Source organism: Tenrec ecaudatus, chromosome 12 (genome assembly GCF_050624435.1).
Source record: "Tenrec ecaudatus isolate mTenEca1 chromosome 12, mTenEca1.hap1, whole genome shotgun sequence".
NCBI classification, from domain to species: domain Eukaryota; kingdom Metazoa; phylum Chordata; class Mammalia; order Afrosoricida; family Tenrecidae; genus Tenrec; species Tenrec ecaudatus.
The window spans coordinates 120994856-121283213 of record NC_134541.1 but is presented as its reverse complement, the minus strand read 5'-3'; the positions used below and the strand labels follow the sequence as shown (position 1 = coordinate 121283213).

At 41.5% G+C, this 288358-nt stretch overlaps 2 protein-coding genes, 1 long non-coding RNA gene and 2 pseudogenes across 3 annotated transcripts; 3 read left to right on the top strand and 2 right to left on the bottom strand.

The window, feature by feature from the left end:
- Positions 1-11849: 11849 nt before the first annotated feature.
- Positions 11850-11996, top strand: LOC142423725 (U1 spliceosomal RNA; annotated as a pseudogene).
- Positions 11997-74631: 62635 nt separating this feature from the next.
- On the bottom strand, positions 74632-226426 carry LOC142423371 (uncharacterized). Its single transcript, XR_012779116.1, has 4 exons — positions 226292-226426; positions 225704-225820; positions 119145-119264; positions 74632-74736 (listed from the first exon to the last, which is right to left on the bottom strand). It is a non-coding gene; the product is annotated as an uncharacterized LOC142423371 (long non-coding RNA).
- Positions 226427-227804: 1378 nt separating this feature from the next.
- Positions 227805-249822, top strand: ZKSCAN2 (zinc finger with KRAB and SCAN domains 2). Its single transcript, XM_075564642.1, has 7 exons — positions 227805-228755; positions 229891-230077; positions 231585-231676; positions 232019-232145; positions 237609-238283; positions 239240-239725; positions 244082-249822. Exons 1-7 carry the CDS (start codon positions 228348-228350, stop codon positions 244981-244983), a joined length of 2877 nt encoding a protein of 958 aa, XP_075420757.1. The 5' UTR covers positions 227805-228347; the 3' UTR covers positions 244984-249822.
- A 5344-nt stretch (positions 249823-255166) lies between these two features.
- AQP8 (aquaporin 8) lies at positions 255167-265580 on the bottom strand. Its single transcript, XM_075528122.1, has 6 exons — positions 265569-265580; positions 265183-265436; positions 260924-261050; positions 258191-258405; positions 257134-257268; positions 255167-255221 (listed from the first exon to the last, which is right to left on the bottom strand). The coding sequence occupies exons 1-6, from the start codon at positions 265578-265580 to the stop codon at positions 255167-255169; spliced, it is 798 nt and encodes a 265-aa protein (XP_075384237.1).
- On the top strand, positions 263684-264274 carry LOC142423186 (large ribosomal subunit protein eL20 pseudogene; annotated as a pseudogene).
- Positions 265581-288358: the final 22778 nt, after the last annotated feature.

The window sequence follows — 288358 nt, the reverse complement described above, 5'->3', positions numbered from 1 at the left end:
TTTAAAGCTGAGCTAGAATCCTGGCTTAGCACAAGTTAGGTAACCCGTATAAGACTCACTTTCTTCTTCTGCTAAGCGAGGAGGCCTTATTTTAGATGTCCCTAACGACCAATCCTGAAACAAGGATTTGAATGCAAGCAGTTGATTTGGGAGGCAGATGCAGCATGTGCAATGAGCAAGACAGGGACAGGAAAGAAGCAGCTACAAGGCACATTAGTAAACAGATTACCTCTGTGAAAAATTGGAACTGGGGCCCTCTAAGGACTTTGGGGAAGTAGGGTAGACCAGTTGTAAGAGTGACTTTGCACAGTACCAAGGAGCATGAGCACATCTCAACCAACTGCCTTCCATTATTGGTTAAGATCTATTCCAGAGGTGCTAACTATTCCAGAGGGGGAGAACCTCGGGCCTTCCCTAAAAAAGCACTGAGCAAATTCCAAGGCCAGAGCAAATCCTCAAGCAAAGAGTCAAAAATGCCTGCAGTAAGAAGCCACGTGGAGCACAGGTACAAAGACTACATACTTAGGGGCTATGTTGGCCCACAGACAGCATCCACTCCAAGGGGTAGGCTTAGTGATGAAGTCAAAGGTAATTATGCATGTAAATCCCTTAGCACTATCTATGACCAGCACAGAATAAACCGCTCAATATATATTTCTGGAAATATGTAAATCTTGGGAAATAGCAGTAAATAAATTAATTGGCTTATTGCATTGGGAAAATCTGCTGCAAATGATCTCTTTAAAATGTAAAAGAACAGAGATGTCATTTTGAAGACTGAGGTGCATCTGACCCAAGCCATGGTATTTTCAATCACCTCATATTAATCTGAAAACTGGAGAAGGATTAAGGAAGACCAATGAAAAATCTATGTATTTGAATGATGGTACTGGAAAAAATATTGAAAGTACCATGGATTGCTAGAAAAATGGAAAAAAAATCTATCTTGGACATATTTTCAGGAGAGATTAGTCCATGGAAAAGGATACCATGCTTGGTAAAGTGCAGTCATTGGAAAAAGAAAGTTTCTCCGTGATATGGATTGACACCGTGGCTTCAACAGTGGACTCAAATACAACTGTGAAGAAAACGCAATGCGCTGCCATGTGTTTCTGTTGTATGTTCAGCTGCTCTACATTGGAACTGACCCGATGGTACCTGACAGCAAGGAAAAGAGCTCTCCTCCACACAGGACTCGTACTCTGATTCCAAGAGTGTGTATAATGGAAGGCAAACGCACCACGAACCCACCTCTAAAACTACGCAAACGTGTGGGGTGGAATCGTGGAAGGCTTTATGGAGACATCTGAACTGGGGCGTAAGGGGAAATAGGGGCTCACCAGACCTACAAGATCATTTTTAAAATTCCAAACATAGGAGAAGCACGTCGCTTATTCAGAAATAGAACACAGTGTATGTTTGGAGACCCGCTGACCCGTTCAGAATGACTAAGGTGTAAGAGAAGAGGGAGATTTACATACTGATGATAGAAATCAAGTCATGAGAGAATTGCCACATGAGTCCAGGGCAACATAGCATTACTCTATAAGCAACAGGAAGGCATCCGATCCATTAATGTTAGGCTTTTAATGGGATCTTTGGTAAAACACAGAGGAACTTGTTTATACTAAGGATAAATAGATTAATAACTTAAAATATCTCTTACCCAGCATAAGAGAACCCATCACAATCTCAGGGTTTTCACTGAAACATGACTTAAAAGAAGGGGAAAGACGCTAATTCCAATGAGTCTGTGTTAGTAGAAATAAGAGCATGCCTAGAGTGACGGGTCAGGAAGATGGAGAACTTGTCCTGAGCCACCTGTGCAGCTCAAGGCTTGGTTGTCCAATTTTACATTACATACTCTATGAAGAATACCGGTTATCGATTACAGGGATCTACATATACTCCCCTCCCCGGGGGATGGACAACAGAAAAGTGGGTGAAGGGAGACGTCGGACAGTATAAGATAGGACAAAATAATAATAATTTATAAATTATCAAGGGTTCATGAGGGAGGAGAGTGGGGAGGGAGGGGAAAATGAGCTGATCCCAAGGGCTCAAGTAGAAAGCAAATGCTTTGAGAATGATGATGGCAACAAATGTACAAATGTGCTTGACATAATGGATAGATGTAAGGATTGTGATAAGAGTTGTATGAGCCCCCAGTAAAATGATTTTTTTTTAAAAAAAGAAAACTGGTTATACTGAAGTATATACTGAAGCAAGATCAGGAATGAATGAACATAATGCTAGTATCTAAAAGTCATGTCAGAGATCAGGCATGCTCTAAATTCACGGCCATCGAGTCAATACTAACTGATAGGTCCCTATAGGGCAGGATGGAACTGCCTCTGTGAAAGTCCCATGTTTCTCCCATGGAGTGGCTTGTGGTTTCAAACTGTTTACTTTGTCCAATGAATAAGCTGAATATTGAAAAGAATATAGCCGAGAGACTGGACTGATGAAACACATGTGAGCTAGCCTCTGTTTCAAAGAAGTTTATGTTTTCTCTGTGGTTTTAGAGGCTGGAAATTCAAACTCCAATGAAGCCTACTTCAAGCCAATGCAAATAGTTACAGCCATCCAATACCGATTAGCTACTTGACGTCGATTGTATTATTGTAAGTCTGTCCCGTGGGCAGGCAGACGTTATTCAGTAGCTCAGCAAATATTTGTAGAGACTGTTTTTCTTTAAGGGATTTGAGGCTACGGACTAGTTTACCTAGACAGGCATCCAATAGTTGAAGGGTCAGCTCCGGCAAGAAGTTTGGAAGTTCTCTGAAATGGGTACCTGTCACAGAGTTTGGAGGACGCCCTACCTCTTGGAATGGAACTAACCTCAAAGACTCTCCAAGGGCCTGTGATTCTACAAAAGGGTACATCTCTGGTTGTAGGTGAGATTTCACGATGAGAGGCATTGTGCAGTACATAGCATAAAGAAAGCATTTCTAGAGATCAAGAGATAAATGGCAGCACTTCTAAGAGGCCTGTTAGAATATTAAGATACAGGAGTTTTGTTTTAAAGTCAAGGGTTACCTCTTGTTTGAGGGAAGTAATAGGCATTGAGTACCTGCTGTGCCCTAGTCGCCTATAATAATCTTAGTTATAGTAGAATAACAAAAATAGTAATAGTAGCTAAAATGCATCAAGAGAATCTCCTGTTCTTACTTAATCAGTTTAAAAACTCTTGAACCTGACCACTTCACGGAAGGATCATTTCTTTCATGAACAGTATCAGATGAACGCTGCTGGGAAAAGCAGTTCAATGGAACGTATTTTAGAGAAAGAAACCATTGCCCACTTGGTGTGGGGGTCTTCCCATGGGACAAAATAAAACACTTTATAATCATGCAATGTCCTTCTAGAAATACAGTTCAGATAGTTTCTACTGAGTATGTCAGTTCAGACCCACCAGCCACTGTGGGGAAGAAAGGTTAAGCAGTCTGCTTTCAATAAAGACTTGCACTTTGGAAATCCTGCAAAATGGTTCTACTCTGCCCTGTAGGGTCTTTATGCGTAAGAACTGATTCTAAGGCAATGAGTTTGGTACACTGCTTGTTAGAAGGACCTTGCCCCACCGCTCATATCCCAGTGACCATCAAATTCCTGAATCATGAGGCAAGGTTTTGAATCCTTTGAACTTCATGAATTACCCACTTGACTGATCTTTTTTTTTTTTGCCTTGATACCATCTTTATTCCTTAAATGTTAAACTAAGACAGCCCTCAGTCCACTTTAAACAAAGCAATGTTGTTGTTGTTGTTGTTGTGTGTCACTGAGCTAGTCCTGACTCACAGTGAGCCTATGAGCAACAGAGGGAAACACTGCCAGGTCCTGGACCATCCACACCATTGTCCTCATGTCTGAGCCAGTGTTGCCGCCATGGTGTCAGTCCATCTGGTCGAAGGGCTTCCTCTTTTTCACTGTTCCTCGAACAAGTGTGCCGTCCTTTGCCGGGGATGGATTTCTCTCAACAACATATCCACAGTACCTGAGACGCAGTCCTGTCCTCCTTGTCCTAAGGAGTATTCTGGCTGTACTTCTTCCAAGACAGGTGTGGGTTCTTTTGGAAGTCCATGGCACTTTTAATATACTTCACCAGCATCATAATTAAAACTCATCCAGTCTCCTTTGTTCTTCCTTATTCAACTTTCACATGCACATGAAGCAATGGAAAATACCACGGCTTAAGTCAGGCATACCTTAGTCTCCAAAGAGACCTGCTTGCTTTTCAACACTTACCTTAATTAATAAAGATAGTCTGACATGAACATTGCTCTTAAAAAAAGTATCTGTATTGGATTAAATTGATAACAGAAATCAAAAGGATAAAAGAGAAATTTAGGGGGAAATGGAATGAATTCATGTTAACGTTGGAATAATTGCAAAAGAAGATGAGAATGATTGTACAATTTGAAGAATGTAATCAATATCACTGAATGCCACATGCAGCAATTATTGAACTGATGTGTTGCTGTGTGCATTTTCTTTTCTTTTTTAAATCATTTTATCAGGGGCTGATACAACTCTTATCACAATCCATACATACATCCACTGTGTCAAGCGCATTTGTACATTTGTTGCCATCATCATTCTCAAAACATTTGCTTTCTACTTGAGCCCTTGGGATCAGCTCCTCATTTGTTCCCTTCCCTCCCTGCTCCCCCCTCCCTCATAAACTCTTGATAATTTATAAATTATTATTATTTTGTCCTATCTTACATGGTCCGACATCTCCCTTCACCCACTTTTCTGTTGTCCATTCCCCAGGGAGGAGGTTATATGTCGATCCTTGTAATCGGTTCCACCTTTCCACCCCACCTTCCCTCTACCCTCCCGGTATCACCACTCTCAGTACTGGTCCAGAAGGGATCATTTGTCCTGGATTCCCTGTGTTTCCAGTTCCTACCTGTACCAGTGTACATCCTCTGGTCTAGAACTTGAGTGATCTTGACAACCTCCCACATCTAAATGCAAACCCTTCAACTTTAATGCGAGTCTCAACTCCTCTGTCCTGTGGATCATCTAGCTGAAATTCTGATGAATCCATATGTGATCGATTTTGTATCAACTTGACTGGGTCAATATTCTCAGTTGTTTGTTAGTGGAGGCCTGGTAATTAACGTAACACAATGTAATCAACTCCATGAGAGACAAGTCTGTTGTAAAGATAAAAAAAAGGGACAGGGATGGAGTAAGGGTAGAGATAGAGACAGAGATATATTGTCGTTAGGTGCTGCCCATCGGTTCCAATTTACAGTGAACCAATGGACAACAGAGTGAAACACCACCTTGTCATCACAATTGTTCTGTTTGAACCCATTGTTTCAGCCACTCTGTCAATCCAACTTGTAGATAGTGTTACTCTCCTCCCCCCCCACCCCCCCACCCCCCCACCCCATACACACACTCTTTTAGCTCTAACAAGCATCTCCTTCTCACGGGGCTGGTTTCTCCTGGAAACATGTCCAATGTATTTGAGATGAAGTCTCACCCTCTTTGATGTTAAGGACAATTCTGGCTCTACTTTTTCCAAGACACTTTGTCATTGCTCTTTTGGTTATACCATGGTACTTTCAATAATTTTCACCAGCAATTCAAATGCATCAATTCTTCTTTGGTCTTCCTTATTCGATGTCCAACTTTCATATGCATATGGAGCAATTGAAAATACTATTCACCTTAATCCACAAATAACATCCTTGCTGTTCAACACTTTAAAGATGTCTTGTGCAGCAGATTTGCCAATGCAATGGTCATTTGACCTCTTGATTGCTGCTTCCACGATCATTTATTGTGGATCCGAACAAGATAAAATCCACGACAATTTCAATCTTTTCTCTGTTTATCATGATGTTACCCATTATTCCAGATGTGAGGATTTGGGTTTTCCTTACCTTTAGTTGTAATCCACACTGAAGGCTAAAATCCTTGCACTTTATTAGCAAGTGTTTCAAGTCCTCCTCACTTTTTTCAAGCATGGTTGTGTCGTCTGCATATCATAGGTTGTTAATAAGCCTTCCTCCAATCCTGATACTGCATTCATCTTCATATAATCCAATTTCTCTGATTATTCACTCAGCATACACGATCGAACAAGTATGGTGACAAGATATGATCCTGACACATGTCTTTCTTAATTTTAAATCACACAATATTCCCTAGTTCTGGTCACAAAACTCCCTCTTGATCCATGTTCAGATTCCATGTGAGTACAGTTTAGTGTTCTGGAATTTCTATTCTTCTCAAGCCTATACATAATTTGTATGGTCCGCAGTCAAATACTTTTCATAGTCAAGGAAATATACTTCTGTTGTTTGCAGTTTTCAGCCAGGATCCATTTGACATCAGCAATGATATCCCTTGTTCCCTGTCTTCTTCTGAATCCAGCATGAACCTCTGGCAGCTCCACTTCCATATATTGCTGCAACCCTGTTGAATGATCTTCAGCAAAATTTTACTTGCATGTAATATTAACGATAATGTTCTATAGTTTGTACACTCCATTAAGTGACATTTCTTTGGAATGGGTACAAATATGAACCTCTTCCCCTCGGTGGGCCAACTAGCTGTTTTCCAAATTTCTTGGCATAAGCCAGTGAGTTCTTCCAGAGCTTCATCGGCTTTTTGAAGCATATCAAGTGGTATCCCATTCATTTCTGGAGACTTGTTTATACTGAGGCTTTCAGAGGTGCAGGACTTCTTCATTGCCTGTGGTGCTCCGTCAAGTGCTGCATCTTGAAATGGTTGAATGTCACCTCATTCCTTTTAGTGACTGTGTATTCTCTCTGTAGTCTTACGATGTTTCCTGCATCATTCACTCTTTGCCCATAGGATCTTTCAATATTGAAACTAAAGGCTGATTTCTTTCCTGTGGTTCTTTCTGTTTACGATATGCTAACATGTTCTTCCCTTTCGGTTTTCTAATTCAAGGTCTTTGCATGTTCCATTATAATATTTGGCTGTGTCTCCTTGAACTGCCCCTTGAAACTTTCTATGAAGCTCTTTGGTGCTATCACGTCTTCCATTTGTGCTAGTTCCTCTGTGATTAAAGGGAGCTCCAGCGTCTCCTCGGACATCCATTTTGATGGTTTCTGTTTTTTCCTGTCTTTTTAGGAATCTTTTGCTTTCTTCATGTAAGATGTTCTTGATGTCACCCCACAACTCTTCAGGTCTGTTGACATTAGTATTCAAGGTGTCAACCCTGTCTTGAGGTGTTCTCCAAATCCAGGTGGGACATACTCGAGATCATAGTTTGGCTCTCCTGGATTTGTTTTCATTTGCTTCAGCTTCAACCTGACCTTACGTATGAGCAATTGATTACCTGTTTCACAGTTAGCTGCCGACATGGAGCTTCTTTATTGTTTCTCCCCCACAAATGTGGTTAAGGTGATTTCTGTATATTCCCTTTGAAAAGTCCACATGTATAGTTCCTGTTGGTGTTGGGGGTTAAAAAAAAGAATATTTTCTATGAACAAGTCATAGGTCTCACAAAATTCTGTCATGCAAGCTCTAGCTTCATTTCTATGACTAAGGCCCTGTTTTCTAACTAATGTTCCTTCTTTGTTTCCCACTTTTGCAATCCCATCACCAATAGTTAATAAAATTCTTCCATTTCTGCATCGCTTGTCTTTAGCAGTGGGTGCATAAATTTGAATAATAATTGTATTCATTGAATTTCCTTGTATGCAGATCAATATTATCCTATCCGAGACAGCATTACACTTCAAATAGATCTTGAAATGTTCTTTTTGAAGATCAATGCAATGCCATTCCTCTTGAATTGGTCAATACTTGCAGGGTAAACCAGAGACTTGTCCGATTCAAAATGGTCATTACCTGTCCATTTCAGCTAATTAATGCCTCCGGATCCATATTTATATATTGCATTCCATTTTTTATGACTTCCAGTTTTTTTAGATTCAAACTGTGCGAATTCATACATTCCACATTCCAATTGTTAGGAGACATTTTCAGCTGTTTCTTCTCATTTTGAATTGTGCCCCGTCAGCAAAGAAGGGTTTCCAAGGGTGTGTTTCCACAGGCTTTCCTCTATCCATGTCATTGTGGTGGACTCTGTTTTGAGAAGCCAACTCTTCCTCTGCCTTCCCAATGGAGGGACGCATCTGTTGGCACTATCTCTTACAAGCTTCTTCTGTATTCCTGAGGTTTCCCATATCTGACAATGGTTCCTTACTATCCACAGCTTTTCTACCGTCAAGAAGTCAAAGGACAGATTGCATTGGGAAAATCTCCTGCTAGGGACTTCTTTAAAGTATTAAGAAGCAAAGATGTCACTTTGAGAACTGAGGTGTGCCAGACCCAAGACAGGGTACTTCCAATGGCTTCCTGTGTGGATGCGAGTTAGACCAGGAGTAACGTGGACCAGGGAAGAATTGATGGCTTTGAATCATGTGTTGATGACGAATACTGAAAGTACAACGGGCTGCCAGAAGAGCAAACCAATCTGTTGCAGAGAAAGTGCCAGATGCTCCTTTCAAGCCTGGGGAGTGAGACTTTGTCTCCCTGACTTTGGTGTGATCCGTGCCTGGAATGGAAAATCATACTTGGTAAAGGGCAGAGGCAACAAAAAAAGAGGACCACTCTCAGGGAGAGGTATAGACACTGTGGCTGCGACAGTGGTTTCAAACCAAGCAGTTGGGAGGATGTTGCTGGACCGCACAGGGCTTTATTATGTTGTACATGAACTGCTACAACTTGGAACGGACTCAGTGGCACCTCACCAATAACAACATGCCAGAGAGGTCATGAGAGTTCAGGTCAGGAATCATGGGAAATGCATTATTACCATCTTAAAAGGTAGCTTGACTGAGTTAATAAAACGAAGGAGTGTGGAATCTAGTAAGCTAGCTTTCACATTAAGTGAGAGCCAATTAGCCAAAGGCCTAAATACTTAGATGGAGGCATAAGTCTTTAAAAAAAAAAAAAAAGACAGTATAGGGGAAAAATTCTTAATGTAATATCAAATTTCTCAAGTGTACTAGAGAATCCAGCTATACAGACTGAGCATGACAAACTATGCACCACCTGCCAGGGAAATGCATATTGAATTTTTGTTCTCTGGGGAAAAAATTCATTTTTCTCTTAGGGAGTAGAGGGTGAAATTTTTATTATATACATTTGAGAAATGCCTAAGTATGAAGCTTCTTATTATGCTAGAGGTGAGATGGTAGAGGAATTAAGGATAATATTCCAAATCAAACAAATATAGGTTTCAATCCCACCTCTTAATTCCATTAACTCCTTTGAGATGCAGTTTTCATAATTTATGAAATGGGGGTAATAATAGAGTGCTTATCTCAAATGTATTACAGTCAAAATTAAATGGAATTTGGAATATAAAGTTCTTAGCACTATTCCTGGAATGCAGTTATTGCTGAATGAATGGTTTTTTTCCTTAACTTTTTACTGAGAATTTGGTGAAGGTTACTTTCAGATCATTTTGTATTCAACTATTTAAACAATTTGTCAAAGCTCCCAATAGCTTGCTCTGCCATCCTTTTCTTTCTCTCTTGTGAAATATGATCTTCACCTTCACCCAATTGACCACCTGTCTCCTCTCTAGCCGATTGCTTCCCTTTCCCTTCCTTCATTCTTGTGCTGATAATTGTTTATTTGGAGGAGACACCTGTGCTATACGGGATTGTAGACTGCGGCCAATAATGTCGTGTTTGCTTCGATCTGTGTTTTCTCCAATCAATTCATATCTTTCTTTTCATCCCCTCTTCAGATCTCAGTCTCCATCCCTAGGTTCTAAAATCTAATTTCTCACTGTGGCTCAAGTATCTGTTCATAATACAAATTAGTCATACCGGGCCCACTATGCATTAATTCTTTAATGAATCTCCAAATTCCTTACCATGGCATGTAGCCTATCAATGTACACAATAGCTCTAACGCAATCTTGATCCAAGTTATTCCTTCCTGCTTTTGTTTATCTCCTGCAAGAAGAGGCAACTTGCAGGCACCACTCTGTTATTATGAGGCGCCATCCAATCCGTTCTGACTCATAATTTGTTACGGCTTTGAAGGTCTTTGTAGCAGATTTGCACAAAGCAAATGTATCATTTAATTTCTTGATTGCTGCTTCCATGAGTGTTGATTACATAGCCCAACGAAACATTTTTTTCTTGGTGTCTTGGATTTTAGGCCTATTGCTGGGGCTATCTGAGTGCTGATTCAGAAAATTGCATTGGCTAGACCATATCAGTTCTAGTTTCTTAAATATGGTATTCCTTACATTTTCAGCAACTAAGTAATACTATTTTATTGCTCTAATTTTAAATATGAGGTGGGCAACAAAGCCCACAGAGAAGAAGCACACGGCCTAAGCGAATACAAGGTGTTGAATGGACCATGTAGCAGACACCAAGGAACAAAAACAATCACTGTGCGATCACCATCCTCACATAATTGCTGAAGACGAAAGTGTGCATAAGCAAGTGTGGTGAAGAAGGCTGATGGTGCCCAGCTACTGAGAGATGTAGCATCTGGGGACTTAAAGGCTTGAAAGCAAACAAGCGGCCATCTAGCCCAGAAGCAACGAAGCCCACACGGAAGCAGCACACCAACATGGGTGATCGTGAAGGGCAGAGGAGACCAGGTCTCAAACAACAAAGGCGGGGTGGTGGTGAGAATCACATCACCGTGAACGAGGGGGAGTGCGTGATGGGGACCCAATGCCCATCTGTAGACAGCTGGACACCCCTTCCAGAGGGGTAGTGGGGAGATGAGTCACTCAGGATTCAGTGAGGCAACAATGAAACTCAAAATCTTCCTCTAGTTCCTGAACGCTTCCTCCCCTCCCAATTATCATGACCCCAATTCTACCTTGCGGACCTGGTTAGACCAGAGGATGTACAGCGGTGCAATAGGGATCTGGAAACACAGGGAATCTAGGACGGACGAACCCCTCAACACCAGCGGTGGGAGTGGCGACACCAGGATGGAAGGGGGTGTAGAAAGGGAGAAACGATCTTGGAGATCTATATGTAACCTCCTCTCTGGGAGATGGGCAATGGGGAGGTGGGTGAGGGGAGATGCCGGGGAGTGTAAGATAAGATATAATAATTATTTATAAACTATCAAGGGACCAGGGGGAGGGCGAAAAAGGGAAACGGAGCTGATTCCAGGAACCCAAGTGGAAGGTGAATTATTAGAATGACAAGTGCAATGAATGTATAAGGGTGCTTTGCTCAATAGATGTATGTACGGATTGTGATAAGAGCCTTATGCGCCCCAATAAAAAGATTTATTAATTTAAAAAATATGAGGTTCATTCAGACCCAAAAATTACAGGATAAAGTAAAAAAGATAAGAACTATTTGAAATAGAATTCGGTATCAGGGACTTCCAAATGACGCTGTATATGGACCCGTGGTGGCTAGTTGGTGACACATTGACCTTATCCATATAAGATCTGTGGTTTGGGTCCACCAGTCACTCTGACGCCTATAAATGATTTAAGGTTATGGAAAACCCAAAGGAGCAGTTCTTTTCTGTCCTACAGGGTCACTATGAGTTCAAATTTATTAGATAGCAGGAGTTTTTCTTTTTGTTATGGGAGGCTGTGCAATATAGAGAGACTAAAAGTTGAATGCTCTCAAGCTAGAAGAAAGCTTAAGAAGAGCAGAAAATTGAAAAGTCATGTATATATGTGTCATATAAATGTCATCATATATATATGGGTGGTGTGATGGCAATTTAGGGAGTCAAACATAAAATGTCAGCAATTTTCATAGATATCGTGAAGAGTTAAATTTTTCTTCTTCAAATAAGGCAGTAAATCTTTCAGAACACATTTTAACATATAGAAGTTAGTGGGTATACTTACCTGGCAGGGGTGATACCATGATCACGAAGGTGGATTTCCCAGGGTGAAGCTCATCCATTGCACTCTGGTTGTGCTGACCCCTGCGAAATTCGACTGCATAATTTGTGGTAGTGGGGGACTGTGTTCGCACTCTCCCCTGGAAAAAAATTATAAATAAATAAATAAGAAAAAAAGAAGTTAATGGATAATTCATGTTAAAAGTTTCAGAGGTGACATTGACTCCAAACTTTTTTTTTTTACTGTAAACTTTTTTATAATAAAAATTCTAACTTTGAAGAGTTTCTGTGCACAGGTGGAGAATCTGTGCCATCTTATAACCAGACTGGAAAATTTTCATTTTAATAAAGGACTTGGAATTCTGAAAGAGCTATTTGGGGTTTCAAAACATTTGAATAACTATTTCTTGTACCAAACTCAATACCAGTCAGTCGATTGACTCATATGGATCCTTTAGGACAGAGGGGGAATACTCTATGGTTTCTGAAACATCGTTGGGATTTAATACATATTATATGCCATTCCTTATTTTAATTACATCAAGCAGAATTGTACAATTGCTACCACAATCAGTTTCAAACCATTTTTTTCTACATGGACTCCCTTTTACACCCCTTCCCCACCACTGTACACCCTTCTCCCTGAACCCCCTTATTCTACTTTCATTCCCGATAGGTTTATCATCCTGGGTTTCATATACCAAAAAATGGAGAAGCATACAAGTGGATAAACCCTCCCCCCCACACACACAAAAAAACAGATTTTTTTCAAAGCTATGTATTTAAATTTTTTTACAAAACAACCCTATGATTCTATGATAAAAGTATTTATAAATCTGTGATTCCATTCTTGGAAACATTTTCAAATGCATCTGTTTGGATGACTGGCAACACCTCCCTTGTTTTTTATCTTCACCTCTTCTATGTCATCAAATCACTGTCCTTCATGTCCCTCTTCATTCACAGAAACAAAAAGAAGTCACACAGAACGAGGTCAGGCGAGTCAAGTGTGTGGGCAAGAGAGACATGTTTTTTGCCCAAAACTGTCACATTGAGATGGCTGCATAAGCAGGTGCATTGCCATGGTGGGAAAACCAGTGCCCTGTCTGCCATAAATCAGGCCTTTTTTTTTGTCACACATGGATACATTATCTTTTCATAGCCTCTAAATAGAAAGTTGATTAACAGTTTGACCTGGTGAAATGAATTCTAAATCCACGACTAGTCGACATTTTCTTCCATTTGGGAAATTAATAGGAGTCCAGAATGAGGTGTGTTATCAATCGACATTTCACTTTTTTTGAAACAAGAAAACCATGCATACACTTGAGTTTTTCCCGTAGCGTTGTCCTTGTAAGCTGTGTTCAACATCTCAACAGTTTCCGCAGCCTTATTTCTGCGCATGAAATAAAATTTCACAGCGGCATGCTGTTCCCTTAATTCAGCCATCACAAAAAATGAGGTTTGAGCAAAACTGCTTTTATGAAAAAATTCACTGTGACTGGAGAGAGCCTTCCCAGGCAAAGATAAAACTGGGTGCACCAACTCAAAGTCAATCTTCACATAGTGGGAACAATGTGCTCTGTGAAAGCACCGCCCAACAGAGCTTCTTTTGGAGGGGCAGGTGGTGTTAGGGGGTATTACCTCATCTAACACCACTTCAGGAGGTTGACCTCCATTGATATAACTCTCTGAGATACCTTCGACTATGAATGAACCAAAACAAAACAATACAAGTCAAAAATACGGAAAACTCTGGAAACCATATTAGGTTGTGTGGCTGTAAATCTTCATGGGAGTGCAAAGTCTCATCGTTCTTCTGCAGAGCGGCTGGCGGGCTCAGATGTCAGCCCCTGTGGCTAGCAGTCAGACACATAACCACTACAGCATCAGAACTCTTAATTATATGGCAACTCTTATTTCGGACCCCCTTTTAAGATAACAAATTGGAACGGCCTGCTATCCAGTTCCTAATAAAGGTGAAATGATCCTTGGGGAACATTCTCAATTCATGGAATTTGAACTGTTCAGATATATCTTAGGATCAAAGGACACAGTATGAAATATAACTCGATCTAACTATTTCATACAACACAAACTATTTCAACAAAGCCAGGGTGTACTTCCTCTATCTCAGGCAACATTGAAATATCCTGTTTGGGGGTCTTTTTAATTATATTTTTTATGGGTGACCAGAGCCAAGAGTGGTCTATGGAACATGTTCTGTATCTCAAAACTAGAACTGATGAGGAAATACTGGTGCCATTTTTTTAAATCATCAGGTTATACCCAGAAACGGGTCTAACATTTGAAACACCAAAATGTATGTTGGCCAGTAGTTACTATCTCATGTAACCTAAACTTATTTTTTAGGTAGCCTGTGTATCCTGTTTGTTTTTATTTCCTCACCCTAATTTTCCTGGAATTGTTTGTTTTTTAGTTTGGGTGTTTGTTTGTTTGTTTGTTTGTTTCCATGGCTTTTTCATTACCCTAGAACAGACATGGTGCCTGGAGATTTTGGTCTAGACGATCATCTCAGACTATTCCACCCCTAGGTGCATTCATACAACCAAGAAGATTGGTCGAGTGTCATAAATGTTACTCTTATGGTTTTATCTGATTGATATAATGGATATTTATATCTTGTAATTATCACTGTTACTTAATAAAAACATCTTTGATTCCTACCTTGTTCTTTACATTGATTTGTTTTTCTACAGGCTTTATTAAAATTTGCCACTTAACTAGATGCCTTTTCAAATTCATGTAGGCCTTCCTTAATTTGAAATTGCATGTCATATTCAGTTAGTAACACATAGCATTTTAAGCATAGGGAACCCATGAGAAAGCCATTCATTCATTCTATGGTGGTAGATGAAAATCATATTGAAAACTGAGTTAAAAGCTTTAACATAGATTGAAAAGCTAGAAAGAAGACCAAATGATTGACAGTAAGTTTTTATATTTGGGGTTTATTTATGTTTATGAGGGAAAAGAAAATAGGTTTACCTTCAAGCAGAATGTCTGGTTGCCCTAGAATATAAAAGACAGTAAAGGCTAACATGAGGGTGTGTCGTAAGTTGTGAAGGTTTCAGGGGAAGTGAATTTTGCTTTGGCGTACAGAACGAGAAGCAGCATTTTCTTTAAAAAATCTGATGCGTAACACTTTCACAACATTGAATCACATTTGGTAGAGTTATTCTTTAGATGGAAAAAGATTGGTGAATCACCACAAAATGTTACGTGAGCAATAATTCTACTAAAATGGCAATGTAATCTTGGTCTTTTAAAGGGGTTAAGTAAACCTAGAGTCTGATATTATAGCTAGTTTGTAACAGTGATCCGTTCAAATAAATGTTAATGATCATATTAAGTGTATTTGACCATAGAAGTAAAGCTGAGGAAAGATTGTGAATAGATCACACCAATGGTAAAACTGAGAAACAGTGATGAAAGGTCTAGTAACTTAGGTTTAGTGCTATATCGGAAAATGTTAAGCATTGTATTTTGAGCTATTGCCTTTTGGTCTGACATTCCTTCTGACTTTTGATTAACCTTGTTTGGCCTGGCACTGGTTCAATACTTTTCAAATCAAGCCTTCCAGAGGAATACATATATTACTATTGATTAACCATGGCCATATCAAGTTTCCCCATCTACATAGAAGCTTTCGCTTTGCTGACCTGCTAAGACATTTGACCAAAATTCCCCAAGCAAAAAATGCACTACATTGGACTTATATGAAAGAACTAATATCCTGACTAACACCAAGATTTCTAGAGCTTGCAGGTGATGGTGTTCATAATTTACAACTAGTCCAAAAATTGTCAAGAATAGAAACTAGTCACTAAATAGACTAAATGTTTCTTTAAGTTCTAAATGTGGGACTATTGTGGGCATTTTAAGAGTATCATGTTTCCAAAATTGTTTACTTATGGGTTAAAAAATTCATGACTCTCCAATTGAAAGCCTCTTTTAGAAAATTTCAACACAGTCATAAAAATTATGGTTAGACCAGTAGTGAGATGTGAGGTATAGGTTAAAAAATAGAGTATCACTAAGATTTCCTGCTAAGTTCCAAAGAGACAATTTTGTGTCTTCATAAATGAACATTTTTGTGCCCATATTCATGTCCTTGTTCATAACCATATTGAGGTTTCTACAGAATGTAGCTACTACTGGTGTTATTTAAATATTTTTAAAATACCTTGCAATACTTATTGCTTTAAGTCTTACAGGTTGTTTTCAAACATTTCACCTAATATTCTTAGTACTTCTGTTCTGTTTCCACCTTTTGTGGAAGTTGGGATAAACCCACGTGTGAAGCATTTGCCCCCAGGTTCTCACTCTCTCTCTCTCTTTATTTCTTTATTTTTTTACACTTTGGGTCTAGAAATCCAGCTCTGAGTATTTTTTGCTCTGAGTATTGTGTCATATTGAAGAATTAAGTCTGGTTAAAGGAATAGACTCCACAAAAAAAGAAATTTAAAAAACAGACTAGTCATTTGGATTTAGAGAAGATCATGTAATTGTTTAATCAGGTCCCCCAAGAAATGTTATTTCAAGACATGGCCATATTTATAAATGCAGACGCTCTGGTTTCAACAGAATAAAATTTAATCTATAACAGTATTGTTTAGATATTTCTTTTTATAGTGCAGATTGTCATAAGTGTAGTTTATTTCACAAAGTTAGAATAAAAGAAAAAAACAACAAGAAATTAAAGACTAGTTACACTGGACATTTAAAATATAGAGTTACCATATTTAAATGGCATGGTAAGGATGAATGGAATAGAGATTGATGATGAACAACCAGCAATATATGCATAAAACAACTTTGCTTGTCAATCATGGCTGATGGTTGGATAACATGGTTTATGTAATTATGATGGAGTGAAATGTCATAATGGGGCTCTTCTACTCAAGTCTCTGTAACTCCCACCAAATGATTGGGTGGGGTTCTGCAAACAGGGCATGTGTAACACTAATAGCAGGGATTGATCAGCTATCATTGCCACTCCCGTGTCTGTAAGTGGGAACCATCTTTGAAGCAGCAGCAGCAGCAGAGCAAGAAAGCAGTGGGCTATTTGAAAGAGCATGTCCAAAGTCTCTGTTAAAGTGACTGAGGCCACCTGAGACCAGACAGAGCTTCAGAGGAGCAATGCTGAGACTAGGGGGTACCATCTCAGCTGTCCAACACTATAGAACTGTTGATATAAAGGGACCGGCAGGCTAGCTTATTAGTCCAGTGATACAAAGGCCAAGGGACTGTGGGACTTAATACTCTAAGGACTGGGAGGAGACTGCTGGCTAAGGAGAGATATTGCTGAGGTCCAATGACTCGATCCTTACGGTTTGCTGATCTTGACTTTTGATAACCTGTGAGCTTCCCTAATAAGCCCCTTGGACTCTAAGTATTGTCTATGAGTTCTGTGTGGCCGTTGCAACAAATGAGCAAACCCCCCAGAGAAACGGAATGCGGTGGGAGGAACAGTTGGTTCCGAATAGGTAAGGAACAGTGGAGCATGGAGACTGTCTGACCCCTGCCTCTTAGCAATAGGAAATTCAGAAGATGGCTGATAGGTCCACCTTCATGGCTATTTACTACAGTAAATGACTGCATTGTATACCTGAAAAAAATGATCACTTGGAAAAGGATGTGTTACATATATTTTTACAAAAATTATAAAAATATTAAATAAAGCATTTAAATATATTTTCTTTAAAAATACAAGAGTTTTGAGAGCCTCCAACCGCATTGTGAAGAAACAGAAGTAGAACATATGAAGCTCCATAAACGAGGTCCAGGACTCTACCACTGATCTGAATAGTGCCAAATGGCAGGGTGGCTATTAAATAACTTTGTTGTTTATCTCTTCATCATCATGATGCTGGAAAGGTCCTTTTAGTCACCAAAGGCCACCATCACTATTAAAGTTCAAGGCAAACTTCACAGTATCCCACGGTCTAGCACTAGGCTTTGTTAAGAAAGGAAATCTCGTCCATTTGTAGAGAAGTATGTGAAGGCATAGATTTATTGAAAATGTGTGGTATGAGTTTATTTTCTAAAGGAGATACTCACACCCTAATCACATTTAGTTTTTATGGGTCAGGTATATATGTAGGTGAATAAATAGATATGTTCCAGCAGTTCATAGACCTCCATCTAGCAATACCAGCTCTCAGCAGTTGAAGACCTGGGATTCCATTTGAAGTTGTGGTTGCTGCTGCTGCTGTTGTTGTTGTTGTTGTTGTTGTTGTTGGGTATCTTTGAGACAGCTCCAATGCATAGCAACCCTATGTTCAACGTAACGAAACACTGCTGATCCTGGATCGCCATCACAATGGTTATGTTGAGCTCACGATGCAGCCTCAGTGTCAATCCATCTTGTCAAAGGTCTTCCTCTTTTTCACTGACCCTCTACTTTACAAAGCATGGACTTATCTGACAACATGTCCAAAGTATGTAAGATAAAGTCTTGCCCTCCTTGCCTCTAAAAGACTCTCTGACTGTACTTCTTAAGACAGATTTGTTTGTCCTTTTGTCAGTCCATGGCCCTTTCAATATGCTTCTCCAACACCACAATTCGCATGTATCAATTCTGCTATGGTCTTCTTTCTTCAATGTGTAATGTGCACATGCATCTGATGCAGCAATGGAGAATTCCATGGCTTGGGTCAGGTGCACCTCACTTCTCAAAGTAATACCGTGGTTCTTCAATATTCTAAAAGGTTTTGTGCAGCAGATTTCCCTAATGTAATATGTCTGGATCTCTTAACTGCTGCTTCCAGGAACATTGATTGCTGATCCACGTATGACAAAATCTTTGACAATTTCAACCTTTTCTCCATTTATCATGATGTTACCTATTTGGTCCAGTTGTGAGGATCTTGGTCTTCCTTACATCTAGTTGTCATCCATGCGGAAGGCTTCAACCTCTGATCTTCATCAGCAAGTGCTCCAATTCCTCCTCACTCTCAGCAAGCAAGGTTGAGTCATCTGCGTATCTCAGGCTGTTAAGAAGAATTCCTCCAGTCCTGGTGCCACACTCTTCTCCATATAATCCAGCTTCTCTGATGATTTGCTCAGCATACAGATTGACTACGTATGGTGAGAGGATGCAACCCTGACACACACCTTTTCTGAGTTTAAACCATGCAAGATCCCCTTGTTCTGTTTGCACAACTGCCTCAATCCGTGTGAAACAGTAGTATCTTAAGCCAGGATTGGGAAGATGCTCTTGTCCCACAGTGCAACTCTTCTACTAAAGAAAGAAGGGCCCTGGTACCACTTATAGCTTTTTCTAAGTAATCCAGAATAAGCTTCTGGGGTCATGTTGAGTTCATAGTCATTTTGACTACTTCCATCACAGTCATACATTATTTAATATACCCCTGTAATTGGCCGTGACTTCACAATAGGAAACATACAGCACGGTGATATTTAATTGCAGCACATCAATGAGAAACACAAATATTATAATGATGGTTCAAATTTACTTCTGATCTACCTTCACCAAACTCAAAAGTTACATTTCTCTGACAAATAGTTTTATATGGTGCCCTAAAATATTCCTTAAAACTAATGCTATAAATAGAAAATATAATGACAATTGCATTCAAGTTGATTTTTTATGTATTATAATGACTTTTCACACCTGCAGCATGCAGAGAACTGTTTTAAATATCAGCTGGAGGTGTTTTCTTATATCAAACAATAATATGTGTTTTTAAAAATCAGCCCAAAATTTCGAATTTTAAGCATCAGTCCATGAGAGGAGTTTTTGTCTATTTGGATGCTTTGCAATATTATCAACTTCATTCCTCATGATATTTTTTCATAAATAATTTAAATTCACCAGCTTTACATCACTCACTACATGCTAAATGAGTACAAGCAAAAAATTATCTTCGTATTAAAGAATATTGATGAATAATTTTATATTAATTACTATAATAATGCTGTGCTATAGCATTTTAACCATGTAGACCCTAATAAATTATGGAAAATCAGGGAGGGGGGAAATGAGGAGCTGATATTAAGGGTTCCAGTAAAAAGCAAATGTTTTGAGAATGATGATGGCAACAAATGTATAAATGTGCTTGACACAATGGATTTATGTATGGATTGTGATAAGAATTGTGATAAGGATTCATGTATGGATTGTGATAAGAATAGATTTATGTATGAATTGTGATAAAATGATTTTTTTAATTATGGAAAATCTTGAGATGAATGGGAATTTCAGAATACAACATTGTGCTCTTGAGGAACCTGTACATGGATCAAGAGGGGTTGTGTGAACAGGAAAAGGGACTACTAACTGCAAGGTTTAAAGTCAAGGTTGCATCCTCTCACCATACTTATTGGTATGCCGAGCTAGTCAGCAGAGAAGCTGGATTATAGGAAGCAGCGTGTGGCCTGGAGCTTGGAGTAATGCTTGTTAACAACCTTTGATGTGCATATGACAAAGCCTTGCTGCCTGAAAGTGAAGATGTTGTGCACTTGCTGATGAAGATGGAGTGTTGCAGCCTTCCGTGTAGATTACAACTCAGTGTAAAGAAACCCAAAGTCCTCCCAACTGGTCCAGCAGGTAACATCATGGTGAAAAGACTGAAGTTGCTTAGAGTTTTGTCTTTCTTGGATCCCAGCAATCATGGAAGCAGGAATAAAGAGAAAAGGGGGGAAAGATGCATTGCATTGGGTAAATTTGCTGTAGAAGGCCTCTTTAAAGGCTGAAAAGCAAAGGCTACTTTGAGGACTGAGGTGCCCCAGACCCAAGCCATGGTATGTTCCACGGCCTCATATGCCTGTGAAAGTTGGACATTGAATAAGGAAGACTAAAGGAGAATCAATGCATTTGAACTGTGGTGCTGGAGAAGAATATTGAAAGTATCATGGCCAGTCAGTGGAGGGGCAGCAAAAAAAGTGGAAGGCCTTTGATAAGAAGGATTGATACAGGGGCTTCACTGATGGACTCCAACTGAAGAACAATTGTGATGATGGCATGGGATCAGGTAGTGTTTTGGTCTGTTGTACATAGGTTTTCTATGGATTGGAACCGACTCTCTAACACCTAATAATGACAACTACAACTTAAGATTTTTAAAAACAAGTCTTTGAACAAATGGTGGAAATTTCAGCAAGACAGCAGATTAGGCAGGCAGGCTACCCAGACTCTCTACAAAGAAGACATGATAGAGAAAATGAAGCAGGGATTTGTAATCTTCTCCCTGTTCCTCACACCCTCATCGTGACTAACCTTCATTTTCCACCCTCACTCACTGCATGGTCAGTGAAAAATTCCCCCAACTCACACCTCCAACCCCTCCCAGTCCCAGCAGAAAAGGTCTTTTTCTAGCTTTGGTCTATGGCAAGGAATGGCTGAAGTAGACAGACAGTAGGAAAACCAATGAGCAAGTTGAGTTGAAAGAGGATTAGCATACTCTCAGAGACACAAAGTCCCAAAGTGGTACAAATGGTTACGCACCCTACTCTTGGCTGAAAGTTTACAGGTTCATAGCCACTCAATGGTGCCTTGGAAAAGCAGCATGAAGATCTGCTTCTAAAAAGTCACATGTGCATCCTATAAAGCACACGTGTACTCTGACACCCATGGGGTTGCTGCTGGATGACAACCGGTTGGTTTGCTCGCTCGCTTGCTTGTAGAAACAAAATGAGTGAGGAAATGTGGGACACAGTGGTTATGCATTGGGCTGCTGACTGCAAGGTCAGCAGTTTGAAACCATCAGCTGCTCCACAGGGGTAAGACGGGCTTACCCATAAAGAGTTACAGTCTTGGATGCTCACAGGGGCAGGTCTACCCTGTCCTATAGGGTCACTAAGAGTCAGCACCAACTTGACGGTAGTGAGTTTGGTTTGGGTTTTGGAAAGGCCATTCGAGCCAGACCTGAGAATTACATGGGTGCTCTCTAGTTGCCTCTCTAGTGGCATAGTGGGTTACTTGCTGGACAGCTAACCACAAGGTAACCAGTTCAAACTCACCAGCTGCTCTGAGGGGAAAAGAGGAGACTTTCTGCTCCTATAGGATTTACATCCTCAGAAACCCACAGAGGTAACTCTATTCTGCTCTTCTGGGTGGCTAAGAGTTGGAATCCGTTAAATTGCAGTGGGGTCTTGTTTTTGTTTTTTAATTGTTTGCATAACTAAGGAGAAAAGGTGTAGCCTCCAATAACCCAAAAGAATGAAGTTCATTAAGGTTTGTCAGGGTGAACCTAAAAGTCATTTATCCAGATCATTGAAGTCACTAAAGTCTCAAACTTGACTTAAATTTTTTTTAACAATTTATTGGGGCTCATACAATTCTTTTCACAGTTCATACATATACATACATCAATTGTATAAAGCACATCTGTACAGTCTTTGCCCTAATCATTTTTTTCTCTTTTCTTCTTTTACATTTTATTAGGGACTCATACAACTCTTACCACAATCCATACATATACATACATCAATTGTATAAAGCACATCCATACATTCCCTGCCCCAATCATTCTCAAGGCATTTGCTCTCCACTTAAGCCCCTTGCATCAGGTCCTTGGACTTAAATTTTTTCTGCAAATGAAGTTTGCATACACAGTCTTAGAAACAAGCAAATGAGATTGAAAGAGAAAAGTTCTCTTAGAATTGTTAACTTGTCTTCTGTTCTCCTTTAGTACACCCTCCTGGAATCATTCTTCTCCTTGAGTACATCAGCTTCTCCCTGGGAAGCCCCTGACTCGTACATGTCCCAAATCCAGGCTCCACCATTTACAGTGTCCTGTTAGTTAATATTTTATGAATCCTATAATTGTCTTGTGAATAGCAAAACTCTATTTCATTGTACCTATTTACATTAAAAATATTAGTTATGGAAATAAAAATTCTTTTTGCAAGGCAATTTTAGCCTCAAAAATTAAAAGTTGCCCTGATCCCTTCTAATTCTCATAAAACCGTGCTCTCTGAAAACTTCATTCCAGTAGCAATGATTCATAATGATTAAGAAAAGAGGCTTTGGAATTAAATAGACCTAGATTCAAATTCCAGGACCTCTGGTGGTGTGTGGGGTGCCAGCCCCCACAATTGAGTGGGTCCAAGGGGGTGGTTGTATATTTGAGGGGTAAATTAAAGAAACGTCAGACAAGACATTTCATGCAAGGGCTCACCTTGGCCATGACTTCAGGAGCCAGGTCTTAGCAGAGACAGATTATATTTCCAACAACAGTTTATATACTCTATAGATGCTCTAGGGACATGCAAGCCCCACTAATGACAGGTAACTACATAAGTAACAAAGCGGGCTGTAACCCCAAAGGTCCCTGAGTTCATTGGAGGAGTAACCTAACACCAGAGCTGGGAGCAGGTAAGGGGGAGTGACTGGACACTGAGCAAGGGAACAATAGCACACTTCTGCTCCTATAAGTAAAACTGCCAGCTAGATAGCAGTCAGCCATGTGCCTGTAAGAGGTAACTTTAAGGCAGCACTACTATGGGAGGATATAGTGAGGAACAATATTAATTATGAGAATATGACTTGGACTCCTCTCTAACTTATAAGTGTGAAGGCCACTCTGCACTCCAGCTAATATGAGAATACAGAATTCATCTGCATACACTCTCTTCCCAGTCCTGTTTCCCATAGCAGTATAATGGTTATGCATCACACTGCTAACTGCACAATCAGCAGTTCAAAATCACCAGCTGCTCTGCAGGAGAAAGAGGAGGCTTTTTACTCCTGTAAAGAGCTACTAGAAACTAAGCTCACTACCATCAAATCAATGCTGACTCATAGTGATGCCCTGTGGGTTTCATAGACTGTAGCTCTTTATGGGAGTAGAAAACCCAGTCTTTCTCCCACAGAGATGCTGGTGGTTTTGAACTGCCAGCCATGAAGATTGAGGCCCAATGCATAACCACTGTGCCACCAGGGCTCTGTAAACAGTTATAATCTCAGAAGCCCTCAAGGGCAGATTCCTCCTACCCTATAGAGTTGCTATGAATCGAAGCCACTCATTGACAGTGAGATTCAAATTCTAGTTCATCTTCTCCTTCCTTATTTGTGGACAAACCACTTTCTTAGTCTAGCAGTCAAGAGGCCCCAGATTTGGGCTTGCTCATTTTCTGGATCATCCAAAATTGGACTCATCTCTGCATCTAAACCCAACTCTGTTACTCCTCTCTGTATTCTCAACTGGGGCCACACTCACTCCTCATGAGAAGATACACTAAACCTTTACTCTTTATATTGAAGCTTTGAGCTCCTGGGGAAAACCTACACACCATCCATTAGCATATTAGCTGTTCCCAGCTTTCCTTGCCAACCAAATTATACACACCTCAGGGAAGCCGAATTAGCGACCAAGTCCATGGAGGCAAGATATCTGAGACAACAAAGTGTGAGTTATTTTTGAAATGTTTCCTTTGCAGGCCCTCCTACTCACTCTAATATCTGGCTGGGGTGTGAATGGCTAATTCCAGCAGGTATCGGTAACAGATGGAACCAGTTTAATTAGGCATCCTAGATGTGAGTAGAGATAGAGCTGTTAATTGTGCACTTCACCTGTTCCCTCACTGCAGGGCACTGAGGCAGAGGCTACTTCCCAAACTGAGGACAAGCAAGGCCTGTGCTCATGGCTAAAGAAAAGTGTGGAAAGCAATTGGAAAACCATATCTGCCGTATGGCCAGCCTAATCCTGAGCAGAACCCAGCAATGAGAAGCTTCCCTTATCTTAGCAAGTCCTGAGTCAACAAGTCAACGGAGGCGGCCAGAGACATCTGCTAGTTGATTCCAGTGTGCTTTGGGGTGAATTTAACTATCTAGAATCATAGCTACTAGTGTCTAAATGCACCTCTTGACTGGACACTCAAAATGATAGCGCTGAACATCTTTGTCCATCTTCCAAGTCTTAGGACCCGGTACCTCTTTGAAGAAACAATCCCTTCCCTACTACTGCATTGATGTGAATTGGACAAGCAGCCTGACAATACATCTTTGTGTGGCAGACTAGTCCATTCCTCTAACCACAAAGAATGGTTCAGGGATGGTTAAATGACACGAAACTTCAGCTGCAATTCTTGAAAAAGAAACGTTCTCTGAAGCTCCAGTCTTAGGAATATTGCAAGCCATGGTTGTTATTGTTGTTAGGTGACATTGAGTAGGTTCCTGCCCATAGCAACCCTGTGCACAACAGAAACAAGCGCTGCCAGACCCTGTGCCACCCTCCTAATCCTTCCTGGGCTTGAGGCCGTGGTGGCACCCCCGGTGTCAATCCACCTCCCTGAGGGCTTTCCTCCTTCCTGTTGCCCTCTATTTTACCAAGTATGATGTCCTTCTCCAGAGACTGATCTCTCCTGACAGGTTCCAAGTATATAAACTGATGTCTCACCCTCCTTGCATGCAAGGAGCACTCTGGCCACATTTCTTCCAAGACAGGTTTGTGTGTCCTTTTGGCAGACCAAGATGCTTTCACCATTCTTCACCAGCACCACAATTCAAATGCATCGATTCTTCTTTAGTCTTCCTTATCCAATGTCTAACCTTCCTAAGCATATGAGGCAATTGAAAAATACTCGGGCTTAATCCGCAAAGGAGCCTCCTGCCTTTCAACACTCTAAAGAGGTATTGTGCAGCAGATTTAGCCAATGGAATGCAGCATTTAATCTTTGTCTACTGCTTCCATGAGCATTGATTGTGGATCCAAGAAAGATGAAGTTCTTGACAACTTCAATCTTTTCTCCATTTGTCATGATGTCACCTATTGGTCCAGTTGTGAGGATTTGCTCTTCTGGACATTGGGTTGTGATCCATACTAAAGGCTAAGATTCTTGATCTTCCTCAGCAAGTGCTTCAAGTCTTCCTTGATTTCAGCAAGTAAGACTGTGTCGTCTGCAAGTCACAGGTTGTTAATAAGCCTTCTTCTAATCCTTATGCTGATTCTTCTTCATATAATCCAGCATCTCTGATGATTTCCTCAGCATACGTAATGAATATGCATGGTGGGATGATGGCCTTGGTGCACACCTTCCTAATGTTAACCCGTGCAGTATTGCTTGTTCTGTTCACACAACTGCCTCTTGATCCACCTACAAGTTCCCCAGGATAACAATGAAGTGTTCTGGAATTCCAATTCTTCTCAAGGTTTTCCATAGATTATTATGGTCTGCACAGTCACTTGCCTTGGAAACATCTTTCTGGTATTCCCTGCTCTTAGTTAAGATTCATCTGACATCAGCAAAGATATCCCTTCTTCCAAGTCCTCTTCTGAATCTGGCCTGAACCTCTGGTAGCTCCTTGTCAATGAACTGCCTCAAGCATTGTTAGATGATCCTCAGCAATAATGTACTTGCTTGTTGTGTTAGTCAGAGTTGACTATAGAAATAAATTCATAGACACTTATATGTGTATAAGAAAGAATTTTATATAAAGAGTAATGATATATTAAGACAATATTCCTGATCTTTGACAAGGGTCCCAAAACCATCAAGTGGTGCTGGAAAAGACGGATATCCACATGTAGAAAGATGAAACAAGACGTTTACCTCACCCCATATACAAGAATACACTCAAGGTGGATCACAGACCTAGAAGTTAAACCCCAAACCATCAGGACCATCAAGGAGGGAATTGGGACTAACCTCAGAGCACCGACCCAGGGAATTCATAGGCTCACTGCAATAGGGGAGGGTACACACACAGGTGAACTGGAAATAGACAAATAGGATTTAATAAGAATAAAGCACCTGTGCACCTCGAAAGACTTCACCAAGAGGGTGACGAGACAACCCACAGACTGGGACAGGATTTTTAGTAATAACACATCAGACAAAGGGTTCATTACTAAAATCTATAACACCATCATGACCTGAAAAAAAGAGGAAAACAGTTAACCCCCTAACGAGGTGGGCAAAAGAACTACAAAGAGCTTTCACTAGGGAGGAGACCCATATGACCAACAAGCATATGAGAAAGTGTTCCCAGTCATTAGCCATAAGAGAAATGCAAATTAAAACAACCATGAGATACCACCTAACACCCCTGAGGCTAGCCCAGATCAGCAAATCAGAGAGCAACAAGTGTTGAAGGGGCTGTGGTGAAGCAGGAACCCTCCTCCACTGCTGGTGTTTGTGTAGATTTGTACAGCCACTGTAGAACGCAATCTGATGATACTTAAAGAATATGGAAATTTATCTACGTTATGACCCAGTCATCCCTCTACTGGGTATATTCCCAGAGGGGGTAACAAATAAAACACAACCAGTCATCTGCGCTCCAATGTTTATTGCGGCACAATTCACAACCATAACGACTTGGAAACAGGCTAAGTTTCCATCAATAGACAAGTGGATAAGTAAACCCTGGCATGTACACACAATGGAGTACTATGCAGCACTGAAAAGCACAGTCAATCACATGAAACGCGTCATTTTGTGGAAAGAGCTGGAAGGAACCATGTTAAGTGAGGTAAGCCAATCTCAAAAGGACTGGTATAACATGAGTCCCCTGTGGTAAGTACAATCAGCACGGGTGGAATAGAAGAATAGACACTTATCTCGCAATAATGGGTAGAAGCATAGATAGTTGGGGGGAGGGTTGATCACACCCAGGGAGGTACATGAGAGCCCAACATAAAAAAGGAGAAGGAGAGCATGAGGAGGGAGAATCAGGGTGGGGAGAAACTGAGTTGATGACACAGGGGGAACAGGGCACTAATCCACCCAGGGGGAGAGTATTGGTTGTGTCCCCACAGAACTGGATTGTGCATACAGACCCCAACATGATATGCCAAACCAGGAGGGGAACGTAACGCATGGAGGAATCCACAAAAAGATTGGACCATACACCCGGCCCCAACCAGAATCAGTCCAACCACCACCATGGAACGGAGTGCCACAGAAAATGAAAATAGATTGTCGGATAAGGGAAAGGAACTGACCTACCATATCCAGAAGGAAGCTGAAGCAAATGAAGGGGGAGGAAGGGAGTGGAGCACATCAGGGCCCACCAAGCTCAGAGGACAATAGCCCAGTTCAGAGCGGCCAATGCACAGAGAGGACCATATGGCCGGACCCACTGCGAGATGCGACATCCTGCACTGACCCATGGGCCAGCACTGGAGACACAGAGTGGGATGTGTGACTGAGCTGACCCCACCACACTTAGTCAAAACACTGGGGGCATGCAATAGAGTGCTGGGGGAAGCAGACCAAAGAGCTCCCGAGAGAGTATAAAGGATGGGCTTTAGGGTCAAGGCATGGCACCCCATCAGACTCCTCCAGAAAACACTCCTAAAGGTCAACAAGCAGACCTTGAACTATTAACAGGATTTTCTTTCTTTCTTTTTTCTTCTTTTAGATTTTGTATGTCAGTGGCTTTTTGTTTGTTAGTTTGTCGGTGTATCTGCCATTGTCGCCATGTTCTTATTGCCACTTTGTTTGGTGCTGTTGAGGCTACCTGCAATTTTATGCACATATTATTATCTCTGCAGGTCTATCTAGATTAGAAAGGCTGGATAAAAAATGTGGAGAAGAAGACAACAAGACCAAAGGTCCTGGAGGGGCATGGAAGAGTAGAAGATGGGGGAAGGGAGGAGGTATTGGCCAACCCAGGGACAAGGGAACAATGAGTGGTTCAAAACCAATGGCAGGGTGGGGATGGGAGGACTGGTAGGGAGCGACCAAGGGAAGTGTAACTAAGAAGAATTACTGAAACCCGAATGAAGGCTGAACGTGATAGTGGGGCAGGAGGAAATCATAAGGAAATAGAGGAAAGGAGTAGGAGGCAAAGGGCATACATAAAGGCCTAAATACAGGCATGTACATATGTAAATATATTTAAGATTAAGGGGGAAATAGACCTATGTGCATATATTTATAGGTTTTGTAGTAGGGAAGCAGGTGAACATTGGCCCTCCATGCACGCATTCCCTCAATACAAGAACGCTTTGCTCAGCTAAATGGTCATTCCATGATACCCACCTTCCCAACATGATCGCTGAAGACAAACATGTGCATAAGCAAATGTGGTGAAGAAAGCTGATGGTGCCCATCTATCAAAAGATATAGCAGCTGGGATCTTAAAGGCTTGAAGGTAAATAAGCGGCCATCTAGCTCGGAAGCAACGCCTATGTGACCACAAGGTGATGAATGGATCAGGTAGCAGACACCAAAGAACAAAAGCCATCATTGTGTGCTCACCTTCCCCATATAAACGCTGAAGATGAATGTGTGCATAAGTAAATGTGAAGAAGGCTGATGGTGCCCGGCTATCAAGAGCTATAGCATCTGGGGTCCTAAAGACTTGAAGGTAAACAAATGGTCATCTAACCCAGAATAGACAAAGCCCACATGGAAGAAGCACACCAGCATGTGTGATCACAAAGGGTCGAGGGGACCAGGCATCAAGCACCAAAGGGGAGAAAAAAATCATATCATCATGAATGAGGGGAGTGCGCGATGGGGACCCAATGCCCATCTGTGGACAACTGGAAATGCTTTGAAGAAGGGTAGTGGGGAGGAGATGAGTCACTCATGATAAGAGTTGTGTGAGCCCCAATAATATGATTTAAAAAGAAAAGAAAATGTCCCAGGCCAGTCCAGATCAAGTCCATAAGTCCAATATTAGCCATATGTCCAATACCAGTCTATAAAGCTCTCTTCAGACTCATGCAACACATGCAATGACGCCAAATGCAGGAAGATCACAGGTCAATGGGTGGGAGGTCTTGTGGATCCAGTGGCAGTGGAAGCATCTCAGTACTGACGTGGGTCTCCACATCGTTCCTCCAGCTGCAGGGATCTGGTTCCATCAGCGCAGCTCCGTGTGGCTTGTCAACAGGAATGTGTCACAGGAAGATTGTGTGTCCCACCTCCCAGGAGGATGACAAGAGTTCCCAGAATCCTCAGGAAAAGGTCATGCCCACACGAGGGCTCATTGACTATGACCTGATTGACAAGCTAGACTCCACCCCTTCACACAAGTTGACAGTAGATTATGTAACTGCCACACTTGTGTTATCGGTGATATTGTTCTATAATTTGTTCACATTGTTAAGAAACCTTTCTCTGGAATGGACGCAAAAAATGCCATCAATTCAGTTCTGGCTCATGGCAATGTTAGGTGGGCAGAGTAGAACTGTTCTCCCTAGTATTTTCAATGCTATGGCTTTTTGAAAAATGTCAGGTTTAGCTTTCAAGGCTTCTGTGGATGGGTTTGAACTGCTAGCCTTTAGTCAAGCGCTTAACAGATTGTGCCACCGAGCCATAATTGAATATAGCAGATTATTGTTGCCCTGCATCATCTCCCTTTTCACCACTTCAGGTAATAATCCCTGCAGTTGTGGTTAACATGTTAGATCCCAAATATGCACATCTTTCTTTCTGCCTTAAGTCTTTAAAAGATAAATTAAGCAGTCCAGCCTCAGAGGCTTGCTCCAAAGACGCAGCTAAATAAATATGCTAGAGAACAAGGAGAGAGTCCCTGGATAACACCTACAGCTAAGTGCTCAACTCCAAACCAAAAGGCTACAGGCTCAAGCTATCCTGATGTGCCTTGTAAACTTAAAATATGGGAGATCTAATGCACTCAGAGGTAACTTTCCCCTGATGGGTAAATGAAATATAGTAGATACATGTGCTCGTCTCCTAGTTTCTTGTTGCACATGTCTGACCCTGTCTCACATGGTACGAAAATCCCAAAGAGGCTGAGCCCACAGGGGTCACTGCTTGTAAGAGTACCTTCATGGACTTCTCTCCCATCTCTGTCTCACTTTCCCTTCTTCTTAATTTGTCCTTCCTCAGGGATCCCTAGTGGTGTAGTGGTTATGCATTGGTCTGTGATCCCCATGATCGCCAGTTTGAAACTGCCAGCAGCTCCTCAGGAGAACGAGTGGGCTTTCAACTCACATACACAGTCTCAGATTCCCACAATGAGTCACTGTGTCAGCATTGACTCACTCAATGATAATGAGTTTCGTTTTCAGTTTTAAGATCCACCCTTGTGTTGGTTCATGTTTATCTGAGAATTAGGTACCAAGATGAAATGATGACATGGGAGCCATTTACTGTGAAGGGGAAAGGAGGGGAAGCCAGAGAAGGCAAGAGTCGCTTTCGGATCACAACATCAGTCTCACAAAGTGAAGGAGAGCAGGGAGGGAGAATGATTGCGAACAGAGAGCCATGGATAATAACAAAATTACACAAGTTTGGCCAGAAAATTGAGGGCTTCCTGAGTCAAAAGTCACCTGATAGCAGAGTCCCTTGTCTCACAGAAATGCACCTGCCTTCATGGTCGTACTGCACGGCCATTAGCTGGGAAAGCTCATGGGGAATGTGACTTCAGCATAAACATGGTGATGGTTGCGTAAGTATAACAGCTGAACTATCAACTATGCTTCCTGCAACAGAAGGCCTGAGGCATGGCTTGTTGCGGTCACTTTGCTTCCCAAACAGACTACTGGTACTTTCTTTCAGGGTCTTCTTGGGTATACACACACACACACACACACACACACACACACACACACACACACACACACCATGTTTCCCCGAAAGTAAGACATTCCCCAAAATAAGATCTACTTACAGTTTTGCCTCTTGCCAAAATATAAGGCATCGCCCCCCGAAAATAAGGCCTCCCGAAGCTACTGTAACTCTGGACTCTGGACCATAATGGCAGACCCTGCTGCACAGCTCACTATTGGCTGCAATGCAGCCGGAACAGATGGGAAGTGCGAGGTCTCTTTTAATAAAACAATACACAATAAATGTGTACCATATTCTTCTTCATGGAAAAATAAAACATCCCCTGAAAATAAGACCTAGCATGCCTTTGGGAGCAAAAATTAATATAAGACACTGTCTTATTTGGGGGGAAACAGGATATATATAAATTCATCAAATACTTCTATCTAGTTATTCCTGACCAGAGCTAACACATTAAATGCTGCAGTTAAATAAGTTAATGTATTTCCTTTTGTCTATGTGGTTCATCTTTGTAGTTGATTTTAAGCTTGTCAAAGTGGGGCTCCAGTTGGATAAAACAGAAATGTTAGATATTAATATTAACTAGTATTGGTCTGAAATTCATTTTACTTCCCATGGAATTGGTAAGCTAGTTATTGTGCAGACTCACTTTCTAAACCTTTACTGTGACAATCCTTGATTCTCTCCCTTCCCAGGAAATGTCATATGTCACCCATTTGGAGCTTCTTGAACATCATGGGCCATTTGCCTGTCCATCCAGGGCATGCTTCTGTCTCTAAATCACCCTGTTTTGATATATAAAATATGTTTGCAGATGTTCCACTTAGGTTACCATGAGCACTTATCTTTTCTAAGCAGTATTAAGAAGTCAGGAAAAAGGAGTGAATCAAGATGCCTGGGCGTCAACATACCAAGGACAACCGAGGCAGCCCAGCTTCAGAGGTTTAGCCACAGAAGCAGCTAAATAGGTAGGCTTAGAGACCACAGAGAGAGTCCTTTGGCAGCACAGATAGTTCATTGATCAACGACTAACCGATAGGTTGTGGGTTTGAACTAACCAGAAGTGCCTCAAAAGAAAGACTGAGTGATCTGCCTTCCAAAAGGTCACATCCGTGAAAACTCTACAGTGCACCTGTAATACATGGGTCATCATGATTCAGCATTGACTCGATGGCTACTGGTAGAAACTAAGGAACATTGTCACCTTGACCAATTTCAGAAACACCAATTCTAAAACGGACGAGTTTCTGGAATGGGGATTTTACAAGGAAGCTTACAGACAGGAGGCTTCCTTACTCTCTTCCTTTGCTTATTTATAACTTCTGCCCAGAATCTGCCACACTGGGTATGTTAGTGTTGACTAGAGAAACAATTCCAATGACATCCATAGATGTATAACAAAGAGCTTTATATCAAGAAGCTTTATATATCAAGAAAACATCCTAGCCCAGTCCAAGTCTAGTCCATAAGTCTGATGCTGGTCCATAAGTCCCTCTTCGGACTCACACTGCCACATGCAATGATGTGAAATGCAGGAAGATCACAGGCTGGCGGGTGCAAAAGTCTGTGGATCCAATAGTAGTGGCTCTGGAAGCAATCCGGGTCAGCCAGCAGAGAGGTGAAGGCAAAGAGAAAGAAGGCGAGGTCCCCAGGGCCCTCCTTATGAGAAGGCCACACCCACATTTTTATAGATCTTCAAGTTGACATGAAGTTATGTGAGTCCACACTAGGTTATTACACACATTTAAAGGCATAGAGAACTTCTTTAAAAATAACAGTAATATGGTTTCTCTTTGTGAGAAGGTTCAAACATCAAAAGACCAGGAAATCAGAAAGGAAGTGCATCTTTTTCCCCCATTAATTTGACAGACACAAATATGACATGCCTGAAATCAGAGCCCATATCTCCAGTGCCTAACAAGAATGGGAAGCCATAAATCACACGGACTTTGTGTAGAATGTTATTGCTCTTTGAAACGTGTGCTTTTAAATTTCTCTCTGTCTTTGGGAGTATTTGTTTATCTTTTGAACAGAACGCTTCCCTCCAGTTTCCACAACTGATGATGAAGAACTGAAACACCCTGGCCTGAAAGCTTCCTTGCGTGCAGGAAACTGTAAAGGAAGTTGGCTGGGAAGAACTCAGGTGAAGAAGCTGCTGAGAGGGCCCGAAACCTTGGCCCAGATTTTTTATTTGTGAGGAGAGAAGGCCGACTTGGAAGGGGGACCAACTGTTCTTCCTACTGCCCAGGGAGTGAAGGCTACGCGAGGCATTGTGATTCACTGGCCAAAGGTGTGTGCTCCAGCTGCCAGCACACCGTTATCAATCTAAAAGTGCTTCTGAAAATGAGGCCAGAGCCCGTGTTAATGAAGCTTGATTGCCTCCGAATTTTAGTGGATTAATTAGCAGCTTTGCCAATAACCCATGTGTGCGGGGTCAGTAGCAATTTAGAGTGAGTTGCATTTAAGTAGTCCCTTTCAATTCAGACAGCATTTGCCACACCTACAAAGTATAGAGCCCCCAGCAGGACCAAGCAATGAAAGGCGCAGGACTAAGATATCAATCGGCAAGGGTTCTAGATTAAGCATCATCACCTAATGACTCATGGGACAGTGGGAGAAATCTCTTTGTCATGCTAACCTCAGTTTCCTCACTTATAAAATAAAAGGATTGGATGCCCTGGTCTGTCAATTATATTCCATCTTAAGACACAATCTGTATAATTTCTGAGAGCTTACCATGTAGAACACAACTCTGGTGACATCAAGTTGATTGTAACTTATGATGAAACTTACGGTGACCCTAAGTGTTAACAGATAGGAGAGATAAGCTCCATATGGTTTTCTTGCCTCGAATCTAAGAAAATAGATCATCAGGCCATTCTTCTGTGGCCCTGGTAGGTGTGTTTGAACTACCAGCCTTTTCATGAACAGTCAAGGGCATATCTGGTGCCACTTGTTATTAGATGCCATCGAATCGGATCCAACCCTTCGTGACCCTATGAACAACAGAACAAAACAAAACACAGTCCTGCGCTATCTACACAATCCTTTCCACACCCGAGCACACAATTGCAGCCACTGTGTCAATCCATCTCAATTAGGGCCTTCCTCTTTCTCACTGCCCCTCCACCCTACTGATCATGATGCCCTTCTCCAGAGACTGGTCTCTCCTGACATTATGTCCAAAGTGTGTAAGATGAAGTCTTGCCATCTATCTAAGTTCTCTAAGGAGCACTCACTGCATTTTCAAATATAGACTAAAGTATAACAATTACACACATTTATTTATTCCATAAATGTGTGTATCCTAAATATTTAGGTATGAAATATTTTTATTAATAACTAATCAGGTATTTATTGATTCATTCCTACTAGGCATCAGGCACTCTACCAAGGTATATTAGATAAGCTTATGTTCAACCACTTACATTTTATTAAAGCATGAACAAATGCAAGATTAGAGTGTAGTTGAGGAGCAGGGAATATCTAAATTAGACTGGAAGAGTAGCCAGAGGATGTAGCATTATGCTGATAAAAAGGAAGAGGTGGCTTGGGGGGGGGCGGAGAAAGAGAGAGAGAAGGCATTCATCAGCGAGTATAGAATTTGATAAGACAGTCATTTAAGAGTGTATGGTTTGAGAATACTAAGAAATGAGGCAGGACACGCGAGGCAGAGCAAGGTTATGAAAGGATACATTTCTTCTAAGTGAATTTGAAATCAAGGGAATCCATTGAAGAAATTTGAGGAAGAGGATATGGTCAGATTATAATTTTAGAGCACTCTCAAAGCAGTGGGAAATCTAAATCACTGGGTGATGAAGTTAAAGGTGAAGGGACTCAATAGGAGGTTTTTCACAAAGACAAGGGGTAATACTCAGCTAGGACAGCCAAAGAAGAACTAAAGTAAAGAGCGAGAGATATTAAAGGAGGCAATGCTACACCTCTTGATAAATGATTAGATGTTGGGGGTCCAAAGTGCTGGGGTTCTATAGTGATTTTATGATTTCAAATTGAGATGTGTTAGGGAAAGAGATGTCATTCACTAAATAGACAATACAGCAGGAGGTCAATCTCTCTCATGCTGAATCTGAGTCCCTGAAACTGATAAACATCCTGAAAGCATGCATCCAGCATATATCTGAAGATGAGAGTCATGAGCATATGTGGGTATTGAAAATCTGAACAGGAATAAGATTTTTTACTAAGCGTGAGAAAACCAAGTAATTTGAACAGAGCCTTAGGTCTCAGACAGGAAGAAGAGTCTATGGAGAATAGTGGAAGGAATACTACTGCTCACTGTCATGGAGTCCCTTCTGACTCACAGCGACCCTATGCGGCAGGGCAGAACTGCTCCTGTGGATTTCCAAGACTGTCACTCTTTACGGAAGGAGAAAGCCCCATCTTTCTCCCATGGATGGATAACGCAGAACAATAGAAAGTATTTCAGGAGAAAGTGATTTCATAGAAAAGGATGGAAAAGGATTGTTAAGAAGTAAAGGAGGACGAAGGGAATCAGCTGCCCCCAGAGAAGTCAAGAGGACATGCACAGGAAATGATTGCCAAATTTGGGTCTGTGAAGGTTACTACTGAATTGTTAAGCGTGGTTTCTGTGGATTAATGACGTCCAACAAATACTAGACATTGAGGAAGTGGGCAAAGAAAGTATATGTTATTCTTTCAAATGATTACCATGTAAAATGGAGGAAAGTAAGGACCCCATCTCAAATAGAGCTCATCTACTCCATATACATTTTCTTCAGCTTCAGCCTGAGCTTACAGAGGAGCAATTAGTGATCTGCTCCACAGTCAGTCCTGGTCTGGTTTTAGTTGCTCATATGGAGCTTCTCCCATCATCACTTCCTACAGATGTAGTCCATTTGAATTCCATGTATTCAGTATGGAGAAGTTCACATGTACAGTGACCTTTTGTGCTGTTGAAAATGTTGTTCAGATTCCAACAACAAAGATGGGGGTGGTGGTGAGAATCACATCACCGTGAAAGAGGGGGAGTGCATGATGGGGACCCAATGCCCACCTGTAGACAGCTGGACATCCCTTCCAGAGGGGTAGTGAGGAGATGGGCCACTCAGGGTTCAGTGTAGCAATAATGAAACTCAAAACCTTCCTCTAGTTCCTGAACGCTTCCTCCCCTCCCAATCATCATGACCCAATTCTACCTTGCCTTGCGGACCTGGTTATACCAGAGGATGTACAGCGGTGCAGTGGGGATCTGGAGGCACAGGGAATCTAGGACAGATGAACCCCTCAACACCAGCGGTGGGAGTGGCGACACCAGGAGGGAAGGACGTGTAGAAAGAGAGAACCGATCTCGGAGATCTATGTGTAACCTCCTCTCTGGGAGATGGGCAATGGGGAGGCGGGTGAGGGGAGACGCCGGGGAGTGTAAGATAAGATATAATAATTATTTATAAACTATCAAGGGACCAGGGGTGGGATTGGGGAGGGAGGGAGATGGGGGGAAAAAAGGGAAACCGAGCTGATTCCAGGAACCCAAGTGGAAGGTGAATTATGAGAGTGACGAGTGCAACGAATGTATAAGGGTGCTTTGCTCAATTGATGTATGTACAGATTGTGATAAGAGCCTTATGAGCCTCAATAAAAACATTTTTAAAAAAGAAAGAAATAATAATAATAAAATAAAACATAAAAAATATTTACATTCTTGGAAACCCAAGGGGCAGTTATACTTCATCCTATATATGGTTACTGTTTAGGTCAGAATCTACTTGGCAACAGTGACTTTCTATATGACTTTTATTTATGCTATCTAGAATAAAATACTTTATCTGGAAAAAAAAAAGGAAAATGTTGTTCAGAAAAAAGAAGTCACGAATCTTTCAAAATTCTATCACATGATCTCTAGCTTTGTTTCATTCACCAAGACCATATTTTCCTATGATTGCTCCTTCGCCTTTGTTTCCAATTTTTGCATTTCCATCAGCAATAATTATCAATGCATCTTGATTCCATGTTTGATCAATTTCAGGCTAAAAATATTGGGAGAATTCTTCATTTTCTGCATCACATGCTTTAGTGGTTGGTACATAAATTTGAACTATAGGTGTATTGACCTATATTCTTGTATACAGATAGATATTAGCCAATTACAGACACCACTGCACTTCAAGAAGATCTTGAAATGTCCTTTTTAATGATGAATGAAAGTATTACTCTTGAATCTGTCATTCCCCACATAGTAAGCCAAATAATTTTGTGATTTAAAATGGCCAATAATAGACCATTTCAACTCACCAATGGCTAGAATATCCATTTTTATGCATTCCATTTCATATTGATGACTTCCAAAAATTTAAAAATTCACACATTGTACATTCCAAGCCACAATTACTAAGTGATGCTTGCAGCTGTTTCTCGTCATTGTGAGCAAGTGAAGGTCCCCAAAGATTTAGTGTCACAGGCTTTACTTCATCCACATCATTGCAGTTGATGCTCCTTTGAGAAGGCAGCTCTTCGGTCATATTTTGAGTGCCTTCTGACATGACCGCTTCATCTTTTGGCGCTATCTCTGTCAATATTTTGCTGCTGTGCATGCGGTTTTCATGATCTGTCAATGTTCTGCTGCTATCCACAAAATTTTCAGTGGCTAATTGTTCTGAGATGGACAGCTTATTCCTTCCTCATATTCTATTCTTAATCTGGAAGCTCTGCTGAAACCTGCGCATGTTGGTTGACCCAGCTGGCAGTTGAAAGACCAGTAATATAGTCTGTGGTGATACCACCCTGAATGTGCCAGATCTCGCCTGACCTGAGAAGCTAAGCAGGGGCAGGTTAGTTAGTATGAGCTGGTTAGTACTTGGATGGGAGAAATACCAGTAACCTAGCCTCCAGCAAGCGTCATAGCAACACACAAACCAGCAAAGTAAAAACACACCGACAGATAAGTGGACGTTTTAGTCTTGTTAGGGTGCATTAAAAAATATCAAATCATAACAATGGCTTTTGAGGGCACTGGCTGGGCCAGTTACATTTAAGATAGAGAGGTCTGTCTTGGGGAACCCCAATGGGAAATTTTTGATAGATTTTCTTGAAGGACACAGGACCATCACAGGGCATTTTTAGAAAGACATTTTAAGGGAATTGAAAATTGTATTAGTGAGGAAAAGCCCAGGAATGTCACACTAAGGAATTTTTCCACCATAACAATATACCAGTAAATCCATCTAGAGTTTTCAAGGACTGTCAAAGAATTTCATTGGGAAACCTTACTATACTCATGCTTCAGCCTCAATCTTACCCCTTCAGGCTTCTTTTTCTTTCTTTTTTTCTTTCTTTCTTTCTTTCTTTCTTTCTTTCCTAATCATTTTATTGGGGGCTAGTACAACTCATCACAATCCCTACATCCCTCCATTGTGTCAACCACATTTGTACATTTGTTGCCATCATCATTTCCAAAACATCTTCTTTCTACTTGAGCCCTTGGTATGAGATCCTCATTTTTCCGTTCCTCCCCCACCCTCACTCCCTCACGAACCCTTGATAATATATAAATTACTATTTTTTTTGTCTTAGACTGTCTGATGTCTCCCTTCACCCATTTTTCTGTTGTCCATCCCCCGGGAAGGGGGTTATATGTAGATCATTGTGATCAGTTCTCCCATCTTCCTCCACCTTCCCCTTTCCCTCCTGGTGTTGCTACTCTCATTATTGATCATATTGGGAAGGTGAGCATCATGGAATGCCAGTTTAATAGAACAACATGTTCTTGCATTGAGAGAGTATTTGAGTAGAGGCCCAATGTCCATCTGCTACCTTAATACTAAAGCTATAAATATATGCACACAGATCTATTTCCCTATCATATATAACTATATTTACATATATACATGCCTGTATTTAGACCTCTATAAATATCCTTTGCCTCCTAATTCTTTTCTCTATTTCCTTTTACTTTCCTCTTGTCCCATTACCATGCTCAGCCTTCATTTGGGTTTCAGTAATTCCTCTAGGTTACATTGCCCTTGATCACGCTTTACTAGACCTCCTACACCCTCCTCACTATTGATTTTTGAGCACTTGTTGTTCCCTTGTCCCTGGGTTTGTTAACATCTACTTCCTTTTCTGAGCCTCCCCCTCCCCATGTCCTGCCCCTCCCCGACTGGAACCTTAGGTCCTGTTGTTTTCTCCTCCAGATTGTTTATCCTACCTATCTTATCTAGATAGACTTGCAGAGATAATAATATGCACAAAAAAAGAGAGCAAAACAAAGCAACAAAAGAAAACAAAACAGCAACAACAAAACCAATGACAAAAAAGAAAAGACAAACCTGTAAGTAGTTCAAGGTCTGTTTGTTGACCTTTAGAAATGCTTTCCAGTTCAGTCTCATGGGGTGCCACGCCAAAGTCTATATTTGGTATTCCCTGGGGACTTCATTGCTCTGTTCCTCTTGCTGTTCTGTTGCACACCCTTAGGGTGTCGCCTCAGTGTGGTGGGGTCAGATTGGACGTAATTCCTGCACTGTGTCTCCAGTGTTGTCCCCCGTAGTGCTATGGGTCAGTGAGGGACATTTTGTCTCATAGTGGGGTTGGCCCTATGGTCCTCTCTGTGCTTTGGCTGCACTGAGAAAGAATATTGTCCTCGGGGCTTAGTAGACCAGGATGTATTCCACTCTCTCTTCCTCTCTTTCATTTGCTCCTGTGTGCTCTGATCAGACATGTCACTCTCCCTAGTCCTGCAGCTTCAGTGCTGTCCTCTGAAGTGAACTCTTCTGCGGGTAGGTGGGGTTGTCCACTTAGTTGGGATTGGGGCAAGCCCCTCAGACCTCTCTACTGGTTCCCTGCTTCATGCCGGTATGTTGCATTCATATCTTGGACACCAGGTTGAAGTCTGGTCCCTCTTTCCCTGTAACAGGGATATAAACAATACCCTCCCCTTGGGAGGGGTTAGTGCCCTATTCCCCCATGATCCATGTCTTTTTTATCTCTCTCTTTTCCCCCTTCTTTTTAGTTGGCTACCATATGTATCCCTGTATTTGGTCTGGTCCCTGCCATACTACCTGGACCCACCCCAGGAATGTTTGTATACAGTAGCTTTTTCCCTATGCCCCTTTTGCATTTTTAAGCTTACTTTAGCAGACTCATGTTGTACATGTCCTTTTGTGCTTGGCTTACTTCACTTAGCATAATTTCCTCCAGTTCTTCCCATGTGGCGATGTGCTTCATGCATTCATCACTGCTTTTTAGCGGTGCATAGTACTCCATTGTGTGTATGTACCACAGTTTTTTAATCCATTCGTCTGTTGATTGAAATTTGGGTTGTTTCCAACTTCTTGCGCAATTGTGAATTGTGCCACAATGAACATTGGAGCACAGATGCCGGGCCGTGATTTGTTTCTTGCCTCTTTTGGGTATATGCCCAGTAGGGGGAATGCTGAGTTGTATGGTAGCTCAATTTCCATCTGTTTTAGATATCGCCGAATCAATTTCCATAGTGGCTGTACATACCTACAGGTCTACCAGCAGTGGATGAGAGTTCCTATCTCACCACAGACCCTCCTACACTTGTTGCTTTCTGATTTTTTTAACTGGGCTATCTTTGAGGGTATTGGGTGGTATCTCATTATTTTTTTAATTTGCATTTGTCTTATGGCTAATGATCAGGAACATTTTCTCATATGTTCATTGGCCATTCGGAATTCTGCCCTTGTGAAACTTCTGTTCAGGTCCTTTGCCTACCTCCTCAGTGGGCAATTAGTATTTTTCATTTTGGAAGCTAGCAGAGTATTGTAGATTTTAGTAATAAGGCCTTTGTCTGATGTGTCATTACTAAAGATATTTTCTCTGTCTGTGTGCACTCTTATTACTCTTTTGGTGAATTTTTTCAATGTACCCAGGTGTTTTATCTTCAGTATATCCCACTTGTCAATTTGTGACTCATCTGTATTTGTGCCATTCCCTATTTCTGATAGCCTATGTATTCCCTGCGCCAAAGTTCTCAGGTTTTTCACATTTCCCTCATTGATAGCCCTAATAATTTGGGGTATTACCTCGAGGTCTGTGATCCACCTTGAGTTTATTCTTGTTCTTGGAGTGAGATAAGGGTCTTGCTTCATTTTTCTGCTGGTAGATATCCATTTTTTCCAGCACCACTTGTTGAAAAGGGCATCTGCTTCCCATTTGATATTTTTTGGACCCTTATCAAAGATCAGTTGTCTGTATGCTGATAATCAAGTTTCTTTCTGTTCCTAAAGTCACACAACATGATTTGGGTCCCTTGAGGATATCTTTATGTAGTATACATGTTAGAGCATAGAATTATTTGGGAAGAGTTAAAATGGAAACATCACCTTCAGAAATGTGTAGACCTAGATGAAGGAACTGTTGAGAAATAATAGCTTCATAATTTTATGCTTTTATTTAATAAAGTTATCTATGATTTTATAGCAATACTTTTTTAATTCACCCTTCTATACAGTAAAGTATAGAAGGTGGAAATCTGTCAGAGAATGAAAATGTAAGTATTTTGGTCACTAAAACTAGTGACCACACCAAAAGTGATAAAACAATAAAACTGGACTTTGTCCAAAGCAGAAATCTTGCAAGACTTGGCAAAAACAAGGAAGTCAGACAAGTTTTAGCTCTTACAGATTTCACATACTTAATTCAGAGCCCTGAGTCCTAAATCCTGAGGGCTTTATAAGGATCATCTCATATTCTTCTCTGTATAAGGCAAATGACATTATTTCTAATTTTGCCGTCAATGAAGCTGAACCAAGCACAGCTTAAAGTAACTTTATTTTATACCACTGGTAAATGACAGAACTCAAAGATAGGTTTTCTGTTTCTAGATCTATGCTCTTAAACTCTACACTGTACTATCTTTCAAAAATGCAATTACAATTCATTGTGGCATATTCTATAGAAAATATATGTTTCAAGTTTGTGGGTACAAAGAAGAAGCAGTGACCACCTTTTCCGGGAAGAATTAAAGAAGAGTTCATAATAAAACCTATATGTTGGCTGATAGAATACGATCATGAAGTCTATTTACTGGACTTCAAAACAAGATTTTGGAAAAACAAAGAAATAAAAGCAACTTCTCGCATCAGTACTCACACAACTGTCTTGGAAGAATCACAGCCAGAATGCTCCTTAGAAGGGAGAATGGGGTGAAGAGAGACATCGGACAGTGTAAGACATGAAAAAATAATAATAATTCACAAATTATCAAGGGTTCACGAGGGAAGGGGAAAATAAGGAGCTAAAACCAAGGGCTCAAGTAGAAAGAAAATGTTTTGAGAATGATGATGGCAACAAATGTACAAATGTGCTTGACACATGGATGGGTGGATAGATTGTGATAAGAGTTATACAAACCCCCAGTAAAATGATTTTTAAAATAATAAAGAAAAGGGAAAAAAAGAAGGGAGAATGAAGAATCTTATCTCAGGTACTTTGGACATGCTGGCAGGAGATATCCGACCCGGAAAAGGATGCCATGCTTGGTAAATTAGATGGCCAGTGAAACAGGAAGGCCATCAAGGAGCTGCATTGATGTAATGGTTGAGACAGTGGGCTCATCCATAAAAGCTGTGGGGATAGAGCAGGACAGCATCTTCTTCTACTGCACTTAGGCTCTCTGCAAGTCCGAACAGACTCAATGGCTCCTAACAACAACACTTCCCAATTAAAATCTCCCTGGGGGTGCAGTGGTTAAGCAATGGACTGCTAACAGACCCCAACAGCCAGGAGAAAGATGTGAGTCTCTTTTCTAAAGATTCACAGCTTTAAAAGCCTTGAGGAGCAGTTCTACTCTGTCCTGTAGAGCCGCTATTAATCGGGATCAATTCATTGGTAATGAGTTTGGATTTGGGTTTATGGTTAAACAGTGACCATGAATCAATGTGAGTGACTTGTTAATAACAGAATGGCCATGAAGACCCTGAACTTTCATATTCGACATTACTCTCTTTGTATAAAAAGCTTTGCTATTCAAATTTTGTACATGTTTTAGTCTTCCTTTTGTGTAAGTGTGTTGTTGACTTATCTGTGTGACACCAGTTTGCATTTGAATTTTATGCTTCTAGAGCATTGGCTAATTGATTTCACATTGATTTATTTTCATGAAATTTTCCAGAATTTTGGTTAAGATTTTGTCGTTTGAAAGGGTAAGGAATACCGTCACGATTTCTTACTGGACTAATCTAGTCTTCACATACAATACATTCTTACAGTGCATATTTGAATGAGTTGCTCATTGGTTTTAAAACTTTGCGTGTTCGGTTGCTATTATTAGGTGCCCTTGAGCCGGTTCCTACTCATAGCAACCCTATGAAAAACAGAGTAAAACCCTATGAAAAACAGAGTAAAATGCTGCCCGGTCCATTTGAACCCATTGTTGCAGTCACAGTGTCAATCTGTCTTCTCATAGGTCTTTTGCTACATTACCAAGCATGATGTCATTCTCCAGCATCTTGTCTCTCTTGGCAACATGTCCAAGGTATGCTAGACAAAATATCTAAGGAGCATTCTGGCTGTACTTGTTCAAAAACAGCTTTGTTTGTTCTTTCGGCAGTGCAGGGTGCTTTCGATATTCTTCGTCAGAATCCTATTTCAAATGCATAGATTCTACTTGGGTCTTCTTTATTCAATGTCCTATGAGGCTTCTTTAGTCAATGCCTCAAGGCACATGAGGCAATTGGAAATACCATGGCTTGGGTCAGATGCACCCTAGTTCTCAAACTCACTTCTTTGCTTTTCAACACTGGAGAGAGGTCTTGTGCAGCAGATTTACCCAATGCAATGTGCCATTTGATCACTTGACTGCTGCTTTATGAGTATCGATTATGAATCCAAGCAAGATAACGTCTTTGACAACATATTTTCTTCATTTACCATGTTACCTCTTGAAGCATTGAATAGTCCCACACAATCCAAATGGAACTGCCAAACTCTATTATTCAATCCAGTGTAAAAAGACCTTTCTTTTTTTAATCATTTTATTGGGGGCTCATACAACACTTATTATAGTCCATATATACATCCATTGTGTAAAGCACATTTGTCCATTTGTTGCCCTCATCATTCTCAAAACATTTTCTTTTACTTGAGCCCTTGGTATCAGCTCCTCATTTTTCCCTCTCCCTCTCCATTCTCCCCTGCCTCATGAACCCTTGATAATTTATAAATTATTATTTTATCATATCTTACACTGTCCGATGTCTCCCTTAACCCACTTTTCTGTTGGCCATCCCCCAGGGAGGAGGTGATATGTAGATCCTTGTAATCAGTTCCCCTTTTCTACCCCACCTTCCCTCCACCCTCCCAGTTTCGCCACTCTCACCACTGGTCCTGAAGGGATCATCTGTCCTGGATTCTCTGTTTCCAGTTCCTATCTGTACCAGTGCACATCCTCTGGTGTAGCCAGATTTGTAGGGTAGAAGTGGGATCAAGATAGTGGGGCAAGGGGGGGGGGGTTGCAGGGGAGGAAGCATTTAAGAACTAAAGGAAAGTTGTGTGTTCCATCGATGCTACACTGCACTCTGAGTGGCTCATCTCCTCCCTTTCTAATCTCAGCCTTGATTATCTTTCCTGCCTCATTTACTACCACTTTCTCTGGTGAATGCTAGTCTTCAGCCACACTCCATTCCTGCCCTTTCCCAAGTCAGTCCTATAAGCTGCTAAAACTTTCTCTGTGCTTTCTATTTAGGGAGTCCCTGGGTGGTAAAAATGGTTAACACATTTGCCGCTAACAGAAAGATTGGAGGTCCACCCCAAGCCAGAGGCACCTTGGAAGGAAAGTCTGAGGAAAGAAAATTCTATAGAGCTTATTTCTACTCGGGAACACTATGACTTGAAGTTGACTCCATAGCAAGTGTCATGATTTCTTGTTTTCTTCTACTAATGTGTCTTTCTCCCTTTAGATCCACCAGGTTAAACACCACTTATTCATCTTTCTACCATCCGTCTGTCCCTTTGCTGTACTGTGGTGGCTGGCATGTTGTTGTGTTGCTGGAAATTATACCGCCCGTGCTTCAAATGCAAGTAGGGTCATCAATGATGGGCACATTTCGGAAGAGCTTCTAGACTAAGACAGACTAGGAAAAGGCTGTCTGTTTCTGGGTGAATCGCCAAGAAAAAAAATTAAGGATAGCAGCAGAACATTGTCTGATATAATGTTGAAAGATGAACCTCTCAACTTAGAAGCCTCTCTGAACTCACAATATGACTGGGGGAAAGCTGCCTTTTCAAAGTAAAATTGATATTAATGTCATTAAAAGTAGCATACTTTTGGGGGACCATAATATTCTTATGGGGCATAATTCAAAATAAGAAGAAACATCTGCAAGTATCCATCAATAATTGGAACATAGAATGTACAACGTATGAATCTAGGAAAGTTGAAATGTTTTCAAAAATGAAATAGTACTGATAAAGATCAATATCATATGCATTGTTGTTATTGTTGTTGTTGGGGGCCATCAAGTCAGTTCTGACTCACAACAACCCTAGACGTGGGAATTAAATGGCCCCCATGCCTGAGCCAATTGGTGCAGCCACTTTATCAACCCATCTCAATTAAGAGCCTTCTTCATTTTCACTGCCCCTCCACTTTACCAAACGTGATGTCCTTCCCCAGGGACTGGTCTCTCCTGACAATATGTTCAAAGTTTTGCCATCCTTGTCTCTAAGAGGCACTCTGGCTGTACTTCTTCCAAGACAGATGTTCTTTTTGCAGTCCAACGTATCTTGACTATTCTTCTCCAGCACCACACTTCAAATGCATCAATTCCTCTTTGGTCTTCTTTATTCAATATCCAAATTTCATGTGCATATGACGCACTTGAAAATACCACGGCTTGGGTGAGGTGCACCTTAGCCCTCAAAGGAACATCATCATTGCTTTTCAATACCCTAAAGAGGTCTTGTGCAGCAGATTTACTTAATGCAATGCATTTTTTTGTCTCCTGACTACAGCTTCCATGAGCATTGATCGTGGAGCCATGAAAGACAAAATCCTTGGTAGCCTCATCCTTTTCTCCATTTATAATAATGGTACCCACTGGTCCAGCTGTGAAGATTTCAGTATTCTTTACATTCAACTGTAATCCATACTGAAGGTTGCACTCATTGATCTTCGTCGTAAGTGCTTCAACCTTACTACCTTAGTGCAATTTAAAAATATATATTTTCTGTTAGATTACCAAGCTGTGAATCACAGGAGTGGATGTACAATTAGAATAACTTATACAAGGGGTACAGGGAAAGCAGGGGTGGGGGCTGGGCAATAGGGAGGGAAAGGGGATTGGGGCAGCGAATGATGAAAGTGGGAGCACTAGAGCCGATGGTGATTACACAACTCATTTTAAAGGTGATTTAAATATGGGGGAGGGGATGCTCTAAGATTGATATGGTGGTGACTGTAAAATGCCCCTTCTTATGATTGAATGATTGAACTATTGAATTGCATGATATGTAAATTATGTGCCATAAAACTGTTCAGGGAGGGGAGGAAATGCTTCAATTCCTCACTTTCAGTAAACAAGACCGTGTCATCTGCATATCTCAGGTGATGAACAAGCCTTCCTCCAATCCTGATGCCACATTCTTCTTCATATAAACCAGTTCCTCTTTCTCTGATGATTTGCTCAGCATACACATTGAATAAGAATGGTGAGCAGATACAAGCCTGTGTACACCTTTCCTGATCTTAAACCATACAGTATTCCCCTGTCCTGTTCCCAAAGCTGCCTCCATGTACAAGTTCTGCGTGAGTGTTCTGGAATTCCCATTCTTCTCATGCCATAGTTTGTTATGACCCACACAGTCGAATGCCTTGGCATACTCAATAAAACACAAGCCAACATCTTTCTGGTATTCTCTGCTTTGAACCAAGATCCATCTGACATTACAATGATACTATATACACGAGTAAACTAAACAAGTCATTTTGAGTCAGACAATCATGGTTTACTACGCTTATATTGACAAATTCAAGAGAAATGGTATCACATTCATCATCAAAAATAATATTTAAAGATTGATCATGAAGTATAATGTAGTCTGAGTTAGGATGATCTTTATACATATAAAAAAGTCCAATCAATACAACTATGATTCAAATTTATGCACCAACCAGTCAAGCCAATGATAAAGAAATTGAAAAATTCTAATATCTTCTTAAATTTGAACTTGATCAAACATGTAATTTAAATGCATCGATAATAGCCTTCATGATAGAAATGAAGCTGTCAATGGAATGATACAACTTTCCAAAACAAATAATTTCTTCATTGCAAATATCTTACATTTTTCAACCACATAATGACTGCTACACACAGAGATCACACCAGATAGAATGCACGGGAGTGAGTTGACTACACCTGTGGGAAAAGAAGACAGAGAAGCTCAATACCATTGGCCAAAATAAAGTTAGGGGCTGAGGGCAGAACAGACCAACAATTGTTCATATGCAAGTTCAGATCGAAGCTGAGAAAAAAATTAAAACAAGCCCATGAGAGCCAAAATACAACCTGGTATATATCCCACCTGAATTTAGAGAACATCTCAAGGAACAGATTTGACATACTGAACACTGATGACCAAAGACCCCACAAGTTGTGAAATGACATCAAATCCATCATACTTGAAGAAAGTAAAAAGTCTTCAAAAAGACTGGAAAGAAAGAAGAGATAGATGTGGATATCAAAAGAGACTTTGACATGTGCTCTTGAAAGTAGTTAGAGTGAATGGAAGAAATGATGAAATAGAAACCTGAACAGAAAATTTTTAAAAGCAGGTACAGATGGCAAATGATAAAATCAAAATGAAATGTGCAAAGACCTGGAATAAGAAATGCCTTTGTAATGTTGAGAGATTCTATGCTCAGAGGGGAGCAGTGTAAAAACGGAAGGCCCTCGAGGAGATGGGCTAACACAAGGCTTCAACAATGGGCTCAAACATGACAACAGTTGTCAGGATGGTATAGGCCTGGGTGGTGTTTCATTCTGTTGTACATTGAGTAGCTATGAGTTGGAACCAGAATAATGCAAGAAACTTCCAAAGAAGCAGGAAAGAATACACCGGGTCACCATACCAACATACCTGGTCAATGTTCAACCATTTAAAGGGTGGCCTGTGATGAAAGACTTGTGCTATCAAAGGAAGAAGTCTCAGCTACACTGAAGGTGCTAGAGAAAAAGGCTCCCGGAATTTACAAACTACCCACTGAAACTGTTCAACAAACTGATGCAGTTCTGAAAGCACTGACTAGTCTATGCCAAGAAATATGAAAGACAGCTACCTGACCAACTGACTGAAAGAGACACTCATTTGTGGCCATTCCAAAGAATGTGGAAATGATTGAACAACATCATTAGTACCACATGCAAGGTATATTGTGTTGAATAAATGGTTGCAACTTTCCACTGACAGGGAGCTGCCAGAAATTCAAGCTGGATTCAGAAAAAGATGTGGAAGAAGGGAAATAATTGCTTATGTCACATGGACTTTGACTGAAAACAGAGAAAACCAGAAAGATGCTTACTTGTGTTTTATTAGATATGCCAAGGCATTCCTAACAAACTATGAATAATATTGCCAAGCAAGGTAACTACAGAACTCAACTGCGGTGATCCAGAACCTCTACATGACCAAAAAGGTAGTTGTTAGAACAGAACAAGGGGACACTGCATGATTTAAAAACAAAAAGGGTGTCTGGATTGTGATAAGAGTTGTATGAGCCCCCAACAAAATGATTAAAAAATCAAACAAACAAAAACAGAAAAGGTGTCTGTCAGATGGTATCCTCTCACCCTACGTATGCAATCTGTTGAAACACACACACATACACACAGTCAGTTTCAACCCTTAAGGGACCCTTATAGGGCAATATAGAACTACCTCTTTGGGTTTCTGAGATTACACCTCTTTACAGGTACAGAAAGATTCATATTTCTCTGCTGATGCCACTGGTGGATTCTAACTTTTGATTGGCAGCATAATGTATAACCCACCGGGGCTCCTTTTGCTGAATGAGTCATTTGAGAAACTGAATATATGAAGAAGAATATGGCATCAATATGGGAGGGAGCCTCCTTACAACCACACTATGAAGATTGATGGAAAGGTTGCTCTTGCTGAAAGCACGTTGCTGATGAAGCTCAGAGACTGCAGCCTCCAGGTGGATATGAGAAAACAGCAGGGAGGCCATATCTGACCTTTGGAGACCACATCAAACCTCCTCTTCCTACACAAGAGAAAGGAGAACCCCACGCCACATCATGCCAAGACCAATTTCCACAAGACAGAGGTCCAACGTTCTCCCCCCCCCCCTTCAATTCCCTATACCCTATTCTGACACTAATTGGCCCTCCTGCTGTGCTCTACTTCTCTGGGGTGGGGGGCTTGACAATCTGTCCCTGTGGTGACAGCTCACAGACAATACTAACCATGATGCAGCGGCTCAAACATAGCAACTGTGAGGATTGTGCAGGACTGGATGCTGTTTCCTTCTGTTGAATTTAGGGTCAAAGGGTCCATGTGAGTTGGAACCAACACGCCGGCACCTAAGCCCAACAACAATTTAGGGAGTTAGCAGGTAACCACAAGTCAGGATCAGGAGATAGATAGATAGATAGATAGATAGATAGATAGATAGATAGATAGATAGATAGATAGATAGATAGATAGATGATAGATAGATAGATAGATAGATAGATAGATAGATAGATAGATAGATAGATAGATAGATAGATAGATAGATAGATGAAGGATATGGTCCTTTGTCCACTGCAGTGGCTCCTCTTAGCCATGCCAGCAGCCATATTTCTCTCTGATCCTCAGCCTGGGAGCCACACTGGACTGCTTGAGAAGAACTACAACCTGATTATTCCTTAGGAGCAAAGATGGCGAGATGGTGTCTCTTGTGCTGTAAACATGCTTTCAGGACAGGCCGGTCCCTGACAAAGGACATCATTTTTGGTGAGTCTTACATGAACTCCTTCAACTTTGTGTTTGCCTTATTCTGAGGCCTGGAAGTTCACTGCTCTGTTTAAAAGCCTTGGTGTGGTTCCTCGGCTTATGGTCTCGTGTCTTGTTCCTGCAGCCTCCAGTTCCTCCACTGCCTCTGCCACTTCATGCAGGGATCTTGCACATGCCAGGCTGTGGCTCTTCTGTCTTGATGGGAAAGGGATTTCCTGTTGCTGCTTCTGACATGTTTCATTGTGGAATGAATAGAAAAATGGAGCCATCTCTGAGTTAGTGTTCTACACACTGTTTGCATGTTCACACGCAGTCATTTGGTGAGAGTCAAAAAAGCTATGGCTATAAGAGACATACCAAGCAATTTCCCCTCATCTCAAATTACCACTCAATGCAAAGAAAACAAGAGTCCTCACCACTGGACCAACTGACAACATCATGATAAGCAGAGAAAACATTAAAGTTGTCCAAGTTTCCATTTGACTTGGATCCTAATCCACGCTCATGGAAGCAGTAGTCAGGAAATAAAATCACGCATTGCATGGAGCACACTTGCTGCAAATGGCCTCTTTAGCCAAATGTCACTTAGTCGCTGTGAGGCCTCAGGTGTTTCTGATTTCTGCCCTGGTATTTTCAATCACCTCATAAGCATGACAAAGCCTGTAGAAGATTGGATACATTTGAATTATGGCACTGGTGAAAAATACTGAAAGTACCATAAGCTGCCAGAAGAACAAACGTATGTATTGTTCCTGGAAGAAACACAGCCAGAGTGCTCCTGAGAGTCCAGAACGGGGAGACTTGGCCTCGTGGATTTTGGATATGTTATCGGAGGGACCAGTCCCGGTAAAAGAACATCAGTCTTGGTAAAGTCGAGGGTTAGTGAAAAGGAGGAAGCCTTCACTGAGATAGACTTACACAGTGGCTGTAACAATTGTATGGCCCAGGCCCAGGGCCTGGCAGTGTCTCACTCTGCTGTACAGAAGGTCGCTATGAGTTGGAATCTAATACCATGCTTATTCCAGAGTGAAGTTCTAGAGGCCCTTCCTAAAGGAAAAGCTAAAGCTACCTATAATCCCTTCACTCAAACTCTTGAATAATTTCCTATTAGATTTTCTGTGTGCTACCTTGCACAATATACTTTGTGTGTGTGTGTGTGTGTGTGTGTGTGTCTGTGTGTGTGTGTGTGTGTTCTTCAAAACATTTTGTGGGAAAATCTCATTGTCTTTCAACTCCATTTTTCCACAATTTTTAAGCCCCCTTGTTTATATGACATTGTATTTGCAAGAGTCATGCCTGAAAAAAAGCCTGCCTCTAATTCTTACCACCATCTCTTGGCACAGGGGCTGATACAGAGAAAGCGTAAGTCAATATTTGTTGAATTAATATTTCTATGAAAGTATAAACACGCCAAGAGGGAAAGAAAATATTACTCTTAAATTGAAAGGTGGGCTTGAGACTTCAGCATTTGAGGGAAGATTAAAAGGAAACAAAAAGAGGAAAACAATCCCACCATAATGTAAGACTGAAGCATTTTCTAAAAGGACCATCAGCGTAACTCCCAAATGAAACATATTGTAAGAGGCAACGAGAGGAAGATGTATTTTACCTTAATGCAAGCCTTGGGCAGCATGCTTGAATCCTGGGCAGAAGGTGCTATTCTCATAACAAAGTGAACGAAATTTGAGTGAAACAGGAAATCCAGTGTGAAAAAAGAGTTAAAATATTTATAAGGATAAAATCCAGTGTGATATTATACACTAATAGGTCATGTAGCCTCTGAACAAGTCTCTGGAGTGAGGCATTTGAAGTTCGCTCTGAAGAGAAGCGTGTTCCTCTATGAGCAGGCTCGCACAGCCTCTCCCTGCAGCAGGATTTTTATTCCCCTCCCTCCCGGCACATATCTGTCCTCATTGTCTTCAGCAAGCCTTTTGCTGCTGAGCTGGAAAAGAAGGAGAAAGAAAGGAGCAGGAAACAGAAATCCTATTTCACCAATTTTCAAAGGTCATCTCTTGATCATTGAGCTTGGAACAAAACAAACTGCCTCTTCTCTGCCAAGGTCAAAGGTGGCTCTTGGCTAGATATCAGGCAAGGGAATAGTAGTGCAATGCAGGGTAAGTGGCTGTCCTCAATCACGACTGATTTAGAACAATTTGAAAAAGAATACTTTCCTGCAGGATGCTTAAGAGCTTCAGAGCCAAAGAGATGACAGTTAAGATTACAGACTTAAAAAAAAAATCCAAGAAAACCCATCCTGCCCCAGCCCTAGTGATTCCCCATCTCTCAATCTCAGAGACACTATCTAAGGAGGGATGATGCGTGAAATAACTAAATGAGGAACCAGAGTCGTTGATCGCAAGTACGGATGGATGTAACTAAGAAAGCTCTTGGGTAGAACTGCAATAGAATGGGTTCGATGAGCTAGTCCCTTCGTGCGTGTGTCTTGTCCCCTATTCACACACAGTTTAACATGAACAGAAGGGAAATCAGATTCTTTCAGTGCTTACAGTGTCCCTGGGAATTTTATCTTTTTTTTTTTACTTCAGTCTCGCAATAACTGTGCAAGTCATTTTTCAGTTCATAAAATTAAGTCTCAGAAAGGTTAAATATGTCATGAGGTTAGGAAGGAGAGAGCCAGGATTTGAATACTCGACTCATCATTTATGAAATATTGCTTTTTTCTGTGTTATATTACCTACTCCCTGTTTAGATAACATGGTGATATAGTTAAAGTTTATTGTGCCAACCTGACTGACAAACACATGTGGGGTTAATTGAAGGGCAGAGGTATAAATGGCTCTGTGAGTCTTGCCTTCCTAGTTTTCAGGTATCTCGCTTTCTGATGGCCGGACCCAGGTGCAGCAGCCTTAGCCAGTTGCCTGCTTCAGCTGGCAAGGCTCACTTCCTGCAAGACATCCCTGAGGAGAAACCACATGGACCTACTCTGATGCAGCCCTGGGTGCTGGAGCAGCTATGTGGAGACCCCTGCCAACCCTGAGATGCTTACACATTCACTGATTCAGCTTTCCTCCTGCAGTCGGCTTCATCGCGTGTGTTTTGTGAGATGGAGGACTTTGTGGATTGGTGTTGGACATATGGGTTAATATTGGACTTGTGGGCTTGGGCAGCACTGGGTTGGGATGTTTTCCTGATGTGCACTTACCCTTTATATAGAACTCTCTTTTATACATGAGTTTTTGTGGATTTGTTTCTCTGAAGTGCCTAGACTAACACACAGGGATACAAAAGCAAAAGGTTACAGTATTCGTCTAGAATGGTTTTGGTAGTCTAGAAGAGAAATGTTGTAGTTTAATGCCCTCAATTCAGGCCCAACTCCTAGTAAAAACACTGCCTGGTCCTTTGCTCTCCTGACAATTGTTCTTATGTTTGAGCCCATTGTTCCAGCCACTGTGTCGATCCATCTTGTCAAGGCCCTTCCTCTTCCGCACTACCCCTCTCCTTTCCCAAGCTGATGTCTTCTTCCAGGGGCTGGTCTCTCCTGATAACTTGCCTAAAAGATGTGAGATGAAGTCTCCTGACCGTTGACTCTTAGAAGCATTCTGACTGTCCTGCTTCCAAGACGGCCTTGCTTGTTCTTTTGGCAGTCGATGGTACTTCCAGTATTCTTTGCCAGCACCTTCATTCAACCATCAGTGATTTTTCTGTCTTCTTTAGTCAATGTCCCACTTGCACATGCATATGAGGCCATGCAAACCAGGTCAAGTGCACCTGAGTTCCCAAAGTGACAGCCTTGCTTTTCAACACCTTAAAGAGGCCTTGTACAGGGTCTCTGTGAGTCAGCATCAACTTCCTGGCACTCACCATGGTTTGGTGCGGCAGATTCACCCAAGGCAATGCATCCTTTGATCTGTTCACTGCTGTTTCCGTGAGCATTAGTTGTGGATCTAAGCAAGACCAAAGCCTTGACAACTTCCATCTTTCCTGTGTATCTTGATGCTACCTACTGGTCCAGTGGTAAAGATTTTGGTCTCCTTACATTTCGTTGTAATCCAGATTGATACTTGCAATATTTTATCTTCATCGGCAAGTGCTTCAAGTCTTCTTCGATTGCAACAAGCATGGTTGGGTCATCTGCTTATCACAGGTTGTTAATAAGTCTTCCCGGTGCCGAAATCCTAGTCATTCAACGCAGCTTCTCTGATTATTTGTTCAGTAGACAGATTGAATAAATGTGGTAAGAGGATACAACATTGTCATCCACTTTTCCTGATTTTAAATCATGTCATATTCCCTTGCTGTACACACAACTCTCTCTTTATCCATGTACAGGTTCCTCATGATCATATTGAAGTGTTCTGGAATTCTCATTCATCTCAAGACTATCCATAGTTTGTTAAAGTTCACACAGTCAAATGTCTTGGCGTAGTCAATAAAGTACAAGTAAACATCTGTCTGGTATTCTTTGCTTTCAGCCAAGATTCAACTAGCATCAGCAGTAATATCCCTTGTACCATGCCCTCTTCAGAATCTGGCCTGAACTTCTCACAGAATAGAAATAGACAGCCAAAAATTGCATTAAATGTAGTGTATGGAGTTAAAACCGAGGCTAGTATTAAGTAGACACAAAGTCCATCTTCTGAGAATGAATCCAAAATGGAGAGGTCCCCAAAAATGCCTCTGCAGACCCATGTCAGTGAGTTAATTACAACTCACAGGAACCTTGTGAGGTCAAAAGAGAGCGTCACTCAAAAAGATTTTCGCTAGCTGACTTTGAGGAAATAGACCGCTTTGCTTCTGAGCAACTCTGGGTAGGCTGCAACCTCCCACCTCTTGGTTAGCAGTCAAGAATGTTCACTTTTTGTATCACACAGTAATTTCAAAAATATTTTTACCAGACTGAAGTTCCAACCCTGGCCTCTGATTTTTCATCAGCTACAAACAAATATTAAAGAAAATGAGTGCCAGCTAACATTTCTTGAGCACACACTCCGGACAAAAACAGACTGTAAGCAGACAAGAAAGAAAAGGAAAAGGGAAATGGTTGGACATCATTCCATGTAAATGTGTTGCCTAGATCTGCATTGAGGAAGAGAGATGCATATGATGTATACGATGTTTCAGAACAAGGAAACCCACTAGGAGCACTTGTCCACATTTTGCAGATACTATGATTACCCATGCTTCTTTGAAGGTTTATGTGTCCAATCTTCCTGGAAGGTGGAAGAGCATCCGAGGAACAGCAGAACTAGGATAGGAGGTTTCACCTCCAAAAGTACCAAAGGGCAAATGGGAAGTGAACGACGATCTGTTGATGGAAAATGAGAAGTACAGAAGAGCTAACATTTTGGAGAAAGTTAAAATTAAGAAATAGTGGCAGATATACTATGCTCATGGACAGGATGACTTAACATTGTGAAGATGTCATTGCTACCCAAAGCAATTTACAGATAAAATGCAATCCTAGTTCAGATTCCAATATCATTTTTAAGAGAGCTGGGAAAGCAACCCACCAACTACTAAAATACCACGGCTTAGGTGAAGCACACCTTAGGCCTCCAAAGTGGCACCTTTTACTGGTAGTGTGTAAAATAGGTATATTGGCATTGCTCCTTACCTAGTTAGTATTGCTTTGGGCATCATTGATAAAGCCATTCTGATGTACTTATCAACTGTGCTCAAGCATCCACACATATTATCTCACCTACTCCCCTCAAGCAATCCTGGATTCTAAGACCCATCATTGGGTCCATTTTAGAGCTGAGGATGCTGATGCTATAAGATGCTAAATCATTTCCCCAAACCAGTCAACAGCAGAAGCACTACGTGAACCTAGATCTAAGTGGAAGGGCCATGTTTTAATACTGTGGTACAGAGTCTCCAATTCTCTCCAGAATCTTAACTCAGAGAGAAATCATTTTCTACTGAAAAACATGCTAAATGTCAAACAAACAGCAGCAACTGAGACATTTCTCTGACTTCAAGTTGTCTGGAGAAGCACTCAAGTGCACTACAGCATTGTCATTGCCACGAGACAGGTACTAGGAGAACAAGACAGAAGAGTCACCAAATTCGGCCTGGAATGATCATGGGGAAAATGCCTGAGCTGAGCTGAGCTATGAATGATACAAAATTAACTAAGGGAGTAATTATTCATATTGAAGGCATGATAGGCAAAGAAGTATGGTGCATAGGAGAAATAGAATCATTGTAAAGCTGGACTGCAGAGTACGGTGAAACAGAAAGTGAGGCTAGAGAGGAAAGTAGAAGCTATATTGCGTATTTCTTTATAAGTCTGCAATCCTTGGGGAAATCACTGAGGCATCCTAAGAGAAGGAGTGTCCATATCAGCTAACTGATCAGTTTACAGGTATTTTGTAACTATCGCTGTGACTGCTCTGGGGAAGAGGAACTGGAGAAAATGCTTAGGAAGAGTGAGACAATTAGTACTGCATTGTTATTTTCAACAATCCAGGTGAGAGCTGCTGGTGGCAGTGAAGATGGCGGGAAATAGACCGATTCCCGAGGTATTTGGGATGAAGAATTAACAGTATTTGGCAAATTAGTGTGCTAGAGTAGCCACGTTACCATCTCTGTGATGGTCTCAATATTTGCACTGGGAAATTGGAGAGGCACTGGATGGGTAACCCAGATGGGGGTGAAGTTTGAGAATCCTTCCCAAAGTGAGATTTGAAAATTGAGCCACTTTCTCACAAACATGACTAATCTCTTCGTGAAGGACTAGCACAGAAAGCGCATGCAGACAGTCTCCAGGTTTCAAATGTCCAACTTCGGGAGGACCTGGAGTCAATTAGCCAATCCTCTTTAAAACCTATTATAGAAATTAGGGGGGCAGAGTCCAGGTGTATGCAATGATTTGGAATAAAAAGTAGGTGTTACTTTGTGGCATGCATCAAAACATTATTATTGTTGTGGTGATAAATGCTATATACCATATACTATGACAAACATTTGAAGACCTGATATTAGATGCAAATTGGTCTAGCTGTTCTAATTTACATACAAATTTGACTTCAAGATGGCCTCAGGAACTAAACTCTACAATAATCTGGGAACTCCCTGCTTTGGGGAGCTGGTTGTCTATATGCGGACGCTGTGCCAATACTATTGTAGCAACAGGGCCAGCCATGGCCCACAGCAAACTCCTCCTTGAGTCTGTAAGTGGCTAAATTGAACTCCTGACAGCTCTAAACTCAGAGGCAGAGGCTGCATCTCAAACAGAAGCGGAAGAATTGTCTAAATGCTTCAATTCTTGTAATTGAAGCAATTGCACATCATTTTATATGCCAGCTTTCTGACAGGATAACCAGTTTGAGCTGAGTGTGGGAATTCAATTATGCGTCTTCTCCCTGCTTCTTTGAAAGAAAACCACCCGACTGGCCTGTCAAATATCCAGCATGTTTGCCTGTTGGAAAATTACTATCTCCTCCTGACATAAGAAATATCTCTGCAGAAGGGAAACCTATTACCTGTTACAAAGCTAGAATAACCCTATTACAAAAATCGACACGCATACACACATAAGAGAAAGAAAACGACAGATCAATTTTTTTCTATGAATATAAATTCCAATTTCCTAAATAAAATATAATCATGAAATGTAGCAGTGTATCACTACAGGCTTGTGTGTTAAAAATTTAAACAGCAAAATGTCCACTTTGACCTAATTGTTTAACATTGGTCAGGAATCTGACCAATGCAATAAGACAAGAAACACGAATCAAGGTTATAATTGTTGGAAAGGACATAGCAACATTTCTCATTGTTTGCACATGTTATTATCTACCTTGAAAATTCAAGAAAATCAACTAAAGCATTATTAGTGCCCATAAAAGTGTATTTATTTTTCCGTCAAAATTTAATTTAAAGAAATACTCAGAGACCCAAATGTTTGTGATAGAAAAAATTTTATCTAAGCATTGTTTTAGGGTTTTGATTTTATTGGTGGTGGGGTTTTTTTGTTTGTTTGTTTGTTTGTTTGTTTTTGGGGTTGTTGTTTTTTTTTAACCAAAAACTGAAAGTAGCCCAAGTACCTAAAAATAAGAGCATGTTTAAATATACTAGTTTAGGTCCAGATGATAAATTATAAAACCATTAACAATTATGTTTTAAAGAATGCTTAAAATATTGGGAAATGATCACCCATTATGAACATAAAAACAAAATACAAATGTAAATACTTGTGATTTCTCTCTTTTTTTAACACATTCCTTTTATTTTATTTAGAAAATTTCTCAAATCTATAGAATCATAGAAAAAATATCATGGATCTCCTTTTACTTTGATAACATTTGACTGGTCGATGTATGTGGCCTAATTAGAGAAAGACCAGGAGTCTCCTGGTGTGTAGTGAGTTACGCTTTGGGTTGGGAACCACAAGTCGGCACTGCAAACCACCAGCTTCTCTGTGGGAGAAAGAGGATGTGTTCTACTTTCATAGAAGAGCCACACTCTTGGAAACCCACGGGGCAGTTCTACCCTGCCCTGCAGCGCTGCTGTCAGAAATGACTCCCTAGCAATGAGCTGAATTAGAGAAAGAGAGAGAGACAGAAACACACATATTCACCAATTGCTGAGCATGTTGAAAGTCACTTGCTGACATTGTGACAGTTCGCTTGTAAAGCATTAAATATTCTCTCGCAAACATTCTTCTGCATAGTCAGAACACAATGCTAACACCCAAAAATTAACATTGAGCCAAACTTGATTATACTGGCATCTAATCTAAAATCCACATTCCAAGGTGGCCTTCAACGGTTTCGAACCGATTTGTGCTGCCCAACATCAGCCCTGGAGACCTTCCTCAGTACACACCATCTCCCTGTCTCTGTTGAGTCCATGAGATACAGGTGCCATCTCATGACCCCGATGCAGAGTCCTTTCTGCCAACTCTTGGTATTTTATACCCAGATTGCTTCCCCAACTTCGGTAGCTGTTCTTAAGCCTGGGTGACAAGCTCCACGGATGCTGCTGTTTCCCAGCGGTTTTTGTCTCTAATGGATGGGATGCTAAAATGGCTTGAACTTGTCCAAATATGCCTGTCATTGACCTCCTCTCTGTCTGGAGACGGATTTAATTTCTTCTGAAGGTATGCATGTGATAGCGGGCAAAACTGCTTCCTCATTGATGACGCCTGCAGGTACTTCATGTAGTTGTCGCTGTCAAGTGCTATAGAGTTGTTTACAACCCACAGTGACCCTAGGCACAGACAGAAGGAAACACTGTCTGGTGCTGCGCCATCCTCACAATTGTTGCTATGCCTGAGCCCATTGAGGCAGCCGCGGTGTCAATCCATCTCATAGAGGGCCTTCCTCTGGTTCATTGCCCCTCCACTTTAACAAACATGGTGTTCTCCAGGGACTGCAGAACAATATGTTCAAAGGATGTAAGATGAATTCTTGCCATCGTTGCCTCTAAGGAGCATTCTGGGCTGGCTTCTTCCAATATAGATCAATTTCTCCTTTTAGCCACCCATGGTACTTTCAGTACTCTTCTCCAGCACCATGATTCAAAGATATCAATTCTTCTATGGTCTTCCTTAGTCAGTGTCCAACTTTCACATGCGTATGATGCAATGGAGAATGCCACGGCTTGGGTCAGGTGCACCTGAGTCCTCAAAATAACATTTGTGCTCTTCAATCCTCTAGAGGTCTTGGGCAGAAGGTTTACTCAATGCAATCCATCTTTTGATCTTTTGAAGGTTACTTCCATGAGCACTGACTGTGGATTTCTGTGGAACAGTTAATACACTGGAAGTCCTTCAACTGTAGTGGGCTGCCAGGTCCAAGGTCAAGGAAGCAGACAGCAGAGTCCTCCCTGGGGCAAGGCAAACAGAGTCTGCCCACAAGCAACAAGCAGCAGGGTGGGTCACCAACAGTCAGCTCAGGAGCTTAGGGAAGCAGGCCTGGATGGGATGCTGGGGTGTCTAATGCAAGGAATGCAAGGTGCCAGAGTCCACCAGCCTCAGGCTCAAGTGATGTACACACTGGCAGCATGGCAAAGGAGGTCTCCAAGGAGCTTCAAGCTCTAGCGAAATGACCCACAGGCCGGCCTGGCCCACAGGTGGTGCAGCTCAGAGGTTGAGGCAGAGAACTTAGCTATGGCAGCAGCATGAACGTCTCCAGTATGCTCAGATCACCAGATTTCTCTTATGTAAGTGAGAAAATAAAATCTATACCTATATATTTTGAATAGAAAATATACCAGAAGGAATGTAAAATTTATAATTTGTGAATTTTCAACTTTTATAAAATGTACATGAATTAATTTAACAAATTACACTCTCAATATACCATTAAATACAAAACAAATATGTAAGAGATTGGACCAGATCATATATTTTTTAATCTTTTTTTTAAAAATAGTATAATTTTCTATAAAAATAACACTGTAAAGTAGAAAAGGAAAGGTAAAATTATCTCCCCCACAGATGTAATATTATTCTCCCGACACAATGGCAGCAACTAGCCTCACTCAAGAGTGTTTGAAGAGTTGGCCTTTCTTACCATAAGCCCTAGCCTTGTCTTTCCCGGCCCAGCTAGATCCCTGCTTGTTACCGGTCACCTTATTTGTCAAACACATTGCCTCTGCTGAGCCCTTACTGCAAACCTTTATCAAAAACCCACTTATCTGGTGTTAACAAACACAGGGACAAGGGAACAACATGGGACCCCAAATGGTAGAGAGGGGGGAGTGGCAGGTCTGGTGGGGAATGATCAAGGGTAAGGTTGCTTAGAGAAGAGGTATACTCTAGCCCAGGTGGCGACGAAGCATGGTAGTAGGGCAGGAGGAAAGTCAAGGGAGATGGAGGAAAGAGCTAGGAATCAAAGGGCATTTATAGAGGTCTAGACAAAGACATGTACATGCAAATATATATAGGAGGATGGGGAAGTAGATATAATGGGTCTATATTTATAGGTTAAGTATTAAGGTGGCTGAAGGACCTTGGGCCTCTACTCAAACACTCCCTCAATGCATGAATACTTTCTTTTATTAAATTGGAACTCTATGATGCTCACTCTCCCGACACAACTGCTGAAGCCAAAATGGGTGAACAAGTAAATATGGTGAAGAAAGCTGATGGTGCCCGGCTATCAAAAGAGATAGTGACTGGGGTCTTAAAGGCTTGAAGATAAACAAGCGGCCATCTAGCTCAGAAGCAACAAAGTCCACATGGAAGAAAACACCAGCCTGTGTGATCGAGTGGTCCCGAAGGGATCAGTTATCAGGCATCAAAGAACAAAAAAATCATATCATTGACTGCACACCTCCATGATAGGATCGCTGAAGACAAATGGGTGCATAAGCAAATGTGGTGAAGAAAGCTGATGGTGCCCGGCTATCAAAAGAGATAGTGTCTGGGGTCTTAAAGGCTTGAAGGTGAACAAGCGGCCATCTAGCTCAGAAGCAAAAAAGCCCACATGGAAGAAGCACACCGGCCAGTGCGATCATGAGGTGCCAAAGGGACCAGGTATAAAGGCATCATGCAAAAAAAAAGATATATGTGTGTATATGTATATATGTGTGTGTGTCTATATATGTATATGTGTGTATGTATATATATGTGTGTGTGTGTATATATATATATATATATATATATATATATATATATACCATATTGAATGAAGGGGGAAGTGCAGAGTGGAGACCCAAGGCCCAAGTGTCGACCAATGGAGATCCCCTCACAGAGGGGTTCAGGAGAAGAGATGGGTCAATGAGGGTGTGAGGTAGTACCGATGAAGAACACAGCTTTCCCCTGGGTCCTGGATGCTTCCTCCCCTCAACTACCATGATCCAAATTCTACCTTGCAGGGCTGGATAGGGCAGAGGTTGTACACTGGTGCATATGAGGGCTGGAGGCACAGGGAATCCAGGGTGGATGATACCTTCAGGACCAGGGGTGTGAGGGGCGATGCTGGGAGAGCGGAGGGCGAGTGGGTTGGAAAGGGGGAACTGATTACAGGGGTCCACGTGTGACCCCCTCACTGGGAAAGGGACGGCAGAGAAGGGGGGGAGGGAGACTCTGGATAGGGCAAGATATGACAAAATAACAATGTATAAATTACCAAGGGCACATTGGGAGGGGGGAGTTGGGAGGGAGGGGGAAAAAAAGAGGACCTGATGCAAAGGGCTTAAGTGGAGAGCCAATGCTTTGAGAATGATTGGGGCGGGGAATGTATGGATGTGCTTTATACAATTGATGTATGTATATGTATGGATTGTGATAAGAGTTGTGTGAGTCCCTAATAAAATGTAAAAAAAAAGAATGACGAGGGCAAAAAAAACCCCACTTATCATGACCTCATCTGTAATTAGGTGTCCTGGTGAACTTCTCTGCTAGTCTAGCATCACTTTATCAAGAAGTTCTAGAATTGCCGGCTCAGGTTCCTTCAGGAGCAATCACTAACTGTAGGGTTTCAGATTTGCAGGGGTCTTCTCAAAACACTTCTTGTTTGAATCTGCTTTAAGGTGGACCACAGTAGATTAACCTCAGATGTTAGCCTAACAAACTGCTACCAGGATTTAAGTTCAAAACTCCAAGCCCCAACCCACTGCCATCGAATCGATTCTGACTCCTAAAAGCATGACCGTAAAACTGTCTCAAGCTTGACACAACTTGCTTGCTGGACTTTAAGAGGCCTTGAAGCCCTTGCTGATGAAGAAAAAGGACTACAGCCTTCAACTGGATGACAACTCAATCCTTCAACTGGATGACAACTCAATGTAAAGAAAACGAAAAGCAATGGCAGCAAATGTACAAATGTGCTTGTGATAAGAGTTGTATAAGCCCCCAGTAAGATGATCTGGAAAAAAAAGAAATTAGTCCATCACAAGAGGACAAATACTTTATGAGAACATTGTTTTAAGGGGAAAAAACACAGACCTTCATACCCAAGAGAATTGCTTTTGGCAGTTACCAAGGGGTGACAGGAAGAATAGGAACCCCCAAGAGGAAGAAGGGAGATCCATAGAGGGTTAGAGTGAGCTGCTGGGTGGGGTTGAGAAGCAGTGTAAGCTGTTGAGAACAAAACTGACTCTCTGAAATGTAACCCCCACCTATTTCACAGTAGAGAATCGTTCAAATAACATACAATATTAGCTGAACAGTTGCTGGTGGATAACCAAAAAAATTTTTTAATAAAAGCCAAGTAACACTATATAAACCTTAAATAAATTTTTCATGTTTAATTTGAAAAAATGAATATAGCCTTTTTGACTTTGTGTTTATTACCTCAACTCATCTCTTGGCACAAATACCATAATTTATTCTAACACATGTCAAGACTCCTGAAGCCCTAGATTACTGATCTTTCCACGTTTCTGTGATATACATTTCCCTGTCCCTAGCATGTTCACCCAAATCACAAGCTTCCTTCTACTGCCGGAAGGAAGACACCAATTGCGGTAACTTAGATTAGTATAGCGGATAAGGGGAGGAAGATGCAGGGATGAGTAAGGAGATCCTGGGAGGGCTCTGAAGAATACTGGATATGCCTTAGGAGATGGAGTGGGATCCAGCTGCAATATTTTGATCTTAGATGAGTTAAAGGATAGACAATAACATTATGAAGAAACAAATCAAAAGAAGAAACCCACCTCAATAGAAGAGATGAGTTTGAATGTTTAAGCTTAAACTTCAGGAGACATCCAAATTACAGGCCCTACACTCTCATACACATACTGTATCCATGATGACTAAGATCCAAGAAATGTAAATTAAGACAGGGACGTCATGGCCAGCAGGATTATATAGGACATTGTGTTGCCAGGTGCCAGCCCCCCTGATGGGTAAGACATACACATCCTGGTACAAACCTGAATGAGAGGAAGGCCATCGTGACATCTTATTTCTGCAAAAATCACACTTCATGTCTATTGGACCTATTTCCACAAACGACAAAGGTGAATGTAGGAGGCATATTACCAGGTGGTTTGTGACCTTAGACCCTTGGAATATACATTTTAATCTCACCTTAGTCACCCATGGTGAACAACTCTTGGTAGAGCTTCCAGGCAAAGATTTACTAGGGAGAAAGGTCTGGCAATGACTTCCAAAAATTAGCCACTAGAATCCCTATGGCTCACAAAGGACCATTATCTAACGTAGCGTTAGAAGACAGATCCTTTGCTGGTAGGGATTTAAAACAACAGTGGTTACAACAATGGACCTAAACACACCAATGACTGTGAAGATGGCTCCGGATTGGTCCCTGTTTCATGTACATGCGATGACTATGACTCAGCATCAACTTGATACCAACAGCTGCAACAAAGCTTTCCATGTGAAACCTCAAAGATGCTGGGTTAGGCAAAATCAGTGATGCTGATAAATGTATATAGAGACCATGGCTCACACAATTATACAAATGAGTAAGTCCAGACTGATTCAGGTCCATGGGTCAGATGCTAAGCTGGAGTGTTACCGCAGGGGTTGATGAATCAGCAAGAGGAACCAGATAGTAGGAAGACAAAGCAGGAACACTGCAGGCTGGTGGATAGAGAAGTGAATAAGCAGCTCAGGCTTGTGTGGCAGAGTCCTGTCAATCCAAGGAGAACAGGTCAGATGGCAGGCTCCAAATGCCCCGCAGATAGAGTGGGCTATTGGTTCAAGACCAAAGAGCCGGAGTTGATGAGCCAGATGGAAGATTCAGAGCCAGCAAGCTAGCTTTCCCACAGCATCCACTTATATAAGAAGTAGGATACTATCCTGAAGAAACTTCCTTTCAATAGCATCAGTGCTGTGACCTGAGTAAGAGAATGCACTGCTCTCTAACATTCTTACATCTGATTGGCTGCTCATTGCTGATCATTATGGAGCCTATTACATTGTTCTCATTACATTGTGTTAACCCCTTGAGAAATTACCAGACCTTACCAGCCAAACTGCTGAGAATCCTGACCCAGCCAACTTGGCACAAAGCCTAACTATCAACTATGGCAGGTGCTAAATTCTTTCTGTTATATACTATATTTTTATATCTTTTCTACCTTATATAGTTTTCCTCAGCCCAGTATTAATTTATTTTCTTTAAAACCATTTTATTAGGACCTAATCCAGACATCACACCATTCCACAGTGCAATCATATCAAGCAGTGTTGAGCAATAGCAACCACAGTGTCAAAATATTTTCTTTGTTTTTTTACTCCTCGGTATCAGCGATCTATTACTCCATCCCTCCCCTGCTGTACCCCCAGGAACCCTTATTCTAGCTATTGTCTTTATAGATTCATCCATCCTGTGGTTCATAAAACGAAAAATATGCAGAGATACGTACCAGAGAGTCAAGAACACTACCGACAATGACAAAAATACAACAGAGATAAAGCCCTATATGATAACACACACAACAACAAATATTACGAACCAGAACAAGCACAAAATGTATCAAAAGGGAGATCAGATAACAAGGTTTGAGTCATTCGAGTCAGATTTATCATTTCTATCTATTATATGTTTCTGCAATACTCTGTCTGATCACCATGTTATTCCTGCCCTCAATCATGGTTAGAGGGAAATCCCTGGAGGCACATTCCTTGTGTAGATCCTACAAATGTATTTGGGGTCCACTGTCACCCAAAATCTTCTGCATACCAGACTCTCACAATTTGAGCTCTGATACTATTCCCTCCTTCTGATTTGGATTGTATAATTTACAGTCCTTTGATCACATGTTGGTGTGCTTCTTCCATGAGAGCTTAGTCGATGTGTCACTTAGACTATTGCTTGTTTGAAAACAAGACTTTAAGACCCCAAGTGCTAAGCCCAGCCTTTAAATATTGTTTTATCCTCCTTCTTCCTTGAGCAGTTTCACCTAATCCGGGTCTATGTGTAATACAAAAACAAAGCAGAGAAATACGGCTCATAAGAATCATATGCTCTCTCCAATCACACAAAGGGAGCAAGAAGAGAGAGTATCATGACCATGCATGTGGTAGTTTAATGCCCGGTTAGCCTGCCCACCAATAAACTCTCTAAATTCTCATCAATTGCATTCATTACTCTCCTTCCCCTATGTCAGAAGGAGTTAAGGGGAGGGATGTTGGGAGAAGAATGGAAAATAGAACAAGCTAAAAAGAGGACCAGCATGTTGATATAACTTAAAACAGTACATCTAGACATGTGCGATAAATCAGTGGCAGACGTTGCTAGATTCCAGAAATTATCTATTATGTTTCTCCTTCATTAGTATTGGAACATGATTTTATTTGACATGACAAGGTATTTAGAAAAGATCCCTTTGCCCCACTTCCCTTAGGCTGGATGTGGCAATATAAGTGTTCTGGTCAATAAAATGAAAGTGGAAATTTTGAGTTTGGACCTTCAGGAGAGCTGTCTAAATGAAGGTAGTTATCTCAGCGGGGACATCCAACCTCTTTGCCTTCATTCCTCCCCTTTGTAATTGGGCCTAAAATACAGGCATTATGATGAGCGATCCAGCCGCCATATGTGACCATGAAGGGACTGGGTTGAGAAAAACCACCTGCTGAAATGGGTTTAGTTTATCACAAGGACTGAAAGAGCGAGGCCGGTCCTGGAGATGCTTTCCCACCATGAAGCTGCTTCTCCAGGAAGATGAAGGAGCATCTCTTTTCAAAACAGCTTTATTCATTTTCTGACACATGCAGCAAGACCTAATCCTGATGCAGAAAGCATGTGAGAATGCCTGGTGAATTTGTCTACAACTTTCCCTAAAGGAATTAGAGTCCCTTACAAAATATGTTTTTAAATAAAATCTTTCTAAAAGATTAGAAATACGTGGAACTAAAGGCCGCTGCTCAAAGAAACTGCCACCGAAATATACAATGTGTGAACAATATCTTCTATAAATAATAAATTCACAGGGTAATTGGAGTGGAGGAGAAGATTGGGGCCAGTAAAATAGTGGGAAAACGCTTCATAAAAAGGATGAAATAAGGCTGGTGGCATGGCAGGGAAGGGGAAATAATATGTTCTGCATAAATAGAAGTTCGTCTATTTTTCTTCCTCCTGATAGCTTTGATCTTATGATCTCCAAAACGCAGTTAGAGAATGAAATACATATCGTGGAGGTGTCGAGAATTTTATAAATAAGGAAGTTGTAGGCAGTGAGGGGAAATCTCACTGGAGTGCTTAATGCCGGGAACAGCTAAGGGAAAAAAATGGCCGTTAGCTGATGAAGGGAACTCGGAGACTTGAGTGACAAGTTTGCCCGTGTGATGGAAGTCTGAGTTAGTCTTGGGAGACCTGGGTACCAAGTTAGGATTCGTAGTTAATTATAAAGTTACTTCTCTGTGGGGATTGCCCTACTACACTGATGAAATGAACCTAGCGCACTATGACCACATAGCTTGCTATCACCACCTGGTGGCGATCTTCCTAAATTACAGCAGCGAGACTTGGATGGAAATGTTTGATTGGCAGAGAACATCTCCTTGTCTTTTTAAACTGCTCTCAGACTACTTGGGAAATAGCTCAGCATGGAAACAAAGCGCAGTCCTTACCTGTCCAGAGAGCACTGTTCACAATATTTAAAGGTATCATTACTTGGGTTACACTTTATATGATAACAATTTGTTAGAGACACTACCTTGTTCGATTAGCACAACCTAGCTGCCAAGTGTTCAGAGAAAGTTAGAAAAATACAGTTCAGAGAGATTAAATGATTAGCTAAAATCCTATTTTAAAGGGGCACATCTTAAGTTTTTATGTTTACTGACATTTAATTTAGTGTTTATTCCCACTAGTCCATGCTGACTCAGGAGGAATAGTAGAGGATTTTGATTTTATATTCCCCTGATCGGGAATTGGTTTTCCTCCAAAATGATATATAGAAATGAACCAGGAAAAGGATAAATTTTATTAAAGGTGACTCTCTAGGGACATTAATAACATTAATAACAAAGCACAGGCACCATTAATGACAGGTGAGGGAGAGGTGGCTGAGAGAAGTGAGAGGAATGGATTTGCCTGCTGTTACTGACCACATCTTCCCTGCTGCAGAAAATCTACAATAATAGGTAAGCCCTCAAAGCACCATCCCTTTCTGTAGTCATTTAGTTTACAGTTATTATTTTTATAAGCACTAGAAGTTTCATGTTATCACTTCTTAAGGGAAAAATCCTATTACTACTCACTTGAAAATCATCTGTCTACTTTAGCCCTCATTAAAGGGTTTGCATTTAGAGCCAATCTCAAGATTGATCACCTATCTTAAATTCAAAGAAAATTATATGTATTCGCATCGTTGTTTTGAATGCATGTTAGTGTGATTTATAATACTATAATGTAATATTATAAAGACCTAGAGCTAGAAAGCCAAAAAGGAAGACCATGTGCAGTATATCTTAAACTGAAAGAGCTCTAGATAAAATTCAAGCTTTGAGTCGCAATATAAAAAGACTCTATAGGCAAAATGTGGAAAGATGCAGGAAGCAGCAAAAGAAGATGGCAAGAATACATCAAAAAATTAGTCGATATGCAGCCATTACAAGGGGTAGGATATAATCCAGAACCAATAGTACTGAAGGAAGAAAGCAACACTGAAAGCATTAGCCAAAAACAAGGGTATGGGAATTAAGAAATACTCATGGAAGTGTTTCAACAAGCTCATGAAGCATTGGAAGCGCTTGCTCATCTATGCCAAGAAATTTGGAAGACAGCTGCTTGACCAACTGACTGTGAGAGATCCATACTGGTACCTGTTCCGAAGAAAGTTCCCGCAACAGAATGCTCAAATTATAGGGCAATATCATTTATATCATACAAAAGTGAAATTTTGCTGAAGATAACCAACTGGTTCCAATAGTACATTGACGGGGAGCTGCCAGAAATTCAGGCCAAATTCAGAGAAGGACATGGAACAAGGAATATTATTCCTGATGTGAGAACACCAAGAGAGGTGTGCTTCATGGTTGTATCCTCTAGCGAATCATCTGAAAAGCTGGATTCTGTGAAGAATGTGGCATCAGGATTGGAGGAAGCCTTATAACAACCTGAGTGAAGCAGATGGCACAGCCTTACTTGCTGACAGTGAGGAGGACTCGAAGCCCTTGCTGATGAAGATCGAGGATTGCAGCCTTCAGCATGACTGATAACACAATGTGAAGAAGGCCAACATCCTCACCACTGAAATAATGGGTCACATCACGATAAACAGAGAAACCGTTGAACTTGTCAAGGATTTTGTCCTGCTTGATCCACAATCAAGGCTCATGGAAACAACAATCAAGACATCAAAAGATCAAAATATGAGCTGCATTAGGTACATCTGCTACACAAGCTCTCTTTAGATATTAAAAAGCAATCATATTACTTTGAGGACTAAGGTGCACCTGACTCAAGCCATGGTATTTTCAATCACCTCATATGCATGTGAAATTTGGGCAGTGAATAAAGAAGATTGGAAAAGATGGATGCATTGGAATTGTGGTATTTGGGGAGAATACCAAGTACTATAGACTGCTAAAAGGCAAAGAAGGTGAGACTTCGCCATATTTTAGGCACGTTGCCAGGAGGAACTTGTCCCCAAAGAAGGACACTTTGATAAAGTAGAGACAGCGAAGGCGACTAAGGTCCTAGGATTGGACTGGCCCTAAAGATGGATTGACACCATGGCTGCAACAATGGGCTCAAATATAGGAATAATTGTGAGGATGCACATAGGATCGCTATGATCAGAATTGACTAATCTGCATCTAAAAACAGCAATACATGAGTTTTGTGATTTAAATTGTTAGGTGATAACCAGTCATCGCAAGCATTAGCATTCTTCTCACTTTGCATCTATGGAAACTGACAGTTAAATACTTTATTCAAAATGCCTAATAACAAGGGCCTTGGTGGTGTAGCAAGTTATTCATTGGGCTGCTAACTACCAGGTCAGCAGTTCAAAACCGCCAGCCACCCTCTTCAGGAGAAAGATGAGGCTTTCTACTCCCTTAAAGACTTACTGTCTCAGAAACCCAGAGGGCCAATTCTACTCTGTCCTATAGGATCTCCATGACTCCAAATGACTCGATGACAGTGAATGAGCAGGAAACTAAATTCAGTTTTATTTGTTTTTCATTTTGTTTCACTCTGAAATATAGACTTTTATTTGGCACAGGCAACACCACACTGAATTAGAATTTCTAACTATTCTCTCAATAAAATAACAGCTAAAGTAGACTGATTAACCATGTGTTTGCCCGTGTTATATACACTATTACATCCTTTCAAAGCTAAATAGTTAAAGGCTGAAATTATTGTGAGTTATGTAGCATTACTACCCTACTATAAAAAGATTTTTAAATCAATAGTAAAATAACCAAATTTAATGATGAGGATAAAAGAAAAATATCATGAATATGCAATTTATGGAGCATGATGCACAAATTCAATGACATTAATAACCAAAGGCATTTAGGGAGATATAAGTACCTTTCACTTTTGTGCTTGACTCTCCGGAAAAACAGAGATATTAAACTAATCAGAGATATTAAACTCACAAATACTCAGCATGGAAAGGTGTACTGAAATAAACCTCCACATAAACTCTCCATGGGAATATAAGTTGGCACAATGATTCTGAAAATCAATGTAGTCGTGTGGGCCAAAAAGACTTTCTTAAAAGTTAATTCCAAGTACTTTTGAATTTACATTTGTAATTCAACATCTCAGTAATGCCTGAAAACACAATACGTCCTAAACTAGGTCTGGCAATTAAACTCATATTATTGTAAGCAAAAACTATCCAAGGAACATGAGACCCACAAAACTGGGTTTAAAAATTATGATAGACCAACTTTTCTAAATGGATACAAAGCCTGCCGGTCTCCCGTGTCTGCCCCTGGATTAACAATAGCAGTTCCCATCCCTCCCTCCCTATCCTTGAGTAAACAGCCTGGCAAGCATACAAATGATAAAATCAGAAAACTTCATTTTGAATAATATAGAAAGAAGAATCCACATAACCTATAGCCTCTCATTCAATCTTGGCTAGAAAAAATGTAATGGACTTTTAACTTATAAACCCTAATTGATAACTAAACTAATTATCAATCACCTAGCAGGTTTATTTCTATAAAACCAGATAAATTTCAATTTTCCATGTGTAAGAAGTGGTAAGGAAGAGTTCTGGGGACAGGGGAGATTTATTGCAGCTGTCAGAAGAAAACTTTCCAAATGTCCCTGCAACCGTATGGAACAAGGGACAACTGCCCCCCATGAGTTTCCTAGACATTTATTCTTTTCTTTTTAAAATCATTTTTATTAAAGAAAATGATTAGGGCAAAGAATGTACAGATGTGCTTCATACAATTGATGTATGTATATGCATGGATTTTGATAAGAGTTGTATGAGCCCCTAATAAAAATGTTTAAAATAAATATATAGAATCATTTTATTTGGGGGGCGGGCGTTCTTACAAATCTTATAACAATCCATCATGATCGGGTACACAGTCAAGGCTCATGGTAGCAACACTCAAGAGATCAAAGACCTCTTGATTGTTACTTTCCTGAGCCTGGACTGTGGGACCCAAGCAAGACCAAATCCTTGGCCACTTCAGCCTTTTCTTCAACTATCATGATGTTACCTATTAGTCCAGCTGTGAGAATTTTGGTTTTCTTCACATTGAGTTGTAACCCAGTCTGAAGGCTGCAGTCCTTGAGCTTCATCAGCACGCACTTTAAGTCCTCCTCACTTTCAGCAAAGCAAGGTTGTGTCATCTGCAAAACATAGGCTGTGAATCAGCCGTCCTTCGATCTTGATGCCACATTCTTCCTCATGTAAACCAAATTTTCGCAGCTATAGGTTGAATAAGTATGGTTTCACACCTCTCCCGATTTTACACCATGCAGTGTTTCCTTTTTCCATTCACACGACTGTATCTCTTGATCCATATACAAGTTCCCGGTGAGCACAATGAAGTGTCCTAGAATTCCCATTCTTCTCAAAGGTCCATAGTGCGTTGTGATCCACACAGTGGAATGCCTTGGCATATTCCATAAAACACCCGTAGACATCTTTCTGGTATTCTCCGGTACTCTCTCCCTCTCTGTTACTGAGTTGATGCTGACTCATAGCTTCCCTGTGGACAGATCAGAACTGCCCATGTGTTTCTGAAACTGCCTCTCTTTACTGGAGTAGGAAGCCTTGTCTTTCTTCCCTGGAGCGCCTGGTGGTTCTGAACTGCAGACCTTTCTGAGCAGCCCAGGGCATCAGGCCCTGTTTCAGCACTATACGCAGAAAGGGAACATAAATCAAGACACGAGCATGTAGTGTCCTGCTGAGAGTATTTGGTCTGCATAGTAAATGTTCACGGGTTCTGAAAAACTCATCTGCATGCAACCTTGGGTTGAAAATCAAGAAAAGGTGTCCTGCGACGGAAGCCAATGGAAGGAAATGTCAAATAAATTACCTCAGGTTTACACTGCAATTGTTCTTTACCAAGCCTTAACTACTAGCAGATAAGGGCCTCTCGAAAATCCAATCAGGTAAAAAGAGGCTCTATGCAACCGATTTGAGATAAATCATCCCCCAATTACTTGCCTGTCAAGAGATTATGGGTTTGGTGGTGACTGACAAAGGAAATTCAAGGCTAAGGCTTTTCCAGTGTTGTTTGACACTCTCTGAGACTCAGATATTTCTGGTGGGTGCAAAGGACTTGGGCTACTAGTAAGGTATTGTTTATTCTGATATATATATACATATATATATATATACGTTTCCAAAGTTATTCAGCAATGTCTTAAGAAAGGTGGAACTAAAGCAGCCGCTATTTGTAGATGCCCTGTGACAGGACCAACCTTATGCTATGTGCTTTGAAAAATCTCCACAAACCTACACAATGCCAACCAGTAGTGAATAAGATAGAGCCCTGACAAGATCCCGTTTTCAAAGCCAAGGCACCCCAGATGCTGGGGACGTAGGCTGCTGGAGACTTGTCGTCCTCTCACTAGAAACTTCCCTCCATTATGAGGTTATCAACCGGGTTAGGAGACCACCTTTTGCCATTGATTGATTGATGGATGCAAGGATTCAAAGGTTTAGCGCTCTCTCTCTCTCTCTCTCTCTCTCTCTCTCTCTCTCTCTCTCTCTCTCTCTCTCTCTCTCTCTCTCTCTCTCAATTTGGGACAATTCTCAAGGGCTATTCCAGCTACAATAGGATTAGCTGAAACCTCAACTGCAGTCACATAACAGGTCAGCTTATCCTTTTGCCTAAGTGCGCAACTTTCACATCCTTAAGAGTGTGCCTCCCCAGTAAGCATTCTGCTCACAACTCTCTAAGAATTTGTTTCCAAGGATCCAATCTAAGTAATACTCAAATTGCCATAACTCAAATGACCCCAAAAAAATCTTCAGAGGATATTACCAACATGCCTATGACCGCAAGGGAGGGTGGTGCTCTGATTTAAAATAGAGAATGCTTCATTCCAAAACTATATTGTTCCCAGATGAAATTGCCTCAAATCGCACCTTCATATGTTTTTCAATTCCTGAAAGAGCATCCTGAGGTTAGGTGGGAGAATTCTTGCCTCGGAGATGGTTTACATGCCCTCATTATGGAAATCAGTCCAAATTTGATTAATCGATCTGTCTAGACTATATAGGTCTACCTCTGGGTTAGGCTGGGGTCCATAGAGAAACAGAACCAGGGACGCTCATGAATAAGAAAGAACTTTATACAAAGAAGTGATTTTATATCAAGATAGCATTCTAGCCTAATCTAACTCAAGTCCATGGTTATCAACAGTAATAATAATAATGATATTGAATGACACGCTAAGCAGATATTGTCTTGTCATTTCCTTCTATTAACTCATTCACTCCCCATGAACGCTTTTATTCAGTGTGACATTTTCAGATGAGTAAAATGAGGTCTCTAGATATGTTATCTAGAAAACAAAGTGAAAAACAGTGAGTGCAGAGGTCATTTTCTGTTTGACAGATCTATCTGTTTCTTCTTGGTTTATGAAAGGTCTTTTAATATTAAGAATATTAATATTTTGTGTAAAATAAATATTAAAAACCAAGAATATTTGGGTTGGTTTTTATTTGTTTGTTTGTTTGACTTTTGGCTTCCTGTTGTTCCTCTGCTTCATTGAACTCCAAGTTTAGGAGTTAATGACCTGGGTGGTGCAAGTTTTCAAGTACGTAACTACTGGTCAAAAGATTGGTGGTTCAAATACACCCGGAGGCATCATGAAAGACAGACCTGCTGCTGAAAGATCACAACAATGAAAATCCTCGGGAGAAAGTCTGATTTGCACACATGGGTTTGGTCATGAGTTAAAATGATCTTCATAGCAACTAATAACAAGCCATATTTTTATTCATTTATTTTTAAAATAGCCATGTTTGCTTATTTATTCTTACCATAGTTATGTTTACTTACTTATTTTTAACCCAGCAATATATGTCTGTCTTTTTTCCTTGTGAATCTTAGGTTCACAGTCTTGTTTGGCCAGAAAATCAGTCCTTAATTTAAAAAGTTGAAAACTAAAAACAAAACAGAAAAGTGAGTGAAGGGAGGCATCAGACAGTGTAAGACATAACAAAATAATAATAATTTATAAATTATCAAGAATGTGTGAGGGAGGAAGAGTGGGGAGGGAAAGGGAAAATGAGGAGCTGATACCAAGAGCTCAAGTAGAAAGCAGATGTTTTGAGAATGATGATGGCAATAAATGTACAAATGTGCTTGACGCAATGAATGGATGGATTGTGATAAGAGATGTATGAACCCCCAATAAAATGATTTAAAAAGGGAAAAAAAACACTTCCCAAAGCTTTTCATCTAATATTTATTTCCCTTAATACATACAAACATGCCAAGACCCAGTGCTATCATTGAAGATGATTTTACAGATGAGGAGACTAGGGCTCAGAAAGATTATGTAACCTTCCAAAGGGCACACATTCAAGACATTGCAAGGCAATCATCTGAAACCAAGGATTCCCACACAGAGCTCCTGCTTTTGACCACCAGTCTCACTCTGCTATCAGCCTGAGTCAGATGCCAAACACTCCTTATAAAGTGTCTTCAATTTTCTACACCCACTAAGCAAAAATAGCTTCGCAATTGAGTAACAATGCAAAAACGGGAGCCAACATTGGTTAAAGCATAGGCTCAGTATGCCTTACAGGGAGGCTACAGCTTGGCATGTAACAGCTAGAAAAGTAACTGTAGATGGCAGTGGAGAGAGAAAGGACAGTGATGGGCTTTGGAGTAGCAATGCCCACAGTAAAGGTAGCACACGTTCTAAAATTTAAAAACCTGGGGAAATGGGCATTCTTCCTCTGGCTAAGCATGGGACCAAGTGGAGGTGACTTAACCTCTCTGAGCTCTTACTCTCTCATCTCTAAAATAGATATAACAAGATCTGTCTCTCAAGGATGTTGCTAAGATCTTCCAAGGGATGTCTGTCATGCATCTGGTCACATGGATGATCGGGAAATGCACTTTTCTTTTCCATTAGTGCAAACCCTGAGCTAAACCCAAGAGAAGACAGTTAACGTTGACAACCATCCTTTTCACAGGGGGAGGAAGCATAATTCAGAATCCAAAAAAGCACGGGGTCCTCTAAGCCCAATCTCCACACTGTGCAGGACTCTAGGTATAAGAATAGTTAATATATACACCGTGCTTGGTAGCATGCCAACATATATAACTTTGACAATAATGTAAGTACTAATATTATTGATATTTTATAATTCATGAAACTGAATCAGAGACTGATAAATAACTTGCTTAGGATACATAGTCATAAATGACAGCTATGATGGGAAGCCAGGTAGTTGGGTTCCAAGATACCTTAGATGACACTAATGTTTCATGCCTGACTACTTACTTAAATGTTGGCAGTTCAAACCCAACCAGCAATGCCACATAACAAGTCTAGTGATTTGCTTTCTTAAAGATTACAGCAACAGGCTTTTAGTTTTGCTGTTTTTGTCTTTGGTTTTAAGTGTTTTTAGGGGTTTGGGTTTGGGTTTGGGCTTAGTCTAGTTCAAGCATGCATGGTCATACCCACCATATCAGTTTGTACTATCCTGCATGAGGAGCCCTGGTGGTGTAGTTGCCATACTTTGGACTGTGATCCACATAGTCATCAGTTCGAAACCAACAGCAGCTCCCAAGGATAAAGACTGGGCTTTCTACTCCCATAAACACTTACAGGTTTGCAAACCCATAGGAGGTCACTATGAATCAGAATTAACTCAATGGCAGTGAATTTTTTTGTTCATATTATACTACACAATACCATATCACAATATGCAAAAGGATTTTTTAAAAGAAAGTGGAATTCAAAGATAATGGAATTTTTCCATGAACTTTTGGAAGTTCTGCATAGTATGTGCCTATCCAAAAGCTAAAACAAAGACTTGTGATTAGTTCAGAGGAATCTGTAGGGTGAATTAGAAAAAGCTGGCCTGAAGGATAAACAAAGGATGAACGTTGGTGTTGGAATCCCCAGGACCTCAAACAAATATTATTGGACAGTCAAGTTTCCTGTTAAGACCCTGACAGCTTCATTTCCTTTCTTTATACTAATGTCCCCTTCTTCTAAAAGCCTCCTATGGAGTAGATTCAGCATTCTTTTTTGTTTTGTTTTGCTTTGTTTGTTTGTTTTTGTTTTTATTAAATAATTGTGGGGGCTCATACAACTCTTATCACAATCAATTCATACATCCATCATGTCAAGCACATTTGTACATTTGTTGCCATCATCATTCTCAAAACATTTGCTTTCTTCTTGAGCCTTTGATGTCAGCTCCTCATTTTGCCCCCTCCCTCCCTGCTGCCCCCTCCTTCATGAACCCTTGATAATTTATAAATTATTTTTTTAAACATTTTATTAGGGACTCACACAACTCTTATCACAATCCATGCATATACATCCATCAATTGTATAAAGCACATCTGTACATTCGATAATTTATAAATTATTATTTCATCATATCTTACACTGTCCAATGTCTCCCTTCACCCACTTTTCTGTTGTCCATCCCCCAAGGAGGAGGTTATATGTAGATCCTTGTAATTGGTTCGCCGTTTCTACCCCACCTTCCCACTAACCTCCTGGTATCGCCACTCCACCACTGGTCCTAAAGGGATAATATATGTCCTGTATTCCCTGTTTCCAGTTCCTATCTGTACCAGTGTACATGCTCTGGTCTAGCCAGATTTGTAAGGTAAATTTGGGATCATGATAGTGGGGGGGGGGAGCATTTAAGAACTAGAGAAAAGTTGTATGTTTCATCGTTGCTACCTTACACCCTAACTGGCTCATGTCCTCCCCAAGACCCTTCTGTAAGGTGATGTCCAATTGCCTACAGATGGGCTTTGGGTCTCCACTTTGCACTTACCCTCATTTACAATTATATGATTTTTTGTTCTTTGATGCCTGATACCTGATCCCTTCGACATCTCATAGTCCACAGGCTGGTGTGCTTCTTCCATGTGGGCTTGATTGCTTCTCAGCTAGACGGCCGCTTGCTTAACTTCAAAACTTTAACACCCCAGACACTATATCTTTTGATAGCCAGTTACCATCAGATTTCTTCACCACATTTGCTTATGCACACATTTGTCTTCAGTGATCGTATCAGGAAGGTGAGCACCCGCTGATACGATTTTTTTGTTCTTTGATGCCTGATACCTGGTCCCTTCTACATGGTGTGGTCACACAGGCTTATGTGCTTCTTCCATGTGGACTTTGTTGCTTCTGAGCTAGATGGCTGCTTGTTTACCTGCAAGCCTTTAAGACTCCAGATGCTATATCTTTTGATAGCTTTTAAATCATTGTATTGGAAGCTCATACAACTCTTATCATAATCCATACATCCATCAATTGTGTCAAGCACATTTGTACATTTGTTGCCCTCATCATTCTCAAAACATTTGCTTTCTGCTTAAGCTGTTGGTACCAGCTCCTCAATCCCCCTTCCCCCCCCAATGAACTCTTGATAATTTATAAATCATTATTATTATGGTCATGTCTTACACTCTGACATCTCCCTTCACCCACTTTTCTGTTGTCCATCCCCCAGGGAGGGGGTTATATGTAGATCCTTGTAATCGGTTCCCCCTTTGGATGGAAGGTGGGGATTCAGCATTCTTATCAATAAATTTTGGATGCACACCCATAAATCCACTCTAGCTAATTTAATCCAAAAGGAGTTTATTGGGAATATTTATGAGAAATCTCCAGGAGTTGAAGGAAACGCTGAATCTCCAGAGCAATGTAAATTGGAACCATTCTGGGCAGCTGGGTAGTAAGAACTAATGACCCAACCACCAAATCCAATCATTGGACACCATTATGTTACTGTCCAGAACGTGTCTGACAGTTTATCGTACTGTGGTGCTCTGGGTGTAGCTGTGATGCAGGAAACTATGTCACCAGCATTTCAAATCCCAACAGAGTTACCCAAAGTGAACACGTTTTGGTAGCGTTTCCAGACAAAGAACGGGCTACAGAAAAACAATAAGCTGCCCTGTTCTGTAAAAACCATCACTAAAAACTTTATGAATAGCTGCAGATTATGGTCAGATACTGAAATTTCACAAATAGCAGCAGAATAGTGTCATCTTTGTCCTAGAAGATTGCTCCTCAGGTCAGAAGGAAGTCAAAGCATGGTGTCTCAAAGTCGAGTCGAGCATACTGATGGATGAAATAAAGCTTTAGGGACTTTCATTTGCTGATGAGAAGAAACAGCTTCAAATATTATTAATAATCAGAACTTGGCATTTATGAAGTTTGAATATGGAAACATTAGAAGTTATAAAAATGAAATTAAACTCATAAGTATAGCTATGCTAGGCATTAGTGAGCTGAAATGGGCTGGTATTGGCCACTGTCAATCAGAAAATCATATGGTTTACTGTGTTGGAGCTGACAGATTGAAGGGCAATGGCATATCATTCATCAAAAGGACATTAGAAAAACTATCTTGAAATATGATTCTGTCTGTGATAGGATAATAGCTATGCATACACAAGGAGATTCAGCTAACACAACTATTATTCAGAGTTAAATATCAACCGCTAAAGATAGCGATGAAGAAATTGAAAAATTCTATCAATTTCTTTCAGTCTGAAATTAATCAAGCAATCAAGATACTTTGATAATTATTGACAATGACAATGCAAATGTTGGAAACAAAGAGGAATGAACAGTGGTTCAAAAATACAGCCCTAGTGACAGAAATGAAGTGGGAGTTTATGTGACATAGTTTAGCAAGACCAAAACTTCTTCACTTGTTCAATAACATAAACAACAACTGTACAAGTAGACCAACAGATGAAATGCATAGAAATCAAATTGACTACACCTCTGGGAAGAGGCAATGGAGAAGCTCAATATCAGCAACCAAAATGAAGCCAAAAGGTGATTGTGAAACAAGTCACCAATTATATAACATGTAGATTCAAGTTGAAGTTCATAGATCCACATGAGCCAAAATACAACCCTGAGTATATCCCATCTTGAGTATATATTTTATAATTTCTTTATACTAAGTACTACACTTGCTATTTTAAAAATCATTTTATTGGGGCTTCCTACAACTCTTATCACCATACATACATACATACATACATACATACATACATACATACATTGTGCTGAGCATATTTGTACATTTGTTGCCATCACCATTTTCAAAACATTTTCTTTCTACTTGAGCCCTTGGTATCAGCTTCTCATTTTTCCCCTCCCTTCCATAGCCTGCCTCCCTTACGAGCCCTTGATAATTTATAAATTATTATTATTTTAATATCTTACACTGACCAATGTTTCACTTCTATCCTCCTGGGAGGGGGTTATAGGTAGAGCATTATGATCAGTTCCCCTTTCTCCCCCCATCTTCCCCATACCCTCCTGGTAGTGCTACTCTCTATATTGGTACAGAAGGGGTTAGCTGTCCTGGATTCCCTGTGTTTCCAGCTGTTATCTGTACTCATGTACATGCTCTTGTCTAGCCAGATTTGTAAGGTAGAATTGAGGTCATGGGGGGGGTAGTATTAAAGAACCAGAGGAAAGTTGTATGTTTCATAGGTTCTAACTGCCTCATATCCTACCCGTAACCCTTCTCTAAGAGGATGTCCAATTACCTACAGATGGGCTTTGGGACTCCACTCTTCACTCCTCCTCATTCACAATGATATGATTTTTTGTTCTGAGACTTTGATGCCCGATACCTGATCCTATCAACACCTCATGATCACATAGGCTGGTGTGCTTCTTCCATGTTGGCTTTGGTGCTTCTCAGCTAGATAGCCACTTGTTTATCTTGAAGCCGTTAAGACCCCAGACACTATATCTTTTGATAGCTGGGTACCATAATCTTTCTTCACATTTGCTTATGCACCCATTTTGTCTTCAGCGATCATGTCGGAAGGTGAGCATCCCAGAATGCTGGATTATTAGAAAAAAGTGTTCTTGTGTTGAGGGAGTACTTGAATAGAAGTCTAATGCCCATCTGTTACCTTAATATTAACATATAAATATATGTACATAGCTCTATTTCCTCATCATCATATATATTTACATATATACATGCCTGTATTTAGACCTCTATAATTCTTTGCCTCCTAGTTCTTTCCTCTGTTTCCTTTTACTTTCCTCTTGTCCCACCATCATGTTCAGCCTTCAATTGGATTTCATTATTTCCTCTAGGTTACATTGCCCTTGATCAAGCACTACCAAGCCTACTATACCCTCCTTGCCATCGATTTTAGATCACTGTTGTTCCCTTATCCCTGAGTTTGTTAACGCCCACTTACTTTCCCGTGCCTGCCCATCTCCTATGCCCACACCCAACCATTGGTCCTGTTGTTTTCTCCTCTGATTTTTTTATCCCACTTATCTTATCTAGATAGACATGCATAGAAAATAATATGCACAAAAACAAGACAGAGAAAAAAACCAAAGTAACAAAAGAAAACAAAACAACAACCAAAATAAAACAACGACAAAAAAAGAAAAGCTTATAAATAGTTCAAAGACTGTTTGCTGACCTTTATGAGTGTTTTCCAGTTGAGTCTGATGGGGTTCCACACCTTGGCCCCACAGTCTATTTTTGGTATTCCCCGGGGGACTCCATTGCTCTGCTCCCCTTGCTGTTCTGTTGCATGCTCTTAGTGTTTCGCCTCAGTATGGTGGTGTCAGATTGGGCACAATTCCCACACTGTCTCCAGTGTTGTCCACCGTAGTATTATGGGTCAATGGGAGACATCCTGTCTCATGGTGGGGCTGACCCTATGGTCCTCTCTATGCATTGGCTGCTCTCAGCAGGAATATCGTCCTCAGGGCTTGGTGGGCCAGGATGTGCTCTACTCCCCCTTTGTTTACTCCTGTGTGCTCTGATCAGATATGTCCCTCTCCCTGAGCTGTAGCTTCAGTGCTGTCCTATGAAGTGAATTCTTCTATGGAGAGGGGGATTTGTCCATGTAGTTGGGATTGGGGCCAGCCCCTCAGACCTCTCTATTGGTTCCCTGCTTCATGCCGTACGTTGCATTCACATCTTGGAGCACCAGGTTGAAGTCTGGTCCCTCGTTCCCATGGAGATATAAACAACATTAGTGCTTTATTCTCCTGGCTACCCATGTCTCTATTTCCCCCCTCCTTTTTTGTTGGCTACCATATGTATCCCTGGATTTAGTCAGGCCCCTGCCATACTACCTGGACCTCACCCCAGGAATGTATATTTGCATACTTTTTAACAATAATCTTTTTTGTCATTTCTATCCTCACCCCCACCCCGGCCCAAAACTAATTTAGTCTAACCCAAGCCATTCAGTGCAATACCCTGCCCCCTGGGACTGCTCATGCCTCACCTACTGCCCACAGGGCTATCTTGATAAAAAGGATCGGCTACGCTACCTCCTCGGAACACTCTGCCTCTTAAAAGGTATGAACACACCCCCTCCATAGCCACTTAGCCCCTCACTGGTGAAGAAATTCTGTTTCCCAAATTACAAGACCTTGGGTCTGTTAGCACTCACTGCCCTATCCTGCCCACTTGCCTCTAGCCCCAAGTCTGCCTAAACCTATTCATGATACCCCGAACACCCAATAGGCAGAGACACCACCCATCAGCACTGCTTGCAGTTACCCAACTGATCTCTGGGCTGCACATTCGTGAATTCTCCCAGGGCAGAGTTAAGAACACCAGATTCCTTTTGTTTTTTCCCCCTTCCCTTGCTTAAAATAAAATCATGTACTATTTTTCTAATACCTTTACAAATAGTACTATCCTTTCTTTCATTCTTTTTAACAAAAGTATTTTTACCATTTCTATAATTCTTAAATTAGCAATACCTTCATCTCCCAGAAAGTACCTCATTTAGACCATGCAGGCCATTTAGAGAAATAGTCTGCCCCCCTAGGAATGCTTTGCCTAGCCTCTTTCCCCCAAGACCAGTGGTTCTCAACCTTCCTAATGCCGGGACCCTTTAACACAATTCGTGTTGTGGTGCCCCCCCACCAACCATAAAATTATTTTTGTTGCTAATTCATAACTGTAATTTTGCTACTGTAATGAATCAGGTGCCCTGTGAAAGGGTCGTTCAATCCCCAAAGGGGTTGCAACCCACAGGTTGAGAACCCCTGCCCTAGACCACCCCAATAAAAGATACATCTTTCTGCTACCTTTTCTGAACCCTTCTCCTTCTTGAAAGGTGTGTGCCCTACCTCCTCCACACCCACTCAGCTCCACACTCCCCTGAGAAACTTCTCCATACTTTGCTATCCCCCAAGTTCCTCTCCTCCAGGCCACTGACAAACTGAAACATATTCCATTTGGGCCCACGAAGTTGTCCGTCACCTACAGGCACTGTCTAAAGCTTCTCAACTGGCCACTGCCCCTTGTGCTTCCAACCCAATGTCTAAACCCATTTGGCTTCCCATCCTTCACGGAAGCACACCTTTCTCTCACCCACGCTGCTTCAATGTTCCAGAGCAGAGATTGGACCCCAAACAAAGACCGTGTTAGGCCGGGTTGACTAGAGAAACAAATCCAGAGACACTCATATATGTGTAAGAAAGAGCTTATATCAAGAGCTCATTATTTATCAAGAAAACATCCCAGCCAAGTCCAACTCAAGTCCATATGACCCATATTAGTCTGTAAGTCTGATGCTAATCCCACTTGAGACTCATGAAGCCACATACAATGATGCAGAATGCAGGAACATCACTGGCCGACTGGGTGCAAAGTCTTGTGGATCCAGTGGTGGTGGCCACATGTCCAGGGCTCTCACAGGTCTCAGCATGGCTAGTTAATAGGAAGGTGAAGGCAGAAAGAGAGAGTTGCCCACCTCCAGAGAGCCCTTTATCTCAGTGGCACCTCCAAATGAGGTCATCAAGCTGTGACCTGATTGAAGGCTAACCTCCATCCATATCTTCTTACAGGTGCCATGTTGACACAAAAAAAGAACCATCACAGACACCAACATATATGTGTGTGTGTGCACGTGGGTGTATAAGTGTGTGTGTGTGTGTGTGTGTGTGTGTGTGTGAGACCAAGTGGTCAACAAATACTCAAAAGCATAGATGAGAGGTTGGGAAGTGGTGGGATGAAGTCAACGGGAACAAAATGGCTAGAATGGACATAATGAGACTGTGGACACAATGCAAAGAATGTAACTATTGTCAGTGAACAACAGGTGTTGGAGTTGTTGAATGGAAACCTATTTGGCTGTGTTCGATCGATTGAAGAGACAGTATCATTTGAATAAAAGGTGCTGTGGATATTTCTGATGGCTAGTTGTTGTCAAATTTACTTGGTATTGCAGTTTGGCAACGAGGCCTCCCTTCCGAGTCTGCACCTAGCCCCGCCTAGTGTGGCAGTCTGAAGATACAGGCTTGGGGATGAGCCATAATAAATGTGTAAGCTAAGCTAATACTGGGAGGGTGTTTTTATTCTCTCTCTTCTTGCTGCATCTGTCCCACTTGTCCCCTGTTGCCTGCTGCCTGTCACCCACTACCACCTACTGCTGTCACCATTGTCCAGCCTTGCCCTTCTGCTTCCTACTCCTAGGCTCTTTGGCTTGGCAGCCACATGAGTCAAGATTAATCTTTTTCCCCAGCATCTGACCCAAGGGCATGAACTGACCTGGCTTAGCCCTCTCTATGGCTTGATATAAATTCCTTTTAAAATATAAATGTGTGTGTGTGTGTGTTCTGGTTTTATGTCTCTAGAAAAGTCAGCCTAATACATTTGGTACCAGGCAGAAGTGGTTCAAGAGAAACAAATTATAAAGATATATATATTTTTCAATTTGGTGCTCAATTCTGATTAGTCCGAACAGCACTTAGAATGCTGTCTCTCTCTGTGTTGCTTCAAGTAAGCTTTCTACTATTAGTAAAGACGTGCTGTTATTGCACGAGGTGGCAATGGTCCTAAACAAAATGTCACCGCCTATAGATAAAATGTTTGTGAGAAGTGGAGCGGGGGGTAATAACGTGTTGGATATTTTTCAGCAATGTTGTCAGGGTGATGCAGCTAACAAAGCTGAGTGCCGGGCACAGTACAAGAAATCAATACGCTCAGAGCATCCTAGGCATGCCCCAAGTGCTATAACAATACTACAGAGCCTCCACTTGTGACTAAGACATGGCAAAATATTAATAATAATATAAATTATCAAGGGTTCGTGAGGAAGGGGGAGTGGGGAGGGAGGTGGAAAATGGGGAGCTGATACCAAGGGTTTAAGTGGAGAGCAAATTATCTGAGAATGATGAGGGCAACGAATGTACAAATATGCTTGACACAATTGATGTATGCGTGGATGGTGGTAATAGTTGTATGCGCCCCCAATAAAATGATCTAAAAGAAGTCTTATCTCTGCAAGTACCAGACTGATATTGCCTAAACCTAGAGTCTTCTCATAGGAGTACCTGAATGACAGGCTCTTAAAGTCTCAATGTAGAACCGGATCGATGGCACCTAAAAAGAGCGCCGTTAGCAAGACTGAAGTTCCTGGGTGGTGCAAACTGTTAACATTCCGGATGTTAGCCTACAAGCTGGACGTTTGCGTCGATCCAAAGGGCACCTTGGAAGAAAAGTCTGGCAATCTTATTCCACCCAACAAAATCAGCCTCTGCAAACATGATGAAGACCAGTGCTCCGCTGACACGTGGAGGGGCATCATGAGTCGGGGCGGTCTTCACGGCAACTGTGTTCCTTTTCCTGTTGTTGTTGTTGTTGTTGTACTGGCAATCCTGGCGAACGCTTATAGACACTGAAAAACACTGCTAAAGAAACAGAGCTCGTCACCTCTACAATAGGGAGTTTCTATAAGAAAGTGTGGTCAAAATATCAGCCTTCGCTCAAATTCAACCGCAGGATGGCGCTTTTAAGACACATCCACACGGTCATAGACGCCTCCCCTTGTAACATACTATAAAGCAGGGAGCACGTAAATGTGCCCCAACAAGGGAACCCGTGCGACTGATGCACATTTCTCGTAGCATGTAAGGTGTTATCTCTATAAATACAGTGCGTTTTGCTTTAATAAAAAATGAATTTTCCAGAAAAAAAAATCTCAATGTAGAAAGGTATCTGATATTGAAAGGATGGCATTGATGGGAAACTGGAACCATGAAACTTGGGGTAGGGACATATGGGATAGCTGAGCCCCTAGATTTCATTAATCCGCCTCACCCATGAGCAATACCCCTCCCATCTGAAGAGGATGATACACTATCTGTAAAGCCATTGTCGCCTCCATCCACACCTGAGATTATCCCAACTGGTTGTGGTGATATGGTATCTGTAACTGTAGCTGAGGTGTTACCTGAGGCAGGTTCTTTAAAAATACATATTGTTGTGAATTCCCAGGAAATATGCTTACCGCCCATTATTGCTTCTATGCCTATAATTAGACCTAAGTCACATCAAGTCCCCAGGGGTGACGCCCAAATGGTGACCCAGATAGAGAGGTACTGTACTCCTAACGACCTTCTAGTTTTCTAATCTGCACAGACAGAAACTTGGAGAACATGTTCGGGAATAGTTACTATAGATATGGGATAACAGTGCAAAGAATATAAGCCTGGATGAACCTGAGTGTTTTGTTAAGACCCACTGAGTTCAATTTGTTCATTCAGTGTTTCAACTTGAGCATCATATATACTCGTGGAGAAGCCACGTTTTTTTCAGCACATTTTTAATGCAGTTTTGTGGTAAAATTAGGTGCCTCGGTTGATAGTCGGGTTAGCTTATACTCAAGTATCTATGAAAGGTTAGGAAAGGAAATTATAGTTTGTGCTGTTGATTTGCTGAAAGCCTGGGTTGCAAGATTGCCTATAATAAGACCAATTGACATACCACACTTCCCTTGGAGTACTGTAGAAAATCCTTAAAGGGCTTAGGGAACATCTTAGAGTATTAATCAAGATAAACCCATAGACCCACATATGCAGAGGGAATACATTCATGAAGGGCACCCCAGCATTTCTGAAGACTCCTGTGATTGCTGTTTTGTTTTATGCAGGTTTGACAGTGGGAACTGCCCTAATTGAATTAAGACACCTGCCCACAATGGGATTTCTTGTGTCCCCTACCCCATCCCATCCTCACCCCATCCTGTGAGGGCAGAGGCGAAGTAGCAAAACTTAGTGGACAGAGACCAGGTGAGTTTGAGCAGCAGATTCAAAGCAGTATTCAAAAGAGTCCGACAAGGGTGGACGTGGGGTGTTGTCTACTTATTCAAGTTGTCCTTAGGAGTGAGGTAGATGAGAAATCTACTAAATATTTACTTTATCTATACAAGTGGAAGAAATGAAGATCAGGTGAAAGATAGGCTAAATAAGCCCAATGACCAGAATAGAGTCACACCCCCCTCAGTTAATTCCCAGCTTGGACCCAATTTATAGACTCACAACCCTTGAGTGAATAAACCTTCCACACTGCCCAAGATTTATAGTTTGTCTTTATCCCAGTCTTCCCCAGAGGGAAGTTGCTTTTACAAGAGTGAGTGTTCATTAGGGGAAACAAAATAATCAGATGTGTCAGGTATTACTAGACAATGGCCCTGAATGGACACGAGTTCCAGCAGTCCTAAATTGTTTGGAAGGCCTATCAGTCAGAGTGGGATGTATGGAAATCAAGTTATTGATGGAGTCTTCTCTTGGGTTTGTCTCACAATGGGCCCAATGGGTCCCCAGATTCATCCCCAGTGCCAGAATGCATAACTGAAATAGGCATGTGCAACAACAGGCAAAGCCCCCACGCTGGATCCCTGAAATCCAGACGAAGGGTTATTATGATAGGAGAGCCATTCTAGGCTTTCCATTGTCTAGGAAAATAGTAAACCAAAAGCAATACTGCATTCCTGGAGGAATTTTAGAGATTAGCATCGCCATCAAGGGCTTGAAGATGCCTGCCTGCATTCCCATCTCAAGCCCATTCAACGCTCCTATTTGGTCTGACATCTCACAATGACTCTGCAAGACATACAAGAACTGCCCTGAGGGCTTCTGAGATGGTAACTTTTTATAGGAGTAGACACCAATCTTTCTTCCATGGAGAGTTGGTGGTTTAGAACTGCTGACCTTGAAGGTAGCAGTTCAATGTGTAAGCATTAAGGCATATGGTTGCTATGAGTCAGAAACAACTCAATGGCAGTGATTTTGGTTTGTGGTTTTATTTGGCCCATGGGGGAATGAAGATGGATATTGGATAATGACTGTGGGTTTTGTAAACTTAATTAGGTGGTAACTCCCATTGCGCTTGCTGTTCCAGATGTGGTTTCATTGCATGAGCAAAGGAATACTTCTCCGGGTACCTGACTTCCAGCTGGCAAGGGCAACAATACACTGTTCATAGCTTTTCTTCACAGTTATGTCACCTCTCCGGCACTATGCTTAAAAGAGTCCTGGTGGCTATGCCTGGTGGTTATGCCTTCAACTGTTAACCTCATGGTCAGAAGTTAAAATCACCAGCCCCTCCTTGGGAGAAAGATGAGGCTTTCTACTCCTCTTAACAGTTATAGTTTTGGAAAACCACAGGGAGGAGAGGGATAGTTCTACTCTGTCCTATCAGGTCCATAGGGGTCACAATGGCAATGAGTTGAATGAGAATAATCAAGTCACACCCTGATGACACCTCCTTAATGTCATAAGCCTTTCTTGTAAGAGAAACGCAAACAGAGGTTATCTCTCTGCTACTTTACCTCCCTCCTTGCTGGAAATTCCCTAGAACGCTATACCTGCCTAGGGTGGGACCATGTGGACCACTCAACCTTAAGAGCTGCTATTACTCCACAGACCTTTGCATCCACATGACTCCGCACTCACCAGTCGGTGCTACTCTACCTCCTGGTTCACCATTCTGGTTCACTGGCATGAGTCTGAAAAGGGATGCATGAACTAGCATCAGACTTCTGGGACTGCAGTTGGACTGGGCTGGGATGCCTTCTTTTGATATAAGATTACTTGCTGATATCAAGTTCTTATATCAACAAGTGTATATACGAGTGTCACTGGATTTGTTTCTCTAGACAACCTGGCCTAACCACAGCTCAAGATCCACATGAGCACAATGAAGTGTTCTAGAATTCCATTCTTCTCAAGTCTATCCATAGTTTGCTATGCTCCACTCAGTCGAATGCCTTGGCATAGTCAATAAAGCATGAGCAATCATCTTTCTGATATTCTCTGCTTTCAGCCCAACCCCATCTGACACCAGCAATGATATCTCTTGTTCCATGGACTCTTCTGAATCCAGCCTGAATTTTGGGCAGCTCCCTGTTAATGTACTTCTGCACTGTTGCTGAATGGTTTTTGGCAAAATTTTATCTTTATGTGATATTAAGGATATTGTTCTATAATTTGGGCCTTTTGTATGGTCACTTTTCTTTGGAATGGGTACAAATACATAGCTCTTCGATTCAGCTAGTCAAGTAGCTGTCTTCCAAATTTCTTGGCATAAATGAATGAGTACATGCAGTCCTTCATTAGCTTGCTGAAATGTTGCAGTTGGCATCCCATCAATTCTTGGAGCCATATTTTTGACTGATTATTTCAGGGCAGCTTGAACCTCTTTCTTTAGTACCATTGGCTCTTATTCATTTGAAACTTCTTGAAAATATTTAATTTGACTAGTTATTTCAAGTACAGTGATTCCTGTACTTCTTTTTACACTTCCTGCATCTTTCAATATTTTGTCCATAGAATTTTCAATATTGCTTGAATTTTTTCTTTAGCTCTTTCATTTTAAGATCTCCTGAGTGTGTTCTTCCATTTTGGTTTTAAACTCTAGGCATTTTCATATTTTATTATACTTGATTTTGTCCTCTTGAGTTGCCCTTTGACATTTTCTTTTCGGTTCTTTGACTTCATCATTTCTTCCATTTAACTTAGCTCCTCTATGATTAAGAACACGTTTCAGAGTTTCTTCTGATATCCACTTTGATCTCTCTTTCTTTTCTTTTTAATAATCTTTCATTTTCTTCATGTATGCTGTTCTTGATGTAATCCCATAGTTCATCAGGTATTTTGTCATTAGTTTTCAATGTATCTATTCTGTTCTTGAGGTGTTCTTGAAATTCAGGTGGGATATACTCAATGTCCTAATGGTGCTTGCATGGACTTGCTTTAAATTTTCTTTAGCTTCTATTTGAATTTACATATCTTCTCCACAATCAACCCCTACCCTAGTGTTAGTTGCTGATATGGAGCTTCTCCATTGTCTCTTCCCACAGATGTAGTCCATTTGATTTCTGTGTGTTCGTTCCACCTGAAGAAATCCATGTATATAGTTGGCCTTTGTGTTGTTAAAAAAAAAGGTATTTTCCATGATATCTTTGGTCTTGAAATTCTTTCAAGCAATCTCCATATTCATTTCTATTACCTACGCCATATTTTTTAACTACTTGTTCCTTCCTCTTTGTTTCTAAGTATTGCATTGCAATTACCAATAATTTTCACTACTCAAGATGCATGATTGATCAATTTCAGATGAAAGATGCTGGAGTTCATTATTCTTTGCCACTCCAGAACAAACTCTAACTACCCAATTCTCACATGACTCTCAATGGGCCCAAACCTTCAGGAATGAAAGATTAGGTACCTGCCAGGTAATGAACCATGACCAGGTGAGGTGGTTGCTGAGAGCAAGGAGAACATGAAATGGGTAGTGGAAAAATTAGTTCTATGTACCAACTACGGCAACATGAACAGTTAAAGAGATAAGAACATTGATTGTTATTAGTATTTCCTCTTTGTGTGTATACATCAAATATTTTTATCACATGAATGAGGGGGAGGGCAGAGTGGAGACCCAAAGCCCATCTATAGACAATTGGACATCCCCTTACAGAGGAGTCACAGGGAGGAGATGAGCCAGTCAGGGTGCAGTAGAGCACTGATGAAACATACAACTTTCCTTTAGTTCTTTAGTGCTTCCTACCCCCACCACTCCACTATCATGACCCTAATTCTACCTTATAAATATGTCTAGGCAGAGCATGTACACTGGTACAGCTAAGAGCTGGAAACACAGGGAGTCCAGGACAGATAAACCCCTCAGGACCAATAATGAGAGTAGTGATACCAGGAGGGTAGGGAGAAGGTGGGGAAGAAAGGAGGAACCGATCACAATGATTGGCATATAACGCACCCACAACCAGGAGGATGAACAACAGAAAAGTGGGAGAAGAGAGACAGAAGATGATGTAAGATATGAAAATTATAATAATTTATCATTTATCAAGGGTTCCTGAGAGAGGGAGGGTGGGGTGGTAGGGGAAAATGAGCTGATACCAAGGGCTCAGGTAGAAAAAAAATGTTTTGAAAATGATGATGGCAACATATGTACCTATGATGGCTTGACATAATGACTGGATTGTGATAAGAGCTGTAAAAGCCCCCAATAAAATGATTACATATATACCATTATGTTCATTTATCAAATATATGACATAAATGAGATTAGTATGTTTTTTCTTGTGTCTGTTAGCTGTATCCTGTTAGGCAAGTGGGATTTTGCTGTTGTCTTTATTTGGGGGTTGTACATGGTTAAGAAGATGTATACAGGTGCCAAGTTGACAAAGGGTGGCCTGTGATAGGTTAGTGTCAACTTGGCTTGGTGCTACAGTTTAGCAACAAGCTCTCCCTTCTGAGGTCTCACCATGGCCCAGTCCAGCGTCACATCCTAATGATACCTTCTTAGGGGTGTGGCATACTTGATATTTATAAGTGAAATTTTCCAGGGAGTTTCTCTCTCCCCTTGCCAGTATGTGCTCCACATCCACCAAGCCTGCCATTGCCTGATACCTGCCACCTGCCGCCACATGGCAGCCTCCCAACCTCACCCTTCTGCTTCCTGCTTCTTGGTTATTTGTACTGGCAACCACATGAGTCTGAAAGGGCCTTCAATGCAGCATCTGATCTATAGATGTGAGTTGGACTAGGTAAGCCCTCTCTGCAGTTGTGTGTATTAATATAAATTCCTTTCTGAATAGAGAGAGAGATCTCCAGAATATATATATACGTATATATCCTGGTTATATTTCTCTAGAAACCCAGCCTAACACAATATTGCAAGTCCCTTATCTCACCTGAGTTTCTTGTAGTGCTGGTAAACTGTTTTCAGTACACGAACAGCTCTGTGTCTCAAGATCCTGAAGCTCTGCTCTATTCTAATATAACAGGAATAGAAGTCTATGTATAAACTGCATATCCTCCTTACCCTCCAGTGGGAAGTCCATGAGGCATGGCCCATATAGTTTGCCTGTATTATTAGTACACAGGTTAATGAGCCCTACAGAGTTTGGTCTCCCATTTCTAGTCTCACGTTACCCCCTTTCTCACTTGAGCTCTGAGATCACCTCTCAAATGAATCATCTACACTTAGATCCTTTATCAAGTGTCTTGGTGGTAGTCCAAATTAAGAGAATATCATACTTGAAAGCCCCACCAATACAATATCCAGTAGAAGAAGGATCATTTTTCAAAAGGAAAACCATGATGGCTTTACCAAAAGAAAAGAGAACAGATGGACAGAAGAGAAAATATTCCCACCTCACACAGGTAGATCTGGGCTCTCTTGGTGCAGGCGTGCTGTTTTAGAAACACCACACAAAGCTGGGGCTGTTCAACAAAGTCGATGTGAATCAATCCCTCTTATTAATCCTTGAGGCCAGATTAGAGACACTCAGACAAAGGAAAAGTCTGACACAGATGCTTTAATGCATGAAGGGAAAGCCCTGGGGAGATTGTAAATCAAGTAGCATTACTGTTGCCACCAGCCATCAGGGGTAATGTATCTGTCCATCTTATCCTCTGAGATAAGGGGATTTCAAATTGTCCTTCATCATCATGCAGACCTGCGGATCATTCAGCAGCATGCCCTGGATACTCAGTAGCCCGGGAGAATGTCTAGTGTTACAGCCCTCACTGATGGCCATTAAAAGCACACAACACACATAAGGATTCGTGCCAATAAGAAAGGGGACAGAAACTCAAGACCCTAGGGGTGAAACTTTGAAATCCTCTGGAATTCAGCAGAAATTTGCTTTGGCTCCTAGCTGAATATCTAATGCGTAGAAACTGTATCTGCTAGGAAGATTACTGAATAAGCTAGGGAGTGGGTAAACAGAGACCCGGACCTAGTCCAAAAGTACTCACAGACTGCTTAGGAAGCATAAATTCCAGTGCCTTGAGCCAAACACACACACGCACATGCACACACACTCACACACAGAGACAGATGTATAAGCAAGCAATTAAGGTACTGTAGTAACCAATATTTATTCATAATAAATATTTATTGAGTTCTTTTATGTACAATAAAAATTACATATTGCATTGGGCGTATTCACTGCAAAAGTCCACTAAAAAATGATAAGAAGCAAAGATATCACTGGACGGAGGTGTGCCTGATTCGAGCCACGTTATTTTAAATCACTTTTTATGCATGAGGAATCTGTACAATGAGTAATGAAGGAGGAGGAGCACTTGATGCAGTTGAATTACGGTGTTGACAAAGAACGCTGAATATATCATGACTTGCAGGAGAATGAACAAATACATCTTTGAAGAAATAGAGCCAATATGCTCCTTAAAGAATAAGTATAATGGAATTTTCGCCTCACTCTCCTTGGCTATGTCATCAGAAGCGGGGAATGTCTAGCATGGTCGTCCTCAGTGATGGCCATTAAACACATAGAATACACAGGTGCCTGGGGAAATGGTGTCACGCCGGGTAAAGCAGCAAAGAGGTCATGGAAAAAGAGAAATACCCTGAGTGAGAAGAGCTGGCACAACAATACAGCAACGGGCTAAAACAGCAACACCTGTAAGCCTGGGACAAGACCAAGCAAGGTTGTATGTTGTTGCACATAGGATTCCTATGAGTCAGAATTGACTTACAAAACTTATCGACAAACAGAAGGACAGACTGGGGATTAGCTGACCATTGTCTACAGAGACAAGTAGAAAAGGGAGGGAGAACGATACAGAGAATCAAGAGGAACCTGGATGCAAGGGGTGCTCAAAAAGTAGGGCTTGGAAATAGGCTCCCCTCAACCAAGAAGTGCACCAGAAGGTGGTGACCGGGAACAATGTGATCTACCCTGGCTTTCCAAACATTCCTAATGACAAGAAGCGTTGTTACTACCCACCCAGCCCCCACTCCCACCTGTCCAGTAGACAATGACCCCTCCCTTCATCCTTTGCTCCACACAAGGTACAAGGCTGGCTCTCATGGGCCGAACACTGAGTCAACGCCAACCCCCACATTGGGAAGCACACACTCTCAACCTCCTTGGGCCAACAGAATATGCAGGGCCAAATCAGGTGTCCTTCCACAGCTGCCAACAAGGTTAGCAGCAAATCTTTTCAGAACCAGGCCCCTGTCTGTCATTTCCCCCTAGACCAGCAAGAACTCCTTCCAGGACCAGAAATAGGTAACCCATTGAAAAAGAAATAACTAGTGTGGAATCACTGGAAGGCAATTAGTGAGACTAAAGACAAATCTCCCAACGTGAATCTGTTTACAGAAACAATCAGGGAAAAAATATGAAAGTGGGTACAGCAGTGACATAATCTACTGTCAACTGGAGGAAGGGGTGGAGTCTAGCCTGTCAATCAGGTAATAGTCAAAGAAGCCAGTGTGTGAGCATGGCCTTCTCCTGAGGATTCTGGGAACTTCTAACTTCCTCCCTGGAGGCAGACACACACTATCCCTGCAAGGCATTCCTGTTGGCAAGCCACATGAAGCTATGCTGATGGAGCCAGAGCTCTGGAGCTGGATGAGCCACCTGGAGACCCACACCAGAACTAAGATGCTCCCACCAGCATTGGATAACCACCCACTGCCCTGTGATCTTCCTTTATCTGATGTGATTGCATGTGTTGCGTGAGTCTGAAAAGGAATTTATAGACTAGTATCAGACATATGGGCTAATATCAGACTAATGGACTTGATCTGGACTGGGCTAGGATGTTTTCTTAATATATAATTACCCATGATGCGCACCTTCCCAACATAATCTCTGAAGACAAATGTGTGCAAATGTGGTGAAGAAAGCTGATGGTGCCCGGCTATCAACAGATATAGTGTCTGGGTTCTTAAAGGCTTGAAAATAAACAAGCGGTCATCTAGCTGAAAAGCAACAAAGTCCACATGGAAGAAGCACACCAGCCTGTGTGATCACAAGATGTCAAAGGGATCAGGTATCAAAGAACAAAAAAATCATATCATTATAAATGCGGTGAAGTGAAGAGTGGAGACCCAAAGCTTATCTGTAGGTAATGGGAACACCCCCTTACAGAAGGGTTGCAGGGAGGAGACAAGGCAGTCAGCATGCAGTGTACCATGTTTCCCCAAAAGTAAGACATCCCCCGAAAATAAGACCTACTTACAGTTTTGCCGCTCGCTTAAATATAAGGCATCCCATGAAAATAAGGTTCCCCGAAGCTACTGTAACTCTGAACTCTGGACCGTAGTGATGGGCGCCGCCGCAGCTCACTGTTGGCTGCAGTACAGCCGGACCAGACAGGAAGTGTGAGTAAATGGACCATAGATTATGAGTAAATGTACCATAGATTGTTGTACATGGAAATAATGGCAGTAACGAGAAATTCTTGATACTGTAGGATTCACAGTTTGTCTGGTTATGGTGGTTTGTGATGACAACTACTACCATACCGTATACAGGTAATAAATTTCCTTTTTTGTGGTTCAACAATAAATGTGTACTGTGTTCTTCTTCATGGAAAAATAAGATATCCCCTGAAAATAAGACCTAGTGCATCTTTGGGAGCAAAAATTAATATAAGACACTGTCTTATTTTCAGGGAGACAGGGTAGCAACAATGAAATATACAGTTTTCCTCTATTTCTGAAATGCTTCCTCCCCCCTCCACTATCATGATCCCAATTCTACCTTACAAATCTGGCTAGATGAGAGGATGTACACTGGTACCGATAGGAACTGGAAACACAGGGAATCCAGGTCCAATGATCCCTTCAGGACCAGTGGTGAGAGTGGCGATACCGGAGGGTGGAGGGAAGGTAGGGTAGAAAGGGGTAACCAATTACAAGGATCTACATATAACCTCCTCTCTGGGGGACGGACAACAGAAAAGTGGGTGAATGGAGGCATTGGACAGTGTAAGACATGACCAAACAATAATAATTTATAATCTATCAAGGGTTCGTGAGGGAAGGGACAGCGGGGAAGGAGAAGAAATAAAAATGAGGTGCTCATACCAAGGGCTTAAGTGGAGAGCAAATATTTTGAGAATAATGAGGACAACAAATGTACAAATGTGCTTGACATAATTGATGTATGTATGGATTGTGATAAGCGTTGTATGAGCCCCCCCATAAAATGATTTTAATACATATATATGCAATTACCCTTTGATATAAAACTCTTTCTTATACACATATGAGTGTCAATGAATTTGTTTCTCTAGTCGACCAAGATGAACGCAGTGGGGAGAGAAAGCAAACTACTCAAGAGGGGTTAATTACTGCGTAGGACACTAACTAGAGAAATCACGTATATACTTACATGTCAACTTACAAGAACAGGAAAAGACAAGTAAAAGCACAGGGAAATTTTTCAAAGAGGTGTTGGAAGGAACTGTCCTTAATATGAAAGATAGACGATATTTATTCTAAAAGCTAAACAAACCCCAAATAAGAGCAAAGACAAAGAAATAATTCTAAAAGCAGCAAAAAGGAAAACGGAAAAGCAATAAGAATATGCTTTGATTTTTTGGTAGAAACTATGCAGACAAGAAGGTGTTCATATACATAAAAATCAAAGACAAAAAATTTTGTTAATCAAGAATTATATATCTAGCAAATTTTGCCCTCAAATACAAAGGTGAAAATAGGACATCTCTAGAAAAACAGTAATCAAGGTAATATTTAAAAACCAAACCAGTCTCATAAGAAACATTAAAGGAGCCCAGTCACTGAGCCGCCGCAGAGGATTCAGCAGCCTCCCCCTCGAGCCCCCTCGCTTCCCGATGCTCCGTCCCCCCTGCCCGCTTTCTCTAGCCGCCGCCTTCCGCAGGCCGTTTCCACCGAGGAAAAGGAATCGTATTGTATGTCCGCTATCCAGAACCTCCACTCTTTCCACCCCTTTGCTGATGCAAGTCAGGGTGATGACCTGCTGCCTGCGGGGACGGAGGATTATATCCATATAAGAATTCAACAGCTCAACGGCAGGAAGACCCTGGCCACTGTCCAAGGGATCGCTGATGACTACAACAAAAAGAAGCTAGTTAAGGCCTTTAAGAAGAAATTTGCCTGCAATGGTACTGTGATTGAACATCCAGAATATGGAGAAGGGATTCAGCTCCAGGGTGACCAGCGCAAGAACATATGCCAGTTCCTTGTAGAGATTGAACTGGCTAGGGACGACCAGCTAAAGGTTCATGGATTTTAAGTGCTTGTGGCTCACGGAAGCTTAAGTGAGGATTTCCTTGCAATGAGTAGAAAAATTCCCTCTGTCCCTTGTCACAAGTTTAAAACCTCACAGCTTGTATGATGTAACCATTTGGGGTCCAATTTTAACTTGGACTAGTGTAATCCTTCATGCAATAAACTGAAAAGAGCCACACACACACAAAAAAAGAAATATTAAAGGAGGTTCTTCGGGCAGAGAACAAACAATGGCAGGCAAAAACCTGAGTTTAACATACATGACAATATCACCTAGATATTGTCAACTAGATGCAAAATACCCAAAATAAAATAGACCCGCAAGACTAAACATAGGACACCAAATGTAACAATATGTAAATGAGGATAAAGCAAAAAGAGGAAATAAAGAGTGTAGTTACAGAATTTCCTCATAGAGAAGAAGTCAAAATGAGCAGTTTTAAACTTGGGAAGAAAGCAATAGATTACACACTTAACTAAAAAATATTAACAACCTCATCAAAATAAAGAGGAGGAAAATCATAACGTTGTGGGACACACTGGAAATAGCACCAATGAAAGAAATAAGAAAATCCATAAACAAAATGAGCTCAGTACAGAAAATGATATGATATAAAATTAGCAGCAGCACCAAAGTGACAGCAATAAATTTATATCAATTAATTTGAAAATAAATAGATTAAATGTACCAGTCAAGAGATAGAGAGTAGCAGGACAGATAATAAACATGCGCTATCAATATGTCTACAGATAAAAATGGACTCAAAATCAAAGGCTGGGAAAATACATAGTACAGATGACTTCCAGGAGAGCAGGATAAACAACACTATTTCCTGACCAAACAGACTTTCAGGCGAAAGCCAGACTGAGACAAGAAAAGACATGGTATGATAATTAAAAGATCAAGAAACCATAGCAATAAATATCTATGCACCCAGTGAAAATCAAAACCAAATCCGCCATGGAGCTACAGCTGCCCTTTTGGGTTTCCAAGTCTGTTCATTTTCACAGGAGCAGAAAGCCTCTCTTCCTTTAGGTGACCAAGAATGAAAACACAATATGCTGAAATCTTTGGAACACAGCAAAAGTGCTGCTCAGAGGGCAGTTTTTAACAACAAATATAGTTAAAAAGAAGAAAAGAACCAAAACATCTCCCACAATTAGAACAAAAGCAGCAACAGAAGCCTACTATCACAAGAGAAGAGAATTAATAAAAACTAGAGCAGGAGTACAATAGATAAAATCAGTAAGACTGGAAGCTGATTCTTTGAAAATTTAATAAAATCAGCAAATCACAGGAACACCTAACATGAGAGAAGATACAAATAACAAGGAAAAGAAATTAAATAGGTGATGTCAGAACCAACTAAAATGAAAAAAAGATAATAACAGATGCTGAAAAGTATGAAGTGTTGTGTTCTAACAAATGTTAAAACTTAGAAGAGACGGACCAAATTCTAGAAACATACTACCTACCCAAAATATAGATTGAGGAAGAAAATTTGAACAGTATCATGACATAGTGGCTCTTCTACACAGAGTCCCTGTCACTTCCACCCAATGACCTCTTCCTGAGGCCCCGACATCAGTGACGGTGTGGGAAAGACGCTGTGATAGGGTTCAGGTGTGCATGATTGCTACCAGGGCTTAATTATGATTGCCCTCCTGCAGGATATAAAATGAGCCATTTCAGAAGGGGGAAGAGCGATGGGATTTCACTACAGCAAGAGAGGAGAGCCAGGAGTGGGGCATGTATGTCCTTTGATGCCCAAGATCTCTGTACATTGAACTTCCTTGATCCACGATACCAGAGGAGTGGCAGAGAAGCAGCAACTGCAGAACCAAGAGCCAAAGCATGAGACGAGTAGACTTCTTGGTTCACAGAGCAGCTAAAGTCGAATGCCTTTAGGCGGGAGACTGGCTTTGGGAGGGAGGTGCCTCCAGGCACATACATGGGGGTACATATGCAGACCCATGAAGCATCGTCTGGCTGGCATTGTGTGCCCTTTGGGAACTTATGGGCAGCTTTAAAAGAGGCTTGTAATGTTGCCCAAGCAGGGCAGAGACCAGTAGGCTGAGGCCAAAGGCGCGGAAGAGATCTGCCTGTGGACACTGCTTAAAACAAGCTGCCCTATCTGAATAGTTGTATTCTGCGCATTTACAACCTACTAATTTATTTAATAAAATTTTTCAACAAAATCATGGTCAAAAGAATCCATCAACATATCAATTAAAGAATACATTATGACCAAATGAGATCTTTCACTAATGGTTCCGCATTAGAAATACAATCAACTGAAGCCACCATATAAGTAAAACAAAGAAAAAGACACTTTGCCTACAAAGACACTCAGGTGGTCGATAGTCAGGTGAACAAATGCTTGTGGACATTCGTCATGAGAGAGCTCTGAAGAAAAACACCAATGAAATGTGATCTCACTCCGGCATTAATGACAAATTTCGTGAAACCAGAAAACCACAAGTGCTGGAGGGAGCTTGGCGAGACCGTAACTCTCACCCATGGCTGGTGGCATTGTAACATGTACAGAGCTGTGGTAAAAAGCGTCACACTCTCTCTAACAGTGGGAAAACTACCAACCGGAGATCTTGGATAGAGGGGGAGAAACACGTGGATCTCAAAATCTCATAAAGGAGACCGGCTTTACTTCCCAGATAGACACTGGCGAAACCCCTAAGGCTGAACTGTTGGACTAATTCATCATTTAAGATAAAAAAGATAGCAATTACCCAAGGGCAGAGGGTTATGAAGGAAGGAGGGGCCAAAACAGGAGATGCCTGGAGGAAGTGGAGGAAGTGACGGTACAGTAAGAGGACTGCAGTGGATGAGGTGAAACAAAAGGAGGATGGACTATTGAGTGTAAAATTTCTGTTCGGTAAACCTTCGCACCGTTCACAATTTTAAAAAAGAGGGGGGAAAGTTAGAAATGGGAATTCCATATGACCCCAAAACTCTACTACTAAGTATATAACCTAGAGAATTAAGACCTGTGACAAACAGATCGATGCACATCCACATTCATTGCAACACTACACACAGAAGCAGAAAGATGAAAACAACCTAAGTTTCTATCACCAGATGAGTGGATAAACAAACAATGGTGTGTATATATATACACAAGATTAGAGAATTACCATGAAACACCTCGCGGAATGGCCAAGAGGAAAATTAATCACGCCAAAAGGACAAGCATTGTATGAGATGGCTATCATGAAAAGCTCGGAAAGGATTTTCACACAAAAACAAATGTTATTTAACGGTTGCTGTATTGCAAGGGTAAATCACTTACTAGAGATTAGACAGATATGAGGGCCTTCAAAAAGCTTGTGGAGGATTCCAGTTTTCTTGGAACTTTTTTGGAGCCTCCTTGTATTAACTTGGGCAAAAGGGGGAAAGCAATACGCAATAAAGGAGTGAGCAGCAAAAAGTGGTCAAGGCAAAGGGAGATACAGGAGACTATTGCTTTTACAAGAGTTAAGAATAACTAAGGTTCACCTATTCTATACATAATCCTTAAATAACACTAGTAATGATCATTCCTGAATGGATACACAGATAAACACCCAACCTGAACCTGTGTGGGAAGGTGAATGGGACTATACCATATACATGTATATGTTGATGGATGTGCATGTATGTACATTCATATGTAAATAAGTTTGACAGAGGATATTTCTTCAAATATATTCAGATATGCTGCAAATATATTCATGAATGTAGTAGAGCAAGTTCTCTCTCATAAGCAAATAGTTTAAAGACATGACTTGCTAGGCATGGGGGAACAGGACAATAGTATCCAGAGACCCTAAGTTCAACTGGCACAACATAGTGCACCAAGAAAACATTCTACATCCCACATTGGGGAGTACTCACGACACTCTGAAACGCTTCTGAGCCACTTCCTAAGATCCAACTATTGGTCTTTCTCCATGTAGAACAAAGAAGAGTGCAGAAATGCAAATGTATGGTGTGAACCATTTATACCTCAGCCCTCAAGAATCTGAAACCAGAAGAACTAGATGGTGCCTGGCGACCACTGCTGAATGCTGGGGAAATGACCACAATAGATTAAAGTGGGAGAAATAACATGGAACAAAACTCAAAATCATAAAAAGGCCAAGCTTATTGGTCAGATAGAGACTTGTGGCACCCTTACCCCTGAAACTGTAGCCCTTAGTTACCTATCTGGAACCAAACTTACCCAGGGAATAGTGGGTTACAAGTTGGGTCGCTTACCACCACAAGTTCAGTAGTTCTAAACCACCAACCACCCCACAGTAAGATGAGGTTTTCTGCTTCCATAAATTGTTACAGTCGTGAAAACCCACAGGGTTTCTGTCCCATTAAGTTGCTCTGAGATGGAATAAATTCCATGGCTGAAAAACTCAGTTTTATTTTCAGTATCAGGTCAACAATGATTCTTTAGAACAATGAACGTTTTGAGATTCAAAGAGCTATATTTGCTCAAGGGCACAGTGCAGGAGGCAGGAAGAGTTAAGAAAAGAAGGAGGAAGTGAAGAGAGGAACTCAAGGAAGATTTAGGATAAGGGATTTTAAATTGTAATGTGGAATTACAATCAATGACATGAAACAAAATGGATCTGAATTGTCGAATAGAAAACAAACGTGTTTTGTAAACCTTCACCAATTTTACAATTAAAACGAATAAAAACTGCAAGGAAAAGGACTTTAGGGGAAATTTTCACTGGAAACAAAGGAGTTAAAATCTGTGGCTGCAGCCAAAATGCTAGGTGTCTGAACCGGTGCTATAGAGGAATAGTGCTTAATAAGGGTCTTTGTCTCATTTGCATCCTTTATCCATCAACACCTGAGCAGGAGACATCGAGTTGGAGACGGGAATGCATTGTGCATTCTTCTGCTGCGCTGGAAGCGATTAGAGCAACAGCTCTGAACCAGCCTTGTAGGAATAGAAAGGTCAAAGGAAGATCTGTTTCTTGTAAATAAATAATAATAAATTATCATGCTTGAATACACTAAGGCGTTCTGCTGTGGCTGCAATGTCACTCTGGATTACAGCCTGTTGACAACTCGCGAAGGAGGGACTCTAAAGACCCCTGTTGTTTGTCTAAACCAGCGGCTCTCCACCTTCCTCAGGCCGCGGCCCTTTCATACAGGTCCTCATGTGGTGGTGACCCCCCAACCATCACATTATTTTCGTTGTTACTTCGTCACTGTCATTCTGCTGCTGTGATGAATCAGGCGACCCTGTGAAAGGGCTTGTGACGCACAGGTTGAGAACCTCTGGTGAACATTCTTCCCACTAAATTCTGGTTCTCCTTCAGTGACTCCTACTGAAACTCTAATTAGTAATCCATATTCTCTCTCTCTCTCTTTCTCTCTGTTTCTCTCTTGCGCTCTCGCTCTTGCTCTCTGTTTCTCTCTCGCGCGCGCTCTCTCCCTCCCTCTCTCTCTTTCCAGGAAAGGGAAGGAGGGGTGGGGGTCTTCAAAGAGTTCTCTAGGAATTTCAATGGCATTTATTAATATTTCTTTCATTTCACTGATTTTTTTTTCTTTCGCTATATTCATTCTGTTGCCTTAACTTACCACTCACAACGTATTGTTTTCATTTCAGGAATATATTCTCATGCCCAAATTTTCATAATGGTGCTTCAAAAACATAAAATTTTTTTTAAATTTCTCACAGGTTGTTTGTTTTTCCTATTGCAATTTTTATTTCTACTTTCTGGGTATTTTATAGATTACAAAAGAGAACCTAAATCTCAAATATAATTTCAGAAGAACATTTATTAAGTCTAATTTAAACAGGGAAGACCATATGGGGAAACCATTAATACTGTGGTACCCGGTTCCAAGTCAATCAGGACCACACCGAACAGGTAGAATGAGAAGCTTTATTAAAAGATGGTGACAGGGAGTCAGCTATCACTCAAAGTCTCTCAGTCCCAAGCGCTACTCAAACCCCAGATTATAAAGCAACACACCATGAGTGGGTGGGGTAATTTTTCGAATCCAATCACAACTTCCCAGCTGACTAGGGGGATAAACAGGGAACTTCCCACTGGTATTCATTATGGGCATGGGCAGCAGCGCGCCGTATTTTTAACCTGGCGGCTCTGGGTAGGAAAACTACTGTGGAACTAGCAAGCTTAAAAAATGGAAAAACACAGAAGCATCAACAGGTTAGCAAATGGGCCTTAGGGTGCTTCAACACAAGGTCATAATGAAATCGAAGGGCTTGCAGAAATTCAGAGACTTTAAAAGGACATGGATGGGCAAAGGAAAATATCACAAATGCATGACCAGTGACAGATCAATACATCACACTGACAGGGGGGACTGACTACACAGTGGATAAGGGACCATGATTAGGACAAGCACCTGGTGTTGGAAGAATTTACAAGATTAGTTCAGGGCCTTAGGACAAAGGAAGTTAATATATGATTCATAACTACCAGACCCTCGTACACCAATTCCCATTCAGGTCACTCCCAGGCAAGTCCCCAAGGGTCTTCCTGCTTCTTCTTGGATCTGCTAGGAGAGTGGCAGTAATCCACTCTCTAATGAACTCTCCCTGGGGGAGACTTTTTCACACTGCCTTTTAATGCTCAGAAGGAATTCAGTGGAGGCTGAACTTATGTAATGATTCATCAGTAGTTTTAGGGCTTCCACGATAGCTTCTTGAAAATTTAGTGCTCCAAAATTTAAGCTCTAGTAGAGGTGGCATAGATGATTTATTTGGGGGTGGGGCCCTGTTATTTGTTTTCCTATAGATTTATATGCCTTGGGAACTCAGATATTTTGTGGTGAGACTGGGTAAAGGATAGAAGCTTGAGGGTGCAAATCTTGAACATAGTTGGTGCTTTTCCTGGTAAATTGGGTTGGGGTCGAGGGGAACTGATGTGAAAATGTAGATACAATCACATCCTTTTTTGCTAGTCGCCCTAAGCTTCCGACAATGTACTTTCCACGGACTACCACCCACTAAGAACAAGGCAGATTCAGTGTAAACCTTACTATCAGCTCGTCAACTCTAAAGAGCTCCTGCCCTCTCTTGCTATTACTCCCACTGCCTCAAGTTAATACCTGGTCTGCTATAGCAAACGGAGAAGCAAGAAAACACCTGCAAAGAGTGGAGTCAAGAAACAAGTTCTCACACTGAGTACTGCCTTCAGTTGCCTTTGGGCCTCACTTTCCCCACCCTGTTTTGTTTTGTTTTGTTTTGTTTACCCCTTTGATAACACTCAGCCACTGCAAACAAAGCCCATCATTATAATGACGTTCTAAGCCACCATCCTCCCTCTCCCCTCTGCATCATCTTTAAGATTAGATTCAGGTCAGAAACTTTTATTGATTCTCCTTTGCACATGCTGCACACATAAACTCAATAAGACATACTGTTTGAGATCACATGCAAATATATTTGTAGGACAAATTTTCTAAGAATGCTGGAACAGTAAATGCACGCCTTGTAAATTTTTATAGAAATTGCTCAAGTGCCCTTTTAAAACAGTGTACCAATTCAAGCTATCAATCTAAATGTCAATTTCCTTGCAAACTCTGTATACGTGAAGAATTACCAAACAGTTCAATGTTTAAAATAATAATGCTTTTGAATTCTGTTTCCCAAAATGGGTGCTATGGTCCCCAGGAGGCTTCTGGAATATTCCAGGGGAGGGGCTTCACAAGCAGATACTTACATTTTATTCTAAACTACGTGTTTTAATTGTCAAGGGTGCTCAGTAATTATTTTTAAATTTTTTTGCTGAAAAGGGCATAGTAGCTCAAATCAGTTTGGAAGCGCAAGCCTTAGAAAAATGGCATCATTCTTTCAATATGCAGTACTTCAGTGCTGCAGACCATTGAATTTTTTTCATATTTATGTTTTATAGCATTCCTTATAAAAGTTGGAAAGAGGACTTAAATATCTATCATCAAAGCGTTTAAATAATTTGTGGACTATCCAGACTACAGGAAGAGAAAAAAAACACTGATTAATAAACATAATGAGAAACGGTTGTAGCCTAGCTAAACAAAAAGAATATAAATTCAAATAGCAAAATGATACCATTATTTTTAACCTGATTCCTATGGAAGTCCAATATTGCTAATGCGAGCATTTCCCCTAGAGGTCTAGAGAAAGTGATGCCTTTTGTCATATGCTTTGATGCAGTGTTGGCTTTTTCGGCTTTTTAATTCCTCAAGCTATGCTACAATGACTTCTTATCACCTATTTTCTTATTGAATCAGAATTTTACCCTCCGCGTCCCTTAACTCTGGGTGAGAAGCAAGATAAAACTATTCATAAACCCAGTAGACTTCACTTGCCAATTGTTCCAAAAAAATTTAAAGCTCACTGACACTGAGTCAATTCTGACTCACAGTGACCCTTTAGAACAAGGTAGACGTACCCCTGTGGGTTTCCAATACTGTAAATCTTCACAAGAGTAGAAAGCATCATCTTTCTTCTGAAAGATGTGGCTGGTGGTTTTGAACTACTTACCTTTCAGTTAGCAGCCTATCATAGAACCAATATGCCGATCAGGGTGCCTTCCTAAAAGAACTTGACACATCATCTAATGCCTTCGTTGTAGCTTCCCTAAAAGGATTAAGGTCTTGGGTACAGAGAGCGTATGCTCAGAACAACTCAACTCACCGCCACGGAGTCGATCCCAACTCACAATAACCTTATTAGTGAAATAATTCCTAGAAGCGAGGGAAAGACAGAGAGCGGTGAGTGAAGCAGGGAAAGGTGAAAATACTGAAGAGAAGTTCTGAGCTGGTGAATGCTGTGGGTAACTAGGGCTTAATCCCTCTGATGGCTCATTGAGGAAATGTAATTCTATCTCAGAAATGTCCTTCTGAATGATAGGAGCCGGTTGTTGTTGTTCACTGACTCCCACGTCCTGTCAGATGACAGTTCCCTAGGGATTGCTTCTCTGCTATTCCCAACTATCCTGAGACTGTAGAAAATATACTGTGGTATAGAAGTAGGGACAAGGAATGAGAGGTAGAATGCTGTCCAATTGCTAAGAACTTCTGCTCCAAGTCTCCTTGGTGCCCCATCAAAAACGTCTGTCTCCTCTCCTTGTACTTTGTCCTCAAAGGCTTCTCTTGTGTGAATGAAGATTTCTCTGCCAGTAATCCATGTGTTGAAGATTGAGCAGTGTCAATCATGCCCTCTCTTTCAGATTTGGATTCTAACCACCTTGAGCAAAAGGCAAAAGGAAGTAGAAGATCAAAGGCAAAATTCTTTTTACCTTTCATGGCTGTCCTCTCAAATGCAGACTTGGACACTTGCCTGATTCTGATTCCTCCGCCCACTGACAGGCTTAAAAGCTAGTCACCTGATCTCTACAAGGAGGAAGAAATAAAAATGCTCATTGTTATTGGCAGCAGCTCCAAGAGAAGGAGGAAAAGAGATAGAGGGAGGCAAGGAAAGGGGGTAGAGAGGGAAACAGAAAGAGAGGGTGAGGAAGCCCAGAGATAGAGAAAAAGAGAGGTAAGATGCACCCCCTGGAATACCCAACAAAAAATACACCAAGTCTCTCCCAACACCTTTGATAAAGGAGAAGCATTAAAATAACTTCTTTACTCATCAGCCAAGGAAGAGAATAGAAAAAATATAAGGGTATCCCAATGGGGTATTTTTGCTGCCTAATTTTGTTGAGACGGTGAGCTAATCGGGATGCCTCCTCTAGATGCTAAGGACATTGTTAACCTTGACTGAGGCTCTCATATGCAGAACACATGTTTGTGAATGTCAGCAAACCCACGTGTGAGCTCTCTGGTGATCCATCTCTTCACTTTACTCCTGCATGCGAGGAAAATGGTGCACACTTATTCCCCCCATGAGAAACCTCAGCCTCACAAGCATATCCCCAGACAGCTGCCCCATTTGTAACCTCAACTCCGACCACCAAAAGCTTCCTCTCAGAAATAATGTTTTATCGTATGCCTATTTACGGGAAATTTATCAGAGGAGCTGTGACACTTGAGTTCTCAGCACGCCTTCATGCCTTTGGGAAGCCTAACCACAAGATGAGTTGATTTAAACTGCATCTTGCAGGGGATGCGTCCATTTTTAGCAATTATCTTTCGAGTGGCTGAAATAAAAGCTTCTGAAATTAATAATTCTGACCAAGGTGTTGGCTTCTTTAAATGTAGAACTTGGGAGCACACAATGAAAGGAAACACCTGACACATGGAATTGAGATGAGTGTTTTTGTTTTGTTTCCAATAAGACAACAGAGAGAAGAGGTGATCAGAATATTAAAAAAAAAAACCTGTGGATATAACATCAGGAAATCTGAGTCAAAGCCTGTGTGAGCATGAATAAATCAACCCCTCCCTCTGGTTCTCAGTGTTCCCATGTTCCAAGTGGAGAAGCTATATGTTAGCAGTAAACTAGTTTGCTTAAAAGCGGACACCAAAATTCCTTTCAAGAAGAAAACTGGTGTATCTTTTCACAAGAATGTACGTTCCCAGTCATATTATGCTTATGAAGATGACACCTTTTGAACAAGTTAATATGGGTGAGGAGGAAAAAAGAGACAGCTAAACTGCTTTGCTTAAGAAATTATCGTGGATTTAGGTCCAAAATAGCTAGTGGGGAATGAGGAGAGCGACAATAGAAAAAGGATGGGATTTCCAGGTCACAGAGGGAAGTAAAGCTGAACAGTGAGAAATGGCCAATACGTTGTGAGTGGAGGTAAAATGTGTCACCTCCAGTCTGAAGTAGTGGCAAGCGCAGGTCAATCCGCTTACAGCCTCAGCACTCAGACAACTTCAGGTTCTCTCTAACAGAAGCATAAGAAGGAAAGGCACTGTTAGCTTGGGGCCCTCAATGACTGGACAGAAGTCCCTCTCACTATTATGGATGGCAGGCATACGTGTTTCTTAGGTCAAGGCACTGTGAAATATAAGGGCTCTGTGTTACCTTCAGTGTAGCCTAATTTCTTCTGGTTCTTTCCTACTTCTAACATAAATCCTCTAAGAATTTCCAGAAAAATGGAAGAGGAGCTAATGTCTCATGAGATTGGGGTTTCTTTGCTTTTGTGTGTGTTACATGGGTGAACACTTGTGGAGCAAACTGTGTTTCCATTTTGTTTTGTGACACTGCTTACGATCCCCACTCTTCCAGTTTCCCACCTGTGTTTTCCATTTCTGTCCATCCTTCTGATTTCCTTCGGTCTTCTGAGCTTCACCCCTGAGCAAATGCTGCCCCTTCGCTCTCATGTGCTTGGTTTTTCTAAGGAGTGCAAACCTCCTTGGTGTTATTGTTCATCTTATAGGCTTGTCAACATTTGGCTGAAAGTTCAGCTGTGGAGGTGAATTCAATAGCCTGAAGGATATATAGGAGCCATAGCTTTGAGGGCTCAATGCAACACCATCATTTCACTATTTGTTTGTTTTTGTTGTTGTTTAATTTCCCCCACACTTTCTCCTACTCTATCTAGGACCTCCTACTTTGATTCATTACAGAGCAGTAGGTAGCTGGGCACCATCTACTCTTTCTTGTCTCAGGGTAGTGAAAGTTGAGTTCTTGTGGTCTTTTAAGCCTTTGAACTAATTGTTTCCTTGGATCCTCAATTTTCTCCACTCTTTGTTGCTCTGAGAACGAAGAGAAAAGACTAATAGCTAGATGGCTGCTCATGAGCTTTTAGGATCCCCTGCACCACTCACTTAACATAGGATGTTGTGTGAGTCTCGGTACTTTAGAGAAACAAATCCACAGAATATCATATATAAGATAGTTTTATATAAAGGTTAAGTGCACATAAGAAAATATCCCAACCCAGTGCTGCCCAGGCCTACAAGTTCAACATTAACCCATATATCTGACACCAATCCACAAAGTCTTCCTCCATCTCACAAAACACACACTATGACGCCAACTGCAGGAGGAAAGCTAAATCAGTGAGCATGGAAGCATCTCAGCGCTGACAGGGGTCTCCACATGGCTGCTCCAGCACCCAGGGTTGCATCGGGGTAGGTCCATGTGGCTTCTCCTCAGGGATGTCTCGCAGGAAGTGACAGATGTGTAATGTGGACTGTGCTATGCCTATTGACCTTAGTGTCCCTGAGGCTATGGTGGTCTTGATGCCTAGGGCCCAGGAACTCATTCCTCAAGGTGTTTGGTTAAGGTTAAGAAGTTGTCATAACTTTGTCACTTGCATGCTTTACTATATCCATGGACATATTTGTAGTAGATGTAAATACATAACCTATGTCAAACCTTTGTATGTCTATAAGTGCCTGTGGTCGTTAGATAATCTTGTGTCAATTTGGGACTTGAGAGGATTAAGAGTGAAGGGGTGGGGTCTAGTCTGTCAATTGGATCATAGCCAATGAGGTCTCTGTGTGAACATAGCCTTCTCCTGAGAATTCTGGGACCTGCTTTATTTCTTCCTTGGAGGCAGGAGACACTCTGTCTCTCACTCCCTGGGAGACATAGTTGCTAGCAAGACACATGGAACTACACTACTGCCCTGAGCTATGAGAAGCCACATGGAGACTCCTGCCAGCGCTGAGATGCTTACAACGCCACTGGATCTGCAAGACTTCCCACCCACTAGGTGTATTAGGCATCATTCCATGTATTTCGTGAGTCTGAAGAGGACTTTATAGATTGGTATTGGACATATGAGCTAACATCACACTTATTGATTTAATCTGGACTGGGCTGGGATGTATTCTCAAAATTCAACTGCTCTTTCTTATACACATATGCATGTCTCTGGATTTGTTTCTCTAGTCTAACCAGACTACCACAGTGCCATTCCTTTGTTTTCCCGCCCTGTTCATCATGAGTGCCTATCTATGCATCTACTTATAGAACATAACTGCAGAGTTGTGTTTGTAACTGTGCTCACCACTGTTGGGCTTAACTCTTGTGTTTCTTCCAGTGATTTTCTTTGCAGAGTTTGTTTGTGCTCACGTCCTTATATCATATGTCTCCTTTCCTTGCAGCCGAGTTAATATGTCAGTATTTAGTAAATATGTTCACCTCTTCCCCATTTGGAAATCCTATCCTCTTCCTGAGGCCTCATATCATGCTTAGGCTTCTTTCTCTTTCTTCGTTGTTCTTTATCTTCTGATTGTTCTTCTAGCAAATTAGAGGTTTAGCTTCAGTCTCACTAATTCTGTCAACCATTGGTTTAATCCTACTCCTATTAATCTTCTGGATTTCTATTTGCTGTTCTTATTTTGTTTATAATTTTTCATTTACCTTTTAGACTTGGTCTTTTATTTTGTTTTTGTTTTTAGGGGTTTTTTTGTTTGTTTGTTTGTTTGTTTTGGTCTTTCTACAGTTTTGTCTCCCTTTCCCATGATTGTCCCTGTGGTTTTCTTATACTTTCTCTCTACCTGTTCAAAGTACTTTAATATAATTATGTTGAGTTTCTTATTAAATAATCCCTATATTATTTCTTCCTCCTGATAAAATTCTGCTCCTGTACTTTGGTCCCTTGATGGAGCCATTTGTCCTGTGAAGGGTCTGGCTGAGTAGGGTGGCTGGATTCTGACTGCTGGAGAAAGGTATTTTTTTTAAGAGCAAGGAAGTGAAATTTTAAAAAATAAACAAGGTAAGAGAGTGGAGATCTAAGAAAAAATATATAAGTACAAAAAATTAACACCATAACCCAATATCTCCAACAATTATGAAAAAGGGTACCAAAAGAACCTTACAATTGCCAGAAGAGAAGCTATAATGAAGACAAAAGAAGAAATATATGAAACAGAAAACCAATAGAAAGAATCAATAAAACACAATGCCGGTTCTTTGAAAGAATCAACACCATTTAACAAACCACTGGCAATCCCTCTACACGGCAAAGAGCCTACAGAAATTGCAGCCGTGGCACAAATAGATATATACATCCCATGTTCATTACAGCACCATTGATACTAGCAAAAAGATGTAAGCAAACGAAATGCCCATCAGTAGAAAATGGATACTAGTGAAAGGAAAATGAGGTTGAATCACTCGGAGTTTGTTGATATATGCCCGCTAAAGAACTAAAGACATATCCTTCATTCAGTGATTCAGGTGAAGAGGTGTAAAGAGCATCCAATAGTATGCTTGATTGGATCGCTGGGGCATATATTACACAATGACCTAAATAGGTACAGTTGAAGTACCAGACCTACCTTGATATACCTTAGAACAGTGGTTCTCAACCTTCCTACTGCCGCAACCCTTCCATACAGTGCCTCATGTTGTGGTGACCCCCAGCCATAAATTATTTTCATTGCTACTTCATAACTGTAATTTTGCTACTGTTATGAATTGGGTGACCCCTGTGAAAGGGTCATTTGTCAACCCCCTCAAAGGGGTCGTGACCCACAGGTTGAGACCCATTGCCTTAGAAGGTATCTAAAAGCTTAGGGAAATTAGCATTTACAGTGCGTTTATCAGGATAGATTCAGAGACCACCCTACATTGAGTGTCTAGAGGACACACCTTTTACCAAAACAGTAAGGGAGTGTCAGAATCTCTGAACACTCATGTGACTGCTATGTTATGTAACTCAAGTTTGACCATGGGAACTTCTCTAACTGAATTTAGGGCACCTAACTACAACAGGACTGATTGGGCCCAGTAGTAAGAGTCAAGTGGCAACACTTTATGTTCACTATGAGGTAGACATGGTTATTTTCATAGCACAGTCAAAGTAGTAATCAGGGCAGTCTGACTCAAATGAATGTATGGCATTGGCCACTTAGGCAGGATATCCCTATTAAGTATGAAATAGACAGAGTCTTCACTCACGTTTTCACTCAGTGGAATCTTCCCTCAGGTTTGTCTGACAGGGAGCTCATTGTGTCCCCATACCCAGTGTGTGGTAATTTTCCCAGTTCCAAAATACATAATTAGAATAGACATACTCAGCAACCCCAACATTGGATCCATAACATGTGGCATAAGGGCTATTATAGTAGGAAAAGCCAATTGGACGCCATTCAAACTGTCTAGGAAAATAGTAAACCAAAAGCAATACCATATCCCTGGAGGAATTTCAGAGATTAGTGTCATCATCCAGAATTGAAGTATGCAGGGGTGGTGATGCCTAATAAATCCCCATTTAACTCGCCTACTTAAAGTGTTGAAAAGCAAGGATGTCATTTTGAAGATGAAGTATGCCTGGCCCAAGCCATAGTCCTTCGGATTGCTTCACATGCATATGAAAGCTTAACACTGAATCAGGAAGATTGAAGGAAAAAACTATATGTTTGAACTATGGTGTGGTGAAGATACTGAAAGTACCGTGAATTGCCAAAATAACAAACAGATCTGTCTTGGAAGAAGTGTAACCATGATGCTCTGTAGAGACAAGGATGGCAAGATTTGCCTTAGATACTTTGGGCATGCTATCAGGAGAGAGCAATCCCTGGGGAAGGACATCATACTTGGTAAAGTGGAGGGACAGCAAAAAAGAAAAAGGACAAGGTGGATTGACGCAGTGGCTGCAAAGTTGGGTTCAAGTTTAAAAACAGCTGTGGGAATGGGACTGGACAAGGTGGTGTTTTGATCCGTTTTGCATGGGGTTTCTATGATTCCAAATTGACTCAATGACACCTACCTACATTTGGCCTTGGGGGGCTGGGATGTGGATCTTGGGTCAGGATGATGGATTATCATAAACTTAATGAGGTGTTCTGGAAATCCCATCCTTCTCGAGGCTATCAATAGTTTGTTATGGACCACACAGTCTAATGGTTTGGCATAGTCAATAAAACACAAGTAAACAGCTTTCAGATATTCGCTGCTTTCGGTCTCAGTCCGTGTGACATCAGCAATAATGTCTCTTGTTCCACATCTTCTTTTGAATCCTGCTTGAACGTCTGGCAGCTCCCTGTCAATGTTCTGCAACTGTTGTTGGATGACCTTCAGTAAAATTTTCTTTATGAATGATATTCTTGATGTCTTTCCACAGCTTATCCGGTCTCCAATAATTAGTGCTTAATGCATCAAATCTGCTCTTCACATGTTCCTGAAATTCAGGTGGGATAGACTCAAGGTTGTATTTTGGCTCTCATGCATCTGTTTTAATTGTCTTCAGCTTCAACCTGAACTTGCATACGAGCAATTGGTTATCTATTCCACAGTCAAGCCCTAGTCTAATGTTAGCCAGACACTGAGTTTCCTCCATAGTCTCTTCCCACAGATGTAGTTGATCTGGTCTCTGGAGAAAGTTCATGTGTATTGTCACCATTTGTGATATTTGCTATGAACAAGCAGTTGGGCTGGCAAAATCCTATCCTGCAATTTCTATCACCAAGATCATATTTACCAACCACCGTTCCTTCCTCTTTGTTTCCAACTATTGCATTTCAATCACCAATAATTATCCATGCATCTTTATTGCATGTTTGACTAATTTTGTGACAATATTTCATAGAATTCTTCAACAAATTGAAGAAATTAGTGTGTTAGTATGGATAGATTAGAGAAACAAATACAGAGAGACTCATATGTGTATAAAAAAGAACTTTATATACAAGAGCAATTCAATATTGCAAAAGCATCCCAGCCCAGTCCAAATCAAGTCCATAAGTCTGATATTAGCCCATATTTCCTATACCAATCTATAAAGTCCCCTTCAGACTCACAAAACACATGAAATGATGCCAAATGCAAGAAGATCGAAGATCACAGGCCAATGGGTGAGAAGTCTTGTGAATCCAGTGGCATTTTAAGCATCCCAGTGCTGGCACAGGTCTCCATGTGGCTTCTCTGGCTCCAGAGATTTGGCTCCATCAGCCTCTCTCCATGTGTCTTCTCCACAGGGATGTATCATGGGGAGTGACTCTTGTCAGTAGAGAGTGAACCAAGGGAGTGAGCCAAGAGAGAGAACAAATGTCTCCCACCTCCAAGAAGGAAAAACAGGAGACCCCAGAATCCTCAGAAAAAATGCCATGCCCATACAGAGGCCTCACTGGTTATATCCTGGTTGACAGGCTAGACTCCACCCCTACACTCTTAATCCTCAAATTGACACCAGGTTATGTAGCTATCACAATTACCTTTATGTAGCTATCGCAATTACCTTTATGTAGCTATCACAATTACCTCCTCTGTAGCTATCACAATTACATGAATGTGAAGGATAGTTGTATTCATTGGATTTTGCTGAAGGTATATAGATAGAATCCTATCACAGACAGCATTGGGATAGATCTTAAAATGTCTTTGCAGGACGAAGACAATGCCATTCTTCTTGACTGTATCATTCCCGACCATATGATTTTCTGATTCCGTGTAGCCCATATTAGCCCATTTCAGTTCCCTAATGTCTAAGATATCAATCTTTATCGATTCATTTTGATTGCTTATAATTTTCCTAGAATTATACTTCTTACATTGTAGTTCTTCATTATTCTTGGAATTTTGCCACTATTTCTTCGCATTTTGAGCTGTACCCCATCAACAAATGAAGATGCCCAAGGCTTTACACCTACACACTTTATTCATGTCACTGAGCTTGACTCTGCTTTGAGACGGTAGCTCCTCCTCAGTCACATTTCAAGTGCCTTCCAACCCTAGGGGTCCCTCCTCTAACTCCATCTCTGACATTGTCCTACTTATATTCATTAGGACTTTGATATCTGATAATGTTTTGATGCTACGCAGCAAACAATCAGGGGCTCCTTCCTCCTAAGTGGGCAACTGATTTCTTCTTCCTGGTCTGTTTTTAGTCTGGAAGCTCCACTGAAACCTGTTCCCTTTGGTGACCCTGCTGGCATTTGAAATACCAGTGACACAGCTTCCGGCATACGCTCATTGAAATCCACAAGGCAACATAATGGACAGGCAGGTGGTGAACCCTGTCCTACAAGGTCAGTATGAGTTGGAATCAACTAGATGGCAGTGAGTTTGGGATTCTGTTTGGAGATTACTCACAGTCACTTAATTGTAAAAGTGGTCAAGTCATGGCAGGTACCAAGTCTGTGGGCTAGATGCTAAACTGGAGATTTCTCCTGGCTCACATAGTTGTGAGGGCTGATTAACCCAAGGCAGACAGGAAGGCAACAGGCTGTTAACTGCAGAGGTGGATGAATCCAAGGATGGTAGGTCAGGTGGCCGGCCAGTGACGAGGCCTAGTTAGGCAGGCAATGTGGCAGGTGATTGGCTCAGGTCCAAACAACCACATGTTAACAAGTCATATGCAGGTTATAGATTACAAAGAAGCAAGCATGTTTCCACAGAGCATCCATTTATGTAGGAAGTACATCATATCCTCACGAAAACGTCCTTTCCCTTGCATCAGGGCAGTGACCTGAGCAAGGAGGGTGCACTCCACCCCAGTCCTGCCACAAGCACTCGGCTGCTCACAGCAGCTGTCATCACGGACTAGAATACATCACGTGAATTAATAGGCCAAACAAGCCCTTGGCAATCCTGGCTCCGCCAACTTGACCCCAAATCTAAATATCACTCTCCACCCTTTGTCAACTTGGCACCTACACACATCGTCTTAAACTATACAGAATCTCCAAAAGAACCCCAAATTCACTGCCATCTAGTTGATGCTGACTCATACTGACCTAATAGGGCAGGGCCCACCACTTGCCTGTCCATTTGTTGTATGATGGTGCCTCAAACCAGATGCTGCAAGTTTATTTTGACCCTCGCCCATCTGAATAGAACTATACTCCATAAGGTTCTCAAGGACTGATTTCTCAGAAGGAGATGGCCAGCACTTGTAAGCATCTCTAGTCCTGCTGGGAGGGCTGACCTTTCACTCAGCAGCCAAATACACTTGGGCCACACTGAGTCTGTGCTCTGTGCCCCAACTCCCCATCCCTTCAAAAATATCAAGCCCAATGCCACCGAATCATTTCAAAAATACCCACAGTGACCCTAGGGGATAGAGTGAAAGTGTCCCAGAGGGTTTCCAAAGCTATAGTCTTTACAAAAGGCGACTGCTCTGTCTTTGTTTCTTGGAGATCCTAGTGAGTTCAAACTATCCAATTTTCTATTCTTGGACAAGCACTTAATCACTAGGCCATCAGGGGTTCTAGACCTGTGCTACCAAAACAGCAATAAAAATCCAACCAAAGCTGCTACCTTTTAGCGGATTCCCACCTTTAACAACTGGTACGACAGGGTAGAACCGTCCCACTGGATCTTCCAAGGTTATGAACTTCACCAGAGTAAAGTGACACATGCGACTCCCGTGGAGCAGCCGGTGGATTCCAACTACTGACCTTTTGGGTAGCAGCTGATCTCTTAACCACTTTTAACACGGAAACTCCTTCTACACTGCCCAAAACAAAAACACCAAATCCACTGCTAATGAGTCCAATTCCAACTCCTGGTATTCCTATATACGGTTTGGACACTATAAACCCTTCTTGGAACAGATTGCTTCATCTTTCTCCCCATGAATAGCTGGTGGGTTTGAACTGTCAACCTTGAGACTGACAGCCCAATGGCTAACCCACAGCACCATCCAGGCAGCATGAGGGTATTAATCTCCACAGATTGGCTCCTCACATGGCCTTCATCATCTGGCTACTGGACGAGAAAAGCCATTATGAAGAGGTTAAAGAATGGTATATGAGAGAAGATGCTGTATTTATTCCTGGCCTTTAGGACTCTGGCTGAGCCTACCTACCTATTTGTCTACCCTCTCTGACTTCTTTTTTTTTTTTTCCCTCTCTCACTTCTAAAGCTCTTTTGGGATCTGGTAATATGGTTTTTGCTGCTCTTCCTTTACCCTTTAGAGGTGGCATGGTAACGACTCCCCACTGTGGATTGTGAGTGCTTCACCATCCCTTTTTGGCTCTTAATCCTGTCCACACCTCATAAATAGAGAATGCCACATTTGTCCTAGGATCATGAAGCTTATAAGCTTCCGATATTACAAAGCCAACATCAATTTTATGTAAATTTCAAAAAGCCAGATGAATACAGAAAATTGAAGGATTTAGAAATACGCAGGGAATTAACATATGGAATACAAATATCTACTGAAATTTTTATTATAAAAGAGCCTAGGACAGAGGAAGTGTGCCACACATATGGATTTCAATCCGAGGGCTTTCTTCTGAAACTGAAACAAATAAAGCTTTTATTTCAAGGAGACATCCTGGTATTTCACATCTGTCCATGTTATAATTACTTTGAAGGAATTGACTGTCCAGTTAAATGAAGCCATTAATCAAGAATATCGAAGCACGTTTTCAAATAAATCTCATTTGGATTTTCATCTAGTCTCTAATGGGAGCTTCTTAAGATGAACTTGGAGGGGACTTGATATTGCAGTAAAGCCTTGGGGAATTTTTTTTTTAATTTCCATACAATGAGAGTTCAGGTGTGCCCACCAGGACCCCTCCCTCCCAGCTCTCTACCGAAACATTACACTACCAAAAAAGAATGTCATCTCTTCCCCTCTCAGACACTGAGCCAGGTGGCCCTCAATAGGAGTGGCAAAGCCAAATCACTATGAATTGGTATCAACATAAATAAAAGTCCATATCTTATTTGATGAGGTAAGAGCAGAATTGAGGATCTCATCATTATTCAAGTTTTAAAAATAATAAGTGATACCAAATACTACAGAGCCACTCCAAAAGTGGGCCTCGAGCAAATGGGAAACAACACTGGTAGGTTAGCGTGCAGCATGCCGATACACGAAGCCACGCAAGGGCGCACGGAAGCTACACTGTGTGTGATGTATTGGCTCAGTCAGAGGGCAGAAGCCAGCTCAGTAAAGATGCATTTTTTGTGTATTGTTTGGAAATCAGTGGTGGCTGCTTTTTATCTTTTCATACATTTCTGTTTGTCTTAAAGGTAGGGCTCTCCAAGCCATCCCTGCGATCGATTTCATTCTCTTTCTACAAAATAGAGAATTCAAAGAGAAAATGTACATCTGCAGCTGGATCATCAGGCTGGCGGTTGAGTAGGACCTGCTCAAGCCTGCAGTTTCTAATGTAGCCCCAAAAAGGGAAAGACTGAACATTATTACCTTACTGCGACAGTTGGCTTGCTGGAGAAATTTGCAAACATGTTGCCAGTTACCATGAAGTCAACCCCGAAGGATGGCTACCCATGTTTTGCAGCATACAACTGCACTCCGTAGGCTTCTCCGGGCTGTGACTTTTGGAAGCAGTTAACCAGACCTTTTTACTGAGGCACCTCTAGGTCGATTTAAACGTCCAACTCCTCCGTTAATAGTTGAGTACATTTCCATTTGCAATACTCAGGAACTCCTCAAGAATGTATAGACAATATATCATCTGGAACAACTCAGAGTTCTTTTTCAACCCTGGACTCAGACTAGTGATGGGATATTAATTATCAATCAATAGGGAAGACCACAGAAGAAGTGATGTCTTTGAATGATGATGTTGGCAAAGAACACTGAACATTATGGATTGCCAGAAGAACAAGCAAACCTTGTCATGGAAGATGAACAGCCAGATGCTTCTTAGAAATGAGATGGCAAGGCTCCATCTGGTCTACTTTAGACATATTATCAGGAGGGGCCAGTCGCTAGAGAAGGATAGCACTCTTGATAAAGCAGAGGGTTAGCAAAAAAGAGAAAGACTCTCAACAAGATGGATTAACACAATGGCTACAACAATGGGCTCAAATATAGCAACAATTTATGAGAATGGCACCAGACCAGCAAATTGGTTCTATTGTTCATAGAGATGCTATGAATCAGGACTGATTTGGCAGCACTTAACCATATGGCTTAACAAGAGGTAGAAGATCACAGCGTCTGAAATAGAAAGTCGGGAAATCAACTGCTTGGATTCAAATCTTGCCTCTCTCCCTTATTAGCTGGATGCCCTGTGGACAAACATTCCATGTCTCAGTTTCCCCAGCTCTAAAGTAGAGAAATGATGAGAGAATGCTTTCTTCATACATTTGTTGATTTCTGTGAATAGTTAATGAATTGTGATTGGATCCAAGTAAGGTGAAACACCTATTAAAAGCCATATAAACATTGCCTATTATTATTCTTCTGTGACCTACCTGTCAGTTTGTCATTCTGTGGTGGTTTGTGGGTTGCTATGGTGATGGAAGTTGTGCTCCCAGTATTTCAAATGACAGCAGGACCATCTTTAGTAGACAGGCTTCAGTAGAGCTTGTATTCTGGAATAGATTAGGAAGAAAAACTAGTGATCTATTTCTTAAATAATGAAAACTTTAGGAACCATAACAGAATATGTGGGTAAGTAAAAAATTATTGTCACTCGTGTTTCAATGCATGTGTGTACAAACTTACTCAAACAAAATGTGTTAAACATTCCTCTGATTGGTGGATGGTTGAAGACGTTCTTTCAATAAAGCTCTAGTGTTGATCTCATGTGGTGACTTCAAAAAAATCAGATCCATACGAAGCAGTGGCTTCTGGTGAGTTGTGGAAGGTAGAGAGATCAGTTCAGGTGTTGGTGGTGATTATTTGGGGAAATCTCCAAGGGGTAATCTTGGTGGACTTTCTCAAAGGACACAGGATAGGACTGATTATAAAGAAAGTTAAAGAAATTGAATCTGCATTAGTGAGAGAGAGAGAGAGAGAGAAAAGGCCATGACAATTGTATCAAGGTAGCCTATGCCATGAGAATTTTGTTGGGAAACATTACCCTACTCAACTTACAACCCTGATTTTTCTCCATCAGGTTTATTTTTGCTCCAAAAACTGAAAGGATATTTAAAAGGGACGCAATTTTAGCCCCTCTGAAGATACCATAACTACTCTTTTGACATGGCATAAATACATCAAAGAACATAGACATCTTCAGGAGAAAGAAAAAATAAACTACATCTTCAGAAGTATATAGACCTAGATGTGTAGATGTATAAACCTAGATATATTGAAAAATCATACCTTCACATTTTCATACTTTTGCTTAATAAAAATTTCTCTGATTTTGTATGAATGTCTTTTGACCTACCTTTAGATATAATATCTAGAGAAGAGAAGAGATTGCTTAACCATCTCCTCACAAAAGGAAATTTGGAAACTAGTTTTTAGTCAAAGAGTTTATAAATAAAAGAGTCTATTTCACCCTCTCCTTTTCCACCATCATTCTCACAAAAGTTATCAGTGTCAGAATAGAGGCTTTCGGGTGCTTCTCCATTTAAGTATTTACACACACCGTTTTTTGGTTATTGTCTTTACCAAAATGTGTTTCTATGCTTCTATGCAACTTATTTTTCTCATTAACAATAAACAATAAAAACCCCTTTAAACCAATGGCTGTGGATGTAGCTCATTCTCTTTTTAACTGCCCAATATACCCAAGCCCTTGATGGCGGGAGTCCTGGTGGTCTCATGGGTTGTGTGATAGGCTGCTAATCTCAAAGCTCCACCAGTTGCTTTGGGGAGAAAGATGACATTTTGCTCCCTTAAAGAACCCCCTCCCTGGAGGACAGACAACAGAAAAGTGGGTGAAGGGAGACATCAGACAGTGTAAGACATGACAAAATAATAATAATGTATAAATTACCAAGGGCTCAAGAGAAAGAGGGGAACGAAGAGGGGGTGGGAATGAGGAGCTGATACCAAGGGCTCACGTAGAAAGCCAGTGTTTTGAGAATGATGTTGGCAAACAAACGTACAAATGTGCTTGACATGATGGGTGGATGGATGGATGGATGGATGGATGGATGGATGGATGGATGGATGGATGGATGGTTGATAAGAGTTTTATGAGCCCCACTAAAAGGATTTAAAAAATAAAAAAAGAAACCTCTAGGGGAGTTCTATCCAATCCTACAGACTCACAAGGAGTTGAAATGATCTCTATGTATGTGAGTTCAAATTCAATTATATTGCCTTAAAAATCAACTTTATTATATTGGACAGATTACTAGAAACAAGGAAAATAAAGACAAAGAGTATGTATTTATATAGAAGTTGAATTAGTCTGACATGATAATGTCCCCAAAAGACTCTGACAATTCATATTTCATCAGTATTGTATTAGACTACACATTTCTCCACACATTCTCACCAGAACTAAAAGTTAACTCTTTTTTAAAATTTTTCCATTCTTCCAGAGATGAAACAGTATATCAGTTTTTAGTCTCATACAGTCATTGGTTATTTGGATGACCCTTGCTCATATGTTTTTCATTGGGCTGTTGGTGTATCCATTTGTAAGGACTCATTTTACCATTTTATCTGTCATCTATATGGCAAATGTTCCATCTGCCTAACTCTTTCCTATTTCTAGAGCAATTTGTGAACATTTCGATTATCTCACTTATCATGTCAAATTGTCCTTCTTTTCTGACAATTGCTCTGTCTTAAAAACTGCTTTGTCTTATTTCTATAGTCCCAGTCATAAGCAATCAGTTGTGCATAGTAGATGATCAATGGGTACTTTAATTGATTCTTTAATTTCTATATCAGTGAAAGATCTCTTAATGTATCCCTTCCTTTGGGTGACCTTGATCGGTGCATTAATTACAAATGTCCCATCAAGTGGTAAGCTAACCTACGCAATTACAATTTCAAGGGGAAAAAAACAGTCAAAGTGACAGGAACTTCATTCCCAGAACTGAACTATGTGTATGAGGAAAGACAAGAAAATTGCACCATCTCCCTGCGTTTAGATTGAAGACCATTACATGAAAGAGAAGAGAATTGGCTCATTTGTTATTTGAGATTATGAAGCTTGTTTACATGTAATCTGTCATTTGTGGAGCAATCTGATATTAAAGATGGCTCAAAGCTTTTGTGGTGAATGGTCTATGGGGAAAACTGGGAGTAAGATAAAGGAGGAATACTTAATTCTTTTCAATCAGAGTGTCCCCTAGCCTAGGAAATTGGGAAACCCATGTCAGCCAATGCCATCAGAATAAAATGTGACAGAAAGTGGAGAATGTATGATATAAAAGATAGAGAGCAACACAGGGAATGCAGGATAGATAAACCCCTCGGGGCCAACAGTGAGAATAGAAATACCAGGAGGATAAGGGGAAGGTGGGGGGAAGAAAGGGAGAATCGATCACAAGGATCAAACATATAACCTCCTCCCAGGGGGATGAAAAGTAGGTAAAGGGTGACAGAGGACAATGTAAGATATGAAAATAATAATCTATAACTTATCAAGGGTTCGTGAGGGGCAAAGAGGTGAAAATGAGGAGCTGATATCAAGGGTTCGAGTAGAAAGAAAATTATTTGAAAATGATGATGGCAACATATGTACAAATGGGCCTGACACAATGGATGAATATATGGATTGTGATTAGAGTTGTAAGATCCACCAATAAAAGTATTTTTTTAAAGATAGAGAGATGGGGAGTGGAATCATAGATGAAAATAGAAATTAAATATGTATGAAGGATGGAATTGAAGTGTCCTGAAACAATTAAAAGAATTCTATCTCTGAAGTTAGACAAATGTAAGTTTTAATCTTGTCTAAATTACTTACCACCTACGTTGTCCAAACTGACTAGTCACCTTTAAAAGCACAGAACAAGATTTGAACTTATCAGAGATAAAAACACACTCCTTCCTCTGTTTCAGCTTTCTACAGTATTGTTTAAGAAAGTCTTCCAGAGTTACCTTCTATATCTGTCTACTGTTTTGTACTGGAATATTGTTCTTAACATTTCAATCTGAGTTAAAGTTTTCTACTAAACTAGCCTATTAATTTCAAATTTAGATGCAACAAGTTTACTAGTACATAATCAAGAAGAAAACCTAGTTTTCCTCTGATTCCATTTCCATGGTATATCCTGGCTCCTCCAATCCTAATGTCAGAAGTTCCCATATATGAAAATTGTTGCAAGTCGCTTGGTCATGCCAGGGCATCCTCCTTTGTCCTAATTAAATGTTCCCAAGGATAGGGTTCATATTGTCCTAATATAGCAGGTCTTGCAATAACCATATGATCTGAGTGTGGTGAAAAAAGTGGAAGGTGGTTCAAACTATTTAAATAAATTTTATAATTATCTGGAAAATAAAATTTAAAGGATACCATTCCAAAAATAAGTTACCCAAAAAGATTGCATAAAAATGTTAAATAAGGACTTCTGGTTCAAAATATGACTGACTGATTAGAGGGTAAGTGGATTCTTCCCCAATAATCAAGAGAAAAACATAAAGCGATCCCTACCACCTGTAAATGAAATCCCAGGGCAGCCCAAGGCCCAACAATAAAGATGCTAGATGCCCTAACAAGCTGGCAAGGAAGTCCCTTGGTATCTCCCAAGCCTGGCAAGACAAAGCCAACTATTCCTACATGACCCAACAACCCTACCAACACTACCCAATGCACCCCAATGTCACAGATACAGCAGTCAATCGTGGTCTAGAAAAAGGCAGGGAAAGGCACATGTGAAAACCAGCCATATTCAAACGATTATTCTGAAGAAAAGGCCCTGGAACTATCAGATATAGAATTCAGGAGAATTATGTTCATCTTCTTTCAAAGGAGAGAACAATGGAAAGAATTGAAAAACTAGAATAAATTCCAACCAAACTCACTGCCATAGAAACAAAGCTGACTCACAGTAAACCTATAGTACAGGGTATAACTGCCACTGTGAGTGTCTGAAAATGTAAAAGTTTACAAGAGTAGAGAGCCCATCTTTCTCCAATAAAGTCGGTTTGTGTTTTCGAACTTCTGACGTTTCGGATTTCAGTCCAATGTGTAACTACTATGCCAGTAGTACTCTTACCAAATAGCATTTCAGAAGATAAATATTAAGATAACAGAATTAGACATAGTAAAAGATATCAAAGTATTAAGAAGCAGAAAGTCAATTCAGTGAGCCAATTATTTGACTATAACTGACAAGAGAAACAAATACAAAAATAGGAAAGAAATCTGAAGAAAACCTAAGAAATATGTGGGAAACTACGGAGAAGAACAATTTATGTCTCACTGGGATTCCAGAACAAGAAGAAACAAAAATTCCACAGAAAATGTATATAAGAAATCATGGGAATAAACTTCCCTAACATTATGAAAAGGAAGAAAATAACTTCAAGAAGTTGAGAAAACCTCAAACAGGATAAATCACAAAATAAAAACTTCATGACATATTGTAATCAAACTCTCAAATATCAAGGAAAATGGGAGAATTCTGAAAGCAGCAGGCGGGTGGGTGAAGAACACGCACCTACAAAGAAAAAGCTATATGAATAATCCTAGACTTTTCAGTAGACACCATGCAGGCAAGAAGACCATGTTAAATCCTGAAAGAATAGACAAGCTGCCAACCAAAGATCTGATTTCTAGAAAAAGTATCTATAATATATGAGGGAGAAATAATGATATTTCCAGAAACGGAGAGTTTAAAGAATTATTAAAATAAGACCAGCATTACCTAAAATACTAGAAGAGACAATATGGACAGAGAATCAACAATAACAGCAGACAAACCTGAGAGCAATATAAAAGACAACGCCATTCAGAAATCAACATAAAGAACACCCCAAAAAATCACAGAAATATAAGAAAAACAAAGAAGCCCCTAAAACTACATACCAAAGAAATACATATACACAACACAATGACAGCAATAAACCCACAGATATCAATAATAATTACACTGAATATTAATTGATTAAATGCACAGTCAAGAGATAGTAGTGAACTGGATAAAGAACAAGATTTATTAATAGTCTGTCTATAGGAAACACACAAAAAGCTGACTGAAAATCAAAGAATGGAGACAATTTTTTTGAATGGAGACAACTTCACCAAGCTAAGGGTAACCAAAAAAAAAAAAAACAACCCAAGAATGGCAATATTCACATTTGATAGACTTCAAGGCAAAAAACATGAGACAAAAGAAAAACTGCAAAATGATCAAAGAGCCAATAGAACAAGAAGACATAGCTAGCTATAATAAACGTATACAAGCCCAATGAAGACCATGTAAATATGTTCATCAAACTTGTACAGAGTTGAAGATGTAAATAGACAATATAAAAATAAACTATGAAGAGATTTCAATACTGTACTCTCCAGGAAAAGACAGATTATTAGGGAAGAACTCAGTAAAGACAAAAAGAACTAAACAGCATAACTAACTCAACCTCCTACAGATAAACAGAGCATTGCACCCAACAGCAACACAGTGTACAATCTTTTCCAATGCACATAGAACATTCTCTTTAACAGACCAAATGTTAGGTCACAAAGCATACCTTAACAAATTTTTAATTATTGAGATTCTACAATTCATTTTCTCAGACTACACAGTTATAAAACTAGAAATCAACAATAAAAAGAACAAGGATAAAAACCCAAGTGTATGAAAACTGAATAACACACTGCTTCAAAATAAATGGATAATATATTACGTAAGGGATGAGACTGAAAAATTCTTTGAAACGAATGAGAAAGACAACACAACATACAAAAAACTTTGAGACACAACAAAAGTAGTTAACAGAGAGCAATTTATAGTAATCAACACACGTGAAAAAAAAGGGGCTAAATCTTCAACAAGTAGAGCAAGAGAAATAAAATAAATCTTCAACCATGGGGAGAAAAGAAATCATAAAGATAAGAGCAGAAATATATACATTGGGAACTCAAAAGGAAGAGGAAAAAAAACATCAAGAGAAGAAGTGGATTTTTGAAAGGATTAACAAAGTCAACAAACCACTTGCAAACTTAAAGGAAAAGAAAAATAAGATGCAAATATCCAGAATTAGAGATGAAAAGTGTGGCATCTCAACAAAACCAAAATTAAAAAGAATAACACTTTACTACAGAAGACTGTATTCCAACAAATTTTTAAAACCTAGATGAAATGGATGAATTTTGAGGAGCACACTATCTACCCAAGTTAAGTCAGATTGATGTAGAAAATCTCAAAAGCCTCATCATAAAAGAGGATATAAATCAGGTCATTAAAAAACTTCCATCCAAAAAGTCCAACTAGGTGACATCACCAGAAAATTCTACCACATATTCAGAAACAAACTGACAGCAATTCTACACAGAGTATTCCAGAATATAGAAGAGGACAGCAAACTCCCAAACTCATCTTATGAAGTGAGCATAACACTGATACCAAAACCAGGCAAAGACACCACAAGGATTGAAAACTACAAACCAATATCCCTTATGAACAAAACCCTGGACATTATAATCATATATATGTAAAATTATAATAGTACACTATAATCAGGTGGAATTCATACCAGCACACAAGGATGGTTCAACATTAGAGAAACCATCAATGCACTCCACCATGTAAACAACAACAACAAAAACGATAAGACCCACAAGATCATATCCATCAGCACAGGAAAGGCATTTGGCAATACCAACACCCATTCCTGATAAAAATATCCAACAAAAAAGAATAAATGGGAAATTTCTCAACACAATACAAGCCATATACTACAAAGCAATGACAAACATCTTGCTCAATGAGGAAAAGCTAAAAGCATTCTTCTTCTGAAAGAGAACTAGACAATGACCCTATCATGACTCTTAATCAATATTAGTCTTAGAACCATTAAACAACAAAAAGAAATCAAAGGAATCCAAATGGGCAAAAAAGTGATATTCTTACTATTTGCAAGCAATATAATTTTATGATAGAAACACCCAAAGACTCAACAGAAAAACATTGTTAAAAACAATTGAAAGATTTGGCAATGGGGCAGCATACAGATTAAAACACACAAAAATATCAGATTCTTATGTATTAACAAAAACTCTGAAAAAGAAATCAAGAAAAAATACCACTCACAATAGCTACATAAAAATAAAGTACTTAGATAAAACTATAGACCACTAGTAAAAGAAACCAGGCTAGAGCTACACAAATGGAAGAATATTCTATGTTCATGGATAGGAAGGCTTAACGTTGTGAAAATGTCAACACTACTCAAAATAATCTATAAATACAATCCAATTCTGATCCAGATCCCAACTCTATTCTTTAAAGAAATGGGAAAATGAGTTACTAACTTTATATGGAAAAAGAAGAGACTTAAAGAATAAAGGATTTCATGTGAAGAACAAAATAGGTCTTACATTATCCTACCTCAAAACCTATTACATATTCACAGTAGCCAAAACAGCCTTATATGAGAACAGTGATAGATATAGAGACCCAATGCGACAGAAGAGAAATCCTATAAATAAATGTATCAACCTATAAGAAACTAATCTTCAACAAAGGACCAAACACAATGTGGGAGGAAATATCTTTTGATAAATGGTTCAGGAGAGGGGGAGGTGTAAATGAGGAGCTGATGCCAGGGGCTTAAGTGGAGAGCAAATGTTTTGAGAATGATGAGGGCAATTAATGTACATATGTACTTTACACAATTGATGTATGTATGGATTGTGATAACAGTTGTATAAGCGCCTAATAAAATAATTTTTTAAAAGAAAAAATGGTGCTAGGAAAATAGGATCTCCGCCCAAAGGAGAATGAAATAGGACCCATGCCTCATCTCATAAACAAAAAATAAACTCAAGATAGATAAAAGATCTACATGTAAAAACCAGAGCTATAAAGATCATCAGTAAGAAAGAAGGACTTAAGGGCCCTAGTGCATGTCATAGACATACTGTCAAACAATGAAGAAAGCACACACAGAAGACAAAATAGATAAGTGGGACCTACTAAAAATAAGACATTTGTGTCCATCATAGCCTCATATGCATGTGAATTTGGATATTGAATAAGGAATACCAAAGAAGAATCGATGCATTTGAGTTGTGGTTCTGGAGAAGAATATTGAAATATCATGGACTGCCAAAAGGACAAATAAATCTGTCTTTAATGAAGGATGGCTGGAGTGCTCCTTAGAGGCAAGCATGGCAAGACTTCATCTTACATACTTTGAACATGTTGCCAAGAGAGACCATTCCATGGAGAAGGACATCATGCGTGATAAAGTCGAGGGCAGCAAAAAAAAAGGAAAGCCCTCCCAGAGATGAACTGACACAGTGGTGGCAACAATAGACTCAGGCATAGAAAGATTTGTGAGGATGGCACAGGATCAGGCAGTGTTTCATTCTATTGTGCATAGGGTTGCTATGGGTTGGAACTGACTTGCTGGCCCTAACAACAAAATGTCTATCTAAAGGGTAAACCAAGAGAGAACCCATGGACTGGCAAAATAAAAGATGATCTTTAGTAATCTCTAAAATATGGAGTAAACTTCAACACCTCAAATTTCAAGAAAAGAAGAAGAAGAATCCAATTACAAAGTGGGCAAAGGGCGTAAACAGACAGCTCACCAAAAAGATACCCAAATGACAAACAAATATATGAAAAAATGTTCACTATTAGCCATCTGGGAGATCCAAATCAAACCAAGGATGAGTTATAACCTTACACTGACAATGACAGCTCAATTTATAAAAAATTAAGAAAAAACATCAAATGCTGGGAAGAGTGTGCGAAGATTGGAACTCTAATCCACTTCTAGTGGGTCTGTGAATATGGGCAGCCAATATGGAAAGCTATATGGCACTACCTCAAACCACTGAATTCAGAAATTCCATCAGCAATCCCTCTGATGGGAATATGCCCTAAAGAAGAAAAGGCCGTAAGATAGAAATATGCGCTCCTGTGTTCATCACAGCACTGTTCGCAATAACAAATGTGAAATGCACAAAGTTCTGCCCCTCGGGAGGATTTTCCTTCCGCAAACTCCCTCAAGGAGGTCCCATAAAGGGACAGCAATGATACTGTCCACTTATAATGATGCCTGCCAAACATGCAGAACTATCTGCAGACCAATCAGAGTTCTCTCTTCTTCAGCCAACTGATCATAGGAACTTCCATAAAACCAAACCAACAGATGAGGAGAAAGAACGTCATATGACAAGAATGGAGATCATGGGCATTTGGGGCACTTCTTCATGCAAGTTGTGTCTTTGGGGCCTGCTCAAACTTGAATCTGGTGTTTAATGCTCCCATTTAATGATACAGTGCTTTGATATATGTCCAACTTTATGATTCTATGGGTTGGGAAATATCCAATTCATGATGGACAGAATAGTCTGCATGGTGGTCCTATAGCACAGGGTAGAAATGCCCTTGTGGGATTTTTTTTGAGACTGTAGCTCTTTATGGGAGTAGAAAGGATCATTTTCCTACCATGCCATTTAAAGTAACACAGATTAAATACTTTTGGATGAATCTAAACAGAGAAACAAAATTTTTGTATAGAGAAAACTACAACACACGAATACAAGAAACCAATAGAGATCTACGTAATGGAAAAATGAAATGTTAATACTTTCCAAAGTAATTATATAAACTATTTTTTGTATACTTTTTAAAATTGTATATTTTGTATTATATAAAGATAATACAATTCCTACCTGGATCCTAATAACATTCTCTAAAGAGATGGGAAATTTAATCACCAACTTCACATAGAAAGGAAAGAGGCTCAGGACAAATAAAGCAATTCAAAAGGACAAAGTACTAGGTCCCTTACTTTCCTACTTCAAAACCTGCTACATAGCTATGGTAGTAAAAACAGCCTGGTTCTGTTACACTAATAGATATGAAGATGATTGAATAGATTAGAGATCCCATAAATAAATTCGTTCACCTACAGGGAACTGATTTTCAACAAAATGAAAATATATTAAATCTAAAGGGATAGGCTCTTCCACAAATAGTACTGGCAAAATTGAATTTCCATTTGCAGGAGAATAAAATAGGACCCATATCTCATACCATATATGTAACTGAATTCAAAAGTTGGATTCAAGACTTAATGTTAATCCTAGAGCTATAAAGATCATCAATGACAAAACAGTCACATTTAAGGGCCCTAATATATTGAAAACACCATCTTGTTCACCATCACCATAATTCAAAGGTATGGATCCTTATTTGATTTCACTCATTTGTTGTCCGGTTGTTTGTTGTTGTTGTTGTTGTTGTTGTTGTTGTTATCGTTGTCCAGTTTGGGCATGCAGATCAGGTGATTGCAAGTATCATGGCTTGGCTCAAACACACCTAGTCCTCATAGGGACATCTTTGCTTTTGAACACTCAAACAATTTTATTGGCATATATTTCACATATAATACAATAGTTCAAGCACATCTAGAAATGCTGTGAAATCATCACCACCATCAATTATAAGACATTTTGTTCATTCCTATACTCATTGTTATTAGCTTCCCATTCCCGGTCCCACAACTTCCCTGCCATGCCCCCAAAGAACCATTAATCCCGTTGCTGTCTCTATAGATTTACCTATCCTGGATTTCACATACAGGAAAACACTTTTTAAAAAAACTAACAACAATAACAAAACAAAACAGTTAAAAACTTTAACTGAAAACACAGCCGAAAATATTTAAAATTAGAACAAATTTAAAATGGGTCAAAGAGGAGATCAAATGATAGGGTATTCAATGGCAACCGAACTGCATCTGCAATAACCCACTTTTCAAAGAGCAAGGCCATTCACATCCCTGACCTATGATCCAAGAGGACTCACCAAAGACTTAAACCACATGTATTTCCCCTTCATTTCTGTTGTAACTGAAACTATTTTAAAGTGGGTTAAAAGGGAGAACAAATAACATTGCAGTTTAACGAAACTATGCTTCCTAATGTTTTGAAGCTATGTATGAGGTTTTTAGCAGCTCCTTGCTCCAAATAGGGGAGCATGCCCTTCTTCCTTATTTGTTTTTAATATAGAAAAATATTGAATGATGCAGCAAGCCTCAACTAATAGGGGAAGAATACATATAGTCACTCTACCCAAAGAGCTAGTTGACATTCCACCGTTCCAGGTGGTAGCATATGAGCATGAGCCGATGGGGCTGAAGGAGGATGGTCAAGCAGTACTTAAAGCGTTAGCCAAAACGAGGCACCAGGAATTGATGGGATGCCCACTGAAATATCTCAACAAGCTGATGAAGCACTGGAAGTACCCACTTGTCTCGGCCAGGACATTTGGAAGACAGCTATTTAGTCAACTGACTGTAAAAGATCCATATTTGTACCCATTCCAAAGAAAGGTGATCCAATAGAATGCTCAAATTATAAAACAATAGCACTGATATCACATGCAAGTAAATTTTCTGATGGTCAACAAATAATGGTTGCAGCAGATCATGGACAGGAATGTGCCAGAGGTTCAGGCCAGACTCAGAAGAGGGCATGACACAAGGGATGTTTGACATTGGTGATGTCAGATGGATCTTGGCTCAAAGCAGAGACTACCAGAAAGATGCTAACTTATGTTTTATGGACTATGCAATGATATTGGATTGTGTGAATCATAACAACCTATGGATAACCTTAAGAAGAATGGAACTTCCAGAACACTTCACTGTGCTCATTTATATGGATCAAGATGTAGCAGTGAGGACAGAACAAAGGAATACTGCAGGATTTAAAATCAGGAACGGTGGGTGTCAGGGTTGCATCCTCTCACCATACTTATTCAACCTATACGCTGAGCAAATCACCAGAGAAGCGGGCTTATATGAAGAAAAATTTGCTACCAGGATTGGAGGAAGGCTTATTAACAAACTGAGATAAACAGATGACACAACCTTGCTTGCTGACAGTGAGGACTTGAAGCACTTGATGATGAAGATCAAGGACTGCAGCCTTCGGTATGGATTACAACTCAATGTAAAGAAGACCAAAACCCTCACAATTGGAACAATAGGTAACATCATGCTAAACAGAGAAAAAGTTGAAGCTGTCAAGGATGTGTCTTGCTTGGATTCAAAAACAGTGTCCATCGACGCAGCAGTCAAGAGATCGAAAGACGAGTTGCATTAGGTAAATCTGCTGCACACGACTTCGACAGTATTGAGAAGCAAGCATGTTTCTTTGAGGATTACAGTGCACCTGACTCAAACTGTGGTATTTTCAATGGCCTCATATGCATGTGAAAGTTTGGGATTGAACAAAGAAGACCAAAGAAGAAACAAAACATTTGAATTGTGATGCTGCCCAAAAATATTGAATGCACCATGGAGGGCTAAAAGGACTATCTTAGAAGTCCGGCCAGAGTGCTCCTTAGAAGCAAGGGTGATGAAACTTCATCTTACAAACTTGGGACCCGGTATTGGGAGAGATCAGTCCTTAGAGAAGGACACTATGTTTGGTAGAGGGCCAGGGAAGAGTCAGGTCCTCAGTGAGATGGACTGATGCTGAGGCTGCACCAATGGGCTCAAAGCAAAGGAACAATTGTAAAGACAGTGCAGGATTAGGCAGTGTTTGTTGTGTTGCGCATAAGATCGTTATGGGCTGGAACTGACTCAATGGCACCTAACAACAAAAACAAAGTCCCCAAAATGGATTTTCAATGCTGTCTGATAACCAGGCTTTTCACCTCCCCCAACTATGATCAATCAGAAATGATCCATCAGCAGCTGGATCCATGTGTGGAACCTTTAAATGGATTTTGGTTTTACCCTGTCATCCAGAACCTTCTTCAAACCAGATTTTCACAATTTAAACTCTGATACCATTCTCTCCTACATATTTGGATTATCATTTACAATTATTGGATTACACAGGCTGGTGTGCTTCTCCCATGTGGATTTAATTGGCACCTCACTTGAATGGCTTCTTGCTTTAAGACAAGCCTGAAAGCCCCCAAAAGCTATTGACTTAAAGAGTTATTTTTCAGGAATTTTACCCAATGTGATACAATGTAACACATTTCTTAACTGTTGCTTCCTCAACTGTTGCTTCCATGGGAATTAGTCGTGGATCCAGATAAAATGTAATCCTTCACAACTGCATTTTTTCCTCCATTTATCATGAAAAGACTTGTTGGACCAGTTGGAGGGATTTTTGTTTTTCTCTATGTTCATATGGAATCAATACTGAAGACTGTATTTTTTTCTATGAGTAAATGCTTCAAGTTTACTTCACTTTCAGCCAGCAAGGATGTGTCAACTGTATATTGCAGTTGTCCGTGAGTCTTCCTCTGATTCTGAGTGTTCTTTTTCATACAGTCTAGCTTCTCTGATTATTTGCTCAGTCAGAATACAGATTGAATAAATATGGTGCAAGGATATGACCTTGACACACAACTTTCCTGATTTTAAACTATTCGATCTGACCCGGTCCTGTTAGAATGACTGTGTCCACGTGACCACAATAAAGAGTTCTGGAATTCCCATGCTTCCAAATATGATCCATAATTTGTTATGATCTACACAATTGAAGATCTTTTCAAAGTCAATAAAACACAGGCACATTCCTGGTTTTCTGTGTTTTCAGTGAAGATCCATCTGACGTCAGCACTGGTGTCCTTCATTCGAAGTCCTCTTCTGAAGCCAGTTTGAATTTCTGGCAGTCCCGTTTTGATTATTTTATTGTGTAGCCAAGGGAAATCACAACTCTAGCCCACTGATTATAATCCCTGAATGTGTATTAAAATTACCTGAAGAACTTTAAAATGTACCCTTGTACCTGAAGCCAGACCTTAGTTAACAATGTCTAGAGGTGGGACTAGAGTCACTAGACATCAATGTTTTGATAAAGCTTCCGTGTGGCTTGTAGATTGTGAAATATGAAAACCATGTGCTAGGTCAAGAGCCAGCAAACCTCTCATGGGACAAATGCGGTGCATCAACTGTTTCTGAAAGTAAAATTTTATTTGAATCAGTCACAATCATTCACTTACATATTTATTATTTCAAACTGTTTCCATAGTACAGTGGCAGAGCTGAAGAGTTGCAACAGAAACCGTGTGGTCTAGAAACCTAAAATAGTTACTTTATGGGGGCGAGGGGGCGTGTTTGTTCATCCTTGCCTTTGACCCCCTTTTCACCACTGCATCCATATCACAGAGTTTCATATGTGGTAAGTCCTTGAAAAATATTGGTGGATGCTACAGTTCTCTATCACCTGTAACCTAATTGCCAAGGGTCTTTTTTTTTCAGCTTTATTCTATGGTTCAATAGAATAAATTCAGCACGTCTTAAAGATGATTCCTTTTGTGAAATATTCCACTAGCTTCAGGATACTTCATCAAAAAAAGGCGCATTTGACTTTTCTTGCAGTAAGTGTCTGCAAGCAAAGACTGTTCTCTGCTTCTTCAATAAGCAAGAGCTCTTAGGGAGACTTGGCATTCCCATTTAATTGCGAGCCATAGAGTCAGATTATTTCCCCCTGTGTTTTATCACTTGTCAGCCAGTAAACATCGCGTAACTTCTCTGTTACGACTTCTTCTCGCTCTTACTCTCAAATACAACAAACAAAAATTAAAAGAAATTTTTTCCCAAATCTCCCTCTTTTTATCTCAAGCCACATAATTTTCTCAAAATATACTTTTACACACTTAGTCTGAGGTTAGCTTCAAGAATGAATCCCTTTTCAGCCAGTGGAGAGGTATCCAGAATAAGCTGCATATTTCAGTGTATTTCATCTGCTTAAGGTCTTTCCAAACCTTGTCAGTAACACATGAACCCGGTGAATGAGGATATAGAGTAGCTTCTCGAGCCTCAGGGAAAGAAATGAGTGTGAACAATGGGTTATAATCACCCTGGGTCCCTTCTTCCCCCTGGAGAGAAGGACAGCCTTTTTCACAGTGTGGTAAAAATTTGTTTTGACTAATCTCCATCAGCTTTTGAGTGCCCCAGGTCTACTTCTTACCATGCTCCCAGGCTATTATTCAACAACGGACTCACTCTGACTCTTAAAGAATGTCAGTTCTTATGCAGCATAATGTGGTTTCTGCAAAATAGGACTGATTTCCTTAGATTCCATCTATTCATAGAAGTGTTCTGAGGGGCAAATTCCATGAGACGTGGAATAGTCGGTTTCACATCTAAAACTATCTGGGTGGTATTGTCAACGGCCATTGTATCCGATCCCAGACCTTGTGACCCTAGAACCATAGAAGTTTAAAGTCATTACTCATTTTCTAAGGAGTAAACTAAGACCCAATGAGGGCTAGTCACTTATGTGAACCTGTATTTCCAAGAGCCTGTTGACAGCTCCCCTTGCCTACATAATTATTGTTATTAGCTTTCATATAACTAGTATCCACTCATGACAACCCCACAGGTTTTCATTGGCTGATTTTGTGAAATGGTTCGTGTTCACCAGGGCTTTCTTCCTATTCTGTCTTAGTCTGGAAACTCCTCTGAAACTTGTTGTGGCAGTTACATCATCTTCTGTCAACTTGCAAAGAGTCTAGCCTGTCAATCAGGCCATAGCCAATGAGGCCTCTGTGTGGGCATGGCTTTCTCCTGAGGATTATGGGAACTCCTGTATTCCTTCCTGGAAGCAGGAGATACTCTCTGCTTCATCTTCCTGCTGACAAGCCACAGGGCCCTACACTGATGCAGCCAGAGCCCTGGAACTGGAGGAGTCACATGGAGACCCGTGCCAATGCTGAGATGCTTCCATTACCACTGGATCCACAAGACTTTCTGCCCACTCACCTGTGATCTTCCTTCCTTCAGCATCATTGCATGTCTGCATGGACCTAAAGAGGAATTTATGGACAACTATTGACATAGGGGGTAGAGTTGGGTGTTTGGATTAATCTGGACTGGGCTGAGATGTTTTCTTAATGTACAATTACTCTGTTACAACCTTCTCTCTTACACACATGAATGTTTATGGGTTTTTACTCTAGTCAATCCAGCCTAACACACTTGCTCTCCAGTTTCTAAGGCCCAAGCCCAAGAGTCATTCCTAATAACTCTTTCAACCGCATTGAATGCATCAATAAACCTTGCTGCCTCTGCCTCGTGAATCCCCCGCTCTACTCCTCTAAATCAAGTTGTCAACACCACTTCCTGGATTACCTTGTTTTGCTGTTGTTGTTGCACTTGTTAGTTGCAAGAGCGTTGACTCCAATGTACGGCAGCCCCGTGCATGCAGAGAACAGCACTCTATGACGCTTTCAAGACATTGACTTTTTGGAATCAGATGTCTTTCAAGGTGACTCTGGATGGACCTGAACTGCCAACCTTTGGGCTAGTAATGATGTGCTTACCTATTTTCACCACCCTAGGACCTGCGATTGCTACAAAAATAAAAGTGTCTCATTATTCTCTCAGCTTCTACTATTGCTCCATTCTTCATACAGCAATCAATTAGCAATCAAGACACTCTACTATTTCATATCATCTAAAGGATTCTCTTTCATTTAGTATAGAATCCAGACTCTTTTCCTTCACCTACAAAATCAAGTTTTCTCAGCCTTGGCCCTACAGGCATTTAGGACTAGAAAATTCTTTGTTATGGGGGGTTTTTCATGCTTTGTGGTGTGTTCAACATACATGATCTTTGCCCACCAGATGCCAGTAGCACACCTACCATTGGTGACTATCTCTCTCTTCAAACTCACCAAATTCATCCAACTTCCAATGTTGTACCCTGCCTCCATTTACTCTCCTGTTTTCTGCTCTTCAAAGACACCAAGGTTCTCCCACCTCCAGGCATTGGTTGATATTTGCTGCTCCTAGGCCTGGACATAGTTGGCTCTTTTCTGCTTTCCAGGACTCGATTCACATGTTCACCCTCTCAGGAAGCTCTTTCCCAAATATCCTATCCCAAGCAGTCCATTCCCTGCCACCCCTCAACCCTAAATTCACGAGCTCATTTCCCAATTTTATTTTCTTTAAAGCACTTACATGAAAATCTTAAATTTTCATTCATTTACTTGTTCACTGTGGGTCTTGACTAGACTATCAGCTCTTTGTTTATAGTGCTGTTTCCTCAATGCACTCAATAAATATTGTTAAGCATTATTGAGTGCAATTCTTAATAATGTATTGAGTGCACCGAGAAAACAGCAAATATCAGTCAAAGAGCATTGTCAAGTGGGTCTTAGCAGCAGTAACTAGACTGAAATAGAGCGCCTTGTCATTAGGGCTCCCTTTTAAATCAGTCCGTATGTATTGGATTTGGTTTTATTTGGTCATTGCTGCTGAGTTCTTTTTGGTTTTTTGTCTTTGTTTTGGATGTTTTTCTGTGCAGCGAAGTCACGGTGGGTGGATCTGTGAAGAATGCAACCGAATTAATAATTATGGATGGGGAGTTAAGGGGGAAATAGGGAATCAATAGCAATGGATACAGGAAGAGAGAGAACGTTCCAAAGTTGATGGGGTGATGAACGTACAACCCTTAATTTGATTGGATTATTGAATTATATGTTATGTTAATTATATCGCAAGAAAACTCTTTTTTAAAAAGAATTATTCAATGATTGGATAAATAAGATTAGACCTCATGGCTCCCGGGGCTTTGTGCAAGATCCCCTCCAATGCTGGCATGATTTTGGAAACATTTCAAGAGAGTTTTTATCTATCCTTGATTAAGAAGACAGACTTCCTGGGTCCAAGTTCCATCTCCGGCACTCATCAGCTGTGTGACATTAGAAAAGCAAGAGCATTTCCTCCAAGAAGCGTTACAAAGATTAGCTGACATAATATATGTATGACGCACTCAAAGCAGTTCCTGACACACAGTAAGAGAGTGTCTCCCCTGATGGCAGTTCCGTGGATCAAGGGGAAAGTTGACCGAGGAGAGGATGACAATCATTTCAGGATGCACATTTCCAGTCTCTCTTCATCCTCTGTCTGCATAGGCAAACACAGTTCCAACCAGAACTTTCTAATGGGGACTTTTTCTCTCCAAAGCGTTTTTCTTCCAGTTAAAATAAATCTGATTTTATCTTGGGCCCAAGCAGAGAACTACTTATGTAGTGGTAACCTTTAATATCCCGGGACAATGTAATTGCCACCTCTTAGCATTCACTTCTCCAGGTAAATAATTCTAATGTCTTTAATGTCTACTTGCTTTTCCCATTTGCTGATCTTTTACATTCATTGTTCTCAGTTTGGAAATAGATCCAAATGAAGAAGGAAAAAAGCTGACGTTGCCATAGCAACTGCAAAGAGACAGACAATTCCGTTCAGATGAAATAAGAAAAGTTGAAGATTCTCTCCCCAGCCCTCCTTCTTTTCTTTCTTTCTGGCTGAAAACACTAGTACTTTGAAATTGAGACATGTGGCTGACACTGTCATTCTTGTACCTTGCCTCCTGGTTCTTCCCACTCCTCTCCTCCCAGAAAGGGAAAACTGTCAAAGAAGGATGAAAGAAGGTGCTTGGTGGCACCTCCACCAAAAAGTATCCCCGATTTTGTCATCACTTTTAAGGTTTCATTTTGCATTCACCAAAGATGGGCTTTCTCCCTAATTCTTCGCCTGTTTACACTACAGAAGTTGGCTACCTGCTTTGCTTATCCCCTAACTACTAAACTCCTAAATAGGAAGTTTCATTATTTCTTTCTTTTAAAAAAAAAAGCTAATTACACAAACAAAACAGCATTATAAAATAATTTGGACCATCTATGAACATTCTCCCCTTATGCGATCACTAATATTAATACACACAAATCATTGTGAACATAAGCAGAATTATACTAGGCATACTATTCTCACAATTGGTTTATTCACACCAAGTGGCACAAATATTGATGTCACTGTCATTGTCTCCTTTCATTTTACTGATTGTTTGCTTGGTATATCTCTTTTCAACCCCTTAGTTTCAGATTTTATGTATTGTTTTGTTATTCTCACCTAAAAATAGCATGCAGATAATTTTAACAGTTTTTATTGGCATCTAATTCACAAACCACACAAGTCAACAGTTTAATCGTGTAAAGGAGAGTTGTGCAACCGTCGCCACAATCAATTTTAGCACATTCCCTGCTTTTTGGTACTCACAATTAGTAGATTCTCCTTTCCTCCCAACCTCTCTGGCTATACCCCCAAGGAACCATTAATCCAGTTACTGTCTCCCAGATTGACCTATTCTGGGTTTCATATACAGAAAAACACTGCTTTTTTAAAAAGCTAAAAATAACAAAGTAAAACAGAAAAATTTCAACCAAAAAGTAGAAAATATTCAAAACTAGAACAAATGTAAAATGAGTCAAAAGGGAGATCACATGAGAAAGTGTTGAATTTTAACCTAAATGCATCTGCAATAATCCACTTTTCAATGCATTCTGCATGATAGCAAGACGATTCACATCCCTGGTCTGTGGTCAGGGGGTTCGCTAGAAGCTTAATCCACATGTATTTCTCTTTCACCTTTCTTTTAACTGAAACAACTTTAAAATTAGTATAAAGGGAGATCCAATGATGAGATATTACATTTTGACCTAAGTGTATGAAACCTATAGGGTTTCACGATAGGGTCACTATGAGTCAACCTTGATTTTGGCAGTGAGTTTGAGTCTGGACGTCTGCCATTATAGACTTTGCAGTGTTCTCTGATTAACGAGGCCATTGGCATCCTGAGTGGCTGTTTAATAGAATGATTTAGAACATGACCTTAAGCATTGAGCTTGCATTCGAGCCTCTAACACTAAGTATATAAGTGTTTTTATATACTTTAAGCACATTGCAGGGGCAGTAAATTATTTAAGGTGATTTTTCTAGCCCAAGTTTCTCTCACCAACGACCTTTCTTTGTATGGGTCTGGTAAGACGGTGGGGGGTGATAGTGATAGGATTCACCTGTGAGTAATTGCAAACAGGATTCCCTGGAGTGTCATTCTGCTGGGTATGAAATGAGTCCTCTGAGAAGCAGGAATAGGGATCTCATTGCCAGCAAGAGCTAGCAGTTGATTTGAGTCCTCTGGACCGGAGATCCCTGGGTAATAAGCCGCCTGGATTCAGAAGGCAATTATACCATCACAGGAACAGCAGCAGAACCTGGAGCCAGAGCGTGGACCAGAGTGATGGGCTTCCAAGTCCACGGGGCAAGTGCAGCTGAGTGCTTTTGTGCAGGATGCTGGCTTACAAAGTATGGTACCACCTCTGGGCACTTCACTGGGGAAGTTGGACTTGCTGATCCATGGAAGTGGGAGTGCCTTTAGGAGAGAGCTTCCTGGAGTGGGGTGGGTGCCTTAGGGCACTTACATCATGGAGCTGGGTTTGCTGGCCCAGAGAGATTAAGCTGAATCCTTTGGCTTGAGATTTATAATAGATTGGTATGCCCTTTGGGCTTTTGATTGCCTGGCTTTCCAGAACGTTGTCACATGTCCTGAAAAACAACTCAATCCTCTGCACCTCTCATTGGCATCACAACCTGCTAACTTCCTCAATAAATGTTTTAACCATGAATTTTGTCTGTGAGAGCTGTGTAGCCATTGCAGTGGAACCCAGAGAGAAAGTAAAGAATATTAATTCGACAACATACACAGGACTCTTTACAGAGAGTCTCTTTAAAATTTAAATTTTCTCACCTTTAATATGATAGTAAATTCTAATTTGCAGAGTTTGTTAGCTTTAAATGAAAGTATATATTTAGAGGAATCATAGCAATACTTATAACACAGTACTTCTCGTGGGTTGAATTGCGTCCCTCCAAACTCTGGGTCGGTTGAACTAGCTGAGCCATGATTCTTGGTGGTTTGGCAGGTACATAGTACTGTAATCTGCCAATTAGGTAAAGATATGTTTCCTAATGGTTTGAATGTGGACAACCCGAATCTGATGTTAGGGGTTAAAGTGGGGTGCATTACCTTTAATCAGGCCACAGCCTTGATCCAATAGAAGAACTTTCTTGAGGTTTCTTGAGCTTTAACAGCAGTTTTATCTTATAAAAGATAACAGTCGTGACAAATGAGCAGAGCCAGAGGGACTTACTACCACCCACAGAGAAACGCCAGGTAGGCAGTGTAGCCTTTGGACCTGGGGCCCTTATAATGGGAACTTCCTAGAACCAGAGACACAAGGAGAGAAAAGGCCTTTGCTCAGACGTGGTGCTTTAAATTAGGACTTCAAGCCACGTAAACTGTGGGAGAAAATTTTTTCTACGTGTTATAAACATTCACTGTACTCTTTCAGTTACAGCAGTAATAGATAACAAAGGCAGGACTCAAATGTTTGCTATAGTTTCTGCCTTTTTTAACAAATAGTTTTATTGGGACATAACTCAAATATCATACAATTCAATCATATCAAGAACCGTTGAACAATCACTACCACAATCCATTTTGGACCTTTTTTTTTCCTGTAGTCCTTGTTCTTTACTCACCATTTTCCCCAAACTTTCTCTGCCTTACCCCCAAGGAACCATTAATTATACTGTCTCTATAGATTTACCTGAATACTGGTCCTTGAGTTGGAGGGGCAACAAAAAAGAGGAAGGCTGTCAAGGAGATGGATGGACATGGGGAGGGGGGGAGGGTTGGGGGGCGGAGCTGCAACAATGGGCTCAAGCATAAGAGCAGTTGTGAGGCTGGTACAGGGCCTGGCGGTGTTCTGTTCTGCTGTCTACACGGTCACTCTGAGTCCAAACCAACTTGTTGGCGCCTCACAGCAACAGCACAATAGCAATGCCTGAGATTCGTTTTTTATTGTATCGTCTTTAATGCTCTCCGTGATTATGTTATGTTTTCTTTGTTCATTTTTTTTATTTTTCCCTAACTTTTGTGGAATGTATGAAATATTCACACTGTTTCTACTTGTTTTAGTTATGTAAAGAGAAATAGTGTTTTCCCTAGTAGCTATCCTGAAATTGACAGAGATTTGCCTTCTAGTTTTCTTTCCACAGTTTATTAGTATTTATATTCTCCTTTTGAACTTTACTAAGACCCTTAACCTATTTTCACATATCTCCCGACTTCCTCACAGCTACTCCCTATGTCGAAAACAGATGGAAATTTTATTCCTACTTTTTCCCTTTTAGAATTATACATCGAAAATTATTAACCATGAAATATATATGACTTACAGATTTTTTGTCTCACCACTGGGTGCTTTTTTTTAATGTCTCAGATGGTCTTTTCTCTTTGATTTATCATTTTCATTTTACTAGAGTACATCTTCAATAATACTTCCATAAAGGGCTCTGAATTATAAAATATCTAAAATTTGCATACATAAAAATGTATTTTTCTACACTTGGCTTAGAGTTTGGCTGAATAGAAAATTTCAGGTGCAAAATAATTTTCTCACAGAACTTTGAACTCTATTATCTCATAGATTCAGTTGATAGAGAAATCTGATGCCAATCAAATTCTCTTTACTTTCTTGAAATCCTAATTCTTTCCCCTGGAAAGTTCAAGGAATTTCTATATCTGTGGGGTCCTGGAGTTTTTCCTAATGTGTTATAGTGTGACTCCTTTTTTCATTAATTCTACTCAGTGCTCTGTGCATCTCTCTACAGCTCAGGGGAATTTTCTTCTATTGTTTCTGACATTGTTTTCTTACATTCCTTTCAGAACAGCTATTGGATTTTTATCTATCTTTTTTGCTGTCCATATTATGCATTCTGAGAGTCCTTCACTTCATTTTCTAATTCGATCTTCAGCTATATAACTCACTTACTGAATAAACTTGTTCTATAATCATACTTTGGAGTCTTAGATCTTCTGACTTCCTGATTTACTTGCCGAATTTTTTATGACTATAATAGACTTTTTTATCTCTTTGAGAAGTTGATACTAATGATAAAATTTTCTTCACTCCCTCCCTAGTTCTAGTTTCTCAAGAATCATTGTTTTTAGTGAACTTTGCACCTATCTGTGATATTCAAATGTTTGGTGACTATTCTTGTATTTTTAGGTGAGGGTCTAGAACTTGCAGTTGGACTAGATTTCTAAATCTCAAACCAGTATCTCCATTTACCTGGTAGCAAATTCAAATTTTGATTATGGAAGTTCTTCCTTGAGTAACTTTGTGGAGTAAGAAATTATATATCCATTCAAGTATGATGTGTGTATCAACTCTGCTTACTAGTGTTCAGGCCTTTGTATGAATCCAAAAGTGTGGTGGGATCTTGATTTATTATAATCAATAGAATATGATAAAAATGATGGGATATCACTATCATGATTACATTATATGTAATCTATACTATCTCTCCCACCACTTGTCTGTCAGTTTCTGATACTGTGTTGCCTTGTTTGTTGCTGGAATGCTGGAAGCTATGTCACTGGTATTTCAAATGTCACCCAAAGTGAACAGATTTTGGCGGTGCTTCCAGACTAAGAATAGACTACGAAATCTGAAAATCATTTCCCTAACTCTATGCCCATTTTTCCCAGGATAACCCAGTTTTAGACACATTCACTCACTGGCAAATGCATGATCCCCCTGTATAATAGATTATCAGTCGCAGGTGTGAGCAAAAGCATCCACAAGTAGTCCTGCTTGAGAAATGGTCAACAAGCTGTTTCTGTTAGAAACAGAACAATCACCAGGCTTCATCACACTTGGCTTACATCCCTGAGGGAAAGAGAGAAATCTGCATCGAGTCATGGAAGTTGGAGCCCCAGGGTCGGCTTAAATGCTTCTGATAGATCACATATCTGTCCCTGGAAATAGGAATGTAGTCAGAGTAGCTTAGAGACGGGATGTGCTGGTATCCCAACACAAACTGGAGTGCCTTGTGAGGCAGCCGGAGAGAATGGGGGTTATTCGTAAAAATAACAGATGTCATTTTTGCTATTTGGACTAGTCTTGCTAAAAAGCGAGATTTTACATCAATGAAACCTAGTACCCGTTGTCATCGAGTCGACTCCAATTCAGAGCTACCCTGTAGGGTGGAGTAGAACCGCTCCCTATGGGTCCCAAGGCTGTCCATCTTCATGGCAGCAGAAACCCTCATCTTCTCCCACAGAACAGTTAGTGGGTTCAAACTCCTGACCTTGAGGCCACAGCCCAACACGTAACCCACCAGGGGTCCAATGATAGGTAATTCAGTGGCTAACGCTGTAGGGGAGATGTGGTCCTAAGTAAGAAGAAGGTAGACACTAGGATGAGAAGCTTGAAGAACATTTGGAAAGGAGGCAAGAGTGTCAAGAAATAACCGAAGGGTCAGGAAAGTAGCAGCTTGGAATAGCATATGGCCTGCCAGAGATGCCCCTGGGTGAAAGGACTGCACTTCTCCTTTGGCCCTCCTTTGGCAGCCTAGAGAGATTAAAAAAAAAAAAAAAGAAATAACAGAAGGGGAGAGGGAAGAGTAGTACCGGAAGACCAGCTAACTCAGGCAAGGCTCTTAAGACAGTTTCTCATTCAGTAGTTAAGTCAGCTTTGATTGGATTACTCCTTTAAAGTCAAAGTATTTTCTAGATAGTTAATATAGCTAAAACCAAGGGTTTAGCTACATCAATGATCTAGGAACGTATCAATCCTCTGCAGTGTGGGGCTCCTGGTGCCAAGGTTACAAATTCAGATTCCTAGAGAGATCAGCCTAGGAAACTGAGTCACTGGAGCCACGTAGAAATGAGAGCCCTGGGTAGCCTGACATTTGCCGTTTTCAAGATATGTCTGAGATCTGGATTTTAATGATATTTGCTGGGATTTAATAAAAATAAAACAACAAGTATTGAACTACCCGGACCTCAACAAAACACCCGCACAGCCAGGTTTAACTTGTGGGTCACTACTTGGAAACTTCTTGTCTAGAAGGACCTGAAAGTTAAAAAAAAAACAAACAAATAGGGGAGGGGACCAATAAACAAGCCTATTTTTAAGTTTATTTTTCCCCTTGTACTATTTTTGGGGTGTATTGTGGTAGTTAGATGATTTTATGTCAACTTAAAGATGAACTTGTAGGAATGAAATCCAACCTGTCAATAAGGTCACAGCCTGGTGTTGCCTCACTGGGGATATGGCCTTCTCATAAGGAACCCGGGAATCTCCCTTGATTTTTCTCCCCTTCTCTTCCTGCTTGCTGGGCACCCTGAGAGGCCAGAGTCCTGCCATGTTTCCACCAACCTTAAATCCAAAAGACTCTGCCTATGATCGTCCTGCATTCTGCATCACTGCATGCAGCTGTCAGGAATTTGTGCATTTGTTTGGGACTTGGGGACTGGAGTTGGACTGGGCTAGGATGCTTTCTTGATATATAATTGCCTTGTGGTATAAAGCTCTTTCTAAGACAGAGATGAGCATCACTAGATTTTTCTCTAGTCATCTCAGCCTAACACAGATAAGTGGATTCATTCAACTTTTCCTTCCCTAAAATCTTTAAGAGGTGCAATAGTAATAAGCACCAACATTTCTCCAGTGGCTTAATTTACAAAGTGATGCATTCTAGCACCCATCTGCCACCTAGTGACCAAGACAGGAGTTGGCCGTCAAGCTCCTCAGGTCATGAGTTTTTCAACACAGAGACTGGACTACTTTTCACCAGGGAAGGATCAATCAATGTCTACTACCTAGTATTCACTGACAGTCTTCTGTGCTCAGTAAGTTGTAGGACTACGTTATTCACATAAATTATCTCATTGTATCCTCAGGGCAACTCATAAAGGAAACCTTTTTTTAATCCAATTTAATGATAAGGAAGCCAACGCTCAAAGAAGTCATTCACCTAGTAAATGACAAGAGCTGGGGATCGTGCACGCATTCTTCCCAGGTTTAACACCAGACAAAATTGGACTGTCAACTGGTACGATGGGGAGAGTCACCGCTTCTCTGAGTGTCATGCAGTAAGTTTCGAGTCTTAAAGACCCTGTTTTTGCTTACACTGAGCCAGACGATCTATTTTAACTAGGAGTCCCTTGGTCCCACTTTGTCAGCCAATTTGTAAATGACAAAGGCTTCACTTCATTTTAAATTATCATTCATTGTGAGAGAGCATCCATGTTTAATATGAGCTATTTTAGGGCAGTGAGTACTACGGCTAAGGAAATTTGGAAGGTCAAGTAATTATGAAGGTCAAGTAATTCCTTTTGCTCTATTTCATAGTTGCACTTGAATATTATAGAGAGCACTATGTTTAATTTTGTAGGGTCCCAAGATAGAACTTTGAGGTGCAGTGTTAAGAAGTTCATGAAACTATTTCAATTGCTTCCTTTCCCCATCATGGAAGTTTATTCGTAACCTACGGTATAGAAATACAAAAGCCAATCATTGCTTATTTGTTATACATACACCTGCACAAACATATAATAGGAGATGTTTCCAACATGTTCTTGGGACAATTCCATTATCTTTTCATTCCATTTTCCATGAACTTTTAGAAGCCTACTAGTATCAATGCACACACCAAGCAAACAAGTAAACAAACCGTCCATCAAGCCAAGTCAGCCTCAGAAACAGCCCCAACGACAGAGCAGGACTGCCTCCACCGGGCTTTCAGACTGAAAATCTTCACAGATGCAGGCGGACGTATTTCAACTTGATAGAATAGCTAGTGGGTTTGATCACCAAACTTTCTGTTAACAGCCTTTCATGGCATAATCTTAATTGTATACCTATGTCACCTATCATTCTTTCACATAGCTATTTAATTCCACACACACACCCCTATAACCAGGTGTTTCTTTTTTCTTTCATCGCCTTTCCTTTCCCTATCGCTTGATAAATTTCAGGAGGGTTCTTTTACATTGACTGTACTTATAAATGTTCCTCTCTGGAGAATTTCAGATTAGCATTATCAGGGAGGAACCTTCCTTAGGGCAACAATTGTCTGGTTTTGGAATTTGGGCTTAGCCATAAAGGTATCATGGATGTTTTCCCCCTAGCCTTGCTTCCTGGGGGGCTTCCCAATCTGTTTTGATTTTCTTTTTCTCTCTCTTTGTTTGTTTGTTTGTTTTTATTTCTGCTAAGGCCAAAAGTTTTCCCTCTGCAAAAGCTTCCCAAGTTTTATTTTTACCTTAGTTTATTTTTATAGATACAGGCTTTAGCCTAAATACATTGGGACAACTATTCTGGGATGGTGCAGTCAAGCGGCCAAACAATGCAATGGCTCTAAGAAAGGTCTAGACCATGAACTAAAATCAAAGGTCATAGGATGTCTAGTGGGGCTCACTCAAGGGCAATGTTGCAACGAGGAATTACTAAACCCAAATGAAGGCCAAACATGATGGTGGGACAAGAGGGAAGTAAAAAGGAAATAGAGGAACTAACCAGGAGGCAAAGTACATTTATATAATACAAAGTGTGTATATATATATATAATGTAATAAGAGGGTAGGGTGGGAGAACTATGTACTCATATCTATATGTTAAGAACTAAGATTACAGATGGACATTGGGCCTCAACTCAAGTACTCCCTTAACACAAGAACACTTTGTTCTAACAATCTGGCATTCTGTGATGCTCCCCTTCCCTACATGATCAATGGAAACAAAATGGGTGCATAAGTAAATGTAGTAAAGAAAGTTGATGGTGTCCAGCTATCAAAAGATAACATCTGGAGTCTTAAAGGTTTGAAGATAAGCAAGAAGCCATCTAGTTGAGAAGCAACAAAACCCACATGGAAGAAGCACACTAGCCTGTGTGATCACGAGGTGTTGAAGGGATGAGGTATCAGGCATCTAAGACCTAGAATAAAACCATACCCAAGGTGAATGGGTTGGGGGTGGGGCATGGAGTGGAGACCCAATGCCCATCTGTAGTCAATTGGACATCCCCTCACAGAGGGGTCACAGGGAAGAGATGAACCAGTTAGGGCGCAGTGTAGCACAGATGAAACACACAACTTTCCTCTAGTTCTTTGGTGCTTCCTTCACCCTCCTAAGGTGACAACAATTATACCTTACAAATTGGATTAGAACAGAACATGCACACTGCTACAGACAAGAGCCCACAACACAGGGAATCCAGGATAGATAACTCCCTCAGGGACAACAAGGGGAGTAGAGATACCAGTAGAATTAGGGGAGGGTGGGGGGAGATAGGGGGACCGATCACAAGGATCAATCTAGAACCTCCTCCCAGGAGGATGAATAATAGAGGGGTGATGGAGGACAATGTAAGATGTGTAAAACAATCTATAACTTATCAAGGATTCATGAGAGAGGGTGGGTGGGGGAGGGAGGGAGAAGAAATTGGGAGCTGATATCAGGGGCTCAAGTGTTAAGAAAATGCTTTGAAAATGATGGCAGCATATGTGCAAATGTGCTTGACACACTGGAGGAATGTATGGATTGTGATAAGAGATGTAAGAGCCCCCAATAAAAGTATTTTTTTAAAAGAAAGGTCTAGACCTGGGTACGTGGATAACTTCTTTACATTAGTCAATTTGCAGGGGTCATTTTGAATAATCCATCAGTGAGAAGATTTGGGTAAAGACATGATAAACATCTTTCCCCTACCACCATCCTAGCCCCCTACCAGAAGATATACCAACAAGGTATACCAACAACACCAAAGCTCAACAAATAGTTGGAAAGTCTATGCCAAACCATTCTCAAGGTGAGTTGGAAACTTGTAGTAAGCTAGGAAGTATCTTTTCACAGGGCAAACATCTTGATCATGCCCTCCTATGAACAGTGCTGGTTGTTTAATAATTAAGCTGCACTTCAGGCATTAGTGAAAAGCAGAGCTCCAAGAATTGACAGAAAATGGATTAAAATGCTTCAACAAGCTGATGAAGCACTTGAAGCATTGACTTGTATGTGCCAAGAAATTGGGAAGAGAGCTATCTGATCATGAACTCAAAGACATCCAAAGTTGGACCCATTTCAAACAAGGGCGACCCAACAGAATGTGGAAATACTGAGTGATATCATAAATATCAGAGGGAGGTAAAATTTTGCTGAAAATAGTTCAAAAACTATTGCAGCACTATATCAACAGAGAGCTGCAAAAAAAAAAGTCAAGCCAGTTCAGAAGACAATATGGCATGAGGTATATCACTGATGTCACATGAATCTTGGCTGAAAGTAGGGAATGCAAGAAAGATTTTTACTTGTACTTTATTGACTATGGAAAGGCATTTGAACATATGTACAAATGTGCTTGACACAATGGATGGATGGATGGATGGATGGATGGATGGATGGATGGATGGATGGATGGATGGATGGATGTAAGAGCCTCAATAAAATAACTTTTAAAAGAGAACAAAAGAGGCATTTGATTGTGTGAGTCATAAAAACCATGGGCAGCACTGAGAAATGATGGAAATTCCAGAACACTTAAATGCTCACGTGGAACCTGTTACGTGGATCAAAAGGCAGTCATATGAACAGAACTAGGAAATAAAGTATAGCATAAAATCAAGAAAGGTGTGTGTCAAGGTTGGATCCTTTCACCAGACTTATTCAATCTGTGTGCTCGAGAACCTGGCCTACACGAAGAAGAAAGTGGTATCAGAATTGGAGGAAGGATATTAATAATCTTTGATGTGCAGATGATACAACCTTGCTTGCTGAAAGTGAGGAGGACTTGCAGCCCTTGCTGATGAAAATCCAAGACTGCAGTTTTCAGCAGAGACTGCAACTGGATGTAAAGAAACATAAATCCTCACAACTAGACCGATAAACAACATTAGGATAAATTGAGAAAAGATTGATGTTGTCAAGGATTTCATTTCGCTTGGATCCAAAATCAATGTTCATGGCATCAGCAGCCAAGAAAACAAACAATGTCTTGCATTAGGCAAATCTGCTGCATAAGATCTTAAAGCATTGAAGAGCAATGATGTCACTCTGAAAGCTAAAGTGCACCTGGCCCAAGTCGTGGCATTTTAATAGCCTTCAATCTATGTGAAATTTGAGCAGTTCCCTGGTGCCATAGTGATTAGACTGCTAGCAGTCTTTAGACTGCTAACCACAAGGCCAGTAGTTCAAAACCAGCAGCAGCCGTGTAGGAGAAAGGTGGGCTTTCTACTCTCATAAGCACTTGTAGTCGCAGAAACCCACAGGAACAGTTCTACCCTGTCCTAGAGGGTCACTGGGAGTCAGAATCAACTCGATGGCAGTGAGCAGAAGAACTGATGCATACAGAGTATGGTGCTGGGGGGAATATTGAAAGTACCACTAGCTGCCAGAAGAACAAACAAATTGTCTTCAAAGAAATCTAATGAGAATGCTCTTTAGAAGTGAGGACAGGGTGAGACTTCCTCTGACATATTTTGGACATGTTATCTGTGTCAGTGTGGGTACTTTAGGAAACAAATCCACAGAAACTCTATGTATATGAAAGAGTTTTATATAAAGGGTAAGTACACATCAAGAAAACATCCCAACCCAGTCCAACATTAGCCCATATATCTGACACAAATCCACACAGTCCTCCATCTCACAAAACACATGCCATGATGCCAACTCCAGGAGTAAAGCCAAATCAGTGAGCGTATAAAGCATCTCAGCGCTGGTAGGGGTCTCCAAACGGCTGCTCCAGCATCAGGGTAGGTCCATGTGGCTTCTCCTTGCAGGATGTCTTGCAGGAAGTGAGCCTTGCAAGCTGAAGCAGGGAACTGTCTAAGGCAGCTACACCCTGGTCTGACCATCACAAAACAAAAGACCCGAGAACTCAAAAGGCGAGGATCACCGAGCCATTTATCTCTCTGCCCTTCAATTAATCCTACATGTGTTTATTGGCCAGGTTGGCACAATAAATTTTAACTCATTATCATTAGAAACCAGTCCATAAAAGAGTGTCAGGCTTGGTAAAGAAGAGGGTCAGCAGGGAAAACACAGAAAACCATTAAGATGGATGAACGCCTGCAACAATGGACTCAAACTTACAACGATTGTGAACATAGTTCAGGACCAGGCAATGTTTCCTTCTGTTGTACATTGGGTTGCTGTCAGTCAAAACTGACTCGGCGGTAATAACAGCAGGTAGAATTTGAAGTTATTTGGATGACAGGAAAAAACACAAAGACATTTAGATACATGAAGGCCAGTACTTTTGATAATTACAGCTATATAAGAGAAGTCTGTCATGAAGGACTATTTAAACTCACTGTATAATGCATTTAAAATTTCTACATTTAAAATATATAAATTTACTCCCCAGGAAGCTATGAATAAATATTTAAATCTAATTTCTGATAGGCATCCTAAGTATTTAAGTACCTTTGTTAATATAAAAAAATCTGTGCCAATGATTAGGGCTAACCAGACAGGCAAAATGCCCTGGTGCCACCTTACCCTGGGATGCATGAATTACTCTGTCATGTATGTGCAATTAGGTCTCAATCATGTCTATGTAATGATTGTGACCAATTAATTTTTAAAGCACAGGAGATCTGAAAACCTCTTGGTTGGCAAAAAGAGGATAAAACGCTTTCTCTGAACTAGAGAAGCTTTATATTGGGGACCCTGCCAGAACTTACTCGTGGATATCTTCTATATGATGATCCGAATTTATACATTTTGCTGTACCAAAACTGTGACTGTAAGTTCAGTACTGTGATTTGTTGCAGTGATTTATCAAATCCAAAGTACATAAAGGAGAAGTGAGGAAGGGAAAGGAAATCCTTTAGCTTGGGGCTGGCAATCTTGAAGAGACAGTAGAAAAATCCTAAATGTGTGAGCAGCAGGTCAGATTTAAGAGTTGTGTTTGGATCCCTGAGTTTGGGAATGATATGCACCTGTTTGCCAGTGGGTTGGGCTGAGTTTTCTCAAGAAACAAAGCCAGCAACACTCGTACATGTACAAGAAAGAACTTTCTATCAAGACAGGATTTTACATCAAGAAAGCAGCCCAGCCCAGTCCAACTCAAGTTGGGGCAGATGCTAGCTGTAGATCTCCCAGATTCATGTGGATAAGGCAAGAAGGTGAAGTGAGATGCTGGAAAATCACAGGCTGGTCAGTTCACAGAAGTGTGGAACCAAGGTCCATAGGAAGCTGGCAGGTCACCAGCAAGTCCCAGGGTCAGCAGGCCACACAGACCACGGGGCCCAGTTATGAGCTACAGGGCTTAAGCAGGAAGGTAAAAGGCAAGAGAGAGAAAAGTTCTCCCCGGTATCTCTCACCCACAAGGAGATGTTATCAGGCTGTGATCTGATTGATAGGCTGGACTCAACCCTACCTTTCCAGGTGTAACAAACTGGGATAAAACCTAACCATCACAGCCACTTTGTAGGACAGTATCCTTTCAACTTGTGAACTCTGATCTAGTTCTTGATAACTAGGAGTAGAAAGAGAGACTGTCACACGAATGGCTGCTGTCAGAAATTATTCAGTGGAAAACTGGGGGGGGGCTAATTTTAATATTTCGGCAATTAGATATATATTGATTCTTATCTACAACGTGGTCAAGTATCATGATGTATGAAAGGCAAATCTGCACATCCTTTTTTCTTAATTACATTTGATTTGAAGTATTCTCAGAAGATAGTGGTATAAGTAGACCATCTCCCATATCCACCCCCACAAACACAAGAAATACCAAAAAAATCATGTTATCTCTTGAGGGACTCTGAGTTGGGGGAGCAGAGACAGCAGTAGAGAACTACATGGCGTTGTCTCCAAACACAAGAAATCCAAACTCAGTGCCATTGAGTGGATGCTGACTCACAGTGACCCTATAGAACAGGGTAGGAATGCCCCTGTGGGATTCTGAGACTGCAACTCTTCACAGGAGTAGAAAGCCGTGTCTATGGGAGGAAATCACTTCTACTCTTCCTTCCACTTCTAGTCACAAGGACACCAGTTAATATGAACAATGCAACAAATCCCAGCAGAAGAGCCTGATTCCTTAGCCATTACACTACACTTACTTAAAACGAACACCCATAGCTTTTGCTCTGAAATCAGTAAGTCAGACCTCCCAGGGTCTACTGGGAAAGTGCTAGCACCTCCCCCACCTGAGTACTGTTGGCTTCCAGGCTACTGCAAATTGCTGCTGATGTCATCCTATAGAGGAGTCTGCTCCCCATCAGCATGCCATCTACCTTCCTGTGCACTGGATAGATCCAACCTCCAATGCCAACAGAACAACCAGGGGGTCAGTCTAAGACAGCTGCACACAAACAAAGAGGGAAGGGGGAGAGAGTGGAACACATCCTGGCCCACCAAGCCCCAAGGATGATATTTCTGCTCAGAGCAGCCAATGCACAGAGAGGACCATAGGGCCGGTCACACCACGAGACACTCTGTTCCTCACTGACGCATAGTGCTATGGGGGACAACACTGGAGACACAGTTCAGGAATCTGCACCACACCAGGGAAAAATACTAAGGGCATGCAACAGAGCATCAAGGGGAACAAAATAATGAAGTCCCCAGAGAATACCAAAAATAGACTTTGGGGCCAGGGCTTGGCACTCCATCAGACTAGTCTGGAAAACACTCCTAAAGGTCGACAAACAGACCTGGAACTATTTATAGGCTTTTCTTTTTTGTCATTGGTTTTTTTTTGTTGTGGTGGTTTTGGTTTTTTGTTTGTTTGTTTTCTTTTGTTGTTGTGTTTTGCTCTGTCTTGTTTTTGTTCTTACTATTGTCTATCTAGATAAGACAGGCAGGACAAACAATCCAGAGGAGAAAAAAATAGGACAGATGATTCCAGGGGGGACACAGGAGGTGAGGTGGGGGAAAAAAGGAGGGTGTCAACCAACCCAGGGACAAGGGAACAACAAGTGATCTAAACTCAATGGTGAGGATGGCATAGGATGTCTGGTGGGACTTGATCAAGGGCAATGTAGGCAAGAGGAATTACTGAAACACAAATGAAAACCAAACATGATAGCGGGACAAGAAAAGTAAAAGGAAATAGAGGCAAGAACTAGGGGCAAGGGACATTTATAGAGGTCTAAATACAGGCATGTACATATGTAAATATATTTATATATAACAATAGGGAAATAGATCTATATACATATATTTATATGTTAAGTATTAAGGTAGCAGACAGACATTGGGCCTCTACTCAAGTACTCCCTCAGCGCAAGAACACTTTGTTCTAATAACTCATCATTCTGTGATGCTCACCTTCCTGACACGATCACTGAAGACAAAATGGGTGCATAAGCAAATGTGGTGAAAAAAGCTAATGGTGCCCGGCTAACAAAAGATATAATATCTGGGGTCTTAAAAGTTTGAAAATAAATAAGTGGCCATCTAGCTGAAAAGCAACAAATCTCACATAGAAGAAGCACACCAGTCTGTGTAATCAATGGGATCAGGTATCAGGCATCAAAGACCCAGAACAAAAAAAAATCATATTGTGAATGAGAGCGAGTTCAGAGTGAAGACCCAAAACCTATCTGTAGACAATTGGATATCCCTTACGGAAAGGTCACAAGGAAGAGACAAGCCAGTTAGGGTGCAGTATAGCACCGATGAAACGCATAACTTTCCTCCAGTCCTTTATGCTTCCTCACCACCCCAACCACCCCTACCCCCAACTATCATGACACTAGTTCTACCTTACAAATCTGGTTAGACCAGAGCATGTACCGCAGCAGGTACAGAAAAGAGCTGGAAACACATGGAATCCAGAGCAGATAAAACCCTCAGGATCAATAATGAGTGTAGCAATACCAGGAGGGGAAGGGGAAGGTGGGGGGAGAAAGGGAGAACCGATCACAATGATCTACATATAACCCCCTCTTGAGGGAAAGACAATAGAAAAGTGGGTGGAGGGAGACATTGGTCAGTGTAAAACATGAAAAAAATAATAATTTATAAAGTATCAGGTGTTTGTGAGGGCAACAGGGTAGGGGAGGGAGGGGGAAAAACATGAGGAGCTGATACCAAGGGCTCAAGTAGAAAGCAAATGCTTTGAAGATGATGATGGCAACAAATGTACAAATGCACTTGACACAATGGATGTATCTAGGGATTGTGTTAAGAGGTGTGCAAGCCCCCAATAAAATGATTTTTTTTAAAAGACATCTGCACAGACCCCCTTCCAGTTGGCACTGAAGACTGCTGACGGTGCTGCTGTGTCATAGCAAACGAAGTCTACCCTCGTCTACTTGATAAGCTAACAATCTACTGGATAATTTAGATGAAATGGACTAATTCTTAGAAGCGCAGAACTTCTGTTACTGACTACAGAAAGGATAAAATCCCAAGAGACCACAAACAAGTAGAGAGATGAAAGACATAGCCAAACCAACCCTCTACCTCCCCACTTCCCTACAGCTGCCAACCCACTACACACACACACACACACACCACACACACACACACACAAAATCCCTCACACACACACACACACACAAAATCCCTCAGCCAGAGATGGTTTCCCTGAAGTATTATACAAAACTTTTATAGAAGAATTGACACCATCTTTTTCCAATTCATCCAAAATGTAGCCCTGGAAAGAATAGCCTCTGGCTATTAAGCTGTTATTATGATCATAACAAAGATACTAAAGAAAACTACAGACCAATGTCTCTACTGAACAGAACTGAAAAAAGAAATTTGTAAAAAGACACTAGCAAATCAAATCTGTCATATTTGTTTTCCTCTATCTCAAACAATATTCTCCACCTTTTCATCTAGACGCTATAATCCATTGCAATGGCTACACAGAACTTACAAAGACCATATTCGTGATTGATAGGCTTGTTAAGGAAGTCAACAGGTTGCAATGTAAGTGAGAAATACTCAGGATATAGTTATTCATCATGAGATGGTACAAAGTTCTTTCGTGGCGGCTAACAAGCATATGCAATTCCACTGTCAACCTAAACCTGTAAGCATTTAGCTCAAACTCTATGGATCATCAACCTCCAACTCCACCTTTGTGGGTCAGCAAGCCCAGCTCTCCCAGTTAAGCGCCCACAAGCCATCCTTCTGCCCTCAGCACTCAGCTTTACTGGCGGGGAATCCACCACTCACGCTCTGGCGCCTGTTGCTGCTACTGACCTGATGTCTTCTGGTTCACTGCGTAGGGACTCTCAGTGTCCGGGGGCACTCTCCACACTGAACTCTTGTGAGATCCCCTCTCCTTTCTTAGAAAGCTCATTATATACTTAGCAGGATGGCATTCCAATGTCCACAATTACTCACAGGTGAATCCTATTAGTATCTTCTCCCACCTTCTCACCCAGACCCATGCAGGAAAAAGTCATTTGGTGTGAGTTTGGCTAAAAGAGTCCTATTAAATAATGTACTGCCCCTGCTAGATTTTTTAAGTGCACACCATGACCAAATGGCATTTATTTCAGGAATTCAAAGATGGTTCTACATTAGAAAACCAGTTGCTGTAACACATACAGAACAACTTTTCATCAACTCTAACTCATAGCAAGCCCGTAAGACAGGGCAACACTGCCCCACAGGGATTCCAAGGCTATAATCTTTAAGAAAGCAACTCAGTACAACTTTCTCCTATGGAGTAATTGGTAGGTTTGAAATGCTGGCATATTGGTTAGCAGATAAGCACTAAACTCCTACACCACCAGAACTACTTAATCAATGTAATATATCGTATTAATGATTATCTCAAGTTCTGAGCAAAGGCATTTAATAGAACTCAACTCCCTTTCTCAATAAGAACACACAATAAAGTAGAAATAGAAAATAAGTATCTTGATAAAGTTAAGGGCATTTATGAGATAATCAACATTGTACTCAATAAAGAAAAATTCAGACATTTCTACTAAGATGGGGTGAGGATGTTGCTCTCACCACTCCTGTTCACGAACCAGAGGACTAAGAAAAGAAAAACAAAGAAAAGGATTAAAAAAAAAAAACTTTCTCTTTTTCAGATGCCGAGGTTCTATGTATAGAAAATTCCAAGGAATCCACAAGAAAGCTTCCAGAGCTAATAGAAGAATTTATAAAAGTTTCAGGGTGAAAGGTCAACCTGCAAAAATCAGTTGGGCTTCAATACTCAAGCAATGCAAAATATGGTGTGTGGGAGGGGGGGGAACTTTAGCATAATTCTATATGTTAAAATTGTATTTAAAATGATAAAATATTAAGGATTGAATTTAATGAAGGATATGAAAGACTTATACAATGAACTCATACACTGAAACACTCAAAGAAATTAACCAAAGCCAAACTCACTGCCAATGAATTTATTCTAATCCATAGTCACTCTATAGAGCAGAGTTCCTGTGGTAGTTATAAGGTTTCATGTCAACTTGAGAGTATTAAGAGTAAAGTGGTGGAGTCTAGCCTGTAAATCAGGTTACAGCCTGATGATGCCTTCTTGTGGGCATGGCTTTCTCGTGAGGATTCTGGGACTTTCTCTCTCTCTGCTTCACCTTCCTGTTGAGGAGCCACACTCAGAGAGGTGGAGGAGCCACATGGAGACCCATGCCAGCACTGAAATGCTCCCACTGCCACTGGATCCAAAAGACTTTTCACCCACCAGCATTCAGCATCATTGCAAGTAGCTATGTGAGTCTGAAGAGGAATTTATGGACTATTATCAGACAAATGGGCTAATATTGGTCTTCTAGACCTGATCAGGACTGGGCTGGGATGTTTTCTGAATATACAACTGCTCTTTTTTTTTTTTTTTCACAAGAGAAAAGCTTGTAGTTAGTTCAGGGATCGTTTGCTGGCCCTTAGGATACAACTGCTCTTTTATATAAAGTTCTCTCTGACACACATGTGCATGTCTCTGGATTTGCTTCTCTATTCAACCTGGACTAACACAGTTCCCAAGACTGTAGCTTTTTTTTAAATGTATTTTTTTAATTGTGGTAAAAATACACAACAAAATATTCTCCAATTCAAAAGCTTGAGGCTGTAACTCTTTATGGGCCTATAAAGTCTCATCTCTCTCATAAGAAGTGGCTGGTGGTTTCAAATTATTTACCTTGAAGTTAGCAGTTCAATGCATAACCTCTACCCTACTAGGGCTTCCTTTAAAAAAAATGAATGAAGGTCTAAATAGATGAAAAGACACTCCATGTTTGTGGATTTGAAGACTTCCTATTGTTATGATGTTAATACTAACCAAAGCAATCTATAACTTCAATTCATCCCCAATCAAATTTCCAACAGCCTTCTTTGCAGAAACGGGAAAACCGATCATCAATTTTAAGTGGAATGGATAAAGGACCTAAATATTCAAAGCAATTTTGAAGATCAAAGTAGTACATCAAAGAACTCATGCTTCCTAGTTTCAAAACATTGTATGTAGCTGCAGTTAAAAAAAAACTGGTACTCGCATAATAATAGACACATAGACCGATGGAATCGAAATGAGAGGACATAAATAAATCCTTATACCAATGCTCAACTCAGTTTTGACTTTGCTAAGTCCCTCTGCTATGACAGGAACAGTCTAGTTAGGAAATGGTGTTGTATACAATTAGATATCCACACACAGAAGAATGAATCAGGATCCATGTCTCACACACACAAAAGCCAAATGAAAGGGGAAAAAGACCTAAATGTGAAAACTAAAACCATGCCACTCTTAGACTATAGGGGACGACTGTGGGCCCTAGTGTGTGATAACAATGGCTTCTCAGCTAGGGTAAAAGCACACATAGGAAAATACAATTAGACAAATGGACCTCATAAAAATTAAATAAATCTGTTTATCAAAGGACTTTATTGATAAAATTAAATAATTAAATTAAAATTAAATACTTTTGTTTATCAAAGGACATGAAAGGACAACCTACAGATTGGAGTGGGGAGAAATTTGGAAACATTTTGTCTAGTCATCATCTAGTCCCCCAAATAAACACAAAATGCCTATAATTTATCAGCAAAAGACTGGTGAGATGTGTGCCTTGGGGGACAGCTAAGCACAGGTGCTCCTGACCAGGAGTACTTTAATCCTGAGCATTCCTGGTCCTAAATTGTGACCGTTAACTGTAAATTGTTAACAGTAATGTCCTTAATAAAGCCCATAATCATGAGCAAGGTCGCCTGAGTCGTGACCACACAATGAATTTTCAAACCCAGCGGAAGCATGGAGAGTGTCTTGAGAGGAATGGTTGGCGTCAAAATTGGTTGGAGAGTGGAGGGATGCCTGATTTCCATCTCAAAAAAAATCAACCTCATGCTGATGTTAAATTTGATTCTCCTTGTGAAATCAGGGGTCAAATGCCATAGCCGTGCCATTCAAGTAACAGCACAGTCTTACATCAAAATTAGCCTGTCAACATTGATAAGAAGTAGAGTTCTTGGAAATTTAAAAAGTGGTTGCTAAAATTACGAACCCAACATAAAAGCTAAGCAGCAGCACAAACACACAAGAAGATCAATTTAGTGACACACAATACAGTGTCAAAGTAAAAGTTAGCATTTCTCTACTCCTACACTCTTCCCCCTCCTCCCAATGCCAGTGTGAACGACTCCTGATGAATGGGGCATGAGAAATGTGAACCGAGACAGGGAATAATAAGTCCACGCTCCCTCCTTCTCAACTGTAGGCAGCCAGCCCAAAGCATTCCCAAACTGCAGCAAGAGAGAGGCCTACACGGTCCTTTCAAAAATCTTTCAATGGAATTTGAAGCATTTCATAAGAGATATTACTTTAATTGTTGATAGGACCTTTCATTGGCCGGAGCTGGCTTAAGAACTGAATGACTACTGTGTCCAGGAATGCCATGCACTTCCCAGGAATTTCTATTTTATTTTTCCATCTGTTTCTACTCTGTTCGAATTCGTTCTGTAGCCATGTGTGTTAGAGCGTAAGGAGGCCTCGTGGCACAGTGTGCCAAACACGGAGCTGCTAACTGGAGAGGAAGCAGTTCAAGCCCAGCAGCCACTTCACGGAGATAGGCCTGTCTGCTCCAGCAAAGAAATAAAGAACACAGTATAAGCAGATATGTGCACACCCATGTTTATGGCTGCACTATTGACAATAGCAAGAAGATGCAAACATCAGTGCCCATCCGTGCCAGGTGGACAAATAAACTTTGGTACATATTTTTGGTGAGATTGGGGCAAGGCTAGTCTGTCTGGCTGCTTCCTGCTGGACAGGAGCAGTGAGGGGTTAAAGACCAGAATGCACTGGGTCAGGTGCAGTAGGCAGGGGGCTGTAGGAAGGTAAAAGAAGCTGGTTGACAGTTACATTGGTCATGTCCCTTAAACTGTTCTGAAGAAATTTGGGAAAACAGGGGGTTATTAGTATCAATAAATGTGGCCCAATTAAAGGGAGGATCCAGGTTAAAAGTGGATTTGGGAACCAAGAGAGTAGCGAGGCATTGTCTCCCTGGCAGTTTTTAAGATCTTCTGCCAATGTGGTGAGGGTCTCTGTGTTTTGTTCTCCCAGTCCTGATTCATCACTATCATAGCAACACTCTTCCCTTAGGAACAGGCAGGTACCATCCTTTACTGCAGTTAGGAGATCTAAGGCCCTTCGGTTCTGGAGGGTTACCTGTGCTAGGGAAAAGAGCTGTCGCTGTAGGGAGGCTAGAGAGACTGAGGTGGATTCCACAGCCAGCGAGACCTTCTCTTCAAGGCGCTGTGCTTGGATCTTGCTGTGCTCTAAAGCCCCACTGGTGAAACCTGATGCCTTAACTGAAGAGGCTAAGCTAAGACCCACCTCTATGGGCAAGAAGGCAGCCCTGTTTAGGTGGGAAACGGTGGCTAGTCTCAGCAACCATGCAAGGTCATCCTCTCCAAAGAGAGTGAGTTCGGGAACTATGGTGGTAGGGAAGCATGGGCTGGGATAAGAGGAATTAAGGTATTCGGTGAGGGTGCCATTACACCAAACATAGGTGCCCATCGGGGCATACACTGTGGATGACACAGTGGTGCTGGAAACACACCGACCATGGAACCAGGATGGACTGGGTGTGGCGGTCTGAAAACAAGCATGAGAAGGAGCAGGTTGGTTAGCCTCCTCCAGTTCCCATAGAGGAAGGTTATGGAGTGAATGCACACAATCCATCTCTGGGAAGGAGGTTAGAGTGGAAAAATTCGTTGGGACCACAGCCAGCAACAATAAGTCCTAGAGCCTGGAAGGAGAGAAGTTCTGGATGGGGTTGTCCCTAAGTGATTTTAAGGGCTTCCTTGGTAAGGGAGGCTGCGGCTGCCAGGGAACAGAGACATGGTTGCCACCCCCAGGCCGTTGTGTCCAGCTGCTTGAATAAATATGCTGTCCGAGAGTGAGTGGGTCCCAGAGGCTGGAACCTGCCCTGCTTCTCTATAGTGAAAAGAAGAAAGGGTTTATCGGGGTTTGGTAAACACAATGGTGGGGGTTGTAAAAATGTTTCTTGGAGCTTTTTAAAGGCCACCAGAACCACCCATGGGGATTCCAAAGGTCCACTAACAGTTGCCTTTGCTGCATCATATAATGGCTTAGCTATAAGGGAGAAACTGGAGATCCAATGTCTAAAAAAACCACAAAGCCAAGAAAGGAAAGTATTTGGTCAGCCGAAGTCGGTGGTTGGAGGTCCCTTATGACCTGGTGTCTATCCAAGTTAAACCCTGAGTGCTGGGGGTGAGGCACAAGCCTAAATAGGTAATGGTGGTACAAGATAGTTGTGCCTTGGAGGGAGAGACTCTGAAACCTTAGGAAGCTAAGAAGGAGCTGAGCTGTGTTTGCCTTAGAACTGCATAACAAGAGGTCATCCACAGAGGGCCCATCGCTTTTCCAAGGACAGTCGGACTTCCAGTGTCCCCACTGACCACACACCAGGCAGGGTTTGGTTGGAGCTCTGGGCCAGGGGCAATTTCATGACCAGTGACCTTCTTCTCGGCACTTGAAGCGGGTGACAGGTAGCAGTCATTGTTCCCATGCACCCCTGCTCCACGCTGCTCCTTTGGGGTTGTGGGGGCCCACCAGCCGCAGGGCTGCTACTAAGGCTTGGGTTTGAAGCCGGCCATCAAGGGCTGACTCTGCTCCTCACGGCTATTAAAAACCTTGTCTGCCATATTCACAAAATCTTGCACTGGGGTTTGAGGGTCTCCCTCTGGCTTTTTTAGCTTCTTGCTAATATCAGGGGATGACTGAGTGATGAAGTTCATGGCCAGGACCCTGATCCCAGCAGAAGAGGCTGGGTCCAAACGGGTGTACTGAGTTAAAGCCTCCATTAGGCAGCTTAAATAGGCTGCTGGATTCTCGTCTGGCTTCTGGGTGATATTCCTAAGTTTATCAAAATTGATCGCCTATGGGCAATGGCCTGGAGCCCGGCCAGGACACACTGAAGCATTTTATCTCGGCTGGCTTGCCTGTTTCTACCTGCTTGGGTGTCAATCTGTTAGGTCGAGCCAGGCACGTACCTGGGGACGGACTCAATGTCGACAGCCATGCTTGGGTCAGTTAGTGCACCTGGTCGGCATGTTGTTGGGCCACCAAAAAGACCTGTTCCCTTTCGTCTGCAGTGCGGGTAGAAGAACGAATCACAAAAACAGCATGCCAGGACAAATCATAGGCTTGAGACAAAGAGTGGAACGCCTTGATGTAAGTGGTGGGCTCATTAGAAAGGAACCTAAGTGCTTTTTAATTTGAGATAAGTCAGTGAGAGAAAAGTGGACAGGAACCTGGATCACCCCTTCAGCCCCGGCCGCCTCCTGGAGCAGACAAAGGACAGGAGGGTTTTGTGACTACGTGTGCTTGCTAACTGGCGTGGTGAATGAAGACTTAGGTCTGTCCAGTGAGGCTAGAGGATCAGGAGAAGGGGACATGGGGGTTCTGGGTGGCCAGAATAGGGAGGAGCAAGAGTATGGGGTGAGGAGAGGTACTCAGGTGGGTCAGAAAAGGTAGATGCAGGAAAGAGAGCAGAAGCAGGAGGAGAGGAGGAATTTTCTCTAGCCAAGAAGACTTGGGAAGGGCAACAGGAAATACAGAGAGGGGTGGGAGTGCAAAAAAAAAAAAAAAGAAGACCTGAATGTACAGGACCTCAGGCCACTTCTGGGTCCTTCAGCAGAAGTTACTTAGACCGGTTAAAATATTTAAATCAAAAATCCCTTGTTTGGGCCACTTAGACCTGTCATCCAAATTATATTGGGGCCACTCAGCCGTGGAAAAGAAGATGAGGCACTTTAGATGAATGTCTAGCGCCAGTCCCAGTTTAGTGAGGCTGGCCAGGAGGCACCCTAGCAGTGTTCGGGGGTCCATTTTGGAATTTTGATTACCCAGGGCTAATCTCTAGAGACCAATAGTCAAGGCTAAAAGACCATCGTCCCAATTGTTTACCCTTGGCTACAGATGGAATAAGGAGGACCGGAGGGTTGACAGGATGTCTCCACTGCCACCCTGGGTCGGAAAGGAAACCAGAGTTATATCTGACATGGCGATGGATTTACAGAGAGGCCGGTCAGCAGAAATAGACACAGGTAGGGGCTTACCATCTATGCTGCCAGACGAACGTGGCCGCGGATCCCTGGTGGGGAGCGGGAGAGGAGGATTCCTTGAAACTGTCCTGGGCAGTAAGAGGGGGCTCACTCCTCAGGGTTTCAACACCAAATATTAGGCTCGCCACAAAGATAAACTGAGGCCAAGCCAGAGTGGGGCCAGTGAAGTTACACCTATATGTGTTGAAGAGTAAGTTTTTAAGCTGCTCAGGTGGGTAAACAAGAAGGGAGGGGATAGGACCTGCAGCTGCAGGGGCTTAAACCATCTCCATTTGTGAAATTCTGAGGTGAGGTGGTGTCTTGATTTTTCCACCTGATACTGAGGAGATGGCTCATTGTCCTAGATCCCTTTGAAGCTAGTTGTCTTGATCCAGTAAGGGCACATCAAGCTGTTCCTAATGTCCCTGACCAGTGCCTAACCCAACCACCTACACACAATGGAACACTATTCATGGCTAAAGAATAGTGTGATAATTATGTGAATCCTAATTATGTGTTCCTGGGCAGTGTGGTTGGGAGAGAGGAGACAAAGGAGAGCTGATATCAAGGAGTTGAAGTAGAAAGAAAACGTTTTGAAATTGATTGTGGTAGCAATTGTACAACACTGCTTGATGTGACTGAACTATGGAATGCATGATATCTAGAAGCGCTCCCAATAAAATGATTTTAAAAGAAGAAGAAGAAAAGACTAAAGGAGCTGCCTGCTGTTTGAGATGAGCATCCTTTAACTGCAGGAGCTAGGAGCTTTATATTATCATTTTACAGGGGGTGGAGAAATGTCCTTCCAGGAGAATATGCGCAAATATTTTGAGCCTATCCGTTGTCTTGAAAGTATGGATGCTTCCCCTCTCACTAGATCTTGTGTGGAGTCTTGTGGACACTGGTCACAAATGCAGGAAGCAAACCAGAACGCCTCCTTCAAGGTCTTCAGTTTCCCACAATATATCATTTGATATTTTTGACTGCTGCTTCCATGTGTGGTTATTTCAAGGAAATCTTTTAAACTTCAGTCTTTTCTCCATTCATCATGATGTCGCCTGTTGTTCCAGTTGTAAGAACTTTTGTTTTCTTCACAGTGAGTTGTGATTCATGCTGGAGGCTAGTCTTTGATATGCATCAGGAGGTGCTTCAAGTACTCTTTGCATTCAGCATATTACAGGTTTTCTGATCCTAAGGCCACATTCTTCTCATAGTCCAGCTTCTTATTTTTCCAGCATACAGATCAAAGACGTTTAATGAAAGGATATAATCCCGACCATAGCTTGCTTTATTTTAACAATTCCAAATCCCCTTGTTTTGCTCCAATGACTGCTTCTTGATTTATGTACAAGTCCCTCGCGATCATAATTGTTTTCTAATTCCCACTCTTTACGATGTTATACATAGTTTGTTATCATCTATACAGTCGAGTGACTTTCCTGGTCAATAAAACACAAGTTAGCATCTTGATATTTTCTGCTTTCAGCCCAGATCCATCTCATGTTAATAATGGTATTCCTCATTCCACATCCTCTTCTGAATCTGACTCGAATTTCTGGAAGCTCCCTATCAATATACTGCTACAACATTTTGTCTGGGTGTTTTTTTTTCCTTTAAAGTTTTTATTTTTCAAATATGACCTCAATAAAACATACTGAACAGTCATTCAATTGCCACCACGTTTCAAAGTATGGTTTGTTTGTTTTTTAAATCACTTTATTGGGGGCTCTTAAAACTCTTGTTACAACCCATATATAAATTATATCCAACATATTTGTACAACTATTGCCATCGTTCTTTTCTATACAATTACTTTCCATTGAGCCCTTGAGATCTGCTCCTCCTTTTTTTCCCCTCCCTGCTCCTCCCCTAACCCTTGTGGCCCCTTGGTAGATTATAGATTGTTATTATTTTCAAATCTCACACTGACCACTGTCTCCCTTCCCCTCGGGTTTCTGTTGTTCTTCCCCCTGAATAGGGGTTATGGTTATGTGCCATTCATTGTGGTTGGTACCCCCCCTACCCACTCCCACCTCTCCCTCACTTCCCCTTATTCTTTTGGTATCACTATTCCAATTCCTGTTCCTGGGTTCCATGTGTCGTGAGTTTTATCTCTTGCCCCTACCTATGCACATACTCCCGTCAAGTCCAGTGTGCGAAGCAGCACTGGGATCATGTTAGTGGGGGGTGAGAAGGCCTCGAGGGATCAGAGGTATATTGTGTGATCCATCGGTGCTCTACTGCACCCTGATTGACTCTTCCCCTCCCTGAAAACCCTCACAGATGGAATTTGGGTCTCCACTTCAATCCCCCCCCCCCATTCTCACCAATGCATTTTTGTTTGTTTGTTGTGAATATTCTGATGCCCACTCCCTGGTCTCAATGACACCTCACAATCACACCAGCTAGTGTGCTTCTTCCATGTGGGTTTTTTGCTTAACTTTTGGATGCCCACTTGTTTAACTCAAGTTTTTAAGACCCCAGACACTATATCTTTTAATAGCCGGACATCCTCTGTCTTCACCACATCTGCTTATGCACCCGTTTTGTCTTCAGCAATCATGGGGTGGGGGTGGAGGGTGGGGGTGAGCATCACAGAATGCCATTTTGTTAGAACAAAGTGTTCTTGTATTGAGGGATTGAAGCCAACATCTAGAAGGGTATAGAGATCCTTATAGTATTAGAGCAATATCAATCTCGCTGAGAGGAAGTGCTAAGAGGTGGAAGAAGTGGGAAAGTGATGGCGGGGCAGGAGGAGGCAAAAGGAAACAGAGCTAAGCTCTAGGAAGCAAAGGTATAAATGGGGATATTGACAGAGGGGAAACATTTTTTTCAAAACATCTTCAACAAAGTGTAAGTTGCATGTGACACTAATAACTTGTTTGATCATTTTCCCATTCTGTTAAGTCATCTTTCTGTGGAATGGACACAAACAGGAACTGCTGTCGGCTGAATAACCAGGTGTCTGTCCTCCAAATTTTCTTGGCATAAACTTGTCAATATTTCCAGTATTGAATTAATTTTTTTAAATATGGCAATTGGTATTCCATTATCTCCTGGCTGGATGTTTGCTTTTGATCATGCCTGTGGTGCAGCTTGGGCCTCTTCCTTTTGTATCAGTATTTTATCACGTGTTGCCTCCTGAAATGGTCAACTCTCGGCCAGCTATTTTGCTTACAGTGACTCCGGGTATTCCTTCATCTTCTTTGGATCCTTCCTGCACTGCTCAACGTTTTCCTACAATATTGCAAGTCAGCGTTTGAGTTTGTTCTTCAGCTTCAGACATGCTCAGTGTGTGCCCCCCTTCTGGAGTTCTTCCTTCAGGTCTCTTCACATTTCATTATAATATTTTATTTTATGTGTTACCTTTTAGGATTTCCTGTTTGGCTCTTTTATTTCATCATTTGTTCCATGCCCTTTAGCTACTCTACATTGAAAAACAATTTTCAGAGTCTCTTCTGACATCCACTTTGATGTTTTCTTTCTTTCCCACCTTTCCAATGGCTCTTTCCTTTCCTTTTATATGATGTTCTTGATGCTATCCCACAACTCTTCTGGTCTTTAGTCATTAGTATACAATGTATCAAATCTGTTCCAGAGATATTCAAATGTGATATATTCCCAATCATATTTTGGATTTCATATATTTGTTTTAATTTTATCCAGTTAATATGAACTCACATATAAGCAATTAGTGATCTGTCCCACAGTCGATCCCTGGCCTTGCTTTGGATGATAATATTCAGCTTCTCCTTTGTTTCTTCCCATAGATATAGTCAATTTGGTTCCTGTGCATTCCATCTGGTGAGGTCCAAGTATATAATTGATATTTATGTTATTGAAAAAGGTTATCTGCAATGAAGATGTTACCAGCCTTACAAAACTCTGTCACTTGATCTCCACTTGCATTTTTATCACTAAGGCCATATCCTATGTCCTTCTTTGTTGCCAGTTTTCCCATTGCAATCACCAGTACTTATCAATGTTTCTTGATTGCAAATTTGAGCAACTTTAGACTGATCACGTCTACTTTGAGGAGTCCCTTCGACCTGACTCATCTTCTGACACTCTCGCACACAATATCCCAAGGTTATTCGTAAGGTTTTCAGAGGCTGGTTTTTCAGAAGTACACTCCTTCTTCCTACCTTATTCTTAGTGTGGATATCCCACTGAAGCCTGTTGACCATGAAATGCCAGTGACATAGCTTCCAGCACCAACAGCAATCCACAAGCCACAAAAGTGTGAGAAACTAACAGGTGAGTGGGAGGGAAGAACATTTTGCATGTTCTAAATAGACCTCCAATAGGAGAGGCTCTCCTTGTCTCCTGCCTTCGTCTATGTAGACTTTAACTACCCTTGCAAAAATGGCATACTTTTCAGAGATGAGCAAGGGTTTTGCCCTCCAGGTCTACCTGATTTCACCCCAAATTTAATATATATATCGGAGGAGTCATGAGTTCAAAGACTGCATTCGAACCCCACTAGAATAGAGCAAACCTTGCTCATTTCACCAATCCATATAGAGCCAAACTGAAAAAGGGTTCAATTGTAGGTTTTCCTAGATTAAAGAAATGGAAGCACGTATTTGGATTTGCCATGCACCTGGAAACTTAATCTTAAAGCTGAAATGCCTCAGTGGCTACAGCTGAGCTTTTCCTGTGTTATGCAACAAGCGTTCTCATTGGACTTCATTTAAATCATTATTGCTTTTGAAGTTGCTTTACTCTGACAGCGTGGGTTTCGACTGGTGAGAATTTTCCATACAGATTTGCTATTGTTTTCATATAGACTACCTTTGTCTTGCGTGTCTTTAAGTTCTACAGGCTAATAACTTTCCCCTAGTGAATGGATGTTGTTGAAATTATTGCTTTGTGCCTAACGTCACTGTTTTTAGGTTGTTTTGTTTTATCACTTGAATTTTATTCATTTATATACTTAAAACCTTCCATGTGTTGTAACTGAAAGTTTTCCCTTTAGATTTTTCTTATTAGTGTTTTAATCTATACGATTGACTGGATTTATGATAATATTATGAACACTATCAAATGTTATAAACTATAACATTAAAACTGTAAAGATTGTTTCTTAAATAATTTCTCAAAAAACTGAACTGTGTGCCAAATATATATTATGCTCCCACTTTAAGGATTATAATCTAAACATAGGTCACCTAGTTCTTACAATGTGGTGCCTCTCCAAACTTACCCTCATAAATTGACCACTGAAGACTACTGGACACTATTATAAAGCACAGAAAAGGAATTAAATAGTCCCCAGCTATCACACATTGGTACAGATAGGAGCTCTTGACACATGGAGTTCAGGACAGATAAAACCCTCAGGAACAGTAGTGAGAGTAGTGATATCATGAAAGTAGTGACAGAGGGGGCGGGGAGGTGGAGGAAGTGGGAGAAAGGGGAATCCCATCACAAGGTAGGATATATAACCCACCCCCACAGGGGAACAAATAACAGAAATGTGGGTGAAGGGAGACAATGGACAATGTAAGACCCAAAATAACAACAATAATATATAATTAATCAAGGATTCACGAGGGTGGAAGGGTATTGGGGGAGGGGAAAAAGCAACGCTGATACCAAGGACTCAAGTAAAAAGAAAATGTTTTGGAAATATTGCTGGCAACATATGTGCAAGTATGCTTAATAGAAATGAATGATGGATTGCCATAAGATTTTTAAGAGCCACCCAATAAAATTATTAATTAAATATATTTTTTAAAATATTTGTTAAAAGAAGGATACTATCTGAGTCCTCAAAAGTTTATCCCAAAGCATCTATAGAAGCCATAGAGCAGTCCATGCAGAAGAAAGAAAGTACACCAAGCTAAAGTGCGCTCAAAGGATTTTAAATAAAATTCCTTATCAAAAGGGGGACTGTTTTACAAAGTAAATTCTAAAGAGCCTCATTTCTGTAAGACAATCACAGGAGCCCTGGCTCCATTGTTGATTTTGGCATACGTTAGAAAACCATTTGAGTTGTTTCTGAACATTAAACTAGTTTACATTAAACCAATGTTTAGGAAAAAGCAGAGCACACTTAAGGAGGGATAGCTTTCCCTTAGGCATGTTTAGAGAACTGGGGACCTCACCTGGACATACTCTTATGGTTTGCTAAAATGTCAGCTTGTTATCTAGTTTAAATTAACAGTTACTGTCCTGGTAACTATGGCTTAGGATCCTCAAGGTCCGGAGACATGCTTTGACCACCATGTTGCCAGGCGGTTAGTCTCAGAAACAATCCTGCAAATATTTTTAATGTAAAATTGTATGTGTTTCTCAATTATGGTCCTTTCCCCGGTTTTGAAATCCCACCTGCAATAGTGGTTAACTGGTGTGCCATCAAGCATGGTTTTGTGGTGAGTTCCGCTACTTGCCATCATATGTAATTAGTCCAATGGCTGTGAGTCAACCTCATGCTTATTTCCTTCATTCAGAATGATTATCCCACTTCATCTGTGCCCTATTTAAAGCTTAATTTAAAAGTCTATAGAATATGTTTGAATTCAAATTTTTCTCCTTTCATAAATTTAAGCTTTATAGCTAAGGATAGGTAATATATCTTAAATAATGACCAAACGATATTAAATAAAATAATGTATATTAAGTATTACATATTAAGCACATTATTATTCTATATTAAGTACAATTATATCATTTTAATTAAATATAACTATAAAGTATGATTAATGATTGTATATTAAGTCTTACGAATGAACTATATTAATTGTATTAAGTGTGTATACTAAGTATTGAAAAACAGCTATTTAACTAAATATGGATGAGATACATATTTGTACCCATTCCAAAGAAAAGTGACCCAACAGAATGCTCAAATTGTAGACCAATGTCTCTTCAGAGATGTTAAAAGTTCTCTTCAGAGTGTTGAAAAGCAAAGAGGTTACTTTGAGGATGAAGTCAAATCATGGTGTTTTCCTCACCCAAGCCATGGTATTTTCCATTGCCTCGTATGCATGTGAAAGTTAGAAATGGATTAAGGAACACCAAAGAAGAATCGGTGCATTTGAACTTGGCATTGGAGAAGAATAATTAAAGTATCACAGATTTCTAAAAGGACAAACTGGTCAGTGTTGGAAGAACTGGAGCCAAAGTGCTCCTTAGAGGCAAGGATGACAAGACTTCATCTTACATACATTGAGCATGTTGTCAGCGATGACCAGTCCCAGAGACGGACATCATTTTGGTAAAATAGAAAAGCAAAAACAAAATACCTCACTGCTGTCTAGTCAATTCTGACGCCTACAGACCCTATAGAGCAGCGGTTCTCAACCTGTGAGTTGCGACCCCTTTGGGGGTCGAACGACCCTTTCACAGGGGGTGCCCGATTCATTACAGTAGCAAAATGACAGTTATGAAGTAGCAACAAAAGTAAGTTTTTGGTGGGGGGCGGGGGTCACCACAGCATGAGGAACTGTATGAAAGGGTCGTGACATTAGGAAGGTTGAGAACCACTGCTATAGAGCAAGATAGAACTGCCCCACAGTAACCTTGGAGGATGGGTTAGTTTCTGACACTGTAACTATTTATGGAAGAAGGATATCCCAGTCTCTCTCTCAGGGAGCCGCTGGTGGTTTCCAGCTGCAAACCTGGTGGCTCGGCGCCCAGCGCATACCGCTGCACCAGGGCTCCTTGGCGAAGTAGAGGGACAGAGAAGAGGAAGGCCCTCAAGATGAATTAGTACAGTGGCTGCATCAGTGGACTCAAGCCTAGGATCAATTGTGAGGTTGGCACAGAGCGGGGCAGTGTTTCATTCATAGAATAAGTTTGCTATGGGTTGGAACCAACTGGATGCTGCCTAACAATAACATATTAAGTACCTAACATAGTATCTGTAGAAATTCCTTTTTTTTTCCCAAACGTTTTATTAGGGGCTCATACAACTCTTATCACAATCCATACATACATCAATTGTGTAAAGCACATCTGTACATTCACTCCCTCATCATTCTCAAAACATTTGCTCTCCACTTAAGCCCCTGGCATCAGGTCCTCATTTTTTCCCTTCCCTCCCAGTGACCCCCTCCCTCATGAGCCCTTGATAATTTATAAATTATTATTTTGTCATATCTTGCCCTGTCCGACGTCTCCCTTCACCCACTTTTCTGCTGTCCGTCCCCCAGGGAGGAGGTCACATGTAGATCCTTGTAATCGGTTCCCTCTTTCCAACCCACTCTCCCTCTACCCTCCTAGTATCGCTACTCACACTACTGGTCCTGAAGAGATCATCCGCCCTGGATTCCCTGTGTTTCCAGTTCCTATCGGTACCAGTGTACATCCTCCGGTCTAGTCAGACTTGCAAGGCAGAATTCAGATCATGATAGGGGGGTGGGGAGTAAGGAAACATTTAGGAACTAGAGGAATAGACCCCTCTGCAAGGTGATCTCCAGGGGCTGACAAATGGGCTTTGGGACTCCATTCTGCACTCCCCCTCTCATTCACTATGGTAAGATTTCTTTTTGTTCTGATGATGCCTGATAATGTTAGTTATTTCCATTTCTTCATGTCAAGGTGATTGGTGTATATGCATTACCTCATCTGTGTATTTTACATCATGAAAATTGCAGAATGGAAACTGCTTCCATCTCTTTAGTGGCTTATGTCTATCTAATCCTTTTAGTGTACATTCACTCGTTACAACTTAGGTGCTATTTGAGAACTTAAAATCAGAGTTATTTAGTATGGGAAAATAGAGATATTTTAAAATGAAGGTTTAACTCCATTTTAAAGTTTTGAAATGAATCTAGCACCCATGCTGAATTTTGAACACTGCCTTTGCTAACAACAAGTCCTTTCACCTTGATGATGACTTGATCTTGAAGTTGACCTAACCTTGTGGCTGATATAACCACTTACCATGAAGGAGACATTCTCTTTCTCTGAGATTTTCAAAACATCATATTAATTCCCAGGGGATTATTCCACCATGGACAAATAGTTTTCGGATATGATAGCTTATATCCTAAGGTTACAGTGCCCAACATTATCAATAAATCCTTACAATGGATTCCCAGAAACAGGCATGATTGAGAAAGCTAATTTTAGAGGAGGTTAACTGAAGAAGCATACCCTTTCATTGTCCGGTTGTCATCCTGTAACAGACTGTAGAGCACATACACTTGCCATTAGGTGCCATCGACCAATCATATAATCTCACATGTTCTCTATCCCTGCTAAACCCTTGCTTATCTACAAGATAGCTCACCTTTGAATTCCCAGGTGGTCTTTCAGTCTGTTGTGATTCTTCAACTTTTAGTTCCTGCTCCAACTGTACAAAGATTCTTTATATTTCATTGGCCAGAGGAGTGGTCATCTTCACTCCATGAATTTGGATATCTTCCTGGTCTAAACCATCTCTATGCTTCAATAAACCTCTGGTACTTTCACTTAAGCAGGTCCCATGCTTCTGCTCTATGACAGTACTCGGGATGTTTGTGTAAAATCCCTGACATACTTAACAAATGTGTGGCACACATTACGCAATTGGAACTACTCAAAGTACAAATATAAAGGCATGCAATCATAGGCAAACCCAATGAATTATTCCTTCTGCTTGATATGACAAAAATAGCAAGATAAATAAAAGGCCAGGATACTATAATAATAAGGGGTAAACCTGAGATTTCAATCTAGGGCTGTACTTGATATGAACCAATGTCCATGCACTCAATAATAACTATGCTACGCTGCCTCTCACTCATCTATGACGACTACCTTCAGACCAACACTAGCCCTTCCCATGGAGCTGAAGCTGACCCACCCTGTGAATGAAGCCAGGGGGTTAGCTTCCCGGCAGAAACTATAGTAGAGCCCTGCTGTGGTAGGGGTTACAAATTGGACTGTTAACCATAAAGGCAGCAGTTCAAAACCACCAACCACTCCTAATATGAAAGATAAGACTTTCTACTCCCTTGGAGAGATTCGGCCTCAGAAACCCACTGGGGACGGTTCTAGCCTTTCTTTAAACTATGGCGATGGGTCAGAATTGCCTCAGTGGCAGTTTGAGTTTGTGTGGAGATTTCAGTAAAGCCCTAGTGGTATAGGGGTTACAAGTTAGGCTGCTAACCTCAAGGTCAGCAGTTCAAGTCCACAAGATACCCCATACGAGAATGATGAGAGACTTGCTACTTCTGAGAAGAGCTACAATCTCAGATACCCACAGGGTCAGTTCTGCTCTGTCCTATATGGTCATTATGAGTCAGAATTGACTCGATGACAGTGAGCTTAAAGTGGAGACTTCAGGCAGGAGTCTCCATGTTAGTGGCAAAAAGGACTCGGGAGAAAGCATATAAAATAAACTCAGTAGGAGGAAAGAAATGAGGTTAAGGTTGCAGAGACAATTAAAAGTTCAGACCAAAGGCAGGGAGAAAGCAATTTTTGACGGGTAAGATTTGGGTATAGAGCATATTCAGTGGTGTGCTGAAGCTGACTGTGTGACTTGACTTGTGAAAGCCAACTGCACACGCCTCTTCCCAGATCTGTCTCCAATGAAGTCTCATTGGCATTTGAAATTGGTCATGGTGGAAGGAATTTGGAACTTTTAAATTTTTGCCCCCAGAGGAGCCAATTATCAAAACTTTCCCAGCAAGCCACTGAATCTGTCTGAGATGATCATCTAATTTTGAACATCAATCTGTGATGTTTGTATATCTAGGAGAGGCTGACTTAACATATAAAAGATAGGGAGATATGAACGAATGCATGAATGCATAGAGGAGTTTTCCAGTCAAGTTCATATTATGAGCTCCTAAAGGAAGGAAAGTCTATATAATTTCGTAATTGCTAACTTTCAGGTGGCGAATGAGAGATTCATCACCCCTAGACTGTAGATAAGAACTCAAGTATCGCTGCTTGATCATTTAAATCTCGTCGTGTTACTGTTGTTGTTAGATGCCATCGGGTCAATTGCAACCCATAGTGACTCTATGCACAACAGAACTAAACACCACCTGTTCCTGTTTCATCCTCACAATAATTCCTATTCTTGAGCCCATTGTTGCAACCACTGTGTCAATCCACTCATCAAGGGCCTTTCTCTTTTCCCCTGCTCCTCCACTTTACCAAGCATGATGTTCTCCAGGGACTGGTCTCCCCTGACAACATGCACAAAGCATATAAGTCAAAGTCTCCCCATCCTTGCCTCTAAGAAGAACTCTGGCCATACTTCTTCCAAGACAGATTGGTGTGTCCTTTTGGCAGCCCATGACACTTTCACATTCTTCACCAGCACCATAATTCAAGTCCATTGATTCTTCATCTGTCTTCTGATTCAACGTCTAACTTTCACATGCATATGAGGCAACTGAAAATACCATGGCTGGTCAGGTGCGCATTAGTCCTCAGAGTAATCTCCCTACTTTTCAACACTGAATAGATCTTCCGCAGCAGATTTGCCCGATGCAATGTGTTGTTTGATCTCTGGACCACTGCTTCTATGAGCATTGGTTATGGATCCAAACAAGATAGAATCCATGACAACTTCAGTCTTATCTCCATTTATCATGAGGTTACCTGCTAGTCCAGTTGTGAGGATTTGGGTTTTATTGACACTGAGTTGCAATCCATACTAAAGTCCTCCTCACTTTCAGCAAGGAAAGTTGTGTCACATGCATATCACAGGTTGTTAAACAGGTTCCAGTCCTGATGCTGTTTTCTCCATCATATAATCCAGTTTATCTGTGTGTTCAGCATACATATTGAATAACTGTGCTAAAAGAATCCAACCTTGATGCACCTCTTTCCTGTTTTTAAACCCTGCAGGATTCCCTTGTTCTGATCACACAACTGTCCCTTGATTCATGTACAAGTTGCTCATGAGCACAATGAATGGTTAAGGAATTCCCATTCTTCCCAAGGCTCTGCATAGTTTGTTATGATCCACACAATCAAATGCCTCAGCATACTCAATAAAACACAAGTAAACTTCTTTCTGGTATTCTTTGCTTTCAACCAAGATCCATCTGACTAATGTCCATCTATGATAGTCTTTGTTCCATGTCCTCTTTTGAATCTGTCCGAATCCTCTGGCAGCCCCCCGCCCCCGCCCCCCGGCAATGTGGTGCTGCCACTGTTGGATGAACTTCAACAAAAGTTTCCTTGCATGTGAAATTAATGATATTGTTCTAAAATTTGAGCGTTCTGTTACGTCACCTCTCTTTGGAATGGGTATAAATATCGGTCTCTTCCAACCAGTTGTAGCCGCCTTCCAAATTTCCAGGTTTAAATGAATAAGAGCTTCCACTGCTTCATCTGCTTGGTGAAGCATTTCCATTGGTGTTCTATCGATTCCTGGAGCCTTGTTTTGACGAATGCTTTCAGGGCTGCTGTAACTTCTTCCTCTGGTTCTTGCCGATATGCTACCTCCTTTAATGGCGAATGTTCACTAGTTCTTTTTATAGTGACTCTGTGTCATCTTTTGATGCTTCCTGTATCATTCAATATTTTTCCCATAGAAACTTTCAATAGTTCAACTTGAGCCTTAAGTATTTCTTGAGTTCTTTCAGCTTAGTATATGCTGAACGTGTCCTTCCTTTTTGGTTCTCTAGTTCTAGGTCTTCGCACATTTCATTATAATATTTGATTTTATTTTCTGGAGCTGCATCTTCTAAATTTTATGTTTAGCTCTTTGACTTCATTCTTTCTTCCATTTGCCTCAGCTACTCTCAGATGAAGTACACGTTTCAGAGTCTCTTCTGACATCCACTTTAATCTCTTCTTTCTTTCTTGCCTTTCTAATGACCTTTGATTTCTTCATGTATGATGGTCTTGATGTTCTCCCACAGTTCATCAGGTCTTCTGTCATAACTGTTCAATACAACAAGATATTCTCTGAATTCAGGTGGGATATACTCAAGGTCACATTTTGACTCTTGTAGACCTTTAATTTTTTTCTTTAATTTCAACCTGAACTTACATCTGAGAAACTGATGGATTGTTCTTCAATCAGACTCTGGCCTGGTTTTAGCTGCTGATATTGTGTTTCTCCATCCTCTCTTCCCACAGATGTCATTACTTTTATTTCTGTGTTTTTCATCTGGAGAAATCCATGTGTACAGGCACCTTTTTGTTGTTGAAAAAAAGTGTATTTGCTATAAAGAAGTCATTGGTCTTGCAAAATTCTATTATTCGATCTCCAGCTTGGTTTCTATCACCGAGATCATATTTTCCAACAACTATTCCTTCCTCTTTGTTTCCAACTGAGCACAATGTGGTGTTTTATAAGTTCCATTCTTCTCAATGCTATTGTCATGGTCAGTTAAGGGTCTTGATAACCCATCCCAAATGCCTCACATGATCCATTCCACCAGAGGTCCAGATTACTCATCCTAATAGTGAGGTGCACACACCGTGGATTACAGGTCCAATAATTCTGTTGGACTAAGGATAAACCAAGATGAAAGAATAAGGGCCAATGGAAAAACAAGATAGGGATTGAGGTGAGCCAATATGATCCCCAACTTGATTCCTATAAAATTTAATGTTGTATCTCTAGATGATGTATCTTATGATTTGAGAAATGGGTACAAACAGAGAACTCTTCCAGTCAGTTTGCAAAGCGTTGTCTTCCAAATTTCTTGGCATAGGTAAGTGAGTGCTTTTTGAAATATTTCTATTGGTGTCCCATCAATTTCTGTAGCTTTGCTCTTCCCTAGAGACTTCTATGTGGCTTGGATCTATATTTGTCTTTGAATAGGAGTAAAGGGTGAGAGCAAAGTGGGGATATTTGCTTCAAGGGTTTTCCAATTCACCTGACATTTGGGAGTATGTTCAAAGTCACATTATTTGGATATTTCCATATAAATCATAAAGATCTACTCACCTAAGACCAGCATTTGATATCAATCAATAGTATTTTCAAAATCTTTTTAAGTCCCGCTCTCTTGGAAACAACATTATAGCTGGCTGTTGAAATTACGTTTTTCATTAATTCTTTGTCTCTTGGCTTATGGATCCATCAACAAAGGGAACGGATGTCTCTTAAAATATGAATGAAGTTTTTCTGAGCCTCGTACTTTTTACTGGACACTTTTTAAATAAATGATTCTCTTTTAAAGGATTTTTTTTTTCTGAAAAGGTCATCAGTGTGTACTCCTGTCATGCCTGAGGCATTTATGTCTTCTTAAGCCTTTCATTACAATCAGCTGCCCTTAGCTTGCCATTCCCTGAAAGGGCTTTGCCTCAATCACATATGCATTAGAACAATTGCCAGATTGGTTGTGGATCAAGTTACCTTTGGGGTGCCCTATGTAAATGAGAGCACTTCAAAATCCTAATTTATAATGAGTTAAAATTGACGGACAGAATACTAATAATATCAGTATGAGTGGATTGTTGGGAGGGCCAAATTTATGGAGAAAGAATGAACATGGACTGAATGTAGGGACAAAAAGAAAAACCATTAGGAGAAAAGTTTAATGCAAATAATTGGAAGGAATGATGAATTAAACAGAAGCTTTCACAAGATGACTAAAGAAGGCAAATTAAAGTATTGTCATCTAAAATGAAGGCATTTTAAGCTGAAGTAGTACAGCCAATTTACCCACTCCATGTCAGAGGGAGAAAAAGATGTTTTATTTAGAAGGTATACCTACTAGGAGACAATAGCAATGCAAATCAGATTGTCTTTGTGGTGCCCTGATTGAAATAAGAATGTATAGAAAATGTATATCTTTGGCTTTACAATTTACACTTGAAGGAGTCCTGTATAGATGTTTTACATTAAATCAGGTTTCAGGGTAACCATGGAAACAACTGTTGACCATAATAAGCAAACAGCACAATACTGTTCGTTAACTGTTAGGCCAGTCTCAGGATGTCTTGGTTGACTAACTAGATAGCATGGCCTATTTTGTAATCACTAACAGTAATGTAAATAAGAGAAGACTCTGAACATTATCGTCCTTTTTCAGGTGACATCCGCATCCAATTGGTCTTCTGAGTAATGTAGTGAGCTATAAAAATCCCATGGAGATTACATTCAGTACAGTGCCTTAGGCTAACTTCAGTTTGTAGGGGGGATTTTTCTAACCACATTAAGTAAAATAAGTTGGGTTACAGAATTACCATAATGACGCATGCAAAGACCTCGCGTTAGGAAACTTAAGAGGAAGGAAATACTCAGCATTACTCAGGTTGAAAGATATTCAAGACTCAAGTTGAAATATTAAAGAAGTCTATGTGGAAAATATTGCTCAATTAAAGAAGCAATGAAAGTAGACAAAAGGAATATATAATCATTGTACCAAAAACTGTTGGTTGATGTTCCATCATTTCAGGATATAAAATGTGAGGAGGGGGGAAAAATGATATTAAAGGAAGAAGTACAAGCTGTACTGAAGGCATTTTCAAAAAACAAAGCTCCAGGAATTGACAGAATACAAAGTGAGGTATTTCAACAAAGAGATAAAATTCTGGAAATACTCACTCTTCTATGTCAAGAAGCTTGTATATACATCATCAAAAACTCTTTTTAAAAGCAATTTAACTGTGGAAGGGTATGAGATGTGAATATTATATCAAGAAAACTACTTACCAAAAAAAAGAGAGGAAGAAACCAAACTTGGCCTATGATTACCATAGGTAAAGGAGGAAGAGGTTTTCCTTCGGGGGAGGGGGGAGAGACATTGAGTTTATGGTTATGGTGGTGGAGTAATATAGAAAAGAATATCAATAATTGCCATACAACATGAAGAGTATAATCAATGGCACTGAATTAAACGTGCAGAAGTTGTTGAATTGGAGAATGTTTGGTCGTGTATATTTTTGCCACTGTTAAAAAATTACACAAATAACAATGAGTACAAGGTAGAAGAAAATGTTCTAAATTGATTATGGTAAAGATTGTACACTTATTCCTGGTATGATTGAACTACTGAATCCTATGATAGGTGGATAAAGTACCAATAAAACGGTTTAAAAAGAAAGAAAGAAACTTGGAAGACAGCTACTCAGCCAACCAATTATAAGAGATCCTTACATGTGCCCGTTCCAATGAAAGGAAATTCAACAGAACTCAGAACTTATAGGAAAATGTCATTAACAGCGCATGCAAGCGAAATTTAGCTGAAGATAATTTAAAAATTGATTCAACAGTACACCAACAGAGGACTTCCAGAAATTCAAACCTGATTTAAAGGACAGAAGGATAGCCATTGAAAGCAGAGCAAATTAGGGCAATACTTCCCTCTGTTTCATTGACTATACTAGTGAAGTTAACTCTGTCCATTATAAAAAGATGTATAACACTGCAAAGGGTGGGAACTACTTAATTATACTCATGCAGGACCTGTACATACAACAAGAATCAGTCAATTAAAGAGAACAAGAAGGGAGTCTGGGAAAGATGGTGACCTTGTAACAAACACTGAAAGGACTTTGGAGAAACCAACACAAGAGAGACACTGAGAGGGACATTCTACTCTTCCACATCACACAAGTAGCAGCATAAAAATAGGTAGACACAGGTTCCCTAGGAGTATAAGAGAAATAGGTACTTTGCTCATGGCACTAAGGCTAGCCCAGAGTTTTTCTTTTGTTTTGCCACTGTTGCCACCAATCCATACCTTCCCCGCCCCCCCCCCACCGCACCACCACCACCACCCCACCCCCCGCCCTGCTGCCACCAATGGACTAGATTTTTTTTTTTTTTTTTTTTTGCTGCTGTGCTGCAGGCTTGGGGCTTTTTTTCACCACCGCTGGCCCAGGGCTTTACTCCAGCTATAGCCACCACTGCAGACCTGGGGTTTTTCTCCCACCATCACTGCTGCCAGCTGCCCACCCGCAGCTTTTCCCACTGCCACTATGGCTTCTTCCTGCCATCACTGATCCCCACCTGCCTGCCATCCGTGGCTTTCCACCCCTGGTTCCAGAGCTGCTGCAGCTACCCATGAAATTGTCCTGCCCAGCAAGATTCTCCTGGCTCACTTCTGACATGCCCACTGCATAGAGGGCTGCCTAAGCTGCCCACTCCTCCAAATAGGTAAGTCTGGCTGAGTAGAGATAGAGAAAAACCCCAGTGAGACAGAGATGCAGCCAGATCTTGCAGCGCATTTGGCCACAGATAGTCCTTAGAATCCGTATTAGTAGACTCCCAAAAAGAAAACTCAAGGCTCCTGGACTCCCTGGAAAGTGGCTCAAAACTCCATCAAACTATCACTCAGACAACAACCCACATCAGCAACCTCTAAATGAAAGGAGAAAATCCAATGTCTGAGGGCCTAATGATGTACATAGAAGAAGCAGATGTTTAACCAACCACAGAAAGAAATCTTCAGAATGTTCCTTAGAGTCATACAGGATAGGAGGGATGAAATAATAGAGAAGATAGAGTCCACTTACTGAAAGGAAACACAAGAGTTAGGGAAAATGCAGCAGAAGCCAAGCAAATGGTAAGTGACCTTCCCAACGGGTTGGAAGAGGTGGAGAACTGTATCAGTGACCTCAAAGATATCCAAGTAAAACTCAACAAATGTGAAAGACGATCAAACAAAGTAATTAAGGAAGCTGAAGAAAACCTGAGAACAATGAGTGATGCTTTGAAGAGAAATAGCATGTGAATAACTGGGTAAGCAGAGCAAGACATAGTGAATAATCGACAGCCAAGATAACAAGGGAATTCCTGGAAGAAAATGTGCCCAATTTAATGAAGGATAATCATAAAATCAACCAGGAACCAGAGAGGACAACAATTAGACTGAACTCCAAGATGGGTACACCAAGGCGTAAAATAGTCAAGTTATCCAACTTTGAGGAAAAGGAGAAAATCATCAGAGCCGCTAGAGGAGAAAAAAATCAGTCACTTATAAGGGTAATTCTCACAGGAGAATTCTACCAAGCATTCAGGAAATGACTGGCACTAATCCTGAAAAACAGAAAGCAACAAATGTTGGAGGGTTGTGGTGAGATAGGAACTCTGATTGACTGCATGTGGTCTTGCCGATACATACAGCCACTGTTGAAAATAATTTGGTGATACCTAAAACAGAAGAAAATCGAGTTACCTTATGACCCATAATTCCACTACTGCACAGATACCCAGAAGAAATAAGAAACAGGCCATGATTAGACATCTGCTCTCCAATGTTCATTGCTGCACAGTTTGAAATTGCAAAAGAATGGAACCAGCCTAAATTTCCGTCAAAAGATGAATGGATTAAAAAACTACACATCCCTAAACAGCAGTGATGAAACTATGAAGCAACTCGTCTTATGGAAAGAGTTGGAAAAAATTATGTGAGTGAAGTTATCCAAGCACAAAAGGACAAATACAATATGAACCCACTGAAGTAAGTTCAAACAACAGAATGGGCATAGGGGGAAATGAACATATCGCTCAGTTTCCAGGCTGAGGACCAGATACTCTGACAAGAGCCAGAGCAAACACATATGTTAGTCTGGATAGACTAGAGGAACAAATCCATGGACACATATATGTGTATAAGAAAGAGATTTATATACAAGAGCAATTGTACATTAAGAAATTATTCCAGCCCAGTCCAGTCCAAGGCCAAAAAAATCTGCTATTAGCCCATATGTCCAATACCAATCTATAAAGTCCTCTTCAGACTCATGAAGCACATGCAATGAAGCTAAATGCAGGATGATCACAAGCCAGTGGGTAGAAAGTTTTTGGGTCCAGTAGCATTGTAAGCTATCTTAGTGCTGGCAGGGGTCTTTCTGTGACTTCTCCGGCTTCCGAGGTCTGGTTGCATCCATGTGGCTTGTCTTCTGCAATGTCTCCCAAGGAGTGGCAGAGAGAAACATGTTTTCTGCATCCAAGGACAAAGCATCATATTTGCCAGAATTCTGAGAGAATTCTGTGGTCATGCCCACACAGAAGTCTCATTGGCTATCTCCACACTGACAGCCTAGGTTCCACCCCTACACTCTTAATTCTTAAATTGACACCAGATTAGGTACTACCACATACAATGATGCATATATCGTCAAAAAAATTAAAAAGAAAGACTAGACCAGAGCATGTACACAAGTACAGATAAGAGATAAAAGCTCACAACACACAGAATACCAGGAGGGTAGGTGAAAGGGGGAACCAATCACAATGATCAACACATAGACACACACACACACACACACGCACACAGCACAGGGGCACAAACAACAGAAACCATGGGAGAAGGGAGACAGTGGTCAGTGTAAGATATGAAAATATTAATAATTTATCATTTATCAAGGGGTCACGAGGGTGGGGTGGGGAAAGAGGAGCTGATACCAAGAGTTCAAATGGAAAGTAAATATTTAGAAAATAATGATGGCAACTATGTACAAATATACTTGATACAATTGATGTATGGATTGTTATAAGAGCTCCCCAATAATATGATCTTTTTTTTTTCATTTTATTTTTTTTAACAATTTATTGGGGCTCATACAATTCTTATCACAGTTCATACATATACATACATCAATTGTATAAAGCACATCTGTACAGTCTTTGCCCTAATCATTTTTTTTCTCTTTTCTTTTTTTACATTTTATTAGGGACTCATACAACTCTTATCACAATCCATACATATACATACATCAATTGTATAAAGCACATCCATACATTCCCTGCCCCAATCATTCTCAAGGCATTGGCTCTCCACTTAAGCCCCTTGCATCAGGTGATCTTTTAATGAAAATAAAATAGAAAAATAAATAAGATGCAGATAGCACCTGTATGGAAAGACATCTTCCCCACCCTGTTCCCGTCCCCACACACATTCCCCATAAGCCTTTATGGCCCACAGAGGGGTGGGGGAAGAAAGAATAAAGATGGAAATTAGGGAACAGGGCAGTAAGAGGAAAAGAAGAGAGAGAGAAGACTTCATTCTAGTGTGTCAAGCCTTGAGGCTGACATTCCTGCTTGGAGCAGCTCATTCATAGAGAGGATTGTAGGGCCAGTCCCAGCCCAAGACAGGGCATCCCCTCCAAAGAGGACAGCACTGAATATACAGCTCAGAGAGTGCCGGCAATTTGACCCACCCACACGAGGGCAAACCAAGAGGGAAGTGCAACAGATCAGCAATGGGAGCAAAGCAATGAAGTCCCTGGGGAATCTCAACTGTAGCTTTTTCTAACTCAGGGGTTAGTGCTTAGCCCCTCATCTGAACTGGATGGGGGATAATCACAAAAGAGCCATACTGAAAGACTAAAGGTGTAACAGGGTGGGGGGGGGGGGCAATAGACTGTTCCATCCTTGACAGCAAGAAGAGGAATGGGGTCTTGTAGAATGTGTTTCCCCTTGGACACGAATGCTAAGAACTAAAGGGGTACAAGTGCTGTTAGGTAAGCGAGTCCTAGAATATGGATCCCTGAAAGAAAAGGGGATTGGACTGATAGATGATAACAGGGTCTACTCACTATTTAATAGAGGGTTATTCATGTACTCTGGGTCAGGACAACAGTTAAAATTGAAACTATTTATATGTTCTCTTTTTTCCTTTTGTTTTGTTTTTACTTTTGATGTCTATCTATATACAATGGGCAGGATAAGCAATCCCAAGGAGACAACAATGGGAGTGACAGTTCTGAGGGAGTATGAGAGGGGAGGAGCCAGGAGGGGAAAGGGATCAGTGAGCCAATAACGACAGAGACAGGGGTTATAGCAAAGGCTCTAAAATTGACGATGAGGAAGGTGTAACATTCCTGGTCAGATTTGACAAATTAAAAAGCATTTGAGAGAAATTATTGAATGATCAATAAACATGATAGCAGGGCAGGAGGAAAGAAAAAGAGGAAAATATAAGTAAGGAAAAATTATATATATAGGAATAAATATAAATATGTGTATATATAAATAAATATAAATATGTGTATATATAAATTTTGGGCTCCACAGAGAGTGTTTAAAAGACTGAAAATTGTGACCAGACCGTCCAGACCAGACCCACTCCCACACTACAGGCCCACCCCAACCCGGCCATTGGCATACCTACAGTCGTTGGCCTCAGCCACCTCTGGCCACTGAGTTGCTGCAGCACTTTGCCTACACAGGAGCCCAACCCATCACCATGGTAGTCCACAGATAGTCCCCAAAACCACTCTTTCCAGTCACACAGAGAAAGGGCTCAGGTCCCCTCGGTCTCCAGAGAACAAGGTGCCCATTTCTTTCAAAATGACACATACAGCAACATACCTAGACACCCTCAACAAGAAAAACAAAATTCAACAGCGGAAGAAATCTTAAACCTAACATCACTCATAGAAGAGACAGACATTGATCTGCAACAAAAAGAAATCTTCAGAATGCTGGTTGGAGTAATAGAGGATATGAGATAACCAACACCAAATATGAACACAATGATAGAGGAAATGAAGTTCATGATAAAGGAGTTGTTGTCCGTGCTCCAAAGGGAAATACAAGAACTAATGGATGAGGTAACAGAAGCAAACACAAGATAACAGGCCTCACCAACAGACTAGAAGAGATGGAGAATCATACCAGTAAGCTCAAGGATGAGCAGGAAGACTTAACAATCGGGAAACACAATCAAACAAGATTATCAAACAGGTGAGAGAAAACCTGAGATCAATGACAAATGCTTTGAAGAGAAATCATATTAGAATAATTGATCTACCAGAACAAGACACAATGAAGAAGTCTAGAGCTAAATTAGCAAGAAACAAACATTCATACAGGAAGCAGAGAAGACACCAATTATACTAAACCTCAGGAAGAACTCACTAAAGCATATCATAGTTAAATTATCCAACTTCAAGGAAAAAAGAGAAAATTTTAAGAGCAGTAGGAAACAAAAAAGAAGTCACATACAATGATACTCAGGTAAGTATATGCTGAGACCATGAAGAAGAGGAGAGAGTGGAGTAACATCTTCCAAAAGACAAAAGAAAAAATATGCCAACCTGAGAATCCTCTGCTTTGCCAAACTATCTATTAATATAGACGTTGAGGTAAGAGCCTTTCCAGAAAAGAGAAAACTTAAAGATTACACTGTACGACACCCAACCCTGTGGAAGATCACAGTGATCAGAAGACCAACATCCACCAAGCACAAACAGGAGACCACCATATAGCTCAACTCCATCCAGAAGTCAACATGCCGAAAACAATTACCAAGATAGCATTGCCTCAGAGGGAAAAGAAGGCAAGAGTGAAGCCCCCCCCCCACACACACACACACACATAAACCCAGCACACTAATATGAAGGAAAATGTCCAATACAAAAGGTATAAGATGACAGTAATAAATCTACAAATGGTGATAATAACTCTGACTGTCAATGGCCTGACTCACCCATAATAAGACATTCTGTTGCTTGAAAGAGACATATCTCAAGCTTGCAGACAAAAATAGACTACAAATAAAAGGCTGGCAGAAAACATACCAGGCAAATGGAAACAAAAAAAAACAGGGGTTGCAATCCTAACTACTGACAAAATTGACCTCAAGGTACAAAGCATAACAAGAGTCAAGGATGGGCATTATATAATGCTCAAACAATCAGTAGACCAGTAACCAGTAAGCATAATAAATATATACATACCTAACAAGAGACCCACAAAATTCATCAAACTATTCAAAAAAATTGGAAAAAGAAATCACAAACTCAATAATCATAGTAGGTAATTTTAAAACACCACTACCAGAGAAAGACCACCAGGAAAAAAAGCTTAGCGTGGAGGCTACAGAGATAAACACTACAATTAGACAACTGGACCTGACAGACATTTATAGGGCTCTCAATCCAAATGCAAAATAGATTCATATTATTTTCAAGTGCACATGGCTCATTTTTGAAAATAGATGACATGCTGCGACACAAGTCAAGCCTGAGCAAGCTAAAGCACATAGAAATCACTCAGACGTCCCTCTCAGACCACCACACCATAAAGCTAGAGCTCAACAAGAGGTCAACCAGACTAACAAGGGCAAACAACTGGAGGATGAATAATGATCTTCTGCAACATGAATGGGTACTACCCAGATTAGAGAGGAAATTAGGAAGTTTTTAGAAATTAATGAGAATACAACATACCAAAATTTATACGATACAACAAAAGCAGCTATCAGATGAAGTTTGATAGCAATTAATGCACAGATGAAAAAGGAAGAGAGACTTATGACTGGTAACACTATTACAAAACTTCCAACAACTAGAACAGAGTCAACAGAACAACCCATCCAATAGCAAAAGAAAAGAAAGAATAAAAATCAGGGCAGAGTTAAATGAGTGGGAAAACAAGAGAAAGATAAAAGTAAGCAATTCAGCAAAAAACTGGTTCTTTGAGACAAACCTCTGAAAAGCCTGACCAAGGAAAGGAAGGAGCAAATATCAATAGCGGTTAGGGGCTGGTTTCCCTCATTTCCCCTACAAATAGCCAGGATGAGGATGAAACCGAGGAAATTACACCAGACCCCAGTGAGATTGAAAGGATTTTCACAAAATTCAAACTATATATTATTGCATTGCACAAATGGGAGGGAAAATACCTCTTTAATTTTTTTTTAAACTGTAACCTTGAGGACCCAGGTGCACCTGACCCAAGCCATGGTATTTTCAATCACCTCTCATATACATGTGAAAACTGAATAAGGCATAGGAAAGACTGGAGAAAACATGTGGTTTCCAAGAGTTGAAATAACTCAATGCCAACTGGTTAATGATTATCATTTGAGAACACTGAGCAGAAGGAAAGAGCCACAGAGATGAATTTTTTGGCTACAGCTCTAACAGCTGTGTATCCAAAAAGGAAAACAGGATTTGGAAATCCACAGAAATAAAAGTGGACCTGATAATTGATGCCTTTGAATTATGTCAAGGGTGAAAATATTCAATATATTATAAACTGCCAAATCTGTCTTGGAAGAATTACAGCCAGAATGTAGAAGGGAGGTTGGAAAGAGTCTATTTTTCAAACCTTCAATATATTATCAGTAAGGATCAGTCCCTGGAAAAGGACATCATGTTTGGTGAAGTAGAGGATCTGTAAAATAGAGAAAGACTCTCAATAAGATGGATGGAAACAGTGATTGTAACAATGGGCTCTGAGATAGTTAGGGTTTATTGTGCCAACCTGGCACAATATATGCGTTTCTGTGGATTTGTTTCCCTAGTTTACCCAGACTAACACAGGGTTGAACACAGGAATGCTTGTGAGGATGAAGCATAACCAGGAAGTGTTTCGTGCTGATTTACATAGGATTACTGTGAATTGGAACTGAGAAGACGGCACCTAACAACAGCATTTGCTAAAGAGCCTTAGTAGTGAAACAGTCAATGTGCTTGGCAGCTAACTGAAAGATTGGAGGTACAAATGCACCCAAACTTCCTCATTAGAATAGCTTGGTGATCTGTTTCCCAAAAACTGTCAATGAAAACCCTATGGGGGGAGGCAAGGGAGGGAAGATGAAACAAGAGCGTTGACAGACATTAACTTGAATGAAGTGGAAGGTAGTAATCCACAGCAGGGAGAAGATAAATCAAAGGGGGCTAGAGGTAATGGGATTTGGGTAAACTATTGGAGGGATTGATTTGTAGTTTAAACTATTGAATACAAAATTGATTATCTGAAATGTAACGCCCACTGAATTCACAAGTTTTAAATTTTTGTGGGGTTACTTTTTGGGGGGGTTGTTTAATCCTTATGGAGCATAGTTCTACTCTGGCACATATTAAATTACTATGAGTTTGGTTAACTCAATGGCAATTGATTAATAATTTCTATTGGAGAGTATTGGACAGAAACAAAAAGACAAAGAAATAAATTTTTAGCTACTGTCTGACAGCTATGTACCAGACAACAACATAGGATTGAAGTTCCCAGGAATAAAGGTAGACCTGATAATTGATAGTGCACTTGACAGGTGGGGTGGGGAGTGAGGTGTATCTGGAAAAGGAAAGTAGTACAGACCACTATGCCCTCTGAAAAAGTCAGAGCATCGATATAACTTTTATGATGTCAGAATGAGGAAGCGTGTGAAGAAGTAAAACCACTTTTTTCAAAGAGTGTACAAATAGTTCATGGAGGGATTTGATTTGATCATGGGTTAGTCCAAGTTTCATATCATTCTTAGACATTATACTGCATCATGTCAACCATTGTTTCAAAAAATAAACTAAAATAAATGGAAAATAACAAGCTGTGGCAAGGAAGATGCTCCTTAGAAGTAAAGGATCACTAGACTCCATCTCAAGAACTTTGGACTTATTGTTTGGGGGAACCAGTATGTGAAGAAATATATCATGCTTGGTAGAGTCCGTGAGAACTAGAAAGATCTTCTGCCAGATAGATAGACACTGTGGCTGCACCAATAGTCTCAAAGCTTAGCAATGATTGTAAGGATGGCACAGGCAGACAGCATTCATTTTCTTGTACATGGATTTATGATGAGTCAACACCAACTCAGCATGGGACCTGACAACAACACCCATTGCTGATGGGAATGCAAAATGGCACAAAGGATGTGGAAAACAGAAAAACTAAAATAGAGAATTACCACGTGACCCAGCAGTCCCACTGCTAGGGATATGCCAAGGAATTGGAATATTCCTCCATTTTCATTGCAACGTTAGTCACAAAAACCAAACCTTAATGGCCAGCAACTGATGAATGGGTAAATAAAATTGAGTATGTAATACAACAAACTACTACTCAGCCAGGAAGGAAAATTTGGTACTGATGGCTTCTCCAATGTAGGTAAAGACATGCTGAGGGAAACAAATAAATAGCAAAGGACAAATATTGTATTGAATAATTTACATAAAAAGACAAGACTGGGAAAATGCGAACACACTGGAGTTTATTAGTGTTGCTGATTAAGGAAACTGAGGCCTGGGAAGAGAGTGTATACAGGGAAACTCTTTATTCTCATATTTAAGAAGCCTAGGAGGCCCCAGTTCTGGGTGGAGGGCGGCCTTCACACTTGAGTTAGAGATGAGTCCCAATCATATTCTCACTATTAGCATGAATCCCCACAATACCTCCCATCATCGTGCTACCTTAAAGTTACTTCTTACCACCACATGACTGATTGTTACTGGCCAGTAGCTTTATCTATAGGAAAAGGCATGTTGCAATTGCTCTCCCTGCTCAGGGACAGTCACTCCCCCTTACTTGCCCACCAACATTGGTGGTAGGTCACTCCTCCAGTGAACCCAGGGACCTCTAGGGCTAAGGCACTGCCTACACCTGTAATTAGCAGGGCTTGCATGCACAAGACTATATAAGTTGACATAGAATATATTTCTTCTCTCTTTCTCCTGGACCTGGTTCCAGAGAACATGGAGGTGAGCACCCTGAAATTTTTGTTTGTCTTTTAATTTCTTCCCTTTAATTACACAACCATCCCTTAGGACACAGGATGTAGGGCCAGACCCCACACCACCAACTAATGGAACTGATGTCAATCAGTTGCACGCCTGCAAAAAATTGAATTGACAAATACTGACTTTGAAACTTGTTTGGTTCTAGGAGGGGAGCACAGCTACTTGTATACCCTTGATCGAAGGACGGTCCTCCTTCTATCAGGGAAGGGCGTCCTCTTCAACCAAAGGCGCAGCTTCGGGAGGGATGCACATGGAGCAGTGAGGGAAGAAGGGGACACCCGCCTAGTCAGCCAGATCAGCTGAATCACCCCCGGCGATCAATGGGGTGACAGATGTCACAGCCAGATCACTCTCACATCCTGAATTGGCAAATACTGAGTGACAAAATTTAAATGTGAAAAAGATCAAGTGTGAGACTGGTTGTGTACGACTAAACAATGTATGTGATTTGGTTTTGAGAAACCACAGTTAATTGGTCTAGTAACATGTTTTGTGTTTCTATTCTGTCTCCTAGTTTGTTGCATAGTGCCAATGGCAGTGAAAGCTTGCAGTGGGCCTTAAATGGCACAACAACTCGTTTCTATTTTCCTGGAGCAAAGGAGGAAGCAAGAGCAGCAGAATTAGAGGGGGATGGAGTGCCAGCTAATCCATGAAGGGCCTATTTTCCTGAGGGAAAAACCAACCAAGGTAGTACTTGACTGCCAACATTAAATATTTTGATAAAAATTATATGGAATATCATGATCAAAAGGAAAGAAATATGAATGATCATTTCAAATTATCACAGAATCTAGACATTCTGGAGCCACTACGTTTTGATGAACTCCTGAAGCTATTGCCCATGAGATCATCTTTAAACATGACACCCAAAAATGTCCCCTGATGTGTTCTTCAAACCAAACATTAGTTTATCTTACTTTGTAAAGAATATCTGTCTTGAGCAGTGTACTCTTAAGGATTCATTGACAACAGTTACTCAAAAGACCAAATTGACTCCCCAAGAATCAAGTGATTCCATCTGTGTGAAGAGACTGAATATCATGAGCCAAAACATGGCCAGGATCCAAATGTGGAACAAATCATCAATTGCTTACATCAATGCTCAGACTGAAGTTGAAGATAATTAAAACGAGTCTACAAAAGGCAAAATGCCATCCTAAGTATATCCCGTATGACTTTAGAGACCATCTCAAGAACAAAGTGGATGCATTTAACAGTAATGCATCAACCGGATGAGCTTTGGAATGACGGCAAGAACATACATGAAGAAATAAAAGGTCATTAAAAAGTGCTTTATACAATTGATGTATGTATGTGTATGGATTGTGATAAGAGTTGTATGAACCTCTAATAAAATGTAAAAAAAATTATTAGGGCAAAGAATATACAGATGTGCTTTATACAATTGATGTATGTATGTGTATGGATTGTGATAAGAGTTGTATGAGCCCCTAATAAAATGTTTTTTTTTAAGACAGGAAAGAAAGGGGGGAAAGTACCAACGTGGATGCCAGAGGAGACTGAAACCTGCTATTTTTTTCCCTTCTGAACATTTTATTGTGAATTAGGTGGGGGATAAAATATGAGATCATCATTTTGCTTTAAAAATCTAAACAATTTATCAAACCTACCATTGGCTTGTTCGACTTCTCCCCACTTTCTGGTAACTCCCTGTGGATGTAGTGTCGCAGGGAGGGAGGAAGGTGTTGCTCATGCTCTACAGCCAAGTCATTTCATTTCCAAGTATAATCCATAGAGAATGTTTCTAACTTGTGTGCAAGGAAACATACGAATGATAGTTACTCTTTATAAAAGGAAAACGAAGGAAACTATTTAAAAGTCCACTTTAAGGAATGAATAAATTAAATGTTGTGCAATAGTTATGTGGTTGGGTGATAACCAAAACATTAGTGGTTTGAACCCGCAACTCTGCAGGAGAAAGATGTGACAGTCTGCTCTGTAAAAGTTAGAGCCTGTAGGAAAGTTCCCTTGGAATCATAATGAGTCAAAGTTAATTCAACTGCACTTAACAACAACTGATCTATACTGTATAATGGCCTAGAAGTTAAAGTGAAAAAAAAAAACTACACACACATCTCGTTATGAACAGATCTCAGATGTACAGACTTGATTAAAGGAGGCCAATTTTATAAGGATACAGGGAATACAGGATTCCATTAACCCAGAAAGATGATTTATAGAAGGAACGTTCTGGGAGTGGGGTAGAGTTGTAAACACCCCTCAGTGTGTTTCCCAAACTCCCCCATCAGTATTGCCTTGGTTGCGTTCTCTGTATCTTTCTTTCTCTCCCCTAGAATTCCCTAATTTGAGTTCTAAGAATGTGTTTCAGAAAAACCAACCCCGACTATAAATAGAGCAAAGATTTTATATCTGTGAACCACTTTCTGTGGGATGGGTGCACAGCATTCATCAGAGAGGTCAGGGTCCTATAAAAGAGATTTTAAAAAAAACTAGGAAATGTATTTTCAAACAGATGCATAGAGCTATGTGGACTCCTCGGTCTACCTGTCTTGAGTGTGTTATTTCTTAACAAAAGAAGGAAAGACTGTAAAGTGATTTGTACTGACCCTGTTTCTATTAGCCCCATGCCCTCAGGGAAAATACCGTGCCTTTGGAAACATAAATATCTCCATTCTTCCCAATCCACAAGGCCTCCCATCCATCATTTCTGGCAGGCTCTACACAGCAGCAGCCAACTTCCTCTTCGGACATTCATAACCCTCTCCATCAGATGTCAGGGTAGCTCTGACCAACTTGTTGACAATTATGAAGATTTTTCTAACCCAGTCAAACAGCCTCTGCACCATCAGAGCTTTCCAGCAAGGAAAACTAAGAAACCAAGAAAAGAAAGCCCGATTTTTAGAGGATGTCAAAGTTGAGTGCCGAAGTCCTCAGGTCCATCCATGCCCATCTGCAGGGCGTCTCAGGCCCTGTGATCCCAATGGAGTTCTCTTTATTATGGTAGATGGCAGAGTGGTGGGATCTCCCTGTACCCTACACTAATTCATAGCTTCTTTGGGGAGGCCAGTGGGAAATGGCAAGTAACACCCATATCTGGGGCCAGCTGAGGGTCAGCAAAATGACTCTGTTGATCTTAGCTGGACAAGGTCTCATGCCGGAATATTGATTGACTGTCAGCCAATCAAGACTAGTCTCTGCTGGAGGACTGGGTTGATCCATCTCTACTCCACATGTCTCTTATTCTCCAGCTTACTACTCTACTCCTCCGAACACGTTCCCATGGTGATGGCAGAGAGAAAGCACCAATGGGCAAGCCTATTTTGGGCCTCTGCTCACACCTCATCTGCTAATACCCCAGTAGCCAAAGTAAGTCATAGGACGACCTCTAAAGTCAATGGAAAGGCTGTGTACCTTCTCCACAGGGAGAAGGCACTGCAAGCCAGGTTAAAAGCCTGCAATTTGAAGGGTCAGGCTCTGCCTCTTACCAGCTAACATAGCTTGCGAATGTCTTTCAAATTCTCTGAGTATATAAGACATGATGTTTATCTGTTGGTTACCAACTCACTGCTGTGGAATCACTTTTGACATACAGGATAGAGTAAAATTGCCCAGGTAGCGTACTGGTGAACTGCTCAATTGCTCACTGAAAGGTTGTCAATCCAAACCCACCAGCTGCTCCAGGAGAAATATATGTCAGTCTGCTTCTATAAAGTCTTTCAGCTTTGGAAATTCCAATGGGCAGTGTTAGTCTAACATTCCAGGTTGAAATTGGCTAACATTCCCTGTAGGAAAACCTAGTGTTAAATGCTTGGATGGCTAATTGAAAAATCAATATTTTGAATTCAACAGCTTTTTAAAAAATCATTTTATTGGGGCTCTTCAGCTCTTATCACAATCTATACATCTATCCATTGTGTCAAGCATGTTTGTACATATGTTGCCATCATCATTTTCAAAACATTTTCTCTCTACTTGAGCCCTTGATATCAGCTCATTTCCCCTATGTCCCACCCTCCCCCTCTCATGTCTTACACTGACTGTGGACTCCCAACACCCACTTTTCTGTTGTTCATCCCCCTGGGAGGGGGTTATGCATCGATCATTGTGATTGGTTCCATCTCTCCCCCCACCTTCCCCTTACCTGCCTGGTATCACTACTCTCATTGTTGGTCCTGAGGGGTTTATCTGTCCTGGAGTCCCTGTATTTTGAGCTCGTATCTGTACCAGTGGACATGCTCTGGTCTAGCCGGATTTGTAAGGTAGAATTGGAGTCATGTTTCGTTGGTGCTGTGCAGTACCCTGACTGGCCGGTCTCTTCTATGACACTTCTGTGAAGGGATGTACAATTGTCTACAGATGGGCTTTGGGTCTCCCCTCCACCTTCCCCCTCATTCACATCAATATGAATTTTTGTTCTGGGTCTTTGATGCCTGATACCTGATTCCATCAACACTTCATGATCACACAGGCTGGTGTGCTTCTTCCATTTGGGCTTTATTGCTTCTCAGCTAGGTGGTCGCTTGTTTATCTTCAGACCTTTAAGACTCCAGACACTATATCTTTTGATAGCTGGGCACCATCAGCTTTCTTAACCACATTTGCTAATGCACCCATTTTGTCGTCTGCCATCATGTTGGGTAGGGGATTCACCAGCTTTTATGAGAAAGAAAAGACCTAGAATTCTATTCCTGTAAATATTTCAACTTGATTTATCCATGGAAATATGTGATAAGTGAGTAGTTTACTGAGAAAGCCACTTTGGGGGTGGGAGGAGCACCAAACTTGAGCAATGTTTACCATAGGTGAAGGGGAAAGGGTTGTCACATAGGGGCCACTGAGCTTATGTCAATGGTGGTAGAATAATTTGGAAAAGGATATCAATAGTGGCTGTACAGCATAAAGAGTATAATCAGCAACACTGAATTATATAAGCAGAAATTGTGGAATGAGAAGAATAAATATATAAAATACCAAAAGGCATGACAGGGGAACTTTGGGGGTGAAATGGGGAGCTAACAACCAGTCAGAGAAGAAAATGTTCTGAAATTGATTGGGGGAATGGTTGCACACTTCTTCTTAATATGACTGAATGATTGAATTGACTGATACATGACGTATATGCCAATAAAACTATTTCTAAAAAAGGTTTCAGCTTGGCAAAACTTATGGGGCAATTCTACCCTGTCATATAGGGTCTCTCTGAGTTAGAATCAACTCACTGGCACCCAAAAAAAACCATTGCCATCAAGTCTATTCTAACTCATAGGGACTCAAGGGCACACAATTTTATAACATTCCCCAGATAGGACAAATGCTTAATCAACTATTGGCTAAAATTTGGGGGTGGGAGAAGAGGAGGTTGAAGGCAACCCGAAGCCTCTAAGAAGACAGGTCTGACGATGCTTTCAAAAGGTCACATTCTCCAAAACCCTAAGAAGCAGTTGTACCCCACACACATGGAATGGCCATGACTCGGAATCAACTTGAAGGCAACCAACACCAAGCAGTCGGTACTACCTCGTGGACAGTGGAACCAATTAAGTACTGGCCTACTAACCAAACCCACCCAGAATGCCTCAGAAGGAAGGTCGAGTGACCTGCTTCCAAAAGACCGCGGCCATGGAAAACTCTATGGAACACTCCAATCAGACACACGTGAACAATGCTTACAACTTTAGCTTTCTTCCGGAAGCTAACAGGTTACAAACAGGAATCGCTCTTTTGCCCTAAACACCTGCTCTTAGCCATGCTGATATACATCTCTCTCTACATTCCTCAACCTCCCAGCCACATGGTCCCTTGTTTCTTGGGCCAGGAGGCACGCCGTTCTGCCTCCCTGTGTGGACACTGCGGTCCTGCTCGGTCTCCTGGTCTTGGCACCCCTCCTCTGCTCTTCCTCAGAGTCTTGGTGCCTCTGCTCCCTCGGCTACTCCAAACAGGGATCTTGATTCTTTCTTGAGGGCCATGGAACGCTCTTTCTTCCTGCTTCTGAAATGGCTCCTCTATATAACCAGCAGATGGCACTATTAGTTTGTCGTGCATCCTGTTTGCAGGATGCCTCTCGCTCATTTGGTGGGAGCAACCCAGACATGGATAGAAGAACCATACCAAGTAGCTTCACTTCACCCCCAACCTTATATATGCATGACCAATGGTGACAAGTATCCTGGAGAAAAAATAAATTAAGAGTGTATAACTCTTATTATGGGCAAGGCACTGTTCAAATCAGGGTAGGGAGTTTTGAGAGGGGGTTAATATTAAATGGGAATGCCAGAGATGGATCTCTAAGAAAATATATTTGAGCAACGATTTTAAAACTTTCACGCAGACTCATAGCCCGTGCACGGCGCATCAGCTAACAATGTGTTAACCATTGCAGTCAGTCTGGTCGTTTTGATAGTCTATAGTCATCTCTCCAATGCACTTTATTTAGTCACCATTTTCCTCCCATCCTTTTATTATTGAGAGAGAGAGATCACCGGAGGCTTGTTTCCTATGTTGATTTCACAAGTGTATCCTGGGCTCCCACTGTCCTCCATAATTCATTTTAACCATGTGTGTATAAATATTGCAAGAAAACAGAGGGAGCAAAAGCAAATAGTAATTCTATGTTGCACTCTCAGATCCCATTGGAGTGGGCTCTAGATACATTTTATCATAATCCTCTACCGCTGACTGCGTTCTTAGAGCTTGCTGGAACCTACAAGGAAGAAATGTCATTTGGGAGCAGAGACTACCCTCTGCTGTTCAATGTTTAAGTAGCACTTACAGTATCACTAAAGATTACTGTTCCAGCAGAGGGCAGATCCAGAGTTAATCAAAATATCCCATCCTCTTTGCCACCAAGCTTGGCTGTCAGGGAGCCTTTGAAGGATAAAGTAGGAGGGAGACATTTCCCAATTCTTCATACATCCACTTCTATTAAAGGGATGTCATTTCTGGAAGTACCCTTTTTACAGGACTTAGGTACTCCCCACCTTGTTCATTCTTTCCTCCATCAACCTGCTGGGTGCAAGTCACAGGGACACTGTCAGCTCATTTTGCAGATAAGAGAATTAAGCACGAGGGAAGATTTTAAAACTTTCACTCAGACTCATAGCCTGTGTACCGTACAGCCAAGATTACATAAAACTCTCCCACGCCCACCCCCATCCACCACAACCACTACCCTCCACCCTCCACTCCCACCCCCACCCCCCATCGCCACTGGAGCAAAAGTTAAGTGCAAAGAGGAGCGGTAGCCAGGTGGCCTACTCAAATTTTAAGTACCAAATTCAGAATTTTAAAAATCCACAAATCGTCCCTCACGTGGAGTATGACTCTTTACATAGCCCTTTCTGCCCTGCCCTAAATTAGGTCTACCTACACGCCCATACATGATTCTGTCTAGGAGTGTGAAGGGTGTCCTAGCTTTGGGCAGTGGGAAGGAAAAGCGCCCCCCCAAAATAACCAAATTACATTGTCATCATGTTGAGTTTGATTCCTAGTGACTGTGGGAGACAGTTAAACTTCTCTACCGTGTTTTCAAGAATATGAACCATGCTGGAAGCAGACTGCTACATCTCTCTCCCGTGCAATGGCTAATCAGTTTAATCTGCTGACCCTTTGGTTCGCTGCCAAGTGCTTAACCACTGCACCACCAGGGGCCATGTATACAGCGAGCCTACATCACCCTGTACATGGGATGGTGTTTCCTAACTTTAATCTACAGTTCTTTCTTTGGTGTGTCCCCTTGTCCATCTGTCCCATTGAAGAAGCAGGGCTGCCTGTTCCCGTGCTCAGGAAAGAGCTGCTGACACAGAGAGGCCAAGAGAAAGCGGAGCAACAGGGCTTAGCTGTTGAGATTAAAAGTTGGGCTTTGGAAACTCACCGCAGAGGGAGTCATGTAAGGAAGAAGATACCTGGCTTGGAACTATCGAAAGCCAAAGTCCTGAAGAACTCAGACACCAAGTTTGGGCCCCTCACTATAACGCCAGAGGGTAAGGGATCTGTTTTCCTGCCTGCCAAGAAAATAAAGCTACTCCGCATGGCAAGAGGGAAGGGTAGAGTCTTTCAGAAAGTAAGTTACTCACAAATACCTGAACAAAAGGGCCTCCTGCACTTGCCCTACCTGCTCCATGACTAGCACTTTTGCTTCTTTTAGCACGTCCTATCTTCTCTTGTCTCCACCTGCCCCTCCTTTTTATATTTAAACTTGCAAACCACCACATTTTCTAATACTGTCTTCAAACTTTCCAGAAACCAGGTGTTAGGGATAGCATTATGCCCACCTCCTGTAACGCTGTTGGGAATCCAAACCAAACTCACTGCCATCAAGTGCATTCCGACTCATGGTGACCCCACGGGGCAGAGTAGAGCTGCCACAGCGGGCTCCTGAGACTGTAGGCTCTTTCAAACTCCAAACTCACTGCCAATAAGTCTATGTCGACTCACAGTGACCCTACAGAGCAGGGTAGAACTGCCCGTGTGGATGTCCAGTAATCCTCTTCGCTGGTAGAGAGCCTCATCTTTCTCCCTCCTGCGGAGTTGGCTGATGACCTTGTCTTTGGCAGCCCAACATGTAACCAGGACACCGGCAGGGCTCCTTATCTGGGAAATAGGGGTCACTTTTTACAATAACAAGGCTATATCAGTCAGTGTAGGGTGTGTCCTAAACCAAGCCCTTTTGAGATTTAAAAGATTAGGCACAGAAGCAAGGTAACACAAACAAGAGAAAGAAAGATACAGCTGATGTCTTGAATTCCGATTTCTAGCTTCCTAAACCGAGAACAAAAATTTCTGTTCACTACAGACACCCATGCATGGTATCGCTATTACAGAAGCACTAAAAAGACTAAGGCGATTTGCTACCGGGAAACAGAAAGCCCGTTAATTACCACATTGATCAACGCGCTAGTGGCAGAGGGTTGTGCGTTGGGCTGAGAACCTCAAGGCCAGCAGTTCGAAACCTCCCGCTGCTCCAAGGGAGACCAGTAAGACTTTACAACCTTGGAAACCCACCGGGCACAGTTCTATCCTATCCCTGTAGGGCCAATATGAGTTGGAATTGATTCCAGGCTAGTGAGAGATTCTTCAGGGTAGAGGTCAAAACTATTGACTCTTTCTTTAAACAAGGGTCACCTTTGTCTTTCTGGCAGCCTGTCTATGCAGTGTTACAAGAGATTGTACATGCCCTGCATCCTAGATCCTCAGTAAAATCCCATGATGATTGTTATTGGTATATGTATTTTTAATATCCTTGTTACTTTTATTATTAACCTCTAGGACGTTGTGATGGCAAGGTAAAGGAATTTATCTTAAATCACTCTGGTATCAGAAAGAAAGACCAAACTAGAATAACAGGTCTTTAGAATTCAAGTTCATTACTACGACCATTCACATTTATTAGTGGACACACGTGCTATGAAAGTCCAGTGTGCGCACAAGTAATCTCCTTTATTTTTTTATAAAACAGGTTTATTTCCATTTTGCTTTCACTATGATAGAGGTCAACTTGAATTAAACTCCCTCAGGTCAAGCGCTACTTGGCCAGTTCGGATTAATTTTTGCCGATTCTGTCTTATCTTCTCCCCATTGCGTTGTTGTTCAAAGAACTCATATAATACCACAGTGTTAGGGGTCCCGATTCACTCTCACCTAGTCTCTCTGGTGTCCACCAAGATGTTTCATTCTTAGTGTCTCGAGTTTAGTTTGTGTTTTCCTTGGCTGAACTTCAAGAGTTTTTTGGCTCCACCAGTCAAGCATCAGCTATGCAGGGATCCTTCTTGGGTAAAGGTAGAGGGAGGAAGAGGTGGAAACCTTTAGATGCTCTGTTGTACTCACTGGAAAATGCCCATCTCTGCTTTCAGCAAAGGAGTCCTAGTGGAATGTTGATTATACTTTAAGCCTCTAAACATAAGGTCAGTGGTTTGAAACCACCAGTGACTCCAAGAGAGAAAGACAGAGCTTTTTACTTTGTTAGTCTCACAAAAATGTGTGAAGGGAGACATCTGTCAGTGTAAGACATGAAAAAATAATAATAATTTATAAATTATCAAGGATTCATGAGGGAGGGAGGGAAGGAAGGAGGGAAGGTGGAGAAGAGAAGGGGGGAAATGAGGAACCGATACCAAGGGCTCAAGTAGAAAGAAAATGTTTTGGAAATGATGATGGCAACAAATGTACAAATGTGCTTGACACAATGGGTGTATGTATAGATTGTGATAAGAGCTCTACAAGGCCCCAATAAAATGCTTTTTTAATTAAAAAATTAGTCTTGAAAACTCAAAGTGGCAGATCCACCCTGTCCTGTAGCATCACTATGAGTCAGCATCAATTCATTGGCAGTGTGTTTGGAGATTTGGGGCCTTCGGCATGGAAGGAGAGGGGAGCTTGCCACAATGGAAAGCTTGGCCAAAGTGAAACAGGTCAGAAGACACTTTGCAGAAATAAAGGTTTTAAGTTGTGTGCTGTGTGGCCTGTTGAGTGTTGAGTAAAATTTGCATCACTACCCTGAAAAAATATTTAGTATAATCTACATTGTTCACTTTTGTTTAATAACGTGTGTTGGTTTTGTTTGGAGGAATGTGAAGAATTACCCAATCCGGCTTTAAATGTGTCAAAAGAAGAAAGCTGAGGTGATTCACGATGAAAAACCAATATATAGATTATGGTTTTCTCAGCCTATAGACCTGGAAGTTCACAATAGAGAATGAAATAGCCTTATTAAGGAAATAATCAAAATGCAATGTGATAAATTTGATAAAAGCAACTGCAGAAGCACACACATACATGCAGGGGAGAGAAGGGCTGAGTTCTTCTTGAGATACTGAGGAATATTTCACAAGATGACACAGTAGTTTGGCAGGTAGAGAAGAAAATGGAGCATCATTCTATAATGAGCAATAGAAGCTACCCCTAACCAAGCTTTTTTTTTTCCTTTTCTTTTTTTTTAATTAATAATTTTATTGGGGAACTCTTACAAATCTTTTAACAATCCATCATTCAATTCTATTGAGCACACTTGTAACATATATTGCCATCAACATTTCCAAAATATTTTCTTTCTGCTTGAGCCCTTGGTATCAGCTCCTCTTTGTTCTCGTTCCTCCCCAACCCGCCATCCTTGTGAATCCTTGATCAATTATATAGTATTGTTGTTATTTTGTGTCTTACACTGTGCGTTGTCCCCCTTCACCCACATTTCTGTTATTCGTCCCCCTGGGGGATAGGCTATATATCCAACTGTGGTGGGTTCCCCCTTTCTCCCTTCCCCACCCCCACTGTCTCCCTCCCCTATGATATTGCTACTCCCACTACTGTTCCTGAGGGTTTTATGTGTCCTGAATCCCATGTGTCAAGAGTGCTTATCTGTACCAATGTGTGTACTCCGGTCTAGCCGGATTTATAAGGTAGAAATGGGTCGTGGTCGTAGGAAGGGAGGGGAAGAAGCATTCAGGAAATAGAGGAAGAATGTGTGTTTCATTGGTGCTATAGTCACTTTTTCTTGAGTGCCTGGGGTAACAAGGTAAAAGAGGGGTGAAGGTTTTAGGAAAACTTACTATCTAGAAGTAAAAGAATAGGCAATGATCTAGAGTGTTTTAAAATACAAACATAAAGGAAATCATAAATCACATTATTATGAGATCCCCGCCCCACACCTTGGTTCCCATGTAGTCAGTGCTGACTCGTGGTGATCCTATGTGTGTCAACAGAGTAGAACTCTGCTTTATAAGGTTTTCAAGAAGTAAATTGCCTGACCTTTCTTCCAAGACACCTCTGGGTACACTGGAAACTCCAACCAAGATTAGCAACCAAGCATAATACCTAATAGTACCACACGGGAACTCCATTGTGAGATTCCAAAGCTAAACCCCAAACTCACTCCCATCGAGCCAATTCTGACTCATAGAAAATATACTGGACAGTAGAATTTCCCCCTGTGAGCTGTCGAGACTACTGCTTCACCGGACGTGGGAAACTCACACTGAGGGAAATGTGACGAGAGGATTCTATTTCCTACCTTATTTGTTTTCTACTTGAGCCCTTGGGATCAGCTAATTTTTCCCCTCCCTCCTAGCCATCCCCTTCCTCATGAAGACTTGATAATTTATAAATTATTATTATTTTGTCATATCTTACCCTGTCCAACGTCTCCCTTCACCCACTTTTTTGCTGTCCATCCCCCAGGGAGAGGGTTATATGTAGATCCTTGTAATCGGTTCCCCCTTTCTACCCCACCTTCCCTCCATCCTCCTGGTATCACCACTCTCACCACTGGTCCTGAAGGGATCATCTGTCCTGGATTCCTGAGTTTCCAGTTCCTATCTGTACCAGTGTACATCCTCTGGTCTAGCCAGATCTGTAAGGTAGAATTGGGATCATGATAGTGGGTAGGGGAAGGAAGCATTTAGGAACTAGAGGAAGCTGTATGTTTCATCATTGCTGCACTTCCCCCTGACTGGTTCGTCTCCTCTCCGTGACCCTTCTGTAAGGGTATGTCCAGTTGTCTACATATGGGCTTTGGTTAGGTTAAATTTTAGCACCTCACCATTTGATCTCCCTTTAGACTCATTACAATTTTGTTCTTGTTTTTAGTATTTCCTGCTTTAAAAACAGATTTTTCTGTTGACTTTGTTATTGTCATTAGTTTTTTGTTTTGTTTTGTTTTGTTTTGAATATGTTTTTCTGTATATGAAATAAAGGATAGGTAAATATGTAGAAACAGAAGGTGGATTAATGTAATGCCTTGTTAGGAGTATGGCGGGGGAAATAGGTAGTTAATAACAATGAGTGCAAGAAAGAAGAAAATGTTCTAAAATTGATTGTGGTCCTGATTGTACAAGTTGTTCTTATTGTGATTGAACTATTGAATTGTATGGTGTGTGAATTACAGCATATGCCAATAAGACTTTTTTTAAGTTAAGAAAAGAAATAATTTCTTTAAAACGAACCAACTATTCACTCTAATTTCAAAGTCACCTCACTTAAGAAACAAAGCAGCAGGGGCTTGTTGAAGACTGACTTTGTGATTTGAAAAATCAAGCTGAAAGCTTCTCAGAATGAACCACTAAAGGACAAAAAGATGGAAAACATAATAGCAAGCAAACTTCAGAGAAAGAGATCATGAGGTGACTGGAAATGCACTGGCTTTGGTAAGGTTCCTCGTGGTCCCTAAAGCAACATTCTTGCTCCTCAAACTTTTTTTTTATTAAAAAGTCATTTTATTGTGGGCTCTTACAGCTCTTATAACAATCCATCAATCGATTGTATCAAGAATATCTGTACACAGGTGGCCATCATTACTTTCTAAACATTTACTTTCTATTGAGCCCTTGGTCTCAGCTCCTCTTTTTTCCCCTCGCCCTCCCCACCCACCCTCGTGACCCCTTGATAAATTATCATTATTTTCATATCTTACACCAATCGCTTTCTCCCTTGCCCCATAGTCTCTGTTTTTCATCCCTCTGGGGATGATGGTGGTGGTTATGTGTCCATCACTGCAATGATATTCCTTGTACATTCATGAATGTTCAAAATGGCAAATTATATTCTAAATAGATACATATATGTTTCCACTGTTATGTGTGCCTATGTATGTATATATGCCCACTTCCATACAGGCCTATATATCTGTAAATCAAAAAGTGCTGTTACTACAATTCCAGTTCATGCATGCATGGATTCATTCCAAATTGCACATGCTGAAACATGTCTCCATAACCAGAAGAGGGTTCCAGACATGTTCTCTCAGTGATGCATTTGTCTTAGTCTCATTAATGCGCCTGCAAAGGAAAAGGCCCAATCAGGAGAGTGATTTCTGATGAGATCTGCTGGGAAATGCAGTGCAATGCACAGAGGTCAGCTCAGCTCTCCGGAAGGACACAGGAAGATCACGAAGGCTTATGATGGAGACGTTTCAAGAAAATCGAAAACTGCACTCATGAGGAAAAGGCCAGTAAAGTTTTGCCAAGGGATTTTTTTTTCATCATGACAATGTGCTCCCTCATTGAAGAGCAGCAAGGACTGTCCTAAGAGAAATTCAGTAAGAAATCTTTACGCACTCACTGTAACCCTGATCTTGCCCGCTCAGATTTCTTTTTTGTCCCCCAAACTCAAAGAGCATCTCGGAGGAAAACAATGTGACTGGTAAGGATGCCACAGCTGCGTTCTGACATGCCACAGATCCAAGAGCAAGTCATTGGTTAGGAAGAGTGAGAGGGAAACATTGCTGTAAAGCAATAGCTTCACATTTTGATATTTTTGTTGAACAAAAGTTTCTATGATTCTGCAGTAACATATTTGGCTTATCCTTATATATATGAGAGGGCTTCAAAAAGTTTGTGGACTTTAAAGATAAAAGAGCTTTTCCACGGATTTTTTTATGATCCCTCACATATTTGATTAATGATAAAGAATATCTCATATCGAATGGAGGCTATATCATATTTTCTCTTATGCCTAGAACACTCTCATTTCTGCTCTCTGCAGTGGGCTTAGCACTGGAGCGGCATTCAAGCTTCACCTCTTCGAATACATGGAGGGATGAGCAATGGAAAATAGCAGTGAGGTGCTACCTAGGGGGTGTAGGATAGCAATTCTGTACTTACTGGCAGGAAACCTTTGAATAGTTTAGCCCGGAAGTAGTGCCCAGTTGCACTAAAGACTGTTTTCATATAGAGTGAAGTCTGAGTACTTTGTAAACATTGTTCTGAGATGGTCTTCCATCATGCAACCATTTCATATCCTGCGTCAGAATTGACTCCATATCAGTAAGTGTATCCAAAGGCTAAGGAGTCCTAGTCCTGCTGTGAGCGAAGCCTTGGGCTGCTAACCAAAGGTACATGTCTCAAAGCCACCACCCACTCCAAGAGAAAGATGAGGCTGTCTGGCCAGGGTAAGATTTACAGTCTCAGAAACGATACATGGGGTCACTATGAATTGGAATCTACTTGATGACAATCGGGAGATCAAAAGACTGTTACTTGAATTTTCCAAGGAAAGGAAAAGGTAGGCAAGCAGTCTGTGGTCCCCTCAGACTCCCCACCAGATGCCCTGTGCCTGGTGGCCTCCCTGCCCTGCCATGCTCTTTATCAGCTCTGAGGTGGCTTGTCACTTTGTTGGTAGTTGTCACTTTGCCATACTAAAGTGGCAGCTCCAGTTGGGTTTCCACCCACCCCACCCCCATCGTTTCCAAGCTGCTAATTGCCACCTGCTGATTTCCAGTAAACACTACACTTTACCCATGCAATTCATCAAAGAGCTGCGGATTGTTCTGAATAAGTGTGTGTATACACATGTCCCATTACAGAGTGAGTCGAATTTAAATCACAGGCAATGTTTGCTCACAAAACTTCATTAACAAAATGTCAAGGAAAACAAAATTACTAAATACCTTAAACCGCAAGTTCACACACTGTGTAAACAACTCAATTCACAGATTAAATTCTGGAACCAATAGCGTGAAGACAGATCTACTCAAGGAAACTTTGAATACTGGAGATTTACACTTGTTGGAGAAACCAAACCTCAAAATATTTTCACAGAGAGTGTGTGAGTGCGGCTGTGTTTTGTTTGCGAAATATTTGCACATTCTGCTTTAGGTTCAGGATCAACCTTATTCCAAATCCTAGCTTTCTGGTTATCAGCAAGGTCCATGCAGGTTACCTGGGCATTCAGATCTCTGTTTCCAGATTTGTACAAAGAAGATGGATAATTTCTAGGTCCCAGAAGATAACATGTAAAATGCCTTTTTTTTCCCCCCACCTAATTGTTTGGTTTTATTTCACCAGAATTGTTTGCTTTTTCAGCGATAGAACTTCGATTGACAATAACATAGGAGAAAAATAAAGCTATCGGTTCATTAGGCAAATATGTCTCCAAGCATAATTGCATATAGAGACTTAAATAATGCCTTCAGAACTCTATGACCCCCCCCTCTCCATTTCTTGGCTCTGCTTTCTCATGCAGACCCTACTTGTGGTGAGCTAACCAATTATCCCACAGTTCCAGGCTTGTATATTATATTCTCAGCAACGATCCATAATTAGTATTATGTATTAGGAAATGACCCACTGGTTCATTCTTAGACCATGCTCATATAGTTTGGGGAGGGTTCATTGTCTGCTCATTTAGGCCTCCCCCTTCTAGGATGAGCACATAAACAACCACATACATGGAGACAAAGCAGAGTATCTGATCCTCACACCAAAGAAGAGAAGTTCAAGGGCAGCCCGGCCCCTCCAGAAAGTATTCATGAAAGGTTCAAACATTGGGTTCTGAAACTCAGGATTGATGTTATGGATTACATTTTGCCCTCCCAAAATTTAAGGTCGCGAAGAGGAGGGGGAAGGTGAAGTACTAACCCCTGTACCAAAGATTCTGATGGCATTGTGGGGCATGCACTGGGCTGCTAACCACAAGTTTGGTGGTTCAAACTCACCAACCACCCCATGGAAGAAAACGGAGGTTATCTGCTTTTATAACCTCAAAATTTACAACCTCAAAAATCCTAAGGAGCCATTCTATTCTGTCCTGTTGGGTTGCTGTCAATCTGAATCAACTCGATGGCAGTGGGTTTGGTTTTTACCTCTATACCTATGAAAGTGATATGGGAAAGAGACTCTTTCTTCAAAGATATTGTTAATGTAATGAAGTTCTTGTCTTATCAAAAGAAATATTTACTTTTGGAAAACATGGGGCATTGCAAGAGAATTTTATTTAGAAACTCCACAAAAATCCACTACCCTCGATCAATGCTGACTCATAGGGACCTTATAGGGCAGGATAGAACTGCCCCTGTGAGTTTGTGAGACTGTAACTCTTTACGGGAGTAGAAATCCCATAGAGTGGCTAGTGGTTTTGAACTGCTGACCTTGCAATTAGCAGCCCAATGCCTAAACACTATGCCACCAAGGCTCCTGTAGAAACCCCTAGGAGGAATAAACTAAACCAGTCAGCATAGCTAGCCTCAGTATTTCTTGTCTCTGGTCCCATGTCACCCCCACCCCACCCCACCCCAAAATGCACATTAAGTGTTGTGGGTTTTTTTAAGTTCCCTTTTTGCACAAGATTCTTGGAACTTCCCTTGGGGTAGTGAGAGGTTCTGGGAAATTTAGTTCCAAGATGTTCTCATGGACTTTGTGCATGCTCTGTCTGTATCCTCTCCTTCGCTATTTGCCTTGTCTCATTTTCCCTGAGAGATTTCATACATGTAATTCCTTATAGAATCCAGGGTGAAGGTCTCTCCTTCTCTCGCTGCTTCCTGCTCACATAGAGGCATAGAGTATCATCCCCCTGACTATATGAGAAGAAATCTACTTGAATCTACTCTGCATTAAGGAGAGCAAGCTTTGTTCAGGGGGAAACGCTTGCATTGAGGCTGAGAGTCATTCGCATGCATCGGCTTGTTAGTGGTCAGCAGTCTGGATTTCTTCAAGGTCAACGAGGTCTCCCATTTCATAAATTCTGCAACAGTCACACCAAAGGTTGTCCTAGGAGAGATTCTCACGATAATAATACTGAGACAAAAGAAAGGAGGGGCAAGGAGCACATTTATACCCATCAATGGCATGTCTGTCCAAGAACACTGTAAGACTAACTGTACATATTTCTAAATGGTATCCCTCCCTTACTTCATTCTAAAAGATTCCTAATGTAGGTTTTATTGTAATAATAGTCAGGAAGATAACTCCTTTTTTTCTATATGTTCTGACCCTGAGAACGCTTTTAGGACACGCTGCCTAATTCTTTTGCGTGTGTGCTTGTGGATCTGCATCTGTCTCTTTCTGTCATGCCATCTGAGAAACTGATGGTTGGAAATATATGTGTGGATAGAGTACTGAAGATAGCTTTCGGACGAATTCAAGGCATAGGATTGAGACAGCTCTCTTCTGAGACTGCAACTTTCTCAAACACTCTGAAAATCCATTCCACACTGACCTACAGGGCTTCTGATTTCTCACGCTGATGCCATTTCCTCCTGATTAGAGGTTGAAAGCAGCACTTTCATAATTAACCAGGGTTTCAGCTGGGCTCAAGGTGGTGGCCATAGCAGGCTCTTTTAACTCACAGTGCTGGTTTTCCACTGTATACCATCTCATCTGTCTTCACCAAGAGCGGATGGAAGCCCATGTCCATCACCTAATCCAAGCCTTTCTTTTTCCTCTACTGGATGTGGGGCAGCAGTGGAATGCAGACGAAAGCATCAGTATCCCTTGCCCAGTTATCCTCGTGTACCCATTCCTGATGATAGCCACTCAAGTAAGCCTGGTGCCTATAGAGCTATTGCTGTGTGTAGTTTTACGGCCCCTTGTCTAATTCTGTGGCTGTCCTGTTCTACCGACACTGTGTTATTCATCGATGTGCTACAAGAAACAGTGACACTGCGCATACTTTGCTAGACTAGTTAAAATAAAGTCCAAAGCTGTTGCCATTTAGGGAAGACAATTGGCCAAAGAGTTTGAGCATTGTTACTGTGCTCCCTTTTTCCGCTGCCCAATTCAGAGGAAGCAGCTCCTGAAAATCGTATACATAGCTTTGAAACACTGTTAGATATTGAAGGCCTAGAGAACAGAAGCAGAACACTGCCTGGAGGGAGTACCAGAGGATGGGCCTCTCCTGGCAGCAGACACTCAAACTGTGGTTCAGGAAGAGCTGCTTTATAGATTTGGAGTCGACGACCTTGTTGGCATACATGGGGTAAAGCCTGAGGGAGGAGAGCCTTCAGGATCTTCATTTGCTCAAGAGGCATGACTCAAAAAAAGGAGAAATAGTTGCAAAACTCTGATAAACATCAGAAATTGAAATGTGCAAGGTATGAATCTAGGAAACTTGGGGATAGTCAAAAATGAAATGATATTGATATCCTAGGCATTAGTGAGCTGAAATGGACTGGTATTGGCCGTTTTGAATCAGAAAATCATATGGTGATTTAGTTATATGGCACCTAAGAACAACAACAACAACTTTGCCAGGAATAACACAATCAAGTGGAACAGTATGAAATTCCTTATCAAAAAGACCACTGCAAACTCACTCTTGAAGTTCAATGCCATCTGTGATAGGATTATATCTATGCGCCTTTAAGGAAATCCAATCGATATAATTATTACTCAAATTCATGCACCAGCCACAAACACTAGCGATGAAGATGAAGAAATTAAAGAACTCTAACAATGACTTCAGTCTGAAATCTATGAAACAGGGAATCAAATTACATTGACAATTACTGGTGATTGGAATGCAAGAGTTGGAAACCAAGAAGACGGTACCATAGTCGGAAAACATGAACTTGGTATAGAAGCAAAGCTGAATATTGCATGATAGGATTTGACAATGCCAACTACTTCTTCACAGCAAGTACCTTTTTTCAACAACAAAATGGTGCCTGTACACATGGATTTCGATAGGTGAAATACAAAGAAATAAAATCAACGACATCTGTGGGAAGCGAAATAGCACCTGGCTAGGACCTAACTGTGGAACAAACCATCAATTGTTCCGATGTAAATTCAGGTCAAAGCTAAAGAAATTACAATAAGTCCATAAGAGTGAAATATGACCCTGCGGCTACACCACCTGAATTTGGGAGCATCTCAAGAACGCATTGGATGCCGCATTCAACACTAATGACAGAAGACCCGGTGAGCCGTGGGAGGGCCTCGAGGACATCTTTCATGAAGAAAGCAATTGTGATTACTAAACACAAAAGATCCAGTGGATGCCAGAGTAGACTCCGAAACTTGCTCTTAGTCCTACAGTCGCTAAAGCAAAAGAAAAAAGATGAAAGCAAAGAACTGAACAGAACATTTCTTTTTATTAATCATTTTATTAGGGGCTCATACAACTCTTATCACAATCCATACGTACATCAATTGTGTAAAAGCACATTTGTACATTCATTGCCCTCGTCATTCTCAAAACCTTTGCTCTCCACCTAAACCCCTGGCATCAGTTTCTCATTTTTCCCCTCCCTCCTCAGTCCCCCCTCCCCTGAATAGAAAATTTCAAAGGACATCTTGAAAAGACAAAGCCAAATATTATGATGAAGTGTGCAAGGACCTAATTAGAAAATCAAAAAAGAAAGAACAAGCTTAGCATATCTCAAAATAAAAGAACTAAAGAAAAATTCAAGCCTCGAGTGGAAATACTGAAAGATATGGGCAAAATATTGAAAGATGCAGGAAGTATCAAAAGAAGATGGAAAGAATACACAGGGTCACTTTACCAAAAAGAATCAGTCAACATTCCACCATTTCAAGAGATAGGATATGAGCAAGAAGCAAGGGTGTTGATAAAATAAGTTTGAGCTGCGCTGAAAGCATTAGGCAAAAACAAGGCTCCAGGAATTAATAAAATACCAATTGAAATGTTTCAATGAGATGATGAAGCTCAGCAAGCACTTACTAGTCTATGCAAGGAAAATTAGAAAACAGCTACTTGGCCAACCAACTGGAAGCGATCCATATTTGTATTTATACCAAAGAAAGGTGCCCCCAACAGATTGCTCAAATTATAGAACAATATCATTGATAGCACATGCAAGTAAAATTTTGTTGAAGATCACCCAATAACCGTTGTAGCGGTCCATTGACAGGGACCTGCAAGTGGTTCAAGCCAGATTTGGAAGAAGATATAGAACAAGGGATATCATTATGGATTTCAGATGCTTGGCTAAACGCAGAGAAAACCAGAAAGATATTTACCTGTGGTTTATTGACTCCGCCAAGGCATTTGACTTTGGGGATCATGAGTATGCCAGGGCATTGACTCTATGGATAACCTTGAAAAGAATGAGGACTCCAGAACACTTTACTGGGCTCATGTGGAACTTGAACTTGGATCAAGAGGCAGTTGTGCAAACAGAAGAAGGGAATACTGCATGGTTTAAAATCAGGAAGGTGTGTCAGGGTTCTATCCGCTTGCCATACTTATTCAATCTGTATGCTGAGCAAATCACCAAAGAAGCTAGGTTTTCAAAGAAATATACTGTGGAATCAGAATTGGAGGAAGGTTTATTAACAACTTGAGATATGCAGAGGACACAAACTTGCTTGCTGAAGGTCAGGAGAACTTGAAGCACCTGCTGATGAAGATCAATGATTGCAGCCTTTAGTATGGATGACAACTCAAGGTAAAGATGACCAAAATCCTCACACTGGACCAGTAGGTAAATGGAGAAAAGATTGAAGTTGTCAAGGATTTCATTTTGCTGGGATCCACAGCCAATGCTCATGGAAGCAGCAGTCAAAAGACCAAAAGATGCATTGCTTTGGGTAAATCTCCTGCACAAGATCTCTTTAGAGTATTGAAAAGCAAGGGTATTACTTTGAGGACTAACCTGCAACTGACCCAAGCCATGGTATTGTCAATTGCCTCCGGTGCACGTGAAAGTTTGACATTAAATAAGGAAGACCAAAGGAGAACTGAAACATTTGAATTGCGGTGCTGTCCAAGAACATTGAAAGCACCCTAGGCTGCTAAAAGGACAAACCAATCTTTCTTGGAGGAAGTACTGCCAGCGTGCTCCTTAGAGACAAGGATGGTAAGGCTTCATCTCATGTAGGTTGGACATCATTCAGAATAGAGCAGTCTCTGGAGAAGGACACCATGTTTGGTAAAGTAGAGGGCATTGAAAGAGAAGAAGGCCCTCAATGAGATGGATTGACGCAGTGGCTGCAACAATAGGCTAAAGAAATGACTTAATGGCACCCAACAATAGCAACAAGTTAATTTCTGAAGTGGAAAATTATTTCAACCGGTTATAGCTTAGTTAACAAATTACATCAGAAAAAAACAATTATTCTGCAATAGGCACATCAATACGCACGCATGATTTTTTTTTTCACTACTACTTTACAACTTTTAAAGAGATTGGATTTTCAAATTATAAAATAAATGAGAATTGGCATTTCTAGGAGATTATTCAACTTAGAATTTTAACACTCGCTATATGCAAAGCAATTCTTTAAAGCACTTACTATAAATTTAATGTAATAGGCCTACGTTAAATCCCCTTGGCCAAAAGCAAGTTTCTGTAATTCTGCAAAGGCAGTGGTGAATTCAGTACCATGGACAGAGAGGATAATCACTACTCTGAACTTTTGTTAAAATGGCACCTAGGCTGTCAAGGAAAGTCTGGTGTGAAAGTACCTTTGGGGTACCATGGGAAGAGGGTGCCTCCGGGGCTGAGTAAGCCAGGAGCATGGAGATCTAGGGGTGGGGGGGAAAGCCACTGCTTCCATAATATCTCTGAATAGCACGACCAATTTCACTTAGTGACAGATACTGATTCAGTACCTTTTCAACACACAAGCCATCACAGTCCAACAAACTGACAAATTTATGCAACAACCACTTAAGCTAGTAATGAAGAACCTGAAGAATTCTACCCATTCCTTCAGTCTGAAATTGATCAAGCATGCCATCGAGTTGCGCTGATAATATTGTGAGGATTAAATTTTGACTTACCATAATTAGCTCTTCCCCTGCCTTTTGATCTCATTCTTCAAAGTAACCTTTGGGATATCCCTGAGTACATCAAATCCCTCTGACATGGGTTGAGCTATGTCCACCCAAATATGTGTTAAATTGGCTGATCCTTGATTCTCTGTGGTTTGAGAGTGATGTCATCTGATGTGACACACCATTAGGAGGATCAGGGGGCGGCCTGCAAAACCCTAATCCCATCACATCCCTGATCCTATTTGAAAGGTGTTCCCTTAGGGCATAGCCTGCAAAACATTTTATTTTATGAGAGAGAAACAGGCAGAGACTAGTGGGGGGGAGGGGGGAGCCTACTACCACCAAGAAAGAAGGGTGTGAAGCAGAATGTGTTCTTTGTACCTGGAGTCCCTGTGTTGTCACACTCCTAGAAGCAGGTAAGACTGATGCCAAGACGTATGGAAAGCTCCAGGAATGCTGGGACCACAGATGCTGAAAGGAGACAAGGCCATTCCTTCTAAACTGTGAGCGAAGGGACAGAGGGAGCCTTCCCAGAGTTGGTGCTATGAATTCAGCTAGCAAGCCTTCTAAGGATAAATTGACTGACTAAGCCCATGTATCTGTAGTATTTGTAATAGCACCAGTAAATAACTAGGACACCGTCCAAAATACACAGATGCTCAAGGACAGATGCACACTAGCTGCTGTAACGCCATCTTGTTGACTGCTGGATGACCTGCCTCCTTCCCCCTCCTGTCTCGGAAAGTCCCACCAGCGATTGATTTTAGAATGTACTCTCATGTTCTCGAGAGCAGAACATTGTGATTTGGTATTGAAACCAGGCTGTCATCACCAGGGCTGTACCCTGTCATGCTCACTAACTCTAAAGAACAGTAACATTAATTTTGCTCTCTGCTTCTGCCCTTGTTGCATAAGTCCTAGACAAATTATAAATGAGTTTGTTTTGCCTTTAAAGATGGACTGAAATGTCCACTCGGGACTGCAATCAAAGAATCGCTTTTAGATTCCAGCAGTGTGGTTATAACCGAATACTCTTCTAAACTATCAAGACCTTATAGTAGCTGTCATTTATCTGAACCTGCAACATCTAGTTGGTTGGCTGGGAAATCACTGTGTGCCTCCACCTGGCGGCTGCTGCTGGAAGTGTGGGACCCCGAGGGGAGGCGCGCCCTGGTTTCACCAGGGCTCAGGACGCTGGAATTTTGGAATTCTCCCTGAGTTTGCTTCCGGAGGTAAGTCTAACTGTGGGACGGGTCCTGTGGTTTGACTTGGGAAGGGGCATGGACTCGGTCATTCCAGTCGCTTCTCACCACGACGCTGGCTGAGAAGTCTGGTGGCTTGTTGGGCGGGCAACAAGTTTGGTGGCTTGTTAAACTGACAGCTTGTCTTTTCAGACACTCACTTAACAAGTTTGGTGATTCGGTTTGGCTAGCCGTGGCTATTTGTCTTCTGTGTAACTTGACGCAAAAGTATTTTTGTGTGTATATGGGTGTGTCCTTAAGTTTCCCTTAACTCTAATTTCATTTCTTTTTCTTCCTCTCCTCCCTCCCGGTGACTGGGTTTCTAGTTATTAGTCTGGCAGTCACTGACCAGGCTGACTGGCCCTCTGGACAAAACAAACAAACAAACAAACAAACAACAAACTTCTTTTAGTTGTTATTTTTGTGCTTTCTAGTGTCAGGTTTAAATTGTTGGCTAAAAGTAAATGAACTTTAATCAGGACAAAACATTCTTTGTTTTATAAAAACAAAATTTTAAAACTGTATGGTATTTTTTCAAGAATCTTGAGTGGTTTTGTCCACAAACCTGAGATTTGGACAGACTGAATGCATATTAATCTAATATGCCAGGGCACTGGAGAAAACATTTGGGCTTTGGGAAGTAGATTTCTTTGTGTTTGTGCCTTGGAGTTTTTTTTTGTTTTTGTTGTATGTGTGCATGCTTTGGGGGATTTTTGTTTGTTTGTTTTTCTTCTTTTTTCCCAAAAGTTTTATTGGCATATAATTCACATATCATATAATCCAATCGTTCAATTATATCTAGAAGAGCTCTAGAATCTTCACCACAGTTTTACTCAATTGATGTGTGTATGGATTGTGATTAGAGTTGTATGACCCCCAATAAAATGGTTTTTAAAATAAATACATCTATCAATATAAAAAAAGCTCAAATAACTACCCTTTGAGGTGTCTGTCTCCTCCGTCCTCCTGTAATGCAGTCTCATTCATCGTTGGTTAAATCTCAGGTTATCTTTTGGGTCACACTTCTTGACTGTTCAGTGCCTTTGACTTTCTGTACAAGAGCTTTCAACCACTGCAAAATGCTCTCTCTGCACTGGGCAGCTCAGGGTATTCTATGTAACACCCCTGGTTCCACCTGTACTCCAGAATTTCTTTGCAAAATGGAAAATTCTCTGCGGTGGTCCCAAACCCTGCCTGTCTCCTACAGCTTCTTGGACAAAGCCCTCCTGCCTTGCCTGAATCTGTCAGCTGTGGCCTCTGTCCCTGATTCCCTGCAGACAGCAGCCACCACCCCGCTCTCTCATCAGAGGAAAGCAGAGTGGTCACAGACTGAGACGGCCTGCTTTCCCCTATAAAGAGACACAGGCTCCCTGCTCTACAGAACTCTGCTGAAGTCCCTGCTTTATTTGTAAACTCATTGCCTCTCTGAAATGACTGCCGGCAAATAATGGTTACATGTTTTACATCAGAGGAGCACAGCTGTATTCGCCAGGAGGCCAAGAACGCTATGTCGGGCTTCAGCAGTGGGGAGGGGACATGAAAGGAAATGAATTTTTTTAAATCAAAATTGATACAAATTGCTCAAAGGACAAAGGTGGGGATGGGGGGAATCACATCACCGTGAATGAGGAGAGTGCGTGATGCGGACCCAATGCCCATCTGTAGACAGCTGGACATCCCTTGCAGAAGGGTAGTGGGGAGATGAGTCACTCAGGGTTCAGTGTAGCAACAATGAAACTCACAACCTTCCTCTAGTTCTTGAACGCTTCCTCCCTCCCAATTATCATGACTCCAATTCTACCTTGCGGACCTGATTAGACCAGAGGATGTACAGCGGTGCAATAGGGATCTGGAAACACAGGGAATCTAGGACGGATGAACCCCTCAACACCAGCGGTGGGAGTGGCAACACCAGGAGGGAAGGGGGTGTAGAAAGGGAGAACCGATCTTGGAGATCTATGTGTAACCTCCTCTCTGGGAGATGGGCAATGGGAAGGTGGGTGAGGGGAGACACCAGGCAGTGTAAGATAAGATAAAATAATTATTTATAAACTACTAAGGGGGAAGGGGAGAGTGGGGTGGGACAGGGAGAGGGAAAAAAAGGAAACCAAGCTGATTCCAGGAACCCAAGTGGAAGGGGAATTTTGAGAATGACAAGGGCAACGAATGTATTGGGGTGCTTTGCTCAATTGATGTATGTATGGATTGTGATAAGAGTTGTATGAGCCCCAATAAAATGATTTATTTTTAATATTGCTCAAAGGGATTATAATGCCTGGAGAAATAAGCCAAAGGGCTGTAACCCAAACTGTAATATTGGCCTTAAAAGAAGCAGGTCAAACCCCTCAAAAGCCTATAAAACCAGACAGTTAGGGTTCAGATTCAGAACAGGTGACTCTTAGGAAGAAATCAGTGCATATATAATAAAGAAGAAAAGCACTAAATAATAATATTTAATCCTTTTCTCAATCAAGGGAAAAGTTGTGTTTATATTTCAAGAGATAAACAAACAGCATAAATTTCTCTTTTGCGTTGTCTCCAGAGATTCCTCCCAGGACTGTCTCAGTCAGAGACCTAATCATTTCTCCTAAGACTCCTGAACCCGTGTTTCTGGCCAAGCTGGCGTGCTAGTTATTTCATCTAAAGTAAGTGCAGATCACTCTTATTGGGCTTGCATTCCTCACACAAATTGATAAGTAGCATTTGCCAGGATCTGTGGTTTCCACCCAGGACACCCAGTGAACTCCAGAACCATGGGAAGACAGAAAAAAGTCTCTCTCACAACAAGAAAAGATGTGCCTTGAACTTTACTTGGGATGTAACGCTTATCCGTTGTGTGTGAAATCTGCAAAAGTTTGTCTTAAAGCTGAAATGCAGGTGTAAATGTCTTGGTTATCTGTTAAACAAACTAATTATAGATTTATCTCCTTAGCAGGAGTAACTTTTGCTAAATATAAAAATAATACTGCAGAACTTGGCAAAGAAAATAAATTTTGTAAAGCGTTCACTTATCATAAAATTGTACAAAAGAAGCAGTGTTAATTATGCTGTCAAAGGCCACATTAATATATATTTAATAATCCTATCACTATTATTAATTGGGGCCCTCATAAAAAATGTTCTAAAGGTATAAATGCAACTATTTGTACTTATGTAAGCATGCTATTTGGAATTATACAGAATCCTTTATTGGGCTAATACTCCATCTTTTGTTCCCCTGAACAGTGAGACTAGTAAACATTGCCTGTAGCTACACAGCCAGTAGTCAGGTAAGGTCACACTGCTTACTCAACTGTTTTCTGGCAAGAACATGGAAAATTAAAGTTTTAATTCCTAGAAGTTGTCTTTGGTTAATTTTAAGATGAAAAAATAAAGAGATAGATAAATGAATAAATGAATGTGATAAATGTAAATTTTAAGCTAAGGGGGCAAAAAGGCCCCTTAATCCTCTCTGACAGAGACCATGGTCTTAATCAAAATAGCTGACAGAAGGCCTGCCTGGCTTAATGTAATCAGGGGCATGAGACCCTGCATGTCAAAAAATAGTTTAAATATGGATTAAAATAAAATAAATAAAAATTAAGTTTGAGTGTTTAGAAATTAAGTTTAGGATTGGCTTTACTAGGTTCATACTATTTTCTTCTGACTATTGTTATCAATGCAGTGATTGTTAATGAATACAGCAAAAAATAGAAAGTTGGTAAGCCTACTTGGTTTCAGCCATCAATTTGAATCTTTAACGTGGGTATAGAACATGCCTGCAGAGAAGGCTCTGAAATGGCAAACCTCGCCCAGTGCGTTGAGTGCTCTGGACATTTGCAGACACTGACAAAGATTACTGTTGGCTTTTTAAACTTTAAAGGGGTCTGTGCCTAAGGCTGAACACTGAACATTAAAAGGAACCTGTAAGCTGCCTGAAATTCTTGCTAGGTGACCACCTGGGTACATTTGTTGTGTAGAAGTGGAAAGAAATGCAGCAATAAGAAAATGGGTTCAGTCTGGTCATGAATCTGGTTTACAGGAACTAAAGAAGATGAGAGTGGGTTGGCTGGTCTGAAGCTCATGGCCTAGCCCAAGAGGGCTAAAGTTATTAAAATTTTGTGGCTGGACCCATGGTCCAAAGCCAAGGCAACCAATGAACAACCTGGTGGGGCCAAGTGAGGCAGCCCACATTAAATTGACCAGAACCCCACCTGATGAAGATAACATTCTTAAGCCTGTGAATTGGTGCATTTTGCTGCTGACTTTATGGATGGCCTGTCCTGATTTGACTTTGCTTATGGATGCAGACTCACAGGGTTCCAATCGGAAAGAAGATTCTTCACATCAAAGAATAGCTTGTCTCCTGAAAGCACTAGGTTAATATAAGTGGGCAGAATAAAAATTGAATGCCAAAAATTGGGGAATAAAGGCATAAGTTGCCCAATAGATTTTCTGACCTTCCCCCATCTACTCTCTGTTATGTACATGGTGCAAGGGGGATTTAAAAAGTATCTGGAAAGTTCTATTATCTTATAATGCCATTGTTCCATAAACTTATTAAGAACCCTGACACTCCTGGTAGCCTCCGGCCTGTTAGCTAAGCTTTTTCCTTCAAGATAAAAAGAACAAGCTATCTGGCCCCAGAATAGATTTTTGTTTTGCTCACTGGTATATGCCAAGCACCTAAAACATAGCCTACTACACTTAGTAGGTATTCAATAAACACTGGCTGAATGAGGGAATGAACAATGGTCATAGCTCCTGGCAAGCTGATGCCGGGGTTTGCAGGGATTGAAATCAGGGAAATCCCACCCTGGAGCTGTAGGAGAAATAAACTAGTGTCTAATTGAATGGACTCAAGGCCAGAGATGTCCAGAGTCTGGAGAAAATACAAGTACAAACCGTTGATGGCTCCATGTGTAAACACTATGATTAAAATCAAACTCCTGAGCCCAAGAACTTCTAACTGAAAGAGGTCAGTTTTTTAAGGTATAAAAGTGGCCCCAAATATCAAATATAATTTAAGAAGAACATTTATTAAATTTTAAACAGAAAAAGACATCATGTGGAAGTGGGAGATCATTATCATGAGATCATAATAGCATCCAGGGGTTTGTAGAGATTCAGAGATTTAAAGAGGACATGGGAGGGCAAAGGAAACCATCACAAAAGCATGACTGGCAGAGCAATGCACCGTAGTTACAGATGCGTGTATTAAGCAGGAATCAGACTATAATTGGGACATGTACCTTAGGTGAAGCTTACAAAATTGGTTCAGGTTCCACCAATTAAGGCTGTCAGGGTGTGACTTAGGACCATGAAACTAGCACCTCAGGGCTCACCCAAGCAAGTTCCCAATTGTCCCCCAAACAGGCTATGGACTTACAGTAACCTACTCTCAATACACTGCCTAGAGCAGTGGTTCTCAACCTTCCTAATGTCTCGACCCTTTTATACAGTTCCTCATGTTGTGGTGACCACCACCACCCCCAACCATAAAATTCTTTTTGTTGCTACTTTATAACTAATTTTGCTATTGTTATAAATTGGGCAACCCCTGTGAAAGGGTCACTGGGCCCACAGGTTGAGAACCACTGGCCTAGAGAAAAGCTATTTGAGGTGCCAGTTACTGGTGAGAAGGATTCACAAGAGGCTGAATCAATGTGGAGACTCATAAATAGACTGAGGGTTTCCACTGTAGACCATGGCCTTTTGCAAACGTAGTGAACAGAATGGTAAGCTCAAATACAATTCCCTCCTCTGATCATGGATTTTATTAAAAATTCCTTGTTCAGAAGAGAAATTTTCAAAGGGCAGCTCAAGAAGACAAAAGGAAATATTGTAATGAAATGTGCAAATACCTAGAGGTAGAAAACAAAAAAGAAGAACAAGCTCAGCATATCTTAAATGGAAATAACTGAAGAAAAAACTCAAGCCTCAAGGGGCAATCTTGAAAGATTCCCAGGGCAAAATATTGAATAGTGCAGGAAACATCAAAAGAAGATTCTGTCTATAACTGGCATATAAAATGTGATTGATAACTACTTGCTGAATCTTACCCAGCTCAATCTACTATTAACATAACCCGAGAAAGGCTTGCTTTATTCCCACTCCTTTTTTTTTGTCATTGACTTTTGGTTGTTGTTGTTGATGTTTTGGTTTTTCGTTGCTTTGTTTTGCTCTGTCATGTTTTTGTGCATGTTATTCTCTCCGCAGATCTGTCTAAATAAGATAGGCTGGATGAACTATCTGGAGGAGAAAACAATGGACCAACAGTTCTGGTGGGAGAGGGGGTGAAAAGGAGGAGGTGGGGGAAAGGAAGTGGTGTTAACAAACCCAGGGATAAGAAAATAACAAGTGATCCAAATCGGTGGTGAGGAAGGTGTAGGAGACCTGGTAGGCTGTGATCAAGGGTAATGTAACCGAGAGGAATTACTGAAACCCAAATGAAGGCTGAGCATGATAGTGGGACAAGAGGAAAGTAAAAGGAAATAGAGGAAAGACCTAGGAGGCAAAGGGCATTTATAGAGGTCTAAATACAGGCATGTACATATGTAAATATATTTATATATGAGGATGTGGAAATAAATCTATGTGCATATATTCATAGGTTTAGTATTAAGGTAGCAGATGGACATTGGGCCTCCACTCAAATACTCCCTCAATGCAAAAATACTTTGTCCTCTTAAACTGGCATTCCATGATGCTCACCTTCCTGACACAATTGCTGAAGACAAAGTGGGTGCATAGCAAATGGTGAAGAAAGCTGATGGAGCCTGGCTATCAAAAGAGATAGTGTCTGGGGTCTTAAAGGCTTGAAGATAAACAAGCGGCCATCTAGCTTGGATGCAACAGAGCCCACATGGAAGAAGCACACCAGCCTGTGTGATCATGAGGTGTTGAAGGAATCAAATCATTGTGAATGAGCGGGGAGTGCAGATTGGGGACCCAAGACCCATCTGTAGGCAACTTGACATCCCCTTACAGAAGGGTTGGCGGGGGGAGACAAGCCAGTCAGGGTGCAGTGTAGCAATGATGAAACATACAACTGTCTAGTTCCTAAATACTTCCTCCCACCTTCCCTCCACCCCGACTATCATGATCCCAATTCTACCTTACAAATCTGGCTAGACCAGAGGATGTACACTGGTACAGACAGGAACTGGAAACACAGGGACAGATGGTCCCTTCAGTACTAGTGCTGAGAGTGGCAGTACCAGGAGGGGAAAGGAAGGTGGAGTGGAAAGGGGGAACCAATTACAAGGATCTACATATAACCTCCTCCCTGGGGGACGGACAACAGAAAAGTGGGTGAAGGGAGACTTCAGACAGTGTAAGATATGTCAAAATAATAATTTATAAATTATCAAGGGTTCATGAGGGAGAGGGGAGTGGAGAGGGAGTGGGGAAAATGAGGAGCTGATACCAGGGGCTCAAGCAGAAAGCAAATGTTTTGAGAATGATGATGGCAATAAATGTACAAATGTGTTTAACACAATGGACACATGAATGTATGTATGGATTGTGGTAGTTGTATGAGCCCGTAATAAAATGATTTTTTTTAATTCCTTGTTCACTCACAGACTGGAGTGCTTCTTCCAAATGGGTCAGTCGACACCTTTAGATGGCTGCTTGTCTTCCATACAAGCCTGTGAGTTCATAGACACCATTCTTTCTAATAGCCAGGAACTATCTGAGGAATTTCTCACTATGCAGCATCCCTTATCATTTCAGGAGGGTAAGTATTGAGCATGGTCACAATATAAGGACTAATAGTTCTAAGATTGGGGTTTTAAAGTGAAAGCTCAAAATTAATTCATATATTTGGTTCACTTCAGGGGAAGCATTTTAGCTTCCTAAGAAATAATATTATAAGGAACCTCCATGTGACAGTTGATTATTTTAATAATAATAGCATCATATCTTTAATTGCATAGCTGCAAAATACTATTAAAGGGAAATATATAAATGTGAAAGAAAAAGTTTTATTTTGGGCCAAAGCATGTAGAAAGGTTCATTTATACAGATTAACAAAGCTTGCGCAATCAAACATTGCTCAAAGAAAATAAAGAAAGTGAAACTTGAGGCAATAATCTCACTGGTACTGATTCACTAAGGAAAAGTTATTCTGCATAATTCAAGACATATACCAAAGGGTGTGGGATCTGACAACAAGTGGAAAATGTGTGATAGACTTAAGATGCCAATTATTGGGCAACTTCAAAATTACTACTGAGCAACTTCAAAAGCAATAGATATATTTTTTAATCATTTTATTGGGGCTCGCACAACTCTTATCACAATCCATACATCCATCTATTGTCTCAAGCACATTTGTACATGTTGTCATCATTGTTTTCAAAGCATTTTCTTTCTACTTGAGCCCTTGGTATCAGCTCATTTTCCCCCCCCTCCCCAGCCCTCCCTCCCTCCCTCCCTCATGAACCCTTGATAATTTACAAATTATTATTTTTTCATATGTTGTACTGTCTGGTGTCTCCCCCCAACCCCTTGTCTGTTGTCCATCCCCCTGGGAGGGGATTATAAGTAGGTCATTGTGACCGGTTTCCCCTTTCTCCCCCCACTTTCCCCTTACCCTTCTGGTCTGGCTACACTTAATATTGGTCCCGAAGAGTTTATCTGTCCTGGATTCCCTGTGTTTCCAGCTCTTATCTGTACCCATGTACAAGCTCTGATCTAGATATTTTTAACAAAGTCCATGATCTTGGGACATCGGTCCTCTGCTTCTGCCCATACTGGGGCAAGTCAGCTTTAAGTCCAAAGGAGTATCTCCGTTACTTCCATTTGCAACAGTGTGTTTGAAGTTCCATTTCATTTTAGTAGAGTTCAAATTCGATCCTTTGGATGGGCCTTATGAAAACTGCGCTACATTGAGTTTTGAGAATGATGAGGGCAACAAATGTATAAGTGTGCTTTACACAACTGATGTGTGTGTGGATTGTGATAAGAGTTGGATGAGCCCCAATAAAATGATTTTTTTTAAGAAAAGAAAAATGCGCTACATCTTACAAAAGATGAAGTTTGCAATCTAGGAAGTCTGATGCTTGAGACCTAGGTCACCAAAAGCAGAAAACGAGTTTAGTTGAAAGGACATGATTGACAATATCGTACATTAGTCATTTTCTATTGGGCAGCTACAAAAATATATACTAAACTTTTTTTGGTCATTATTGTTTTTCAAAAAAGGCAAACTGTCCTCTTCTAGTTTACTACCAACAGAAGTGAAATCACTTCAGAGAGAGAGAGAAAAAGACAGAGAGAAACATTTTCTCTCATAAAGATTTACCTTCTCAGAAACTCCGGGGGCAGTTCTGCCCTGTCCCATAGAGTCACTAGGAGTCAGAATCAACTCAGTGAGAATGACTGTGTGTGATATAGACACACCCCTCCCCACCCCCAGTCATGACTCTCCATGGAAATTCACTGATCAGCATCATCGGTAGTCCATTAAGTTAGGGTAATTGCAGGACAAAGATATTCTGGAGGGACTACCTGGCCCTTTTCCCACTCTCCTAAGGGAAAACTGACTTGAGCTGAGGTGAGACCTTGCCTAAAAGACCAGTGAAATAAGGGGTGAACAAATGGATTATTAGCTATATGATGGGTACTTCAGCAATGGAGCACAATGCTCAAAGTAAAATGGTCTGCTGATTTTTGACTCTTGTTCAATTACCAAATGACCTTTTGGTTCAGTTTTTGTTGTTGTTGAAAATTGTTTTTACTTTTTCCAAGCCCCAAGTTTAAAAGGGCTCTCTAGGGGTGTATGGTTTGTGTGGGTTACCCTAAAATTCCAATGAAAGATATGGAAATAAATCTTAATAACAATATCAGGTAAAATGCTTGCAAAAACATGTAGGACTAAGAATAGTAAGTGCCATGAGGTGTTTGTTCATATTAAACAATGCCAGTAGCAGGTACATTCTATAAACACGGGTTATATACAAAGACATATATACAGACATTCAAACATGTATCTAGTAAGACACTAAACTGTTTCTTTAGATCAATGTCAGCAGGAATTCTCACTGCTGTTCTACTTGGTAGCCCCTAGCTTAAACCCCATTAGCATCTTTGGTCACAATTGTTTTGTTTTATTTTACAGCTTGTTAAATTTTCTAATTATACTTTCTATTTGGGACTCATAATATCTAAATTCATTAATTAGAAAAGTTGGGAGAAATAATAAGTGTTGTTGCTTATTTACAGAAAATATTCTTAAACACCCAAAGTCCAATTAAAAATCATAGAAACAATCTATTCAGTGGTTAATCCCTAGGCTTGATGATATTTGGATTAGTTGGAATTCATGAACTCTATCACCATCCCAAATTCTAGAAATCTTAATTTAGCCTGGTAGTTTTCATGATATCAGCTCTTTCTTATGAATCCATTTTTTTTTCTTGGAAACATTTGGTCAAATGTCTTAGTAGGCCAGCAAAGCAAAGGCTTATCGATAGATGACGAAACTTGATGTGGCCACAATTAATTCTTTTTTTTTTTTAATGAAAGCCCTAGTTGGGAATTTTTGAAACAATGGAAAGCCAGACAAAGTTCATTTAACGCCAAAGGGAATGTTAGACAAAAGGAAGCATATTACAATGATAAACTTATTCTGATATAATGCCAAACTTTAAAGTTACTAGACTTGTTTTATTTCGGAGTTGTATAATTGAGAAACTGTTGGAGTAATTAGACTGAATTGTCTAGAGAAACAAAACCAGTAACATTTGCATATGTATAAGAAAGAACTTTATATCAAGAAGGCATCAAAGAACTTTATATCAAGAAGTAATTTTATATCAAGAAGGCATCCCGGCCCAGTCCAACTCAAGTCCATGAGCCCAATGTCAGCTGGGGCTCCTTTCAGACTCATGTAGCCACAGGCTGATGCTGTGGAAAGGTGAAGCGGGAAGCAGGGAGATCCTGGGCCAGTGAGTGCAGTCATGTGGATCCCAGGTTGGTGGGAACATGGCAGCTCCCCAAATGGCTCTCAGGGTCGGCAGCACATAGAAGGCTGCCCCTGAAGACAGACCCAGACTCCCAGCGAAAAGAAAAGCTAGGGCTTAACTTTCAGAACTCACTCTCATCAAGTCAATGGGCAAAGTAGAACTGCCCCTATAAGCTGCAGAGACTGAACTCTTTTTTTTTTAATCGTTTCATTAGGGGCTTGTATAATTCTTATCACAATCCATACATACATCAATTGTGTAAAGCACATTTGTACATTCATTGCCCTCATCATTCTCAAAACATTTGCTCTCCACTTAAGACCCTGACATCAGGTCCTCATTTTTCCCCTCCCTCCCCACTCCCTCATGAACCCTTGATCATTTACAAATTATTATTTTGTCATATCTTGCCCTGTCTGACATCTCCCTTCACCCACTTTTCTGTTGTCTGTCCCCCAGGGAGGAGGCCAAATGTAGATCCTATCAATTCCCCCTTTCCAACCCACCCTCCCTCTACATTCCCAGTATCGCCACTCACACCACTGGTCCTGAAGGGATCATCGCCCTAGATTCCGTGTTTCTGGTTCCTATCTGTACCAGTGCACATCCTCTGATCTAGCCAGACTTGCAAGGTAGAATTGGGATCATGATTGGGTGGAGGGGGGGAGCTTTTATAAACTAGGGGAAAGCTGTATTTCTCATCATTGCTACATTGCACCCTGTCTGGCTCATCTCCTCCCAAGACCTCTCTGCAAGGTGATCTCCAGTGGCCTACAAATGGACTTTGGGTCACCACTCTGTACTCCCCACCTCATTCACTATGGTAAGATTTTTTTGTTCTGATGATGCCTGATACCTGATCCCTCAACACCTCATGATCGCACAGGCTGGTGTGCTTCTTCCAGTGGACTTTGTTGCTTCTGAGCTAGATGGCCGCTTGTTTACCTTCAAGCCTTTAAGACCCCAGATGCTATATCTTTTTTTTTTTCAGACACTATATCTTTTGATAGCCGGGCACCATCAGCTTTCTTTGCTACATTTGATCATGCACTCATTTGAGACTGAAAATCTTTATGGGAGTAGAAAGCCCATCTTTCTTCGAAGAAGTGGTTTTGAACTGTTGACCTTTTAGCAGCCCAATGAATAACCATTATGCCCACCAAGGCTCCTTCAGGCAAAAGGCAAGAGGAGAGAACTACTTACTGTCTCTTATGCACAAGGCCACACTGCCAAGGAGACATCATCAGGCTGTGACCTGATTGATAGGTTGGACTCCACCCCTACACTTACACTTTCACACAGCTCAAGTTGATATAAAACCTAACTGCCATATATTTTCTTAATGAAATTTAACACAAGGCTGGTTCCTAGAAGTAGAGGTTAATTACACCTGAAAGTGTCCTACCTTTCCAAACTGATGTACCACTCTAACACCTCCAACATCAACTACTACCTTCTGTCCTTGCTACATGCCCTTGTAAACCAGATTTCTGCAATGCGCCCCAGTGGCCACGCAGAAATCACAATGCAAAGAAAAGTGGCTCACATCTAGTGGGTGCTGGTAAAGCCTAAATCCAAAACTTAAGACCTTCATCTGGAAGATCCTCGTCATCCCCCAAACTGTGGAAGCTGGTGAAATCAAGTTAGCAAAAGACCATAACTTATCATATATACTCGTGTATAAGCCAAGTTTTTCAGCACATTTTTAATGCAGTTTTTGTAATAAAATTAGGTGCCTCGGCTGATATTCGGGTCAGCTTCTGCTTGAGTATATATGGTAAGTTCCAAGAACCAGGGGTTCTGCAGAGGAAAAGCATACCCAGGATCCAAAAGATGCTCTCCACTCCTGGCTCCTCTCTTGCTGGGAATGGCATCCTTGTTCTTGCATCTGGTTTGTTTCTAGGTGCCATGAGGTTGGTTCCAAATCAGAACAAACCTGTGTACAATAGAACAAAATACCTCTCTGTATAAAACCATCCTCACAAATGTTATGTTTGATCCCATTATTGCAGGCACCGGGAGCAACCCATCTCATTGAGGGTCTCCTCTTTTTGCTGCCCCATACACTTAACTAAGCATGATGTCCCTTTCTAAGGACCCCCCACCACGCATTAGCAAACCATGAACCCAGAACTCCCAGAAAATAGGAATAACCTCTGATAATGCCAAAACGAGCATCTATGTTCAGACAAGAACTCTGGGTCACACCAAGCCTAAGCAAACAAAATCAGAACCCCACAACAAACTTCAAAGAAAGGAGTCAAAAGCGTTTGCAAGCAAGACAGAGAGAAAGCAAGCAAACTTAACAATTTGCATCTGAGAAAACATCCAGCAAGACTTAATAAATAAGACTTCGTTACGTTTCTGAAAGCCCCGAAACATCAGTTCATACATTCAGAGTGCTCACCTTTGTGGAATCTCCAAGGGACCATAGAAATGGGAGGTAAACACCTCTTTTTCTGAGGCCACATTCCTCAGCTCTCCAGAGATCCAACCAGGAGTCCTGTTCCCGACTCCACCGTTTGTTTTAGGAACAAAGAAAACCACACATTTCAAATATACTTTAAGGAGAACATTTATTAAAAGTCTTAAACAGGAAATGATCCACCAAAGATATATCATCCAGATTTGACTATTAGCACGAGCTTGTAATGGAGTCCATGGATTTGCAGATTGCAAACTAAAACCAAACTCTTTGCCATGTGTTAGTCCTGACTCAGTGCAACCGTACAGGCCAGAATCAAACTGCCCCTTTGGGTTCCAAAGCTGTAAATCCTACGAGCAGAATCTCTCTCTCTCTCTTCTCTCTCTCTCCCCCTCCCCCCTTTGTCTTGTTGTTTTGCTCTTGAAGCTGCTGGTGGATGCAAACCGCTGATCCGATGGTTAGTAGCCCATAGCCCACTATGCCTCCAGGGCTCAGAAACGTAAAGGGCGTATGGAAAGGCAAAGGAAACTATCAGAAAATCATGCTTGGTGCAGATCAACACATCACTGTTCCAGGTGGGGCTACGGAAGCAGGAATGGGACAATCGGGACACGTACTTTGTTAAAAAGGGTTTATAAGTTTGCTTCAGGATCTCAGACCGGTGGTGAGGTGACTCATGATGGCAAAGCTATAGCACCCTAACTCCATTACGGCACACCCAAGCGTGTCCCTGGGGGCTATATCGCTTCTCCCAAGGGTGGCTAGGGAAGGGGCAATAATCCATTTTTAATGCCCTCAGAAGATAGACGATGGGGGCTGGATTTTATAAGACGACTCGTACATGGTCTTGGGGTTTCTACTTGTAGATCTTTTGCAAACAATGTTCAGAAACTTATCTTTCGGAAACAGTGCTCAGAAACTTAGGTCCAATAACGCTAGAACTGGACTCTAGGGGTGCTAGTGAAACACCCCACGCTGCTCCCAGGTCGGGGGGTTGGGGGGGAATGCTTTCATTCTAGGAACCGACCGTCCCCGGAGGCCGGAGCGTTACCAGGTGAGTACTCCGCTCACGTGAGAGCCAAGCACACAACCACGACCTTGAACAAGATCCACGACCTTGAACAAGATCCACGACCCAGCCGCCGGATCCTTCAGCCAGCAGGGGAGCCTTTGCATCCTAAGCCTAAGGCTTTGCACTTCCCTCCTAGTCGGGTGGACGCTCACCCCCCTAACCGAAGGCGTGGTCACCTGTCAGGCCGCACCTCTACCAGGCACCGCGGGGTCCTTCCGCTCCAGGGAAGGTACTTCCGCGCCCCGCGCCAGCTGAAGTCCCACGGCGGCGGGTCGCCGCGCCGCGCGATCTCGCGAGAGCCCAGCGCCCGCTTTCCTCCCGGGAGCCCCTCGCTCGCGGAATCCCCGCCCCCTTCGGAGGCTCGGCGCTTGGACCCGGAGGGCGCATGCGCGGCCGCGGCTCCCGGCGCCCCCCGCGCACGTTGCGACCCCAGCTTCCCGGGTGGAAGGGGTCCGCTGGGCGTCGCTTTCGACCCTTTCTCGGGCCGCCGCGGCTCCGCAGGAGGCCCTGACCACGCCGCTCGCCCCGGGACACCTGCCGCGGCGTCGGCGCGCTCCCCTAACCGAAGCCCCACCCACCCGAGGCCTCCCGGCCCCACCCACCAGAGGCCTTGCCTCCCGCGATTCCGAATTGGGGGTCACTGACACACCTCCTTTTCCCTGCCGGGCCCGTCCATCCCTCGGGCTTCTTGATTTTCTCTGTTCTCTGCTCTGGCTGGGTCCGACCTTGCACTACAAAAGGATGCGTCGGTTTTGGTCCACCACCACGTCCCAGGCCCTCTTTTCCCGGGAGACGAGGCCGAGTGTTTGCATCTCCGGGTACACCGTTCCCGGTGCGAGCGTCTAGAATAGATGCAATCAATTCGCAGGCATTCCCCGCCCGCTCCCCCAACGGTTCTGGCTAACACTGCCTTCCCACACGTCCGAGAACCCCAACGGGGCCCCGACTTGGAGGCCTGGTGGGAACATGACTACAGCACTAGACCCTCAGCTGGACGCGCCCCTGGAGGTGGGAGGATGCCCAGCAGTGAAGGTGGAAAAGGACCCCGGTTGGAGAGCAGAGTGTCTAAGGGAAGGTTCCGACGGCGCCCAGTCGGAGACGTTTCGCAAGTGCTTTCGGCAGTTCTGTTACCAGGACGTGACTGGACCTCGGGAAGCGTTCAGTAAACTCTGGGAACTTTGTTGCCGGTGGCTGAAGCCAGACACGCGCTCCAAGGAGCAGATCCTCGAACTGCTGGTGATAGAGCAGTTTCTCGCCGTCTTGCCGGAGAAGATGCAGGACTGGGCACAGAAGCAGTGTCCCGAAAGTGGAGAGGAGGCGGTGGCCTTGGTAGTCCATCTGGAGAAAAAGACCGGGAGATGGCGACAGCAGCAGGTGAGAGGAGTTCCCAAATGTTTGAGTTTAGGAAGAAGGGGAATTGGGAAATCAGAGGGGCCCCGCGGGAAAGGAGGACAGGATTCGACTCGTTCGTTATGGGGAGGGAGGATTCTGATAAAATACACTTAAAGTGAATCCACTTTAAATGGAGATCAGATTTCCCCGTCAAGAAGGGCAGGGGGTGTTTCTTTGGTTGCAGCTTTACCTAGCCATTGAAATGAAATGTATATTTGTTTTAAACCTGACATGTATACGAGAGCAATACAGTTAGATTTCACAAGATTTGACTTTAGCAGCTTGATCTTAAAGAGAGCTGTTTGTTGCCTCACCTCCCTTCAAAAAGAGGGGAAAAAAGGACAAGAGTCTTATTCGTTATTTCAAGGCCTTCTGTAACCTTTGGTGTTCAAATCCATGTTTTCCGAAGTGTCTGTCAATGTCCTCAGCCTGGTGACGCTTCTCTCCTCTAACTGCCAGACCCACGTTTGCTAATGGCTTTGCCTAGTGGTTTTTCGACATCATTCTTTGCGCATCATGGAATTTCGCCTAATTTGCAAGATTTGCCGTGTCGCCTTGCCCAGGATTTGCACTGTGCTGTTGGGTTGGTCAGAGATGGACACGACACATTGCACATTGTAAGGGACACTTGGGAATTCATTTTCTGAATTTTTAGCTGGCTAATGAACATATTCCCGGAGCCCTGGGGGCACAGTGGGCTCCTTATTGAAATGCTAACCACTAAGTCAGCAGCTGACACCCACCAGTCCCCCAAGGGAGACAGAGGAGGGTATCCACTCTGGTAAAAATTACAAAGTCGTAGACACCCCTAAGGGCTTTTTGTTGCGTTCTGTTTTTAGTAACTGTACATGTTTTGATGACTTGTACTCTTATCCGGACCTAATAAAAATGAGAATTAAATAATGCCTATTCCAATAGCAAGATTGTGTCCTGGCAGACTCTCTCAGTGCTCTTATTTCTCCTCTTGCCTACCCTGTAAGCAGTACTATTAAGCCAGTGCCCTCAGTCTTTGTCAGATCTTTCTATCCTCTTTCGATCTCTTTCTTGGGGGGATTTGTCCCTGATCTCTACCGCTTTTCTTTTGTGTGTCGGTTACGGCATTGGACTTCTTTCCTAGGTCAGCAGTCCTGTGCATTCAAAGAGTTCATCCTCGCTCGGAGCACCGTGGGACGTGGCAAGTTTTCACCCAGCACTGATGCAGACCCAGCCGCAGGTGGTGCGTGTGGAGGAAGCTGGAACTCTGCACTCAGGACACCAGGAACAGCTGAACAATCCGAGAGAGTACCGGCCAGGTCCCAAGAAAGGTAAGAAGAACTCAGCATGTCCAATGCAAGAGACCCCAGCAGAGTGATATTTCATCCCTGACACTCTTAACTTGCCCAGAGTAGGTTGCAGACCTGTTTGAAAATAGATTGAATATTTGCAGAGCAAGGTGTATTTAGCTTCAAGAGTTGGGAAATGTGCAGCAGAATAAGGAGATATCTTTGTGATCTGTTCCCCCTTTCTCCCCCCACTTTACCCTTAACCTCCTGGTATGATTACTCGGAATCTTGGTCCTGAGGGTTTCATCTGTCCTGGATGCCATGTATTTCCAGCTCTTCTCTGTACCAGTGTACATGCTCTGGTCCAGCTGGATTTGTAAGGTAGAATTGGGATCATGATAATGAAGGGTGGGGAGGTGGATGAAGGCTTATGAACAACCTGAGATAGGCACATGACACAGCCTCGCTTGCTGAAAATGAGGAGGGATACAGCCTCGCTTGCTGAAAATGAGGAGGGATTGAAGCACTTGCTAATGAAGACCAAGGATTGCAATCTGCACTCTGGATTACAACTCAGTGTAAAAAAGACCAGCATCTTCACAACTGAACCAGTAAGTAACATCATGATACATGAAGAAAAAATTGAAGTCATGGATTTTGTCTTACTCTTGGAAGCAGGAGTCAAAAAGTCAAAAGATGGGTGAATCTGCTGCACAAGACCTCTTTAGAGTATTGAAAGGCAAGGATGTTACTTTGAAGATTAACCTGCACCTGAACCAAGCCATGGTATTTTCAATTACCTCAAATGCATGTGAAAGTTAGACATATAACAGGGAATATCAAAGAATTGATGTATTTGAATTGTGATGCTGGTGAAGAATATTGAAAATACCATGCACTCAAAAGAAAAAAAAATAGCATGGACTCCTAAAAGACAAGCAAATCTGTCTTGAAAGAAGAATAGCCAGAGTGGTCCTTCGAGGCAAGGATGGTAAGACTTCATCTATTGTACTATGTCAGGAAAGACCAGTCCCTAGAGAAAGGCATCGTGCTAGTAAAGCAGAGGGGCCGCGAGAAAGAGGAAGGCCCTTGACAAGATGGATGGACACTGGTTGCAACGATGGGCTCAGGAATAGGAACGATTGTGAGGATGGCACGTGACCAGAGAGAGTTTCATTCTGTTGTGCGTAGTGTCGCGACGGGTCGGAGCCGACTCAATGACACCGAACAACAACAGCAACAAAGTAGAGGGCATTAAAAGAGAGGAGGGCCCGCAACAAGATGGACAGACAGTGACTGCCACGGTGGGCTCAAACCAGGCAAGGAGCAGGCAGTGTTTTGTACACAAGGTCACTACGGTTGGAACTGACTCAGTGTTACCTCACAACAGCATCAGCTTAGGGGCCACGGTTAAGTAAAAGTTCTGAGTACTAAGAAGGTGGTCTATTTATGTTTGTTGGCTGCGTCCACATGCTCACTTCTTAAAGGGACTAGAAGCATATTGAAAGGGCTAGGGCCCAGAACACAAACTGCTCCGTTCCCTTTACAGCTCAACCTTCTCCCTGCGTTCCTGCCTCTGCTGATGAATGGGACACCAGGGACCCAGAAGTAACAGTCACACCCCTTTCTGCTGGATCCCAGGTACAGTTTAACGATTCTCTCTGGCCGTACTGCCTCTTCAGTTCCAGTGATTGCATGTGTCCTCACTATCCTCAAACCTTCATAGTTCCTCCAAACTACTTCTTCCTCCCCCTTATTTTTCCCAGAAAATATTAGATTGAGCCTGCTTTGCAAGGGGCCCCCCTTGCTTAATCCTATCTTATGATTCGTCACAGTATCGTCTTTTTCGTTTAACATAGTACATGCACTTGGTTCCTTGATTTCAGCTCTTCCTTAGGGCCCTTCATTCCTTCATGATCATTCATCCTTAAAGACCCACCCATGCAGTTCCTTTGGTAGTCATTGGTATCAGTGTTGTTTCAGGGACCCGTGAAAGATATCCACACGACAAGGGGTTTCCCCTACAAAAAGAATGTGCATCCTATTCCTGCTAACAGAGACCTCTACCGGGAGATCAGGAAGGAGAATGTTGGGAACATGGTCTCCTTGGGTAAGGAATCTTTCTCTCTTCAGATCAAAGTTTAGCTCGTTTCTAATATGCTCATTTCTACTTAGTACTAATTTAGTTCTTGAAGGACCTTTATGGGTTGCTTAACATGATCACTTAAGGATCCTTATGGTTCCATCGGAGAAAGATGAAGCTCGCCGCTCCTGCAAAGAATGGCCGTCATGGGAACCTTATAGGTAGGGTAGCTATGAATAGACACTAGCTCAATGGCAATAGGTATATTGGTTTTATTGTAATCACTTGTCCACCTCTTCTTCCTTCGCCCATTTAACTAGAAATACTTCTAGTTGAAATACATACATATGCACACACATACATATACATATGTGTATCATATATAGGCTTATACACATATATACATATATGTGTAAAGTTTAATGCTCCAACACCAGCCTGTGTGATCACGAGGTGTCAATAGGATCCGGTATCAGGCATCAAAGAACAAAAAACCATATCATTATGAATGAAGAGTGCAGAGTGGAGACCCAAAGCCCATCTGTAGGCAACTGGACATCCCCTTACAGAAGGATCATGGGGAGGAGACGGGTCAGTCAGGGTGCAGTGTAGCAACAATGAAACACCGATGAAACATTCTTTAATGCTTCCTCCCCCCTACTATCATGATCCCAATTCTACCTTACAAATCCAGCTAGACCAGAGGATATACACTGGTACAGATAAGAGTTGGAAACATGGGGACTACAGGACAGATAAACCCCTCAGGTCCAATAATGAGAATAGCAATATCAGGAGGGTAGAGGGAAGGTGGGAGAGAAGCGGGGAACCGATCACAATGATCTACATATAATCCCCTCCCTGGGGGATGGACAACAGAAAAGTGGGCAAAGGGAGACATCAGAGAGTGTAAGACATGACAAAATAATAATTTATAAATTATCAAAGGTTCATGGGGGAGACAGGGGGAAAATGAGCTGATACCAAGGGCTCAAGTAGAAAGCAAACGTTTTGAGAATGATGATGGCAACAATTGTGCAAATGTGCTTGACACAATGGATGGATGGATGGATTGTAGTAAGAGTTGCATGAGCCCCCAATAAAATGATTTTTAAATTTTTTGTTTTTAAAATAGTGCTAAAAAATGTTATATATGACCATCATATATATTATTTAAGAGTCTAAATTACATACAGCCACTAGATACAAGTTCTACTAAGTCACAAAGTCTTTTTAATAATAGTTTTTATTTAACCATAGTAATTTTCAATACCTACCCTATTGCTGACACATGGTGAGTGCTTGGTAATTATTTGTTGGATAGATGGAAATGTTATAGACAGGTGGAAAGAAATAATTTAAAAACAGTAACCTTGCATATTGTATATTTATTAAATAGCACAAACTTATAGACAGTGCAAAGAATTGTTTGCATAGCTCACAATTCAATAGATTGGTCATATTAAGAAGAGTTGTACAAGCATCACCACAATCAGTTTAGGAACATTTTTTTCTTTTTGTGCTCATTGTTATTAGCTCCCCATTTGCCCCAACCTCCTCTGCCGTATCCCCAAGAAACATTAATCCAATTGCTGTCTCTAACTACCTATCCTAAATTTCATATATAGAAAAACATAACAAAAACAAATATCCAACAACAGTAACAAAATAAAACACAGAAAAACCTCAATGGCAAAGAAAGTAGAACATATTAAAACCTAGAACAAATTTAAACTGGGTCCAAAGGGAGATCAAATGAGGAGGAAGTAGATCTCACGTAAAGTCGCCTGCAGTAATCCAGTCTCCAGGGCGCCCTGCCTGATATTAAGGCTATTGGCATCCCTGGTCTGTGGGCAGAGGGGTTCACCAGAGGCTCAATCCCTGTGTATTTCCCCTTCTTTTTTTTTTTAACTGAAACAATTTTAAAATAGGTCCAAAGGGAGATCAAATTACAAGGTACTGCGTTTTAACCTAAGTACATCGGCGACAATCGATGTAACGCTCTCTGGTGACAGAGCTATTCCTGTCACTCGACTATAGGCAGAGGGCATTCACCACGGGCTTTATCCAGGTGTGAACACTGCAAATGGATTTGGGGCCTCCACTGTCAGCCACAGCCTTCTGCAAATTGTGTATTCATAACTTAAGCTCTGATCCTATTCTCTCCTTTAGAGTTGGGTTTTGTTATTTATAATCCTTGGATCACATAGACTGGTATGCTTCTTCCACGTGGATTTAGTTGGTTCATCTCTTAGATGGCAGCTTGTTTGAAAACAAGTCTATGTAAGACCCCAGGTGCTGTATTTTCTTATAGCCAGGCACCATCTAGTTTCATCATCACACTACATAACCCATATTGTCAGTGATCTCTTCATGAGGGTGAGCATCAAATGGAGCCCTCATACAAATTTTTAGGATTATGTCTACATTTTACTAGTAGGAATAGATATGATTCATATGTGAAATACAAGTCAATTATAAGTAAATTATAGGTCAAATATAACACAAAGTGAGGTCAGGTGAGTCAGGTGCATGGGGCAAGAGAGACATGCTGTTTTTTTGCCAAAAACTGGTGCACTGAGATAGCTGCATGAGCAGGTGCATTGTCATGATGGCAAAACCAGTCCACCATCTGCCACAAATCAGACCTTGATTGCCTCCCGCTGTTATGTAATCGTTTCAGAACTTCTAAATAGAAAGCTTGATTAACAGTCTGCCCATGTCGAACAAACTCTAAATGCACTGTCCCCTTCACATCACATTCAGTTGGGTGGGTGGTACATCCTCGTATGCCGAAAACAGAAAAACCAAAGTCACAATCGTCAAGTTCATTCCAGCTCGTAGCAACCCTAAGTACAGAGTGGAACTGCTTCATTGGGCTTCGAAAGCTGTAAATCTATACAGAACCATCATTTCTCCCTCAGGGCAGTGGTAACAAACAGACCATTGCCATCAAGCCAGTGCTGATTCATGTGACCCTGTAGAACAGGGCACAACTGCCCCTGGGGGTTTCTGAGACTGTGACTCTTTATGGGAATAGAAAACCTCATCTTTCTCCCTTGTAGTTGGCTGGTGGTTTTGAACTGCTGACCTCGAGGTTAGCTTCCCATTACATAACCCACTACACCCATCACCAGGTCTCCTATGCTATAATCACCTCAGAAAATTCTATTGGATAGTATGATGAATAGGTGCTATGTATAGGGATTATAAGTGGCTCACATTCATGAGGTGTTGAAAGGATCAGGTATCAGGCATCAAAGACCCAAAACAACAAATCATATCGATATGAATGAAGCAGAGGGCAGTGTGCAGACCCAAAGCCATCTATCTGTATACAATTGGGCATCCCCTTACAGAAGGGCCACAAGGAAGAGATGAACCAGTCAAGGTGCAGTATAGCACCAACAAAACACAACTTTCCTCTAGTTCTTTCATGCTTCCGCCCCAACTGTCATGACCCCAATTCTACCTTGCATATCCGGCTAGATCAGAGTATAGACACTGGTACAGACAAGAGCTCACAACATAGGGGATCCAGGACAGATAAACTCCTCAGGACCAATAATGAGAGTAGTGATACCAGGAGGGGAAGGGGAAGGTTAGGGGAAGAAAGGGAGAACCAACCACAGTAATCAACATATAACCCTAACCCACCCCACCCCCCATCAAGGAGGGACGAACAACAGAAAGGTGGTGAAAGCAGACACTGGTCAGTGTAAGACATGAAAAAAATAATAATTCATAAATTGTCAAGGGATGGATACGGGAGGGAAGGGGGAATGAGTTGATACCAAGGACTCAAGTAGAAAGAAGATGTTTTGAAAATGATGATGCAACATAAATACAAATGTGCTTGACACCATAGATGTACGTATAGATTGTGATAAGAGCTGTGAGCACCCCAATAAAATTAAATTTTCTAAAAGATAAAAAATAAAATAAATGGTTCACCTAAAACTAAATGAATTAAAGAAAATCCAACAATTAATTGTAATTTGAAAGGAATTCAAGCATTTCTTTCAAATGATGAACATAAGACGATATTGCTAACACACCAGTAACACCACTCTTTCCCCAACCAGCACATATCCAACCAACTGGCTATGTGTGTACACATTAGACGCCTTGATTTGATAGCGTCCAGCCTAGTAAACTGCTGAGCAGGGTCCATAGGAAACTCTGCCGCTAGTGGGCTTAGAATCATACTGGAAAATGCACAATTACCTAAACCTTTTTTATTTCACATGTGGGAAGGCCTAGGATCAGAGACACCTGTAATGGCAAATGAGATGAATCTGGTCTGCACACCTAATTTAAACTGTACCGTGTTGTAATTTAACTTTCTACCTCTGTATTTGTATTCTATTTGGAAACTTCTAACGCCGGGTCTCATGGGGCACATACTCAACTAGTATGAGTTGGGCAAAGCTGAAAGGGCACATGGGGAACTGCCAGGGTTCCTGGTGCCGCCGCCGCCGCACTGTTTACATGGCCTCTGAGTCCTTAGACATGCTTGACCTTGCCTGCCCATTGTCCCCAAACTCCTTTCACACAGAAATCAAGAACAATCTCCATCCCTGGGGTTCACTCAGAAAAGGGTTTGTTTTTTTTTTAATTATTTTTTTACATTTTATTAGAGGCTCATACAACTCTTATCACAATCCATACATATACATACATCAATTGTATAAAGCACATCCATACATTCCCTGCCCCAATCACAGAAAAGGGTTTTATTTCATGCTTCTTCTCTAGGAGAATTCGATGGCGCTTCTGCATATGTTGTCTGAGGAAGAAAGCTCATTTTAGTATCTTCTTAGCAGGCATTGGCATTTTACAGACGATCATTTATTGAATCCCTACAACACCTCTTTTGAGTAGATGATATTCCTCAGAAAACAGGTTCAGACAGGTTAAGAAACTCCCATGGGTCAAAAGTAAAGTAAGTGATGGAGCTGGATTTCAAATGTAAGACTCTGTCACGGCAGTATTACAAGTGAGCTCTGAATCTGTTCTCCGTTCTCAAAGCTCTCTTGTTAGCCTCGCCAGAATAGCTCCAAGAATTCTGGATTGCTCATCTCTAATTGCTAGTTGGGGGGGGGGGGGGGTATGTGTGTATTTGTGGGAAGGAGGAGGGAGGTATAGGGAACAGGTACAAGCAAGCTTTATTTATATGTAACACATACTACTTAAGAGCATACTGCGAGCCTAATACTGTGTCAGGTACTAAGTCAAAATCAGAGGTAATGAAATATGGCTCTAAACCTCAGAAGCTTCCTAGACTAGCTGGAAAATAAGTAGTACATACATGAAAACTAAAATGTGTGTAGCAGATGTCGTCTTGGAAGGGATACAGAGAATGCAGTAGAGTAGTGAAGTTGACACCGTCTTTTAAAGGCTATAAGCAATGATGCAGGTTTGGTGGAAGGATGGTAGCACACAGTAATGGTCCCCTCTGTCTAGCACAAAATATGCTTCTCATTGCAGGAAGTTCGACATCTAGCAAGATCGCCCAGTTGGAGCAAAGACAGGAGCCATGGACCGTTGGTCTTCATTCCTCAAATAAGAGGACTGTCCTGCAAAGCAATTCCATCAAGGAAAAGTCAGTCCACGCTGTGCAGATCCCAGCAAGAAATGCAGGGAAAACATGGCAAGAGCAGCAACAGTGGGGTTTAGAAGATGAGAAAATAGCAGGTGTCCATTGGAGCTATGAGGAAACGAAGACTTTCCTTGCAATCCTCAGAGAGTCCCGCTTTTATGAAACACTTCAGGCGTGCCCCCGAAACAGCCAGGTGTATAGTGCTGTGGCCGAATGGTTGCGGGAGTGCGGCTTCCTCCGTACACCAGAACAGTGCAGGACCAAGTTCAAAAGTCTCCAGAAGAGCTACCGCAAAGTGAGAAATGGCCATGCACTTGAACCCTGTGCCTTCTTTGAAGACATGGATGCTCTGTTGAATCCCACAGCCTATGCTTCATGCACTGATAAGCCAAAGGAGATCATCTCGCTCCCAAGACTAAAGAGAATTGTTATTCATAATAAAGAACAGATGGGCTTGGTGGAAGAAGAAGACGCAGAAGAATCTGATGGTGATGAAATAGACAATGAATTAATCCAGAAGTCTGAGATTCGTAGTCCTCCCGTTTTGTTTCAGAACCTAAGTGGTAAGATTGTGTGTGTGTGTGTATGTGTGTGTGTTGTGCTTTTCTGGTATGAAGTTCTTACTCTTTATGGAGAAAAAGGGGTAGACAAGAATTGAGCAGACCTGGAGCGTTCCACCATGTAATCTCTGCCACTTATCATGATGATATAGCCACATAATTTACAGTTCTCTAGAATAAGTGCCATTGCCCCCACCCCTACCCCCCTACAGTATGAATAACAGGCTGTGTAACTGTTGTGGGGTTTTGTTGGTGATGGTTTTTTGTTTCAGTTCAGAACTCAGCATGGATTTTTGAGTACTTAGGGCCTTAAGGAAGGAAAAGAAATGTAATTTTAGGGTTCTAAGGGTCTAGCATTATCTGGGAAATGGTATAAAGCGATCAGTCGTACTAGGTTGTAGTAAGTCAAGGGTGCATTACTAAATTCTCCAGGATAGTAAGTAAAAGACTTGCGGTAGAGCATGGATAAGCACTTGGTTGCTAACCAGAGGTCAGCAGTTCGAACCAGCCAAGTACTCCATGGGAGAAACTGTGACAGGCTGCTCCCATAAAGAGTACAGCTTTGACAACACCGCGGGGTAGTTCTCTTTCATCCTGTAGGATTTCACTATGAGTTGAAATCAACTTGATGGCAAAGAGAAAAGTTTTGAGTTGGTGGTTGGTGGTATCTTTTAAATCCATGAAAGACTGTGTGCAACAAGTTTAAAAAGTGAAAAATGAGATAAGGATTTTTTTTATTAAAAGAATACCACAAAAGAGAAGAAAAGGAACATAAAATAGATTCATCAAGTGGAAAGCAAATGTGGTAGGTGTAAATCTAAATATATCATTAATTATAAGCTTAAAAGACTTCATCAGGCATTTCTTAAAAATAGGTTTCTTCTCCTTATACTTTGTAATACATATATAGCAGCTATATTTCTTTTCTAATATCTTTTAACTTTATCTTTGAATGGTAGGTGTACACTGGGGCTATGAGGAAACCAAGACTTTTCTTGATATTCTCCATGAGACTCGGTTTTATGAAGCGCTTCAAGCCTGTCATCGGAAGAGCAAATTGTACGGGGCTGTAGCTGAACAGCTACGAGCGTGCGGCTTCCTCCGTACACCCGAACAGTGCCGGACTAAGTTCAAAAGCCTACAGAAGAGCTACCGCAAAGTGAGAAATGGCCATGTCCTGGAGTCGTGTGCATTCTACAAGGAGATGGATGCCCTGATTAACTCTCAGACATCTATGCCTTCCACTAGCAACCCAGAAATGCCGACACTCTCGAGTCAAGAAAGAGTGGGCATTGAGATTGAACTCCAGGAACCTACAGTCTGGGAGCCTGAGGAAATTCCGCAAGATGCCATAGAAGACTCCGGCAGCGAGAAAATGAGTGAGGAGGAAATTATACAAGAAGCAGAATTCCAGGGCTCTCCGAGAATACTGCAAAACCCAAGTGGTAAGGACCATCAAAGAGTCTTAGTCTGAAACAGAAACAAGTGCGATTTACTGAAAAATAAGTAGATCTGGCCCATTTCTTGAGAACGTATTTATTGGAGCACGTGAGTCTGGTATGACAATGGCCCAGCAGGAGAAGTGTTGTCCAGTGGCATTACAGAAGAAAACCCACATGTACGTTCTCTGGTGATATTTTTGGGGAAAGGTGAATTATGAAGGCTAAAATTATTACATCTGACTTAACCCGATTAGACAGTTCTAAATAATAGTCTCTCATACTTTCCCCATATTCACACATCTGCCAATAGATGCCCACAGGGCCCGTGAGGAAACAAAATCCTCTGGTACTACCTCTTGTGAATCTTCTGTTTTTAAGGTGAGCCCCAGACGCGTCATCAAATTAGCCAAATCATCTTGGTGGTAATTTCCTTCAACTCCCTTAACAATGATGTACCTAATCAGATTGCTTCCAAAGAACTGAAAATGAAATCGCATGATTCTGAGAGCTTTTGACGTCATAGATTGTTTGATAGATGCCCTTCTTCTAGCCCACGTCGTTATTGCCGCACGTGGGACTGAGGGGTAGCAGTTTCAACTGACAATATTGAAGGACAATATTGCAACTGATCTGAGGGAGAAACGCTAGTGGGCAAAAAATAAAATGAATCCACAAACTTTTTGAAGCCTCTCATACGAAAGCTCCTTAGATCATAGAGTTTGGAAATCAAGCAGATTTGGATTGGGTCAAAGTCACATGGGTTGTGTATTACTTAAGGATGAAAAAATACACTACCTGAAATTTGCTGCAAAATAACCTAGGTAGAGATAACAGGATGTGTATAAGAATAAAGAAGACACAAGATTTACCATGGAAGCTCAGTGCACATCACATCCTCTTCTCTCTACGCTTGTAGGCTTGGATTTTCCCTAATAAAAAGTCATTTAAAAATCACACAGCTAATATGTGGCCAAGATGTCATCAGAACCAGAGCTTTTTTCTCTTCACTCTTTAATGTGTTCTGGCTTGAAAACGTCAGGGAAAAGCAGAAATCCAAGATATAGTATCCTTGGGATTGAGTTGGCAGAATGAGGGAAATTCCAGCTTTAGGGAGCATAGACAACAGATTCCAATCTATTTCAATAAACATTTCTGAGAACCTTTTCTGTATTAGTATTATTGAAAAGAGGTAGGTCTAATAAAGAAAATACAGCATAAAGAATCGGGGAAGAATCACAAGATCTGACACTAGTGGAGTAGATCGGGACCAGACATGTAGTTACTTATAGTCAGGTGGCATCATGTTGGTTCCTACTCACTGTGCCCAAAAGTGCAACCGAGCAAAACCTTGCTCCGTCCCACATCATTTCCACCGTTGCTATATTCGAGTCCACCGCTGCAGCTGCCCATCTCCTTAAAGGTCTTCCTGTCCTGCTACCAAGCATGACGTTCCTTTCCAGGGACTGGTCTCTCCTGATAATGTATTCAATGTATGTAAGAGGAAGAGTTGTCCCCATTGCTTCGAAGGAGCATCCCACTGTACTTCTTCCAAATCCTATTTATTTCTTCTGGCTGCCCACAGTACTTCCAATATTCTTTGCTAACACATGATTCAGATGCTTCAATTCTCATTTGATCTTCCTTATTCACTGTCCAACTTTCATATGCACATGAGCCTACTGGGAACACTGACTTGGGCCAAGTGTACCCTAATCCTCAAAATGGCATCCCTGATCTTCAGCGGCATAACAAGGTCTTGTGCAACATGTTTTTCCATTGCAATAAAAAGTTAGATTTATTTTTTTGAAGTGAACTTGTTTGTCACTAAAGACTACAAGTCCATTTCTGTTTCACTTTTCATCTTTTTTTAACACATCAATCCTTAGGTGTAAGGGATTGGGAATCTGGATGGATCTTTAATTTTTTTAAGTGGTATGTATAGCTACACAGCCCATCTCAAGTGAAGTCAATAACTATATTTTAAGCCCTTCATCAATGTATTTTTTTCCCTCTGCACCCACCCTCACACACACACACACACACACACACACCCATCCTTCATCATCCTGGCCCTCCCTCCTCCCTGTCCCTGGCCTCCTTGTCTTCATCAAAGCCTTGTCTTTTGGTATATAAACCACTTTTATTTTTCTTTGTTTTCTCTTATAATAAGGATGTTATTAAATACCTTTTTAGATAGAACAAACTTACTACGCATAATGTTCTCTTGTGTTGTTTTAAGAGGCTTGTCTGCTTTATCTTGATGCATAACATTCCATTACATAAATGACCAAAGTTTATCCATTCCTTTGTAACGGGGGGTTAATTTCCTTAATGATTCCATGAATGTTCATTGTGCATCCAAGTGAAATGAAATCCTCTACAACTTCAATCTTTTCTCCATTTGTTAGGATGTCGCCTACTGACTCATTGTGAGAATTATGGCTTTCTTTAGGTTGAGTTCTGATTCATTTATCGAAAGGCTCTAGTCATGAGTTTTCAACAGGAAGTATTGCAAGTCCTCCTGACTTTGAGCAAGCAGGATTATGTCATGTACCAATCTCAAGGTGGTAAACCTTCCTCCAAACCATACGCTGATTTCTTCTCCTGGTAGCTCTGCATAGATGAAGTATGCATGATGAAAGGTTGCAACACTGGTGCACGTTTTTCCTGATTTTAAACCATGCATAGTGTTCTCCATACAACTGCATCTTTGTCTGTGTACAACTTCAGTATGAGCACAATTGCATGTTATAAATTTCCCATTCTCGTTGTGATCTACACAGTTAAATGACTTTGCACATAATAAATAAAACAAAAAGACATCTTTCTGGTATTCTCAGCTTTTAACCAAGATTCATCTGACAGCACCAATGATATTCCTCTTTCTACCCCTTCTGAATCTGCCTTGAATTACCAGCAGCTCCCTGTTGACAGACTACTGCAACTGTTTTTAACTGTCTTTGGCATACTTTTATTTGCATGTGTGATTAATGATATTATTTGATAATACCTAATTTATATTGGGTCACCTTTCTTAGAAATGGCCACAAATATGATTTCTCAAATCAATTACCCAGGTAGCTGTTCCAAATTTCTGACATAAACTGGTCGTCATTGCTTCTAATTCTACGTCAGTTTGTTGAAGCAGTTCAGTTGGCATTCTGTTAATTCCTGGCCACACGTTTTTTACTAATCTCTTCAGTATAATGTGGGCTTTTTCCTTAAAAACCACCGGTCATGATCATACGTTACCTCTTGAAATGGTTTAATGTCAACCAAACCTTTTTGGTAGCATGACTCTGTGTACTCCTTCCATCTCTCTTGATACTTGCTGCACTGTGCAGTATGTTGCCCATGGAGTCCTGCAACATGTCGACTCAAGGCTTAAATGTTTTAGTCACTTCTTTCCGCTTGAGATATGCTAAGCATGTAATTACTTTTGACTTTCTAACTCGGGGTCTCTTACATTTCTGGTTATATAGCCATTGTGTCTTCTCTAACTGCTTCTTGTCATATTCTGTTCAGCTTTAACTCCATCATTTCTCCCATTGACTTCAGCCGCTTTGTGAAAGTTTTAGTCTTTTCTGACATCCACTTTGAATTTTTCCTCATTTCTGGTCTTTTTAATAACCTTTTTCTTTTTTTTTTTTCACATTCCTAACCTTTTTCTTTCTCAGTGTTTGACCTTCATAGTAATCCGTCAAGATTGTCTAACTGACCAATATCAGTCTATTGCAATTCACCAAACCAATTCCTAGGTTATCTGTCTTTATGCATTGCATTTTCAAAGATTGCCAATTTTTCTAGGTTCCTACATTGAACATTCCACATTCTGATTGTTGATGGATATTTACAGCTGCTTGTTCTCATTTTGAGTCAAGTCTCAGCAGTAAATGGTGGTTTCAAAAGCTTTACTCCATAATTTTAGGTCAACACTTCAAAGAGATTGCTGTTGCCCCAGTCACATTTTGAGTACCTTCCAGCCTTTGTGGCTCATCTTCTGGCACTGTATCAGACAGTGTACCACCGCTATTCACGTGATTTTCAGTGGCCATTCCCTCCGAAGTAAACTGCTTATCTTTTCTTGGTACTCATTTTTAGTCACGAAGCTCCACTGAAACCTGCCCACCATGGGTGGTCCTGTTGGTAACTGAAATACTGATGGCATGATTTCCCGCATCACAGCAACGTTCAGACCACCACAGTACAACAGACTGACAGATGAGTGTTGGTTTAAGTTAGTGGACCGTAAGCCAATTGTGCCAGCCACGGACCTATAGAACCTTGTATGTCATGTTAATTGCTGAAGCTTAATACAGAGATTGTATGAAAATATTATTTTCTTTTGTTGCTTTTCAGATTTCGAAATTGGAAGTAGCTTCAAAGAAGAGCCAACACTATTTAAGGACATTGAACGGCATAAAACAATAGTTGAAAAATCCCAAAAGACTAATTCCCAGACTACTGGACCTAGTAACTATCACAAAAGGGAATGCATCTCAGGAAAACCATTGGAAAGCCCTCAAGAATTTAAACAGGGAACGCTGGGATCTCAGCCTAGAGATTTAGGGAAAGCTGTAAGGCCTTTCATGGGAAAGAGACCCTATAGATTTCTCAAGTATGGCGAAAACTTTGGAAGGGGTGCTCGCTTGATGTGCCGGATGCCCCACCAAAAGGAAAACCCTTGTAAGTGCAGTGTCTGTGGGAAGTGCTTTGGTAGAAGCAGGAGCCTAATTAGGCACCAGAGAATACACACGGGAGAAACCCCTTTTAAATGCCTTGACTGTGGGAAAAGCTTTAATGACTCATCAAACTTTGGTGCCCATCAGCGAATTCACACCAGAGAGAAACCCTACCGATGCAGAGAGTGTGGGAAATGCTTCGGTCAAAGCTCAAGTCTCATGATACATCAGCGAATCCACACAAGGGAGAAGCCTTACCAGTGTGAAGAGTGTGGGAAAGGCTTCAACGACAGTGCTCATTTCAGCACCCACCGGAGAGTGCACCTCAGTGAGAATGCCTGCAGATGTGTAGATTGTGGAAAAGCGTTCAGTAACGGTACAAAATTCCGAGAACATCAGCGGACACACACTGGAGAGAAACCCTATGTCTGTGCCCAGTGTGGCAAACGCTTCACTAAGAGTTCGGTTTTCATCAAACACCGGGAGGTTCATGTGCATGAAAAACTGTACCCATCGTCTGTGTATGCCCTGGAGAACCCACAGAAGGAAAAGATGGAAGAGTTTAGGAAAGCATTTTGATGATAACCTCTTCTTAAAGGTCCCTTTAGCCGTTTTAACCTAATGTCACTATTACGAGCAGTCTTTCCCTAGTAGCTCTAAGGCAGCGGGTCTCAACCTGTGGGTCGCAACCCCTTTGAGGGTCAAACTTTTTCACAGGTTCACGCGATTCATCACAGTAGCAAAATGACAGTTATGAAATAGCAACGAAAATAATTTTATCAGGGGTCACCACACACGAGGAACTGTATTAAAGGGTCTCAGCATTAAGAAGGTTGAGAACCACTGCTCTAAGGTGTACTTCCCAAGATAAGCTTGAGAATGTACATAAGTTAGAGATTTGGACCCAGTTCTCAATTCTGCCTCTAATGTCAATCTGTCCCACCCTTCTGCTTTATGTCTCCACTTTTCTCTGAAAAAGTGGAAAAGACTTTCGGTGAGTTCAGAATAAAATTCTCATCCATATATTGAGGCAACTGCTGTAGAAGTGCTAACCCCAGCAACACTCAGTCTTCTTGATTTTGAGAATTACTCCAAGGAGACAGAAAATAGGGAACGTATTTTTAATAGTTGATCTGCTACATGAGATCCTGGTGCAACTTGATCAGAGTTTCACGTTTGTGTAGAACTTTCATGACTGATCAGAACGGTATTGGATTCATCTGGGTTTTGAAGGTGCCACAAAAGGACACTGACAATTTTATGGCTGCCTTCTGAAGTTTGCTGCAGTGTACCTTCTCTACATTGGGAAGTTGATCCACATAATTCAGGAAGAATCTCTATATTCAATACTAAAGCTTCCTCTCCATAGAAATGAGAAGCAACTGACACCCATCACCCTTGATACACTAAGTTTCCAGTACCTGGAGATTTAAATCCCCTCGGCTGTTGCTTCTCCATTCTTATAAAAAAAATTCCAGTTCCTTTTACTTTTTCTCACAGGCCCTAAATTGTTTGGGGCACTTTTACCTGGCTCTTAAGAACTACCATGCCCATCTCAGATTGAATAAGGCGCATGTTCACGGTGTGTCTCATCAAGAGAAATAGAATTGCCTACATGTTCTCGTTCTACTTTATATCACCTCTAGTTCTTTTCTAGAACATGAGTAAATTCATGTATTTTATGCCTTCTACCTAATGCCATGGTGTAGTAGTATATAGTAATATATCTCAAAGTAAGGAGGAAAGGTGGAAATGAGCTGTGAAATATATAGTAATAAAACAAATGGGACTCCTTAGGCTTATCAGCCGGATAAGTGCATCAGTCTAGACCCACACCTCCAGGACAAGCTGTTAAATATACCAGTCTCCGTTTCTGAGCTTCCTAGTTGCTTTTCATGGGCTCATAAGCCTAACTGCAGAGCACTGAGTAATTTCTAGAACTCTAGCTTATTGAAAGGGGAAGCATCCCCAGAAGCTTCCAGTTCAGAGCAGTGTTTTTGTTTTTCCCATTTACCTCTTTGAAAATCTCTGATAACCGTCTGGTACTAGCCCAGTAAACTGAAAGACGGGTTCGTATACTCAATTCTTTTATGTAAGTTACAGATGAAATCCAGGAATTTAGTCATCTAAGCCTAGTTGCTTCAAGATGAGATCGAGAGCATCTACACCTTGAATAGCTAGGTAACCTAAATGGTTTCGCTTTGGAGCGAGAAAAATTACAAGTTTAGTAGAAAGATAACCGGAGTCAGGGCTCTCTGTTAATTGTTCTGTTGGTCTTCTTTGGTCAAAGACTATCTTATTTGCAAACATCTGGAAATGTTCTTTTTCTTAGTCTGTGTGAATCTTTTTAAACCTGTCCAACATAGTACCAAGGAGGGCGGGCACTGTGGAAAGAAATCACTTACGGTGCCAGGACAGGATGGGGCCTGCTAGAATGCAGGTGTCTCAGGTAAGTACTGCTGGATGTTTTGGATTTATATTTGTTAAAAATGTTATGACTGTTCAAATCTGAATAGGTTGATTTCCTCTGTGTCTGAATTACAGACTTCTGATAGTACAGTTTCATGTTAGTAGTGTACCTAGCACAGTAAGAATGTGTGTGGTGCCTGTAGTCATGTGCTTATAGTGTGTAGATGTTTTGGAATTCCAACTCTAGAGAAGATGTACATTAATAGAAATCATCACTGTTTAATATGGACACGAGATTGATCATTGTGTGGACACATGGTTCAGGAAAGTAGATGATGTGCTCATGTTAGGTGCTGTTGAGGTGCTTCTGACTCATAGGGAACCTGTGTACAGCAGAACCGAGCACTGCCCAGCCCGGCCCCTTCTCACATACCACGGCTGGAGCCCAGTGTTAGTTACTGTGCCTGTCCAGCTTGTCGAGCCTTCCTCTTTTTCACCAGTACGCTCCCTTCTCTAGGAATATTTATTAAGCACTACCATGTGTAAGGCCATGTTCGAACCCAAACTCACTGCTGAGTTGATTCCAACTCACAGTGACCCTTCTAGGGTTAATAGATGGGGTGATACAGAAGTGAAAAAGGACATGATTGCCCTGTAGTCAAGGGACTGAGCTCCTTGTTAATTACAATTACAGAATGCCAATCAGTCGTGAGAAAACCACTTCCACTTGCAACAAACGTTTCTTTAAAGTGCTTAAAATTGTATTCTGTACTTACCTCTCAATATTAACCAATGACAGGAAAGGTTTTAGAGCTGTTCCCTCTACCATGAAACAAGCATTTAAACTCTCACGTTACAAGGATCACACTGTGGTGGAATTTTGGTTCCCGATCTGTATTCCTGTCTTCCAGTCTTTCTTGGCATTCCTTGAAGTCAAGATTATTTTTTACTTAGATCCGCCAGCAACACCCATAGAAGCAGCAGTCAAGAAATCAAATGATATATTTCACTTGCCAAATCTTCTGCCAAAGAGCTCTGTAAGTATTCCAGAGTAAAGATGTCACTGAGAACCGAGGTGTTCCTGCTCCAAACTATGGTCTTTTCAATTGCCTGATATGCATACTTAAGCAGGAGACTGAAGAGTTGATGTACGTTGAATTATGGTGTTTGCAAAGAAAATGTAGTATACCTGGGACTGCTAGAAAATGAACAGATCGATCTTGGAAGAAGTACGGGCAGAAGAAAGAATGCTCGTTAGGAGTGAAAAGGACAGGACTTCGTCTCACATACTTTGGACGTATTGCCAGAAAGCACAGATTCCCAGAGAAGGGCATCTTGGTGAGTCAAGTAGACAGTCGGTGGAAAAGAGAAAGACCCACAGTAAGATGGGTTGCCCCAGTGACGGCAAGGATGGGCTTGAACAAAGTCATGCCGGTGAGGGCGGTGCAGGGACCAGCAGTGTCTCATTCTGCTCTACATAAAGCACCAGGAGTTGGAACTGACTTGGCGGCATGTAGCCAGAATGCCATCTATTTCTAATTGCAGATGGGCTGCTTGACATGTGTTTCGTTGACTTAATGAACTTGGCCGTTGTTTAGAAGAAGTCAAAGGTTCTGCCAACCTTCTTAAACCAAAGCTACGTTTCCCTGCAGTCAAATGAATAATTGTATCATCGGAAGATGTCTCTTATAGCACATAAAGTCCCTGGGTGACCCACACGGTCTGTACTCGACTACTTACAGACGAGTTGGCAGTTTGAATCCAGCCAAAGGTGGATTTGGGTGTCAGATTAAACGCCTTGGCACACAGTTTTCTGAAACACGCGGTTGCCAGGAATTGGCGCTGACTTGGCAGCAACAGGTGTGAATGTATTTTGTTTTTGTTTCTTTTGTACATCACATATCCACAAGGAAGATGTTTGGGGGGGGTTGCTCACCTCATGTGCCCCCCTTCATTCTCAGTACCAGGGGAGACTCTGCTTCTTAAAAAGAGTTCTGTCTTGTAGACACTGTGATTTCTCATCTTACTGCTTCTCTGTTTGTCCTGACTGTGGGAAAGCTCATCAAAACTTACAGTCAACTTCAACCAACTACCTGAAACTTTTATTTAATTTTTCTTAGCGCTTTAAAAATTATCTAAAGTCTTATTTTTGAAAAGAGGTATAAATAAGTAGCCCTTTTATATCCTAACTTCTTATCTAAAGCACTTTGGAAGGTGGGTTTGTATTTCCTGCCTAGATTTGCTTTGTGACACCCATTGTACCTCCAGTTCTTCCTGGTGGTTTTTATGACACCTGTAACCCAATTCATGCATTCTGGGAGGAAACTTTTGTTGTTGTTTTGGGTGGGGAGTGGTTTAAAGGAAATTTTCACACTTAACTAGCTCATGGCAACCTACAATAGTGAAATGAACTTCAGACCAGAAGCCAAGAGAGACTCGTTCTAGGCTTGGCACTACCACTTATTGTGGTGTTTGGTGAATCAGCCTTTCTCTGGGCCTTATTTCCTCATCTGAAGATAAGTGAAGCTTAATTGCCAAGGCTACTTGAGCTCTAATCATTGATGTGCATTATTGAGGAGGAGGTTTCAGGACCAGGCTACTTGGCCTGGCTCATCCATGCATGCAGCATCTGAGCCATACTGAACTAATCTCTTAACTTAGAAAAGGGGATGTTGTGAGAGCAGAGTCCACCCAAGGGTATACTTTGTACGTAGAAGGGGGAATCAGTTGTGCTTGATGGCAGGCGGTCCTCAAGGAACCTCAAGAGTCAAAGCAGGTAGCTGCAGCAATGCAAGCTGCTTTTGTGAGGTCTGGTGTCCAGAGACGAAACAGCTACGAGAGCTGGAAAAACCCCAAATGGAAGGAATATATGTGTCACTTGTGTAGCTGTAAACCTTTACCTCTGAATGCATTCCAATACCAAGTATGGATGGATGTCACCTCTGTTTCTGTATTAATGTTAACTTTGGTGTCTTCTTGAAAACTTGTATGTGAAATAAATGTCGGGAATAAATGACTCCTTTTGGTTTCTGCCATAATTTGAAGATGCTTTTCTATTAAGGGAAAAGAAAACTCATTTTTTTCTGTTTTTTTAATCATTTTATTAGGGGCTCATACAACTCTTATCATAATCCATACATACATCAATCGTGTAAAGCACATCTGTACATTCATTGCCCTCATCATTCTCATAGCATTTGCCCTTCACTTAAGACTCTGGCATCAGCTCCTCATTTTTTCTCCTCCCTCCCAGGTCCCCCCTCCCTCATGAACCCTTGTTAATTTATAAATTATTTTGTCATATCTTGTCCTGTCCAACGTCTCCCTTCACCCGCTTTTCTGTTGTCCGTCCCCCAGGGAGGAGGTCACATGTAGATTCTTGTAATTGATTTTCCCTTTTCATTCTACCCTCCCAGTATGGCCACTCTCACCACTGGTCTTGAAGTGATCATCCGTCCTGGATTCCCTGCGTTTCCAGTTCCTATCTGTACTAGTGTATATCCTCTGGTCTAACCAGACTTGCAAGCTAGGATTGGGATCATGATAGTTTGGCGGGGGGGGGGGGGATGGAGCATTTAGGAACTAGAGGAAAGTGGTATTTTTCATCATTGCTACATCGATGGAAAACTGATTCTTGTAGCTACTTTAAAAGTATTTCACTGTCCCCCCAATTCTCATGATCCCAATTCTGCCTTGTGGACCTGGTTAGACCAGAGGATGCACGGTGGTGCAGTAGGGATCTGGAAACAGGGAATCTAGGATGGATGAACCCCCCAGGACCAGCGGTGAGAGTGGTGACACCGGGAGGGAAGTGGGTGTAGAAAGGGAGATCGATCTCAGGGATCTATGTGTAACCTCCTCTCTGGGGGATGGGCAACGGGAAGGTGGATGAGGGGAGATGCCAGGCAGTGTAAGATAAAATAACAATTTATAAACTATTAAGCGTTCATGGGGGAGGGGAGGGAAAAAAAGGAAAATGAGCTGATTCCAGGAATCCAAGTGGAAGGCGAATTTTGAGAATGACGAGGGCAATGAGTGGATAAGGGTGCTTTACTCAATTGATGTATGTATGGATTGTGATAAGAGTTGTATGAGCCCCAATAAGATGATTTATTAAAAAACAACAGGAAAAAAAGTATTTCACTGTCACTGCTACCCCTTACAACAATCAGGGACTTTGGGGGGTAAACCTACAGTTCTCTCATAGTTCTCTCATAGTTGTCATTGTCATAGCCCCGAATACTACTTAGCTCTAATCCTAATGTGCAGTGAACCTTGGGTGTACAGAGTACATGTCTTCAGGTGGAATCCAGTCTTGTGGTAAAACAAACCTTGACAGTTTCCCCTAAGATACATGTTGCTTTTGATTGACTCGTTTGGGAGCAAAGAGGATCTCCGGTGGCTTATATTCAGCCCTTATAACAGTAGTAGCATCCCAGGTCGTAGAGTGAGTACAGCGAGTTTGCCATTGGTTGAAGGCATCTTCCAGTGATACTCTCGGGAATTGTAGGGAAAACCCACTAGGCGGGTTTGCGATCAATGCGCCTACATGAGAGGCGGGTTCTCTCTGTCACCAGGGCTCAGAAGCCTGTACTCTGCTCAGAGCACCACAGTCATACTCGTCTTCCAGAATTATGACTTGCTCAGAGTCAGTACCTAAGGGTCTCTGGAGTCAGTGGCCACAAATCTCTTTGGAGAAAGCTATAATAAAAGCTCATGATACCTGTGTGCGGTATTAAAACCGATTTCTTCCACCAGATTACTTGACCTCCCGATTCTTTTATGGGGATTTAGTTCGTTAAATGGTCCAGGTTTGGGAATTGGATGAGTCTTCCCACCCTTGGAGAAATATCTGGAAACTATTGGGGGAAATTACGGGGACAACTGAGAAGTGACCTAAAAGGACTTGGCCTTAGAAGTTACTTGGAAACAAACACAGGTTGTGGAGGAGGCAGCCAAGCTTGGTATGCAAGCAGTGAGATTGTAAATAAAGATGCCTTCTTTGAAGAAACCACCTGGCCTGGACAGAGACCTGGGCCAATGTCACTTGGCTGTAGTAAATGCCATCTCTGAAGACAAGCCCTCAACAGTGAAGCCACGTGGCGAGGAAAATGGCCGTAGAAGCAGCAGCCCCACCCTACAAGCAACTGTTTTTTATAAGATAACCACACTGTTTGACAATCTGGTGAGAGGCGAAATGCAAGAGTGTAATACTAGGATCTCCCAATAGCCATGCCCATGTGAGGACTCAAACCAGTTCTACCGAAATGAAGAAATGAATCAGCAATTGAAGTAACCCTTTCATGAAATCTAGCACCAGCCCCAAGAAGATGGAGTTTAAATAATAACAAATGGCTCACCTTTCCAAAGTGCTGTCCCAGTCGGACCTCTGAATTCTCCCTGTAGTGGGGTTCCTTATATGCCGGGGTTGTGCAGCATGCTGGATTGCGCCCTCACAACTCACAACAGAAAGGAAAACAGATCACATCTTGTGGGGGCTGGTAAGTGCCAGATCCAAAATTCAGACAAAAGTCTGGAGGATCCTCCTCAAGCCCAAGTCGGTGGAAGCTGGTGAAATCCGGTGATCCGGTGCCTTCATGTTCTATCATTCATCTCTCTAGTTTCTAATCTCCATTGCAACGGCGACACACAAGCTTACCGACAAAAATGCATGATTAGAGAGGGCTTACTAAGGAAGTTAAGTCGTAACGCCTGTGCGAAATGCTCAGGGTAGCTGCTTGTAGGACGTTAACAAACTTCAGGTCTGCTAATTAATGGCCAGTGGGGCATACCACTGTGCTGTAAGCCTCAACCCGAAGGCATTCAACTGGAGCTTGGTGGGTCAGGGAACACAGCGCCCTCAATTACGTGCCCAGTGTTGTCACACTCCAGTAAGCCTCACCCTAAGGCACTCAGCTCCACTTCTGTGCATCAGCAAATCCAACTTCCCCAGTTAAGTGTCCAAAGACACACTACTTCGCAAGCCAGCCTGCACCTGCAGATGGAGAGAGGAGCCGTGTCTGGGTTCCTAAAACCATCGGAAAGACCCTGTGAAAGGGCCTTTCGACCCCCAAAGGGGTCATGACCCACAGGTTGAGAACCACTGCTTTAGGTTAACTGTTATTTGTTGATCTCTTTCTCCCAGAATGTTTTTGATGTTCAGGTGTGCATTCTCTTCTTTTTTTAATCGTTTTGTTAGGGGCTCATACAACTCATCACAATGCATACATCAATTGTGTAGCGCACATTTATATTCATTGTCTTCATCGTTCTCAAAACATTTGCTCTCTGCCTAAGCCCCTGTAATCAGCTCATTTTTTCCCTCTCCCTGCTATCCCCCTCCCTCATGAATCCTTGGTAATTTATAATTTATAAATCATTTTGTCATATCTTGCCCTGTCTGACATCTCCCTTCACCCACTTTTCTGCTGTCCGTCCCCCAGGGAGGAGGTCACATGTAGATCCCCCTTTCCAACCCACCCTCCCTCTGCCCTCCCAGTATCGTCACTCACACCACTGGTCCTGAAGGAATCATCTGCCCTGGATTCCCTGTGTTTCCAGTTCCTATCTGTACCAGTGTACATCATCTGGTCTAGCCCAACTTGCAAGGTAGACTTGGGATCATGAGAGTAGGTGGGGAGGAAGTATTTAGGAACTAGAGGAAAGTTATATGTTTCATCATTGCTACATCGCACCCTGACTGGCTCATCTCTCTGAGACCCTTCTGTAAGGGGGTGTCCAGTGGCCTACAAATGGGCTTTGGGTCTCCACCCCACACTCCCCCTCTCATTCACTATGGTAAGATTTTTTTATTCTGATGATAGCCGATACCTCATCCTTTCAACACCTCATGATCACACAGGCTGGTGTGCTTCTTCCATGTGGGCTTTGTTGCTTCTGAGCTAGATGACCACTTGTTTACCTTCAAGCCTTTAAGATCCCAGACGCTATATCTTTTGATAGCCAAGCACCAACAGCTTTCTTCACCATATTTACTTACTCACCCGCTTTGTCTTCAGTGGTTGTGTCGGGAAGGTGAGCATCATAGAATGTCAATTTAATAGAAGAAAGTATTCTTGCATTGAGGGAGTACTTGAGTGGAGGCCCAATGTCCTGCGACCTTAATGCTAAACCTATAAATATATGCACATAGATCTATTTCCCCATCCTCATATATTTGCATATGTACATTCCTTTATCTAACCTCTATAAATGCCAAGTATGCATTCTCAATGGGAGATCTCTCATTGTAATTTTCTCCAGTAAGCATTTTCTTTGTCATGTGGAAGTACACGAGTTTGTTTGTTGTTGAGAATGCTTTTCCCCAGTACTTCTTTATGACATCATCTTCCATAAATTATCTTGAATTCTTAAAGATATATACACTACATGGAGGATGTGAAGTTTAGCTTGTGTCTTTTTATTCTTATCTATTACACTATTAGCTTCTTTCCACATGCCAATACTGTCCCAAGCCTATCTATTATGCCCCATTCTCATGAATGTGCAGCTTTGCTCCCCCCGTATATCCACCTATTTATCACCAGCCTGAGTGCAGTGTTTGGCTGCACTGAAATGGGCTGGTCCACACTTGAGTTAATACTAGGTGCTACATTGAGTCCTGGACTCTGGAAATTGGGCTTTGAGGAGGGTCATGAAATCTGGAATCTTGGATCGACTCTGCAGTCACAATAGAATTCCTAACCTGTTCTATGAGCTCCAGACTGGGTATAAGATGGGTCTGACTGCGTGGTATACTGGCTCTGAATTGGACTGGACTCTAAGTACCTACTTTGGCACTGGGCTCAAGGCTGGGCTCTAAGCTTAAGTAGACCAGATAGCCCTGTTTGTTCTGGAAATGAAAGTCAGTGGCTCGTGGGAGAGGTATGGAACTATTTATTGAAAACTACTCATTTATTTATTATTGCAAAGTTGGGTTGGCAGATCAGGAAACAGGGAAATGTTCAGGTCACAGAAGGCCCTCTGTGCATAGGAATCAAGGATAGGAGAGGAGAACGAAAGGGATGGTGATGGTGGGATGTACCGAGTGACATAAATCAGCTACTTCCTCCAATTGGTTTTCTTTTCTTGGGACCTTCCCTGTGAGGAAAGCCTGTTTTCCACCTCCCTCTTGACAGTACTGAGGACACCTTAACAAGGCCAATTCTCTAAGGAATATGGAGGAATTCAAGGAATGTGCCCTCATGACTTAGCAGGGGTCTGTCTAAGCAGCAAGGCCAGACCTGGGATGCGGGTCTCACACTCCTTTAAGCTCTGCCAGCAGGAGCCATGGGAGTTGTGCCCTCCTTAGTCCAAGGCAGGTCACCAGAGGGCCCCAGGAGCCTTCAGCCTCTCAGCTTCGTTGGTAATTTAGGATTACGCGGGTGCTCTCATCTCCAAGGAAGAGCCTGTAGGAAAAACAACCCCTTAATTGAGACCCAGGTGTTCTCATCTCCAAGGAAGAGCCTGTAGGAAAAACAGCCCATAATTGGGACCCAGCCCTCTATCAGTTGTTTACAGGCCCAGAACTTTCCAGAGAAATGCCTCCCTGGAGCTTTCTAACCGCAAGAGCCACACACACACACACACACACACACACACGGGAAAAATAGAAAAGAGTTTCTTGTTTGGTTTCCTGCTCTCTTCCTGAAGATGTGCCTCTCCATCATTCTGAAAGCAACTAATGGAGGATTTGTAGGGATGCTTTTCATGAACCAGATGTTAGATCATTCAGGCTCCTGAGACTGGAGCTGGGCCCTGGCCCATCTTTAGATGAGCCAAGCCCAGTGCCTGTCCTCTCTCAGATGGTGGGAGATACACCCAACCTTTGTCAAGTCTAGACAGTTATCCCTAGACTACGAGGCACAGAAACAACGGAACCTTGAAGGTTCACAAGAAGAGAGCCAAGGATGTGCAGACAAGTGGAATGGAGGGGGCTTTCACGATCTTGCTGGTAATATCCTGATGAGCCACTTTGCACAACTCTGGAGAGCATGACTAACATGTTCATGTGAATCACATCGGGGGATGGGCATGCTCATGAGGCATTATTTACATGTTTGCTGTGTAAACAGGAACTCCTGGGACTGTATAACACCCTGAGGAATTACTACTTTCCAAATGGTTTTCTGAGCTAAGGCATGCTTCACTCCCAGTAAGCTCATGCTTAAGGCCTAGCCAATAAAAGGACCTGTGCTAGGCACGGTCCTCTAAAGAAACAAAACCAAGACACTTATGATCATATATAGATGATAGGTTTATACAGCAAGGAGAAATATAAAAGCTAATTAGTCCACACAACAGTATAGAGGGCTCAGTTCAACTCACTTCCATGGAATAGTTAATATACTGGAAGTCCTTCAATTCATGTAGGTTGCCAGGTCCAAGGTCAAGGGAGCAGACAATGGAGTCCTCCCTTGGGCAAGGCAGGCAGAGTCAGCCCACAGGCAGCAAACAGCAGGGTGGGTCAGCAACAGTCAGTAGCTTGAGAGCTTAGCAAAGCAGCTGTGATATCGAACTCAAGCAATGCAAGGCAACAGGATCCACCAGACTCAAACTCAAGCACTGTACCAGCAGCATGGTGAAGCTGATCTCAAAGGAGTCTCAAGCTCTAGAGACGAGGTTCATGAGTTGGGTTGGCCCATAGCTAGTGTAGCTCACAGGTTGAAGCAGAGAACTAGCTACATCAGCAGCATGCTGATCCAATTACGAGAGAGGAGGGCAGGCCTTGCAGAGCCATTTATCTTTTTGCCCTCCAATCAAACAGTTACCTGATTAATCACACACATTCCTCTTGGCCTTGTTGGCACAATAAACTTAACTGTCACAGGACCTTACTCCCATGGCCATAGTTACTGCTTCAGAAGTCAATATAAGACTCAAGCCAGGCCTGTCCAAACCAGTGAATATCAGACCTAGAACTTTTGCCAGAAACCAAACAAAGGAAATCGTTCTGTTTCCTCTGGAGAGTTTAAGGTGCCATGACAGAAGCTGGTGAACATCTTTGCATCTACCAGAGTCTGTGTGAGCATGAAGTCCACACAGAGGAATGTAAAGCCCAGGGGGAAGACCGAGTCCTGACTGAGGACATTGTTTGAGCTCCAATCTAAAACCGGTACTACCTATGAACTGTCGATTTTATGAACCAGTTATTTACACTACATGATCTAAGCTGTCGTCAGCTGGATTTGTCCCTTGCAACCAAAGATACTGAAGAGGGCTATATCCCTTACCTCCTAAGAAAGCTCCCTCTTCCTTTCTCGAAACACAAAGGAGAGCCCAGCCCTCTAGCCTTCGGGGTCTCTTAGCTGTCATGCCTACCTGATGAGCATTCCTACAAGCAGGCTGGCCAGAAGCGGGCCCGCCCAGTAGATCCAGTGGAATTTCCAGTAGTTGGCCATTACAGCAGGCCCAAAGGCACGGGCAGGGTTCATGCAAGCTCCAGACATAGTGCCCCTGTAAATACCAAGTCATGCGGGTCAGTAAGGTCCAGGCTTTAACTGGGTCACACAGCTTCTAGAATTCATTTAAACTGCCATCGTATGGGATCCAGGGTACATCCCAACGACAGTACAGGTAACTGAAAGGTTTAACCCTCTTCCTCCAGTGCATAGCCTACCACTCCCACATACCCTTCTAGACAAAAGACCATCAAATAATGCCTGGTTGGTAATGCCACTTCTGCCCTGTCTGTGCCTCAGTTCATAATTTTTTAAAATGGGAAAATAAATCTCTGATCCAACCTTGCCTTCTTGACCTTTTTCCATGCCTGCTGAGAGGCTGAAAATTAATGAGACCATTGGTGTGGAACCTCTTTTAAGCAAGATGTTAAAATCTCACTTCCTGTTTGCAAACAAAAAATCTTAATGCCTGTGAGTTGACTGTAACTCCTAAGGACCCTTTAGAACAGAGCAGAAATTGTCCCCTGTGAGTTTCTGAGACTGTAAATCTTGACGGAAGTAGAGCGCCTCTTCTTTCTCTCACAGCACGGGTGGTGATTCCAAACTGCTGACCTTGCGATTAACAGCCCAATGCATAACCTACTCTGCCCAGCAGGGCGCCTGTCTTCCCATCCAATGAAAATGTCACATCACTGTGTATTTCTGGCTTTTCTTGACCAAAACTGGAAGTAGAGTCACTCCAAAGTCACATTTCCACCCAGCAACGGTTTACTAGAGCTGTGTGGTAGTGGTCTCACCTCACACTGCAGCTGCTGTCACTATTTGGTGCTGCCCAAATGCCCATCTCCGTCCTCTATTCGGGTTGTCTTCCTAGCCTCTACTCTCAGGTAGACTCTGTGGCATCCTCCAGAAGGGAGACTCATCCAGGAAGGTCTAGGCTCTGTCTCCTGTGCGTCCCGCAGCCCAGGGGAGCTCACCCAGCCAGGATATCCACGGTGACTGCGCAGCCGATGGCAAAGGGGGCCAAGGGACCCTTGGTCCTCTGGTTGATGGTGCTCATGCACACAGTCAGGCACAGCAGCGTGGTCAGGAGGAACTCCATCACTACCGCCCTCATCACCTGCCCTGGCTCCTGGACCGTCACAAAGGCCGCCCCTGACGTGTTCTGGAACCTTTCCTTAGAACTCACCTCCTGTGGAAAGAAGCACCTCAGCCTCGCCAGGAGGGGCAGAGAGAGAGGCTGCTGGGAGCTGGGGGCCCAAACGCCCCTCCCCACCTTTAGAACCCGAGGAGGGTGATGGCCACCTAGCTATGGACCACACTGCGCCATTGGACAAAGCTGTTTCCCATTTGACCTCTGCCCCTTGACTGTGTGGCTGTGCGAGGCTCGCCTAACTCATTTAAAGATGGAGGATAGCCCAGGAAGGGCTTGGAATTTACATAACTCAGATGACCCTCTTTGAGAAAAACAGTACCCCAAAAAATCCAACTTTTGCATTGATGTTAATGGAACAATCTGAAGGGGAATTTGGTTGCATAAAAAGAAAAATAATGCTGCTGAGTTCTACATATTGAAATCATTGAATTGGAGGGGTGGGGTGTGGAAAGGAGCTCATTGGGAAAAGACCTTACTCTTGCAAACTCTACAAATGCAGAGATGATCGGGTGAACGAATGGGATTTTAGACCAAAACTCTGAAATCAGCCAGTTCGTATAGGACAGAACACCAGGCTGTTAGGACTCTCCCCTTTGCCCCTCCCCTCCCACTTCCCCCTCACACTTACATTTGTTGTTGTGAGGTGCCATCAACTCAGTTCTGACCCATAGCGACTCTATGCACAATACATCGAAACACTGCCTGGTCCTGTGCCATCCTCACAATTGCTCCTATGTTTGAGTCCATGGTTGCCACCACCGTGTCAGTCCATCTAAGGGCCTCCCTCTCCTTCACTGCCCCTGCTTTCATCGTGGTCAACTCTACTCTGAGAGATCAGCTCCCCCTCAGTCACCTCGAGAGCCCTCGGACCCGAGGGGCCCACGCTCTGGCACTATCTCCGACACGGTTCTACCTCCATTCTATCCAACAATGTTTGGGGTGGGGGTGGGGGGCTATGCATAGGGCTTCCAGCAGCTCCTTCCTCCGAGCTGGGGAGCCACGTCCTTGTTCCTGGTCTGTTCTTAGTATGCAAACCTTGCTGGCATCTGAAATACCAATCACATAGCTTCCAGCATCACAGCAACAGATAAGCCTCCCCAGTCGGACAAACTGACAGACCAGCGATGGACACATACATAGATAAATGTGACCGTGGGCTTGGTCAGAGGAAGTAGAGGGGGAAATCTTTAACCTAGAGATCTCTCAACCAGTAGGCAAACAACAAAGTCTATTGCCCTATCTATACGTCTCAAAGTTTAACTTGCACACAAATGGTCAGGATACAGTGTGAAAATGCAGATCCTGATTCTGTGGGTCTGGGGTGGGGCCTCAAATTGACATTTCGTGCCAGCTTCTGGCGAATGCTGATGCTGGTGTTCCCCCGGACCACATTTGGAGCAGCAAGTCTCCACAGCGATTGTGAGACCTTCCTTCCAGGCCTTGGTAGGGATCGCTCCAGCCTGGGTGGATGATGAACACAGGATAGCAGTAGGGTACACCCGAGGGTCTAGGAGTCATGAGGTGTGGAAGGGATCAGGTATCAGGCATCATCAGAACAAAAAAATCTTACCATAGTGAATGAGGGGGGAAGTGCAGAGTGGAGACCCAAAGCCCATTTGTAGGCCATTCGACACCCCCTTACAGAAGGGTCTTGAGGAGGAGATGAGCCAGTTAGGGTGGGATGTAGCAACGATAAAAAAATACAACTTTCCTCTAGTTCCTAAATGCTTCTTCCCCCCCCCCCCCCCCACCACCACCACCACTATCATGATCCCAATTCTACCTTGAAAATCTGGCTAGAGCAGAGGATGTACACTGGTACAGATAGGAACTGAAAACACAGGGAATCCAGGTCGAATGATCCCTTCAGGACCAGTGGTGTGAGTGGTGACACTGGGAGGGTAGAGGGAGCGTGGGTTGGAAAGGGGGAACAGATTACAAAGATCTGCATGTGGCCTTCTCCCTGGGGGTTGGAGAACAGAAAAGTGGTGAAGGGAGACGTAAGACAGGGAAAGATATGACAAAATAATAATTTATAAATTATCAAGGGTTCATCAGGGAGGAGGGAGTGGGAAGGGAGGGGAAAAAATGAGGAGCTGATGCCAGGGGCTTAAGTGGAGAGCAAATGTTTTGAGAATGATGAGAGTAATGAATGTATAAATGTGCTTTACATAATTGATGTAGGTATGGACTGTGATAAGAGTTGTATGAGCCCCTAATTAAAAAAAAGAAAGAAACATAAGAAAAGCTAATACAACAGCAAATAAATAAAAATTTTGAAGTTCACAGAAAACATTGAATTAAAAATAATGGATTTTTTCCCATAAAAATTTTAAAATAAAACTGAAGCCCTGGATTTTGCTTCTTGGTCTTCTCAGGGAAGGACTGTGTCCAGACACACAGACCCTTTGAGTTTCCCTGGTCATAAATGATGTGTTCCACTGGAGAAAACAAGCAAAGAGCAGGGCCATTCCCCATCACGTTTCCAAACATACCCCTTCAGCAGCCTAGTCAGAGCTGGAACCACCAGACAAGTCGCCATGCATTCACCTACCTTGGCCAAGACAGCCCCTATCAGTCCCCCACACAGCTGGGAGAACCAGTAGGGAAGAAGCATCATCAGGCTGAGGCCTCCAGTCAGCATAGCTGCCAGGGACACTGCCGGGTTAAAGTGTCCGCCACTGGAACCAACAAGAGCAGAAAGAAATCATGAGACCAAGGTCTAAGGATGACATTGGGCCTGTCACTGGAAGACTGTCTTTGTAGGCCCAGAGTCAGTCAAGAATCCCAGCCCAACTAGATACAAGTACTACATCTCTTCCATGTTCCCAAGGTGCCAGAAGTAGGGTAAGGAATATGGGGAAGAGTTATTGAAATAAAAGCAGTCCCTTTCCTTCCCTAAGCCCAAATCCCAAGGCAATCATAGAGACCATGTAGCACAGCATGACCATCCCTTAACTTCCTTAGAGTTCCCTCCATCCCATGAGCGATGTAGCCATTGGATAAGACATGTACTAGACTGATACTCAAGCCCCTAAATTAGCTGTCCAAGAGAGGTAGTCTGACCATCCCTTATAGGTAACCAAACTCATTAAAAAAAACAAAGTTAAAGAGAATTATCCAAGTGGAAAGCAAGAAAAGAGGCAGCCCATGAACATGAGATTGATTGAACCCCTAGAGTCTACCTGAGGTTAAAGTGAGGTTAAGATTGAGTACACAAGAGACATGAGGAGCTCACGATGGAGATGGTATTGAGCTTTGGGGGTGGGGTCAGAAGTTCTTGATTTTTAGTAGGGCTTGGGAACTGGAGTTGTGATATAGTTGGAATCAGGCAAAGTAAGAACTTGGGGAATGAAAGTCAGGGTGAGCTACTGAGTCTTTCAATTATTCGTGGATGAAGAACTTTCCTTTCAAGCAGGCCAGATGCTAAAGCCAGGAGCATCCCTACGCCTATGACTCTCCAATATCTTATCCAGCCACATTGTAATGGATGAACTATCCTCAGAGGTAAGCCCCGTAAATCCCTTGGGTTCATCAGGAATTTAAAAAACAAACAAACAAAAGTTACCATTGAGTTGATTGTGACTTAAGGTGATTCCATGTATGTCACAGCAGAATTTATGTGCCATAAGGGGTTTCAATGGCTGATATTTTATTTCAAAAGTAGATTGCACCCTTCTTAGTATACTAACCACTGTAGCACCCAGGGACTACTCAAATGAGAGAAAGTGACCCCAAGGCCTCCCATGTCACAAAAGAACCCAAGTTCTCCCCAAATACTAAAATTTCACTAATGGCCTGCTCGCTCCCTAAGGACTCAGGGTCTTGTAACAAGAATGAACAGAGGGCCTTAGCTCTGGATAAAAATAGGACTTAGATGTTGTCCAAGGACCCTGTTGCCCTAGGACCTGCTGCTTCCAACTTCTCAGGGTGAGTTCAGTGCCCAGGCCACTGAGAGAGCTTTATGAACTATCTGGAGCCAGCAACTGATGCTCAGGGCCAATAAGGAGATGGCCGGGAAAAGGGATCAGTTGGTCTCAATTCAGATCCCTGACCAACTTTGCTCTGGCTCTGTCAAAGAGTAGAGATGGGGATTTAGAGAGGCTGACTTCTCCCGGGGACTATAGAAGAAAAGCCATTGGCCTCTCCCACCCCACCTCCCCAAGTCCAACTAAAGAAAAGAACCGTTAGTTAGAAACCGGCGGCACCATCGGAGAACAACACATATTCCCTCCACCAGGGGCCGGCACACTGTGGCCCATGAGCCACAGGCAGCTCTTCTGGTATACATGGCTCTGAAGAAAAATTGAAAAGGTGTTAAAGGATAGTATTCAAATAATGGTGATTTCATTTGCAAAAAATATATTTATGGCTCTCAAATAATTTTTAAACTGTGGTGAGGGGCAGGATTGGCTCTTCCGTCTCAAAAGTTTGCTAACCCCTGCCCCAGACTAACAAAGGAGTTGGGATTCCTTAACAGCTAAACCGTCTAAACACTTAATTCACTTCTTAGTTCTTTCATGCAACAAAAATGTATGGAACCACTACTCTGTGCCAAGCACGGTGCTCGAGGTTTCACATACTCCATCAACAACTTCGTGGGTTCTGCAAGTATTTGTTGAAATGGAAATGATTGAATAAAAGGTTGGTATTATAGAGTGGCACTAGGCTGCAGGGCATGGTAGATGGTTTCTCCAGCCAAGTGGCCTTGGTTGAAATCCCAGCTCTGCCTCTCCATCTAGCATATTGTTAGTCCCTGAGACTCACTGTCATCCAGTTGATTTCACCTCACAGTGACCCTCCAGGACAGAGTAGAACTGCCCCGGGGCTTTGGGAGGCTGCTGTAAATCTTACAGGATTGGAAATCCTGCTGAGTTGGAACTGCTGGTGGTGTGGCTAACAGTCCACCATATAACCACCACACCACGAGGGCTGCTCGCTTATTGTTATTATTCGAGGCGTGATTATTACTTGATAAGCTGTGCACAGAGACATTTAGCAACCGGCTCTGGTGACCCAGCTAAGAGATCAAGGTTGAATTTGACTCTGGACCCATCTGAAACAAAGGCCATGTGCTTTCTGTTCCACAGGAAGGCTCCCTTGATGTTCAGAGGGACATTAAATGTCTTCATGTTCCAATTCTGATGTTCTAGGAAACCGGATTGAAATGTCCTTAAGAAGATCTATTTTCCGAAGGAGATTAAGTACAAGCCAACCATGTCCTAAAGGAGCCTTGGTGGCACTGGACTACACGGGCCTGCTTACGATGAAGTTGGTGGTTCAAAGCCACCAGAGGGCTTTTTTTGGGGGGTCGGAACGAGCGCGGAAGGTCCGCCATGAAGGCCTCGGGCACGCTTCGTGAGTACAAGGTGGTGGGCCGCTGCCTGCCCACCCCCAAGTGCCGGACACCGCCACCCTACTGTATGCGCATCTTTGCCCCCAACCACGTCGTCGCCAAGTCCCGCTTCTGGTACTTTGTGTCACAGCTGAAGAAGATGAAGAAGTCTTCCGGGGAGACTGTGTACTGCGGGCAGGTGTTCGAGAAGTCCCCTCTGCGGGTGAAGAACTTTGGCTTCTGGCTGCGATACGACTCCCGCAGCGGGACCCACAACATGTACAGGGACTACCGGGACTGGACCACCGCAGGCGCCGTCACCCAGTGCTACCGTGACTTGGGTGCTCGGCACCGGGCCCGGGCCCATTCCATCCAAATCATGAAGGTGGACAAGATTACAGCCAGCGAGTGCCGCCGGCCTGTGGCCAAGCAGTTCCATGACTCCAAGATCAAGTTCCCACAGCCCCACCGAGTCCTGGACGCCAGCACAAACCATGCTTCACCACCAAGCGGCCCAACACCTTCTTCTAGGCTGAGACCTCCCGCCCCAGTCTGCCCAATAAACGCCTCGGGGACGGGGAAAAAACAAAGCCACCAGAGGCTACTTGGGAAAAAGAGGACAGAAGTTACCTGCTCCTGTAAACATGTACAGGCTCAGAAACCCAATAGAGCCGTCACTATGAGCCGGGATTGACTGGAGTCTGGGCTGAGTAGCTGTCGCCTAGATATCAGTCACTACAGGGGTAGATCTCATGTGCAGTAGATAAAGAAAAGGTAAGAGAAGCCCCTCCCACCTCCCAGCCTCACCCCTCCGTTCAACCTTTGGCAGGCTGGGATATTGCTGGTGTGTGTGCCCAAGTGGAAAAAGCTCTTAGCTTCCCTTCTTGCACGTGTCTGCATTTCCACCGGAAGTCCCTCAGTTGGAGTGAGTATCCTTTCTAAAGATAACACTAACACTGACAGCTATCTCCATGGAGTGCCTACTGGGTGCCAAGCTCTTGAATTTACTTAACGACCACTGCTCCCAGGAGGCAGAAAGGGGCGGGTGTTGGAGCCAATCTACTCCTGGCTCTGCCACTCAGTCCATAAACAAACTCAGACCAGTTACAAGATCTTTCTCTGCCACGGCTATAAAATGGGATCATCATAGTACAAACCCCACAGCCCTGTCGAAAGTCTATCGTAAGGTAATATCTGCAAAATAGTCTGTGTCTCGTGGTTAGCACTGTATATGTGTAGACTTTAAAATATATAATGTTTAAAAGAGACTAATATTCCCGGTTTATTGGTGGATAGCTTTCGATTTGGAGATTGACTTACCCCGGGAGCTCATAGGGTACAGAGTGAAGCTTGAACCCACAAGTCTGATTCCCCATCCCACACTCTCATCCTCAGTCTCTCTCGGCCCCTGCCAGACAATGTGCCCACATTCACCACCCCAAATGACTACCATGCCAAATGCCCAGTGCTCTTCTCACCTGATGTCCCCCAGCATGGCAACGATGAGGCCCAGGGCCATCCCGTGGGCCAGGGCTGGCCCCAACAGTCCAGTGCCCGTCTCATTCTGGATAACAGACAGACAGCCAATAAATACGAAAAAGGCTGAGCCCAGCAGTTCCACCAGGCAGGGCTGCACAAACTTCACGTGGCAGTACACACAGCATCGGCAAACCATGCTCTGCTCTTTCGCCTTGCCACTGTCGGATTCAGGGCCACTTCGGTCTACGGCTGCCTGCAAAGGGAGAAAGAGAGTGTGTGCATGGGTGGAAGGACAGGTTGAAAGTAGTCCCTGGCCCACCAACCTGTATTCTCAGCCATCCTTGGAGCTCCCAGGCAAGAGAGCAAGGCACTGTGGTGGACTTACCTCCACAGACATTGGGCTCACCTGCCCTGAGCTGAGACAGGACGGGGCTCCTGCCTGAACTGCTGAGAAGCCTGTGCCTGCCAGGCCAGCCACTGTTATCTGCAGCACAGCAGGCTGGGATTCCAGGACAAGTCCTGCTCCTTTTAAAGAACCTCAGTGGCTCACAAAGGGTGCCCAGAAAGCAAGAAGGGTGGGAGGTGGTTCTGAGACCCAAGGAAAGAAACAGTTTTTCTTCTTTTTATCACAACAGGGCAGGGCTGGGGAGGAGGGAGTGAAGGATTGAGGAGCTTTCTGCCAACCAGGGGAAGAGGCATGGCTTGGCTTTATCATTTGGAAAGTGCAGCCCAGGGCTCTCAGATGGAGATAGAGAGCTGAGCTCCCAACTCCCCTCAGTCAGCCTACATTGCCCAAAGGAGGCCCGCAGGGGTGGCCTGAGGGGGGTCTCGGAAGGCTGAGCCAGCCAAGGTTAACCACAGTGATCTCATCTTCACTGGTTCCCCTGCATTCCCACAGCTCTCTCCTCCCAGGAAGCCCTCGCCCCTCTGCTCCTCTGACTAGTCTGATCCGAGACTGAGTGTGCCCAGTGGTGACCAGTCGGCTACGTGGTACAAGGCAGCAGGGTAGCAAACAGCAGCAATGGATAGCGAGATAGCACATGGACTTGGGACATGAGCTGCCTGGGTCTACATCCAACCCCAGCATGACTTCTCCGTGCGATATTGAGCATGTGACTGAACATCTGTGCCCCTTAATTGCATCCTCTGTGAAATGGGAAGTATAGTGATAAGACCAAAGTCAGAGTTGATGTGAGATTTAAATGAGTCAAATCACATGACTTTTCTTGCCATGGTCTTTGTAACTCCCACCAAATGACTGGATGGGATCATGCAAGGAGGGAACTCTAAGGTGAGAAATGGTCAGTTTCACCATCCCCCACCCCACCCCCTCCCCGGGGTAGAAAAGGAGCCAGGGTAGAAAAGGAACGGGGGCGCTCACTGCCATCAAGAAAGAAGAGCGAAGAGTGAAGTGTGTCCTCCGAACCACAAAAGTCCTGCGCACATAATCTGTTTGATCCAAGAGGGGGAGAGCCAGAAGGGACATCGTAGAGAAATGGCCGTGGCAGAGACAGTAGCGCCTAGACCACAAGCCAGATGGGCGGGCTCCACAGCCCACAGCATGGGAAAGCTGAGTGCCTTGCAGCAGGAGGCTGGCGTGCAGAGTGGGCTGCTTCCAGGTATTTAGTCTGGAGAGCCAGATGTGCAGACCATGGAGTTAGAGCTGAACACCTACAGGTGAGGTTTGTTGGAGTGGAGCGCCCTGTGGACATATACCGGCTGCGATAAAGGAGCTTGGTACCATTTTCTGAGCAGGGCAGAAAGTAAAAGGCTGGGTGTTTAAGAGGCCAAGAGGAGAGCAGCCTCCCTGCAGGGGCAGGGGAGAAAGGCCTTCCAGACTGGAAGAACTGTATCCTGCACATTTCCGCTCCTGAATTGTAACTCATTCACTTCTCTAATAAGCCGCATACTTGTGACTGTGGTCTCTGAGTTCGGTGTGGCCACTGCAATAAATTGCTGAACCCAACCAAGAAGTAGGGAGTGCCTTGGGAGGGAGAGTGGGGGTCAGAATTGGTAACGAAGCTTGGAGGGCAGAGGCTTGGCTGACCTCTGCCCCACAGGACTGGGCCTCAAACTGAGACTGCGTGTGATTCTCCTTCCCCCCGTGAAGGTCAGACACTGCCCCCATGCCATTCTCCAGAGAATAAAAGGTTTGTGGCAGTGACAGCCAACTGATAAGTATAATGCCAGTGTCTACTAATTAAAAATAAAAATGTGTAGCTCATATTCATTGGGCGCTTTCTATATTCCAACGAGCCCTACTGGCACAGTAGACTGGCTTCTAGCGGTTCAAACCCGCCAGCCACTCGGAGAAAGATGTGGCAGTGTGTTTCCATAATGATCGCAGCCTTGGAAATCTTATGGGGGCAATTCTGCTCTGTCTTATAGGGTGGTTGCTATGAATTAGAATTGGCCCAAAGGCCATGCATTTCATTTTTGTTTAGTTTTGTTTAGTTTGGGTCTATGTTCTAGGCACTGGGCTAAATACACTGTATGTATTATCTTATTTAAATATCACAACAAGCGTAGGAAGTAAGTTCTATTGGGATAGCCATTTTGAAAATAAAAGAAGATGGAATTTCAGGAAGATTGAGGTTCCCGGTGTGGGGTCCTGGTTTACAACTGCCGGCACCAGCACCATGACAGGCCATATAAAACCAAAGGCTGGGGCAGGCTTAAGCTCTAATTCAGATTCCTGGACACTGAGGTAATTCTGTCAGAGAAGGCATCACCTGTCCCAGACTGACCAGTAGGGAGCAGCGACCACCACCCCCAATTGACCAGTCAAGAGAATACGCGCGGAACTACTCGCCAACCACCACTGGACAACGCTGATGTCAGAGGTTTTCTCCAACAAATTTAAAGAACAGCAACACTGGACTGCCCCCCGTCCCTGGCCCCATAAAAGCCCAGGGAACAAAGAACTCGGGGCTGATTCCCTTCTGGATGCTGGGTTCCGCTGCGCTGGACAGTGCAGGGAAAAACTCCCTAGCATGAGCTAGTCCAAAAATAAAACTCCTTTTGCCGTGTTTGCATCTCAACTGGTCGTAATTCTTCCGTGCGCCCAAGGTGAGCTCACGTTCCTTTCCTCAAATCTAACATAGGAAGCTAGAAGGAAGAGACAACAGGAAGGAGAGAAGAAAGGAGAGCGGAAGAAAGGGCAGGCAGGAGAGAGGACTCTTCTTATTCATCCATTCAACAGCTATTTACACACTTGCTGTGAGGTGTCGCTGTTCTAAGAGTGTAACGGTGGCACCACAGTGAGCAAGACAAGTAGGGATTGTGATGGGCACTTCTGTTATGTGGAGGCTGGTGGACATACAAGAGAGAAATAGCATAGAAACAATACAACGTCAATGAGACGCTCTATAACTTATCGACTCCTCCCCACAGGGCTGACTCTGCTCTAGCCGCAACAAACCTTATGAGGTGAATCCGCTCCTTTTTCATCCCCATCGTCCAGTCGTAAAAGTGAGGCACAAGGAAGTTGTCATTGAACCGTATTGCATTCGATAAGAAGTAAGTGCTCTGGGAAAGATGATCCATCTGGACAAGGGAGGGACAGCTTGTCCATCTCTGGAGCATCTGCAGTCTGGGAAGGCTTGGGGCTGCTCCCTTGCTGATTAGGCCCGCCGGTTCCTTCCTCCCTATCCCACAGAACACTGTGTAAAATGTTGCCGCCTGTGTCCTTGTACATTGCAACCTAGGATAGTCCTCCCAACCCCGACTAAGTCCTCCCCCTCAGCCCTTTCCCAAGTCCTGTCCGTGCGACCCCAACAAACAACAACGTCAAAAGTGACGTTTAGGTTGACTCCGACCTACAGCAGCCCCATGTATTTCAAAGTAGAACTAAGCTCCATGAGGTTTTCAACGGCTGTAATCTTACACACCACAGCCCAAGTGATGCACTCAGTGGAGCGGCAGTTCCAATTTCCCAACTATCCTGCGGGAGACAGACATGGCAGTCTGCGTCCGTGAAGATTTATACCCTTGGAAACCCTATGGGGCAGTTCTGCTCTATCCTATTGATTGGGTCACCACAAGTCAGACTCGACTCGACAGCAAAGGGGCCTTGGGATTTAATCTTATAAAAACAAATCGCCAGGCCTTTCTTCCACAGCACCGCTGAGTGAATTCAAATCACCAATGCCTTAATTAGTTGCCAAATTCTTTGTATTACCCAGGCCCTGTTATTAGTGCTACTTCTTGAGTATTTCTCTCCTGGCTTTGTCCAGTCTTACACTGATTCTTGGTTAATCCCTTCAAGAAAAAGAACTAACCATATACAACTGCTTAATGCTAGGCGACGTATTAGAAATCTCAAACATATTCTCTCAGTTAATCTATGATTCCCCTACTTCACAGGTGGGAACTTATTGCTGACATTACAATACCTCCCCAATTGATCTTGCCTCGCCAATTTTTTTAGTGTGTAATTAAGTATGTTTATTTATTTATTTATTTTTTTTAATAAAAGTACTTTTAATCAGGGGGCATTTCCAGAGAACAGTGTTTATAAGTATGTTTATTTTAACAGTTTCATAGACATACAAATTGCATGTCATACATTTCAATAGTTCAATTACATACATAAGAGTTGTGTACCCTATCCTGGCCCAAGCCTTGAGGACCATATCCTTCTTCAGAACAACCAGTGCACAGAGAGGACCATATGGCCAACCCCACTACGAGGCACAACATCCCTCATTGACCCAAAGCCCTATGGGAGACAACACTGGAGACACAGTGTGGGAATTGCACCCAGTCTGACCCCACCAAACCAAGGCAAAACACTACAGGCATGCAACAGAACAGTAATGGGAGCAGAGCAAGGAAGTCCCGAGGGAATACCAGAAATAGACTTTGGGGTGAAGGCATGGTACCCCATCAGATTCGACCGGAAAACACTCTTATTAAAGATCAACAAACAGACCTTAAACAATTTACAGGCTTTCATTTTGTCATTGTTTTCTTTTTGTTGTTGTTGTTTTGTTTTCTTTTGTTACTTTGTTTTGCTCTGTCTTGTTTTTTGTGCATATTATTATCCCTGCAGATCTATCTAGATAAGATAAGGGGATAAACAGTCTGGAGGAGAAAACAACAATGGATCCGGAGGGAACTGAGAGAAGGGAAGGTAGGGAAAAGAAGTGGGTGTTAACAAACCCAGGGACAAGGAGATCAAAAATCGATGGTGACGAGGGTGTAGGAGACCTGGTAGGGCTTGGTCAAGGGCAATGTAACCGAGAAGAATTACTGAAACCCAAATGAAGGCTGATCATGATAGTGCAACAAGAGGAAAGTAAAAGGAAATAGAGAAAAGAACTAGGAGGCAAAGGGCATTTATAGAGGTCTAAATACAGGCATGTACATATGTAAATAAATTTATGTATGACGATGGGGAAATATATTTATGTGCATAGATTTAGAGATTTAATACTAAGGTAGCAGAAGGACATTGGGCCTCCACACAAGTACTCCCTCAATGCAAGAACACTTTGTTCTATTAAACTGGCATTCCATGATGCTCACCTTCCTAACATGATCGCTGAAGACAAAGTGGGTACATAAGCAAATGTAGTGAAGAAAGCTGATGGTGCTGGCTATCAAAAGATATAGCATCTGAGGTATTAAAGGCTTGAAGATAAACAAGCGGCCATCTAGCTGAGAAGTAACAAAGCCCACATGGAAGAAGCACACCAGCCTGTGTGACCACAAGGTGTCAATGGAATCAGGTATCAGGCATCAAAGAACAAAAAATCATATCATTGTGAATGAGGGGGAGTGCAGAATGGAGACCCAAAACCCATTTGTAGGCAACTAGACATCCCCTTACATAAGGGTCATGGGGAGGAGACGAGCCAGTCAGGGTACAGTACAGCACCAATAAAACATACAACTTTCCTGTAGTTCTTAAATGCTTCCTCCCCTCCACTATCATGACCCCAATTCTACCTTACAAATCTGGCTAGACCAGTGCATGTATATGGGTACAGATAAGAGCTGGAAACACAGGGATTCCAGGACAGAAAAACCCCTCAGGACCAATATTGAGAGTAGCAATACCAAGAGGGTAAGGGGAAGGTGGGCTAGAAAGGGGGAACCTATCACAAAGATGTACATTTAACCCGCTCCCTGGGGGATGGACAACTGAAAAGTGGGTGAAGGGAGACATCAGATAGTGTAAGACATGACAAAATAATAATAATTTATAAATTATCAAGGATTCCTGAGGGAGGGGGACACAAGGAGAGAGGAAAAAACTGAGCTGATACCAAAGCCTCAAGTAGAAAGCAAATGTTTTGAGAATGATGTCAACAAATGTACAAATGTGCTTGACACAATGGATGGATGGATGGATTGTGCTAAGAGCTGTAAGAGCCCCCACTAAAATGATTTTAAAAAGAATAAAAGAAGAGTGTGCCCCAACATAACAATCCATTCCAAGACATTCCTTCTTCCTTATACTTGTTGTTGGCTCCCCATTTCTTGCCAGCTTCCCCTGACCGGTCCCTTTGAATCGTTGATCCCGTTGTCTCTATAGGTTTACCTAATCTGGGCCTCACCCAACTGAGTCTCCCTCTGTGACACTGGGAGCTAGCAGGGTAGTCTGACATTCTAGTATGACTTTAGAGAGGAGATTTCTCTTAACCTACTGTTTCGCTCTCATTTTCATTGGCCTTTCCATATAAATGGGCTAGTGGTTGGTCTCATCCCACAGTATTGTGGTGGAAATTAATGAGGTCTGCGCACTTGGCACATGCCCAATTCAGAGCAAGCATCCAAGAAATGGTGGCTATTGTGCTTTGTGAAATGCTGGGGCCACAAACAGCTAAGCACTTGGCTACTAACAGAAACATCAACAGTTCCAACTGAACCACAGGTATGTCGGAACAAAGGTTTGAAAAGATGCTTCTGATAAAAAGTAGTACTAGTGAGTTAGTTAACCAATCTGTAAATATCTTTGCTATGATTTAGAAAAGCATCTTGAACATGGAATTAACAATCCACCTTTGAGCAGTACACATCAAGATTGGTTAGGTTGGTGGAGGCAGGACGTGCAAGGGGAGAGGTTTGTGCAAGTCCGTGCCTGTGTTTGAATCTGGATGATAACTGGTGATGTATGTGTGTGTCTCTTGGCTGGACTATAGAAATACATTAAATTCAGGGGAAACACCTTGGTGATATTTTAATAGTTTAAAATCTAATGATTTTCTTAGAAGCATTATACTTAGTGTCCTCTTGCTTTGTTTGATTTTAAATTGAGCATTAAGGGAATGCAGTATTTTAATTGTAACTGCCCATACCCTTATCTAGAAGCCTGTTAACCATTTTTGTTTTTTTAATTTTTTTCTCCTTCCCAGGAGATTTTTTTTGTTTCTTTTTCTGATTGAGTCATCATATTATATTCTTGCTTGTTAAAATATACTCATGGCTTAGGGACTTTGAATTGGTAAATATTCATGGTGTGCATGAATCCACACTGTGACCTCAACCACCTAAAATTGTATGCTCAGTCATTTATATATGTGCATAGGGTATAGAAAGATGCCAAACTGTATGAAGTCATCAAAATGATTCTGAATGCCTTTTGTGTTCTTTGCTTTTTGCTCCTTGCTTTTCAATTTTTTTATAATGCACAAAAAGCTTGAAGTTTAAAAAAAAGGTGATTTTAAAAACTTGCATGGAGTCCCCATTGCCTGTGAATAAAGTTAGCTTGCTGACAAAAAAAAAAAAAAAAAAAAAAGAAAAGATGCTTCTGAAAAGCCACAGCTATTGAAAACCCGGTGGAGCACATTTCCTTGTGCTCTGAAAGCCTTGAGGTGGGTCGCCGTTAATCAGATCCAACTTGATGTCAGAGGATTTGACTTTGAGATAGGAAAGGACCCCAAGACCCTTTGATAAATCATCAGAAAAATCCCAAGAGCTCCCCGGGTGCCGTTACATTAAATCATCTTAGAAATCATTCAGGGGAGGATTGAAGACAGGCAAAAGTGGACACCTGCTCAGCAGGGTGAAAACCCACACCCAGGACTAATCAGGCAGGTTGAGTCCTTAAAGTCCTCCAAGACTATTTTGCAGGAAGCCTTGGTCTAACCTGTGCCACTGTGCAGAGAGGAGGGCCCTGCCCAGCAAGGGCCACAGGAAGCATGTAAGACACTCCATAATAAATCCATCCCTCTGACACTGAGATGAGGTTAGGGGTGAGGTGCACCCAAGAAGATGAGATATACCCAAGAAAGTGTTAGGGTACGATAGGACAATGAGGTATACTCGCAAAAGCTCTAACAAATACAATCATTGGATTTCAGAAGACAGCAAGATGTCACTCAAAGAAAGTACTAACACGCAGACAAATGAAATTTTGAATTTAAGAAAGCTGCAAGATGCTAAATGGAGCTTTTTGAAATTTTGCTGGTTTAGGTCCTTTGCTTAGCTGAAAGAACATGTACTGTGATTACAATTTTAACTGACAGAGCTGTGTTAATCTCAATTAAGAGTATGTACCCTGTCTGTAATTTTACCCCAAAGGGCACTTACCATGTTTAGAATGAAATGATCCTTTTTATATGTTAATCCTTCTATTTATCCCAAGGGATTGCCAGATGGCTTGGCATGGTTTGACACATCGAGAGTAAGGATGGCCTGTTAAGACCCCAACCTGGATTGACTGACCAACAAGGAGGCAGCACTAAAATCCATCCCATAATAAGCTCAGCTTGCCCTCCCAGATGCCTTCGCGGTGGGAATCCATCTTGCTGGGAGAATGCATGTACACCCCATTACCATGACCCACCTGTGGGCTCAGCTTCTTGGAATTTCCCCACCCCTATAATGACTACGTATTACTCTCTGAAATGACATAAGAGCCTCTTTCCTTCCACTCTTCTGCAAGTCACTACTCATTGCTCTCTAGCCCATGGTGAACTTGCCTTGCAAGGCTCTCAACTTTAATAAAGGTGCTCATACTTACTGCAACTTGGAGTTTCTATTATTAACATGCAGAGCAGCATCCGGGGACAATATCAGAATCCCCTGCCAGCAGGTTCCATCTTAGAGAGCAATGGCCTGTGCTCCAGATCAGCCTATCCCATCCTATTAAAAACAAACAAACAAACCCAGTTTTCTCTTGAATTTTAATGAATCATACATCTCAAACAACAACCACTAAATGCATTGCTATTGAGTCAATTCTGACTCCTAGAGACCCTATAAGACAGGGTAGAATTGACCCTGTGAGTGTCCTAGACTAACTCTTTACAGGAAGGAGTAGAAAGTCATGTTTTTCTACAGAAGAGAGGCTAGTGGTTTTGAACTGCTGATCTTGCAGTTAGCAGTCCTACACATAACCCCTATACCATCAGGGCTCCTCAAGGAGAATAAAGTTCCTGAACCTCCCCCACCCCCAGCTTCAGTAAGGTAAGTGTAAGCATTGCTTAGGCTCTCCTTGCCTATGCCTATTGGTTTCTTCTTTGGTCAAACTTTGCTTGTGTGGAAACGCTATGCCTCTCTTGGTCATTCTTAATTAGCAGAAGCCAAGAATGCTCCTTTGTAGGCTGAGACCAGGGACACCACCGCCCCAGCACCAGCTTAACATAATACCAATTGATTCTTTCCTCACACAATAATGCACAGAAGAGTCTTCACCATATAATGACTGGGGAATCCAGGTTTATCCTGTCTTACAGCCCCACCATCTAGTTCCTCAATCTTCTTTCTCCTGCAGGAAGCAACTGGGGAAAGAAAAAAAAAAACATGCAGGACTAGGTCGATTTTTTTTTTTTTTAAGAAATAGAGAAATGGCAAATGTCATTTTTACTTTTATTTGATTGGCTCGAACTCAGTCACTTGACTTCACCCAACTGCAAATGTCTTGGAAGAACAGTCAAGCTGTATGCCCAGAAGGAAAAAAAGAAGGGTATTCCATGAAAGCTGTGTGATTTCTGTCATGTGATCACTGTTGCTGTATCCTACTCTGTGAAACTTATCACCCCCTTCCTTGACTTCAAACCTTTCAGTAGCCTCCTGTGGCCCAAGACACCTAGAGGCTAACACAGGCCTTGAGTCCTACCCCTTACTTGCACATGAACTTCAACAATTTACCAGGTGAGCCACACATCCTCTCACATCCTTAGTCTTTCCTGTGCCCTCTTTGGAATCTTGTTCCTCCATCTTTGGCAATTTCTCCCATTTCGTTGCAATTCAGGTGCTCTCTGACCCTTGGACCAACTAGATATCAGACCTCCTTGACACCCCATGATAGACAAGACAGCCTTAAACTCGGGAAGAAACTGATACATTAGAGGCCTCTCTCAATGAAAATTTATAAACCTTCCCATCAAAAAAGAAAATCATAAAGATTTAGTAAATACTAAAATGAGCATAATGAAGGAAATGACAAGAAAACCCTCAAACAAAATGAACTCACAAAATATTATGTGTAATGAAGAAACCAACCAGCAGCAACACACACACACACACACACACACACACACACACACACAAACGAACCAAAGCAAAAATGGCAGTAATACATCTCTACCTATTGAAAACACACTGAATGTAAATGGATTAAATACACCACTCAAGAGACAGAGAGTGCAGGGTTAAAAAAGCAACAGGATCCAGAATATGCTGTCTACAAGCAATACACGTTTGACACAATACAAGAATAGACTCAAAATCAAAGCATGAAAAAATATATCAAACAAATAACAATAAGACAACAGTAGTATTAATTTCTGATAAAACAGATATTAAAGCAAAATCAAGCATGAGATTAGGTAGAATATTTTCTAATGATTAAAGTGTTAATTGAGCAAGAAGACATATTCATAATTAATATCTATACATCCTATGTAAGATCCCCCAAATACATTCACCAAACTTTAACAGAATTAAAGAGAAATGCATTTTTTCACAGTAACAGTAGGATTATTTAATATATAATTTTTATGAAGAAAGAAACCCAATAAAGACCAGAAGAATTAAGGAATCAACCAGCTTGACATTCAAAATATAGAAAACACTCTACCCAACAATAGCACAATATGCATATTTTCCATCACATATGGCATAATCTGTGGAATATATAGTCTCCAGAATATATACTTAAAAATATATCAGTAATATCCAGAAAAATATATATATTAGGCAACCTAGGAAGCCTGAATAAACTCAAAGCTTTAAATACTACAAAGCACCTTCTCTGATCACAATGTTATCAAATTAGAAATCAACAATAACTAAAACAAGATTTTTAAAAAATTAAATACCTGAAAACTGAATAACAACATGCTTAAAAACTATTAGGTAGGAGAAGAAATACACAATTTAATGGAAAAATTCCTTGATTGAAATGAGAATGAAGAGTCCACACACCAAGCTCTTCAGGACACAGAAAAGGCAGTATCCAAAGGGCAATTTATAGCAACAAACACACACATCAGAGAAGGAAAAAGAACCAAAAGTAACACCTTTTTATGACAGCTCCAACCAATGATAAAAAGTGGTAAAACAAGCTCAGTTGACCGAATAAAATAATAATAAGGATTAGACTAGACATAAATGAAACAAAAAAAAAAACTGAAAAAAGCCAACACAACAAAAAGTGGGTTCTTTGAAAGGATTAAGAACCTAGACAAGCCACCAGCAAATGGAACACAGAAAGGGCAGAGGCAATTAATGAACTCACTACACAACCAACTGAAATATATATCAACAGCAACAGAATACGATGGAGAATTGTGTTCCAACAAATTTGAAAACCTAGAAGAACTGGACAAATTTTAGAAACACACTACTTAAGCTAAACTAACACGGAATGAAATAGAAAGCTTAACAGAAGAAGCTATTGATCAGATCGTTAGAAACCATTCAAGAGCGGGGAGGGAGGGGGGAAATGAGCTGATACCAAGGGCTCAAATAGAAAGCAAATGTTTTGAGAATGATGATGGCAACAAATGTATAAATGTGCTTGACACAATGGATGGATAGATTGTAATGAGTTGTACGAGCCCCCAATAATATGATTTAATTAATTAATTAATTAAAACATTCCAGAGATTTTCTTTGGCAACGGTTTCCCCAGACATGGCGGCTCCTGGCACTGTAACCCTGGAGCCCCATCTTTGCGTTCCCGCAGGGGCCGGTCATTGTGGGTTTTAGCCTAGAGTCTACACAGACTCGGAAAGCTTCCCGGAGAAAGTAAGTCCCTCAAGAGCCCCACAATGCCTGTAGGCTGCCTGGGCACAGTGGCTGCCCTTACCTACAGACTCTGTGGCTGCCACCTGGCCACAGCCCGCGCTCAGCTCACGGTGCGCACCTGGTTCAGGGCTTCATGATCACAGCAGCCGTCTTCGTGGGTCTGGCTGCGCCCACTGCGAAGCCTCCACCCTGAGCCTCCAGCCCAGACTGGAAAAGCGCAGGGACAGACCTAACTCCAGCAGCAACCGTGGGTCATGCTGGGGGACCTGGCCTCTTAGCAGCCCATGTTGATTGGGAAGGAAGTGACGTATTCCCAGAAGCCGCTGATGCTGCAAACTACAGCTCTACCCGGTAGATTCTACCCCCCCCCACCCCCCCTCACCCCCCGACCCCCCCCCCCCCCCCCGACCTTCAGAATCCAAGATTCCATTCAGTTTGGGTGCCTGACATCTGCCACTACTGCTTAATAAACCCTGGTCCCCTTGTTTAAAAATAAAATTTTAAAAACTCTGGAAAACAAAAAGTCCCACCTGAAGAGGCTTTACTGGCAAATTTAGCAAACATTCAGAAAAGCGTTGACACCAACTCCATTCAAATTATTCCGGAGTATAGAATAGTCACAGATTTGTTTAATGAAAGTAAGCATAGCTTCGATCCTTAAACCAGGAAAAGACATCAGTAAGAAGAAAAGTGTAGCCCAATATGCCTCATAAACATAGATGGACACATTCCCCAGAAAACCCTAGGCACTAGAACCCAACAACATATCCAAAAATAACGTATGGCAGCTAAGTGGGCTTCAGACCAATTATATAAGTGTGGTCCAACATTAGAAAAATGATGAACACAATTCACCACTAGATGAAGGGAAAGAACCACGTGATTATATCAATCAGCACAGAAAGACATTTAACAAAACCCAACACCATTCCTGGTTTTTTAAAAAAAATGTTTAGCAAAGTAGGAACACAAGGGAAATTCTGCAACAGAATTAAGGGCATCTATAGAAAACCAGCAGATACCATTCAACAGAACAAGGCTGAAAGCATTCCCTTTTCAAATAGGAACCAAGAAGGAAATCCTTTATCATCACACTTATTAAATTTTGTACTGAAATTTTTAGCCAGAGATATAAAGCAAGGAAGGAAACTAAAGGCATCCAAATTGAAGATAAAGTAAAACTGTATTCACAGATGACATGATTCCTTGACTAAAAATTCCCAATGACTCAGCAAGAAAATGACTGAAACTACTGGAAAGATTCAGTATAGGATCAACATATAAAAATCAGTTGAATTCCTTTACATAAACAAGAAAAACTGCAAAGGAAAATGATACCACTTACAATAGCCACCCCAAAGACAAAGCACCTAGAAATAAATCTCACTGGAGATACAAAGAAAAACGACAGGGCAATGAATGTACAAATGCACTTTACACAACTGGTGGATGTATGGATTGTGATAAGAGTTGTATGAGCCCCTAATAAAATGATTTTTAAAAATCCAGAAAACCCCCACCCCCCAAAAAACTACAAAGCACTACTACAAGAAACCAAGAGAGACATATAAATGGAAGAATCTAACAGGCTTATAAAATGTGAATAGCACCCGAAATAATATGCAGATACATTGCAGTCTGAACCAGTTCCTTCATCATTCTGATCACTGCTGTATCTGGAAAGAGAATTTGGAACAACAAAATTTTCTGATCCCTGTGGATAGAGAAACACAGCCATGGTAGTCAAAACAGCCTGGTACGATAGAGGATGCACAGATCAATGGCACAGAAATGAGAACCCAGAGATAAATTCATTCACCTATGGATTCTTTGACCTTTAATAAAGGTCCCAAATGTATTAGATAGGGAAGAAATCATGTCTTTTAATAAGTAGTGCTGGAAAAACTGGATCTCACTTTAGAGAGAAATTATGTAAATATAATTCATATCTTACACTTTTAAAAACATGATGACTTTGAATGGTCAAAACTCTGCAATATAAAACCTAAAACTATAAAGACCATCAACTTTATACAATTGATGTATGTCTATGTATGGATTGTGATAAGTGTTGTATGAGCCCCTAATAAAATGTTTAAAAAAAAAAAAATAATAAAAAAAAAAAATAAAATAAAGACCATCAAAGCAAACATAGGAAAAAAGTTAGGGGACATAACAGATGGCATGAATACAATATCAAACATAACTGAAAACACAAACAGCAGAAGACAAACTAGATGGCTGGACATGTTAACAATAACATGTTTAACAATCACATGTTTAACAATAACATGCCCATCTGAAAAAATTTTTACCAAAAGAGTGAAAAAAATGCCACCGACTATGAACATTTTTTTTTTGTCTATGACATACTGGGAAGACCATGACAGACTAATCTCTACAGTTTACCCCCCAAAAATGAAAATACTCCAATTAAGAATGGCCAGAAGACATGGACAATTCACCAAAGAAGACATTTGTCAGTGATTCTCACTCAGTCAGTGCCATCAATTTGATTCGGACTCATATTAAATGCACAGGACAAACAAGAACTGCCCCCTGTAGGTTTCTGAGACTCTAAATAATTTTTAAAATAGTTTTATTGGCATATGCATCACATATCATACAACTTAATCTTTCAATCATATAGAGGATTTACGCAATCATAACCACAATCAATTTTAAGCCATGTTCTTCGCCTACTCATTTTTGTCAGCCCACCACTTCTCCCCCAACCTCCCCCGCCATGCCCATAGGCAATTATCAATTCAGTTGTCTCCAAAAACCTACCTGCCCTGAATTTTGCATAAAGAAAATCATACAAAACACAAGCAAGAAGTCTGGCTTTAGTTCTTGAAAGACTTGCGAAGTTCATGGTACTATCAATAGTCTTCACCAACACCATAATTCAAACTCAGCAATTAATTCTTTGGTGGTCTTCCTTACTCATTGTCCAGCGTTCACATGCATGTGATGTGGTTAAAAATGCCATGGTTTGGGTCAGTCACATCTTGAACCTTAAAGTGACCCCTTGCTCTTTAGCACTTTAAAGAGGTCTTTGTAGCGGATTTGCCTGGATGCAATGCATCATTTGATTTCTTAACTGCTGCTTCCCTGAGTGTTAATTGTGGGTTCAAAGTACATTGAAATCCTTGACAAATTCAGTCTTTTCTCAACTTATTAGGAGGCTTTCTCTTGGTCCTGTTGTAAAGATTTTTTTGTTTTGAGTTGTAATCTATGCTGAAGGCTGTCATTTTTTGGTTTGTTTTAAACCTTAACTAATAAGTTTCAAGTCCTCTTTTGTTTTAGTCACAGGTTGGTAATGAGCCTTCTTCTTCCAAACCTACTACCTCATTCTTCTTTATATAGTCCAGTTTCTTGGATTACTTATTTAGCATAGAGATTGAATAATTATTGTGAAAAGATAAAACTCTAACACACACCTTCCTGATTTTAAACCATACAATATCCCTTGTTCTGTTTGAACAACTGTCTCTTGGTCTATTAACAAGTTCAGTTCTACATGAGCATAATGAAGTGATCTGGAATTCCTACTATATTTTGCTGAAGATTTACAACAGTGGTTGCAGCAGTACATTGACAAAGAGCTGCCAGCAGTTCAGGCTGGATTCAGAAGAGGACATGAAACAAAACATATCATTGCTGACATTAGATGGATGTTGGCTGAAAGCAGAGAATACCAGAAATATATTTACTCGTGTATTATGGATCATTCAAAGGCCTTTGTGTGGACCATAACAAATTATGGATAGTCTTTAGAAAACTGGGAATTCTAGAACACTTCGTTGTGCTCACACGGAACCTACACATGGATCGAGAGGCTTTTGTGTGAACAAAACAAGGGAACACTGCATGGCTTAAAATCAAGGAAAGTGTACGTCAAGGTTGTTCAATTTTTATACTGATAAAATAATTGGAGACGCTGGAATATATGAGAATGTAGCATCATGATTGGAAGGCTTATTAACAACCTGTGGTACCCAGATGACACAACTTAGTTTGCTGAAAGTGAGGAGAACTTGAAGCATTTGTGGATGAAGATCAATGATTATAGCCTTCAGTCTGAATTACAACTCAATGTAAAGAAAACCAAAATCTTGACAACTGTTCCAATAGGTAACATCATGATAAATGGAGAAAAGATTGAAGCTGTCAAGGAAAAGCAAAGGTCATGGAAAAGACAGGAAAGAAAGAAGAACATATCAAAGTAGAGATCAAAAGAGGCTCTGAAACTGTTTCTTGAACATACAGTGGCTACAATGAATGGGGGAAATGAATAGAAAAGATAGATAGTAAGTTTTAAAAGGCAGTTCAAGAGAAGAAAGCATTATCGTGAAATGTATGCAAAGACCTAGAGTTATAAAATTCAAAGGGAAGAACATTCTCGTCATATTTCAAGTTAAAAGAACTCGGGAAAAATTCAAACCTTGAGTTGTAACATTGAAAGATTCTCTGGATGAATAATTGAATGACAAAGGAAGCATCAAAAGTAGTTGGGAAGAAACCACCACAGTGTCACTGGACCAAAAAGAACCGGTTGACATTCAGCCATTTCAAAAGGTAGCATATGATCAGCAATCAATGGTATTGAAGAAAGAGGTCCAAGCTTCACTGAAGGCATTAGTGAAAAAATGAGACTCTAGGAATTGATGGAATATTGGAATGCTTTAACAAGTTAATCTAGAAGGTTATCTGGCTAACCAACTGGAATAGATCCATTTTGTGCCCATTCTAAAGAAAGGAGGCCCATTACAATGTGGAAAACATAGAGCAATATCAATGATGTAACGTGCAAGTACAATTTTGCTGGTAAATAAAACATGGTTGAAACCTATACATAGGCAATGAGCTGCTAGAAATTCAAGTTGGATTCAGAAGAGCACGTGGACCATAGGATCTAATTGCTGACATCGGATAGATCTTGACTGAATGTAGAGCATAGTAGAGAGTTGTGTTCCTGTTTTATTGACTATGCAAAGACATTTGACCTTGTGGGTCACAACGAACTATGAATAACATTGAACACAATGAGAATTTCGGGACACTTCGTTGTGCTCATGCAGAACCTGTACATGGATCAAGAGACAGTTGTTTGATCAGGACAAGGGAACACAGTATGGCTCAAAATGTGAGTCAGGGTTGCATCCCTTCACCACACTTATACAATCTGTATGGTGATCAAATAATCCAAGAACTTGGACTATATGAAAAACACAGCATCAAGATTGGAAGAAGACTCATTAACAACCTACAATATGCAGATGACACTACTTTGGGTGTGGAAAGCAAAGAAGCCTTGAACCAATTACTAATGGTGATGTTGGACAGGGCAAGATATGACAAATAATAATTTATAAATTATCAAGGGCTCATGAGGGAGGGGAGCGCGGGGAGGGAGGGGGAAAAAGAGGACTTGATGCAAAGGGCTTAAGTGGAGAGCAAATGCCTTGAAAATGATTAGGGTAAAGAATGTGCAGATGTGCTTTACACAATTGATGTATGTATGGATTGTGATGAGTTGTATGAGTCCCTAATAAAATGTTTTTTAAAAAACTATATAGCATTCAGTAGTGATTACAACACAATGTAAATAAAATTTAAAATATTCACAATTGGACTAATGTACAATATGAGGAGATGGAGAAAAGATTGAAGAAGTTCTAAAAGATTCCATTTTCCTTGCATCTACCTTCAACATTTATGGAAGCAGTAGCTATGAAATCAAACCATGAATTTCCTTGGGCATGCCTGCTGCACAAGATCTACGTATTTAAAATGTAAAAAAAAAAAACAAAGATGCCATTTAGAGAACTAAAGTGTACCTGACCTAACCCATGGCATTTTCAACTGCTTCATGTAAATGTGAAATGTAATAAATAAACACCACAGAAGAATGGATACATTTAAATTGTGGTGGTGACAAAGACTGAAAGCACGGTGCAGTGCCAAATGAATCAACAATCTGTCTCAGAGGAAGTAAACTCAGAATGTTTCTTAGCAGTGAGATTCTGTTTCACACCCTTTGAACCTGTTACCGGGAGAGACCAGTACCTGGACAGAGAAAAAGAGGAAGAGTCATAGCAAGATGGATGGACAGTGGCTGCAACCATGGGGTCAGACATCACAATTGTGAGGATGGCGTAGGATTGGGCGGTGTTTTGTTCTGTCATACAGAGGATAACTATGAAATGGAACTGTCTGAACTGACTGAATGGCCATGAACAATGATAACAATAGTCTATCTGTAAAATGTTTTATTCATGACCTCCTCCTACTCTTTCATTCACCTGCTCAAAGAAATAAAAAGAGAAAATTCTTAAGATTAAAATACAGCTTTAATTGTCCTTTGAAATTCATACATGTTCTGATTGTATGCAAATATATTACCAGAACAATACAGTAAATGAATTTTAAAGTACTCCACACTGGAATAACATAAAAATTGTCGATAATCTATGTATTTCCCAACTTCTTTTCCTGTTGCCTAACTTGCTTAATAAAAGCTGGACAGCCAGATATACCCAATGTAGCAAATAAAAATGAAAGCTATCCAGTTACATTATAATTTCACATAATCTTAAAATGTAATTATGCTCCACATATTGTGTGGAGCATATTTCTAAAAAATAAAATTGTTTGTTGTTTACCTGAAATGTATTTTAATTGGGCAACCTGTATTTTATCTAGTTATTCTGTCCTCCTTTTACTAATGAGATATAAGAAGTCTACTGTGGGTGCTTTTGGAAGCAGTTTTTTTCTGGGTTAAAAAACAAAACAGAAAACAAAAACTACTTAAGACTATATGCCTTTGCCGTCATGCTTTTTCCTGACATGATTCTGTTGTGATACTTGGCACTCTGGCAACAACTTCATGATCAAAACAGCTAAAGATTAAGGATGAACGTGCTGGGCAGAATAAAGCAGGGAGAATAGATCCAGGTCTTTGATGCTATTGTTCAATCAATATTTTATTTTATTTTTTAAACGTTTTATTGGGCAATCAATATTTTATTACGGCATCTGAAAGGGTTCTAGATGGCTACTGTGATGGCTAATGTGCATCGATATGTCTAAGCTGTGAGGCTCAGTGTTGGGCAGACACTGTGTGATTTTGTGATTTGATCTGAGCAGCCAATCAGTTGAAAAGGGAATGCCTTTGGGGGTGGAGCTGATTTCAGAAAACAAATGGATTTTCTGGCAAAGTTTTCTTTCTTGACCTTGTACTTTCCTTCTTACCTGACCGCCAGTTCTTGGGACATATCCCTACAGAAGTCTCTGGAATGCACCTGAACTTCAGATTTTAGATCAATCTAAATCCGTATCTGACAACCCAGATGAGCCAGCAGAGGTCTTCTGCCTTTAATGTGATGCATGGATTTGGGATTTGCCATTCCCCACAATTCCATGAGCCATTTCTTCTTTTTTATACATTCATAGACACGTCACTGGTTTTACTCCTCTAGAAAATCCAGATGAAGATATTCACTCTTTAAAAATGAAACAGCCGTTTCTACAAATAAAGCCAAAAAACTATTTGCTAAAAAAAAGGTCTAAGAACCATCAGGTTGCAGGAGGAAAGTCAAGGGAGATGGAGGAAAGAGCTAGGAGTCAAAGGGCATTCATGGAGGTCTAGACAAAGACATGTACATGCAAATATATATAGGAAGATGGGGAAATAGATCTATGTGTCTATATTTATAGGTCAAGTATTAAGGTGGCGGAAGGACCTTGGGCCTCTACTCAAACACTCCCACATGAATACTTTCTTTTATTAAATTGGAACTCTATGATGCTCACTCTCCCGACACAACGGCTGGAACCAAAGTGGGTGAACAAGTAAATGTGGTGAAGAAAGCTGATGGTGCCCGGCTATCAAAAGAGATAGTGACTGGGGTCTTAAAGGCTTGAAGATAAACAAGCGGCCATCTAGCTCAGAAGCAACAAAGTCCACATGGAAGAACACACCAGCCTGTGTGATCGAGTGGTCCCAAAGGGATCAGTTACCAGGCATCAAAGAACAAAAATCATATCATTGACTGCACACCTCCATGATAGGATCGCTGAAGACAAATGGGTGCATAAGCAAATGTGGTGAAGAAAGCTGATGGTGCCCGGCTATCAAAAGAGATAGTGTCTGGGGTCTTAAAGGCTTGAAGGTGAACAAGCGGCCATCTAGCTCAGAAGCAAAAAAGCCCACATGGAAGAAGCACACCGGCCAGTGCGATCACGAGGTGCCAAGGGACCAGGTATAAGGCATCATGCAAAAAAAACAACAACGATATAAGTGTGTGTATATATGTGTATATATGTGTATATGTATATGTATATATATATGCCATATTAAATGAAGGGGGAAGTGCAGAGTGGAGACCCAAGGCCCAAGTGTCGGCCAATGGAGATCCCCTCATAGAGGGGTTTAGGAGAGGAGATGGGTTAATTAGGGTGCGAGGTAGTACCGATGAAGAACACAGCTTTCCCCCAGATCCTGAATGCTTCCTCCCCCCAACTACCATGATCCGAATTCTACCTTGCAGGACTGGATAGGACAGAGGCTGTACACTGGTACATATGAGGGTTGGAGGTACAGGGAATCCAGGGTGGATGATACCTTCAGGACCAAGGGTGTGAGGGGCGATGCTGGGAGAGTGGAGGGTGAGTGGGTTGGAAGGGGGGAACTGATTACAAGGATCCACATGTGACCTCTTCCCTGGGAGAGGGACAGCAGAGAAGGGGGGAAGGGAGACTCCGGATAGGGCAAGATATGACAAAATAACGAGGTATAAATTACCAAGGGCACATGAGGGAGGGGGGAAAGGGGAGGGAGGGGAAAAAAAAGAGGACCTGATGCGAGGGGCTTAAGTGGAGAGCAAATGCTTTGAGAATGATTGGGGCAGGGAATGTATGGATGTGCTTTATACAATTGATATATGTATATGTATGGATGGTGATAAGAGTTGTATGGGTCCCTAATAAAATGTAAAAAAAAGGAGAAAAAATGATTGGGGCAGGGACTGTACAGATGTGCTTTATACAATTGATGTATGTATATGTATGAACTGTGATAAGAATTGTATGAGCCCCTAATAAATTGTTAAAATTTAAAAAAAAATTTAAAAAAAAGAAAATGATTAGGGCAAAGAATGTACAGATGTGTTTTATACAATTGATGTATGTATATGTATGGATTGGGATAAGAGTTGTATGAGCCCCTAATAAAATGTTTAAAAAAAAAAAAAAGAACCATCAGGTTTTGAAGAAGTCACTCTTCTTCAAAAGCATCCAAGGCAAACCATGCAGAGTGGAAAAAGCCAGCCTGGTATGAACGACAAACTGGGCAGCAAGGCGGTCGCACGCTCATGCTATGGCGGTGGGCTGTTGGTTTATTTGCCATTCGGGACAGGAGGGGAGTGTGCACATACAGCAGTCTATAGAGTCCACTGCCACTCCCAACTTTTACTGGCTAGGACTTCAGACAGATGACAAAACTTTGATGCGCCGTACTTTCTCTTCCTTAAATCAGTGGTTAAAACAGAACTTGGTGTTAACAAACCCAGGGACAAGGGAACAACCAATGATCAGAAATCAGTGGTGAGGAGGCCTGGTAGGGCTTGATCAAGGGCAATGTAACTGAGAGGAATTACTGAAATCCAAATGAAGGCTGAGCATGATAGTGGGACAAAAAGAAAGTAAAAGGAAATAGAGAAAAGAACTAGGAGGCAAAGGACATTTATAGAGATCTAAATACAGGCATGTACATATGTAAATATATTTATATATGATGATGGGGAAATAGATATATGTGCATATATTTATAGGCTTAGTATTAAGGTAGCAGATGGACATTCGGCCTCCACTCAAGTACTCCCTCAATGCAAGAACACTTTGTTCTATTAAACTGGCACTCTATGCTCACCCTCCTGACATGATTGCTGAAGACAAAGCGGATGCATAATCAAATGTGGTGAAGAAAGCTGATGGTGCCCAGCTATCAAAAGATAATGCCTCTGGAGTCTTAAAGGCTTGAATATAAACAAGCAGCCATCTATCAGGGAAGCGACAAGCCCACACGGAAAAAGCATACCAGCCTGTGCAATCACGATGTGTCGCCAGGATCAGAAGACCCAACAAACAAACATATTTTTGAGGACGAGGGGGGTCGGAAGAGAAACTCAAAACCCATATGTAGACAATGGGACATCCCCCCACAGAAGGTTCCCAAGGAAGTGATGAGTCAACCAGGGCGCAGTTTAGCACTGATGAAACACAATATTCCTCTGGTTCCTTAAGCCTACCTCACACCCCACTATCATGACCCCAGTCTTGCCTTTCACGGCGGGCTAGACCGGAGCATGCGCACAGATACAGGTAAGAGATAAAGAGCTCACAACACACAGAATCCAGGAACAGGTATGGGAGTAGCAATACGAGGGTAGGGGGAAGGTGGGGAGAGAAGGGGGAACTAATTTCAAGGATAAACACATAACCATCACCACCCCCCCCAAAGGGATGAACAACAGAAACTGTGGGGGGAGACAGATGTAGATGTAAGATATGAAGATAATAATATATAACTTATCATGGGGTCACAAAGGGTGAGAGGAGCGAGGGAGGGAAAAGAGGAGCTGCTACCAAAGGCTCAAATATAAAGTAAATGTTTAGAAAATAATGATGGCAACATATGTACAACTATGCTTGATGCAATTCATGTATGGATTGTTATAAGAGCTATGAGCCTCTGATAAAGTGATCTTTTTTTTTATTTTAACAATTTATTGGGGCTCATACAATTCTTTTCACAGTTCATACATATACATACATCAATTGTATAAAGCACATCTGTACAGTCTTTGCCCTAATCATTTTTTCTCTTTTCTTCTTTTACATTTTATTAGGGACTCATACAACTCTTACCACAATCCATACATATACATACATCAATTGTATAAAGCA

Excerpts from the sequence above, each read along its gene's own strand:
- AQP8 (XM_075528122.1), bottom strand. Across the intron at positions 257,269-258,190 it reads ACCGTGGATATCCTGGCTGG|GGGCACTATGTCTGGAGCTT; the intron begins GTGAGCTCCCCT and ends TGGTATTTACAG. Across the intron at positions 255,222-257,133 it reads CTTGTAGGAATGCTCATCAG|GCTCTTCCTTGGAGATGAGA; the intron begins GTAGGCATGACA and ends TTTTTCCTACAG.
- ZKSCAN2 (XM_075564642.1), top strand. The coding sequence starts at position 228,348 with ATGACTACAGCACTAGACCCTCAGCTGGACGCGCCCCTGGAGGTGGGA. Across the intron at positions 228,756-229,890 it reads GGAGATGGCGACAGCAGCAG|GTCAGCAGTCCTGTGCATTC; the intron begins GTGAGAGGAGTT and ends CTTCTTTCCTAG. Across the intron at positions 231,677-232,018 it reads CCCTTTCTGCTGGATCCCAG|GGACCCGTGAAAGATATCCA; the intron begins GTACAGTTTAAC and ends GTGTTGTTTCAG.